Source organism: Pseudorasbora parva, chromosome 23 (genome assembly GCF_024679245.1).
Source record: "Pseudorasbora parva isolate DD20220531a chromosome 23, ASM2467924v1, whole genome shotgun sequence".
NCBI classification, from domain to species: domain Eukaryota; kingdom Metazoa; phylum Chordata; class Actinopteri; order Cypriniformes; family Gobionidae; genus Pseudorasbora; species Pseudorasbora parva.
In genome coordinates this window covers 15,983,122-16,236,020 of record NC_090194.1, presented here as the reverse complement: position 1 = coordinate 16,236,020, position 252,899 = coordinate 15,983,122, and the positions used below count along the sequence as shown (strand labels likewise).

General features: G+C 38.1%; 8 protein-coding genes across 18 annotated transcripts; 3 read left to right on the top strand and 5 right to left on the bottom strand.

The window, feature by feature from the left end:
- Window positions 1–26,318: 26,318 nt before the first annotated feature.
- adamts6 (ADAM metallopeptidase with thrombospondin type 1 motif, 6) lies at window positions 26,319–154,594 on the bottom strand. Of its 4 annotated transcripts, none has more exons than XM_067433835.1 (27): window positions 154,392–154,594; window positions 151,743–151,935; window positions 151,243–151,489; window positions 149,924–150,318; window positions 145,325–145,689; window positions 138,366–138,534; window positions 137,916–138,133; window positions 137,704–137,787; window positions 135,896–136,041; window positions 122,619–122,662; window positions 119,218–119,323; window positions 115,118–115,264; window positions 106,358–106,499; window positions 93,093–93,200; window positions 87,964–88,109; window positions 82,702–82,765; window positions 76,994–77,096; window positions 74,141–74,274; window positions 61,348–61,471; window positions 56,168–56,248; window positions 53,633–53,796; window positions 49,940–50,078; window positions 47,253–47,382; window positions 43,094–43,298; window positions 42,827–43,003; window positions 39,944–40,100; window positions 26,319–34,356 (listed from the first exon to the last, which is right to left on the bottom strand). In XM_067433835.1, the coding sequence occupies exons 4-27, from the start codon at window positions 150,009–150,011 to the stop codon at window positions 34,247–34,249; spliced, it is 3,351 nt and encodes a 1,116-aa protein (XP_067289936.1). In that variant the 5' UTR covers window positions 150,012–150,318; window positions 151,243–151,489; window positions 151,743–151,935; window positions 154,392–154,594; the 3' UTR covers window positions 26,319–34,246. The 4 variants fall into 4 exon arrangements, with proteins under 4 accessions (XP_067289936.1, XP_067289937.1, XP_067289938.1 ...); XM_067433836.1 differs by having other exon boundaries at window positions 151,743–151,873; XM_067433837.1 differs by lacking the exon at window positions 154,392–154,594 and having other exon boundaries at window positions 151,243–151,375; window positions 151,743–152,258.
- A 554-nt stretch (window positions 154,595–155,148) lies between these two features.
- Window positions 155,149–166,156, top strand: ppwd1 (peptidylprolyl isomerase domain and WD repeat containing 1). Of its 3 annotated transcripts, none has more exons than XM_067433840.1 (13): window positions 155,149–155,708; window positions 155,814–155,895; window positions 157,140–157,208; window positions 157,329–157,529; window positions 159,250–159,353; window positions 159,439–159,559; window positions 159,861–160,308; window positions 160,415–160,605; window positions 162,150–162,339; window positions 163,840–164,021; window positions 164,109–164,190; window positions 164,277–164,459; window positions 166,011–166,156. In XM_067433840.1, exons 6-13 carry the CDS (start codon window positions 159,507–159,509, stop codon window positions 166,152–166,154), a joined length of 1,473 nt encoding a protein of 490 aa, XP_067289941.1. In that variant the 5' UTR covers window positions 155,149–155,708; window positions 155,814–155,895; window positions 157,140–157,208; window positions 157,329–157,529; window positions 159,250–159,353; window positions 159,439–159,506; the 3' UTR covers window positions 166,155–166,156. The 3 variants fall into 3 exon arrangements, with proteins under 3 accessions (XP_067289941.1, XP_067289942.1, XP_067289940.1); XM_067433841.1 differs by having other exon boundaries at window positions 155,162–155,708; window positions 155,814–155,884; XM_067433839.1 differs by lacking the exons at window positions 155,149–155,708; window positions 155,814–155,895; window positions 157,140–157,208; window positions 157,329–157,529 and adding exons at window positions 158,383–158,541; window positions 158,731–158,833.
- Window positions 166,157–166,233: 77 nt separating this feature from the next.
- Window positions 166,234–176,853, bottom strand: trim23 (tripartite motif containing 23). Of its 2 annotated transcripts, XM_067433842.1 has the most exons (11): window positions 176,751–176,853; window positions 175,054–175,216; window positions 174,832–174,953; window positions 174,306–174,584; window positions 172,518–172,700; window positions 172,215–172,430; window positions 172,005–172,139; window positions 169,679–169,808; window positions 169,488–169,598; window positions 169,226–169,350; window positions 166,234–168,243 (listed from the first exon to the last, which is right to left on the bottom strand). In XM_067433842.1, exons 1-11 carry the CDS (start codon window positions 176,835–176,837, stop codon window positions 168,064–168,066), a joined length of 1,731 nt encoding a protein of 576 aa, XP_067289943.1. In that variant the 5' UTR covers window positions 176,838–176,853; the 3' UTR covers window positions 166,234–168,063. The 2 variants fall into 2 exon arrangements, with proteins under 2 accessions (XP_067289943.1, XP_067289944.1); XM_067433843.1 differs by lacking the exons at window positions 174,832–174,953; window positions 175,054–175,216; window positions 176,751–176,853 and having other exon boundaries at window positions 174,306–174,389; window positions 174,458–174,580.
- A 4,803-nt stretch (window positions 176,854–181,656) lies between these two features.
- Window positions 181,657–185,605, bottom strand: cops4 (COP9 constitutive photomorphogenic homolog subunit 4 (Arabidopsis)). The gene is made up of 10 exons (XM_067433041.1): window positions 185,465–185,605; window positions 184,566–184,645; window positions 184,279–184,430; window positions 184,093–184,196; window positions 183,827–183,980; window positions 182,635–182,785; window positions 182,363–182,533; window positions 182,145–182,260; window positions 181,966–182,050; window positions 181,657–181,858 (listed from the first exon to the last, which is right to left on the bottom strand). Exons 1-10 carry the CDS (start codon window positions 185,536–185,538, stop codon window positions 181,725–181,727), a joined length of 1,221 nt encoding a protein of 406 aa, XP_067289142.1. The 5' UTR covers window positions 185,539–185,605; the 3' UTR covers window positions 181,657–181,724.
- Window positions 185,606–192,347: 6,742 nt separating this feature from the next.
- On the top strand, window positions 192,348–211,027 carry lin54 (lin-54 DREAM MuvB core complex component). The gene is made up of 13 exons (XM_067433223.1): window positions 192,348–193,102; window positions 196,922–197,039; window positions 197,135–197,268; window positions 197,396–197,551; window positions 197,695–197,902; window positions 201,063–201,133; window positions 201,239–201,436; window positions 201,517–201,608; window positions 201,712–201,783; window positions 203,152–203,254; window positions 203,390–203,527; window positions 203,654–203,856; window positions 207,835–211,027. The coding sequence occupies exons 1-13, from the start codon at window positions 192,404–192,406 to the stop codon at window positions 208,031–208,033; spliced, it is 2,391 nt and encodes a 796-aa protein (XP_067289324.1). The 5' UTR covers window positions 192,348–192,403; the 3' UTR covers window positions 208,034–211,027.
- Window positions 211,028–212,243: 1,216 nt separating this feature from the next.
- inip (ints3 and nabp interacting protein) lies at window positions 212,244–213,363 on the top strand. The gene is made up of 4 exons (XM_067433526.1): window positions 212,244–212,434; window positions 212,724–212,820; window positions 212,976–213,066; window positions 213,156–213,363. The coding sequence occupies exons 1-4, from the start codon at window positions 212,410–212,412 to the stop codon at window positions 213,249–213,251; spliced, it is 309 nt and encodes a 102-aa protein (XP_067289627.1). The 5' UTR covers window positions 212,244–212,409; the 3' UTR covers window positions 213,252–213,363.
- Window positions 213,364–213,877: 514 nt separating this feature from the next.
- LOC137062879 (uncharacterized protein KIAA1958) lies at window positions 213,878–238,118 on the bottom strand. 5 transcript variants are annotated; one of them, XM_067433818.1, is made up of 6 exons: window positions 237,238–238,118; window positions 233,887–234,943; window positions 227,643–227,690; window positions 226,603–226,722; window positions 226,156–226,473; window positions 223,135–223,900 (listed from the first exon to the last, which is right to left on the bottom strand). In XM_067433818.1, the coding sequence occupies exons 1-6, from the start codon at window positions 237,241–237,243 to the stop codon at window positions 223,719–223,721; spliced, it is 1,731 nt and encodes a 576-aa protein (XP_067289919.1). In that variant the 5' UTR covers window positions 237,244–238,118; the 3' UTR covers window positions 223,135–223,718. The 5 variants fall into 5 exon arrangements, with proteins under 5 accessions (XP_067289916.1, XP_067289917.1, XP_067289918.1 ...); XM_067433817.1 differs by lacking the exons at window positions 223,135–223,900; window positions 226,156–226,473; window positions 226,603–226,722; window positions 227,643–227,690 and adding exons at window positions 216,635–217,475; window positions 218,535–218,741; window positions 218,880–219,059 and having other exon boundaries at window positions 237,238–237,481; XM_067433819.1 differs by lacking the exon at window positions 227,643–227,690.
- Window positions 238,119–238,272: 154 nt separating this feature from the next.
- hsdl2 (hydroxysteroid dehydrogenase like 2) lies at window positions 238,273–251,052 on the bottom strand. Its single transcript, XM_067433820.1, has 11 exons — window positions 250,894–251,052; window positions 247,804–247,967; window positions 242,761–242,859; window positions 242,542–242,656; window positions 242,307–242,410; window positions 242,083–242,181; window positions 240,141–240,335; window positions 239,903–239,974; window positions 239,637–239,777; window positions 238,590–238,718; window positions 238,273–238,503 (listed from the first exon to the last, which is right to left on the bottom strand). The coding sequence occupies exons 1-11, from the start codon at window positions 250,908–250,910 to the stop codon at window positions 238,391–238,393; spliced, it is 1,248 nt and encodes a 415-aa protein (XP_067289921.1). The 5' UTR covers window positions 250,911–251,052; the 3' UTR covers window positions 238,273–238,390.
- Window positions 251,053–252,899: the final 1,847 nt, after the last annotated feature.

Here is a 252,899-nt window from a genome sequence, read left to right as displayed (position 1 = left end):
GCGCACCAAAGCCAGTGCAGCTACTACTCGCTCTACTGTGCCTCTGTCACAGCGAGACTTTTATAAAACCGCTGGGTCTGCCATTTCAACACATCATTACACCATGGACACGTTCAGGTTGTTCCCAAACCTAACGGGACTGACTGATCTGAATAATTATGTGCATCTATGGAAGGGGAGTTGCTGTCTAGTGAGATATACTTCATATAATAATGTATAAAAGTGTTCTTAATGATGCCTGTATAATCGTAGTCGAATAAATATTAAATATATGTTAGTGCTTTAACAATTTTTATTGAAACAGGAAAACATATTGAAGAGATTTAAAAAAATTTGTCTCCACGACTCGGTTCATTAAATTGTGACCACTAACTCTTTCACCACCAAATTTTTTTTAAAAGTTGCCTGCCACCACCAGCGTTTTTGATACATTTTCACAAAAATGCCATGGCCCCCATGAAATAGTTTTGTATGGATATCGGAACATGCAATATATCAAAAGAAAAGATGCACTTTTAAACAAACAAACAAACAAAAACTCTAGCTTTAAGGTGCATTATGTAGTATTTATGAAGGTCTATTGACATAAATGCAATATAATATACATAACTATGTTTTCAGTGGTGTATAAACCCTTACATACTGAACTGTTACGTTTTTATTACCTTAGAATTAGCCATTTCTTTCTACATACACCACGAGTCCACTTAAAATGGAAATCGCCCTTTTCGCCTATGTTTCTACAGTAACCCTAAAAAACTTTTCTACTGAGCACTGGTCACTCTCTACTCTCCCCGACAACAAAATTTTCGGCCTGTGTTGTCTTTTTTTCATCCAGATCGGATTCAGAACGATGATTGAAACATAGTTGGAGAAAATCGAGTCCATTAACACCCCAAAGCTTCACAGTCCTGGATCGACATTTCATTCTGTAACATTAGGCGGTTTTGATTTTTATGCTGTTTATCGTTGGTAATTGTGTTATTTTATCTCTTGTCTCTGCATCTTCGTTTCATACGTTTGGATCAGGAGATTCAGTACTCTTTCAAAAGTTGTGTAATACTGCCCCGTACCATATAACAGTGAAAACACGGAAAGATGGAACATTTTATAAATGAAAATAACGAAATAAACGAATAAACAAAAATGTTTGTCAATGTGGGGGGAAAGAGTTAATTCCCTCGTTTGAATTTTTTTTAAATGTTGGACACAATAATTAAGATAATAGTTAAGTTTTGGGAAACCTCCCTGCATGTCTTGAGCAGGCCTGCATAATTTAATTTAATATTTTATGTAAATATATTTTTTATAAATGGAACCATGATGACACATTCTTAGTTATTTTAAATGTATACATACTGTGTGGTCTATAGTAAAGAAATAAATGTACATTCTTTCTGAGACTGTCCTGTTAGAGGACCATTATCAAGCATTTTATATTTGTAATCATTCTCAGCTCTATTTGAATGTTAATTCACATCAGCTCTTTTCCAGGAGCCTTAAGAAACCAGAAGTAATCAACTTTCCCTTGAGCTTTTGATATATAAAAGGTTATAGTAATATAAGAATATCCTGTAAGTTTCAGAGCTGAAAATTTCCATGTTAGTCAAAGAAAAGCATTTATTGGCACTGGGCCCAGCAAACGATCGATCTCCTAATATGCCACGCCTTGACGTCATCGTATGGTATGGACAACGCCTGATTCTGTGGCGCTGCTCATCGACTCATGCCTGACATGACATAGGCCTACATAGAGCTAAACCAGATCCAACTTCTAAGCAATAAACATACTATATAAGCTTCATTCGGATTCCAATATTAAGAATGCATGGATGAACTTTATTTTTAAAGAATATCCAGCTCACGTGGGGAAGACATTGCACAATGAAGACATTCATTTTACCATAGATTTGATTGTAAACGAGACTGGATTTGCAGACAGGATGAGATTACATGAATGAATGAAGCAACACACTAATGTGAGTAAAGATGTTTTTTTATATGTGATAATAATGCATTGTTACATATCGTTTGACATCTATTGTGTGTACATGTCGAACAGAACATACCTTAGCACGCTGCCAAAGGCTGAAGAATCCTTTATTTGTGGCATCGTTGGTTCGTTGCAATCTAGGATCAGACTCGAGTATGAATGGGCCAGGGCTCACAAAGCCCAACGTCCCGGGGCTATGTGTTATTCAGACAGGCTACCAAAGCGTAAGCCTGGCCTGCCAATGGGCTATCTTTAAATAGTGAAATAATATTTCTTTCTTGATGTGTGTTGTTCACTCTCTTGACTTGATATTTGAAGGAAAAATACAATCGTGGAAGTTTTGATCGTGCAACGTACTTGCCGCATATGTGCGTGTGTGTGTGATGCACGGTTCGTGCTTATATCCACCGATCGGGCGATCCAAGTAATAAAAAAAAATAACATTCCAATCAATCGCAGGTGGATGAGAGATAAATCAGTGTGTTTGACTGATAAAGACGCTTGGCGAACCCTGTGGGCGATTCATTCCGATTGTCGTTTTCCCTCGCGCTTTCAAAACAATTCCCATATGTACTGACGAGGGAGCTGAAGCTCGTTAAATATGCAAATCTTCAAATCTTACCCAGTCTTCAGTGCGGCATGCCCATCAAAACCAAGCGTGCAGGAGAGAGCCTCAAAACCAGTGTAGAAAATAGCCCATTACTTATACTTATTACTTATACATTATTTTATTACTTATACTTATTACTTATTCATGATGTTTTTGAATGTAAAAAACACACAAATGTCATATGACCTCAGACAACAGTATAAAAAAATCCAGTTCATGACAAATTTAAAGTAATGCTGCCCCTTTTTGAGTTTTTGGTGTGAAAGACTCACTCCATTCACCTTTCCTCTGGCAAGAAACATGAATATTGACTTTCAAGGTGGATTTTGAGGTGAGAGAAGACAAGACAATGTCACTCTTGCACTGCAACACTTAACATTCTTACTCGTTGCTGGCCAAGATACAAAAGACCCATCATTACTGCTTGTCACATGACTGTGGGAGATTAAATGGACCAGTAATGTCATTATCTTGCTCACTATCTTCCTTTGCCCTTGTGAATAAGTACTATAAATAGATCACTTAATCCTTTTTCCCCTTTACAAGAACAAGACGAAATCCTCGCTGCCTTTAAGCCCTGGAGAAGCCAAGATAGTTCTGTTCCCACTTTCCCCTTTCTCTTTGGCCTCTCTGCTGCAGCAAAATGACTTGTCACGTGACCCTTTTAAAGGTTGGGTTTCATTTGAAACTTTTACTACAATGATTTGTCCTTTATTTCACATAGTCTAGTCAAACCTACCCATAAATAGTGATGGGTAGATGACTGGGTCAGAGCATCTCCAAAACTGCAGCTCTTGTGGGGTGTTTCTGGTCTGCAGTGGTCAGTATGAAAAATGGTCCAAGGAAGAAATAGTGGTGAACTAGCGACAGGGTCACGGCCGGTCAAGGCTCATTGATAAATAAAAGCTCTCATATTTCATCCCAAAAAATCTTAATTTGTGTTCCAAAGATGAGTTTCGAGAATTTCGTTCATCTTTGGAACACACTTTTTTTTTTTTTGATGAAATAGCTCAATGGTTCCTGTTGAAACTCAAACGTGCTGCGCAACACGATACTGAACCTCATTGGTTCTTGAGGAAGCACAAACGTGCTGCGTAACACAAGAATGAACCTCATTGGTTCTTGAGGAAGCACAAACGTGCTGCGTAACACAAGAATGAACCTCATTGGTTCTTGAGGAAGCTCAAACGTGCTGCGTAACACAAGAATGAACCTCATTGGTTCTTGAGGAAGCTCAAATGTTCTGCAAAACACAAGAATTAACATCATTATGGAATTAGGAAACTGCAAAATAATAATCCAAATGACTTCTGGAAAGAAATCAAAAGAATGAATAATTGTAAAACATCAGTGCCAACAAATATTGATGGTGTAACTGATTCAGAGCAAATAACTCAGTTGTGGCAAAAACATTATTACGAGCTGTTCAATTGTGTTAAAAGTAACTCCTTTGCAGTGGGCGATATTGACACTAATGAAGAGGTGACTGTCTCCACAAAAGAAATATATGATGCAGTTAGGATGTTAAAAGATAATAAAGCATGTGGTATGGATAAGATATCTGCTGAACATTTAAAATTTGCAAGTAGAAAACTTTGTCCTCTGCTTGCGATATGTTTCACTGGGTTTTTAGTTCATGGTATTTTGCCTGATTCAATTTTATCTGTTATGTTAATGCCTATTATTAAAGACAAAGCGGGCAAAATAAATAGTATCGATAATTACCGTCCAATTGCTCTGGCAAGTATCTTGTCCAAGGTCATTGAGAGGACATTACTGAATAAATTGGAACAGTTTTTCCTGACCTCTGACAACCAGTTTGGATTTAAACAGAAACATGGCACTGATATGTGTATTTTTGCTTTAAAAGAGATTTTGGATTTGTATAACAGGCACAATTCCACAATTTTTATGTGTTTTATTGATGCTTCGAAAGCTTTTGATCGTGTAAATCATGAAAAATTATTTTATAAATTATATAACCGAGGGGTTCCCAAATGTCTGGTCAGAATTCTGGCTTTTTGGTATGCGCATCAGTCAATGTATGTAAAATGGGGTAGTTTTGTGTCAGCTCCATTCAATGTATGTAATGGAGTTAGACAGGGAAGCATTTTGTCTCCGTTTCTTTTTAATGTCTATTTGGATGATTTATCGAAGCTGCTAAACAGCTGTGGAACAGGCTGTATGGTTGGTAATATGATTATAAACCACTTGTTGTATGCGGATGATCTGGTGATTTTTAGTCCGTATAGTGCTGGTCTTCAAGAGTTATTGAGCATCTGCTCACAATATGGCACAGATTTTGACATTAATTATAATGCAGAAAAGAGTAATATTATGATTGTCAGGAGTAGGGAGGACATGAAACTTACATTTCCTGATTTCTCTCTGTCTGGTATTGTTCTTAAGGTGTGTGATGAGGCTAAATATTTAGGACATTACATAACTGATGACCTGTCTGATGATAGGGACATTTTTAGACAATGTCGTATGATATATGCACAAGCTAATATGTTAATCCGAAAATTTCATATGTGCTCAGGATCAGTGAAAACTACCCTTTTTAGAGCATTTTGTACCCCTATGTATACTGCTCATTTATGGCGCCGGTATAGGAAGAGCAGCATGCAGAAACTTACTGTAGCGTATAATGATGGGATGAGGCTGCTGCTTAAGGTGCCACGTTGGAGCAGTGCGAGTCAGATGTTTGTCAGTGCTGGTGTGCCCACCTGCTCTGCAGTGCTGCGTAATATCATGTACAGAAGTATGTGTAGACTGACTGACTCAGCAAATAGAATAATCTTAGCACTAACGAACCCAACACTAAGTTCAGTCAGATTCTTCTCCAGTATGTGGAGCCACTGGCGTTTTAGCTTGTATGTAAACGTGTGATATTGTGGGTTTGTTTGTTTGTTTTTTTGTGTGTGTGTTTGTACTGCTATTGTTGTATTGGTTTTACATGTTTTGGACCGTGTGTGTCCTGAATAAAAGTTTGATGATGATTATGACCAATATAAATATTAGGAAAATTGGTGTATATACTGTGTAAATATTTTAACTAGTAAAATATATAAACTATGTATTAACTATGAACTAATAGTTTGCAAATGATTTGCAAATACATGAATGTATACTTATTATTATAAAGTTTTACCAAATTATTAAAGATTTCACAGACAAAAGCATGTGTAGCACAACCTGAAGGAAGACATTTTGACAATAATACTAAAAGACGGTTTGCTAAGAAAGTCTAAATTATCAATCAGATGACAGAAGGCTTGTAGTAGGTTGGGTACAACAGGTTGTTTTTAGCATAATGTAGAGATCTTAATAATTTTGGTATCGAATATGATGCATTAGGTATATTATAACAAGTGTTGGGTGTAACTAGTTACTAAGTAATTAGTTACTGTAATTTAATTACCTTTCCCTTGAAAAAGCAAAACAAGGGACTACTCTCATTTTTTGTGTAATTTAATTAGTTACTTCACAAGTAATTGAACTAAATACTGTGTATAGGCTGTAGAACGATTACCAGTATCTATGATACAATAGTGGAATTAACATTGATTTAAAATTAACTTTAAAACATATATTTTTACGTATCCTTCATTTGTAATACATTGGTCTTATTCTTAGTTAGTAAGAATAATTGAAGTTTTATATTATGTATTTAAATGAATTAAAAGAGCCGATTCCTATATATCCTTGAATCGCTTAACTCGAGGTTGATATAGGATTTGGAAGGTAATAAGTAATGAAATACTTTTTGGAGAGAGTAATTTACACTGTAATCTAATTACACTATTGAAGATGTAATTAGTAACTAGTAGTTAATTACTTTTTTAGAGTAACTTACCCAACTCTGATTATAACATTTCCATATTTAATCATCTTGAACCATATATATCAATTCTGTGATTGGTGATCTAATGATCTAATTCTGTGAACTGCGAAGCAGAAAGCGTGCTAAGAAAAACAGACACTGAAAGGTTTCACTTGTGGAAGCCTGAGTGATATTACCCATGAATCATTTGCTCCTGACGGTAATTATGTTAATCTAAACAGGACTAGTCTAGTCTGTGTCTCTCATCCAACGTAGTATGATAACAATCAACTGAAGGGCCGCTAATTGTGTTATTGAGCATGACTGAGGCTTCAGAGAGATGATTTCATGCCTCAAGCCCAAGAGGTGGATGTCAGGAGGCCTACATTTCTGACCGAACGTCAGACAGTGTGTGAAGTAAACTCTCATGTACAGTTTAGCATAACTTGGCAAATCCGCTGTGTTTGCAGTCCACAATTCACATTAACATTTAACGCAAATAAATGTATGCTGTTCTTGCTGGATTCACTTTTAGTTCCTCTTCTTTTATACTGATCCTTTTTAGATTCAGCATCTGTAGCATAAAACAGTGTGCAATTTTAAACTGTTGTTCAATGTTTAAAGTCAACATGAAGTCAGACCCTGTATGTATATTAGATTCCATTGACTTTCATTGAAAACTGCTGAGAAAGTAAAAATAGTGAAATGGTAAAAACATCCAGTGGGCATCTCATTAAGAATCTGTCACTGGAATGAATTCTGTCAGTATCAGCAGTGGTTATGCCAACCACAGCGTCAGTGAGTGAAATCTGATAGTGTGTAATGGCTGAACCATCAACAAAAACACCAAGAATTAATTTTCCCTCCTATATTTGCCCGAGTTTTGGATCCATGGTGCACTGCATGAAGACCTTGGTACTGGAGGAATTTGACGAGACCGATCTGGAATGAATATTATTTCCCGAAAATTTTAAAGCATAGAAAGGAACCAGTCAAAACAATAAATTAAGCCCAAGTCTTCAACCAAGACCAAGGTTAAACTCTAAAAAGGAAACCTCAAAAATATTTTACCTCGGACTGAACGACATTTTGCATTGAATTACACCCTGGATGGTTGTTATCTAACCTTGCAGTCTGCGACTGGAATAATATTTCCATTTAAGGCCTGCCTGTGGGAGACCAGCGAAACTTGGGGGCAAGGAAAAACCCTAGACAAATTATTAACCAATGAAGCAATCTCATAACTTCAACATGGGTTGAATGTTGTGATCATCTGACTTGACCCACAATTATGAACATCAGAGTTTCTATCATGGACTATTCATTAGTTTCTATTAGAAAACCTCTCAAATTTAGGATATCTTTGAATCTTTTGATGAAGCTCTTAAAGGGATAGTTCACCTAAATTACTCACCCTCATGTCATTCCAAACCTACTTTTAAGCTTCCGAGAGAACCAATGAGGTTCATTCTCATGTTGCACAGCACGTTTGAGCTTCCGCAAGAACCAATGCGGTTCATTCTCGAACATTAAGCAGGTTCCATTGAGCTTCTGTTTATGTGTGCTGATCAATGTTTAAATTCTGAATAAAAGCCTAAATTCAGTTTGTTCATCATGTAAAGTTTTTGTCATATAAAGTGTTTGTTTTACGATATCTTTATGAACTTTTTGAAGCGTCAAAGTGGTATATGCATAACTGTAAATGGACGGACAGAAATCTCTCAGATTTCATCAAAAAGATCTTAAGTTATGTTCCGAAGATGAACGAAAGTCGAATGGGTCTGGAACGACATGAGGGGAGTAATTAATGACAGAATTTTCAGTTTTGTTTTACTGTCCCTTTAAAATGTCTGAGACTATTCAAGAGGCCACGTTCAGGCGGCATGCAAGACTGCCGGGGAGGAAATGGGCTAGTCTGCTTCTTATTTTCATACCTTTTTGAAAAACATGTCGGTGTGCTGCCTTAGAGGACATGTTTGAAATACAGCAGTAATTCACATATTTTTTCTTCATAGCTTCACCAAAGACAGAGATAGAGTGTTGCTTGTGGAAAAGGTGCCATCAGTGTCACCATTCATACCCAAACCCTTCAGACAATTAGTTTGTCTATCCATTTCCTGGATGGCTCCTGGAGATATAAAATTGGAGTTTAAATGGATAGTTCACCTAAAAAAAAATCTAGATTTTGTCGTCATTTGCTGACCCTCAAGCTGTTCCCAATCTGACTTTCTTCTGCAGAACACAAGATATTTTGATACGTTTTTTTATTGTCCATTAAAGTTCAATCAATGTTCGATCCCACTACTTATTGTGTGAATACATGTTTTTACAGTGTACTTGCTATATATTTAAGAAAATACCTGAATCTAATTACACCTATAGTTATTTTCTAATTAATTTTATAAATTACACTGTTGACCTTCCCTTAAGGCCGTGACTAAGCCAGTGTAAAAAAGAACTAGCGGCGATGAATGCTGACTGTTGCTGGCTTACGTTGGCTGCGTCTCGGCCACAAAGCTGTGCTTCAACCCCGAAAGGGCTACAGGTGACTCAACTAGCATCTGCATCTGTGTGTAAGGAAATAACTTTCTATATCAGCAGATATTAATAGTCTATATTCATCATTAGAAAAAGAGAAACCGAAAGTAGGACTGCAGGTATACAAACCGTAAACAATTACAATTTTGAATATCAATCATGCTGGTCATTTTCTACATTCCAGACGGCTTGCTAGGAAAATATTTGAATAGAAATAGAATGCTCACACAAGATGAAGTCAAATTAAAAACAGCCTTCTATCTGTACCGTAGACTTGTTTGCTTTCGTCACTTTTGCTTTTATTCTTGTGCATTGACTGAACGGAACATCCAATCAGAGTTCTCTCTCTTACCGACACAGACGGACACAATATACTCAATCAACCAGATATTCCCAAACATGGTCCAACTAGTGCCAACGGTGTGGAACGACTGCAAAAACTAAGCCGGTTGACGGCCGGCTTGGTGTTTCAGGGCCATTAGTCCACCCTAAAACCTACCCATAACACCAAACCTTAACCGTATCCTACCTTAACCGTATCCTACCTTAATAGCAGCACAAGTGTTTTGCAATACAACATAAACACATAAAGTATATTGTTAATTTTTTGATGTAAGTACATACTGTAGTGTGACCCAGTGTTCTTTTGGACCCAAAAGACTTTCATTGCACAGAAACGGTTCTTCAAAATGTCTTGTTTTCTGCTGTGCTGAAGACAGAAAGTTGTTTTGACATAGTCTTGCAGTGTTGTCCGGATTTCTCCAGATGGACAACTGCACCCTGACTGGTGCTTGTATAAGTAAGTACTGAACTCTAGATGTCTCCATAAGCCATCTTTCCATTGCGCACTTCGGGTCAATCATTAAAAGCAACTAGACCTCTTATAGGTCTTTGTTTTTGTTTATCAACACAAGCAGGACTGCAGTTTGGTAGCAATGGAACATTGCTTATGGAGAGCTGCCTTTGTAATACTATGCATGAGCTTTTTTTCAGCTGTTCTCTTGCTGTGTTATTGTCATTAGGTTGAGATGAGGTCAACACAAATATTGGCTTGGGATACCATGGACACACAAACTCAAAGCTGGTAATGCTGTGTCTGGATTGAGGGCTGGTGAAAGGTGTGGATCCTTTATTTTCTCTCACATTGTGTATCTTAATGACTATCATTGTTTTCCTTTGTCATGACATGCCAAAGTCTCTTGTAGATTTATACATAGAGCACAACAGTGTATTAGAATAAAGCTATTTTCTAAATTCATTTTCTTCATAAGGATTTGACTTCATTAGAAAATTACTTCAATTAAGACTTGAATCAAACTACGCAGCCCTGAGATTAATCACATTATTTACAACATTCATTTTGAAGTAAAGAAATATTTGAAAATCTGAAAGCAAGACAAAGGTATGTGACTGCACTTTAACAACACTATTATAATATTTATTTAAATTTTGAATTGCCTGTTGTTTTTATATTTATATAATCAACATAAATATTTTTATATTTTTTTAGTTATGTGTTTTGTCTTTTTTTTAAATTATTTGTTTCTTTTTATATTTGCCAAGACAACATTTCTCAAGTTAACAATAAGTAGTTAAAAAACAACAAAAATTTCCTAAAGTTAATTTGAATATTTATATTGAATATAAAACGTTCAACAACTGGTTTTTGTACTTAAATCGCTATTGTGAGTAGGACTATTTCTGATATTTTTTCACTAGCAAGGTAATAACGGCGCTGTTTAGAGACGCACAGATGTAACGTTAGCCTAATTGACCCAAGCTCGCTCTCTCTCTCTCTCTCTCTCTCTCTCTCTCTCTCTCTCCCCCCCCCCCTCTCTCTCTCCCCCTCTCCCTGTGTCCCAATTCGCATACTATCCATACTAAATAGTATTTGAAAATAGAATTAGTATGTCCCAAATTGTAGTATGTTGAAAAAAAAGTATTCCAAAGATACCCGGATGGTTTACTATTTCCTGTCCGAATTCGAAGTACGGATCGATGTGCACTCTAATGGCTGATATTGCCCACAACCCAAATTTTAGAACTACGATTAGAACTACAAACGCAGATAAAAAGCGTTAAAAAACGACAAACATGACGGATGTACGAGTCCGACGGTTAAGTAGAAAAGTTTAGATAAAGGGGTTTGAGTGACCAACTATCAATATTTAATACTATCAATTGTCCACATTATATTTCACCTGCAGCAGCATTGTGAACTTTTGTAATGACACGTTTGGCCATTAACTTTTAAATGCATCATTATATTTCAACTGCAAACACATGAGGAGAGTCTGCATTAAAGACCCACACATGGCAGATCAATGAGCGGCTACATTTCTCTCCGATACGGCAGGAGATTAAACTGAATGTGGAGGATTTGAACTGTGACGAATCTTACGATGCCTTACAGGCAGTTAAACGGTGACGGGATGCTCGTAACCAAGCGACAGAGTCCGTTAAAGATGGCGAGGTAGTATGTCCAAAGCTTGCATCCTTTTCTGCTACACACTCAATAGTATATTACTTTTTCTTCACAAAAAAAGTACACACTTTTAGGACGTAGTATAAGTAGGCGATTTGGGACGCAGCGTCTCTCTCTCTCTCTCTCTCTCTCTCTCTCTCTCTCTCTCTCTCTCTCTCTCTCTCTCTCTCTCTCTCTCTCTCTCTCTCTCTCTCTCTCTCTCTCTCTCTCTCTCTCTCTCTCTCTCTCTCTCTCTCTCTCTCTCTCTCTCTCTCTCTCTTTATAATAACTTCATTAATAACTGCAGAATAATGCTATCAACGGCTCAAGCCTCCGCGTTACCAGCTTTAAAATGACGTTTTGGAAGTAGCAAAAGAGCCGTTGGATGAGACGCGGAAGAAATGGTCTTAAGTACAAAAACCGGACTAATCCCTTTAAATATATCTTGGGATCGATGTCTTGAGGTGTGGTAACCGTGTGGTTGTATAAGCGGAAGAATTGACGACGGGCCGTTGAATTATTAGAAAAATAATCCACACCTGAGGTGTAACAGCCACTCCACTTAGCGTCGCATCACCACTGTCACATGTATGTCTGTTTCCACCGTCATCCCTTGTTAGTTTAGTCCAGTCCAGCTGTGTTTAATTAATTATCATCTGTGTCACCTTTCCCCCTTGTTATGTCTGTCATCAGTGTGTGTATTTAGTTCCTCAGTTTCACTCTTTGTCCGTCGACGTCTATATACACGTCTATGTATACCAGTGTGTGATTATTCTTTGTAAGATTTGTATATTAAAATCCTGTTTCAAGCTCTTCTTCGTCTTCGTGAGTTGTTATCCACTATACTGGTTTGTGACAGATCGACAGACCGACAAAAGTATACAACGTTTAGTGTTTGTAGGAGTTTATTTTCCCCCCGTTTTTGTGTTCAGTGTTTTGTTTTCCGTTTTCACCCCTGTGTGCACCATGGACCTTCCAGCGGTCAGGCTCATGTGCCTTGAGCAGGGAGAAAGCTCCCTCAAGAGACATTTAGAACTGTATTTGGATCTCGCCCATCAGACCACCTTCCTGGACTGCTGCTTGTGCTCGTTCCTATTTGTGGGTCTCAACGCCGCCACACGGGTACAGTTGTCCGGGGAGGGTTGTCGGGTACAGTTGTCCTTCCTCGAGGAAGCTTTTCAAAGTATTTGGAGTGGGTGCTGGCATCCTGCAACTCACCGTCCACCGTCATTGATGCCGCCAGCCCCACTCCTGATCCAGCCTCCTCTCAGTGGTGCGGCTACCCCTCGGACCCGCTGGGAGTCATCAATCTCTGGATATCTGAAGCCTGTGGCTCCGCCTCCAGCCTCCGAGTGCTCCGCTCCACCTCGACCTGTCACCCTGGCTCCTGCGCCTTCCCTCCTTCCTCCCTCGGCTCCAGCATGGACCATCGGACATTTGGCATCGCAGGGCTCCCTCGGTACTTCGCCTCCACCTGGGTCAGACATCGCCATGACTCCGCTGTGGACTTGCGGGACGTTCGCTGCTCTCCGGCCCTCCACCCCTTCAGCTTAGGCAAGCTCCGCCTTCCCTCAGGCTTCACCTCCACCCTCGATTGCTCCCGCTCCACCTCTGTCCTCTGGATCCCTGTTTCCACCTCAGGGGATCGTCGTTGAGGCTCAGTCGCGGCTGCCGAGGTCTTCAGTCTCTCTCCACCCCATCGCCTCTCAGTCAACATGGTGGGTGTCACCTCCATCATCATCGCCTTCAGTCGTCCCCAAGGTGACGTCGTACACCACCATGGCTCCTCCCACTTTCCACTCCTCCTTGGACTGTTTTTCTTTGTTTTGGAATTTCTGTGTTTTTTCCTCTTCTGTTTTCATGCCCTCCCTCCTCAGAGGTTCCCGTTTCGGAGGGGGCGTATTGTCACATGTATGTCTGTTGCCACCGTCATCCCTTGTTAGTTTAGTCCAGTCCAGCTGTGTTTAATTAATTATCATCTGTGTCACCTGTCCCCCTTGTTATGTCTGTCATCAGTGTGTGTATTTAGTTTCACTCTGTCTTTGTCCGTCGACGTCTATATACACGTCTGTATACCAGTGTGTGATTATTCTTTGTAAGATTTGTATATTAAAGTCCTGTTCAAAGTTCTTCTTCATCTTTGTGAGTTGTTATCCACTACACTGGTTTGTGACAATCACCTCGGGTGTGCATTATTTTTGACGGCCCATCGTCAGTTATTCCTTACATACGGTACTTGAGTAGGCAGTCAAAGTTGAGCTCTATTGCAGGCATAATTCCATGGTAAACATGACTTCTGTGATTGATTGGTGTATGTGTCTTTAAGATTGAGTACTTGGAATTGGGCTATTAAATATAATGAAATAAGAATTTTTTATTGAGATAATAATAAGAAATGTATAACAGAAATGTAATGGGATTTGACTTCTGAAACTAACATGCAAGGATCTCTGTCGAATTTGAACCATTTGGCCCATAGTTCCCTGGGGCAGATTAGCCTCAGCGGTATGTAAGCTGGATGGCCTGCGTGCAGTGGACCGAGCCTTAGGTCAAAGGCTGATGGTCAGGAAACAATTGGCTGCTTATCTGCTATTGGCTGTGAAGGAAACACCTTCATTTGTACACTGCCAGCTTCTCTCCACACATTTTTGTCCATGTTCACTCAGGCAGATCTAGCCCCTGCAGTGCTTCTCAACTGGCTTCTCCAGTCCGTCATTGTTTAGTCTAGGGATGGGCACCACCGCTCAACAGCACTTTGGTTCCTCAACGACTTTTACTCAGTTGGATTTTCCATCTGCTTTTGGCTTATTACAGTTAGTTTATAATTCTTACACATTTTGTTCATCGTGACAATCTTTACAAATGAACACAACTTATAGAAATTTTCAGTCTGAATACAATCAGCAGTGAGAGCTAAGGTGAAGCTGTAAACAAACTACACCACTTGACTTCAGTGTAACCCCAGTTAAGTTTCTTTTAGTCTTTATGTAAAAACTTTTCCCATGAAAGTTTGAGTTATAATAGTTTTCAAGAGCGCGATCATAAACACAACAAAGCTATGAAAGTGGACTAGTGAGTAGATGAGTTTACCAGTGATGTTTAATGTCCCGGACAACCTCTGTAGTCCCATTTAGCCACTTGTTAACAACTGCCATTTTCAAGACAAGTAAAAGCTTAAATAAAACACGCAAGGGGGTGTTAATGATGTATTTCATGTTGTAGAATAAAAGTAACGTTAAAATATTTTGCACTTGTGTTTACCACAGACCTTATTTAAGGAATTTTACCTAAAAAAAAATAATTCAGAACAATACAACCAGAAGTGTTAAAATGCTAACTCGCTTTTGGGATGTAGGACGTGATTTAATGGCACAGACATTAAAAGAACTTTATTGCCCCTTTGTGTACTGGAGTACATTACTGTCACAATAATGCAATGAGTACAAGGAGATTGTGTGGTGGTAAAATGTTGGCCATATGTATATGCCTACTTTTGTACACTGGTGTTACACTGTGTGTTACTGGCTGTTGGATCTAGGTAAGGAAATGAGTGGCAAATGCTTATTTTCATTGATGCAGGACTGAAAATAAAGACTGTATGAATCTCACGCACGAGTTTTGCGGAACAGGGGTTACTTCTAGCCAAAAAAGAGATATGGAGATGAGATTGAAAGGATAATGGAAGGGCAGACAGTGTCAAGAGAGATGGCCAGAATCTGTACCTGTTAACATGCTTTAGCTTCCATATTTACACCCACATAGCAGTTTATCGATTTCTGTCAGCTGCTTTCAATGATTTCAGTTGCCTCATGTTTGTGAATGCCAGATCTGTTTTACTTTCTCCAAATGCACTTTCTGACTGTAGGTGGCGCTTATGGAACAGCGGTTTCTTTGGTTATCGCTGAACACAAAACAGCGCTGTGCTTAGAAACACTCTCTACTCTATACGAAGGTAAGAGGAAAAGAAAATGCCTTTGAAACTTTTTTGAACACAGTCAGTTGACTTCAGAGATGCATTCATAAAAACCCCAACTCCAATTTAATGTTAAGATTATTCTTCCTATATTTCACGCATCGTGAACGATGAGCCTGCTGCTCCTGGTATGTTATTTGCTCTGCTGGCACATATGTGTTCTCTTCTTTGCGTCTGTCTTAAGCGTGTGCCATCTCTGGCCCGTGTGAATGTCCTGTTTACAGACTTCTTTATATTTCCACACAAATTACATTTTGGTAAATAATTGCAATGCTGTTTGTGTGAAAAGTCAGGAATAGAAATTGGCCAAAATAAAACTAAAAACCGTCCGATTCTGATTTATGGTCGGTCGACTGGTGCATCTCTATCCTCTTTACCGACCCCTGAAATCAACCCTACAAATGTGATGACACATACAAAACCCCAGTCTGCTTTTGAAGAGTTAGAGTAGTAATGCAAAGGCAGAGGGTGATGGACCGCAGGTCCTCTTCATTTCTTCATCTGTCCCCGTCTGTTCCATTAGCAGCATGTGCTTAGAGTGGAAGACATTAGGGTCCTTCACCCTCTTCGGTCCTTTCTTACCTCATGTTTTTCAGGCTAAGTGATTGATTTTTGATTTGCAGTACAGTTAATCTACTTACCTGCACTCTTCTCAAAGTCAGAAAAACATATCAAAAATTAGAGACATCAAGGTGACCTGCTTGTGCAGCTGATGGTTCCAATACACAAGTGTTCATTTTTGGATCTCGCCATGTTTGGAGTAGATCCGTCATCGTCTACAGCAGGGGTGTCCAACCCTGCTCATGGAGAGTCAAGGTGCAGATCCACTTGTCCGTGCAACACTTTTGTCGCGGCGCGCTTCACTTTATTCCTACGGGTGACGTCAAGTGACTTTAACGCGCCCACATAGCGTTCCGGGAAGGCAGCGCTGCATTTGAAAAAATGCTGCGCATCAAAAAAGCTGACCGATTCCCATCTTTATGCAAATTAATCCGTTGAACGCGACACAACTATCCAATAGAAGTAGAGCACATGGAGACTGGGGGAAGTCTCTCGCGGGTCGTTTGTTTTTCATTCCCCGCTGGCTCAAAAGCACGCCCATAGCAGTAAACTTGAGGAACCCCCATCAACGCACAAATGAGGGGAAGCCTCACAACATCGCGCATCAGTCGTGTCCCAAAGTGAATCTCCACGGTTACCGTCCTGCAGATTTCAGTTCCAGCACTGCTCCAGCACACCTGTCTGTAATTATCTAGCACCCTGATTACCATGGATCAGGTGTGTTTGATTCAGGTTGAAGCTAAAATCTGCTGGACTGTTGGACACCCCTGGTCTAGACCTTCCTCTAGCTGATTCCACTTGCAGCTCTCAAATCAGACTTGACAGATTTGAAATCATTGGTCACAAGATGCATTTGAGTGACAGAAACTACATTTTCAAATAAGAGGTGATTTTAGCTTAAATGTCACTTTCATTTCTTCGGGCTTTTTTTTTAAAGACAAATTTTAAACTTAGTCAAACAAGACCTCACATTGTCAGATTTTTTTATTTTTTGCAAATTATGGTGGAAAATAAGTATTTGGTCAATAACAAAAGTTCATCGTAATACTTTGTTATATATCCTTTGTTGGCAATGACAGAGGTCAACCGTTTTCTGTAAGTCGCCACAAGGTTTTTACACACTGTTGCTGGCAGTTTGGCCCGTTCCTCCCTGCAGATCCTGCATGGGCAATTCAGATTTTCAGCTCCCTCCAAAATGTTTCTTGTGATTGGTAGGTTTAGGGGCTGTGTGTGTGTGTGTGTGTGTGTGTGTGTGTGAGAGAGAGAGAGAGAGAGAGATGGGTAGGTTTAGGGGTAGGGGCAGTGTAGTGGGATAGAATGAAGCGGCGTTGATAAACCCACTAAAAAGCGATTATGTGTCTTGATAGCACGGCAAAATGGCATACGAATTGGCGTGTCATACATACGCCATTTCATGAGATCAGTCTGCTGGAAGGGAATTATAACGAACCATTTCAGAATGATCAAGACAACATTTCAGATGCTGTGCAGTGAGATCGGCCGGCTTGTTAGTCCAGTTATGCCGTCCCATTGCGCAAAGTCATTGATGTGCATGAATGTTTGAATTTATACACATATATTGACATTTCCATTGAGTGTTTTTTTATGCATTATCTAAAAAAGCGCATAAAAATAGGTGGATGGAAACGGCTAATGTTTTTATCATTTAGATAAAATTATAAAGTATCAATTAGAAAGTATTACAAAACAGTATTGTTCCTCTGTTTTGATGCCATTATATTTGTTGTGTAAACTTCCCTATTCTCATATAATTATAATGTATAATTAGAGCGATTATTAACTTTATAGTTGACGTTATAGCTATTACTTGGAGTGAAAGGGCCTATCATTGAATAATTAAATGGTTTACGACTTGGTATATAGCCATATGGAGTCATTTTGTTCTATTAGAGCTTAACATGCATAACTATGAATCCTTCTTTGTATTCAGGAGAAACACAGAATATTAGTTTGTCACCGGGAGTAGGTTTGAAAAGGAGTAAAATGATGTCTGAGATGAACTATCCCTTAAACTAAAGTGCTGAACTTTCCTGTCCCACTTATGAAATGGAGTTTGCCAGTGTATGTTGAGAAAGCTTAACCCTCTCACTCCTCCTCAAGGTAAGAGCATGCCCTGTTAATGTGAAGCAAGACTGATGCTGTCCAGCTTGTCGGCTCAGTAGCCATTTGGCTTTGATCTTCTCTAAAGTGCTGCAATATGGCAGTCAGCTGTGAGAAAACAGCCGGGATCCAAACCTGGCTGGGAAAGCCTCTGGAAGGCGCTCAGCAGATAGCAGTTGCTGATGATATGACCCTCCAACCTCAGGGCAACATTCCACCATGACATGCCTCCAGCATGGGTGCAGTGTCTCCAGCAACACCATCTGGGTTGTTGGTGGAAGCTTGTTTGTTCAAACCAAGTTCTGTCAGAGCACTTGAGATGCTCTCAATGAGTCTGAGATATCTGGGTGGCGATTCTTGTTCCTGGCGAAGAGCTGTTTTTCATTTGGCTGTTATTTCCCACACTTCATCATATCAGCTTCTAGTGCATCTGATTCATTAACAGCTGAAACCTTCTAGATCATCAAGCTATAGTCTGGGGTTTTTTCCCTCCTCAGCATATCTTCCCCTGTATCTCTTTACAGAAACAGACTACATGAGCTCGGGGCTTTTTGGTGCCATAGATCAAAACCAGCCTTGTGTGATTTATCTGGAAAAACAGTAGAGCCAAAATTCTTTGAAGCACATCTAATTCTCTAAAAGGGTCCCAGACATGTTCCTGTTTGCCATTTAGTGCTTACAAGTGCACGTGACCCCATGTGGATCTGGATTTGTGTAAGTTACAGCACTGTGTATCTTTCTTGATTGACATCCCCGGGACACCAGCATGATGCCGACAGCATCGCTCGTGCTGTAGTAAAATTAGATAGGAAACCTTAAAGGGCTAGTTCACCCAAAGATGAAAATTCTCTCATCATTTAACCTCATGGTGTTCATGTTGTTTGACTTCCTTTTATGTGTCGCAGAACACAAAAGTTATTTTCTTGAAGTAGTTTTGTCTATACAGTGAAACTCAATGGGGTCCAATACAAAACATTTTGACCCTATTGACTTTTTCATTAATGGTTTGGACTAAAAGATATGTGTGTGTGTGTTCCACAGAAGAAAGAACTTAATGTTATATATAATCCAGTAAATAATGAGTTTTGATTTTTGGGTGAACTCATGCATTTTATGTGTTATATCCTATGTTATTACACGGCTCTGTGGAATACATGATTCTGTTTGGTCAGTTGCGCATTCAAGTGGTATGTTATTCCCAGATAACAACCGCCAAAGTAAATAATACACCGCTCATCCGGGTACTACGAGTTATCTTGATCGGGACGACTTCTATGCTTAACGTGTGACTCCACTGTCGTTGACTCTCTGGCGCCATCTTGTGACTAAAAACGCTTAACCACCACGGGTTACAAGGGAAGACTGGAAGACAATGGAAGGCAATCAGCCGGAACTTTACTTTATAAAGTCTTAAATATGGATATTTTTCTTACACAAACGCTTTGATTCGCTTTAGAAGGCCTTTATTAACGAGAAGGGTCCAGCTGTGGCTTGGGCGTTCCCGTCATGAAACAAGACCGCCTATTGGGCGTTCCTGGTAGCATCTCATCGACCAATCACGATGAGTTTCTCAAGGCACATGGGTATGATGTCTTATGCGTGATCTCCCCCCTCCCCAACCGCCTCCCCCCACTCATTTGGCCATGTCAATCACAATAACGATTGTCTACACACAACCCTGGTCCCTAAACCTACCCATCACAGGAATCATTCTGCGTTTTTACATTTTCAAAAAAACATTATTTATTATGTTTAGAAATCCATATACATTGTGGACACACACACACATAATGGTTCGTTTCGGCGTAGACATCCACCGGAATAACGCAGGGATGATGGATTGTTTAGGCGTAGAGATTCACGTGGAATCACACGGCGTAGACATACACACGGATAGCTCAAAAAGCGTACAGATAACACGTCACTTGGCTTTAGAAAGTGATGTGTATGTTTACGCAAAGTCATGATGTCATGTTGCAAGATGCTAGATCTTATTTTGAAGCTTCTGTTCAGAAAAACTAACTAGCGAATTTTGAACATATTAATCTGGATGTGTACTGCTAGCAGTTCAGCAAAAGAGGCGAAGAAGAAGAAGGGGGGGCGTTCCAGTCTGCGAAACAGTAACCCCCACCAGCACGATAACGCCCATTTGGGGCCGCATTGGATGATATTGTTATTAATCCCCTAAAAAAGCTACAGCTACTGCTATTATAAAGCTTGAATTAGCCAGGGCTTTCTTAATATAGCTCAGATTTTATTCGTCTGACAGAAGAATGTCAACCTATGAAGGCAACCTAGGATGTCTTGAGGGTGAGTGAATCATGTGCTAATTTTTATTTTTGGGTGAACAGCATTAATTTCAGCATATATGGTAAAAACATATTTTCAATAGTTAGCATTGTGGAAGAGCTAATAAAATATTTAAACTCAAGACAATATTTTGTGTCTAATTTACTCGAGACAAGTAGCCGTGTAATAAGCGGGATAATGTACATCCAGCCGGTTGTTATCTGAGAATAAACCCCTTAAGAGTGACGCTGTTGGGGTTTATTCCACGATAACAACCGTCTGGATGTACATTATCCCTTGCTTATCAGTCTCTATTAAGTGAATCCTCATTGGGTTGGTACATTCTGGTTCTCATCCCTTTCACACCTTTTTATCAAAACCGCCTCTGATGTGCTAATGAGTTCCCACCTCAGTGAAGCCCCTGTTCTTGGAAAGCACTTGTGCTGATATTTTCACAGAATTGAAGTCAGATTTGTGGTGTACAGTACATCCTTGTTCCAAAACCCAGTGAGCTGCCTAAGCTACTCTTCAGCAACTGCGTTCTAAGGGGATAATCACACTGCTACAATACATAGAGCACAATGGAATTCAACAGAAGGCACATTTACAATATAAATTCATACAAAACCTCCCCCCAGATCCATTGGATTAGTTTACAGCTTTAAAATTGTGATATAACAGAAGTAGCGAACAATAATTTATTCTGTATTGTGACGTACATCCGAGTGAAACTAAAAGAAAAAAAATTGTAAAGCAGGGGCTCGATTGGATTTAGGCAGAGCTGAATGCAAGCCTGCGGTCAGTTGTATGAAAGGGCCGGAGTTTAAGCTGGACTTCTCCAATAAAAGATTGGAGAAGTCCAGCATACGTCACCCGGAGAGAACTGTTTCAGCAGAGGATTGAGTTATGACAAAAAACTGAAACATACACTTAAGATCATGAAGGTCCATTTAGAAAATAGGGTGAATTTTCATTTCATGCCGACATTAAAGGTTGTGACACGAAGTCAGTAGTCTGGCTGTTGTTGGACGTCTGTCAGACCAGTTTCTGCGTTGTGTGGTGCACCTTCGACACTAGTTCCAGTTTCCCTTTTTGAACGACAGATACAGACTACTGGCATCTGCTGTTGTTTCCTTTAATACAGAAACATAACGTACATGCTTGTTGTCTGTAGTTTTCCGGTGTGTTCAAGTGTAATTTTATTGATGCTATTTTTTGAGTAGCATGCAGTATTTGAAAGCAATATGTAATTTTCTTTTTAGCTCATTGCAATGCATTCTGGGATTTTTTAATTATCTTTGGCTTAAACAAGGAAGTCTGTTGCTGCATCCGCATATTTCCCTACTATATAGTAGGCAAAAAATAGTCACAAAAGAAGTATTTTCAATATCACAGTACTCATAAAAGAGTAGAAAAAAAGTACCAGAATGGCCTTAGCCTGACAAGCCAGACCCACATCAAGATGTTTGGTCTGGAAACTCACCATTGACAGGGCTCAATCCGAGGGGCGGGCCAAACGGTTGTCTTTCAAACTCCCTCTGCTCGGCGTGCACGCAATTGGATAGCGCTACAACCAACCAGATCAACGAAGGTGAAGCAGAGCACGTTGACAGATAAAACATTCGCCGTATCCGGTCGGCAAAACTCAGAACACATCTTCCCTTTTTAAGAATGACTTCAGTGCCGTTCTTTTCTTAGAGAAAAGCTCAACTCCAAGTCGTCCAGAGTCGCAGTCAAAGCTGATTCCAAAGACCTCCGTTCGCCAATTTCTGTGTTTACAAAAAGCATGCAAGCGCAACTCGGCCGTCATTATGTTAAGCCCCACCCACCGACTCTATACACGATGTGATTGGCCCGACCAGAATTTGGCGTTTACAGCTCAGAAGTGAGTTGAGAGTTGCTAGACGAGACTCGCTGCAAATTAGATTTGCTGCCGCTAGGGTGCATCTAGATTTCTAGGCTAGAATGGCCTTCTACTTCCGGGGAAATTCTGAAGTGTCCAAATGATGGACACTTTACTGTCCCATGAGGCCACGGGAGAGGACTTGTGAATGGAAGTTAAGTGACATAACTGATGCTGTTTGGTCACATGATAATGACAACATGGTGAAAATATAAGTCCGGATTCAATTCATACTACACACACTCTTACTAGGACATACTTTTTAGGCTTGTGAAGTCATTACTTATTTAAAATAAGTACCTGCTCAGGAGAGCATGTGATTTCAGATGCAGCTTATATTAGTAGACTATATTGCCAAAAGTTTTGAGAAACTTACCTTCACATGCACATGAACTTTAATGACATCCCATTCTTAATCCGTAGGGGTTAATATATAGAGTTAGTCCACTCTTATAACAGCTTCAACACTTCTGGGGAGGCTTTCCACAAGGTTTATGGGAATTTTTGACCATTCTTCTAGAAGCATATTTGTGAGGTCAGGCATTGGTGTTGGACAAGAAGGCCTGGTTCATAATCTTTGTTCTAATTCATCTCATCCATGCTCATCCATGTCTTTATGGACCTTGCTTTGTGCACTGGTACACAGTCATGCTGAAACAGGAAGGGGCCATTCCGAAACTGTTCCCACAAAGTTTGGAACAGACAGACAGAAGAGACAGAGAAGCGTGCTTCATCACTACAGAGAACACTTCTCCACTGCTCTAGAGTCCAGTGGTGGCGTGCTTTACACCGCTGCATCCGACGCTTTGCATTGTACTTGATGTAAGGCTTGGCTGCAGCTGCTTGGCCATGAAAAACCCATGAAGCTCTCTTTGCAGACCTTGAGCTAATCTAAAGACCACACAAAGTATGGAGGTTTGTAGCTATTGACTGCAGAAAGTTGGCGACTTCTGTTGTGCACTGTGCATCTTAGCATGTGCTGACCCCTCTGTGATTTTATGTGGCCCACTACTTTGTGGCTGAGTTGCTGTTGTTCCCAATTGCTTCCACTTTGTTATAATACCACTAACAGTTGACCGTAGAATATTTAGTAGTGAGGAAATTTCACGAATGGACTTATTGCACAGGTGGAAACCTATCGCAGTACCACACTTGAATTCACTGATCTCCAGAGAGTGACCCATTCTTTCACAAATTTTTGTAGAAGCGTTTGCATGCCTAGGTGATTGATTTTATACATCTTTGGCCATGGAAGTGATCCCAATAGCTATGGCAATATAGTGTATCTACTTTTTTAAGGTTGCCATGAAATCAAAATTGAAGTTTTTCAACTTTCAGAATGAATATGTTAGACTTACTGTTATCTATAAGCTAGTGTGCTCTAAAACAATGGCAAAATGCGTATTTAGAAGATATAAGCATTTAAAATGTACAGTGTCTTATTTCGTCAATATGGATCAATGATTTTAATGACATCTCTGCAATTTAAATTCTCATCAGATTTTCTGTCCAATCAAATGCTCTCTAAAATCTAAAGCATCCCACCCTCTATTATAAATGAACACTGAAGCTGCGGATGAAATTGGTCACTTGTTCACACATTTAGTATTGACATTTACTGGCATAAAATGCACTATGTAGGGGATAGGGAACAATTCAGACACTAAATTCAATTGGTACAAATGATGTCTGTTCGCGTTCAATGTCACGCAAACCTCTGAAGCGTGCACACCGTCTCCTCCGGTCCAGAGGCACAATAGCACAGAGTGGAACATATGCACGCAAAACGCTATGTTTTAAAGCAATAATAGAGGAAATAAGGAGGAAAAAATGGAATCTGCAGATTAATTGCCTTTGGCTGAGCTGTGATATAAACTAAAGCTATTGGCTATTTTTAAGGGGAGGAGCTGATCGATATGTCCAGCCCTGAAATTAGATCAACACGTTGAATAGTGCTCCATGTTTCAAGGCACTTCCGTGGGCCTTTAATTCAGGGGTTCTCAATTCTGGCCCGCAAGATCCACTTTCCTGCAGAGTTTTAACTCCAACCCTGTTCGAACTCAGATGCCTGTAGCTTTCCAGTAATCCTGAAGACTAGATTAGATTAGACTGATTAGAGTTGGAGCAAAACTCTGGATCTGGGCAGTGGATCTTGTTTGCTAGATTTCAGAACCCCTGCCTTAAATTTAGCTCACTAGGTTTTGGAACACAGCTGTGTTTATTTGTCATTGTTATAGTCTTCAGCACGTGTGCCAGAACTGAAAGTTTGTCTCTAAAGCTTGTTTATTCTGCCTAATCTGTTATAATCCCAATGTACACATATTACAAGTGTGATACAGAAGGATGGTTTTGTCTTTGAGCTTGTAACTGTCATCCTCAAAACTCTGTCATGAAGAAGTCCACATCACTGGCTAGTCTACATTCGGGTAAGACCACATAGGGACAGCATTAAACCATACCCCCTGAGGTCAGGCACTTTCAGGCAAACGCTCAGCCACTCCAGAGTAAACAAATCCTTTGTTCCTCTCTGAGAACCTTCAAAGATAAACATCTGTTTTGGGTAAGTAAAAAACGCAAGTGCAATCTTGCCATCAGCATGTCTTTGATCACAAATGCCTTATGCCCATCCCCCTTACGCCAACAATGAGAACGCTTGGCTCGTGGGGGCGCAAAACCAAATGCTGTTCACAACATGTTGCCATCGACTGAAATGTGTTGACATTCATTTATGCAGTTGTAACATAAAGGCTTCAACTTAACTGTTTTTGGCTTCCATGCATACATAGGTCTGCCCTGTTATGCTATATCATTATTTCGTTTGACATCTCAGCCTGTCCCTTTAGTTTACAAAGAGATAAAGAATGGAATTGTTTCTTGGCAAGTGTCTCTGCTGTCTTGCTTCATCTTTGTTGTGGCTATGCTGAGAGTCGACATGTAAACAGCCGAATTGTAGCTGACAGTTGCAGCCAGCTGCTAAGACGTTCTTAATCTTCTCTCAGTCTCTGTTTCGATCGCTAGCTCGCTCTCTCTTTTTCCAAGTAAACGCGACAGAAGCCCAAGCAGTCTTTCAGGTATTCAAAAGTAGTTGCTTTAGACAAAACAGAACTGCTAGATTGTCACCTCTGTAGTTCATTAGCATTAGCATTACGACAAGCAGGGCAAACGTGTTCAAATGGCGCAATACATGGGTTTCAAAAGTAAACATTCATTCATTTTGTCCGTGCGAGTAAAGCACGTTGTTCATTCATGACGTATAACCTTTGAAATACGAGAGCAAGTAATTATATACATTTAGATAATAAATGATAAAGTATTATTATATTAAAGTATTATTATACTGTATTTCTACCATTACAAGGTACAAAACAATCATCTGAGCAACATGATGAACCCCATTTCCACTGAGATGCAAGATGGAGGCAGTTGTGTTTATACTACATGAAACAGGAACGAGTGGATGTGATACGAGACATAGTTGTGTCACTTTCAGTTACCTGGATGATCATTCTTACGCACAGCAGACATTCAGAATCAAGTATTCAAAAAGGTGATGATAATGTTTCTGTAGAGGGTCATGTTTGAATTCCCAGTGAAGAACTACACTACCAATGATGCTATCGAGAAAGATCTGCCAATAAGAAAAAACACAGCAAATTGCTCAGCAGTAAGCATACAATCCCATGAAGCATTGCGAAGAAAATAATCAAGTCCCTATCACTCACTAGTTGCCTTAACTTCATAGTATGCGGACAAAAGCAACTTTATCCACTGATAGCTATTCAGAAGTAGACGACTTTGCTGACTTGTTTCTTTAAATATTCAGAACACTCAGCAATATCTTTGTGTGTTTGACGGCAGAAAGAAAGCAATTTGGGTTTGGAACATCATGAGGGTAAGTAAATGATGACAGAATTTTTCTTTTTGGGTGAGCTATCCCTTTAATGAATGAGCCTGTTGTGCTCAGGCAGTAAGCTCATTTAGAATTACTAGGCATTTGTGGGAGACCACCGGAAAAAACATCTAAGCAAACACAACCCTTTTAAAGTCATTTTATTCAGGATCCATTACATATTGTAGGATTCACCAAGGGTACAAACCAAAGGGCTGAGACTGTTAAAGTTAATATATATTTTTTGCTTACCCTTTGACACCTTTTACCATTATTTATTATTTTTGTGAGCACTGGCCCTTGTGAAACAGTGCAGTAATACCATACCAACATACGCACACTCAAACTCACTAACTCGCACAAAAGCATTCTGACGTATTTTAAGTAGCGAAAAAGACACATTCAAACTCACATTTTACAAAGACTAAAACAAGAACGTGAAGGGTGTTATTCCACTGCATCGTTTTCACTAGACTAGATTTCAGTTTGCATGCAGTGAAACATACATAAGACAAGTGACACATGGCAATAAATTAGCATATAATTTACAAATTAAAAAAAAAAAATTAGTAACAGTGTACAAACATTAATAATACTGAATATAAAATGTAAGCAACTATTCACAAAAATGCAAAACTCTCTTCTATAGGTACAGGTTAAACAATGTGACATTCAAAGACACAAGTTCACAGCGATCAGTACCAGTTTCATTGAGTGTCTTATTGAGAGTCTGTGTCCCAAAGCCAGTAAACTTGTACTTCAAGCCTTAGGATTTTACAAAGCACAATATCAGGATGCTCAGCATGTTGGGCCTACAGTTCCGCTATTCGAGGTTCACTCTTGAATAATCCCAGTTTAAACATTTCATAACAATACATAACCAATTCATGTTGTTTGTGGCTACAAAAGAGTAGCAGCAGCAAAAGTAAAATGGTTGTATGATTAAAAGCACAAAACTGTTCCATAATTCCTCAATTTCAATCAATTGGGTCCCATAACAAAGGCGAGATCTAAAATTGAGGTTTCCCAATGCTCTATAGTTTGATGTTCCCTTGGCTAAGAGAGCAGGGTGTAAAGTCACTCAGTCATGGATGATGGAAAAATGCAGCATGTAGTTGGTGGAATGTTTACATATGAACTTAAACCAGTGTGAGGTAAAAGGACAGAAAGGAAGGAAAGACAGTAAGTAAAATATGCTAAAGCTCTGTTCCAAAACTTAGCTGCTTTTCTGTCTATGTTTTACATAGCCGGCTGCTTTCTATGTCATGAAAGCAAGTATGCTAAAGTAAACGCTTGCCCAACAGGCACATGCGGTCCTGTTGAACATACTTAGCATGTGCTCTTGCGTGGCTCTAGTAGTAAAGGCCCAGGTAGGCTTTATTTTCTACATTACGCACACGCCTTTCAAAGCGAGACATCTCTGCGCGCAAGCCTTTCAAAGTATACTCTTTTGGCCATGAGCGTGGAAAGACTCATTCAGCTCGTGCAGACTATCTATTGGACTTTATTTTCAAAAACTCAAATCACTTGCATATGCGCTGTACTGGGATGTCCATGGAACCTCATGTCGAAAAATTACATCACATGGACAGTGCATGAAGTATACTTTTGTTTAAACAGGAATAGAACCTAGTGGCTCAGTGGTTCATGTAGGTTGTCTACAATCCAGAAGGTTGGTGGTTCAATCCCGGTTTCACCTGACCAAGTGCCGATGACCATGGAGGTCCATGAGCAAGTCACCTAACCCCAGCAGCTCCTGACAAGCTGGATGGACATCACCGTCGGTGTATGAATGGGTGAATGTGAGGCAATATGTAAAGCACTTTGGATGGCCATAGGTCTGTTGAAAGCACTATATAAATGCAGTCCATTTACCAATTAGTGACTGATTAATTTGGAACACAAAGGCTACATAGGTCTCGGTTCCGTATGTAACCCTCGTTCCCTGAAGGAAGGGAACGCAGACGTTACGTCAGAACTGACAAAATGGAGGTTTCGCTTAGAAGCCAGCTGCCTTCGATCTCAATCAAAATGAACCACTGGCATTAAAAAATGCCATGGGTCTGTGGAATTTGCATAATGCAACTCCGCTCCACCATGTGGGTATAAATGGGTGTAACGTGAGCTGCATTGCAGGCTCACATTTATGTTTATCTGCTGAGGAGCCGAGGCTGAGCGCCCCGGCCATACCAGCGGTACAGCGGATGTGGCATGGGGACGTAGCTTTTCCGTCAGTACTGACAAAATGGGGGTCCCAATCTAATCACGCCACAGTGGCTGTCTTCCAGCATCCTGGGCTGACCTAAGCTCCCTGCCTTGGAAATTGAATGATGAGGGGCCGGCTCAGCTACCAAGATACACTGGGAAGCATATCCCACTTGGAGAAATGCAACACAATGCCTACCCGTAGGGAGGACTTAGGAATACACGTATGTCCATGTACGGGCTGCATAGGGAAGAACCTGGAGTATCCCACTGCAGTTGGAATATTTCAACCCCAGGGGTGGCAAGGGTCTTGCCAAGGGAACACACGCGCTCAAGGAGACATACTGTGGAGAATACACGTGGTGGTTAGCCAGCGGGGAACCATGCACATGGGGCACCTAGCCAGACACGAGGACTGGGACTATTTGGGCATGCACTCTGGTATCAACAGTGCTGGAGGAACTCTGAGTGAATAAGCACACAAATCCAGTCCGTGGAGTGGAATGGCGCAGCAAGCAAAGATACCTGAGCCTGTCCAGTTACTGGCCATCTGGGGTGAGTACACAAGAGGACCACTGATGGGAGTAACACCGTTATAGATAAACGGCGTTACTAACGGCGTTCATTTTTTCAGTAACAGTAGCGGGCCGCCGGAGCAGGATATGTTTGATAGCCTCAGTCTGTCTCTGTGTGGCCGAGAACTGTTGCGCGCAAGTCGTCGACCATCCCGCCAAATAGCCCATCCTGGGAGATGGGAGCATTTAGGAACAGTGTCCTATCAGACTCGCGCATCTCGGCCAGGTTGAGCCATAGGTGGTGATCCTGGACCACACAAGTGGACATCACCTGACCCAAAGCTCGAGTGGTCACCTTTAGTGCCAGGTCAGTGGCCGCCCGGAGCTCCTGCATAAGAGCAGAGCACTACGCTTGTGCATGTCTCTGAGCACCTTGGCCTGATGGACCTTAAGGATGGCCATAGCATGCAAGGCAGATGCGGCCTGGCCCGCAGCCTTATAGGTCTTGCCCACTAGGGTGGACGAGAACCTACAGGCTTTGGATGGGTGCTTTGGTTCGCCACACCAATCTGAGGCAGTCTGAGGACACAGTTACATCGTAACAGATCACTCAACGTGGGGAACCACAGTGTACCATTTGGCCACGTCTCTGTCAAGCGCAGTAAAGGTGGAAGCGGCTGCCAAATGGTCGTGGGAAGACAGCAGGGCCTTCCACAACTTCGACACCTCTTCATGCACCTCGGGGAAGAAAGGCACTGGAGGCTTGCGGGTGCACTCGGCACGGGCTGCTCCCAGATACCAATCGTCAAGCCTTGAGCACTTAGGACATGGCAGAGGGTTCCACTCAAGCCCAATGCTCTCAGCTGCCTGGGCTATCATGGCTGTCAGTTCCGGATCAGACTCTGGCAATGCTGGCACTCCCGAGGGAGGCAGTACAGTGGAATCCTCATCTCCGGTGGAATCCAGCCCACCTTGTGATGCAGTGATTGACATGATGTCATCCGCCGGCGCCCCAAATGAGACGCTGGGCCCTGGATGGGAAAACACCAGCACCTTCATCTGGAAGCACCATGGGTTGCAGTGCAGAAGAGGGGGGTGTGACCCGAGGAATGTTCGTTAGGTTGGCCCACACCGTCAACCTCACCAGATCACCCTGACCACCAGCCAAAGTACTGCCTCGCGAGGAGACAGTAGATTGGGGTGTGGTATAGGGGACTCTCCTTCCAGCATGGAGATCATTGAGTCTCAATCGCAGCACTGCGATGGTCATGTTCCCGCAGTGAGAACATGATGGATCCATGAACACAAACTCGAGGCCCAAGCACACCAAGCAGCGATTCTGCCCGTTAGACAGACAAACCTGCCGACCGCACCCAGGATCGGAGCACAGGCAAGACATCTTTAAAAAAGTAGCGCCACATGCAGTTTTAAGGGGGTCTCACACCGGATGTGAAGCTCAGCGCCGTGCCACGTCGTTAAAATTCGAACACATTGTTTTCAATGAGTGTACACACCAGCGGCGACATTCGCCGCATGTCAGCGCGACGAATCTGGAAGTTGTTCAAAATCCTGCTGCGCCACAGAGCGCCATTTCAAGGTTTTATATTAAATTTATATTATATTTCCCTCACATCGTCAATGTACATACTGATTTCACCCTGTGCTACAAGATACACCCATCGTGCAGCTCTTCTCTCAGAAGTTGATTCAAACGATTTCGCGTTTATAATGTGCGCGTCCGGTGTGCGACCCCCTTTACTTAGGCAGAGTGCTGAGACGCCCAGGGAGAACACGCACGCTTGCAAACACCACTGCACAGATCGAACTGGAATGCGGAACTCGCTGGAATGCGCCGAATGCCAACATTCTGGGGAGGCACTTGTCTTGAAGAGATATGAACGCTCAGGAAGGCAAGTAGAATTTGGCTCCGAAGCAGAAAAATAAATGCGAGATTGCAATGCAACGCCGTTTATACTCACGCGGTGGGCCGGAGTTGCATTATGCAAACTCCGTAGAACCATGGCATTTTAATGCTATTGGATCGTTTTGATTGAGATCAAAGGTAGCTAGCTTCTAAACGAAACCCCCATTTCATCAGTACTGACGTAACTCTGAGTGTACTGACTGAAAGGGAACTCCATATGCCACACAAACAGCATTCGTAAAGTGCACAGGAAACTTGATTAACAATTATTTTCAGTACAGTTTAATGTTAGCATGTTGCTGAGTTAATGCATAATAGTTTAACAAGCATAAAAATGCACAGCGCATCAGCACTGGGTTAAATTGTGTTTAATATATTTTCATACTATTCAGTGTTGAGTCAAATATTTATATTCTCACGTAGTCTGCAATCTAGATTTTTTCACACAGAGATTACTACAATGCCTTCTAGGTTTTCCTTTGCAAAGGTAATACGCCTTTGATAAAAAAATATATATATATATTTGAATGTGTGCGTATATATATGGAGTTATGGAGTTAGACAGGGAAGCATTTTGTCTCTGTTTCTTTTTAATGTCTATTTGGATGATTTATCGAAGCTGCTAAACAGCTGTGGAACAGGCTGTATGGTTGATAATATGATTATAAACCACTTGTTGTATGCGGATGATCTAGTGATTTTTAGTACGTATAGTGCTGGTCTTCAAGAGTTATTGAGCATCTGCTCACAATATGGCACAGATTTTGACATTAATTATAATGCAGAAAAGAGTAATATTATGATTGTCAGGAGGACATGAAACTCACATTTGCTGATTTCTCTCTGTCTGGTATTGTTCTTAAGGTGTGTGATGAGGCTAAATATTTAGGACATTACATAACTGATGACCTGTCTGATCATAGGGACATTTTTAGACAATCGTATGATATATGCACAAGCTAATATGTGAATCCGAAGATTTCATATGTGCTCAGGATCAGTGAAAACTACCCTTTTTAGAGCATTTTGTACCCCTATGTATACTGCTCATTTATGGCGCCGGTATAGGAAGAGCAGCTTGCAGAAACTTACTGTAGCATATAATGATGGGATGAGGCTGCTGCTTAAGGTGCCACGTTGGAGCAGTGCGAGTCAGATGTTTGTCAGTACTGGTGTGCCCACCTGCTCGGCAGTGCTGCGTAATATCATGTACAGAAGTACGTGTAGACTGACTGACTCAGCAAATAGAATATGTGTGTGTGTTTGTATTGGTGTTATTGTATTGGTTGTACAAGTTTTTGGACTGTGTGTGTCCTGAATAAAAGTTTTGATTGATATAATATAGGACCTGCTTGCTTTTTGGAACAGCCTTCACATCAGGAACACACCTATGATGCCTTTAAAAGCGTGCCTAGGCTGAAAGCTCACTAGAATTTGGAACAGAGCTAAAGTATTCTTGGTTTTCTGTCGGTTACTTCGACCACATACCCAGAATGCATCAAGGTCTTATAGCACCATGGGGCCAGAAGAGCCGCCCACTGAAAAGATGAACGAAAGAAGGGCAGTGGAACAAACAGTCCTCCACTGAGGAAAGCACCATTGAGTGTGGAGGGTTTAAGATTGTGGGCTGGAAGCATTATGATCTCAGGGAAGGAGGAAGAGGGGGTGTCTTGGAGGTAGTCGATGGCAAACCGGATCTGCGGTATCTGGCAGGTTACCCAGGCACTGGCCCTTTACTTAACTTAACTAATGCATCAGCATCACAGACCTGGAGATCTCCAAGCAAGTGATCCCCGTGTTGATGAATTGTCTGTGTATTCTGCTGATAATGTGGCAGATTGTGGCTGCAGCACGCATTTTATGTGAAAATTATTGCGTCTGGAACACGGCAGGCTCCGGAACAGACGCGTAGATGTCAGAACCCCAGAATTTAAAGCAAAATACGGATCCATAAAGCAGAATCACGTCAGAATCTCAATTAATGTCTCTCTGGTGTCCGCAATAATTCTAGAGACACAATAGTAGAAACGTCCCTTTGGAACTAATCTGATTTTCAGGCCTTGTTCGAGTGTCAGACAATGGTGGAATTCTTTGGCCTGTGGTCATGTGATTCAGCTCAGGAAAACAGGTGGCTAGCACAACTGAACATCTGGACTCCAAAGCTTTAATTGAGATTTCTCCTGCACAAATTCAGCACCAAAGCGCCCAATCACACAACCCTGTTTGTCTTTGGCCCTTGGGTATTAAAGTTATTTAAGAAAGGTATTGCCCAAAAGTGTAACATCTAGGGCTGAGTTTAGAAGTTCCTCAACTGGTAGAGCCTGCCGCTAACAACTCTGAAGTCAAGGGTTGTAAACTTGAATGAAATGTAAATCACTCTGGATAAATGTGTCCATGCATATCTAGAAACAGTTTGAGCTGACCAATACAGGCTCTAACCATCTATACTGGGGGTGTCAAGTCCTATTCATGGAGGGCCAATGTCCTGGTATAGATGGTTAGAGCCTGTGTTGGTCAGCTCAATTGGACACTCATAGTCTATGCTTTTAAAATCAAACATCAGTTCATTCTCTACCAGGTTTGCCTACCCTGCCTGTTGAGAGCTACCATCCTGCAGAGTTTAGTTAAAATTACAAGCAGGTGTGTCGGAGCTGGGTTGGAACTGAAGTCTGCAGATAGGTAGTCCTCCAGGAGAAGTATTAGCTCTCCACAATCTATACCTATTTGTTTTAGGGGTGGAAAGTATCATTTGGGGGGAAAATGCCCTAAAGTGGCCGTTTATGTGGTCACCATGCTTGGAAACGTTCCAATTATATCAGGTGGCAGATCAAGTGAATAGCAGTGTTTGCACTCTCATTGTTGGTTGTGGTACTTTTCCACATCACTGTCAGTCTCTGATGCTCATTTTTCCTGAAATAGCCAACTCTTGCTGAAAACAAATGACTTCCGATTACTCTGATGCTGCAAGTGCAGCAATCGTTGTGGTTTTCGAATGCCTCTGAATGAAGGGTTGCCAACAGAAACGTGAGAGGAGTGTGTACGTGAGACACGGGGATATACCAACAATCCATACTGTAGATGGGCGCTTCTGCCATGCTACTTCTGTGAGCGTTGTGTCCAGCACTTTGGATTATAACAACAGATAATAATAACCATTAGCAATTATTATTATTATTATAAAAATAACAACAATAATGATCATTTTATACATTCCCACTTCACAGAAGTGAAAATAAAACAGGTGTCAGCGCAGCGCTGAGCAGTGGTTTGGGTTCCACAGGGCTACAAGCAGTTATGTGTGTGTTGATGAGTGAAAGAGAGTGGCTTCCTTCTCCATGCCCGGCATTGGCTCCTCCAACGCTGGTCTGATTTTCTCTGCCAGTTTTCTCTCTCTTTTCCTCGTTGCAGCATCTGTCTCTGCTTCTCTCCGCAGGGTCAGTGTCCTTGGCACGTCTTGCAGCACATCTGCCTGAAGTACGCACGACTGCAGAACTTGAACTTCAGCACCAATGGGCAATATGCCACCTTATTTACGTCTTTGCACTCTGAAGGAAGAGAAAAAAAGGTGGAATGAGAAAGGATACGAGAAGGAGTGAGTAAAGTAGTCGATGCTGGGGAACCACAAAGGGGAAACTTGAAGGCTTGTGCTAAAGGGATGATTTACCCCCGAATTAAAAGTTTCTCATTATTTACTCACACTCATGTCTTTCCAAACTTGTATAACTTTAGTGGAACACAAAAGTTGGGACTGTTAAGCTCCAAAATTAGAATAAAGGTATCATTCCGTGCTGCATTTTAAAACTTACAAAGCCATAAGTGGATTTGTGTAAGAAACAGAATTTGCTATTCACTCAAAAATCTTTTCAAAGTAGCTAGTATATTTAAGCATTCACCATTTGAGTTCCACGAAATAAAAAAAGACAAATGGGTTTAGAACGACATGGGGCAAGTAAATAATGACAGACTATTCCTTTTGGATTGTCTATTACTTTAAAATGCTAAGGAATATGGACTTGCCTATCTTGCCAATGAAAAGCATGTTTGCATTTCCTCTTTCCTTTTGGGGTTTTAGGATGCGAGTCATATATCAGATGCCTGTGTGAATCCAGTTGTAATCAGTCCAGGGTTTTAATAAACTTATGAAAGGGACCGCCAATGGAAAGACTCTGAATTTGTCATCTTCATCACATTGATGATATTTAGTGGTCCATGTAAATCTCACTGTCCCATCACAGAATGATGGTACAGTGTCAGAGGGATGATTTACAACTTAGCCTGTACTAATGTTCATTTCCTGTCTATTCCAACTTCTTGTTCCATGGTGTCCTAATGATAGATTTCCAGTGAGTAATTTTTGTTGTACAAGAATCTGTCCCTCTAGTACCCCAATACGCAGTCTCAAAAAACCTTTATATAACTATCTTCTTCTTCTAATTAGCCTTTCCAGTTATCCAAACAAATATTAAATAGCACAAATAAGGCCCTGTCCCAAACGGCACCTTAAACACTCACTGTCTTCCTACAAGTCCGCACTTTTGTGACGTAACGCCACTCTGACTGCAGAGAAGTCGTCTGTTGTAGACCCAGTGTGCGAGCACCCTAAAATGACCTAAAATGGCGGCGACCATTGTAAGTCCACAAGACCGAAAGTGCATATGAAGTGCGCCATTTGGAACAGGGCCTAAGTATTGATAGTGTAGCAAACTCCATATGCTAAGCTAGAATGATAATGAGTTTATGGTATGCTGAGGTATCAGGCTAATCTGATAGCTGAAAATTAAACTGAAGACTGTTTGTATTAAGATGTGTTTTGGTCAATTGGATCACAGGTAGAGTAGGGAGTCCCGTTTACTCTTGGTGGTTTAATCCGTCTGTATTGTCTACTTCCATTTCTGTAATAATTTCTTTGAGGGGAGGATCTATGGGCGGGTAAATGTATGGGCCTTTCAGAGTTTACATGTTAGAAATCAGGAATGGTGAGAGAACATTGCTTGGTTTTTTTTCTTCAGTGTGTGTGTGTGCATTTTATCATAGTACTTGAGATTGTGTCTGTAACATAAAATAACATGCTTGAGAACCTTATGTGTGAATATGAAGGACAGATGGTTCTTCTGCAGAAGACAAAAGTGCCAAGTTTAGCAAATAAACTAATAACTGGCCATATTTTGAATGGATCTCCATGGAGAGGCTTCACTATGCTGATTAAACTGCTTTTGTTTAAAGGTCCCATTCTTTGCGATTCCATCTTTCAAACTTTAGTTGGTGTGAAATGTTGCTGTTAGAGCATAAATAATACCTGTAAAATTATAAAGCTCAAAGTTCAATGCCAAGCGAGATATTTTATTAAACAGAAGTTCCCTTTCAAAGCCTACAGCGAACGGCCGGTTTGGACTACACCTCTGCACTTCCTTCAGGAATGAAGTCACTAGAACCGTTTGTTGACGAACCCTCCGCCCACAAGAACACGCAAATTCGGGGGCGTTGTCCTTTTGCTCTGTTCCAGCTCAAATTGATAAGGCAATATAGACATTTTTGCAATAACATTGAGCGCGCGTATCTCCCCGTTATGATAAGAGGTGGGACCTTTCCGGTATGTGCGCTAAGCTGCCGTCCAATCACAGCACGGGAAGCGCTTGCCTAATCAGAACTTGTTACGTATTTTTGAAGGAGGGACTTCAAAGAACAAGGAAATCATCAGGCCAATTTAGGACAGAGGAAACAGCGGTATACAGATAAGTAAATTGTGTGAAAAATACTGTTTTTTTACATGCGAAACATGAACTCATGTTATATTACACACTGTAAACATAATCAAAGCTTCGAAAACACGCGAAGAATGGGACCTTTAATGTAATGTAACAGCCTTTTGGCTAATCTTCAACATTTTTCCCATTTAAAGGGTTTGTTCACCCAAAAATGAAAATTATATCATTAATTACTCACCCTCATGTCCTTCCAAAAAAAAAGACATCTTCGGGAACACAAATTTAAGGGGTCATGAACTGGCTTTTTCAATTTTTTTATACTGTGTCTGAGATTTTCTATAATGGTTTTGAGGCTCTCTCCTGAATGCTGGGTTTTGATGGGCGTGCTGCACTGGAGATTTAGAAGTAAATGCCCATGGCTAGGATTGAATAAGATTTGCATATTTAATGAGCTTTAGCTCCCCTGTCAGTTCAGTTCACATGATGGAGGGATTGTTTTGAAAGCGGCAACCGGAATGATTCTCCCAATCACAGTGCTCGTAAACGTCTTTATCAAACAAACACAATGATTTATTTCTCATCCACCTGTGATTGATTGGAATCTTATTTTTGTATTGCATGACCCACTCGATCGACTTGATCAACTTGACCAGATCATGATCAAAAAAGGAATATTATTTCACTATCTGAGATTCACCGGCCTGCCGACGGGCTTACGTTTTGTTAGCCCATCTGGAAAACACAAGCCTCGGGACTACTATTACATATAAAAAAGACGTTTACTCACATAAGTGTGTTGCACCATTCCTGTCAGATCCAATATAGAATGCACAGCATTGTGTATTAATCTCAATATGTCTGCTAGTCCAGCATCAAACTGAGACTTGTTTACAAACGATTTTGCTGTGATGTTTTCCCCATGTGACCTGAAACTTCATTAAATAAATTATCACGCATTTCCTAATATTAGGAGCCGAAAGAAGCTTATGCAGCGACTTTGTTCTTCCACAACCAGGAAAAGCGCAATATCTTGCTATCTTCTTCGGCATGTTTATTGCTGCCGGCTAGCGTGAGCCGAACAGCTCCATGAGTTAGTGGATGGGGCTACTGAATTAGACGTGCTTATTATTCTGTAGAGGCGGTGTTTCGCCACTAGATGACGTCATGATGCAAACACGATTGTTTTCTGGGCCTGGTGTCTATAAAAGCTTTTCTTTGATTAACAATAAAGTTTTCAGCTCTGAAACTTACAGGATATTTTTATATTACCATGACCTTTTATATATCAAAAGCTCAAGGGAAAGTTGATTTCTCAATTCATCAACCCTTTAAGATATTTTTTATGAAATCCGAGAACTGTCTAACCTCTTCATAGACAACTATTTATTTAACACTTTTAAGCAGAGGTGGACAGTAACTAAATACATTTACTTGAGTACTGTACTTAAGTACACTTTTTGAGTATCTGTACTTTACTGGAGTATTATTTTTTCTGGAAACTTATGACTTTTACTTCCCTACATTTGAAAGACAATTATCGTACTTTTTACTCCACTACATTTCTATCAAGGTCAAAAGTCGTTTCTGTTGCAGCTCTGAAAGTCGGTGGATGATTTTGTCCTTCTTTAAAAGGTTTTTGTTGTTGTTGTTGCAGACAGTCTATCAGGAATCACTCTTATAGTCATAAACATTTCCCCAACTTTTTTTGAACACTGATCTGTTCATAGCAAAATGGAAGTGTGTGCACCCATAGCCATACTTTGAAAGTATGTTTCAGTTTTAAAAAAAAATCAAGATTAGTTTAGTTGGCATACACATGGTCCATGTCTTATAAAATATCAAAAATATAAACGTCTGGGAGAAAGAGAATGGTAGAGTTGGGAGAATATCAGATGCATCAGTGTATTGGATCCGTGCATTCGACCTTAAAGTGACAGCAGCTTTGTAAAGAGCTTTGTAACTTATATACAAGTATTTAAATTAGTTTAAGTTAGTCGTATGGTAGTATGTCAGATGGAGCATCACTAAATGACTAAGTGTGTATTTATACAACAATAATAAAATAATGCATTAGCATAAAAAAGGAAATTTACTTTTATACTTAAGTATTTTTGAAAACAAATACTTCTGTACTTTTACTTGAGAAAAAAATCTGTTTTTACAAATTTCACTTGTAACAGAGTAATATTTGACCAGTAGTACTTTTACTTTTACTCAAGAAATAGAGTTGTGTACTTTGTCCACCTCTCCTTTAAAGGTCCAGAAAGGTAGGAAAGACATCAATACAATAGAGTATTCTCATCGCTTCATAAAATTAGCATTGAACCACTGGAGTCACATGGGCTATTGTTTCTTTCTGGGCCTTGAAAGTGTTAATTAAATAGCTGTCTATGGAGGGGTCAGCTCACAGATTTCATTAAAAATATCTTCATTTGTGTTTCAAAGATGAAAGAAGGTCTTATGGGTTCTGGAAGGACATGAGGGTAATTTATGAGAGTTATTTATTGACAGAAATTTCATTTCTGGGTGAACTCCTTTAGCATAAATTTTGGATTGGGAAAAAACACTGTTTTAAGCCACGGGCAATTTTCCAACAGATACATTTTAGGCACTTCTCATTCATTTCTATGGTATCTGCAAATAGTGACTGAATGTCGCACAACTCTGACAGAAATTCAATGAAGTCAAGGTTGTAATGTTATTGGTTATCAAGGCAGACATAATCCAAGTTGACTGTTATGATTTTTCCTTCTGGTAGAGCTGTGGAGGTTGGTATCTCGCAATAATAAGACCATCTCTGGAGAGGGACAGAATCTTGCATGACCCTGTAGCACTGGAAAACTAATAGACTTCCTTTGCATGAAGGCCAAAACTCTCCCTTAAATGAGGCCATGACTCAGGGCCTGGACACAAGCCTCTTATGGTAATTACAGTATAAAAAGAGAGCGACGTGATACACAGCGCAGGCAGACGGCCATCTGCATTAGTATGGCAGCGCACTAACTGGCCCTATCGCAATTATTGCAACTCTTATTAGTCTCTAAACTGCCATGGCTGATGACAATGAAAGTAGACATTCCATCACTGCTGTTGATTAGGATACAACTAATCCCATTAGGGTCCATTAGGAGAGATAATCTAACACTGCTTCCCCAGTAAAGGAATCTGAATAGGGATCCATCTCGCAATGGGTCATGGAGCTTTTATTGAATCCAGGATTGCCTAAATAGTGTCCTGCCTCGATTCCAAACAGAGGTAGTTAATAACGGGCAAAAATAGAACAATATAATCCTTTGTTAATTCAAAATTGAACACAGAGGCCACAAACTTTGTAAATGTCAACACTGTGATCCAAGCCAGATGCAGCTCATAAGAAAGTCGTCATCGCCGCTCTTTCATGGGATTAGCAGAAGGGTGATTGACTTACCGTCGCCATTGGAGATGGGTGTAGCGTCACACTTGCTTTCACACTGTTGCATGGTGTTGGGCCGTAGTGAGTCTGTACAGTCGCTGGAGGGCTGTCCCGTATACGACAAGCACTGAACCGTTCGCATCTGCTGCCCTAGTCCACAATGAGCAGAGCACTGTAAAAAAAAAACACAATGAGCCATAAATTCAGCCTGTAATCCATATCTCATAACAATAAGCAGATCATTTATTTTCATGTTATGGCTGATAAACGATATGTTTTTATATTAAAACTGTATTATTTTGTCTAAAATAAGTAAATCATTTTTTTTTAAATGGTGCATAAATGTAAAATGTACAGTAAAATTTAATTTTATTATATTTTATTACTACATGTTCAGTATAAAAGATTGATATTAATTTTGAGATTTGCTAAAGATGACATTAAGCAGTGCTAGTGATTTTCAATTTACGTAAGCATTAGATCATGGCAAGTTAATATATCAGTTAATAACCAATATGGCTGCTCATAAATTTACAATAATTTTATCATTTTACCTTTGTCCCAGAAAATTATAAACTATGAAAATCCATCAGAAGAATATAAATGATTACATGGTTAAACCAAGATGATGGAATATGTAATTTAATAGTTATTGTGTGAAAATAATATTTATCATCACAATAATTATCACCACTTCTTTTTGTTATATCCACCGATAGGGCGGGCCAAGTAATACAAAAATAATATTCTAATCAATCGCGGGTGGATGAAAAATAAATTATTGTGTTTGTTTGAAAAAGACATTTACGGTTTTCATTGTGATATTAAGCAGTGTTTATAATATTCTAATTTTAATATAGTTAGTTGTGAACGACTGTTTGCTACTAACACAGTTTGCTATGAAAGAATATATTATACTGGAAGCTTCTGTGGTGCTGAGATTTTAGTGTGCATAGAGTCCATTAACCAACCAATTAGACTTGTGTAAGTGATTTTAAGGCACTTTTGTGTGTGGTGTATGTCAAGCGGTCTGTGGCAGCCTTGCAAATTCTGGCCCAATCTCAATGCTTAAAAAAAACGAAGGACCGAGAGTTACTTGCGGAATGTCATTGTAATAGTTTAATTGAATCTCTGACTACTGTCAGCTGTTCTACATTAGAGCTCTCGACGTTGCTGGAGGGAGTAAATTGCGACTGTCTGAAGTGAAACTGAGATGTATTCCAGTAGTCTCCTACCATGATGTAGCACAGTGATTCAATGGAAAAACCAAAGAGTTGCCTAGCAATAAAATACAATACACAAATTTAGCTCATTAGTCACTCTGCTCCAGCGCCTAGTGTGAATGCCGCAGAAACATGCCAAGACAAGGATCTGATGTGGATTTAGTCATAAACACGTGTAAGACCCACAGTGAAGGACACCTCATGGGACTTGGAGTGTGGACATCTCAGATGAGTTTCCAGCAGCCTTCCCATTTCATCTCCTCTATATTAAACAGACTTTATTAGAGCACGAGCCCCTGACAGACGGGATATGTCAGTGAAGGCTTTAAGTGTGATTTGAACCTGTGACCTTTTGGCCCATGCTCCCTTCAACAGCCACTCCATTATGAGAGTCCCAGTTTATTGCGGGAATCATGGGATAGAGCAAAACTGATACTACAGTAGTTGTTATTAAAAATAATAATAATAACATAATAATAATAATAATATTATAATATATATATAATTTTTTTTTAATTGCCACAAAATTGTTTTATGTATGGAAAGCACATGCTCCTTTTCTCCCACTCTCTCTCGCACTCAAACACACACAAACGGAGACACACTCGCACAGAAATGTGTTGTCAGTGCCTCGCTGATGATTTTATCAGTAAAATAGATTAGCCTCATAAAATCTACATGACATTTCTCACTAGCAAGGTAATAACAGCGCTGTTCTTGAAACAGTTAAACTTATTAGTATCGCTGTGATTTTAAGGCACTTATTAGTTACACTCATTAGTATTAGTAGAGAGTGCCAAAAAAAAAACCTCTTTTAATTTATTTTTTTAACCTCGCTTTTCAACTGTCTGACCAATTCCTTATGCAGAATACTGGAAATCATTTGCTCTACCTTTTTTCCCTCATGGAATACTACCTGTAAAGAGGCAGGTATTATCATTATTTTTGTGTGGCATTTTTTGTAAGATTTACTTCAAGCCACCAGAGTCATCCTGAACGTATCCCTATTTTCAAGAGAGAAACCACAGGACTGTCTGAGAGTGATATGTTTTGTCTTTTTAAAAACATATTCTTGGCACTGACAGAAAACCTTGTCTACTGCAGAGATAAACTTCAAACTATCTGGATGATATTACCACCACTTACACACTCTTGGGCTGTTTTACTCGCTGTCACTCACGGAAACACACGTCACTGGCTTTCTAGGGGCCCTAGTTTATCATGCAAGTGTAAATTCTGTTGACGTCAACTAAACACATGGTCTTTTTCATGTCATATTAAAAGAGTCTTTACTCAGCCATTGTCTTTACGGATGTATTGCACAGCAATTCCTGGTCCAAAACTTCTAACCGTTTTCTTTATTTGCTCTAAATCTTAACACCACTTGAAATACATATACTGCATTTGCTTGTATTTTAGTCAACATGAAGCTGCAGTGATTTTACTTCCATAATATGAGATGTAAATTGGAGTGAAACAATATTCCATGAGGGAAAAAAGTAGGAGTTACATATCAGAATGAGGCCATATGAAATTCAGACGTATATCATATACACTATCGTTCAAAAGTTTGGGCCTAGATAGTGACTGTAAAGACATTTAGAATGTTATTTCAAATAAATGCTGTTCTTTTGAACTTTCTATTCATCAAAGAATTCTGAAAAAATCATCTTACCTGTCCCCATTCTCCAGGGATCCAGCGAGGCGGCGGACAGCGGCCAAGGCTGCAGCGCATGCGGACCGGAGGCTTGTTTTGATCCGAACAGAGGGCTGGTTGGAAGGTTTTTGTCAGGTCGCTACTTTTACATAGAACGATACGATGCTTGAAGCCAGAGCCACACTTTGGGGTACACTATAAACGAAAACACAACAATATAAAAACAACTTTGCAAGAAGATTAGCAGAAGAATTTCTTTATGCATGAAAAAACACATCAAGTCACCTCAGACCAATCCAGCGTCACCCACTGTGGTGGGCAGGACTGATTGTTGCAGGACTCTTGCTCTATTGGTCGATGGGTAAGACAGAGGCTGTCCTGCAGGGTCTCTTCCTCGGCAGGTCCGATTTTACGTATACACAAAACAGTACGTGTTCGGATGCCTCCATCACAGGTTTTCCCACATTCTGTCCAGTCACCAATAAACCACCTGAAAACACAAAAAAATTCCCCATCCATAAATATATATCAACAACTCTTTTCCATGAATTTTGCATATATGCTACCCTAAGTAAGTAAGTAGTAAGTAAGAGTTTAGGGGTTTTTTTTGTTTGTTTTTTACTATTTTTACGGTATTCTCCCAGACCCCAAACTTTTTAATAACAAAATAAGTGACTGTTGTGTCACTCACAGTTTCTGAAGTTCGTGAAAAATCCATCTAGATTTTTTTTTGATATATTAGTTTCAGGAGCTTAACACAAATAATGTCTTGCCACATAGCAGCCCAAAATTACCAAGAGGAGAAACATGTGGCATAAATGGCCTGAAACGCCATTTTATTTACTCCCCAAAACCATATTTGTTCTCTAAATTGGTTTTTGGACCCTGCAAGTACCCTTTTCTAAAGTTCAACGCCTGTGAACTCCACACAATTGCAACAACAATTCCAAATTTGCATTCAATTCGTCTTAGTTTTTGGCAAAATTACTCCTACACTTTAGCTGGGCTGTGGAATACAGACATTTTATATAACCGTCTCTTTTTATCATTTGTTACGGCTGAATTAAGTTTTGTGCGGTTTGTTTGCATTCTCTTGGCGATGCTCTGATAAAGCCACGGACGATGTGTCTTATGAAACACTACAAGTAAAATAAAATTAAAGCTGAACATAAATTATTAATGAAATAAAATCTGTCATTATCTGCAAGATCATTAGAGAGAAATGACCTCCCCAAAAAAACAACAGGGTGTTCTCAAATGACCATTATGACCCTTTCTGGGCCAGAGTCTGCATTCCTCTGACATCAGGTGGAGATGGAAATAGATTTTAGATGATGTTATTAGCGATGCCCATCTTGGGGTTCAGGTTCACTAAACCCTCCGCTGGCAAGATGCAGGAACGCAGAGGCCAAAACCATTTAATTCCTCCTTCCAATTTAAAATTTTGCAGACACAAGTGAACTTTGCTCAGCTGCTCGCCCCATTGAAAATGAGCGTTAAGTACGTCCGCGCACACGCATACTCCACACACGTTTATGGACGTTTATGTCCCTTGAGGGTTCATAAACTCTGCTAGCCAATACAATTAAACGCAGGTGATCACTCATACTTTTTTCTGGATGCCTTTAGGATTTTGGCACCAAAGTCCAAATGAAAACAGGCAACATATGAAGAAATAAATCACGTTGCTTAGTTTTTAAGCTGTCTTCAAAGAAGCTCTTTATGGTCTGGGTGCTATAAAGACAAATTAAACATTACGGGCCTTTACACTTTTATTGTCGGGCAGTTTCATGTATGTAGTATTCTGATAAGGCTCATCAAAACAGATCATTATGTATTTTTCTATATTTTTTTCATCTCAGACTGGCAAAAATAGCAAAACCTTGAGTATAAGCCACGTGTTTGGAAAATCATCTATATTTAAATATAAGGGAAATTGTTAAGAAATATATATTTTGCATGAAGTAGATAAAGTAAGCTTGTTTTTATAACAATTAAGATTTTTGGTTACACTTAAGACATTCTACTATATGGCCTGGTTTCACAAGACAGGGTTTAGATTAGCCAGGATTAGGCCTGAGTTTGATTAGGGTTTTTTAAATAGCTTTTATATATATGCCTTGGAGATAAAAAAAATCTTGAGATAAAATTTAAAAAAGTTGCTGTTTGTATTTAAATAGGCAAATGCTAAGAGTCTATGATTGGATAATTATTACAGTGATTATTATGCTTCTAGCATGTTGTATGTTTGGCAACAGTTCTTCTAACCATAATTGATGGAGTGTAATACATTGTAAGGGTTATAAATAGGCTATACACTTTAATTAAGTAATGTATAAGTATTAGGGCTGTCGATTAAAAAGTTATATCAATTACACAGTGTGGTAATTAATCGATCTAATTCATCCGAAAGTAATCGCACATAAATTTTGGCTGTGAAATTACCAAAACTATCAAAGCCATTATAGTGTTAAATGAGAAAAGCATCAACTAGACATTATAAAAAGTAGCTTTAGAAAAAATAATAATAATTATATATATATATATATATATATATATATATATATATTATATATATATATATATATATATATATATATATATATATATATATATATATATATATATATATATATATATACAGGGAGTGCAGAATTATTAGGCAAATGAGTATTTTGACCACATCATCCTCATTATGCATGTTGTCTTACTCCAAGCTGTATAGGCTGGAAAGCCTACTACCAATTAAGCATATTAGGTGATGTGCATCTCTGTAATGAGAAGGGGTGTGGTCTAATGACATCAACACCCTATATCAGGTGTGCATAATTATTAGGCAACTTCCTTTCCTTTGGCAAAATGGGTCAAAAGAAGGACTTGACAGGCTCAGAGAAGTCAAAAATAGTGAGATATGTTGCAGAGGGATGCAACAGTCTTAAAATAGCCAAGCTTCTAAAGCATGATCATCGAACAATCAAGCGTTTCATTCAAAATAGTCAACAGGGTCGCAAGAAGCGTGTGGAAAAACCAAGGCGCAAAATAACTGCCCGTGAACTGAGAAAAGTCAAGCGTGCAGCTGCCAAGATGCCACTTGCCACCAGTTTGGCCATATTTCAGAGCTGCAGCATCACTGGAGTGCCCAAAAGCACAAGGGGTGCAATACTCCGAGACATGGCCAAGGTAAGAAATGCAGAAAGTCGACCACCACTGAACAAGACACACAAGCTGAAACGTCAAGACTGGGCCAAGAAATATCTCAAGACTGATTTTTCTAAGGTTTTATGGACTGATGAAATGAGAGTGAGTCTTGATGGGCCAGATGGATGGGCCCGTGGCTGGATTGGTAAAGGGCAGAGAGCTCCAGTCCGACTCAGACGCCAGCAAGGTGGAGGTGGAGTACTGGTTTGGGCTGGTATCAAAGATGAGCTTGTGGGGCCTTTTCGGGTTGAGAATGGAGTCAAGCTCAACTCCCAGTCCTACTGCGAGTTTCTGGAAGACACCTTCTTCAAGCAGTGGTACAGGAAGAAGTCTGCATCCTTCAAGAAAAACATGATTTTCATGCAGGACAATGCTCCATCACACGCGTCCAAGTACTCCACAGCGTGGCTGGCAAGAGTATAAAAGAAGAAAATCTAATGATATGGCCTCCTTGTTCACCTGATCTGAACCCCATTGAGAACCTGTGGTCCATCATCAAATGTGCGATTTACAAGGAGGGAAAACAGTACACCTCTCTGAACAGTGTCTGGGAGGCTGTGGTTGCTGCTGCACGCAATGTTGATGGTGAACAGATCAAAACACTGACCGAATCCATGGATGGCAGGCTTTTGAGTGTCCTTGCAAAGAAATGTGGCTATATTGGTCACTGATTTGTTTTTGTTTGGTTTTTGAATGTCAGAAATGTATATTTGTGAATGTTGAGATGTTATATTGGTTTCACTGGTACAAATAAATAATTGAAATGGGTTAGATTTGTTTTTTGTTAAGTTGCCTAATAATTATGCACAGTAATAGTCACCTGCACACACAGATATCCTCCTAAAATAGCTAAAACTAAAAACTAAAACTTCCAAAAATATTCAGCTTTGATATTAATGAGTTTTTTGTGTTCATTGAGAAAATGGTTGTTGTTCAATTATAAAATTAATCCTCAAAAATACAACTTGCCTAATAATTCTGCACTCCCTGTATATATATATATATATATATATATATATATATATATATATATATATATATATATATATATATATATATATTGATGATTCAACATTCATTTCAATGTTCTCTATATGAATTGGCCATTGAATTAATGGTCACCCAATTGATTTGCTAAAAACGTGGATTCGCTCAGAAATGAAACGCAGCTGTGTGTTGCTCGGAGATGCACAACAGTTCTGCACAACAGTTCCCAATCAGTGCACCGCAACGTTGCTATACTCACTCCGGAGGGCAAGGCTCAGTGTTACACGGTCGCTGGTTCCCTGGCGGTTTGCTGTCTGAGTCGCAGTAGCTGTTTTGGACCACAGAATTGTCATCCAGTCTTTTACACACCACCTCCTGCTTCTGCGAGCCTGCAACAAGACAATAAAGCATCACTTCATTCATCTGCCTCGCGCTTTCAGCTGCGTGGTCGTTCTTCGACACTTCGGCAGCTTGTGCGCAAAGCGCTGTGTGGTCGGCATCGGTCCCTGAGGTTAAACTAGCTCTGTGTCTCTTCTCTAGGGGTCCACTTGCTGACAGAGCACTCTGTGTGGATAGAGGCACGGAGGTGATATTAATTTTCCCTCCGTATTATATCTAGGTGTGTAAATGCCTTGGTTGAAGTGAGTGTCTTATTGAATGATTTTTACAGAGAAGCAAATCTTTTCTTTGGCTCTTGGTTGTGAAAAGTGAGCATTACCACAGTAATGGCAGAGAAGTGCGCTATGCTGTATGCTTAGCGCTAGAGGCCATTGGACTCTTTGGGGCCCATAAGGAAAGACATTAGCCTCCAGTTAAGCCGGTTTATGCCAAGCTTGGCTAGCGCGCAAGGCCACCTTGTGAGGTGGATCTTATAGCTGCCAGTACAACATTCTTGACTGGGTAACCGAAATAACAAACTACTCCGGTGGGAGCTTGATGACCCCTTTCGAGAAAAGAGATTTTGCTAATACCGATTTGATTCGCTGACACCAAACTAGGGGGTAAATGTTAAATCTCATGACATCAGTTCATGATGTAAGACCGTTATCAGTGTTGTTGCACATAACGATCAAAACAATAAGACGGCAACACTGAAATTTAATGGGAGTTTGTAAAAAAGCAGGAATCAAGTCCAAGCATCTAAATCACAAATCATTTCTAAAAGAATATTGCTGAATTTTATGGCAGTTCGCTTGGTGTTCAAAAGCTCCCTGTGTGGCTTGCCAACAGAACAGCCGGGAGTTGTATTAATAACACAAAATTTCAAAAATGACATAAGTGTTGCCCTGGGGTATTTCCATATAAACTAAAATGTGTTCAAATGAATTGAGCAACAAATGAGGTTGAGTTCGCGGAGCTCTGTGAAAACCCTCAGTGGACTAGCCTGCAATGTTTGCATTTTTTGGTGAAATATAACAAGTGCTTTGAATGTTTTCAATGGCCATAACTGAAAAAAGGAGAGAGGAAAACTATTTATTGTTGTAAGAAAGCCATTTATTTCGGGGGAGCCTGAACAGTCTGGTCATATTTGAGGTGAGGGCTCACATTTACATGTGGTTACGACATTCAGATGTTGAAATAAGAGGCAGCCAGCTCACTGCACAACTTGTACGTTGGCCGTACAAATCGGTGAACCATAGTCATATGTCAGATAAAAATACACATTTTTATCATTCTATAGGATTTTTTTTTGTAATAAAGAAATTATTTAGAAAAAAACAATCCAAGGCTGTAGGTAGCAAAGCAAAATAGAGCTTTCAAGCTTCAAAAAGGGCACAAAAGTACCATAAATGTATTAAAGGCCCTGTTTACACCTGGTATTGAGTGTTTTCATCAATCTGATCCCAATTGGACGACTAAATACAGATGTAAATGGGTCTAAAACATTTTGAGCTTGTCCTGTTACCAGAGGTAGTCGAAAATGCATGTAACCGGATTACTTTCATAGTGTAAATGTTCATGTGGTCGTTCAAACAGCCACAACAGTCTCTCCACTTACTGGCCTAATGCGTAAACATTATGTGAATAGCCAGATGAGATTTAAGACCTAAGTTGCGCTTTCATATGTAAATTGTGCGCTTATTTCGGCCATTAGATCAAAAGATCCATACATTTACCCACCCATAGACCCTCCCCTTGAAAGAAAGGAAGGACAGAATTGGTCAAATGTGGACAAAAGAGATGGAAAGCAAGCGGAAAGACTGAATGCTTCTCCAGAGAGGAATTTTTTCAATGTAAAAATGTTTGTGTGCTGCTGCTCTGTGTGTGTGTGTGTAATAAACAAAAGTGTACGCACGTTACGTACCCGCCTATAGGCGCATATTACTTACACGGCCTTTAAATAAAACAAAAATACTGCGCTATTGACCAGGTTTTTGTTGATCATTGGCGCAGTCGTATTCAGTTGCCTCAAAATAGCAAAACATCAACAATGCGCCTGAACACACCTCGTTTGTTCGAATAGATCATGGGTGAACAGATGGGTGCAAGTACATTTGCTATTTAAACGTGTCGCTGGATGTGAAAATGATAAATGCGCTGGGCTGAAACAAGCAAAAAACACATGCCTGGTGTCGCATTGCGCTGGGTGTATGATAGGGCCCTAGGTGTAAACAGGAATATGTCTCCCTCATCTACTTGTGATATGACAGACCAAAACGCATCTTAATTTCAGAAGTAAACAGGGCCATAAATACCAAAATAAGTTCTTATTTGTGGATAATTATGATGAAAATCATTCCTGAGCAGGAATTTATCATTCCAAACACATCTGTTGTACAAGAATCGGTCATCAAGAAAACTATTTGAACTATTTATGAAGCCTGGGAACACTATCAAGAGCATGTTTTTGTCCAGTCTATCCACTTATTTTTCACATTTTCTCATTATTGATCAGTAGGTACTACAAACTTTCTTAATAAGGATGAGAGGAATTGATTGGCTTACCTCCTGCACATGTTGCTGAGCACTCAGACCAGGGCAGATGGTGCCAGGAGAAGCCCACTTCATTGTCCCCACTTCCTGTACGCTGAATGGGCACATTGAACTTGTAGTGGATGCCCAGGTTCTGTTCCTGTAGTAGCACCTGTAACATTTAAAATAGAATAGGGGTTACTTTTCTAATGCTAATATACAAGCTTAACAAAGAGGTCAGGGTCAACCTAGTCTTAGCCTCAGACGCCATGCCCACGGACCGTTGGCTGAACGTCTGATGCATATGGCACACTTATCTGGAAACACTTCAGGAGTTTAGAAATCATCATCTGATTGGTTGAATTCTACAGGGTGCCTTAAGAGACGAGTGTGTTGCATTTTCAAAAGTATGTGAAGTTTAAGGCTCCATTGTTGCAGTAAACATTGTTCCTGAATGAATGCACGCAGGTCTGTTATTCGCTTAAGTTGTGACGTAAGGAACGGCGTTTCTGGGTCCAAGCCTCAACTCGTTTCACTTGAGAAAGCCATTGACGCCCATTTAGGAGCGCTATTTTTTCATATTAAACATCAAACATTTAAAAAAGTTAAACATTTGAAATACTTACAGTCTACACAACATTCTCTATGGTCACAGCGTTACAAACATTAATATTTTAACAATTTATAAAAGACGAATCACTGTCTGGCCATCTGGAATTTTGGTATGGAGAAAATTAAAAGGTTATTATTATAACTTTTTTGTAGTATTACACCATATTGTGTGTGTATATTAGCACCGTTTGTAGTTTTTTTTGTGGTATAAGATAGAGTGGTTGGACCCGGAAGCGCTGCGGCGTGACGTCAACCTTAACAACTGGATTGCAAGGACATCGACTTTACATTTTCACGCCTCTGAACATGACGCGGAACAAAACTAACTGTGATCGGTTGCTTTACATGTCAGTCAAACATTTACTTGAGCGGTTCTCGACAAATGAAACCTGCAATAGAGTCCAGACCGAGACTAGGGTCAACCAGGTTAGTTTTGTTCATAAAAATTGCCTCAAATAGCACATTGAGAGAGACAATAGTAAATGGGATGTTTAGAGTATTTTATGGTGGGACTGACTGTGCACAGTCTTATGGTGGCATCAGCCAATCAGTGTTGTGACGCAATTTCCCTGCCTGACTGGCTCAAAAAAGAAAAGAAAAAAACTACTGGAAAAATTTACCTGGATGCAGGTCGCATACTTCAGAGGCTGGATATGCCAGCAGAGCAACTGTCATTGAGATTAATGGGAATTCTCCAGGTATTATAGACCTCCATGGTTTTAACCAAGGATTTTGGCAGAGGAAGTTGGTCTTGGATTAGTGACAAAAAGACAAATACTGAGGTCTTAAAATGTATGGAATAGAGCAATCAAATCATTAGGAAGAGGATTTTTTGGATGAGCCCAACCTCAGTTCAGCTTGAATGAGCACATATTTAGCATATCACATCAGCTTTATTCCTGAATTACTTAGTCAGAGAGTTATAATTGTGTGTGTGTGTGTGTGTGGGTTATAAATTGGAAAGCTCTGTTAACCAGTGTGGCCCACAATGGAATGGCTTGTGGTACATTGGCCACTTGTATGTTTTCCAGCGGTGCTGCAACCAGGCCTGGTATTTCCAGCACTTTTGTCCAGGCGAAAGCGATTGTGGTTGCCGAGACGGAGCTTTTCAGAATGAACACACACACGCGTGCTTAAACATGTGCACATGAGCAGCACTCACATTTGGCCAGACAGAGGTTTTTAGTGCAAACATATAACAGTTAACTCTGAAACCGCTAGCTAGAGTTCATGTGAGGTTTGTACACAGATGTGGACTTTATTTAGAAAGAGCCAAAAAATGTCAAACTGCCCATTCAAAACACAAGCCTGCTCTACAGTATCACTGCTGTGACCTTACCTCATGAGCTTTTATAGTCTGAAAATAACCAAAGGAAAGGCCAGAATTGTTGTAAAATAGCCTGTTTAACTTTATTGTTCTTATGTTGAAACGCATTTAAAACTGGTGTTAAAAACTACTACTTGTCATTAACCTTTAAGGAGTTGGGCTAGTATGTGTGTGTGTTAGTATGTGTGTTGTTTTTAGGTTTTATCTTGCATTATGTTTTACGGTATTGTATGTAGTTGTATATTGATAAACCCCCCCTAGGGTAAACAGAACATAAGCAACAATGTGTTGCAGATAGCATTAATGACAATATTAAAATGTATGACCTTATGTCATATTCCTATAGGTAGACATGATCAGCTGATAGTCAGCTGATGCAAGCTTGACTAACGTGACGTGCCAGAACTGACCCTATACGCTGGATTTGAGCCTAATCAGTGCTTGAAATGGACCGGTATGCACCAGCCGTTCCCATGTGACGCTGATGATAAAATGTGCAACCCATTTGAATTTTAATCCAAAACAGCCATTAAAATGACTGATGAAAACATCATCCTGCAAGCTTTTTAAATTCATGATAACCACATGTACTACAATTTATCATGTCCTATTATATTTATTGTGGTAAATTTTGACTAGTTGTAGAATTTATAATAGATAGTCTGTTAGGGGAATAGATTTTTCACTAATGATTTATACTACAACTGTGGCATGTTGTAGCTATAGTTTATAACTGTGTTTCTATATTTCATAACAAATTCTATAGCACAAAAAAGAAAGAAAAAAAGTTAACATTGGCCTAAGCATGGTAATGAGGAGCTGTCAATTGCCTTGCTTGTATTTAAATCCTTAGTGTAACAAATGCTATAGTTAAACAATTACAACTATGTTACTTTTAAGTACAAGTTAGAAAGAACTTTAAAATATGGACCTTCTTGAATTATTGACTATTCAACAGTGATTACCGGGACTTTATTTTTTCCACTTCAAGCACTGTGTCCAATTAAGTAAAAGCTAGAATTTAAAAACATAAAATTGCAGTCTGTACTTTTAAATAATGATATATTTTAAAATGTGTTTCATTAAACGTTACTAAACTATTTAAACAAACAAATGTTGTCACACAAAATATTATTGACTGTTATACATGTTAATTATTGAATATTATGTAAAACTTAAGTAAAATAGTTTTAACATTGACCAAAATATGATTGTTACATTACGTTACATATTTTAAAACACCAGCCATACTAAATCTTTACTAACAATTTGATTAACAAATTGAACATTGTTACACAAATAATTGTGTTTTATACTTTCAAACAACGTTGTGTTTTAACGAATAATAACAGATTAAATGAGCACTGGCACATAAATAATTATGTAATGTACTTTCAAACTGCGTGTTTTAAAACACTAGCAATAAAATGTTTTACAGAGACATTTGCTGAGCCTTGCAAACTAGCGTATTAACAGTTTAACTGCGCTGAACTTTCAAACTGTCATGTATTTTTAAAACAATAATCATGACATAAAATGCATTTTTACATATGCTATTTTTGTCACTTTTACTGAACGGAAAGTGGAGAGAAAACAGGAAACGACAGGTCGAATAGAGGGGAAAGGGACATGACAAGCTAGATTGAAATCACATAAGTGCTTCAGTGCGTCTCTGAGCATCTGAACGACCTGCCAGGCCACGTCTCTGGCATATACTTCTAAAACACTAGAACTACAGACATACTGTGTTCCTTACAGTAAATGTATAAGGATCTAGATCTACTCACCATAACCACCAAATTTTCAGTGGTGGCCCCTAGAGCTTCTAACGACTCGGGTTCATCAGTCGGCCTCTTATAGTGGAAGGCTGTTCCTGCGATGTCAAATTTGCGAGGCCAGTCGATTGTCCAGGCTCCGTTGATGTAATAGTCATCGCCCTCCGATTTCAAAGCTGTGACAAGTGAGAGCACCGGTTAATAACCCGACACGAGTGAGATGCTGCCAAGCTGAGAGGGTGATGTCATCGCTGTCATTCGTCAGCATGACGAGCATCGTCTTACAGAGTGGCTCAGGCTTCCTGATGTCATGGGTAATTTTCACTCGCGCTTTCAGACGCAGTGCAGCTTGTAGATCTAACTTACTAAGTTCAGGTGAAAGTCTGCTTTCCTCACAAATGCCGTAACTGCCCAGTTGTCAAAACAAAGATCTCGTCTCAAAGCATAATTGTAGAAAAACGTCTTGATTGAGATAGGGCCAAATTGTAGAAAAACAAGGTTTTACTCTGACTCCAGCTCTTCTGCACCATTTTTTTTAAAGGTACACCAAGTGTTTTGAAGATTTAAACAAAGAAATGAACAGTACCTTTGATAAATCTTTAGATAGATAACACTCACAGTGAAGATGAATTCTACATGGGGCAAGTCGCTCCATCATGGTTTTCAGCCAAATATTATCTTGGTAATAATATTTGGTTAAAATAGCCAAAAACAGCAAACTATCAATTGTGAATAACTTGAAACTAGTGCTGTCAAATGATTAATCACGATTAATAGCATCTAAAATAAAAGTTTGTCTTTACATAATTAACATTGATCAGGCATAACATTATGACAGGTGAAGTAAATAACACTGATTATCTCTTCATCACGGCACCTGTTAGTGGGTGTGATATATGAGGCAGTAAGTGAACATGCTGTCCTCAAAGTTGATGTGTTCGAAGCAGGAACAATGGGCAAGCTTGAGGATTTGAGGGAGTATGACAAGGGCCAATTTGTGATGACTAAACAACTGGGTCAGAGAATCAACGAGTTTGGTGTTGACTTGGCCTCCAAAATTCTCTAGATCTCAATTGGAACTTCCAGGACTTAAGGGATCTGCTGCTATCATCTTAGTGCCAGATACCACAGCACACCTTCAGGGGTCTAATGGAGTCCATGCCTCAATGGGTCAGGGCTGTTTTGGCAGCAAAAGGGGCACCAACACTATATTATGTCATAATGTTATGCCTGGTAGGTGTATGTGTGTGTACTGTGTATAATTATTATGTATATAATAAAGAAATATTTGCATATATATATATATATATATATATATATATATATATATATATATATATATATATATATATATATATAATTTTTTTTTTTTTTTTTTTTTTTATACAATTATATATACACTCAAATGCTAATTAGCTGTCATAACCGAAAGTGACATGGCAAGTTTTAATATGAATGCATTCGTTTTTATAGGAAAGAGCTGCATACAAATTCTACAAAACATCCTGTTTGTGTTCCATGGAAGAATGGAAGTCATGTGGATTTGGAAGGACACAAGGGTGAGTATATGTTGGTAGAATTGTATGCCCTCAAACTGTCAGTTATATAATAAGTTAGGTAAAACCAGCCAGAGAGATAAGACAGTTGTTTCAGGTACAACTGGAATTAGATGATTGATGTTAAACATCAATGAACCAATGCTTTCATTATTAGCCAAATATAGGCCATTTTAAAAGAACCTCACTTTAAATAGGGCCATGTGTTTATATTCCACAAACATGGCATGTGACAAAATGTGTTTTACAATTTCCCTAAATGTGTTGTTGGCCACCTCTGTGCCAGAACATCAGACAACTTCTCTTCCTTTCAAAACGGCGAGAAAAACCTCTGTGTCCACATGATAGACAACAAAACTCAACAAGCTGTCATACACACTAGCTATATTTATGTTTGCACTCAAAACAGTTTAATTGGAGTCGCTTGTTTGGTTGTTTTAATTAGTTACATGGCTGGGAACCGTGATGGTTTTACTCAGCTTGCGGTTGGGAAAAGACAAAAGGCCCATCTTAAGACAATGAACATGAAAACGGGGATGGCTGTCAGACTGATCCAGATTTACACCCAAAACAAAGCCTAACTCAAACCACTTCACCACTTTTGTACCAGAGCTGCACGATTCGGGATAAATTGAGAATCCCAATTTCTTTGTTTCGAACCGAGATCACGATTCTGAACAAACAAACTAAACTAAATAACCTGTAATTTAATAGAGACACTGACAACGTGTTATTTGATGCAGTCTATTGTTTAATGAATGCTAAATTAATCTGAATTAATTATTTAAAAATAATAATTTGAATGAATGATTCAATGACTCACTCATAAATACTTCACTTGGTTTGAATCAGCGTTTCAGAATGAATCTCTTGAATGAATGATTCAATGATAAATACATTTTCTTTTCACAATTGTTTTTTTTAAAGCAATGAATGGTGCAGCTCTAAACAATCATAAACAAAGCTTCAAAAAATAAATACAAACACTCACCAATGTAGTTCTTTGACACGGCCACTTCCCTGATTTCAATATGAACCGATCCTTTAGGTATCTGGACGACCTCCATGTAACCTGTAAAATGTAAATCTTCATTTAAAAAAAATTACAAAATAAAGCAAACCTGAATTGTACTCATATAATTCCAATAGTTTGCAGTTTGTAACTTGTTTTACCAGCATTTGGCTTCATGGTTGACACAAACCACAATGACAATAGGTCTTGGTGATCACCTAATGGACTTGCCATACCAACATAATTATTGTTGTTTTTAATTAGCATTCTGTGCTTCAGTTAGCATTAGCATGCTGTAAAACTCTCTGAAGTTTTTCCTTGAACTACAGCAAATGTCCTCGGACATTGTATCATGTCTTATTGTTTTCAAGACATTTTTTGAAAGTTGTGTAGTTTTTCAGATTCTTTAAAGGATTAGTTCACCCAAAAAATTATCCCAAAATTTACTTACCCTCAAGCCATCCTAGGTATATATGATGACATTCTTCTTTCAGCCAAACACAATCAGAGTTATATTAAAATTTATCCTGGCTTTTTCAAGCTTTATAATGGGAGTGAATGTTCCCTTGTTTTTGAAGCCCAAAAAAGCGCATCCATCCATCCATGAATCATCAATCAATCAATCATAAAAGTAATCCATGTGGCTCCAGGGGGTTAAAAATGCTTTTTTAAATATATATATATACATACATACACACACACACACACACACACACACACACACACACACACACACATACATACATACATACATAGGGCTGGGCAACAAACTTAAGCTCCTCTGACATTTCTATTTAAAAATTCTTGTTTTAGACTTCTAATTTGTTACCGTTGTTTTGTTTTGCTCTATCCTCTGTGCTTTCGTACTCGTCAATACAGGATGCGTCAGGTCAGAGTTCACTCTTCGGCCGCATACGACCATTATAGGAAGACAGCGATTATAGTTTATAAATATATAGTATAAAAATATGAATATTTTTAAAAAACGCCTCACTTCGCATCAGAAGTGCCTTTATTAGCCCCCAGGAGCCGTATGGATTACTTTTATGATGGATGGATGGATGGGTGGATGGATATGGATGGATGGATGGATTGATTTTTGGGCTTCAAAATCTAAGGTACCGTTCACTTCCATTATAAAGCTTGGAAGAGCCAGGGTATTTTAGAATATATCTCTGATTGTGTTTGGCTGATTGTGAGATTCATGGTGTTTGAATCTCAAATACAACTATGATGGCTTGAGGGTGAATAAATTATGGGATAATTGTAATGTTGGGGTCAACTAACCCCACAACATTTTGTCTGTTGAACACTTTTTCTTGCCTTTTCACTTTCAAGAACTTCTTCATTTGTCCTTCTTTATTCTTTATGGCTAATTCTAACCATTCTAGTCTAGTGTTTCATGTAAACTAAACAGACCCCAAGCACACAGTTGTATTTGAATAGAATCCCAGCCTGCTAAAAGAAAACCTAACTAACTTAGCAACAGCAAATTCATTACAACAGAAGAATCTACACCGTACCCTTCACTCCCCCTTAAAGTTTCAGATGATTTACCAGCTATACCTTAAAAGGAGAAAACAGTCCCTTACTACAGAGAATACTTTTGGATGCGGCCCGACAACGCGTGCAATATTAGAAGTTTTATTGATTCTCTCACTGGATGATGCAATTAATACTCGTATATTGTGTTACCGCTTCTATTTTGACAACTTGTTTCTTGACCCAAAAACAAAAGCTTTATCATGGTTGTCTGATGAAAAAACCCCACTGCATTTCCATGAAAAATGTCGAGCTTGGCTAAAGCGCCCCGTTGGCCCCCTTACAGGAGCCACTGCCAAAAAGACAATGCGTTCCTCCACTCGCTTGTGCTGGGCTTTCTTCAAGTGGGATTTCTCTAGTGGAAAGCGATTAAAAACTTGTCGCGTTTGGCAGGCGTGCGGCGCGCTCTCTGGAATGGGATTCTGAGGGGAGAGATCGCTCTGCGTCGGTCTCCTCTTGTTCCATACATCTCAGCAGTGGCCTGTGGATTTCGCCACACTCTATTTTATGTTTTTGAAAGGCTTTACAAACTTCAAATATCCAATATGGACACTGACGGCAGGGACAATCAGCCTAGATCAGGGTTTCCCAAACGGGTTTGTGAGAGAACTGCAGGCAGTTTATAAATTGATAAAAAAGCTAATAATTAAAATAACTTAATGGAGCCGCATGATAATCGTGACATAGCTTAGTATATGATTATGAAATCAAAGGCTGCAATCTATTTAAGTAACTAAAGGCTGATGCGACGCCTTTCCAAAGTAAAGCACAGCACTTAGTTAATGCGAGCAGCTTGTTATCCACTGTATTCAGCATCTCAGTTCATAGTAAATGAAGCATCACTGTTCATAGTGTTAATAGTTCACACTGTTCACCATCACCGTTTATAGTAAATGAATGTGCTGCGAGTTTAACATGCATTTGGGAGCTCAACCTACACTAGGAGGATGGAGTAGATCGAGTCCATCAACAACCCCAAAGCTTCACAGTCCTAATCCTCTTCCTGGGTCGACATTTAATTCGGTAACATTAGGCAGCTTTGATTTATATGCCGTTTAATGTTTGATAATCGCTTTGTTTTACATGCTTATACTGCTTATTTGTTTTTGGATCCGTAGATTATATACTATATATACTATATAACAGTGAAAACATGTTATCAATGAGTAGAATGTAAACTGCATAGATTGTAAAAAAATATGGACGTAGTGTCTGTGACGTCACACATAGGATTCTGAAGTGCAGTTTTGAAGCGCAAAGTAGAGACAAGCTGGCCATTGCCATCTTGGCAACGCGTCAATGTGCGTCACACCCGGATAACAGAAAATAGGCAAAGAGGCGGGAAGTGGGCGGAGCTGAGGTGACGCAATGACTAACAGAAGGCGGATAAATGGCTATCCACCTGTCAATCAAACTGGCCACACCCTTAATTATGCAGAACTTTAAGGCTTTATATAATGTAAACGAATGCGTTATAAAATAGTTCACCCCCTCACAGTCGTCATGAATGGCAAAATTAGCCGTATAGACCAAAAACACAATTTGTCCCAGACTGTAAAAATGTTTTATTCTGCTATACAGTTAGGCATTTTAACATGAGGCTCAATGAGATTCTGCTCCCTTCTGGAGCCTGTCCCTAGTGGCCAGTCGAGGAATTGCAGTTTAAAATACAGGGAGTGGAGAATTATTAGGCAAATGAGTATTTTGACCACATCATCCTCGTTATGCATGTTGTCTTACTCCAAGCTGTATAGGCTGGAAAGCCTACTACCAATTAAGCATATTAGGTGATGTGCATCTCTGTAATGAGAAGGGGTGTGGTCTAATGACATCAACACCCTATATCAGGTGTGCATAATTATTAGGCAACTTCCTTTCCTTTGGCAAAATGGGTCAAAAGAAGGACATGACAGGCTCAGAAAAGTCAAAAATAGTGAGATATATTGCAGAGAGATGCAGCAGTCTTAAAATAGCCAAGCTTCTGAAGCGTGATCATCGAACAATCAAGCGTTTCATTCAAAATAGTCAACAGGGTCGCAAGAAGCGTGTGGAAAAACCAAGGCACAAAATAACTGCCCGTGAACTGAGAAAAGTCAAGCGTGCAGCTGCCAAGATGCCACTTGCCACCAGTTTGGCCATATTTCAGAGCTGCAGCATCACTGGAGTGCCCAAAAGCACAAGGTGTGCAATACTCAGAGACATGGCCAAGGTAAGAAAGGCAGAAAGTCGACCACCACTGAACAAGACACACAAGCTGAAACGTCAAGACTGGGCCAAGAAATATCTCAAGACTGATTTTTCTAAGGTTTTATGGACTGATGAAATGAGAGTGAGTCTTGATGGGCCAGATGGATGGGCCCGTGGCTGGATTGGTAAAGGGCAGAGAGCTCCAGTCCGACTCAGACGCGAGCAAGGTGGAGGTGGAGTACTGGTTTGGGCTGGTATCATCAAAGATGAGCTTGTGGGGCCTTTTCGGGTTGAGGATGGAGTCAAGCTGAACTCCCAGTTCTACTGCCAGTTTCTGGAAGACACCTTCTTCAAGCAGTGGTACAGGAAGAAGTTTGCATCCTTCAAGAAAAACATGATTTTCATGCAGGACAATGCTCCATCACACGCATCCAAGTACTCCACAGCGTGGCTGGCAAGAGTATAAAAGAAGAAAATCTAATGATATGGCCTCCTTGTTCACCTGATCTGGACCCCATTGAGAACCTGTGGTCCATCATCAAATGTGCGATTTACAAGGAGGGAAAACAGTACACCTCTCTGAACAGTGTCTGGGAGGCTGTGGTTGCTGCTGCACGCAATGTTGATGGTGAACAGATCAAAACACTGACCGAATCCATGGATGGCAGGCTTTTGAGTGTCCTTGCAAAGAAAGGTGGCTATATTGGTCACTGATTTGTTTTTGTTTGGTTTTTGAATGTCAGAAATGTATATTTGTGAATGTTGAGATGTTATATTGGTTTCACTGGTAAAAATAAATAATTGAAATTGGTATAAATTTGTTTTTTGTTAAGTTGCCTAATAATTATGCACAGTAATAGTCACCTGGACACACAGATATCCCCCTAAAATAGCTAAAACTAAAAACTTAAAACTAAAACTTCCAAAAATATTCAGCTTTGATATTAATGAGTTTTTTGTGTTCATTGAAAACATGGTTGTTGTTCAATAATAAAATTAATCCTCAAAAATACATCTTGCCTAATAATTCTGCACTCCCTGTACTTCCGTATTGGCTTCAAGAGAAACTGTGGGAGGTTGCCGCTTGGTAAACTGATATCAGAGAACTGTGAACATGTAAATGTGTTGTTAAATTGTTGAAACATTACTTTCTATTAAAATCTCAAGTAAACACCTACAAAAGGGGTTCAGCTTAGGACGGGAACCCCTGCGCTATATATATATACGCTCAATGGCCCGATAGGACATGTTAGTAACTCACAGTTGATTAAAAGCTACTTGGGATCAAAACTTCCAATATTTGTGGAAAGTTACCAATCTACCAACCTGATAGACCTAGTAGGTTATGTCCAACACATTCTCATGACAATTCATATGATAAGATACTGAATGTGTGTTATTTGTGAGTGTATAATCAGTGACCTCCTGACCTCCTCTTGGCAGCGAATCGTTGAACAGTCCTTCGGTGACCTCACAAGTACTGCCGTCCCCGCCGCACACACGGCATCTGTCCTCCTTTGCATCTGAGCCCAGGATGTTATCACAGCCAACATGCTGGAAAGAAACACAGGCAGGGTGTTTCAGTGCAGGGGAACATGGTCAAAGCGTTCTCATGTCAAAGAATAACATGTCATTCGCACAGCTGTACTGAGTCATATTATGACATGAAAGACGAATGGTTCTGGTTTTGCTTCGGGACCATGATTTTATACTGGACATCAATACAGTACAAAAATTATTTACAGCATTGTACGAAATTAAATAAAAATGTCCTCTAAATCAAACATTGTCAATTTTCATAATCAGCCTGTCATATCAACAAATTTCAATTTGGTAAGAGCATAAACAATAGCAGAAGCATGAGTTATAGTATTCATAGTTTTAGTGTTTTGTTTCTAAATGTCTACATGTCAATTGAATTTTGTTGGTTTTCTGCTTTCAGCAGCCAATAATTCACCACACAAAGTACACTGTGGTTGGCACAAACCATGTTTATCCATGTTGCGTCAAATTTTCTTTAATCTTGCAGTTCACGAGGGCATGTCACGCAACCTGTCCATGTTGGCATTTATCTAACTTGACTGGCTTCAACAAAATACACAATCTTGAATAGATATATGAAATATCAATATCGGTCGTCAGCCAATAGTACAGATATTTATTAATTCTTTTAAATCTTCTTTTAAACACTTAGCCTGGTTAAAATCAGACCATTCTAGTAGTAACTGAGTTATGGTCTGGCAAAGCTTCATAGACAAATAATTTTCAGAGGGGCATCACCAGGGGCGGAGCGGGGGGGTGGCTTATTGAGCTTAAGCCCCGAATGTTTTGTCAAAAGCCCCGAATCTTTTAGTAAAAAAAATAAATAAATAATAATAATAATTTTGTTTCATTTCTTTCAGTCTTTCAGACTGGAGTGGCAAAAAAAGCTCCTTTACCGCGTGTGTTGCGGTCGGCAATGCGTCGCACACAAGGGGGTAATCTAGCACTCTGAAAGCGTTCCACCCCTAGGGGCTGCCATTGCTAACCAAGCCATCACCTGCTGTTAGCATCCCATTGACTCCCATTCATTTTTGAGTCACTTTGACAGTGAATAACTTTACATCTGAGACGTTTAAAGACTCCATTTGTCCATTGTTTATTCCTAAAGAAACACGACAATGCATAAAAGGCTCCGTTACCTTGTATCTTACACTATCGCCCCGCAGAAGCTGTTTTTGTAAAAATAGGCTAACGATTGCGTCATAACCAACGCGACTCTGTCGCACAGTTGAGAAATTACCGTATAGACCTGAGGAGACGCTCGCAGGCAATCTTTTACTGTCTATGAGACAGTCGGGGGGACGTGGAGACATAAAGTCTGATAAAGTCAAGGGGGAAGAATGGGGAGAAGCCCATAGTGAGCCAAAAGCAACGGGAGAAAATATTTAAACAACGTGATTCAGCTTTCACTTTCCACAACTACTAGAAGACCTACAGCTGTCAAACAGGAGGCTCACGTCACATCTACGTCCTCAAGCTCAGTCTGAGCCTGCGCAGTTCGCTCAGCCATCAGGAAGGGAGTGCCCCTAGGTTGACTTCATTATTTCGCCATTGACGTCAATGGGATCGCTCAGTCCATTTCTTTTACTGTCTATGGTCGCACATCACTCAGCTTGTCTGCCAATGCCAATAAAAACTAACGAAGAAGAATATACGTTACATCTTCTTCGTCGTCGTTGTCATCAGGGATTGGTGGGCTTTTGTATTTCACCAGCGTCGTAGTTAACTATAGTTAACATGGACACTACACATTTTTTAAAAAAAAGGAACACTAAACCTCACCGGCCAGAGAGAGATTCGGCGTCAGACGAAAGTGTTGCAGGTTTGTGAATCCGCTGTTGTAACACTTGAGTTACATGACTGTATTGCTGGCTAGCTAGAGTTAACGTTAGGTGTTACTTATTAAGGTGAGACACGACAGGTGAAAACATAGTCAATTTTGAGATTTTGGGTCAGTTTACTCCCTTAACATGTAAGCTTTCATGTCAAAATAAAAAAAAGGCAACATTACACATTTAAGGTGGTTATTTCATTATATTTTGTCACCGTGCGCCTTTAGATTTCTACCTGAAATCATCCAAAGTTACTCTAACGCGAGCTCCCGTGCCGTCTCCATTCACAGAAACATGTCATGCCTGGTATCATTATAAAGCTCTCAGTCTCACACACAGTGTTGTCTAATCCAAATATGGGCATTTCCTTTGAAGAACTAACCAACCGCGAAAGTTTGCAGCCGAAAACAACATCATTGGTCATGGATTCTGATGTAGCAAATTTGTCAGCTAAGCACAAAGTAAACCAAACTGAACTCTAAAGATTAATAATGATGTTTACACAAAATTCAGGTTGCCTTTTTTATTTGCCAGGGGTTAAAATTAGTCATCCTTAACATTTTAGTGTTTTGGATTCACTACAGCTGGAGAACAGGTTGTAGGCTCTACTGGCTGAATTTTTTTAAAGTAACTTATTATCCCAGATAGTATATAGATTTTTAGGCATTCTATTATCTCAAACAGCCTGAAAAATAGTGCATTTAGCTGATGTAAATGGGAAAAAATCTTCATGGGGGAGTATGCCCCCGGACCCCCCTAGGTTTGGGCTAAGCCCCCAATGTTTACATTGTCTGGCTCTGCCCCTGGGCGTCACCTACGGACGATGACGTATACAAAGCGACCTATGAGAGCAACAGAGAAAAATCTGAGACAGCGATCCGTTTGTGATTTCGAGGAAGCTGGCTTCTTACGACTTTAGCCGTTGTTGTAAAAGAAATATGATAATAGCTAGTGTCCGCAGCCACTATGGCAAGATTTTAGCAAAATTTGGAAAACCTATAGCATAGACGGTCGAACAGAAAACATCAAGCTCTGATCACATTTGCCCCCGTTGTAAGTAGTGATGTTACGTTCGTGAACAAATCGTTCTTTTTGAACGAATCTTTTAGGTGAACGAATTGTTCTCGTTCACGTAGTCTATTGACTTGTTTCTCGTTCACTGAAATTCCTCCCTCCCCCGCAGTGTGGCGCCATTAGCAGCGAGCGCATGCGCAGCTCTGTTGACTGTTTCATTCTGTCAAAGAATGACAAAACCTCAAGCCAATAGCTTTCGAGTATGAGATGTGACGGAGCATGTGATTGGTTGAATTCAGTGAACGAATACGCCCTTTACTGACCGAGAGGCTTTGAGTCTGACTCTGAACGTACACTCTATTTACTTTAATAACGTTACAATGTTTTTTTATTTAAAAAAATCACGTAAATTATTTTTTGTATTGTTTTCCAGAATAGTTTATTTTTAACTATGAGTGAGTATATCTATCTAGCCTATCTATCATCTCTCTATATATCTTTAATTAGAACTTATTAATAAAACACTTGAGATTATTAACATTGTTTAAACTTTGGGCTTGAAACGCTCCAAATGGAGCAAATACGAAGATAAATCAGCTCCGCCCACTTCCGGCATGAGACTGTGGCGTGGCGCTGTTATCGTCCTCAGACTGTTGTGAGTGACGTATATGCGTTCTGCGGTTAGACTTGTCTCCCTGCTCCACCCGGGGACACACTGAAAGGGTATGGAACGTGATTGGGGCTAAATATCTTTAACCGAAACGCGTGACTTTTGACCGTGTCAACCATAGACATCATGGCTGCGTCTGAAAACCTAGGCAGCTGACTCGTTGCCTCGCTGCCTTATCAGGCAATGACTTGTAAGGCAGCGTTTTGTGCATGAAGGTGCACGAAACTGATTTCGGACAGACTTCTAGGGCAGAGTAACAGTTTAATGATCGACAGCAAAATAGAGAGAGCTTTGATGAGAACTAAACACATATTTAAATACTACATTAGTCATTTCTCGCTGGAAATTACATCAGAAGTGGAAAATATTGGTTAAAAACATACATTTACACACAAACTGACCAGCAAACGCAACTTTCGGACGACATCTTATTTTTCAAGCTCAACTGTCACTGAATGGAAAGCACAGGATTGTGGGATACCAAAGGCAGCGAAGGATACATGTATGCTGACTTCAAAAATCGATCAGATGAAGGTATTTGAGGAGACAGGAAGCGAAACAAACATTAGATTCGGGCATTGCTTGATGCCTTCCTGCCTTGAAATGTGTCCTCCGAAGGCAGCATTTTCCAAGTTTCGGACGCATCCCATATATGAACGCTGCAATTGAACCGATTTGAACGCAAAAATGACGGGAAGCGTCACATCACGATTCAGTCGTGTCGCAAAAGTGGATCTCAACGGTTAGTCCGTGTCAACGTGGCTTTTTTACGTGTAGACACGTACATTCTGGTCGTGTTAAGATGTCCGTTGTCATCGCGTTACTCAGTACGTGTAAAGACGCAAAGTTTTATCATGTTAAGATGACAAATTTGAACGGTGTTTTCTAACCTGCACATTCTGTGAATGTAATACATTGTTTAAAGCAGACTTCCCTTTAGATTTAGCCCACATACATATCAAAAAAACATTAATTAATTGCTTGACTGACTACTGTGCTACAGTAAAATAGCCTAATGTTAATGTATATTAATTAAGTGCTCAATATTAAACAATATGGGTTATTGTTTTTGTTTTGTTTTTAAGTTAGGCTATATATAATTTCTGTGTATACAGTGTATATAGGCTAATTTACACAGCACATATTTATAACTGAACAACAAATGCCACATTTATTTACTGATGACCCATACAGCCAGAGATCATGTGTGAAAATACTTATACATAAAATGATCACTTAGAAATCAAAACTCAGGTTTGAGAAAGAAAGAATATGCATATACAAGCTACAATATATTTTTTCATAGCAGCTTCAGTATCAGTAACAAATTCAAAACAAATTCTGCTGTAAAGCGGCTCTAACAAGCCAATATCGGGTCAATATTCAGCTCAAGTGACTTCAGTGTTGATTCAGTTCAATTGATTTTAGTTCAACTGTAAAATTCCTCATTTGTGCATATTTGTGTGTAGTTATAGAAAGAGTTAAAATAGGTTTGCACAGTGTTGGTTTTGCAAGAGATGTCTGATGTTTTGCATGTTGTGTGTTTTGTGTGTAGTGAAGGGGAGAGGGCCAACGCCGTTGCCTCTTCATCATATGCATCTTATCCTTTTGAATGATTTTTAATAACCTCATGAATTAAATAATCAGTTATTATACTTTCAAAATGAATAATTATTGACAATCAATTTTATTTGATCATTAATACATTTAACTATTATTTGATATGATTTCGACTATGTCTGCTGTATGGTGTCTAATTTGCTTTCCAGAGACGGTCTGACAAAGACAGTCTGACCGAGCCTGACCTCTATCTCTGGGTCCTGACCAACTTGGAGAGAAAGTTAGAACTTCCAAGAGGTGAATCCTGCCTGTTGTTAGTAACCCCAGGCCAGGAAGGGGTGGGAGGATTTGAGTTTCCCAGTTGTGATTTCTTCCCATTTATATAGTGTGATTTTTCCCATTGATAGAAGTACATTTTTGTCTTTATATTTCTTTATAGAATGAGGTAGATGATATAAGTCATACTTTTCTTTCTGGAGATTCGTTTGTCATGTGGTGTTGATATCTTGTCCTGTTGATAAGCTCACTGCTGCACTAACCTTGGAGGAGAGATGTGCCCTAGAGTCTTGTGTGTGTGTTACATGTTCTGTGCTACATGTTCTGTGCAGGTCTTCCGACTGGATTGGACCGCTTTTTCTCACACCCTAGACCTCTTGGTACCTTTCTAGGACTCCCCCGAAGTCAACACTACCCCAATCTTGGGATTGTCTGATGTAAACATCCTGATTAACAGCAACATCTATTCTCGCGTGACACATTGTTTAGACTTAATGCCAATCAGTTATATTCCACGTGTCCGTAATGATGTAAATCATGCCCTTGAAATGGGTATAATTGGTGTAAATTTTCTGTGTAAGGTAGAGTCTGGCCTGCCACCGCACTAAGAGACTCTGAAGCCGACTCTTCCGATTAAACTGCAAACTATTCTTCAGTAAAATTCTCTCCGATGATTGAACATCCTGACTACTGGTCTTCATTTTGCATATCTGGTCTCTGGGTTTTAAACTGTTAACCCCTAACAGTAGAGTTACAAGAGCCACATTTTATAATGGAGCCATGTTTTCAGAAATTGTGTATAAGCACAATTCACGTGATTTCAGCAGTTTGACATGTGATCCAAACTGCTGAAATCACGTGACATTGGCGATCCGAATCATTGATTGATTCACTGATTCATGGCTGTTTGAATCTTTATTTGAGGTTTGAACACAAACGCGGAAGAGAAGACTGATGCTGAATAAAATCGTAGTTTTTTTTGGGCCAAAATGTATTTTCGATGCTTCAAGAGATTCTAATTAACTAACTGATGTCACATATGGACTACTTTGATGATGTTTTTATTAGCTTTTTTGACATGGACAGTATAGTGTGCATACACTTGGATATGCTCTGGGATTAAATATAAAATATCTTAAACTGTTTTCTGAAGATGAACAGAGGTCTTACGGGTGTGGAACAACATTATTGAGTAATTAATGACATCAATTTCCTTTTTGGGTGAACTAACCCTTTAATCTTTGTTCCAGACAGCAATTTTTTAACCCACGATTAACTATTCTAGATTAAGGCCTACTCTTGGCCAGTGTTGGGAGTATGCCACTACAAAGTAACTACCCACTACAGCGCTACTGTAATTCCACTTTTTACAGTATTGCGCATGTAACTTAACATTTTTTAATCAAGTAACGCAATTACAAATACTGAAATTGAAATGAGTTCGTTACTCACATTACTCTCTTTTTGTGAAAAATGAAAGCTTGCAGACAAGAAGCTGTCAACTGTCAAATTAATTCATGCAAAATATACTGTTAATTTTCTGCCAGTACATTATCCAGTTATATTACAGAAATTTCCGTTGACCCTTAAAACTCAAACGAATGCAATGTGTAATTCAAAATACAGGTAAAACACCTGTAAAAAAAAAAAAAACAATACTGAAAATTCCGTCATATTTACACAGTAGGCTACATTGTGCCCTAGTTTTACAAACTTTTTTTTCAGTCTAGGTCCTTTTGTATCCTCCTTATTAAACATTGTTGCAGCCACTTCAATAGTTCAGTTTTGTTTTTAATGTCAAATTAGTTATATTTTGTTTCATTTCTTTATTAAGTTAATTTAGAAAAATGTTTGGAGCATTTTTTTGTTTGTTAAATTATTATTTTTTCACACTAGACTTGTTTTGCCTATAATAAAAAATCTTGAAAAAAAATTAAAACACTTAGAGCATCACACATTTAGTTTAAATGTTTAGCCTATTTTCACCACCACTTTAAAAAAAAAAAAAAAAAGATGTTAGGCTGATCGTATGCGCTCGCAAACGAAAGGGGTTACACAATATAAACAACAATAAAAAAGTACAAAAAATTCAGGTTGTCTTACCTTAGGCTTCACCTCTCCACAAAATATAAATCTGATCATCAATGCCCCCGCTATGCACATTTAACGGAGTTCACGTCAATGAAATAAAGCAACAATGAAATTCGAGCTGCATCTTATCATCAGTTCAAGACCAAAGACCGCAATACCGGTAAGAGCTGGTAAGAGCATATAGTCTCATTAGCTTTAATGAAGATGATTGTGTTTTGAGCATCTAAGACTACTTTCAGTTTTCATTGCGGTCGTTTGCGTGTTGACTTGCTTTAGCCTATTTGCGGTGACGCGTGTTGCAGTAGCGCATCATATAATCTGACTAGACTAAGTGTGCAGGTGTAAAAAGGCTATAACACCCCCAGCTGCACCGCGGCTTCTGCTGCTGCTGCTGCTGCTGTACACTATCCACTATACACTATACTACTGCTTGATTTGAAGGCCTGTTGCCCTGTTGATCGCTGACAATAATAAGATCTAAAAATTATGTTTGTGTGTGACTGTTCAGTTCATAAAATTTTACATAAAAAGATTATTGCCCGCTATGGCCTTAATGAGCTATAGAGGACATTAACTGTCTGGAACATTGAGAAAAGTAGCCTATTAACGAATGTGACATCGCCAGCACGATAATGTCACTGAGGAGAAGACTTGAGGCTTTAAATACAAGATTTAATGTATTAGTACAAAATCGATTAAGAAATGAAGACGAAGACAACAATTTGTCAACACAACACAATTGACAGGTTGGTTTGCTACACCTTTAATGTAATGCAATTCAAACTTCGCTCCACAATCTAAATAAGCTAAACAGGTCAACTATTTTAAGTTCTTAATTTTCGATTGCCAACTTTAAAAGCAAACCTACGTCCATGGATTTTATATACAAATCATATATTTAATATGGCACCAATATAATAGCCTAAGTATGGATTTAAAACACGTGGAAAACACGTGCATGCTAGAAATACAAAAGACGCCTATTTTTCAAGCGACACGCAAGCGTGTTGGAAACGTTTCCAGGCAAAATAGTATAGAAAAAGATGATTATATGTCAGTTTGACACTAATACATAATAATAAATGACATTTTCATGTTTGAAAGTCCGTAGGTTAACATAAATGCAGATATAGGCCTAATTGTAATATAAAAAACAACATAATTATCGATATTGAAATATTGCATCTGTCAGTACAGAACGAAACATTCTGTAGCCTATTTTGCCTTCAATACCATAGGTATGGTCAATGGGCTACTGCATTCATTGCCATTGCTGTATCAGTAGGCTATATATTTATATTTAAAGGTCCCGTTCTTCGCGTGTTTTCGAAGCTTTGATTGTGTTTACAGTGTGCAATATAACATGAGTTCATGTTTCATGACAGTATTTTTCAAACACAGTATTTTTCACACAATTTACTTATCTGTACAGCGATGTTTCCTCTGTCCTAAAAACGGCCTGATGATTTCCTTGTTCTATGAAGTCTCTCCTTCAGAAACACGTAACGAGTTCTGATTGGGCCAGTGCTTCCCGTGTTGTGATTGGACAGCAGCTTAGCGCACTTTGCCATAACTGCAAAGGTCCCGCCTCTTACCATAACGGGGAGATGCAAGCGCTGAATGCGCGCTCTTCTCCACGTGAGAGAGCAACAAGACCACGCCCCCTATTATGCGTGTTCTTGTGGGCGGAGGGTTAGTCAACAAACAGTTCTAGTGACGTCATTACATCCATGCACTTCCTGCTGTAGTCCAAACCGGCCGTTCGCTCTAGGCTTTGAAAGGGAACTTCTGTTAAATAAAATATCTTGCTTGGCATTGAACTTTGAGCTTTATAATTTTACAGGTATTATTTATGCTCTAACAGCAACATTTCACACTAACTAAAATTTGAAAGATGGAATCGCGAAGAACGGGACCTTTAAAGGTCCCTTTCTTCGCGTGTTTTCAAGATTATGTTTACAGTGTGCAATATAACATGAGTTCATGTTTCGTGTGTAAAAAAACACAGTATTTTTCACACAATTTACTTAGCTGTACACCGCTGTTTCCTCGGTCCTAAAAACAGCCTGATGATTTCCTTGTTCTATGAAGCCCCTCCTTTAGAAACACGTAACGAGTTCTGATTAGGCCAGCGCTTCCCATGTTGTGATTGGACAGCAGCTTAGTGCACTTTGCCATAACGGCAAAGGTCCCGCCTTAACATTAAGTATAGGCCTTCCCTGTACCGCCACGCAGCCGCCCCGTGGCTGACACGCAACAGAAACACCAAGCCAGTGTGTCGTCATCGGGTAAAGCCCGCCCCAACTTTTCTGATTGGTGCCCAATTTTTTACAGTCTATGTTGGTGCTGAGATTTCGACGGATTGGAAATGGGTTTGAATGGGGTCTTTGCCAGACTACTTGTAGAGCAAATCTAAATTTGCCGGAAGTTGTCTGGGTTTTCCCAGGTTAGAAAACACTGATAATCTTTTTAAAATCTCAAAATGAATAATAATTTTTCGCCGGGCACGTTATAATGCTGTGATGCCTACGTTAACTTGTAGCTTTTAAAATGTTTGATTTAAAATAAATTTGTAGTATATTTAGACAATAGTACAGAATTGTATTATCAGACATTTGTTGGTTTCGGCATAACATGAAAATAATTGTTTCCAAGTTAAAAAGTCCTTTTTAAGGTTTATTAGCTAGGAAAAACTGTAAAAATATTTTTTCTAAGTTGTAAATATAAAGGTTACTGTAGTAGGTTTTACAACTAAATACTAATTTAGTGTGTCTACTTTAAAATCTCATGTTTAATTCAATGTGTTACTTATTAGTTAAAATCGTTTTAAAGTAAATCATATACCTAATTTCTTTCCACAACTATGGTGTGTTGAAGTTTACTATTTGAACTGAATATGTTTTTCCCTGCTTAGAACTGACATGAGACCAATTTTTGTGTTGCAACACAGCAGTTGCGAATCACTGGACTAAATATAAGATTGATTTCTGTTTTATTTTGTTTTGGATATTCCCAATAAACCCTGTACGTGCCTTTACTTGCATTATTATTATGGTCCAAAAGGCAATGAGAGGTTGTTGGGCGCAGCACAGATTGATTTCTTGGAGTTTAAAAGAACATTGTGTGCATTTCATCGCTCCAGATCAGATCAAAGAGGAAACCTTGGGGATCAATTAAAATAGTATCTTAAACTACATAAATCAAGGATGCAGACAACAATGTGTGAGACTAACAAATACCAAACTGCAGACAAAATCTTTTCCACACAGTTCAAAATCCATTTTAACCCTAAAATAAACAAAGCGTCACATTATTACGTCAATTTGGATTGTTATACAAATGATATTGTAAGCGAATTAAATATCATTCTCGGGCAGTTTACCCTCCTTTCTAACCAACTTGGGGAAACAATTCGATTCAAAACTGTACTGTCCTGATAAGAGGGTCAGCCCTTCAACTGCAGCCTATATTTAGGCTTCATTGTTCTGTGTTAGTGATTGGCCACGTTCTGTAGACTGTCCGTCTGAGACTGTTTGTGTCTGATAAACAAAGATAATGCAACATTTTTAGCCACAAGTGCCAGATGAATATAGAAATCTATGAAATGTATTATAAAAAAGCGATTTTTGGAAATTGTATCGATTTTTCACTGTAAATTATACAATGACTTGCGTGAAAAGCACTACGTCAACAGAGAAGTGTGTTTGATTACATACGGTGCGTCCCAATTCGCATACTCTCCGTCCTAAATAGTATTAAAAAATAGAATTAATATGTCCCAAATCGTAGTATGTTGAAAAGAGTACTCCAAAGATACCCAGATGGTCCACAATTTCTGGTTAGAATTTGAAGTGCTGATCAACACACACTCTAAAGGCTGATATTGCCGACAACCCATTGCGAGCTGAACAAGGATTAGATTAGAACTACAAACGTGGATAAAAAGTGTTAAAAAACTACAAACATGTTGGATGTGCGAGTCCGACGTTAAGTAAACAAGTTTAGACAAAGGGGTTTGAGTGATTAATTATCAGTATCTAACATGAACATTTATTTATTCAACATAATATATCACCTGCAAAAGCATTGTGAACTTTTGTAATGATACATTTGGGCATTAACTTTTAAATGCATCATTATATTCAAATTGCAAACAGATGAGGAGAGGCTCTGCATTAAAGACCCACAAATGGCAGATCAACGTACTACTAACTACATTTCTCTCTGATACAGTGGGAAATTAAATTAAATCTGGAGGATTTCAACTGTGACAAGGTGATTGGCAGGGCAGTTTAAACAGTGACAGGAAGCATGTAACCAGATGACAAAGTAGTATGTCCCAAAAACTTCCATAATCAAAACTTCAGCTACACACTCAAAAGTATGTACTTTTGCTTCAGAAAAATACTTTGCATACTTTTAGGTCGTAGTATAAGTAGGTGAATTGGGACACAGTACTAGCATTTCGAAAAGAGTTGGTGAAAAGTCCCTGGATGACTTCCTGAAGAAGATTCTGAAGTGTGTATACGATGGACACTTAACTGTCCCATGAGGCCACGGGAGAGGATTTGTTAATGGAGGTGAAGTGACGCAACTGATTCTGGTAGGTCACATGCTAATGACAGCATGGCAGATGTAGTACTTCCGGATTACATTCACAAAACACACATTCATACTATATAAAACTTTTTTAGCGAATTCAAATGCAGTACCTACTCAGACAGTATGTTATTTCAGATGCACCGTTACAAAAATTGTAAGAAAATGCAAGAATATATCAAGTACTGTTAACCAATGAACAGGTTTTTACTGTCGCATTTAACCATTAAAATCATGATCATTTTTTTACAGTGTATGTATTGCAGTTGAAGCCTACAGATAAAACATGGTTGGTTTTAAAAAGTATGCCTGGATAATGTAATATTTGTGGTGGATTTTAGAAGTATGTAGTATTGCATACTTTACCTACAATCCCTTGCACTACAGAAGAGGAGACGTTTATATATCCGCTCTCTTTTTCAGTTGCTTAAAAAAGGGATAAAAGGATAAAGCTACCACAAATTTCACATGCCTCCCACGGACCATCGGCTGAGCATCTGATGCAAAAAGCTGACAAAATTGGAAACACTTCGGGAGTTTCGAAGATCTAAATGGTTGAATCCTACAGGATTTTGCCATGTTTATACGTTTCGTCATTTTCTCCAGGAACTGTGAGGGAGATTTGGGCTGTAGACTCACCTTGCACTCTCCATTGATGCATATGTCCAGCGAGTCGGCCTGGCAGCGTGTGCCGTCGATGACAGCTGGGGAACGTTCGGTGTAGAAGTTGTAGCCCTCAGCCAGACAGTTCAAAGCACACGGCTTCACTCCACCTGAGAATCACGCAGAGTTTATCGTCAAACTTTTCAGCTTTATCAGGTTATTGATTGTTCCCATGGTCCTCGAGAACTCATTTACACCCCAGAAGTGTCTAGGAGGTGGCCACGATTTATGTCATACCATAAACCAAAAATCTATACGGAATAACAGAGACTCTCGTCTCACCAGTGCATTGATAAGTAATTCGCAGACTGCTTTTCTTGCAACTGTCTCGAGCCAGGGCTCTCAGACGGGGCCCACAGTTTTCTTTTATGCCTTTGTTGATATTAACAATCCAGTCAAAGCACTCGAGCACAAGAGAGGCATTACTCATAGTGGAATCTGAACGTTCTGCCTGACATCATTACTGCACCGACACAGGGAGAGATTAACACAGCTGCCAACAAAAATCATGGAGACATCGACAAAGGTTATCACAGACTTTACAAGTGAGGTTCACCTCCAAAATGAGTTTTAAGAGCCAAACAATTGGTAATGATAATGCTTATTACGGGGCAGTAAGATAAGGAGATGATTGAGTCGACTGTGAACTTCCTGTCAGAATGTTTTGGAAATGCCCCTTGATCTCTCGCAATTTTTCTTTGTTTATTGGGTTCGGGCCATATTTTTGTAAACAACAAATACACTCTTCCCTCTGGGTTTCCGGCTTCACTTTTTCAAAGTAGTCGGAAAATGTGAGAAAGACCAAATGAAACAACAAAGGGTTTGGGTAGGGGCATAGGTTGGTGGTGCACATATGTGTGTGGGTGTGTGTGTGTGTGTGTGTGTGTGTGTGTGTGTGTGTGTGTGTGTGTGTGTGTGCGTGCGTGTGTGTGCATGTGTGTGTATACATACTGTTATATTCATAAACGTTTATCTAATAAATATTCAAATAATTGATCATGCTATAATATATATATATATATATATATATATATATATATATATATATATATATATATATATATATATATATATATATATATATATATATATATATATATCACACACACACACACACTCATCTAAAGGATTATTAGGAACACCTGTTCAATCTCTCATTAATGCAATTATCTAATCAACCAATTATTTTGGGCGTGGCAAGTTTGTTGGTGCCAGATGGGCCGGTCTGAGTATTTCACAATCTGCTCAGTTACTGGGATTTTTCACACACGAATATTTCTAGGGTTTACAAAGAACGGTGTTAAAAGGGAAATCCAGTATGCGGAAGTCCTGTGGGCGAAAATGCCTTGTTGATGCTAGAGGTCAGAGGAGAATGGGCCGACTGATTCAAGCTGATATAAGAGCAACTTTGACTGAAATAACCACTCGTTACAACCAAAGTATGCAGAAAAGCATTTACGAAGCCACAACACGCACAACCTTGAGGCGGATGGACTACAACAGCAGAAGACCCCACCGGGTACCACATCTCCATTACAAATGGGAAAAAGAGGCTACAATTTGCAAAAGTTCACAAAAATTGGACAGTTGAAGACTGGAAAAATGTTGCCTGGTCTGATGAGTCTTGATTTCTGTTGAGACATTCAGATGGTAGAGTCAGAATTTGGCGTAAACAGAATGAGAACATGGATCCATCATGCCTTGTTACCACTGTGCAGGCTGGTGGTGGTGGTGTAATGGTGTGGGGGATATATTCTTGCCACACTTTAGGGCCTTTAGTGCCAATTGGGCATTGTTTAAATGCCACGGCCTACCTGAGCATTGTTTCTGACCATGACCATCCCTTTATGACCACCATGTACCCATCCTCTGATGGCTACTTCCAGCAGGATAATGCACCATGTCACAAAGCTTTGGTTTCTTGAACATGACAATGAGTTCACTGTACTAAAATGGCCCCCACACAGTCACCAGAGCTCAACCCAATAGAGCATCTTTGGGATGTGTTGGAACGGGCGCTTCGTGCCCTGGATATGCATCCAACAAATCTCCATCAACTGCAAGAAGCTATCCTATCAATATGGGCCAACATTTCTAAAGAATGCTTTCAGCACCTTCTTGAATCAATGCCACATAGAATTAAGGCAGTTCTGAAGGTGAAAGGGGGTCAAACACAGTATTAGTATAGTGTTTCTAATAATCCTTTAGGTGAGTGTATGAGTATATATATATGCATGTGAATATGCATGCATGTAAATATTTATTATGTATTACTATTTACTCACCATCATGTCTTTTCAAACCTGTATGACTTTTTCTTCTGTGGAACACAAAATATTTGCCCACACAATAAATGTCAACGGCGACCAATGTTGGACCACATTGACATTTATTGTATGGATTAAAAAACAAACACTGAAACATTTATTATCTTATTACTGTTCCACAGAAGAATTTAAAAAAGGTTTGGAATGACATGACAGAATTATCATTTTGGGTAAACTATCCTGTTAAATAGACAGGCCTAACTGTCACGCTTTCATTTGCAGATTGGACCTCTCTGAGAGACGAGAGACTTGTGTACGTACACAGTCAAGAACACACACACACACACACACACACACACACACACACACGATACATGGCGTTCTATCTGGAATCTAAAGAATTTTCAGACCATCAAAGAGACTTTCACAGTGTTGGTGTTAGCAGGGTACACAAAGCAAGCCAGTATGTATACTGTCACTGGAGCCCAGACTTTGGGAAGGCTGTGGGAGAGAGCGGCTCCCTCTGTAGCCTGTCGTTCCGTGTTGTGGGCTGGGAACTTACCTCCAGTGTATGGCTTCCAGTTGTAGTACTTCCCACGGAAAGGCATGTTGTCAAAATCGGCACACTGCTTCTCCCTAAAGTCACGTGATCCTGCTGGACAAGCCTGCAAATGAATGATCCGTTGAGGCCTTGTACAAGCATTCAGATGGTACTCTCATTTACTATTGTGTATATTATCTTAAAGTATTTATAATACTTTCATTTTATTCAATTACAAATCATACATTGAACAATATTAAATAGTGTCAGAGATTCCCATCAGTCACTGCTGATAAAAAAGTCCCATAGCACGTTGCTACCACCACTATATGACCATAGCTATGATGATTTTTTAAGGTGGTCAGAGTTATGTGGCCACTAGAGCCAGACGTATTATCTTTAATTTTGGCTAAAAAAAAAAAACTCTGCTGGTCTCATTTCACTACTGGATCTTTTTCTCTGTCGCATCTAGGTTGATATTAACCCTCTCTGGTTAACTCCAGACATGATTGCACAAAGGTTCATGGTTAATTTTGGGTAATGGCTATTTGTGTCCCAGACCGGCCAATGTGCAGTGCTCTTGATACGGTTGACGGTGTGATACGCTTGATACGGTGTGCCTTAACTCCATTCTCAACTACTCAATTCCTACAAACTTTTCATTGTCTATGTGTGACTTTTTTTTACAGGTCTCATTCTTCTGCGTTTTCATTGACAATATTTTCTAAGAGGTTTGCACTTATAACACAACCAAACTATGCTTTCTGAGGCATCCAAACACTTGGATATTGTTTAAATTCTAATGTATGCAATGTTTTTTAAGCTTTTACAGATTTAACCTGAATCTGTTTGTAAATGTTGTTCCCTATCTGTTAGAATTGTTTTCAATGAGATGGAGATTGCCCTAGTGGAGGACCGGGTAGAGGAATCCTTTTTTTTTTTTGCAACATTTTCAGAGAAAGAACAGAACAGACACTTCCTGTGTCACACAGCCTGCCGACCGGACCTTCGCCTGCTTATGTTTGATTGCTGTATACAGAAAACCCCACACATCACTGTGGAAAAGCTTCTTTACCCACCACCCGCCGTTTACAGTTGGAGTTCAGAGCAAGGTAGGTGTTCCAGTTAACCTGCAGCCACAGAATCGGAACATGGAGGCCAATGCTTTGCTGCACCACCCCACCACAGGTATGTCAAATATGTTTTGATTGTTCCTCTGGTGACACTTGTGGAGAGTTTGGAAGCCACCACGTTCCAACGGTGTCCTTTTAAAAAAAAGATGCCCTAGGTCTGTGTGCGGAAATTGTTGTACTATTGCTGAGGGATGCAAAAGAGGCTATCCTTCCAGCTGAGATGGAGGAAGGTTTTTACAGCCCTTACTTCATTGTATTGAAGAAAAGCACTAGGTTATAACTAATCGAAGACCTGTCATTTTGATTCAATCCTTGCACAGGCTTCTGTTCACGATGTTGACGTAGAAGTGCGTTCTGACATGCGTTCACCAACAAGATTGGTTTGCAGTGATAGACTTGAAGGATGCATACTTTTTTATGTCTGGATCTTGCCTCTGCACAGAATGTTTCCTCCCCTTCAGACTGTTCGTATCTCCTTGCATTTTCCCGAAAATCACAGAGGCCACCATTACCCCTTTAAGGGAATTCTCAATTATCTCGACAATTGGCTGATTCTATTTCACTCTCAAGATCTATTGTGCACACACAGGGACCTGGTGCTCAAACACCTAAGCCAATTGGGACTTCAGGTCAACTGAGAAGACTGAGCTCAGTGCTCTCTTTTCTCGGGATGGAGTTGGACTCAGACTCTATGTCAAGGCATGTTGTGGTCACAACAGATGTGTCCAAGATGGGTAGGGCCGCCATATGCAAAGGGCCTCAGGATCTTGTCTGTGCTGGCATATCAATTGCCTCAAGTTGCTGGTGGTATTTCTGGCCCTGCAGAGGTTTCAGTCGTTGATCCAAAACAACCACGTGTTAGTCCATATGGATAACACGGCGATGGTTGCATACATTAACTGCCAGACGAGCTTAATCATGTAGCGGACATACTGTCACGGCAATTGATGTTCCAAGGAGAGTGTAGACTCCACCCCCAGGCAGTCAAGCTAATCTGGAGTTGATTCGGCAAAGAACAGGTAGATCTGTTCGCTTCCCAGGAATCCTCCCATTGCCCTGTAAAGTATTCCTTGACTGAGGCTTCCCTTTACACAGACGCACTAGCACACATCTGGCCCCAGTGTCTTTGCAAATATGTGTTTCCCCAAGTGAGCCTGCTTGCACAGACATTGTGCAAGGTCAGTGAGGACAAAGAACAGGTCCTGTTGGTTGGTTTCCGGACTTGGTTCTTGGAGCTCATGCTACTGACGACAGCCCCTCACTGGCATATCTACCCAAGTAAGGACCTCCTTTCTCATGGACAGGGCACAATTTGGCACCTGCAACTAGACCTCTGTGACCTTCATCTTGCCCCTAAACGGGATGCAGAAGACTTGGTGTCTACACTCTAAAAAATGCTGAGTTAAAAACAATCCCAGTTGGGTTGATGGACTTACCCAGCAATTGAGTTGTTTTAACTCAGCAATTGGGTTGTCTTAAGCAAACATTTAACCGCTGGGATAAAACAACCCAATTGCAGGGTTAAAGCAAGTCAACCGCAGGGTTAAAACAAACCAATTGCCAACTTGGGTTGTTTTTAACTCAGCATTTTTTCACATGCTTTCATCACTCAAGCTAGAGCCTTAGTAAAATCATGTAGTGTGCTGTGTTTTAAGATTCTAGTCTTAGAACGTAAGAAACAGTCATTGCCAGTCCTCCGCGACCACGATTTCTAGTTTAATATTTTTCTACGTTTAATATTTGCACGGATATTGCGGATGACGTCACTGTTTTTTTTTTGGAGGCTATCAGTTTTTTTTTTAAACAAGCAGATTGTAAACAAGCAGAGAAATGGTGTCAAAATATGTTTGCAATTTGAAAATACATTAGACAACTATGGAAGAAAAAAGATCTGAAGATGAACGAAGGGTTTTGAACGACATGAGGGTGAGTGATAATGACAGAATTAAAATGTGTGTGTGTGTGTGTTAAAGGACCATGTAATGCCGTTAAATGAGTGTACGCCCACATTTCAATTATGCAGTGCGTCGCAATATCATGTTTCTTTCTTTCATAATATAAGATTAATGTTGGGAAACTTAAACTTGTAGATGAACCCTATTTGAGACTGATGGTATGAATGCTTCACAAAAATCAAGTGCTCTTGGGGCACTGTTATTGATAGATGAAAAAGCGAAAGTTGTTTTACATTGTGATAAAGGCCTATTAATATTTTGCGGTAAACATAAATAGGATCAGTTAACTTTATCCAGATGGCGACAACTTGATGTGATCAAATATAAACGTGCTGTGTCCTGATCGACTGATGAGCCGATCGGCGATCGCATATGCCAAGTGTAAACGCAGCCAGAATAAGTTACCTCTACAGTAGATTATTTATGATAACAAGCTAAATAAATAACAAGTAAATTACTTTCGCAGTCATACGCAGTCTTATATGCAGTCAGACTGGATGTTTATAAAGTATTCAAGCCAGGCGGAGAAGTCAACTTCGGGCCAGGCGTAACCGTAAACATGGCAACGCGCGTCTATAGCAGTCTGGCTCCGTCGTAAACGTTTGTGCTATGACTGCCAAAGATTAAAATCTGCTCCGGTCGAAGGAAACTTAACTCTGTTAGTGTGTTCAGATCAGTCTTAGAATGTTTCAGCTAGTCTTTCAGTGTGTCCCCGACTTTACTGAATGCACCGCAACAGACTTTTAGGTTGAAATAAAATGCTGCGTGAGCTCAACCAATCAGCATGTTCAGCGCATAAGTTCAATGCTGAACTACCCACTGAATGGGACACTCTATTGGCTCCTCAACACAAGCCTGAATAAGCAGACGTACGTCAGCTCTTTTATACCCATATGTCCAGGGGAGTGATGCGTGAAAATTCTACTCGCCAATTCTCATTGGCGTTTTCGGAAGCGTCAGAGATGTTTGGGGCTCCCAAGTGTGACCCCTAGTGTCAGTATTCAACACCATGTCTTGTTCCCTCCATCAGGGAACTGAGGCTACAATAGTAACTGAGACAGAAGTCACAAGGATATGGCACATACTACCATTTAAAATGTTGAGGTCAGTAAGATATTTTTTTTTAAAGAAATTAATACTTATTCAGCAAGGATACATTGAAGAGCAAAAGTGACTGAAAAGACTTTTACATGGGTACAAAAGATTTCTAATTCAAATGAATTCTAATCTTTTGAACTTTCTTTTAATCAAAGTATCCTGAATTACAATAATATATTGGATTCAACAAAAAAAATTTCAACAAAGACAATTCAGCATATTAGAATGACTTCTACAAGATCATGTGACACTAAAGACTGGAGTAATGATGCTGAATATTCAGCTTTGATCACAGGAATAATGTACATTTTAAAATTCAAATAGAAAACAGTTATTAATAAAATTGAATAATATTTCACAATATAAAATATTACCTTTTTTTCTGCATTTTTAATCAAACTACCATTTTTCTTCAAAAACAAAATTTTACCAACCCCAAACTTTTGAATGGTAATGTACAGTTTACAGTATATTCAGTACACTGAATTAACTCTTTTGTGGATACAAAAGGATCACTTTATTAATAGAAAATGTGTTCTTTTGCCTTTTTTAATTTAAAAAATCCCCTCTCCAAAAAAATGTATGTGCATTTTGTAATGAACTCACATTGTTATTTAAACATTATTGCCCTAAATCCAATTAAACTTTAATATTCGACTCGACTTGGCCTCTCTTCATCACAGCATTGTTATTAACCCTAGTCTTCATGTAAACTGGCGGATCATGGAGTCAGCAGTGAGCAAAGGGGTGCGGATTAGCTCATTGTTTTGAAAAGTAGAACAAATGATAGCAGACCTTTGCTTGGTACTGAACAATGGCCGTGGCTGGAACTAGAGCCACAGGGGGGCCGTATCCTCAATGACTTAATAATTTCAAAGCCACAGCCATAATAAATCCAGACGTTGGAATGCCCCACATAAACACACCAGAGAGTGGTCTTCAACCCTTGGTTGTCTCCTTCAAAAAGCTTAATTTGGGTTCTATGAGGTCAAAAAACTAATTACATTACATCTGTGATCTTGTTGTTATATAAGCGCCGAACCAGCGCCGGGCTGCTGACTAAAGCTCCCAAAATCTGATCAAATGGGGTGGGGGGGGGGGGGGGGGGGGGTGCTGTTTGTTTTCCAAAGTACACATTCGTTGCTCTGTGCTTAAATTTTTAAGATTTGTGGTAGAAAGGATAGATTAGAATAGAAAACCTCAAAGCTGAGACACATTAGCATTAAAGCAATAAAACTTTAATGAATAAAATTATTTTTATTTAAGAAAATAGACTGGAGGGGTGCTCAACGTAATCCTTTTTAAAGAACAATATATACATATATATAAATAAATTATAATATAATACATTTTTAAATAATAATAATAAAAACTTTGGAATGAAAAGTGTTAGTATTTTTATTATTATTTATTTTTTGTATGTAAATTGATTGTGCAACTAATACTGGGTAATTCCAAATATTCCAAAAAATCTAATTTTTCAAAAAAAAATTTGAAGCATAAATCAAAATCATTTAGATAATAATAAATAAAAAAAACTTACGTCAGTGTTGCACGATCTGTATCGTTTCCTCTCTCCGAGACAATACTTCCCTCCGCCTGTTGGCCTGAAAGAGTTTGAATAAAAAAGGCTCATGAGGTACCATTATGAGAAACAAGGAATCAAAGTACAAATGCATCCGCACACCATTCCAATCGACAACAGACAGCATCTGTACTGCATTTGCTTTTGCAGAGGAAGGCAAATGGTCCAGTAACCTCAATCTCAACATGCCCCACGCTCGCAGGACCCGCAAGCACATATTTCCAGATTGATAGTTTAGTGTCCTAAAGATCAGACTGGGTCATCAGATCACACATTAAGCCATGTATCAGATCTGGGTTGACTTTTCTCTTTTGTGCTGATCTCATATCAGTTTAAAGATAATGCATTTTTCAACATTAAAATACAAATTTCTATCCCAATTCAACATGCAAAGACAAGTTTAAAGGGTTAGTTCTCCCAAAAATGAAATTTCTTTCATTAATGACTCACCCCAACAATCTAACATTTTAGATTTAGTCCGAGGCCTTTCTGTCCTTTGAATGTAAGTGTATGCCCACTTGCTGTCCATGTCCAGAAGGTAATGAAAACATCATCAAAGTTGTCCATATGTGACATCAGTTGGTTAGTTAGACTCTTTTGAAGCGTCAACAATACATTTTGGTCCAAAAATAACAAAAATTACGACTTTATTCAGCATTGTCTTCTCTTCCGTGTTCCTCAAATAAAGAATCAAACAGTCATGATTCAAGATTCGTATGGCGTGTCAAACTGGGAAACTGCTGAAATCACGTGACATTGGCGATATGAATCACGAATCAATCTGCTGATTCACAACTGTTTGATTCTTTATCTGAGGTTTGAAAACAAACACGGAAGAGAAGACAATGCTGAATATGAAAGAAATTAATGAAAGAATGAAATTCATTTTTGGGTGAACTAACCTTTTAAGTAAGTAAGCCATTCATAGGATGAGTGATTCAATCATTCCCATTGAGTGACAACACTGTTCTGTTTGATGGAGCAATCCGACATAGCATCACTGACTCAACCAATGACGTTTAGGGTGGGGCTATCCTATCCATAATAAGCGGTTTAGCTCGTGAATTTTTTTAACAAATCAGTTAAGCACAAACTCCACCCCGTAGCTGATTTAACAGGGCAACTCATTTGAGAAGTCACCTGTCAGTGTTTGGATCAGTCAAATGAATCAGACTGCGACAAACAGTAATCTATCAGTATGTGCTACGAACACCATACTAAGGTTAGGGTAAAGTTTAAGTTAGGGGTTCATATTTGTTTCAGCATTGTGTGGGTTTTCAGTACTATGACCAATTGAAATCTTTAGAATTATCTGCGGGGTGAAGTATGCACTGAACTGGTTTGGGGAGAGAGAAAAAAATCACTTTAGGGCATTGATGGGGACGGAGGACATGGGGACAGTAGAAGTAGCCGGGAAACTTGTTTGAAAACAATCATCTAAAACATTTCCTTGGAAGCATAACCAACATTTAGAATTTTTTTCAAACATGCCTTTTTTTTTAAATACACCGAGGCTGTTTGATCAGTTCACACGAAATTTGGTGTGAACCATTTAGAGACCCACCTAACAAAATATGACCAAAAGAATTTTGATTTGTCAAATTGATTTGTCAAATTGTAGTACAATATCTGTAGTGCCCCCTTTTGACTGCTGTTGTGTGTGGTCAACATTACCTACAGTTATCAAACTCTTTATACTATATGTTGTTTTCATCAAGCCGGATAACTTTCCAAATTACAATTATCAGCTCCACCCAACCCTTTAGCCATTTTGTGTTTAATGTAGATTTTTTTTTAAATCCCAGGCTCTGAATTTTTAATGCTCCTCAGACAGGATTCATGATTTCTTGTAATTCACACCATACTTGGTCAACAGTACGCCAAGACATTAGCGATGCTACATTGCAAACAGATTTTTTATATGAAAAAAATGAATGGAAAAAAGTGAAACGGGAAGAGGCTCATATCTTCCAAGTGCATTATTATTTTAATTAAATTGGGGTTGTATGTTTGGTCATAGTGGCTGATTACATAAATATTATGTGGCTATTGTGGGTCATGGTTATAGCGCCACCAGCTGGCAGCAGGAAGTGTGGCACTCAAAACAGACTTTGGAATAATATTATATTCACCCACTTAAATGCATGACAGTTGTTTCATTTAGAGGCAGTCTTCGCTGATTGCAGATATATTATATTTGCAATTCCGCTTTGTGCCAATAGGAGCACAAAAATTATGCACTTCACCTTTAAATCCAATCCAGACTTTGTCATTTAACTGAATCTTACATGTTTCAAAGAAGAATCAGAAAAAGGATCTTTCAGCCAAAACCACGGATATACCACGCTAAACACAATGTGTAATTCATTTCAGCCTTACATGGAGTTCCATTGTTCAAGAGCAAGATGCCCTTCAGGCCAGTGATTTCCAATTCTATAAACAATAATCCCCATAATTAATAACCGGGCCCCTAATAAGCCCCTCGAGTATCCACGTATTCTATCAAGGTTGACTTCAGTTCCATAAATGGAAATTCAGAAAACTCCTCAACCCACAAGCAAATATGAAAAGCAGTTTCCATTCGTGTTTGTTTGACAGAGAGCTCAAGACATTTGTACTATCTCCAGTGTCTGTTCGGGTTGTTATGACCAGCAGGGCAATATGCACTTTTTCTCATTGCCTTATAAATAGTTGATGTATGTATCGAGGTCTCTCTCAGTGAACGGCTACGCTGTTTGGCCATTTTTCAGCAGGTTATTTTAACCCATGAGGGCAGTGTGATGAGGTTTGCCAAGCCTTAGGTGATTCTGGCCATCTTCCTCTGCCTCCCTCCGTGCCGTCTGGCGGCTGGTTGTGCTGTTTTCTCAGGGCCCGCTCTTAATGAATGCTTTCCAGGGCAACTTGGCTTGGAGCGCTCGGGTTTCCTTTCTCTCGGGTAGCCAGGTTTTAAGGGCCGATCATCTTACACAGGTGTTACATATTACACCGGCCACACTCCCGCCACTGTCTGCAGCGAGAGTGTGAGGATAGACGTTTCCGCAACCGCCGGGAATGAAACCTAAACTCCATCTCCATCCAAACCTATTTTGAGCTCCTGTGGCTACCTATGAAATGTTTGGAGAAACTGGCAAGAACCCCTTGCCATATCGGTTACATTTGCTTGACAAACTTGAGTAAGGGTTTGCTCAGCATTGCAACATTTAATATTTTAGTAAAATATTAAAATCATTTTTAATACTGTGCCTGACCTTTCATGCAGTTGAATTACACATTATAATAATGTTATAAAATTAATGTTATATAATAATGTTATGTTTATTTAATGTTTTTGAAAGAAGCCTCTTCTGCTCACCATTCAATCAAAATACGGCAAAGAGTAATATTGTGAAATATTATTATAATTTAAAATAACTTTTTTATTTGAAAATATTTTAAAGTGTAATTTATTCCTGTGATCAAAGCGGAATTTTCAGCTTCATTACTCCAGTCTTCAGTGACTGAAATAATTCTAATATGCTGATTTGCTGCTCAATTATTATCAATTTTTATGGGTACTGAATTATTATTGAGTTAATTTAAAAGAACAATTTGAATCCTTCGCAAAATCCAAGTCCAACTTTAAATGTGACCGCACCTTAATAGTATGTCCCAGGTTAAATGGCCAAATTGTCACATTCAGAGGTGGAAAAAGTACATATGCTCATTACTCGAGTAAGAGTAAAAGTACTGCTGGTCAAATATTGCTCCTTTACAAGTAAACGTTGTAAAAACTGATTTTTACTTAAGTAAAAGTACAAAAGTATTTGTTTTCAAAAGTACTTAAGTATCAAAAGTAAATTTCCTTTGTTATGTCAACACATTATTGCTGTATAAATGCACATTATGCCATCAGTTTAAGGCAGTCCATGATGCTCTTTCCGACATACTAGCACTAGCTTAAACTCATTTAAATACTTGTATAAAAGTTACAAAGCCCTTTACAAACTCACTTTAAGCCCAACTGCACGGATCCTATACAAGGGTTTATGTGAATAAAATCACGTCGTCTTCCATTTTGATATAAACTATAAATCAGTGTTCAAAAAGTGCTGGGAAATCATTAGGGGTGACCCCGAATAGTCGAAGATTTGATGCATCGATATGCGGAGCCTGATTCGACCACCGATCTCATGGTCGAATCTTCGCGCGTGTTATGAAACGAGGATCATACCATTTTGGCAATATGGGGGTGCTCAATATTTTAAAGACGTGTCGCGGCGCTGAGCTGAGCTGAGCATCGATGTGCGACCCCTTTAAGGGCGCTGAGCTTCGCACCGTGCCTATAAAATTAGAACACGTTCAATGAGTGTACACACACCGGCGGCAGCATTCAGCGCCTGTCCGCGGCCACTTGGGAAGTTGTTTAAAATCCTGCTGCACCCCAGAGCGCTTTCGTGCAGCTCATCTGTCAGTCAATTCAAAATTGAGCTTCCGTGCATATAATGTGCGCGTCAGGTGTCGGTGTGAGTGAGATCCTGAGGCGTGCGGGGCTGAGCTTCGCGTACGTCTTCACCCGCTTTAGGCACAATCCGCTTAAGAACGTGCATGTAAACGCACTCAGTGTTCTTTTCCTCTCTAGGCAGTTATTTTTTTAGGTTTATTTATCAAAATGTTCTTTTATATATTTGTGTGATGTTCTGTATTTCGATCCCGGCTTTAACATGTTATGAGAAAACGGTTTATTAATGTTTACCCACCACATTACCTTTTAGGCTATTTAAATCTAAATAAGAAAGCCATTGTCAGTTTGTCTGTCAGTTGGCAGGCAGTTTTGGTCGCTTTATTAAAAGTTGTTGCTGTGTGCAGTGTGTAAAGGAAAATAAAAATAGTTTTATCCTTCTGCTGACAGTGTCGTGCGCCTCCCAACCCATTAACACACACACAGATGATTCGACTATCAGTCGACCATAGAGAGATTCGACAATTCTGATTCGATTGTCTAAATCCTTAGTCGAGGACAGCCCTAGAAATCATTGAACTTCACGTGACCCTACAAGAGTGATTACTGATAAGGCTTTTTGCAAAAACCCAAACACATTTTAAAGAAGACCCCCTCAATAGTTTTGATTTGTGTACATCTTTGTGCAAAAAGGTGAGATATTAATTACTAGTGTGAGAAGTTGTGAGATGGACCAAATAGGGACCTGTTCAGCTTGGTTCTGGCTTACTTTGCCTACTTACGCTGGGCTGTCACAATGTCGCATGGAAGAGGAGACGCCACCACCACAGGTACGACTGCACTCGCCCCAGGTTGTCCATGGTCCCCAGCTTCCATCCACGCTCTGCGGCCATGTCCCGAACGCCACACATTCACCCTGATAACACCACTAACACAGAGATATGGAAAAATTAGTTCTTCTAAAATCTTCCCCTCTGTCATAGCTCTCAAATCTATTGAAACCATAGGCACGACTTATGTTTCTGCCGGTGGGTACCTACACCACATACCACCCTCAACCCCCATTTCTCTTTTTTTTATTATTGGAAACTTGCAAGTACACCAAAAATAATCTGCGTCTCTATGATTGACACTTTATTTTAGTAGAAAGATTCTACAAATGTTAATAGAAAATACTGAAATTGCATTTTTGCATATTCAAAAAACTGGTACATCATGACTGTTATGACATATGGGTAAATGACAGGATTTTTTTTGGACTGATCTACAAATTTTTTCAAAAATACATAAAAAATGTTAATAGTGTACAACTGCTGCCATGTGTTGAGATAATTGAAGGGATAGTTCATTCAAAAATGAAAATTAGCCCATGATTTACTCACCCTCAAGTCATCCTTGACTTTCTTCTTTCAGACTAATAAAAGTTGAGTTATATTAAAAAAAGTCTTGGCTAAACCAAGCCCTAAAAAATGCATCTGTCCGTCAAATAATGTGCTCCACACGGCTCCAGGGGGTTAATAAAGGCCTTCTGAAGCAAATCGATGGGTTTGTGTAAGAAAAATATCCATATTTAAAACTTTTTGAATCAAAGTTCCGGCCTATCACCTTTCCTGGAAAAGTGTTGAAAGTGCCTTCTCTGAGTTCAAGATGCGTACGCGACGTCTGACGAGTGTAACTGGTCACGTAAGCCTTTGAACTGCAGAGGCACTTTCAACACTTTTTCCATAAACCGAATATGGAAGGCAATCGGCTGAAACTTTACTATCTAAAGTTTTACATTTTCATTTTATGACATGACATTGTTAGTTCAATGTTGTAAAATGTCATGTGGTATAATTCTCCAAAATTGTAATGATGTTTGTTTAAAGATATAAAAGTAAAACTCTCTTTTTACTTGTTGGTTACATAACACAACATTTTGAAATGTAATGAATCAATAAAAAAAAGAATTTAAAAAAAGTGAAAATCAGAAACTAACATGAACATCAAGAGAGTTTAGAAGAAAAAAAACCTTGGCACGTGGCACAAAACTAAATTTTGTAATGATTTTTCCTTTTATTCTATGGATACTCTTATGTTATTGACCCCAATGCCATTTGTCATGTCCATCGTTCATTTGGTGAACTGCATCTTGAAATACAAGAAGTAAATAATGACACAACAGTTTTGAGTGAAATATTTTTTTAAAGAATAAAAACACAAAACACTGGCATTTGTATTGGTTTCCTCTAACATTATGAATCCATGACCATTCCCTTGCTCATTATTAAAGCTATGATTGTAATTAGCATGTCCAAAAATAAGTTAACTGCAGCTGCCATTTGAGAGAAATCTCCTGGCTAAATCTTATTTTGTGTAAACAACGCATTCACCTACTGTCCCTAATCTAAATCTACTCCAGAATAAAAACAGACTCAAGGCTTTGTAATGCTTTGAGACCACATGAAATCTTCTCAGCACTCAACCTCCTAATCCATCCAACCCAGGGGACATGAGGACAAGGATTGGAGACGCTAGAAACTGTCATCACTGTGCAACTGTGTCAGTAGGTTAAGTTCTGTCTCTTTCTCACTCTCTCCCTCTGTCTGGATGGTTTGTTCTTGTTCTCAGACTCTATTTCTTTCTCTCGTTCACAGACAGGAAGAACTTGGCAAGGGAAAGGCTGTGTCCTCAGCTACCGGTGTCTGAAATCAGGGTAGTGTGCTAAGACACTAGCAGGCAGGACAGGTCCAAAATAACCTCTTAAAGAATGTCTTATCTAACAGATGCTCTGTTCTGAAGCCTAGTGAGCGCCTCCGTCAGCATCATTTTAAGGTACTGTATCATATGCATGCTTTGAGCACTGTTTAAAAAGTACTCAGAATGATTATGCCGCTTCCTAATATACTTTATATTCCTAATATAAAACGGGCATAAGTGGTTGTTTAAGAAAAAATACTTTGAATATATAAATTGTTATAATAATTTGTCTTCTTGTCTACTTTTAGCAGGTTATGGAATGTTTAACTAAATAAAATATTTGTTTTATTCATATTATAATTTGTATTAATTTAAATTTAAAATGAAATCAAATTTAAAAAATCATTAAAATATTTTGAATTCAGAATCAGTTTATTATAAATTGTCATGACGTCAGGAGATTATGGAATTTGTTTTAATAATCTACCCATTGGACATAATTGTTGGCCGGTGCAGATAAAATCAAAATAGTTGGTTGTTAGTTGATTTATTGGCTAGCATTTTAATATAAGTATATTATAAATCACTATTTCATATATTATTTACTACTAAAAGATTGTGGAATTTATTTTATTTTATCAATAAAAGAATAATATGCACTGATAAATCAGGGCATTTATTAAAGATATTTTGAAGAATGTCAGCCACTGACTTCTATAGTAGAAAAAACAAATACTATGGAAGTCAATGGCTCCAGGTAACTGTTTGGTTACTGACATTCTTCAAAATATCTTACCTTGTGTTCAGCTGAAGAAAGAAATTCATACAGGTTTGAAACAACTTTAGGGTGAGTAAATGACAGAATTTTCATTTTAAAGTGAACTATCCCTTTAAATCTGAAAGTGCAGTATATATAAAGTAGCCTAGAAATCTAGACGCACCCTAGTGGCAGCAAATATAATTTGTGGTGAGTGTCGTCTAGCAACTCTTAATACACTTCTGAGCTGTAAACGCCAAACACTGGTCGGGCCAATCACATCGTGTATTGAGTCGGTGGGCAGGGATTAACATAAATGTCGACCGAGTTGCGCTTGCGTGCTTCTTGTAAACACAGAAACTGGAAAACTGGTGACTCTGGAAGACTTGGAGTTAAGCTTTTCTCTGAGAAAAGAACAAAGAACGGCACTGAAGTCATTTTTAAGAAGGGAAGATGTGTTCGGAGTTTTGCCGACCGGATACGGCGAAAGTTTAATCTTTTAACTAGCTCTGCTTCATCTTCGTTGATCTGGTTGGTTGTAGCGCTATCCAATTGCGTGCACGCCGAGCAGAGGGAGTTTGAAAGACAACCGTTTATCCCGCCCCTCGGATTGAGCCCTGTCAATGGTGAGTTTCCAGACCAAACATCTTGATGTGGGTCTGGCTTGTCAGGCTATATATAAAGTTATTTTCTCTTAAAAGTAAGAGTCAATTGAACGAATCGTTTTTCAAACGAGGCACAAGCCGTTTCATTGTGATGTCACAACGTTAAAAGTTTAAAGTTTTGCAAAGATTTGTTTTGCAAATGTTAATGTTTACATCAGCTGGGCTAATGTATGCACTGTTATCGATACAGTTTCCACATGTGCACTGCAATACATTCAACACACACGCACGCATGCACACACACACACACACACACTTGTGAAACATCTCATAATGTACCTAAAACTGAGTAGCATCACTGAGAAACGTCCTGCTCAAGGTTCAGGTTGAATAATTAGTTCTTCCAATGTTTCGAGTCGGATTTGCCAAATTCTACAGTTTTTTGACCTATGATGCATGTAAACCTGTTGTTGGAGACCTCCAAAACAAAATTAGGAAACTTTAAAATACAATAATGGGGCACTTTAAAGGTCCCGTTCTTCGCGTGTTTTCGAAGCTTTGATTATGTTTACAGTGTGCAATATAACATGAGTTCATGTTTCACGTGTAAAAAAACACAGTATTTTTCACACAATTTACTTATCTGTACAGCGCTGTTTTCTCTGTCCTAAAAACGGCCTGATGATTTCCTTGTTCTATGAAGTCCCTCCTTCTGAAACACGTAACGAGTTCTGATTGGGCCAGCGCTTCCCGTGTTGTGATTGGACAGCAGCTTAGCGCACTTTGCCCGGAAAGGTCCCGCCTCTTACCATAATGGGGAGATGCAAGTGCTGAATGCGCGCTCTTCTCCACGTGGGAGAGCAACAAGACCACGCCCCCTATTATGCGTGTTCTTGTGGGCAGAGGGTTAGTCAACAACAGTTCTAGTGACGTCATTCCTGAAGGAAGTGCAGGGGTGTAGTCCAAACCGGCCGTTCGCTGTAGACTTTGAAAGGGAACTTCTGTTAAATAAAATATCTTGCTTGGCATTGAACTTTGAGCTTTATAATTTTACAGGTATTATTTATGCTCTAACAGCAACATTTCACACGAACTAAAGTTTGAAAGATGGAATCGCGAAGAACGGGACCTTTAAGAAAGCAAGTAGAGTCAATTTTGATTTCATGTCACATCACATGAAAAATGAAAGCGAGACCTAAATAGCAGATTAAGAATGAACTCTGCCTCAAAATGGGTGGCTTTCTGACATTGTGCTTCCTGGAGTGTTCGACAGCCATTCTTTACAATGTGACATTCATTATCAGTGCTGATGGTGGAAAGCACATTCAGTAGCATGTGTGGTCACCCCTTTTTCACTGCCTTTCCATTTCTCATCTTTCTGGAGCTGGCAGGGCCTCCACTCCATTACACGCTGGGTGAGAAATGGCTGACATTCGTATTCCTTTGAAGCTAACCCAGCCAGGGGCAGACATAAGTACGCCACCCGCTAAAAAAAAACAGTGGCTCAACCTGGGGCTTGCTGCTTGTCCAAGACAACGCACAAGAGCTTGGCAGTAAATAGATCCACTGAGCGAATGGTAACAAAGATAGACAGCTCGTGGTCCTCTTCCATTCTTTCTCTTGAGCCATCCTACAAATGAGGACAATAGCCACCCTAATCTTTGTTAAAACTGTCTCTCTAACCTGGCCGGGCAGAAATGTGAACTGATGACCCAAACGCTGCGTGCATGAGTGAACACTGGAAATAGGTACAATGAGATCAGGGCCAGACGCCACACCCGGAGCTATGAGGAGTCCGTTTCCCACTACCTGCCATTTCATAACCTTTCCCATTGCATAAAGTTTTCTCCCTAATGGCACACTGACTTACCCCCTTTTCAATGATGCTGGTCTGGCACAGGGTTCCTTCTGCGGCGGGGATACTGTTGGTGACACAGCGGTTACTTTTGCTAAGGCACCAGAGCTCTCTACACACTTCCTAGGAAAGAAGGCAAAAGCAAGTTGGTCAGAATATATCCAATATATTTCCAAGAGAGACCAAAAAACATAGACAGAAGATTAGCATTGTGCAGTGGGCTGGTTTCCCCAGCAGGCTTTATAAAGACCCAATGAAATCACTTTCATGCATTGACAAGATGTTTAGATGGGGCATATTGAAAGGATACTCCTCCTTTTAATAGCCAATATGCTGTAGTTACGTCACTGCTATTTGAAAATGCTACTTGCTTGTCAGTTGCAGTTGGTTTTTGTGAAGGAGACAATCATTTTAAAAAGAATTTCATTGAACAAAATATGATTTACAAAAAAAACATTGTGCGTTATATGGCAAGACACTAAAAGCAAAAACAGCTCCCTTTCAAAGAACTTAACGCTGCATCTTGGATTAACACTTTGGGGAACACCATCAGGGTGACTGGTGTCTGAAACATGTGCAAATGACATGACCATTTAATTGGCCGACGACAGTCTATGGCGTCATTACCAGATCGGCAGCAAGTATAAGAGGACACCTGCAATGTACGCTATCAGCTTTTTTTTCTTCAGTAGCCGTCTGTTTGTAGTAGAGTGGGGTGAAGACGATTTACAATGGAAAACTCAGGAAGTTTTTAGAAAGTGTGTGCCTAGGTGTACCAGATTTTTTGACCCTTGAGGACACAATCTGTGTGTTTGGTGTTTAGGTGAGGAGCATGTACGTTCCATTCCGTATGCGGCCATTGTAAGAAATTTGCGGTGAAGGCCCTTCAGAATCCGAGGCACAATGAAAGACTGGCTGAGGAATTTGAAAAGGTATGGCTCTTTCACATTCTTCAGTAATCGGTTTGAGCGATCTGTTGGATCAAGATGTGCTGTCTCTTTAGCGGTTCATTGGGCCGTGTATATCGCTTGTATTAAGCCCTCTTAGCCTGCCAGCCCCACATACGAGGAGTTGTTGCATTTTGTGGCTACTAGATTGGATCTGGTGTGGATGCGTGAGAGAAAGAAGGAAACTGTATTCTCTTCTTCTCTCTATCCTTTCCAATATTCAAATGATTCAAATGTGGGGGGATTGCATGAGCGAGGATATCTGAGGATGCCTCCTGTTGAAGAAACACTTGCAGGCTATCTTTAGTGAATCATCCTCTTTAAAGGTTCTAACTCTGCTGTCTAGGCCACTACTAGCAGACCACCTTGCATTTAGATGGTAGGGCGTATGCGGCAACAGGTCAGGCCGCCATGCATATGACGACGCGTTGCAGGCATACCAGGTGGATCCACTGAGGATTGTCTCCTGAGGATTGTCTCCTGAATCTGCATGGATTGTCTCCTGAAGCAATCTGCACCACGGATTGCACTGCACCATCGATCTAGCCCTCAAAGTACCAAACATACAGCCGCTGCCATTGGCCAGTCACCCAAAACTTTTAGTATGACATCTCAGTATGACGACTGGAGGTATGGCCAGAGGAAGAGTGTGGCCACTCGTGCACCTCTTCAGATAGAGGAGGCGAGTCACTTGAATGAGAAGACAAGATCTAATGGAAGCAATTCATAAATATAAGTTTTATAAAGAAATCGATTCGCTGAGGAGTAATATTCCTCCACCTTCCCCTTCCAACCCTCCCTCTGAAGAAGGGTCTTTGCTTCCCTTTCAGTACCTTACTCAAGGTGGATGCAAACTAATATTGTAGGGCATTATCTCCTCTAGCCTCTACTGTTGGGTTTTAAGAAGGGATATATGATCCCCTTTAGAGGAATGGGTTCTTTAGGCCTCTCTAATTGACATAGTAGACAATGGTAACAAGTTGAGGATGTTTGCTGTCATTTACTATGGTTTGTGCTAATATATACAAGTGTGGGCTATAGCAGGTCTTATATGAGTGCCTAAACTAAGACAGTTGAGCTGCCCCCAGGACTCTAGGGTCTTTAAGTAGGGTTAGCTCCCCAGTGGCTCCCTTGTAGTGGGCCTCATGTATCCTGAGGCCCTCTTTAGGGTTAAATGAAGAATGGAACTGCATGGGGTTTTAAAGTAAGGTCCTCCACTCCCCGTTAGAGTCTTAGCCAATCCATGTAGAACCTAACACGTTTAAATTAAAATAATACAATTTTAAATTAGCCCATGATTTACTCACCCTCAAGTCATCCTAGGTGTATATGACATTTGACATATGACATTTTGGGTGAACTAACCCTTTAAGGTAATATGCCTTATAGCATTTCTTCTTGTTATTGGGTATCTTTTCGAGTACTGGGAGTCTTTGGATCTGGTGAAGTCTAGGAAGGGTGAGAGTGCTTTTCCCAGATTGCTTTGGGTAGTAGAGCTGAATCTTCCCTGCGGTTCCATAGAGGTTGACTTTTTAGGTCAAGGATAGTGAGAAAAAAATTATTTGCAGTTCACATATATGCTGGAGGTAGTGAAGGGCCAAGGTCGCAGTTTAAAACGTTCTCCTTAAGCAAGTATTCCCTATGGGCTGTGTCACACAAAAGACATTTACATAGCTTAACCTTAGAGCTCTGCACTTTGGACCTCTTGTGAATAATGCCTGGCCCGCAAGGATTGGAGGAAGGTTGTAAATGCCAGGACTTTCCTTGTCCCGGAGCAAGCTTGGGTAATGGCCGAGGTAATATTACCACTTGACAAACTTGCTTTAGGGCCATAAGGGCTGTCAATAAATTAAACATTGTAATCGCGATTAATCACACCCTTTTGTTGCAATACAGAACAAGACCACATGGAGATGCCAAACCCTAATCAAACCGCATAGACCTGACTGCATTTACCTACTACAGTATACAAATTCATTCAGAATTACTAAGCACTGCAACATATACATGATAAATCAAAACATTATCCCGAATGTGTGTGGAAACAACATGAATGTACTCACACATGCATGTGCATAAATACAATGTACAATATGTACATATTCATATGATGGATTTGTGCATGCTTACTGTACAACTCCTGAACGTCACCGCAATCTTTACCTTGATTGCAATTCTCAAAATACATCAACTTTACTAGCAAGACATTGGTTTGCTTTTCCTAGCTGATAAATGTAGTTTGCGTATCATCTGGCCATAGAGTGGTGGGATGTTTTAACATTCAATTCAGTCTTCACATAGAGCGATGCATGAGGGTTTGCACTAGTGATGGGGAGTCGACTCGACTCTAAATAGCCCCAGAGTCAGGGTCGACTCCAGTACAGGAATCGACTTTCAGTGTCGACTCTGTTGCAGTGTCCAAAATCGTTCTTGTTTACTGAAAGTTTACTGAATCTCTCATCTAAAGTTCATGGCAGTTGAGTGCACTATAAGCAAGGAGTGATTGAAATGAAGCGAGCCGCGAGGTAATACACTGACGTAGGCCTAATACACCGCGTCAGTGAGCTGTCGTATAAACTTTGTCACACACTTCAGTGGGCATTATAGGCTTCCTCCATGCTAGCTTTAGTTTAATTGATGGTAAATATTATTGCAATAAATATAGATTTGGTTTCCCATGGTTAACCATATGTGTTCATTAAACTAACCATCATAAAAATATCAAGAAGAAACGCATCAACAGTGTGCCTTTTTATGTATAAGTTAGTGTCTTTAGCACCCTCTGAGACAACTATCATGTGCGTTTAGCGCCATTACTCGACAACATCTTTTCTCGTGACTTTTCCTGTGTAAAATGATGTATTGGCAATAGATACAGAAAAGTTTATAGCCACGAAAGTCATCACTAAATTGGACTAATTTGGACGGCCACGGTAAAAGTGTGCGGTTTTAATAAGAGGATTTTAGGACTTTGTGTCTGTGGGAATAATTTAAGTGTTTAACAACAGCAATTTCTGATTTATAACCCTGTTTTGATGTAAAGTAAATGGAGTCGAGGAGTCGATTCCATAGACTCCCACAGTGTGAGTCGGGAATTGGAGTCGACTCCAAAAAACCTGGAATCAAACACCCCTAGTTTGCGCTCTTCGGAAACAATCTTAGAACATGACAGAACTTGAGAAACACACAATGGAATGAATCATTTAATGAAAATGCAACGCAGCTCTCTGTTCTCTTTGCCATCTCTGATGTAATCGAACTGGTTTCCTTTACATTAACGCTGATTTGCACTGATTATTTGAATGACTTTGCTTACTTGGATCATTGGACTGAATTTTGTTTTTACTGAGTTTAACGGCTTAAAATGATCTGATTGCAAACAGAGACACAAAATCAGGTTAAAGGGTTAGAATACAAATTTCTGCCTACCAGGGTTACAGGTATTTGCGCCATTGTAGATGCTTACTGTGATAATCTCCCGGCTTCTAAAATCATCTTACTGCATAACATACAATTACATCAATGATGGAATTTCACATGCTTCAGTATTTAAATGCGTCATGTGCGTAAAATTATTTTAACACATTAAGGACTTTAAATTAATTGCTGCGTTAGCATGTTAATGTTGATAGCCCTACTAGCAATTTATTGTATATGACACAAATTCACAGTACTATTACATATAAAGCTGCTTGGTTTGGAAATGAACTCTTAGTAAGCGGTGCTTCATGGACAATGGACATACTTTTGCCTGCACAATTTTGCCAAAGTTTTGCTAATGTGACTGCACCTCAAATATCTAAGCTTTATTAGAAGACGTTTTGTTGCTCCTTTAGTTAAGTCTCAGAATCTAACACGCTCAAATTTACATAACAAACTTTGCACATGACAGCTGGAAATGGGGCGATATAGTATTATTTTAGGTATCAGCACAGAACTTGAAATTGTCAGGATAAACACACTAGAACTCCATTATAAATAGCTGACAAATGTACCAAAGGACTAACTTCCATGTGCTCTAAAGGAACTATGCTGGGGTCTGAAGTTTGAACATAGGAAGATATAATCCTCTCCGTACATTACAAGTGTAGCTTTGCAGAACCCTGCATTATATTTCCCAATAAAGTGCACTAGGTCCCTTTAAAGCTTGAACTTCACAGGATTTACAGGACAGAGAAGTGCCCCCATGAAAAAGACTTATGATAGGGAGCACCGCCATTGACCCCAGGTCAGTAAATAAGACTCAGCTGCCTAGCCCATCCAGCTTAAATAAAGCGGCAAACTGCCACTCTCAGGTTGCAAAAGCTCCACCTCTGCAGCTGGTTTTAATAAGGTTTCCTGCTGCTCATTCAAGATGCTCATGCTGAGAAGGTCAGAGAGGTAAGCTTGACCAGCAAGAATCAGGCACTGACGGTTTTAAGCTGTGAGTGCAGGGTAGCATAAAAATTGGCCTACTTCACTAAGACCAAAGTAATTACTATCAAACTGTTTTAGAATTTTCCATCCATCCATCCATCCATCCATCCATCCATCTAAGTGGGAGAACTTGCAAATAGATCTATCTATCTATCTATCTATCTATCTATCTATCTATCTATCTATCTATCTATCTATCTATCTATCTATCTATCTATCTATCTATCTATCTATCTATCTATCTATCTATCTATCTATCTATCTATCTATCTATCTATCTGTCTGTCTGTCTGTCTGTCTATCTAGTTTTTCACTTCTCATCAAATCAAATCTTATTTTCATCTATTAAAATTAGATGGCATTCTAGTAAAACTGTACTAAAAGAGTAAAATTGACTTACATCAATGTATATGACAGCTGAGTCAGGTGCAAGATGTAATGTAATATTATGCATACATTATGTTGTTCATACATCTGATTAATCACATATGTACAGGTCCTTCTCAAAAAATTAGCATATGTGATAAAAGTTCATTATTTTCCATAATGTAATGATAAAAATTAAACTTTCATATATTTTAGATTCATTGCACACCAACTGAAATATTTCAGGTCTTTTATTGTTTTAATACTGATGGTTTTGGCATACAGCTCATGAAAACCCAAAATTCTAAAAATAATTAGCATATTTCTCTTCACAATATTCCACAGATTCTCTATGGGGTTCAGGTCAGGAGAGTTGGCAGACCAATTGAGCACAGCGATACCATGGTCAGTAAACCATTTACCAGTGGTTTTGGCACTGTGGGCAGGTGCCAGGTCGTGCTTAAAAACTCCATAAATCTTTTTAGCAGATGGAAGCATGAATTGCTCCAAAATCTCCTGATAGCTAGCTGCATTGACCCTGCCCTTGATAAAACACAGTGGACTGACACCAGCAGCTGACATGGCACCCCAGACCATCACTGACTGTGGGTGCTTGACACTGGATTTCAGGCATTTTGTCATTTACTTCTCCCCAGTCTTCCTCCAGACTCTGGCACCTTGATTTCCGAATGACATGCAAAATTTGCTTCATCTGAAAAAAGTACTTTGGACCACTGAGCAACAGTCCAGTGCTGCTTCTCTGTAGCCCAAAAGTGGCTTGACCTGGCGAATGCGGCACCTGTAGCCCATTTCCTGCACACGCCTGTGCACGGTGGCTCTGGATGTTTCTACTCCAGACTCAGTCCACTGCTTCCACAGGTCCCCCAAGGTCTGGAATCGGTCCTTCTCCACAATCTTCTTTTTTTAGAATTTGGGGTTTTTTAATGAGTTGTATGCCAAAATCATCAGTATTAAAACAATAAAAGACCTGAAATATTTCAGTTGGTGTGCAATGAATCTAAAATATATGAAAGTTTAATTTTTATCATTACATTATGGAAAATAATGAACTTTTATCACATATGCTATTTTTTTTTTTTAGAAGGACCTGTATATGATGTTTAAGTTCCTGGAACTCAAACATCATATACATATGTGATTATGCAGAGATCTCAAATCACCAAATAATCAGCTAAAGGTGAATAGACCACTAAAAGCTATACAATTATTTAATCTCTTGAAGTGAAGACATTTTATGGCTTAATTTGCAAAACACAGATGACGTCAGCACAGAAGTTGTCACAAGTTCACAAAATACATAAATATCAGAAAAGTCCAGCTTCAACATGACGCATCACGTTGAAATTGCTGAATCCACTTTACCATACTAGGTGCTCTCCACCACTACTAAATATTCTCTTTTATGATGTTCCTATATTTCTTGGTGATAATATTCCCATTTGCAATGCTAATTAATTGATGGTTTAAATTAGGATTAAGTCTAGCGCCTCCCATATCCTCACTATAGTTACTAGAGCCAAGCACCACTGATCTGAAGCAAAATAGATTAAGAAATAGATTTCCACTGCCTTTGTTCTAAAGACCCAAGAGACTCAATGGGTTATTTTTTCTTAACCCCTTACCTGTCAATTTATAACCACAACTAAAGTGAAGCCACAAGTGTGGTCATGCTTCATTTCAAATCTGAGGATGATATCTCTAAAAAATATGCATTCTACGGAGCATATTCTAAAACCTTGTAAGGGGAATTTTTACAGAAGGCTGATTGATGCTAATCAAATAAGTTATTTCCCAGTATATACCCATTTGCAGTCTTTTGTCTAATGTCTGGAAAGGAGAACCACTAAATTCATGCTCTAATGTTATCAGTCAATCAGCGTTTAACACCTCAGACTTAATCTTCATTATTCCTTTATCATTGTTCTTTTGTTTGTATTCAGCCATTACAGCCTTTATTCTGTCATGATGGTTTGCCCATTAACATCACTTAACAGTAATACACATGTTATCTATAGTCTTTCTAGAAAACAAACAAACTAAAAGCATATTCTTGGAACCTTATATGAATTATTGTAACAAAATATATTGTGTTAGCTCCTGGCGCAACAGATGCTTTAGAGCTACAGTTAGCAATAAGCTACATAACACAATTTAAAAGATTAAAATTACTCTTTCATTCAAAACTCACTTTAAACAGCCATCAAGTGTTTGTATTAGCTTCCTGTAGTGATCTAAAGTCATATAATGATGTTAAAACATGTTATATTTAGCATCTTATATTAAGTTAATAGCTACCCCTACTTAGCATTTATAATGTAAATATCCATTATTTATTTAAAAATAGCCAAAATCGCTTGAAAACACAAACAAAACATATGCCATAGTTATCATGTGTATTAGCTTCTTATTTCACGTGTAGTAATGTTACTTTATTTTTTTTTCTTTACAGAGACAGAATGAGGAAGTGTACACAGAACAGCGTCATGCAGAATGGCTGGAGTTCGCTCACGTAAGATGTCTGACAGCTTCAGAGATGCGCCATATTTGACACAAATCAAGAAGAGGAGAGACAGAGCCAGTGTTGCCAACTTAACAACTTTTCAGATCCCTTTAGCAACTTTTTTTCTTCAAAAAAGCGATTAGCGACAAATCTGTTCGCTGTTCCTTGTTCAGTGAATGGTTGAGAGGAGCAGCAGCGCATGCCGGTGGTTGCAGCACCTGACAGACTTGAATGAGCCGAGCGAGCTACGCATGAGCACACAGTGTAGCCCCGGATTTATCACTTATTTGCTTCCTTAGTTTTATATTTAAAGAATTTAGTTTGACCCATTATGATGTCCATTCTTCTTTTGTGCTTATCACATTATATTACTCACTATCAGAGAATTTAGTACATCCAGTTTATGACATCCCTCAATTAAAATTAATTTACACATACAAAAATTCCGTTATTAACTACATCATACTCATTCTATTGTATGACAAAAAGATTTTTATTGATATGTATTGAACAGTCAGCTGGGGGTTCCTCAGGGCTTGGACCTCTCCTCTTCTCCATTTACACTACATAACTGGGACCCATCATTCAGGCACATGGCCTCTCATATCATTGTTATGCTGATGACACACAGCTCTACCTCTCATTTCAACCAGATGATCCGACAGTAGCTGCACGAATCTCAAACTGTCTGGCGGACATCTTGGTATGGATGAAAACCCATCACCTGCAGCTCAATTTAGCAAAGACTGAGCTGCTCGTCTTCCCTGCTAATCCGACCATATAACACGATTTCACTATGCAGCTAGGTTCATCTTTGATTACCCCTTCAGGGACGGTCAGAAATCTTGGACTAATCTTTGATGACCAGCTGTCCTTCAAAGACCACATTTCAAAGACAGCTCGGTCATGCAGGTTTTCTTTGCACAACATCAGGAAAATCAGAGTGTTCCTTACAGAGCATGCAACACAGCTTCTTGTCCAAGCCCTGGTAATTTCTAGACTTGACTATTGCAATGTGCTTCTGGCTGGACTTCAGTCTTGTGCAATCAAACCGCTGCAAATGATCCAGAACGCTGCGGCACGTCTTGTCTTCAATGAGCCCAAAATGGCTCATGTCACACCTCTTTTCATCTCTCTGCACTGGCTACCCCTCGCTGCCGGATCAAATTCAAAGCTCTGACTCTTGCTTAAGGATCTTCCACAAGCTCAGCACCCGCATACTTCGACTCATTCCTACAAGTCTACACCCCTACCAGAAGCCTTCGCTTAGCTAACGTATATATATATATATATATTATATATATATATATATATATATATATATAAATATATAATACTCAGCTCGGTATTTAGGGCACTTTTTGCGTTTCTTTGCCTTTTCTTGACAGATCGCTTCCTGTACTCCTGAGTTTGGATAAAAGCGTCTACTAAATGCATAAATGTAAATGTAAATGTATTTTAAAATACAGTATGTGAGCACTAGCCTGGAACTTATTCCCGCCCACAACATTTGAGGTCGGAAAGTTCGGTCTGGACTTCGGACCAATTAAATTGTCAGGGCGGGCTTCATACGATGAGGGACAGATGATCAACAGTAACGTAATCATTCACGTAACTAAAGAGGGCTTCGGTTTAATTTTTTTACTAAATGGAGAACTGTTTACACTCATCTTTTTCTTCTTCCAGCGTAGATGCATTTGAGCTTAGTTGCTATGCGTCGCTCAACATATGTCACTTACTCCGTTGCTCTGATTGGTTGTAGGTCTATCCAATTAAGTGCAGAGGCATTATCGCCCCATAATCACAACCTAATGGAGCAGTATCAGACTCCTACTCTGACTAGAATCTGAGTATGACGACATCAGGCTATGTGAGCACGGATTAGGAGAGAAAACACATTAGGCAGACAGAACACAAGTACGACGTGGTGACGTCACAGATATGCTAAATGACCGTATTTAGCGACATTTAGCGACTTTTTGGGAAGGCTTTAACTACTTTCCTTGTCAAATGAATGAATACTTTTGCTGTGAATGAATTATCCGATCTGAAGAGCTAAAAAAGCAGTGGTAAATGAATATTTTTTTTTTCTTTATGACGAAATCTTTTGCAAACATGTATATTGCATGTTTATGAACTGAACCACAGATTCATTTGCGTTTGATATTGGATATATCTTACATTACAGATAGATTTTGCACTACTGACATAAATTAATTAATTAATGTCACTGCAACCCAGTTTTATCATAAACAGTGGTCAAATATAGAAGCTGGAGTCTTTGATCTTTCTAATGATACTCAGTTTGTCCATATCAAGTAAGAGTGTGATGATTTAACAAGCAGTGAATGAACAGCAATCTTGGGCCATCTGCGATCTTTGACTGCAAAGAGGTTAAAGAATGGGGTAAAATTCTACTCCACACCATTCAGGGTGTGTATGACAGCATTCCAGGAAGGCAAAAGGTGGTTGTGCGCCTTATTAGGTCTTTGATATTAATATATTTTTAGGTTTCTAATTTTTCGTCCACCCCCTGGGTGTGTTTATCTCTCGTAACAGTTTTTCCAAACCAAATTCAAACCTCTGGTCCGCTAGTGTGGTTATAATTCTCCAAAGGCTTGTATTAAACAGACAGTTGGCAGAAAAAAATAAGATTGTCAGAATCCACTAACACTACACGCTGTATTAAACTTGAGCCAAGGGAATGCAAGAGTTTTTTTTTTCTTTACATGACCGTCTTCCATGCTGATCTATACCACAGTTATGAGTTTAAGAGAGAAATTACAGGGTTCTCTTTTTGGCATGCGTTCATCCACTGTCGGATATATCTCTCAATGAAACAAAAGAACTCTGTAATCTCGGGTAATTTAATTCTTTTCTGGTGTAGAAAGCAAAGCCGCATATTTGTACTAAGCAGAGTGCCATCTTTTATTGATCATTAATTTTCCTGGCTTCATTCAAGCCCTTTTTTCCCTTGTGTCAGTTTATTTGTTTAAGTTTGTTATTCTTTGGGTAAAATCATTATCATTTCCAAAAGTCTGGGGATTCGGCAGGAAAAGAAACAAACCTCAAGTATGGACTTTCTCTGAAAGATATGTGGCCCGACTTCAAACGGTCCTCGGCAAAGCTCATTTCAGGTGCTGATAAAACAACAATCTTTAATTTCGACAACATGAATGGCATCATGTGACATACTACAAGAGAGTATCAACTTGGCAGCCTGCCTTTTAGCCCCCAAAAATAATCTCAGCTGATTGCTATCACCTGTGTTTCCTAAAGCTTCCAAAAGTTCTCCACAATCAGGGCAAGTGTTACAAAAACTTAAACTCGATATATTCTTTACAAGTCCAAATGAGACACCACAGCACTCACTCACAGCACGTTTTTTTCCCTCACTGCTTTGTACATCAGAGAGCTCTTCTTGTAATGTTGCCTGCTGAACAAATCATGCCCTTTGGCTAGTCTCCTCTGGGTCAGTGGTAAAAATAACTGCTTGACCTCCGGCATCATGTCTCCTCAGAGCTCTTTAAGTAGCGGTCTTGCTCTCTATGTCCAAACCGCCTTCTGAATCGTCCAGTGTTATTAAAATCAGCTCTTGGACTTAATACATATATAAGCAGGTTCTGAACTCTCAGGTAAAGCATCAAGAATGTAGCAAATATCTGATCACATCTGATCTGTTCATATTATATTACTCTCTGTCCTGGAATTTTCTTGCAAAGCACACTTGGTTAGGACAAAAATGTGTATTTACCTTGTTGCCCCTCGTTGGCATCGATTTGTGATATTTAACACAACAACCAAACATTTAGCTTAAGTAATGCTAACAGAGTCGGAAAACAATATTTCTGCAATGTTTAAAAATCTAATATCTAGGTAGATGGTAGTTCAATTTTGGTTCTTGATGTGTGTGCGGACAGGGCTTAACATTAACCCCCCCCCTCCAAATGTGGGTGGATTTCAGCAGTGGCGTATAACACAGTCAATATATATATATATATATATATATATATATATATATATACATTTTTCAATTGTCATCTCTCTATCTATCTATCTATCTATCTCTCTCTCTCTCTCTCTCTCTCTCTCTCTCTCTCTCTCTCTCTCTCTCTCTCTCTCTCTCTCTCTCTCTCTCTCTCTCTCTCTCTCTCTCTCTCTCTCTCTCTCTCTCTCTCTCTCTCTCTCTCTCTCTCTCTCTCTCTCTCTCTCTCTCTCTCACACACACAGTGAGTTGACACAAACCCGCCTCCCCTCACTCACTAGTTTCATTTGCTCTGGAATCTGGATGAATATTGTTGGTGTTACAGGGCTTGAATTTTCGGCGGTCTTGGTGAGTATTCATCTAAGCACAGGAAGTTATGTTTTAAGTGAATGTAAACAGTTGAGAAATATAATGCATGTGTAAGAGTATAAGGGATCCATGCATCAGGTCTTAAAGTGACAGCCGCCGAATATACCTGCTGACAAATATAAGATAATATTAAAAATATATCTATATGGCAGTTTTCTCCCATGGTATCGATGTCTAAATGGTGAGCAGTGAAAATGCAGAGTGGCAAGTAATTTTGGAAAACCACTAGACACAGTGGTGTCTAGTATTTTTATTTATTTAATTTTTTTGCTGGTAAGCAAAACCAGCTCACCAGCTTTTTTGCTGTTTAGCAAAAAAGTTAATGTCAAGCCCTGTGTGCAGATGTTTATAGCAGAAGACTGTGAAAAAAAAGTCTGTATAATAACCAGTCTGACACAGCAACATCGCCTCAACCAGTGTGAAAACAGGTATTATTTTTGCAATTTCATTTGGTGACACTAATGGCAAAAATATTATGCACTAAAAGTATTAATTAAAAGAAAAAAGAAAATTTATGATTAAAGCCATATTGTTATTCATAAAAAATATCCTGGTTTAAGCAAAACTATCACGTTTTCTGACACAAAAATGCCAAAAATGCTTTGTCTGAGCCAGCATGTGTCATCATATAAGCATGACATTCCCAGAGCATGATAGTGTGTTGCAGCCTTCTTACCCCATATTTGCACTGACGGGAGGAGGCACCGTACTGGAAACGACACTGCTCATCTGCATCGTACACCTGCCCTGGAGCCACAGTGGGGTACAGGAAGTCTCGTTTCAGAGGCTCATTGTCCAGACACGTTCCCCGACCTGAGCTGTCAAAAAACAAACCTTCAATGGGATTGGCTCTTCTACAAAGGTTTAATTTGTCCAACAAGAGAAAAAAAGTGTCTCTTGCCAAAATCTATGAAAGAAAATGGGAAGGTGTGTTGGTAGTGGGAATTAGCAAATGAGAAACCTGGAAAATACAGAAAGCAAAATGAGGAGAGGAAGCGTGAATGAAAAACAGTGGCCATAAAAGGCTGAGATTTGGACTTATATGGTACTGCGGTGCGCCTATGGAATCCTTTGAAGAGCCAATAAAATGACGAAAGAGACTGAAGGAGCAAAAGAAACGCAGAAGGTACCGGAGGTCACGAGTCCAGTCAAGAGTTTTGTTTAGTCTGTTTAGTCAGCTAGAAATATGAACGCTCCCAAGAAGCCCTCAACAAAAAAAGGGCCACTGCAAGTAACAAAAGTAACTAAGTAAAAAAATAAGAGCCCTAGAAGAGGCCAGACAGTGCATGTTTTGTTGGACTGTGTTTATTCTGGGTTCAGAAGTGGATCTTGTTTTATTCTCGGCATCCTTGTTACGGATGCTATTCCCCCCTCCCTGGCGTGTGCAAGCGGCTGAGAGACGTGTCCGCCCCACGCCACTGCTGTCCACTGGAATAAGACAGCCAATTATTATCCCGCTCGCGTTGCCAGCAGCATGCCGCGGAATATGCTCTCCTTCTCTCTGAGGGAACAGTGGGCTCGCTAACAACATAAACGCTAACATTTCATACTGCTGGAGAGCAGGCGGCTCTATTCTAGGTCCTGTCTGGCATTCGCATGATTGCTGCAACTGAGCGCGCAACCTAAAAGCATGTTAACCAACCACCCCACCGTGCGCTGCTAAAAGCAACATTGCCTCTAAAGAGAGTGGGTTTACATTGCATCAGCCAAGACACACTCACCCTCTGATGGCATGCCATTACATTTCTACATGGAATACGTGTCTAACTCACACTTTTATTGGTCTGAAGATGGAAAAATGGGAAGGAATGACTTTAAACTTAAATTATAACTATTTGTTTTCTTGTATAGGGGGCCGGAGCCAGTTGTCACTGGGGCTTTAACTCATTAAAGTTCTTAAATCATTTTCATCATTTATATGGTTTTATATGCTGTATTGGTAATGTGATGGTAAAATAGTTTGACATTTTTATGTTACTTTATACATGTTTCCTTTTTCATTAACTATTTTTTAATTAATGTTGTGTAATGGCAGGTTTCATTGTGACAACTTACACTATATAATGTGACAACATGCCCCACCATTGCGTTGTATTTTATAAGTTAACCTACGTTGAATAATATTCACTGGAGTAAATACTGACAATCAGCCCGGATTTCTCCTACTTTATTATTATCTTAATATATTAATATAGTTCAAGTAGTTAATAAAATCATACATTACATTGACAAAAGGGCATTCAAAAATAAATTTAGATGTCTAAAAAAACATCCTATGGATCTAGTTTCGGTAGCGCATTTTTAGAGGAAGCATTAGGTGAAACAGGGATATCTGGCTTCCCACCACAATACTGGAAGTCTAATCTAATTAAAAACTAAACCAAATACATTGGAAAGGAAAGAAACACATGAGCTCTAGCCTGGGGGTAACCAATGTTGTATTTGGTTTCATCCATTTAGTTTTCGATTTTTTTCCCATGTGTTTTGGTAGAATAATCCCCTCGCTGGGGAGAAAGACAAGTCTGAATATGTCATCTTGTATTGGAAAATACACAAACAAACACTCTTTATTTCTTTGGAGAAAGACAAAAATGGTCACTTTAAAAATGGACATGTTTATTCAACATGTCAACAAAACGTCCTTGGGTAAACTCATTACAATGAGCAGATATGCCAGCAATGAAAGGAAACTTAGTGACTAACTATTTACAATATTTCAGCACAAAAACAAATACTTGAGTAGGAGATCACAAAAAAGCATGACAGTTTTTCCAAGGCAAACAATAGTATTTGATCAATAACAAAAGATTTTTAAGCTAGTGATGAGATAGATATTGAGTTAGTTCTGGTCCTCTAATCTAATTCGACAAGCAACGTTCCAAGAGTGCCGATATTTAGTATAAAACACAAAGACACTTTACTGTTTGTATCATTCAGTTTGACCGTGTTTGTGTCAGTATTTCTTGTTCGATGACATGCAATGGTTGATCCTGCTTTATCTTAATTTGGAATAATTTTCTTTGACAGAGCAAATGTAGACAAAATAACTGGCCATGCCGTGACTGAGGCCATATACTCTATTTAAGTGTAGGATTTTTGCACTAAAATATCCAAAAACCACCAGGCCAGTGTTATATATTTGTGTTCAATTGAGTTCTTACAATATACCAAATGTTTCCAATTATTAGTATATTTTGAGAAAATTGCTAATTTAACCAAGGAACCAGGACGTCTGAGGGAGTCGCCTGTCAATTGCGTAATATCTGAGTTACCCTAGGTTTTATTCTGCAGAAACGCTTAACTTTTAGCAGTGTGAACAAGTGTCACAGCAGCGCCGAGCGGACGCACAGAGTAACATCATAACATAATTTTAAAGACACTTAAATTTATCTAATATGATAAACAGAGCTGCGTTATGTCATACTCATGATCGGAAAAGTGGAAATGGCGTCAGCGACTATGTCCCGTCATAATAAAAGTCCCGCTGCTGTGTTGCGTAACAATCGATCCAGCGGCCTTGCTCAGCTCCCTCAACACTCTGTCCTGATCTGCCTAATACTACAGTAATGTTAATAATCACATCCATGAACATGATTTATGCCAGAGTACTATCCCGAGTCTTTTCCACGGACTGTGAGGTGAAAACTATATGTCCCAAGATTCTGAGCTCAAACTTGGCATCATGAAGCGACGCCTTTGTTTTGAATAGGTGCCCTTTAGCGGACAGACAAGTTACATAGTGCAGCTTTAAGATGCGTTTTGGTCGACTGGATTTGGTCGAAGTGGACCATGTGTAAACTTGGTTTAAAGTGTTTTGAGTTCGTCCACTTTCGACAGTTTCCAGAGATAATCCAAAAGACATTTCACTGGATTGCTTTTTAAATTCTTAACACTCATGTGGTCAAATGTGTTCAAACGGCCACAAAAGACCTCCTACTTTACAACATAATGAAAAGTGCGCTAGCCAGACGGGATTTAAACTTTGTCGGCTGAAGACCCAAGTTTGGTTTGAAAATGGAAAATGTACCAACCGCGATGTTCTCACTCTCACAGCATTCATTGCAAAAACTAAATCTGCTCTCTGTATGTTTTCTTTCCGTCATCTCCGGTAGCATTCATATGTAAATTGTGCAAGGTTATTTCGTCCATTACATAGAAAGATCTGAAAAAGCCCATACTTGACCCTGGACAGGTGTGGTTAAAAGCGGACCAAAGACGAGAAAGATTAAAAAACTTGATGTTAATGGGAATGTGCTTCCCTGATTTACTTGTGATCCAATTGACCAAAATGCATCTTTATGCAAATTAAATAAAACTACCTTGTCCAAGAACTAAATGCTTCTTTTATAATTTTTTTACTCAATATTTTTTAATTAAAATTATTTTAAATATTTGAAAAATTACAGTTTATAGTTATTATATACTTTGGAACCGGCATGATTCATTTTCAGTCGCCCAAAAGGCATGTTCATTGCCCATGTTGATCCCAAATTAGCATATATATGTTCGAAAGATCAGTCTAACAATAATAATGACTGTAACAAAAACCTCTCTCTATATTAAAAGATCCTACTGTACATGTACAAACAAGTACACTGAAATAAGTCAGATACGACAAACCAGACGGGGATGTTGGATGTTGGGATGTGGGATGTTGCGGAAATAGACTCGCATTATCATAGCAAAGCTGTTTTACTGCCAAAGATTACATCAACCTGAGATTTCAGAGACAGTCCATTATTGATGAATTGCTCGGCACTAAGCAAATCCAAAAAAGGAAGGTTAGTATTCAACCTCAATCCGAAATGGTCACAGATGACACGGTGTGATTATACAACAGGGAGTTCATCCCAAACCAACAGAGCAGCGTTTCTTTGTGTTTGTGTGGGAAGTTGGCACACAATGATAAAGCTTCTGATGCCAGTGATGGCTGTGATGTTAATCTTCTTCCATGAGGTCATTCACCAGGAAAACTTTTTGACAGCCATGGCAACCACTATTCTTTCTTTTCGTCTTACGTTAGGCTAACAATTCACAGTATAGCCTATGACTGCCTACTACAGATCAACTGTGCCATGAACGGACTCTCTTTCAAATCAAGCACATTTATGTGGTTATAAAAAATAGATTCACACTTGTCTCGATTGTAAAATGGCATAATGAAATAGTGTGAAAACAAAGAGTAAAAGCATAACAAGAATCCTCAACCTGCACTCTTAAAATTAGGACTGTGTCTGCGATTAATCATAATTTTTTTTCGATTTCGGCTTCAAACTATTATGAAAACAAGATAATCGAGTTAAAAAAATTATTGAAAAAAGTTCAATTTTTTTACGATTATTGAAAAAAGTTCCAAAAGTGGCTGTGCGATTAATCATAATTGATTTTCGATTTCAGCTTCAAACTATTATTAAAACAAGATAATCGAGTTAAAACGATTATTGAAAAAAGTTCCATTGTCTTTTGGCAATAGTGTAGCAAGGTAAAAGTCACTTTCAAACAAAGTCAACACGAACCAACCTACGAAATCTGTGTAGGGAAACATTTCCCCCCAATCGCATTCCCTGATTCCTAAAATTCCAAATATGACTAGATTTCACCCACAAAAATTTCCCAAACAACAGTGTACTTGAAACAACTCCGATGCGTCACCTCTATCTTTTGTAGCCGGTGCACAACTCAGAGGCCAATTGTAGTTTGATCCTTTTATAGCTTTTAGCGTGATACACAAACTGAACTGCTACAATTTTGTTAGATTCAAATCAAACTTTTAAAGTGCCTGGTGGGCGGCAGTGGCTCAGTGGTTCATGTAGGTTGTCTACAAACCGAAAGGTTGGTGGTTCAATCCCCGGTTCCACCTGACCAAGTGTCGAAGTGTCCATGAGCAAGACACCTAACCCCAGCTGCTCCCGACGAGCTGGATGGCGCCTTACATGGCTGACATCGCCGTCGGTGTATGAATGGGTGAATGTGAGGCAAAAATGTAAAGCGCTTTGGATAAAAGCGCTATATAAATGCAGTCCATTTACCATTTACCATTTGAAGCGATTTATTAAATAGTAGAAGTATTATCCAATCCTAAATATTGTATAAGTAAAACAAAGTTTATTATAAAGTGTTATTTTACAGGTCGCGTATAGGGGCCAGAATCATTAACAGCTTAAAACTCAAAACAGCTTTTGGTGTTAATAAACTATTGATAGGATTTACTAAACACGCAGTGAAAAATTTGCATGGAAAAGGCACTGACAGGGTTATTTTTGCAGCTGACCATATTGCATATGCGTTTGAAGAAGTGTCCCTTTCAGACGCAAAATTCATGGAAGGAGAGTATTTAAAGGTGTCATGAACAGGCTTTTAAAAAATGTTATACTGTTGTCTGAGGTCAACATTAACATTCAAAAACATCATAACTAATAAGCAATAGCCTATTTTCTTCACTGGTTTTGAGGCTCTCTCCTAAACACTCGGTTTTGATGGGCGTGCCACACTGGGGACACTTGGAAGTAAACGCCCACAGTTAAGCTTGGGACATATTCTGCAAGAACAAAGTAATTTGCTTGTTTTCTCAAGGTAGCAAGAACAAGAACAAAGTTCGTATGGCCAGTACATTCCATACTTCACGAGAAAAGCAGGTGCCGAACATCTGCGTTTCTCTGCATTAACCACGGCCACTTTAAATGTATGACCAATCACACAATAGTTCTCGGACACCCGCAAGAAAAAAGTTCTGCTCGGAGCATGTGTCGAGAACAAGCAACGAGAACTCCCAAACCTGGGCTGCGAGAACAAAACTACGTCATTTTGTTCTTGCAGCCCTGGGAGCGAGAGCTATTTTCTCTTTTCTTGTGGAGTATGTAGCGGCCTTTAGGATTAAAGAAGATTCGCATATTTAATGAGCTTCAACTCCATTGTCAGTTCATGGGAGGAATTGTTTTAAAAGCGACAACCAGAATATTTCTCTGACAGGGCTCTCAAAACATATTTATCATTCATGGACAGGCGCCATCTTGGAAAACAGTCTCGACGAATCGATCCACGAGCGCTGTTCTAAGTGAGCTGGTCGATAGGAATTAAGTTTTTGAAATGTAATAACATGGACATTTTTATTTTAATATATTTATTTTCTCTGTTGTTTTCAGTTTTTTCTTCCGGAAACAACGGACCATATGAGATTCCAAGTCACAGTTCATCACTTAGCAGAGCGCTCGTGGCTCGACGAGTCGAGACTGTTTTCCAAGATGGCGCCTGTCCATGAATGCGTAATGCACTATGTTTATAAAGTATCTTCTTATTAAACTGTTTGTACACTTACAAAGTTCTCAATGCTTCGGTTTGCATGCAGGGACCCTCATTATACTACTGTGTAAGTGTGCGGCTATTTTTAGCCTTGTTTGTGGTATTAACTAGCAATTTAATTTCACAACCCTGTGCCCCATAGACTAGCGTTATAAGCTAATCTGTTTTAAGGAGATAAAACTCTATACATTCGATTTTCATGAAAACGCATCCCACAGAAAGATCTACTCTGTAACCATCTGTTAATTACACCTAGGTTCATTTCTCACCGGAGTTGTCCTTTAAGCTCTATATGTCTGCAAATCCAGTGTCGACATGTGTCTTGTTTACGAATGATTATCTTGCGATTTCCTGCAATTTCATTGCTCGTTTAGCTCCACGATTCGGTGGGCAGGGCTACAGATGCAGCGTACATAGAGGTGGTGTTTCATCCTTCAATACGTCAATGATTTGAGAGCCTCGTTTTCTGGGCCTGGTGTCTATAAAAGCTTTTCTTTTACTAACAAGGAAGTTTTCAGCTCTGAAACTTACAGGATATTCTTATATTACTATGACTTTTTATATATGAAAGGCTCAAGGGAAAATTGATTTCTCAATTCATCACCCCTTTAAATGAACACACTAGGTGATTTACTAAGGTCTGCACTCATTAATTAACTGGTATCTGTGGCATTATTATTTAATGGCCCAAGAAAGCATGTCTTAAACCAGACGCTAGTTTGCCCTCTTGGTAGATTGCTTGGTAGATCATTGTAGAAATGAACCGGCTGCGTCTGTGCTCTTTACTTTGCGTGTCAACAGTAGCTCACATGCGGAACTTTCCACTCCCATCTGCACTTTTTTGGAATTGCGCTCTCATGCTAATTTGCCCTGTTTAGTAAATCTGGCCTAAGATTTTAAGCATTGTTCTGCATAACTTTTGTTAACATTGTTTTCCATCTTAAAATAGTTAAATAGCTAAATAGTTAGCTAACAGTGAAAAATCTAATTTAAAATATGATTTAAAAGTAAAGAATTGGGGTTCTAAATTCCTACCTTATTTGCAGAAGAAAATGATTCTCTCACCCTTCTTCGACCAGATAATTTAGCCTCTGTATGTCAAAAATGTAGGAGAATATGTTTTCAGTGGATTTTCACAAATTGTTTTGTTTAAGGAAAAACAGTACAATAGTTATAATTTATTTTTTGCTCATTTGATTTAGTTGATTACTGCATGTAGATGTTTTTCTATAATCTATATCTGGCAACAGTACACTGTTTTTTTGCTTGAGGGAGCAATTCCACGTAGATAAACAGCTCAACTTTTATGTTGCACCTCAAATTAAAAGGATATTTATATTATTGCTAATATTAAGCAATTCTCAAAGGGATGGGGATGATAACATTGTCATAAAATTATTTAATAAGTATTTATTTGAAATAATAAAAAATTGTTTGATGCACAAAAAAAATTATGTAAGGTTGGCATATTTTAAAGGAATTAGTTTATTCTCGAGTCTATTAGGTAAAAGCACATTTATTTAAAGTCGGCATAAAACGGAAGTTGTAATAGTCTTTTGTTCCCTATTGTCAAAATGTTCTGACTCGTTCAGTTCTCGGGTCGCGCCCATAGACTGTAAAAAAAATATGGACGTAGTGTCCGTGACGTCCCCTATAAGATTCCGATAAGCCAGTGGATAACAGACAGTGGATAAATGGCTATCCACCTGTCAATCAAAGTGGCCACACCCTTCATTATGCAGAACTTTAAGGATTTATATAATGTAAACGAATGAGTAATAAAAAAATTCACCCCCTCACAGTTTTCATGAAGGGCAAAATCAACCGTTTAGACAAAAAACACAATTTGTACCAGGCTATAAACAGTTTTTTTCTGCTGTAAAGTTGGGCATTTTAACATGGTGCTCAATGAGATTCTGCTCCCTTCTGGAGCCTGTCCCTAGTGGCCAGTTGAGGAATTGCAGTTTAAAATACTTCCGTATTGGCTTCAAGAGAGACTGCGGGAGGTTGCCGCTTTGTCGTGCCTCTGGTTTTCAGGACCCTTGAAGACCCCTACAACAGGTTCCATATATTTTGATAATAAAATCTTGAGCATTACAGATAAAAGAAGCATTCTTCAAATCCTCTTTTCACTTACTCCAAAAAGCTGGTGATATAATCCTTGCTGCAGGCTGACCAGGAGAAGGGGTTGGTGTTGGCTGTGATATGGGCCGCCATCAGCTTGGCTGTCTCGTGACCTTTGGTCCCGCAGGAGTTCCCAATCCCATCATGGTTCATGCCGAAACTGCGGGACAAGCGGCAGATCATGAACTTTGATGGGTCATGTCAATCACATGGCCCACCCCGCACACAAACAACAAGCTTGGGCAGCTCTGAAAGATCAGGAGCGGAGGACATCTCCTTCAGCTAAGCTGTAAAGAGAGGCTTTTTCTGAGTCGGTAACAGCTGTGAGAAGAGGACAGATGGGTCAAAGGCCAGGGGCTGTCTGGAGCTCTGGAAGAGCGTGAAAGTTGTAATCACCACCCTGATCCCGGCCTGTCAATCAATAATTACACGTTTGAGCAGACCTCAATCGGACAGTCATCTCTTAATGAACCTGGCCTGCGTTTCCCCTTCCTCCAAGCTGCTTTCATCTGCTCATGGGCCATCGGCATACAAGACTGCTGAAGCATTCAGCCACATTCCTTGCCGGCAACTCCACAAATACATCATTTGAGCCGTGCAAATTTTGTTCCCTTACATATCTGTCTGGATATTGTACGAAAAAGTTAGATCACCTTAAAGCAAGTCCTCGAAGCTTTCGTTGCCGGCCGGGGTCTATCCAAAATCAGAAGTCAGCCTCTAATGCATATCACACATACCCCCCCCCCCCATCCCACACCACATCACACAATTCCTCTGTGTTTTTAAGGCGTACATTTATGACATTTCACTGTACTCTGAATATAAATCAACGCGGGAGAAACCCTCCCCACAAGAAGTAGCGGCTATTTTTACAACTGATCCACAACAGAAGCAGACGCAAGACATAATAGAGGAAATTGCCATCTCGCTGAACTTAGCCGAAAAGCTACGTAGACCAATAGATCATGGTTATTTTTCTAAGCTTTCAGGATAGGGTTCATTTGTCCAGACTGTCATTTGCATGAAGATGTGTGTGCAGGCAATTCACGCTTTGGTTTTTGGCTTGAGGAATATACATAATGATGACCACAATACAACCAGACACAAATATCCTATGAGATCTGAAAGCGCCATATGTAGAATATTGAGTCATTTTTCAACCACAAGGGCTCTAATAGAGTCCTGACCATCTCTTTAAACATTCAGGGGTAAATTCACTAAACAGTTACAGTTATAATTCAGTTTATTCACTTGCTAACTGCAATCTAGTTTAAACTGATACTGATTTGAAGGGGTCAAATAAGATAAAGAAAAGAAATACAATCTTTAAAGAAAAAAGATGGTTAAAAAGCATATGGTTTTTACACCTGAATTCATGTTAGTGCCATCTTAAAGGTAGGGCAAGTAAAAATTATCTAAAATACTTTGTCCAAATTTGTTTAAACTTTCTTTATATGTCAATACATAATTAAAATGTAAGTACTCTGAAAAAGAGAGTATAAAAATCGAGTGACTCAAACAAGTGATTGGCTCGGGCGACTGTCACTCTCTCTCGCTAGCATGGCTACCACCGCTTTTGCTACAGGATCTGCCCGCATGCGTGCGGCAGGAAACCTAGGAAGAGCAAAATAATACTGATGTAATTCTAGCAGAGAAAGAGCATTCAAAATTCACAGCGCCGGGTTTTGCAGTCAGCGAAGGCAAACAATGCAAAAAAAGGAAGACAGTATAAGAAAAGGCAATGCACAAAAAGTCTTTGGATAAACAAAGAAATCAAACGCGAGTAATCGCCGTGGCTGAAAAACGTGACTCCTTGATGGCTGTATTTCTGCTGGACAGGTAATCTTTCGTTTTGATTATACATTTTTTCAGTTTATGTTTTCATGAAGCATGTATCAAGAGCACAAGCAGCTGCCTAATATAGCTAACATAACATTACTTAGCATAACGTTACAATGTTATACACTTAGCGAGCCATTACTAGAGATGATAAATACTCAATATGCTTAGCTCAAGTTGATCGATGTCGTGTTGAATTCCGCGAAATTTAACTTTAGACCTCTGTCTAAACTCTATTATTACACGGCTCTGTGAAATATTTGATTCTGATTGGTCAATCGCTCATTCCAGCGGTACGTTATTTCCAGATAACACCCGCTCATACGGGTACTACGAGTTATCTTGACCGGTACTACTTCTATACTTAACGCTGGCGCCATCTTGTGGCTTAAGCAGCCGTGGGTTACAATGGAAGACTTCAAGGCAGGTTTCCTTTATAACGTTTTTAACATAGATCTTTTTCTTACACAAACGCATCGATTCGAATCAGAAGGCTCTATTAACCCATCGGAGTTGTGTGGAGCACGTTATTTGATGGACAGCTGCATTTTTAATGGACTTCAAACACAACTACTGCTTGGATTAACGTTAGCCTGGACTTTTTAAATATAACTCTGATTGTATTTGTCTGAAAGAAGAATGTCATATACACCTACGATAACTTGAGGGTGAGTAAATCATAGGCTTGGTTTCATTTTTGGGCGAACTAACCCTTTCAGCATTCATTTTCAACATTTAGCAAGGGCATATGGCAAATCTTCAGCAATAGATAAAGGCTTAAAGCAGGTTGGAACTGTTTTCCTTCGCGGAAGCTTTGCGTAAGAGCTAATAAAATATTTAATCTCGAGACAATATTTTGTGTCTAATAATTATTTATTTGAGACTAGTAGCCGTGTAGTCTCCTCCGCTTCGCGTCGGGGTCCTGATCACTCTGTCGGGGTTTATTCTGCGATAACAACCGGCTGGGTGTACATTATCCCTTACTTAGCATGTTCACTGGGAACTTTACCTGCACGTTTATTTCCCCCTTTGGTTTGTTTTTATATTCATCATGGAAACTCTTACATGCAAAACCCAGTATACGTTAAGAATCTTACATGAAATGAATCTTCATCACAGTATAACTAATGTTATTGGAAAAACATGTATCAATGCTACCCGTTTTTAGCTTTGCCTTATAAATATAACTAGCTCGTTACTGAATCAAACAAAAACTTTACCAGTATCGGTATTCTAGCTTGATAGTGAGTACTAAAAGACATCTTATCTGTTTATATTCATACTGATAAAGTTTTTTTTATTACATGTGATTCTGACATGATAACACTACATGCACACAGCTCCTCTCAGGTAAATAATGCGTCTTCTAGCTGAGCAGTCGGCTTAGCGCGTACATGTATTTTGGGGGTGTGGCTTTGGAAAGAGCCCAGAAGGAAGAAGGTGGAGTGAATGGAAATAATGAGCTGTCTTTAAAACAGTCGTGAGAGGTCTACAGACACTCAATTTTTATACTTTCTTTTTCAGAGTACTTACATTTTAATTGTGTATTGATATATAAACAAAGTTTAAACAAATTTGGGAAAAAGTTCTTTTTAACCAATTCTTACCTACCCTACCTTTAAGTGAAATAAAGTATAAAGAAAAAAAAGAAATATAAAGTAATCATTATTTTTATTTACATAAAATGTTATACCTAAAAATATATATTTTATTTTATATCTTTCATTTATTAATTTATAAATAATAAGAAAAAGTTTTTGAGAAGTCAAACCACATGACTTTTACAGCCTGAATAAACTGTGCCTTTTTTTTTTTAAAAAGACAAGTTTTTAGAGACATAAAAACATTCATAAAAACATGCATGTTTGCACCACATGACCTTCATTTGAAGAATAAAAGTTTCAAATAAGCAGTTTTGCTAAATTAATAATTGTTTTTACCAATAATAAAAACAAAAGATTACATCAAAATACTATTTAGGTTTTCTTTCTTTTAGATTTTGAATCTGGCTTGCAACATTCTCTTATAATCTCCCAATTATTTCCTCTCCAATGTTTCTGATTCTAAAGATGGAAATGCCTAAAAAGACCAGAAATGTATAAACTCACTGTAAACAAGAGGTTTAAGGTACTGAGGAAAATTAGCAATCAAAAGTGATGTTTGCCTTAGCACCACTAATTAACAAAAATGAACATATTACAATGTATGTCTGACTGATCGTACTAATGCAAATGGTCAGCCAGAACAAAGAGACAAATAGAAAGAGAAACTTACTTGTGTCCGATCTCATGTGCAATAGTGAAGGCAGAGCCAAGACCTATATCTTCATTAATACTACAGCTCCTCTCTGGCTCACACATTCCTGCTACGGACGCCAAACCTGGCCACACACACACACACACACACACACACACACACACACACACACACACATACAAACACACACACACAAACACACAGATGAGGTCAGGTCAAGGTATAGAAGTACTACACTGACTCACCACCATAAAATGAGATTCTTCACATTAACCTTGAAACCACTGAACTTGAAGCTGGTGAAAAGTTTATGCGAAAGTTTTTATAAAATCACTAGGGGGTGGGTCAACACTGACGGCTAGACGATTAAATAAAAAAACAACTGATGCTGTAGCTGGAAAATGTCTAGACAAGGGGGTTAGATTTATAAATTCTACATCTGGTAACAAGGGACCACCTAGTAAAGCAAGCCAGAGCTTGGAATTCAAGAAAACATTTCACTTTGTGCCTCTAAAAATATAGATGTTTTTATTATTCAAGGTTTCAAGAGTCAAAGAAATCATTGTTTTCTTAATCCTGTTATGTTTGTTTTGCTCCAAATGAGATTTAGTTGACAATTTTTGGGTATTAGCACAAAACCGACATAAGCTGAAATTTACTACTGACAGTGTTTTGGTCCCCAGCCTACAGGGACTTGGCTTTCTGAGAGGTTTGTTCTTTAAGCGTTATGTTGCACTGTCATTTTCTATGCCATAAATAAACAGGCCTGTTATTTAATGTTTATGGAATGAAGGAAACATTAAATCTACTCTATTTTTATGTTGCAACTTTTGTAGCAAGCCACCTCAGTGTGGCAGCACTGACATAGGGCACTTAATCTCACAAAACGTCAAGTCTTTCTGTCCATTGACTAAAGGCAGCATTGAACTGCTGTGGTTAATTGAACTGTAAAATTATAATTGACTGATTTAAAACACTATAGACAATAGACAGCAACTCAAAAGTCATACAAACAACTTTATGCATGGAGACTCGCCTCAATTCCTTTAAATATAGGTTTGGGTTAAGGAAGATGTAACCTATTACTCTAAAAAACATATAAATACACAACAACCAAAAAATATATATATATGTATTTGGTAAAATAGTCAATTTTACAAAAACTGAGAAATTCTGAGAAACTGGTAACTCCACATATATACAATTAATGGGGCTTTCAAGCATCAAAAAGAAGCAGCCACAAAATGATCATAACAGTAGTACATACAACTTGTGCATTATATTCTAAATTCTAACTAATTGTTCTTTTAAAGAAGTCTTAATTTAATATCATGTCTTACAAAACATATCAGATGTTTCTTCCTGACAAAGAAGAAGATGGAGCAAAGATTGAGTCTTCACAGTCTCAAAGCCAGCTGCTTCTGTTATGGGGAGGGGGTTCCCTTGAAGCTATGAAGTGGGGAAATGGGCTTTTGCAAAATCCAGGTGTCTCTTAGTTCTTTTTTTCCCCCTATGTCCAGCCTGGGAGAGAAGAACAATTCTCACCAGATTACATCTGTTGGTGATTGGTGGGAGCAAAACACAAAACCCTAAAGCTAGATGTATGGAGGACTATCCAAGATCCAAGTAGCCTGCTCTGGTCTTTGATTGAATCAAACATTAGCAAGGAGACCTTGGTCCTTTAAAGTTAATATTTCAACAACAGATTCTTGTAAAGGTTTAAAAGTACCTACTTGTGGGGGCTAATAATATTAAATAGGTACTGCACAATAACTAAAAGAACAAGAAGTAAATGTCAACGCATTCATACAATACAAGGCATGTGAGAACCAATGGCGTTTGGGGTCTTAACACGTCTTGACATGCCTTGGAGTTTGAAAATGCACAGGTTCATTTAAAATTTTAGAACTTTGTTGGAAAATGATCAGTGAATAACCTACATTTCAGTCTATCCCTAAGAATATATACCACAACTTGTATAGACTCATTTAATGTTACTTTTATGCTGCTTTTTTGGCCTTTTTGTGTTATGGTTTGACACAATTTGTTTTTTCTTGTATATGGAAAAGTTTAAGATACATATTCCAAGTTCTTAGAAATGCATTCAGCGTTTTTACCATTTTATCGAACCATGTGACATCTTACAACCTGAACTAACCAAGCCTAAAATAATAATTCATGAAAAAAGGTCAAATCATCTAATAATTTAACAGTCTGTCTATCAACTTGACATTTTTCACTTTATGCATCTCCATAAATATCAAAAAGAATTTTAATAAAAGATGTATTAACTGAATTGTTATGCATTTTGAAAGAAAGAAAGAATGAGGCTGAACTACTCCTTTAAAGTTGATCATATAACAAAGCAGTATTGAAAAGGTCTAAACCTGACCTCTTGGTGGGCAAAATATTATTAAATATATTGCAAAATACAAGGGAATACCATGGGAGGCTTGTGACTTGTTTGAGAGACATCTTTCCAACAAAGCACTTCTGGCCTCTTTATCTTCCTTATCCAGAGGCCCAAACAAGAGCGGACATGCAAATCAGAGGCTAATAAGACACTTACTGGAGTGAAGGGTAAAAAAAGGAAAGCGATACAGGATGGAAGAGGGCTAGTGGGCCCAGGCTGACTCGAAAGCTCATTGGTGGGGCTTGTTTTCCTAAGCCAAGGGTCGCGTTGGTATTATCCCCACTCTGCAATGACCCCCAGAGGGCAACACGTTGACCCGAGATCATGCTGATGCCTCTGGGTGAGTGGGGGGGTGTTGAAGTGGAGATGGAGGTGGAGAAAGAGGAGGGGGGCAGCAAGGAAGCAGAGCAGATGCCAGGGCAATTAAAGGGACCCGGGGAATGTGACGAATGCGGTCAATCTGTCAAACCACCCCTGGAGTCACAATATTACTTCTAAGATATACGGTTCAGCCCTGGAGGAGGCTGGTTCAGATAAGACGAGGCTTTGACGCAGACCGTTTAGGGGGTTTGCATTTTCCATTTAGGGGGTTTGCTTTTTTGCTTTTTAAAGAAGTCATCCCGACTTCTTTAAACATATTAGGTCTTCTTTTATCATGTTGTTCTCTGTTATATATTGTATAGTCTAATTTTCTTCACTCCTTTTCTTTTTTGGCTTGCCCAGGGGAGGGGTAAACACCTCCGTCCCGTAGCAGATAGAAGTGGGAATGTTAGGAAATGAAACAAGAGACAGCAGTAGAGGTCTGTAGAGGCAGGCAGGCTTTGAGCCATGTTTGAGCTCAACGTGAGCCAAACGGCTCAATAAAGACAGGGCAGTGAAGTCTTTCTCAATAATCGCGCAGAATTATTTGTTACACCAGTAAAACAAAGCATGTAGCGTTTGGCATTTAGTGGGGTATGTTTAAATCAAAGAATATTTGGTCTTAGGATTCCTTTTGGGTACTTACCCAGAGTACCGCAGGGTTTGTTCTTATAGGTGCAGATGTCATACCTAAGAGAGAAAAGAAATCAAAAGTGAGGTCTTTATATGACAGAAATTCATTGGTACTCCATGCGGTAACCTTTCAAGAACAAGTGAATGGTGTTTGTAAGTTGAAAACTCGCTGGCCAGCGAGTTGGAATGGGACTACACCTATGCAAGTCCACTAATTTTATCATCTGCCTTGTGAAAATCATAAGCATTAGCACATTATCCGATTATGGTTCATACACAAATGTACGGGATGAGTAACATTTTGATGTTTATTGCTACTTTTACAACGAAAGTTCAACCGCTTAAATGTTACAGTCCCACATATGGGATTTTAAAAAAGTACAGTGACGTCACATATGCTGGATTCAAATCGGCTTTTGCTTCAAAACAGAGGTCCCTATCATACACCCAGTACAATGCAGTGCCAGATGCGACGCAAGTGTTTTTTGCTAGTTTCATCCTGACGCAGTTATCATTTTCACATCCTGCGCCACGTTGTTTAAAATGCAAATGCTGGTCTGAAAAACAAGGTGTGTTCAGGGGCATTGTTGGAGCTTTGCTTTTTTGAGGCAACTGAAACAGACTGCGCCAATGACCAACTGAAACCTGGTACTGCTTCCTACATGAGATTCACCTACACATACACTGGAAACCTTAATACATTACTAGTATTGTGGTGAATAATTAATCTGTGCAAGTCAAAACACAGATTTTTGTTTTTGTTTTGTCAAGGTAATCTTTAATCAAAATCTTGCTTCAGCTTTGGAATGGAGTTCCTTCTCTGATGATGTCAGTTTGATGTCTCCTCTCCAACCGTCAGTCTGCTATGAATGAGGGACGGAGGAGGTGTGCTAAAGTAACACCTCTATTCATTATTCTGGTTCACTTGGAAATACACTCACCTAAACGATTATTAGGAACACCATACTAATACTGTGTTTGACCCATTTTTGCCTTCAGAACTGCCTTAATTCTTGTGGCATTAATTCAACAAGGTGCTGAAAGCTTTAGAAATGTTGGCCCATATTGATAGAATAGCAGTTGATGAAGATTTGTGGGATGCACATCCAGGGCACGAAGCTCCCGTTCCACCACATCCCAAAGATGCTCTATTGGGTTGAGATCTGGTGACTGTGGAGGCCATTTTGGTACAGTGAACTCATTGTCATGTTCAAAAAAACAATTTGAAATGATTCAAGCTTTGCGACATGGTGCATTATCCTGCTGGAAGTAGCCATCAGAGGATGGGTACATGGTGGTCATAAAGGGATGGACATGGTCAGAAACAATGCTCAGGTAGTTTGTGGCATTTAAACCATGCCCAATTGGCACTAAGGGGCCTAAAGTGTGCCAAGAAAACATCCCCACACCATTACACCACCACCACCAGCCTCCACAGTGGTAACAAGGCATGATGGATCCATGTTCTCATTCTGTTTACGCCAAATTCTGACTCTACCATCTGAATGTCTCAACAGAAATCAAGACACATCAGACCAGGCAACATTTTTTCAGTCTTCAACTGTCCAATTTTGGTGAACTTGTGCAAGTTGTAGCCTCTTTTTCTATTTGTAGTGGAGATGAGTGGTACCCGGTGGGGTCTTCTGCTGTTGTAGCCCATCCGCCTCAAGGTTGTGCGTGTTGTGGCTTCACAAATGCTTTGCTGCATACCTACGTTGTAACGAGTGGTTATTTCAGTCAAAGTTGCTCTTCTATCAGCTTAAATCATTCGGCCCATTCTCCTCTGACCTCTAGCATTAACAAGGCATTTTGGCCCACAGGACTGCCGCATTTTTCTTTTTCACACCATTCTTTGTAAACCCTAGAAATGGTTGTGCATGAAAATCCCAGTAACTGAGCAGATTGTGAAATACGCAAACTGGCCCCTCTGGCACCAGCAACAATGCCATGCTCAAAATTGCTTAAATCACCTTTCTTTCCCATTCTGACATTCAGTTTGGCATTCAGGAGATTGTCTTGACAAGGACCACACCCCTAAATGCATTGAAGCAACTTCCATGTGATTGGTTGATTAGATAAATGCATTAATGAGAAATTGAACAGGTGTTCCTAATAATCCTTTAGCTTAGTGTACATCACAACACTGAAATAATGTTGGTAGCAACTTCTGGTTCACAGTGACTTCAAGTAATCTGAATTGTTTCATTGTTTTTAGTTAAGAACTTTTTTCACAAACTTTAATTAAATTAAAACTGGGCTGGGATTTCTATTTCCCAGCATGCTTTTGCCATTCTCCACTCAAAAGGGAGAGTAAATGCAAAAAAAAGTGTGTTTTGTGTGTAAGATTAATATTAAATGTGGGATTTGGTAGGGTTTAAAGTTTATGTATGATAATTTAGAAGAGTTTCTGCTTTTTTTCAGGGGTTACCATCATGGTGACAAGGGGAGGATGAGCTTTGAGATGTTAAATTATCTATATTGCCGTACTCATTCAGCAATTGCTATTCTAATGCTATCAAAGCATTGGCTGCATCTAAAAAATTGCTCTAAAAAAATAAGTAATTCCTTTACGATTGCTAAATAAAGTATGTTCTATATAATATGAATGTAATCTGGATGTACTACATTTGCCATGTTGTCATTATCATGTGACCAACTAGAGTCAGTTACGTCACTTCACTGCCATTCAAAAACGCTCTCCCGTAACCTTATGGGACAGTAAAGTGTCCATCGTATGCACACTTCAGAATCTCACAAGAAGAATAGGTGATCTAGGTTACTTTTTGCCTACTCTTTTATGAGTACTGTGAATTCATACTTCTTTTGTCACATACTGTTTTTCACCTACTATATAGTAGGGAAGTCAGATGTAGCCATTGTTACCAATTAGCAAGTTAGCATTTACTAAATTATTCAGGTTTCTAACTAGTTAGCTTACTCAAATATTTCAAGTTAAAAGCTATTAAAATGTATGAGTACAAAATAAAAATCGGCCTTTGAATTTCTTAACTAAAATTTGTTTATGTAACTGTCTCTCACATTTTTTGAGTTTTGCCAACAGTGTATTTGAGAATCTAAATATTATATATAGTTCATAATATAGCTAACAAGTTTGTGAATATTTTTTTTTAAATCAATGATACATCAGTCACACAGCCGTTGTGGCTGTTGTGTGTCACGTGACAAGCATGATGCGTCGCCATGGAAATAATAAGGGGTTGCCTTCCCAAATATTGGTAAAGTTAAATGCAAAATGGTTACCACTTAAAACTAAAGGTGCGTCACATTTATTGTTGCTCTGCAAAATTTCGTAGGCAAAACTCAATAGGAATTTGCACAATCTAAGGGTAAAAAAAATTCCTCCTGAGGATTTCACTTATTTTCAAGTTGGTCAAACAAATTTGCCACATTGACCAATCCAGTTTGACAACATCCACTAAAATGTAACATCTGTTCGTGCTTCTTGCCTCAGTTTTCTTTTGTGAGTGTGTTGTTGTTGTTTATTTTGAAACCCAAACTCTTTCTTTTTACCCATTGGGTCTTGTCATCAGTCGGCTGACATTTTCGACGGCAGGCCTATATGAAAGAATGCCAAATATTTTCTTATTCCCCAACTGGGGCATTTAACACCTCCTGAAAAATATCACAAGCAGTTTGGGCTGCTGGGTCTGGCCAAAGGCAGGCAGCCAGGCTTTGTTTGACAATGTCCTCAGCACAGAGGAAAGATGCAGTGCTTGATCTGAATCATATTAAACTATATTAGAAGCTTTGTGTTTTGCATCAAGGGCTTGGTTTGGGGGTGCAGACGTTATGTACGTCTTTAGTCAGTCTGGTAGTTGGAAAGTTCCTATCGGCCTTCTATTTTGGTGTCGATCTGAAGATATCCATGTGCTCTGTTTACTGTGGCAGCTGAAAAGGGTCAGAGGAGCCAAAAGATCTTTGAATCTGGAAAATCATACTGGAATATTGCAGCCAAAAAATAAATAATCAAAACAATGGGTTCTTTGTGCTCCTTTGCACAGTTTATAAGCTAGTAAGAAGCTTCTTATACAATTTATATAAATGTGAAAAAAAATGTAAACTCACTGTAAGACCACGCTCATATAAAATCAATTACATTTTCTTAAGAAAATGTGAGTGGTACTTGCCCATGCAAAACATGCTGCCACAATGGCTAAGGTGTAATGAGTGGTTGCCAGGGTGTTGCTATGCAATTACTAAGGCGTTTCATGTTGGGTTCAGTCATAATTCAAGAGGGGGCTATTGCGTTTCGGGCGGTTTGGGGGGGATTAAATAGTCTATATAATACATTCCGTGGGCTCTGTATTCTAGCCGCACTTTATGACAGATTTAATACTTTTATTTTTAATTTTCGTTTTTATTCAAAATATTCACAAATGTATTCATTATATCATGAACTATATGATATATCAAATATGATGAAGTGAACATGTTTTGTCGTTTAAACACTTCTATAATGATCATGTTAGTTGACATGACACTACAAAGATCTATAACGCACGTTAGTTTGCGCCACAATTCATAGAATCACATCTGTCGAATTTACTTCTTCTAAAATACTTAAGTATTACTTAAGTCAGCGGTGAACTGGAAGAAAAACAGACTTAACTTTATAACTTAACTTTGTTTCCTAAACAATGTGTATCTGATATTAATAAAACACTTCAACAAATTATAACTGAAAGTGAAGGTGATGAAAACATCAATGTATGTAATATTTTTTTTTTAAAAACTATAAATTTACTTTTTTATAGTCTACCTCATATGTCTATTTAAATGCGTGAAACGAAAAATAAACATTATGTGGTTGAAAACACTGAAGTGTTACACTGAGTTGTGATAAATGAAAGTGCGTCAGTCTCTGGCTCAGCACCAGCCAAAGCGTGAAAGCATGTTTGAATTATCAGTGACGCACTGAAGGTTCTAATCGCACTGGTGTGATCATGCGCGTCAGGACTAACGTGATTGCATAATTGCCGATTATTCCGTTGAAATTGTAATTGCATTTATTAAATACGATTATCACAATTTCATAGAATGATGTTTTGAATAGCATTATACTAGGTGTGTAACGATACACTCATGTCACTTAATCACGATACTGAACTCACAATACGATATTTATCACAATATTTTAAGCCAAAATAAAGATTTTTTTAAAAACTTTTTTCCCTAATAAGATAATATTATTATTATTGTTGTATTATAATCAAGACTCACAAATATTCCCCTACTGCATCATGATACATTATATTCAACATTATATATAATCTTTTAACCACTTCAGCTCTGCACCCCCCCCCCCCCCCCCAGGACTCACCCGTGGGTCCAAAATTGCATCATCATAATCTTTTAAAAATATCTATAACTCGCCCACCACAAAACTAGACATATATGGTATCATTTGAAAGATTAGAACCTCAGCTTTCTTAATAACCCAATAACTTCTGCTTTTATATTACATAGAAGAAAATAATACGGTCTGAATTCGACCCCCCCTTGAGATAATCATGCAAATAATATAAAATTTCATATTTTTATCACACAAACACACCTAAAATAGACAAGTCATATATCAAATGAAAGCTATCGGCCTCAGGAATATCGCTGAGCAGTTAATTTTACTGATCCAATTATTTACAGTAAATGTATTATTAAAAGAATCACAAAGATGGAAATGACTCCTTTGAACAAGTAAACACATGAGTCATATTCCTGTTCGTTTTAAAGCAGACAAATACTCTTATTATTGCTAGTTTTGATTGTCATTGTTAGCCACAATTTTTGATGATGTCATCACATATTGCATCATGCAACAGAAAAGCGGAGAATCTCAGCTCTTTATAGACATGTGGATCATGATTCTAGACCAATCAGAGCCCAAGATCACCCTTTACAAAGAGGCCGAGCCTTCTTTTCGATTTCCTAGTGGCCAGTTTATGTCAATGCAGATGAGTAGGAGTTATTAGACACTTTGGTCAGATAAATCTCAATAACTTTTATTTGCAAGGAGATTTATAGAATCAACAGAAACTTCCAAAAAGCTTGGAGACCAAAATTATAAATAAATAAAAAAAAAAAATATATATATATATATATATATATATATATATATATATATATATATATATATAGAGAGAGAGAGAGAGAGAGAGAGAGAGAGAGAGAGAGAGAGATTTTTAAATAACAAATTAATTAAAAATAAATCAAAATATTTATTTTTTATATATGTTTAGCATAAAACTGTGAATAGATACAATAGAATATATGCAATATTCCACCACTGGGAATTTCAAGTTTTTTCTTTAAAATGAGACCATTTTTATCAATTTACTCCAATGTATGTGGGAAGGGCGCTCTTTTAAATTCAGATATTCCTAATTCTTAAAAAAAAATGCAAAATGTGCTGCAGAGCTGAAGTGGTGTAGTAATGTCACTTAATTTTTTTCCCCTCAGGCATTACTCACTCTTTCAATGCAGGCAGCATTCTCTCCCGGTGCTTGCTATGTTCCGTCTCTCCCGCATATTAATGCACTATACGTACAAGAATAATTTTAATAACTAGAATTATATTAGAAGTTAAACTAAAAGACATGAGGATGAGTACATGAGTTTACATTTTTGGGTGAATTATAAATACAGTAAGCTGAGCCTTGGATAAAACATCTCTATATTGCGAATTATCGTTAGTTCATATAGGCTGTGTGCACGGCTTTTAAAACATGGCGGGTGCTATTTTGCGTGCATTCGACCAGTTAGCGTACTACTGTCACAACGTAACATGCTCTAAACACACCTCTTAAGCATATAAGTGGATTTTTTTGTAATCGAGGCTTTAAATGATTACATAATCGTTGCATGCATAATCGTAATGACGATTAGAAATTAAACTAATTGTGCAGCACTAATATGCATCAAAGGGTTAAAATCAATCACATTTTGGGAGTGGAGGGAAGACAAATTGAAACTGATGGGGCACAAATCAGATCTGAGGGGGGCACAAATTTTGCACTCTTGTAAATTCAGAAAGTTTAGGGGTAAGTTTAGGGGTAGGGTTAGTGTTAGGGTATAGAATATACAGTTTGTACAGTATAAAAATCATTATGTCTATGGAAAGTCCCCACATGAAAACACAACGTGTGTGTGTGTGTGTGAGTCTGTGTCTTTCGCTTTATCTCTAATTGATGTATGTACTGTACTGATAATCCAATAATAATACAAAATGCAATGGCATACACGACATACACAAGGAATGATGAACAAGGTCTCTGCCTCGAATACAGGCTTTTAATGTATTAGAAAACCAAGGACAATGCAAATTCAATTTGAGTGGCTCCCTCCTCATCCCACGACTCCCCAAGCAGAGCAAACTCAGCAGCATTAGGTACTGTCTCATGAACTTGTGTCGAGAAGCTGACCTCTTTGGACATCGATTTATTTTGATTTAGTTACTTTAATTTCCCCCAGCTCTCGCAATGGATCGTGTTCCAAACAAGCAATATTGCATCTCCCCATCATGCTCCGGCCAAAAGTCTAGGACTGGAAAAACATTGCTGAAGAGGTCATAATGGACCGTCCGTCAGGATGATGTGGTCTTTATCCTGCTAATATTTCTTCCTCATGCACCCGCAGCGGTACTGCAGCAAATGTGGCAAATGCCATCACTCGAAAGCTTCTTCCTAAATAATTACAACCTAATGAGCAGGACAGCTGACCACAGGATACTTATATATGACATCTTTGCTGAAATGCAAGTCATTTTTACTACAAATATATGGATATATAATAATGTCTACCCTGAGAGCGATGCCATTTCTATCACCTTATTACAACATTTTCTAAACTAAATTTTAGTAAACTATTGAAATGAACACTTTTAATTGAATTAAATAAACTACCATAGCCTTGTAAGATTCATATAAGCTACTAACTTCATACATTCAACTACAAAGTGAATGTCACAAAGTGCACTATATGAGAAAAGTTTTGTGTTGCTACAATTGTAAATGTTGAAACAGTATACATGATTTTTTGCAAAAGTCATACATTTTAAAGAAATTGGGAATAGTTGGAATAGTTTACATTATTTACTAAAATTATAATAGTTGTGGTGTTTGCAACATTTATTAAAATTGTGATAGCTACAATAGTTTAGAGGTCTAAATGGGATTCTTGTGTTCATTAACAAAGTTTATTAAAAGTGTGATAGTTACGGTTGTTTACTAAAATTGCAATAGTTGGAGCATTTTACAAAGTTTACATGAAATGCGATATCGTGGTAGTTTAAAAAAAGTCACAACAAAATTTATTCAGACAGCTTTAACATTTTCTCATTATCACAGTTTATTTGCTATAGTTTAGAAAATAGACATAATAAATATGACAAATTCATCTCGATGATGTCAGATAACTTTGATTAAAAAGGTAATGGATTACAATCAACCAATCGGCTGTCGGCTGTTAAATACACAATTAGATGATACCCATTTAGGTCAACCAATGACCAATCAGTGTTTCATTTTGTTCAGTCTGTGATGTAAACTGTCCCATTAGCAATTAAAGAAAAAAACACTTTAGCAAAACATGGTCAGGTGAAAGTGTCTGAATCATTTTGGTCCCAAATTTGTAACAATTTTACTGTTAGTAGTATTTGATAAAAGTTAGTCCACTGTATCAAGAATTCTCGGGTACAATATGTCATAGTTTACTTTATTTTGCTATCCTCGCTTACATAAATTAACTATAGTGTCCTGCACGCAATAGTAAAAATATATATCTGGTGTCTGAATAATATTTGATTTGACTATTATAAAACATTTCATACAACTATCGTAACTATCAGAATCTTAAACTACAGCAACTGTCACAATTTTAGTTCTATAACTTTATAAACTATTGCAACTAGTAAACATTGTACAGTAAGTTGCAACTATAACCATTTTAGTCAAATTCATAAACTTGTTCCTTTGCAGCAAACTCACCATGAAAATTTAAGTAAATGTGACTAATAGCATGACTAATTAGAACTTTATTAAACTTTCAGTGTTCCGAGAACACTATGATGCTGACTTTCACCAAAAATAAACAAATAATAACAATTGGCTCGAGAGCTAATGAGAAGAGAGGTTATGTTGTACGGTATGCTGGTGAGTTTACTTTAACGGGCTTTCAAGCAAACATCACTCTGATTGTTAAGCTCTCCTCCAGGCTGTCATTAGTCATATATGAATACACCCCATATAAATGTCTGCTATGGTCATAAAATCACATCGCTGCAGGGGTTCTCAATAATACACGAACCACACAAAGCTAATCAGCATATTAGCCTCAGTGTAAATAAGGCTTTGTTCATGCTTCACAGCATTTTTCAAATCCAGTCTAGGACTGACTACACTGTCACTTTACAGCTGATGAAATCTGATGTCCGGTGTATGTCAAATGATTTTCTAATAGAACAGCAGCTCTGTAGCTGACACTGAAACTTTGGCTAGTCCCCATTAATCCGGATACATTTGAAAACAGCGTTTTTGTTTCAAAATGCTCTCCGTCCACACTAGTGTTTTCCAAAAGTTTTGCTTATTTTTATTTTTTCCCTTATCATTTCGATACTGAATGTCGGAAAACGGTAAATTCATCTTACTGGGCATGCATGAACCCTCATAAAAGCTCACTGAGATAATACAGACGGAACAGACATCATAATTTGTCAAGCAATTCTTCTGGCAGGATTATTTTATTTTGCAAAATATCTCGCCATTCACTGATGCGTCCATGTCGGACTCACTCACCATTGTCAGACTTACTCACCATTATGTTTGGTCTATACACAACTGCTCTCACGTTTTGTCGCAGGACAGCAAATGTGAGAACATTTTCGCTGGACTTTGACATGAAGAGTGCACAAAGTAACATATTTTAGCAACTGTGTAAGTGAATAACACATAACAGGCACAATACAGTATAAACATGAATATATCTCGGTACAATATGCGTCACATGACTAAACATGCACTGTCATCATTTTCAAATACCGTGGTTTTTACAGTCCACACTTTTTCAAATGTATCCACTTTGGAGAGCTTTTTCAAAAAGCTTAATTTTCATTAATTAAACCCGTTATAACCTTATAATCTTCATATAAGCTACAAACTTCATAAATTCTCAAACTACATAGTGAATGTCACAAGCGCGCTATGTGTTTACATAATATATGTGCGTGTACTGTGTATAATTACTATGTATATATAAATACACACTCCTTCATGTATATATTTAAGAAAAATTTGCATATATATATATATATATATGTATTTATATATACATGGTAATTATACACAGTACACACACATATATTATGTAAACACAAACTTTTATTTCGGATGCGATTAATCGATTTCCCCGCACTATTTAAATGTTTACTAAAATTATTATAGTTGTTGTAATTTGCAACATTATTACACTTTTGATAGCTACAATAGTTTAGAGGTCTAAATGGGTGTCCTGCATTCATTAACAAAGTTTATTAAAAGTGTGATAGTTACGGTTGTTTTTTTGCGATAGTTGCAGCAGTTTACAAAGTTTACTTAATGTGATATTATGGTAGTTTTAATGTTATAGTAAATTTGATAAACTATCATAACATTCAGTATTGTAAACTACAGCAACTGTCACAATTGTAGTGAACTTTATAAGCTATTGCAACTAGTAAACTTTGTACAGTAAGTTTCAACTAAAACAAATTTATTATAATTCATAAACTGTTGTTCCTTTGCAGTAAACACCGTCCACATTTTATTTAAATGTATCCACTTTGGAGAGTGTTTTCAAAAAGCTTAATTTTTTGATAATAAAAACACCTCAGTGTGGACAAAAGACCAAAAAGACAAGGCCTTTGATTATGTCTATCATGACAATTCGCTTATAAGCATATTTATGTATTTATACATTTAACGGTATACAGCTGGATCCAAAAATACCTGACTTAGTCACTTATTCACGACACAACTACAAGTCAATGTCACATAATCCACTACATCAAGAATGTGCCCAGACAGTGATGAAAGGATATGTTATTTTAAATAAATTAATTGATGTCTTTAATTATTTCGTTAAAGAAATCCAGTCTGAACATTCAGACTGAGACAGAATGCAAACCGCATATCAATGTGGTCTGGATCGAGTTTGTAAACATGTGTTTTTTCAGTTCAGACTGCAAAAAAACGAAATAGATTGGAGTTCGAGACACTAAAAAATCTGCATGTCTGCATATATAGGTTCCACACATCGGCTTGGGGTCTAATGAACATTCTCAGCTTTGGATATAATAGCTATCCACTGTTTTACTTAAACTATTGTTCATTTTCTTGAGCAAAGCCTCAAATTATCAGAACAGATCTCATAAAACAATAGCCCTAGATCCAAAGAATACAATAGGAACTTTGGAGCCATTTATATTTAACTGAAGTTTGAAATGTCAATTCCTCCACCACATGTAGAATAAGACAACACAAGCCTTTTTTTCTGAAAGAAAAACTCTCTGACTAAAGTTTAAAGCTGCACTTAATTCAGAATGAAATCCATTTATAGCGGCGAACCAGCAGCGTTTGTTTGCCAGACTCAAAACCAGTCTGCCAGAAATTAGCAGGACAGCGGCTAGTTGTTTACCGCCCGGCTTACTTTGGCAGATTTCTGTCTGTTCAGAAGAAATAAACCTAAAATGATACTTTCTGTAGACTAGCGTCAGACACACCGCCTGTTTCAGTCAATTCAAAAAGGTGTTAGGCCTCTACGTGTTTAGCAAAACACTACGAAGTTAAACAAATTATATTTATAAATAGAAATACCCAATAACCTCTGCTGAATGAGTGACGTCTACAGCATCAGCTGACCGCGTCAAGGCTCACACCTGTCCAAACCACACAGTCATGCATCAGTGAACAGCAATTAACAATGACATTAATAACCAGTTTAGTCTCAGTTGTAAATGACCCACCCAATATATGTTTCCAGTACAAACTGTCAAACTTGAATGCCAAAATGTCAGCAAGCCCTAAAACAAGCCTTTCTTCTCTAATTTGAGCTAAATTGAGGAAGTTAGTAAAAAAAATCGCAGAGCTGTCTGCCATTTAACAGATTGCTCGCCCACAAACTAATCATTGAAACAAGCTACTATTAGACGCTTTTGGCTTCTGGAAAAACATAATGAACTGAAGCGGGGAATTCAGAAGAGTATGTATTTAACAACATAGACTGACTCAAAGGAAAATTTGGACAGGAAATAAAAAAGACAACCTCCGGTAAATACATTTTTTTTTTTTAAACAGACATGTTTTGTTTGCTGGGGTTTCGTGGAAGCAACTGTAATGACTTATATGCACTAGTTCTTAAAGGGGCGCTATTATGATTGATTTGTGTTTGGGCTCTACTAGAATTGATTTTCATGCTTGAATATTCGAAAAACATGACTTTTCCCATATTTGACATTGTTGCAGCACCTCTCTTCCCAGTCTGTCAGTAACCTTTAGTTCTTCTCTATGAAGCCCTTTGTTCTGAAAAGCACAATACGCTCTAATTGGTCAGCTGGATCAGTGTGTTGTGATTGGTCAGTTGCTTCGAGCGTGTTTAGGGAATGTCCCACCTCTTAACATAACCGTCAATTTGAACACGCTACTAATTTAACTCAACCGGGCCTGGCCCCTTCAATTTTTCATATCCTTTGGGAGGGAATTAATTAAATGGGGAATGTTGTGACGTGTTTGTTCCGAGAAGAAACTCAAGACTACTTTCAGGGAGTTTAGAAACAGTGTGCACTGATATAGAGAATAACTCCCTTTGGAGTGGCTTTGTGCTTTGACTTTGTAGACCAATTTCATGCTTACACACATTCAACAGACACTGAAAATGTAACAAAGCATAATAGGTCTTCTTTAACTAGTTACTAATACTAACATCAGGCTGAATAGCAAATGTAATAATTTTACCAAGTGAAGTACGAAAGTAAAGTATTTACCCTTTGCAATGTAGTAAAATTCTGTAGGTTATGGAAAGGTAAAAATACTAACCTAATCTATCAAATATTGGCTGAATAAATGTTTGTCATCGAACATGATTTTAAATAGATGAAGTGTTGGTGACCAAGTAGGATGTGTTCCTGGATCAACATCTTGGCCATGGAAAAACATTCCTTTCAAACAAACATAGTCCTAACCATATTCCCCAACCTCAATCAATAACTACCCCTAAAATCAGATGGAAATAATAGTAACCGACCTTGTAATGAGAACCGCATTGTCGTGATGGGCGATCCCATTCTCTGGGATACTGTTTCCATCTCCCTGATGAGAAAGAATGGATTTCTGCCATTTACAGAAGCTGTCTAGAGATTTGTCCGCATGGTGGTTTATCTCCAAGTTGGGCTGCAACGTAGAACACCAATGTAACATATCAAACTTTGTTCGAGACGACACAATCTGACCTGCAGCATTTTGAAATGAAGTCACAATTTAACAAAGGACGCTTCAGATCGTTAAGTTATTATTTTATATAATATATTATTTGGCTGGTACAATGTGAATTGTAGCTCTAATGACATCATCTTTGTGATAGTTGGATCTTTTGGTTGGTTTCCCAGTCTGAGAAGAGTTATTTGACTCTTCCAAGAACAAAAAAAAAGAAAAAGACATAGACAAACGCCCTGGCTCTCTCGTTAAAGACATTAATGTAAAATCTTTTACAAAGTTTCCCTGAGGGACAATGTCTAGGCATATCTGTTTGAATAACTTTTATCTTTAAAAGTGGTCAGACGATTCATGATTCCATCTGTCTTATTCAGGCCAATAAAACAGCAGACTACCGTGAGGTGTGTTTCTAAGCTTCTAAAAATACTCTGAGCTCACACTCATTTAATGCTAATGCAAACGAAAGACAAAAACGAGGAATAGTGTGCATGTGCTTGAGACTAGGGAGACAATATCACCTAGCCTAGTCTTGGGAAGTACTGCTGAAAAACAATGAACTTTTGCTAAACCAAAATGCAGCTCTAAACTGTTTAAACAGTTTGCTTTTGGAGAACAATGCAAAAAAAAAGGAAAGAAAGAAAGTTACACCATTAAAAGGAGAGTTTACCCAACAACAACAAAATTGGTCATCATTTACTCATCCTCATTCTATTCCAAACATGTATGACTTTTTTTTAAATCTGTGGAACACAATTTAAATATCAACTGTTGTTTTTTGTCCATACAATGAAAGTCAATGGGGTCCAAAACAACATTAAACCCCATTGATTTTAAGACCGATGAATGTTCTTGTGTTCCAAAGAAGAAAGTAAGTCATAAAGTAAGAATAAAGCATCGTTAGCCGACTATGTTCGCAAGTTCCGTCGTTATTAACATAGTTCAACGAGTCTGTGTTTCTCGAAACCATTGTTCAGACAAACAGTCGCAAACAGCAACGCAAAACTAGTGTGGTTTGAACGACAGCTCTTGATCTGTATTTAGAAGCAGAGTTTCTTATTTGCATGACATGTGGACTTAACAAATCCTTAACTTGATCAAAATAAGCAAGCTGACATTCAGTACAATCCATCTTTTATTTCGAATACATACAAATGTCATTTATGTCCTTTTAGTTTGTCAAGAGATTTAAAGCACCTTTTTTGAAGAGTGTGCATGTGAGGACGTGCACTAGTACGTAAGAACGAGCCTATTTGAATCTGTAAATAAAGCTAAATAACTGAGAAAAATAAGAATTAATCCTCAAATGCAATGTCCATAATTCATAGCAAAAAATCTAGCATGAATTCGATCTCAAAATAATTAATTAACTTAATAATAATTAGTTAACTTAATTAACTTAACTTGGTTGAACGACAGATTTGCGACAATACGGTTTTGGGAAACAGTCGTGACTAGTTAGTTGATTTCTTCAATGATGCATCGTACTATGGTAGTTAAGCAGTGAGTTACATCGTTGTACGGGAAATGCACCCCAGGTTTGGAACAAAATGAGGTTGAGTAAAAATCGACAGAATTGTCCTTTTGGTTCACAAAACTTCTGCATCACATTAAAACACTGACCTGATCTTCTGTCAGAACAATCAGGCGGGTTACAATAATGTTCACAACGTTTCCAAGACTGGCATCACGGTAAAGTTTGGCAACCTGACCTCCAGAAAAGAAGAAAAGACACAAAGTCAGCCAAATGCTGTTCAAGTTCCGATGTGCCCTTACTAAGGAATGAAACATGCATTTGAGACAAAAACGCATGAGAAAAGCAGGACCAAACTTACAATGTTCATTACTGACAGGATGTAGTGCTCAATGTCTTTGCGACCGTGGTAGCCAACCATCATTTTGTCCGCCACCACTAGGGTCTCCACAAAGCGCTCCGAACTGACAGAACGGCGCTGGCGGTGGCCACCTGTCGAGCTATCGCCGCCCGGGACTGGGTAAGGTGGGTTTGCGTCAGGATTGTTATCGTAGCACGGTGTCCTGTTTATTGAGAGGTCTGGAGAAAACAAATATGGCTCATATTTTCATCAAAAAAAAAGATTAATTAAAAGTTCAGTTGTTAGTAAAAATGAGATTCAGCTGAACTTTAGAGTAGCTCTTCACTCAACGTTCATGCCGAGGCTGTTTGCAGAGATTTCCAGCCAAAACCTGAACCACTGACCATCATTTCCTAAACTGCTATCTATAGCTGTTTATGTCACAATGCGGCCAAATGGAGGTTTACCAACCTGAAACACCACAGCTGAACTCCTCGCTTGGCTCTTGCGGAGAAGGAATGGAAGTCTTTTTATAAATAACATGTGGTTGTCCTTCGTGGTTGACATCACTGAAATTTCTGGATATATTTTTTAATGGCTCTATTAAATATTGCTCGTCCTCTGTGGTTATGACACCATGCTTGATAAGAAAAGAGAAAATAATACACTGTAAAAAATGATATGTTTAATAAGTTATGACAACATGTGTTTTTAAACTGTTTTAACTCATCAAAATAAAGTTAAGAAATGTTTGACTTTGTTCAACATTCAAGATGCAACTCATTTTTTAAAGTCAGTTTAACATAATTTAAGTTGGAATAACTTCAACATCCAAGTCAATTGTACTCAAAATTTTCGAGCTCTAACTTTTTTTTTACAGTGTACAAAACGCACACAGGAAAAGTAAGAAAATAAGTTCACTGACAAGGTTTGAAATACTCCATCTGCAATGGCTGTATCACATGCTTATCATCTCTATAAATAGTTTCTTAAGTTTATACCAGAACGCAGATTATTATAACTCTATATATTTTTTCAAGTAATTCATATCATTCAGCATTGCAAGCAAATGCAAAAGCATGACACAATACAAATCAATGAGATAAATCACTTAAAACCACCAATTACATAAAGAACAACACCGTAATTACCTGGACATGAACCAAAGCACACAGATCTGCGCACTTGAACACCCCCAATTTAACATAAATTCAAAAAGTGCCTCAGAAATGTGTTTATAGAAAAAGAAGGGGAAAAAAGCTCTGGCATGTTCTCTTCAAGTCTGTAAAACTCCACAATGAGACCAATTAAATCTTTACAAAGAAATAGCAAACGCTGCATACGCAAAACAAAAGCTCAGTTGATATAAGCCGTATGCTGTGTGATGCACTGCGAAAACTGCTGAGGCATTCAAAGGATTGTTTTTTCCATTTTTGGTTTCAATAAAATGACTAAGGCAATGCAGAGATCTCAATTTATGAAGTAAAGTGAGCCAGTACTTTTGGCTGCAACAATAACAATATAAAATTTTTGCATCATTACAACTGTCTCGTTCTCCATATATAACTAAGGGGGAATAATGGGGGAAAAGCTAATATTAGGGACCTGATAAAGCAGAGATGATTGGAATTTTGGAAGCTTTTGTGTCAGTTATCTGGTTGATTTAATGGTGGAAGTGGAACATTAAGTTTACTTTTACTTTCAGAATGAGTTTTGATCCCAGTAATTAACTGTTTGGTGTCTTAAAACATCTCTAAGCTCTAGAAAGCAGTTGTGAATGAAAATAATCTACTCTTGTAAGTAAAGACTAAAAATTATGTTTACAAGTCACTTACAATGGAAATCTATTGGGCAAGACTATAGACCAGAATAAATGCTAAAATAAACATGATTTTAAAGGTTTAGTCTACAGTAAAAATAAAATTAACATAAGACTAGTGGAGGAGTTTTAACCTTTACAGACACAGGGAACTCGGCCAACAATCCACCAATAAAAAATGAAAAAAGTAAGTTTTTTTTAAAAGCCTCAATAGTACATCCCTCTGCAATGTCTTTTCTCATAGACTTTCATAGTAAGTGCATTACTGTAAACACTGTTTTCTTTTTACTGGTTAAGTAAAACTAAGGCTAAATCCAAATTTGGCCCCTAAACCCTCAATCGCTAGTCCCTACGTTAGACCATTAATACAGTACACTTAAAGGAGTGAATGAAAACGAGTGAGTGAATTTGGACAGCCGTTGAGTGTACATCGGCTGTACACTTGTTATTGCGGTGCAATGTGGGATAGAACGAGTGCACTCGATAACGTCCACTATGGTTTCGGACACCACCACAAATGGCTGTCCCCTAAATTATGCCATATTTCATAGGGTGTTGATTTCAGCTTCAGCCTAAATGTACTTAGTGTCAGCAGATAGCCCCTGCTGGAAGATACTGTAACTACACCATTCTGTGAGCAAAGAGTCTCCTTCTCCTTCGACGACCTTTCAAAAGTACCTGTGCATTCTGACAAAATATTGTTTTCATTATTTAATTTTAAATTTAATTTTCATACTCGCAGTCGCAAACGAATTATAAATTAGCAAAAGCAGTCACCGGTATAGTCTGAGAGACTCAATTTTAGTCATAACTTTGTGTAGCCTGGATCACCAGCTGAACTTAGCCCCGCCCACCAATTTTTTAGGTCGGGCAGTTCGGTCTAGCCTCACTCCATAGAGGAGTAATTATCCCCGAACAGAAACTGTTCGGACCAATGAAATCATCAGGGCAGGCTTTAGACGGTGACGGACAGATGATCAACAGTAACGTAATCATGCACGTCATCAAAGGGGCTTGGATTATATGTTCCAATCCTAAACGGAGAGCTTGTTTGTATATGCACTCACCATCACAATTTCTCTCAGAAATGATGATCATGTTAGGTAAGTACACTGTGTATCATTAAATTATTTTATTTTTTACAACCCGGCAAAGATTGTGTATTCCAGCCTGATTTCAGCGCGCGTGCCAAGTTTTTACAACAAAAATCCGCCAACTACTAGCCCTAAACAATAGCTTCTAAAAAATGTTTTAATATTTAGACTAGGGCCGGGACTTTAACGCGTTAATTAAGATTAATTAATTACGTGACTTTAACGCGTTAATTACGCAAAAAAAAAAAAAATGTAACTACACTTATTGTTGTGCCGCGGAACGCTTTTCATTGAAACGAGTTTCGACGGACCGATTATACTGGAACACCAACTAGCGCTCCGGAGTCACGACAACAGCAAACCATGAGTGAACATGAACGAAGAAGCTGATGAGACCGCTTTGCTTGGCCCCATGGATGGGAAATTTTGTTTTAAAAAACTAAAGAATGGAAGCGTCGTGAAGAGCATGGTTGTGTGCAAGCTATACAACAAGGAATTTGCGTATCAGCGCAGCACATCGAGCCTCAAATATCACAAATATGCTTTTGCTAAACTTAATGGCAAACATTGCGCTGGTCTGCTGGACTGAAATAAATAAACAATATTTTGTTGATTAAGCTTATGTTTTCAGTCATTATTCAATGGTATACTAAAAATACCTGTGAAAAATTACTTCTCACTGTTCTCAGGTCAAATATTTATATGCAATTAATATGCGATTAATTTCGATTAATTAATTACAAAACCTCTAATTAATTAGATTTTTTTTTTTTTATCGAGTCCCGGCCCTAATTTAGACCATTTCTATTGATTGCTATCAGGATGTGAAGAGAGTTTCAACCAGAACAAGGAAAAGTGTTTCTAAAAAAAGCTTACCCTAATGTTAAAGCCTAAAACAGGCTTTTGTTTATCAATTTCTAGGTCAGAAAAGTTACTGCTGAAAGCCTCTGCATGTTCTTGTGGTGTAATCAACCAATTTGATGTTATGACGTTATTCTCTTGCCGTTTCAGGGTCATTAGTAGTCAAAAGCTATAAGTGATTTGCCTTATAAAAATTGGACCAAAACTGAATGGCCATGAGCAGCAAACCGGTGAGGTCAGATGCTTCCCGGGGTCATGTGCCAGCCAAACAACTGCCATTGACATTGACTTTTTTTAAACAAACCTAGGAATATAAAATGATTTGCTGTGGTAACCAACACCATGTCTCAAATGCTGCTGAGAGATCCTGAGGTGTATTGAAAATTGTTTAAATCATTGTTTTGTTGTCTCTTGCAATATCCAACTGTGAGGTTCAGGTAAAACTCTCTACAGGCGTGCTATTTACTGAACTCCTGAAACTATAGGTCCGCAGAGTGGTTTAGTGAGAAGGTTTTGTGTTTGCACGCAGACACAGTGACTGCAGGAAATGCCTCAGGACCAGCAGAGCCACTCTAAATTCTCATAGATTTATGCGAGGGTGCTGCTGATACCAGGGTGGAATCCAATATCGAGGCCTGTCCTCCCCACATGAACACACCAGTTTAAGGTAATTGCACAGGGCCGGCTCGCTTGGGAATTTTCCTCTCAATTTCCCGTCAAGTTAAAGACACAAATGTGCACAAATATCTAATTTCCACTGTTGAGGAACATACTTAAAGGGTTAGTTCACCCAAAAATGAAATTTATGTCATTAATGACTCACCCTACTGTTCTTCCACACCCGTAAGACCTCTGTTCATCTTCAGAACACAGTTTAAGATATTTTATATTTAGTCCAACAGTGTATCCATGTGTATGCACACTGTCCATGTCCAGAAAGGGAATAAAAACATCATCAAAGAAGTCCGTATGTGACATCAGTCGGTTAATTAGAATCTCTTGAATCATCGAAAATACATTTTGTTCCAAAAATAACAAAAAAAACCCGACTTTATTCAGCATTGTCTTCTCTTCCGCGTTTGTTTTCATTCAGATTCAGATTGATTCATGATTCAGATCGCGTGTCAAACTGCTGAAATCACGTGACATTGGCACTGATTCATAACCATTTGAATCTTTATTGGAGGTTTGAAAACAAACCCGGAAGAAAAGACAATGCTTAATAAAGTTGTATTTTTTGTTATTTTTGGACCAAAATGTATTTTGGATGCTTCAAGAGATTCGAATTAACTAACTGATGTCACATATGGACTACGCTGATTATGTTTTTATTCCCTTTCTGGACATGGACAGTATAGTGTGCATAGACTTGGATACACTCTCGGACTAAATATAAAATATCTTAAACTGTGTTCCGAAGAGGAAGGGAGGTCTTACGGGTGTAGAACAACATTAGGGTGAGTCATTAATGACATTAATTTCATTTTTGGGTGAACTAACCCTTTAATCTGAAGCCTACATATAATTTAAAGTATTTAAACAACAGTAAAATTACCATTTTGGAAAAGTAGATAACTGCGTTAAAGGGTTAGTTCACCCAAAAATGTTAATTCTGTCATTAATAAGAGAATACTTTTTGTGCGCAAAAAACAAAACAAAACATAACAAAACAATGTCTTTACTACCTTTCTGAGCCTTGAAATTTGCATTGACATTGCTGCCTATGGATGGTTCAGAGACCTCTTGGATTTCATCAAAAATATCTTAATTTGCGTTCGGAAGATGAACGAACAAGGTAAAAAAAAATGTCTCTGATCACATTTTCACTTTCAGTTGGCCGAATTGAAATTCTGTGAATTGATGCAATTTAATTCACAGAAATTCAATTCGGCCAACTGAAAAATTGAGATGTGATCAGTCAATAGGACTGGATGAATGGAGGCAGATGATTCGCTGTGGCGACCCCAAAAGGGAACAGCCGAAAGAAAAAGAAGATCAGTCACTAAAAACTTCTTTTTACAGTGAAGGTAGTATTTTTTTTTGTTCTCTGCAGAAGAATGTCATACAGTATTAGAACAAAATAAGAGTCAGTATAGAGTCGGTCAGACTAGTCGACTAGTCTCATTTCTCTGGATCTGCCACAAGTGAAAACGATTGCATGGAATTTGGTAAAACTAAATTAAGTTTTCCACTACTCATTTACACTTTTCAAAATATATATTAATATTAAAATGTAATGTGGGTAATTTGAAAAAAGCCTTTTTGTAAAAATATAAAACAAAATATTAAATGTGCAAAAAAGTTAACGACTAGTATTTTCAAGTCAAATAGCAGCAGCAGTATTGTTTAATCAACTAGTCGAATAGTCTTGCACATCCCTACTTGACAGAGGCATTCGAAAGTTTTATTAGTGCCTCAACAAGCTAAGCTGTTAAGCTGTGCAGCATTAAAACCCTTTTAGTTACTTACAGAAGCTAGTTGTCGTGCTATTTAAAATGTCACACTAGTTTATACTAGTCAGAGCAATGATCTAACATTACAATAATCACATCGCATCACAGGAAGCCACGTTTCACAGCAACCGTGTAGTGCGGTTTAGTCAAGCGACGTAGTCCCCTCCTGATGAAATGCTCAGCGTGAGATAGGAATCAGCTGGCAACGGGCTTGCAGGTGCAGGAGGGATTCAAGCCCGATGCAGAGAGACAGCTAAGCTAATATTTTGCTGTCACTCAGCAGTCACTTTAACAGTGAGCAAAAGCAGCCGTGTGCACAGAGACAGGGACATAGATAAGAACTCTGGCAGCAACACAGACGAGGTGCTCTCTCTCTCTCCTTCGTGTTAGTCAAACACATGAGGCATGAGTTTTTTGAAGCTGCCTAAGCTTTATTAATGTGATATAGACATGCTGACTCATTGTGAATGCTGGCCTGAAGCTCTGGAGCAAGACTGCTGAGCAAGACATTGACATGGACAACAAACTACATTTTTCAAGGTAAAGTCCTGTCTCCTAACTGAGCTTAATAGGCCTAGTAGACAACTACAAAGAAGCCATTTGTAGGTTGATTCCCAAGAAAGGGAATCAGCTTCCCTGCACAGCAGCATCAACTCAACTCAAGAGTGTTCTGGAAACCTTTACTTTTGCTGAAATTACACCATTGTCTACAACTAGATTTTTCTCACGCAGTTATTAAGGTATTCTGAGCCGTTTGCAAGGGCGCTGCAATGCGGTTACTTTTTCTAAGGTGTTCCGAGTGCAAAGTAAAGCATTTTTCACCTACATCTTTGCCAGATGAAGATCATAAGTTCGATCACTAAAAGTAATAGCACATATTCTCGTGGTTTAGAAATAATCATCCACAGAAAGGACAGCATATCAGTCACGTCAAAAAAGGCTAAGTCAGCAAATATGGGGCCCTTTGAGGAAGTAAACACTTCAGCTGAAGATCTTTAGATATGTGGGCAATAAAATGCAATGCATATTCCACATGTCATTGGCCAGCATGCTTTCATATCCCTGTGTGAATGTACAATTTCCAATCTGTTCTTTTATGCAGAAAACAGTATGTCTTTTCCTGAGGTATTTTGGAGAAAAAACAGCATACTTACCTTCTCATAAACCAAAAGCATGAAGATGTTCAAAATCCGTTGTACTCACCAAGCCTTTGCAGTTGCTCAATGCCACTTTTGTAGTGCTATATTGATCCAGTAGATATCCAACATAGTGGCAGTTTTCGACCACTGAATGCTGCCAGTCTAGTCCGTCTTTGCCCCAGTACTCTACTGTGAAATGTTTAGAAACCAGATTGGGGTTGAGTGTCAGGTTCAGGTGAAAGTGCTTGCCGTAGGCTGAGAGCTTGTAAAAAAGCCTGGTTTCAGTGTGGTCCAGCTCAGCCTGGTCCAGTCCACGTCGCCGTCGACCGGGCCTGTAATGTTTCACAGTGTAACTCATGAACTGGCCCCTCTCATCCACCCGCACTGGTACTGTTAGCTGATAGTGCTCCAGCGTGGACAGGAATTCCGCTTTTGGTATTGGGGAATAAAGTGAAGCAGATAACAGTGAGCAAAACAAAGGAGAGGGTAATCATGGGAAATCAAAAGTCAACACACAATTTCAGCACTGTATGTGGCAGGTGTGCTCAGACAGAGTAAGGTTTATTTGCTCAGAGATTATTCTTTCATGGCTACGGTGCGTTTAATTCCAGTAGCAACTTTGTTTCTGATGTTCCTTCTTAAAATCCTTTAGAGCAGTGTTTCTCAACTGGTAGGTCGTGACCCAAAAGTGGGTCACAAGACCTTTTTGGGTGGGTCATCAAAGGAATAACAACAATAAAACGTATTTACTTTTATTTTGAAAGACGTTCATGAATGCTATTGAATCTGCGAAGGCTTTGCTCTTCTGTCAGACAGAATGTGCTTTTCCATTTCTGTTCCTCTGACCTGCATCTTGAGTTGTCTTGTTTTAGTATCTGAAATATGTCAGGCTATATGTCAGTGTCATTATTCTAAGCAGAAGGCATTTTTGCAGTCAAAATTATGAGCGTACAGCATCGTAGTTACATTGTCAATTACCAAAAGTACCAATAAATTACGTAAGTGGTGCGTCGTGAGTTAGCTGATTTGTATGCAGGTATGATGTTCATTTTATTCTTCAAGGTCAGTTCATAAGTTTTATTAAAAGATCATGTTAGTATTGTGTATTCACCACATTAGCTGCAATTATTGTAAGCTTAGGTAAAAAATAAAAAATAAAAATAACTCTAAATCTCATTAATGTCTCAGTTGTTTCTCCTTCACAGCAGTGATATTCAAAGGGAGCAAATGGAGACTTTTGTTAGACTTCTGCTTCTCAGATTATCCCCCTATTTCTCTGTATTTACCACGATAACTAGTTTCTGTAACCTTAACTCTAAATACTAAGTCTATATTTTTGATAACTGTTGGCTCATACCAACTTACTAAGTTGTTTGGGACTACTTCCTTACCTTATAATACTTTATTTAATAAGATCAGGTTTATTCATCAGTGTTAGTGAAATTGGAAAATGGGACAGTACTTTTGTGTATGTCAACTATTTATGAGAAATAAATTTGCTTGGTTGAAATTCCAAAAAATGTGGGTCGTGGCTTAAGGGCCATGGGAAAATGTGGGTCCCACAGCCAGTTGAAAACCACTGCTTTAGAGAAATACAAATATACATCAATTAATGTGGATATTTGAAGAATTTAATGAGAAATGTTAACTGTATTTTTAAATCTCTGAAATTTGATTGATCTCCTTAATCCCTCAGTTGTTTCTCCTTCACAGCAGTGATATTCAAATGGAACAAATGGAGACTTTTGTGTTAGACTTCTGCTTCTCAGATTTCGCTCCCGGTAATCTCAAGTGTCTTCTCTTGTTGTTTCAGAGTAGATCAACAATGTCTCAAACTAGGGTTAGGTTTGATTCGTTTAAAGTCCGATGTCTCAATTTGAACACGTTTCATTAGATTTATTTTAGGCATGGTATAACAGACAGGGCTTAGATTAAGCCAGGATTAGGTCTTAGTTTACCTTTTATAAACCTTAAAGGAGTGATGAATTTAGAAATCAACTTCCCCTTGATCTTTTGATATATAAAAGGTCATGGAAATATAAGAATATCCTCTAAGTTTCAGAGCTGAAAATGTCCTTGTTAGTCAAAGAAAAGCTTTTATAGACACCAGGCCCAGCAAACGATCTTGTGCTTCATTCTTACGTCATAGCGCTACGAAGCACACCTCTACAGCACGTCTAATTCAGTAGCCTCACCCACCGACTCATGAAGGTGATCAGCTCGTGCTAGCCAACAACAATAAACATGCCGAGGGAGATAGCAAGAGATTGTGCTATTCCTGGTTGTGGAAGAACACAGTCGCTGCATAAGTTTCCTTGTGATCCTAATATTAGAAATGAGTGGTTGAACTATATTTTTAATTAAGTTCCAGCTTACATGGGGAAGACAGTGGTGTTCACTTCAGTTCTCTGTGGAATCGTTTGTAAACAAATCTCCGGTCGATGCTGGATTTGGACTGATCTTGCAGGCTATGTGTAATATAAAAGTAATAGTCCAATCAGTCGCAGGTGGATGAGAAATAAATCATTGTGTTTGTTTGATAAAGACGTTTACGAGCCCTGTAATCGGGAAAATCATTCAGGTTGCCGCTTCTCCCTCAATCTCTCCTCTCCCTCATGTGAACTGACAGGGGAGCTTAAAGGGTTAGTTCACCCAAAAATAAAATTTTTGAAAAATGAAATCGCGTGTCAAACTACTAAAATCATGTGACATTGGAGATCCGAATCATGAATCAATACGCTGATTCATGACCATTTGAATCTTTATTTTGGGTTTGAAAACAAACGCGGAAGAGAAGACAATGCTTAATAAAGTTGTATTTTTTGTTATTTTTTGACCAAAATGTATTTTTGATGCTTCGAGAGATTCTAATTAACCAACTGATGTCACATATGGACTACTTTGATGATGTTTTTATTCCCTTTCTGGACATGGACATTATAGTGTGAATACACTTAGATATGCTGTCGGACTAAATATAAAATATCTTAAACTGTGTTCAGAAGATTAACGGAGGTCTTATGGGTGTGAAACGACATTAGGGCGAGCCATTAATGACATAAATTCCATTTTTGGCGAACTAACCCTTTATGCTCATTAAATATGCAAATCTTATCCAATCCTAGCCATCAAAACCCAGTGTTCAGGAGAGAGCCTCAAAACCAGTGTAGAAAATAGCCTGTTACTTATTGGTTATGATGTTTTTGAATGTAAAAACCACAAGAACATCATTAGTTGACCTCAGACAACAGTATAAATAAATAAAAAGCCAGTTCATGACACCTTTAAGAACATTACTAGTGTGCATCTTAAGACAAAACATTGGCACTGACAAAGATACGCCAGTGCAAATTGATTTCAGTTGAAATAGCTCAAACATGCATTTTAGTCTCGAAATAGGCTTAAGCCTTGTCTGTGAAACTGGTCTGTAATGTTTTTTTCAGGAGCAACACCTGAGACAATAGCTGCGTTTCCACCACAGGAACTGTCCCTGCTTGCAAGCTAGTACTTTTTCAAAGTTCAGGAAATTTTGGGGGTGGGACTTGGGTGCTGAACATGCTGATTGGTTGAGTTCAAGCAACATTTTGATTAGTTGATTCCACGCAGCGTTATATTTCCACCACCATTTTTGAACGTTGTTGCGGTGCATGCAGTAAGAGTTGTTTGCTATGCGAATCAACAATGTAGTTTAAAAAATACTGATGACGAGGTTAAGGATTTATTAAGCTTATATGTGGAGGACAAAATCCAGCGGGAACTGAAAAGTCGCCGCAGTCCTACGCCACTGGACTAATTTGCCCAATCTCCACGCTACTTTTGACTGCGGTGGAAACGCAGACAGCAGCAGGTCTGGGCGGAAAAACTCCCTGGGACAAAATGTTCTGGGTAATTTTGTTGGAAATGTGGCTAATGGAGTTAAGATGACTTAAAAGGATACCCGTAACTACCTCAGATATCAAAGACCTTGTAACATCTCCTGATGCTATGCAACAGCAATAAAATGTCCATCTGGACTGGCAAATCTGAGCACAGTTTGAGACATTGTTGAGATCATTTTAATACTCAAGAAGAAAAAAGTGAAATTACTGAGGGGGTATTCTCAGGGGAAAAATCAGAAGTAGGAGACGCAAACAAAAATGTGCTCTCTTTTGTCACGTTGATGTCTAAGAAAAACAAATGACATATTAAAGAGATATTTTGCTAATTTGTTCATATAATAAAGAAACACAAAATATCTCTTTAATTGTTTTTAATAGGCATAGACATCGTCAGTCGTCTTCTCTGATATTTCTTCTGTAGAGTTTCAGGGGAGATCTAAAAAATGTCTAACTCTGTGTTTAGGTCTGCCAGATAAAAAAGTCAGAGATCTCAAAATGATCTCAAACATTGCTCATGAAATTCTTCAAAGATCAAATCATTGCTACCCACATTGTACTCTATACTTTTGCTGTATTGCTCAAGGAAGTTTAGGAGAAGCACCTGAGACAAGCTTGATAGCTTGATACTTTCCATGAAACATAAGTGAGCAATAAAAGTTTCCTCTGGGTAGAGTCTTAATGACATCATTGTAAGCAGAAATGAGTTATGGCTTGTCTGGTGAATTTTCAGATATGGTATGATATCAGCTGTTACAGCTACAGTCATCACTTTCAGTTAAACTTACCTTGAGAGTTGTATGAAAGGATCTGAGCTTCAGCAGCGGCCAAGACCAGGCTAAATATCCAAGTCAGCGTCTTCCAAAAAATTTCCATAATTTAGGGAAGATCTGACATTGGTGTGGGGGTAGGGGGGTTGGGGGAGGCTACAAGTGGATTAAAGCGATATGATCAATCCAACTTCGCACCATAACATATCGGTGACAAGCATCCTCGATACAATCTCAGTTCACACTTAATCCCAGGTTTAAAAGTCTTCCTAAAGGTGAAGTCTCTAGGAAGGACTTCTGCCTGCACTTTTGTCAGCCATGAGCAGGGCAAGAATCCATAAGAACTCTCTTCATGTTATTCCAAAGCAGCGGATCTATATTAGGAGCTTGTCCCAAACGATCCATTTGTTTGCCTGGAAATGAATGAGAGTGGAAAAAAACCTTGTCAGTGGAAAATTGCCAGTTTCTAATCTTACAAAATGTTCCTAAAAGTTGACTGAACACAAATTTGCAAATGTTTTATCCGACATCAAGAGCAGATTGCAATTTTGCAGCTGTAACATCTGGACTTGAACAGGTTTGACACACACATACTCTCTCTCTCTCTCACACACACACACACACACACACACATAATGGTGAGCTCATAGGTGTTGAGTGGGATGCCGTAACTTCAGGTTATCATTTTCACACCTGCACTTGACTATTAGCAGCCCTGCCTGTTTCCGATTCAAGGCATGAAAACCTGTTCATGCAAATAACATAACTGGATGATCAAACTTAAGTTTCACCAACCGGTTTGAACTTTGCAAGACTTTTTGATGTGTGAATGGGATTTGCAGTACTATCATTTGGTCTCAAGCTGCTTTTTAGTGTATGTATGACGTTAGTTCTCAAGTTCACACCAGCATCTTATCAGAGAAACCACAGGTGGAGAACATGATCCGCTAACAATTGACATCCAGAAAGTGTCCAAATATTGTAATTTTGAGCAGAATATTTCTATTTTATTATTTGTTTTATTACTTAAGTTATTATTTCTTATACAAAATGAATATATCTATTAATCTATCTATCTATCTATCTATCTATCTATCTATCTATCTATCTATCTATCTGTCTGTCTGTCTGTCTGTCTGTCTGTCTGTCTGTCTGTCTGTCTGTCTATCTATCTATCTATCTATCTATCTATCTATCTATCTATCTATCTATCTATCTATCTATCTATCTATAATAATACGCTCAAGCACGACTGCATTACAGTAACATTGCTAGACTAATGTTTCGTAGCTCTATGCGATAATAGTAAAAGGCAACTCAAGAAGTAACTCACTCACCGGATGAACCTCAGATCAAACGCCGGCTTTTCTCTAGAACAGCCAGCAGAAGAGTCGCCCAGTTCCAACAGATATAGCCTGTGTCACCTCCTTTTGCTTGTATTTCTTACTATCGCAGCAGAAGCGGCAGTTACTGTGCAGACGAACATTCATGAGTTTAATAAAGCGGCTTCTTCCAGACAGCAGCTCGTCTAAAACGTGTCTGACCCAGACAGCTGGCAACTGCACAACACTATTACACTGACCGCTGAAATAAAAACACACAAGCCCAGTGAGAAGACAACAAATGTGTACCTAGGGACTCTTGTTTCTTCTTTTTTATGGTTTGATGAAGTATCTTTCATTAATGTTGCGTTCGAGATAAAGCAGTCACAAAAGGTTACTATTAAAAACAGACGTTATGGCGTTATATTGTCATGCATTGATATTTTCTATGCAAACTCCACTGGGAATGCCCAGACTATCATACCTGTCTGAAAGACCGTAAAAATGATAGTTACCGTCTTCATCTTTTTTTGTAGAACACATGCAGACAGTAGAAATCTTCATTTGAATCCACTTCAGTGCATTCTTCAGCAAATCTCTCGTTTCGCTTCAAGCCATTCTACCTCTCATGCCAACAAATGTAGTCCTTGTACAGCAACAAAAAAAGCTCTTCATGAACTCACTGCATCAGCAATGCAATGAAAAAGGCTGGGGGGAAAAAACTCCATGCACTCATCTCCAAAATATGAAAAAGTTGTTGAATAAGTTTGTGTTACTCAGCTCATGTTTAAGTTAACTGTTTACGTTTCCAGCGTGTGTGATGGCTTATTGTTTTGTCTCGTGATATTTGATTCACCAGAGATGAATAATAACAGTAATGCACATTGGACCGGTGCGCATGCAGGAGACTTGCAGCCTTTAATACTGAAGCCGGATCTGAGCCAGCACTCAAACTCAAACACTGGCAGCGCGAGAGAGACGGGGAGGTTCGCCATGACGTCATTGCAGATGTGCCTGCCCTGTGCGCGCGCGCGCTCATTCGGATCGTCAGGTGAATAGTGCACGTAACATCAGGAACGGTCAATCAAACATCTGTGTGCGTAACATTCAAACCTATCAAGAACACGACTGAGGACTATTTTAAAGTAATATTCCGAATAGTACTTATTTACTTTTGTTTTGTTGCACACTTTCATAATAAACGACAGTTAACCATTTCACACACACACCACAGTCATATCGGCTATATAACGTTAGTTAAGTCTATAGCTGATTCCAATTGTTAGACTTCATCAGGTTTTAGTCAAGCCTGATTAATTTTGAACGTCGAGATCGTTGTTTCTTTATGTAGCTATGTGATTTGACAATGAATGACAATAAGAGCAAAATCATTAACTACAGTGTCTTTTTTCCAGACTAGACAATAATAATTGGCACACGCAGACAATAAATAAACATGAGAAAGAAAGAAATGTATATTAATATCATTATCAATTAAATAATATAATATAATATAATATAATATAATATAATATAATATAATATAATATAATATAATATAATATAATATAATATAATATACGTAATAAAAAAGGTAGAGCTAGAGTTCGTTTCATGTGAATTTAGTTATAGATGTGTGTACGCTGATCGGGAATTGTTGCTTAGTTTGCAGCGACGCCACGTGGTGGCTATGTGACAGTGCACTGATTACTGGGCTAAAACCATGGCTAAAACCATATAGACTGTATTAAAAAAAATCGCGGGAGGTTGCCGCTTGGCTAAACCTATGGCTTAAACCCTATAGCTTAAACCAATACAAAACTAGCATTTTATATAAAAGAATTCATAGTCTCAGAAAAAAATGCATACATTTATAGTCGTTGTTATTTGAGGTTCACAGATTAATTTTGCGTTTACAGAAGGAAACATCTGCTTTTCCTTCAACATATCCCTTTTTAAATGTTTTCATAAAATAAGGGAAGGTTCATGAATGATTAATGAATGATTCTGCAGTAAATCAGAGCATTCTGCAGAATGATTCTGCATAAAGTGCTCTTTCCACTCCATAGGCCTATACATACATTAATCATATAAATGGTTAAATTAGTACTTTGCATATGCAAAATAAAGCATTTCAATTTCACATTGCCAATTAATTTAAGATTTGATGGTCAGGCTACTTAAAAAAAAATATTCAGTGGCTTTGCAAACAATAATAAATAATAAAGCATTTATTGGGTAGGGTTAGGGGTCGGTGTAGGGAGGGCATCCATTTAATAATTGTAATAAATATAATAATATACACTCTATGTTATTATTGCAATCGTTTGATTGTTGCGGTGGACAAATGCATTCCTAAACATCCAACAATTTTATCTCAAATTTTAAATTCCTAAACAACCATTTATTCTATAATAAATTTAAAATCTATAATCTACTCTAATTTAATCTATATTATTTTTTTATTTTTTATTTTTTTACGAAAATAAATTATGATTGACTAATTCGATTTTTTAAAAATAGCTATAGGCTATTTTTTACATTTCATCTAAATAATTGAGAATTGAAAAATTATACTGCTCAGTTTCAAGGCTCATTTATTTCAAATTAACATTTATAAAGGTCTTGGTCAATCTTGCTGACACGCGCCCCTCCCCTCCCCTCCCCCACCCAACGACACGACAACCCCCAAGGTAAATTCCGTTACTGAGCGCGGGTTTTTGACGGCTTTTGGCACGAGACCTCTGGAAAATACAGGCTTGTGTATGTTTTATTTCATCTATAAAATCGTTACCTCGATTTAAGAAATGTATTTTATGCAAATCCACGTACAGGAACGTCAGCCACTAAACTTGTCGCACATGGTGTTGCATCGGCCTTTTAGCTTGCCGGGAACGCCTAACGTTAATCCCATCAAACTAACGTTAATAATTTATTTTCCTAAAGATACTGAATATAATTACTTTTGGGTGTTAATAATGTTCTCAGAACTGTGCACCGTTTATTTATGGGAAGGCTGTGGACTCATTTTGCTTACGAGTGAATTACGTTCATTTTTTTATTTATAACATGTAAAATATGCTTTGGATGCAAAGATGGCGCGCTCTTACGTAAATTACTACGCTAAATGACGGAAAGTCCCGCCTTTTAAATTAAAGTCATACCTGTTTCTAGATTTTCCAGGGAGTCTCCCGTCCCACTTGTAGAAGATTCAGGTGGTAAATCCTTAACGCAGCATCCGTTTGTTTCTGTCATCCTTTGTCTATCGTTACATTACATTATATGATCACGTTTTAATTCATGCAAATGCTTTTAACACACGCGCCAGTATTCAGATCTTAAGGGGACAGTGTAAAAAAAAAAGTAATTACTCACTGCAGTGCAAACTGTTTGATAACGTTACTCTATTTATTTATAGCCTATTTCCTACTTTTACACAGAATGTAAATGTGAAATGTATAATGGGTTTTTGTGAGGATTGTTTTTGAAGTTCACTTAAATTAAATATATATATATATATATATATATATATATATATATATATATATATATATATATATTGAAGCCTAATAAATGTTAATTTGTTATTTTATTGAGATATCATAGCTTTATTAGTATCAGTGATACTGGCATTCCTAAAAAGATGCCATTAAACAAATGCTTAAATGTACTGTCTTTATTGTTTCTGCATTCATTTGGAGATTAAATGTGAAATTATTACATTATAAAATACAGTTCAAAGTGTTTAATAAAGTGTTTTAATAGCCATTAATCACAGAAGAAGAAAAAAAATCTAGTTTTTTTTCCTTAAATCAACTGACAGCACTAATAAAAAACATGAATGTCTTAAAATGAAGAAACACATTCATGTTTTGTTTTATTAAAAATTATGTATTTATTTATGTTGATATCTGCATATTTGATGTGTATTAAGCCAGCCTCTGCCATCCAGCTCGAAGATGGAGCTGTCCTCCCCCAAAACTCCGGCTCTCATAGCAGTCCATCCAGTCTCTAATTGGTGTGGTGAAATCCAATATGAAAATGGGTGGGAAAGGGTCAAGGTAAAGGTGCTGCTTTTTTCTTTTCCTTACTGGCTAAAGCTGGAGCATCATACAGGATAGTGTTACTGCCCTTCGACATCCCCAAGTCCACCCACCGCTGATGTCCTTGAAGCAGTGGGAGTAGGTTTCGCTCCGCAGGCTGTCACATCCATCCAGTGCTACTTTAGCAGGAAGCTGTTTTATTCTGTCCAGCTGCAGGCCATCGCTGACCACCGGGAAAGTTGACTTGACATTTTTGTTGGGTATCCCGGATCTGTGCACAATGACAGGGAGCTGAAGAACAGCCCTGTTTACACTGCCTGTATCCACCTGCAAGAACGTGTATGCTCGGAGATGGTGGGCATCCTTGTTTGAGTGCGCCCATCTGCCCCATGACCAATATACAGCTTGTATATAATCCTGTACAGGCTGGCTTTAACTGTAAGCATTCCTGTGTTATGGTGCTCAATATTATATATTTTTGGCTATGGTAACTTTTTAATGTTGTGTTAGTTTATGCCTTTGTCTTTTGTTTTGTGTTTTCAGGATGCTGAAAACATGCTGGCGTTTCATTTTCTTTAATGCCCTGGACCCGGTTGCAGGAAAAGCCTTAAATGGTATATTGCAGGTTAAAAAAAATCGCAATGAATATATAACCTTGTATGAAAAAAACATACGCTTGGATTATAATCCTCCGGTCTAAAGTGAACACTATACACACCACCGCGTGTTTCGAAGCAGATGCAGAAGTGAAGTCCCATCTGCTCGCACGTTTTTATTAAAATAAAAATAAAAATCTTTTTTTTAGGAAACGTGTGAACATGATGTCCTGACAGGCTGAACACAATTACCATGACAATTATAAATTGAAATAGAAATAGAAAAACGAACGAAAATACACAGACCTGTACTGAATACCAGCCAATTCTGCACTGAGCCAACGCAGAGCATGGCAGACAACTCCCTCTCGTGACGTAATGTGAAGGGCAAAAAAAACGTTTTTTACAAACAGCAAACAAAAAGGCCACTTTATCTACTAAATTTGTGCTTATGACTTTTTACAACAATTTAAATCCTGAAACTTAAATCCCAAACTTATATATTAATTTTGAAAAAAATGTAACTGGCAAATATGCCCTTTACGTACGAGTATCCCTGAGGGGGGAGGGGGTAATCCCTGAGGCAAGTGATTTCTTTAAGAGCGTTGCAACAAATGTCTTAACCGCCGCGCTTACCTTAGTGTTTATTAAGCATTTCACTGTAGTTTGTGGCAACGTACGACAATGAGATCTGCAGTTGCTATAGTTACTTTGCTACAACCACAGCTGTGCTAAAATATTTGAGTTATGGAGAATAATCAAGCATAGCGTCATTTCTAAGAGGTCACAATAGTCAAGATTGCATCAGCTGACTGTCAGCTGATCACGTCTACCTATAGGAATCTATCACAGCATTCACATATAAGCTCCTTCAGTACTATCAGCAGCAGTCGCGCTTCTCCAGAGCTCATTTACACTCCATCCCCAGCTCCTCCTCTCGTCAGTCAGGATTTGGTATTCTGATTCCCCTTAAATCAGACTAATTACCAAATTATTTTGTACATTAATATTGAAATGAATGTAAACCAAACTGGGCAGAGAACAAAAAGGCCATTCTTTTAGGAGATTATGGTAAAAGAAAAAACACCCTCCAACTCTCCTACTTTAGTCAGTATTGCTGGTGTTTCTCAAAGCAACATAATGCATTTTTAAAAATGCATTTTGCTTTCAAAGATGTTCTCTTTTGTTGTATGACGTAAATATGCAGTTTTGGTAATGTGCTATAATAATAATAATCATTATTATGATTATAATAAATCTTTTTTTTTTTCAGCCTGTCCACCCCAAACTGGAAGAGTGTTCCTAGAGCGACAAGCCCCACTCTCAGCCATCCAGCCACAAGGTTAGCGACATCTAGGTTATTAGGGACAGCTGTGTCGCATTCTGTAAGGATTAAAAACTAAACTGTTTCACAGTTCCATCATTGATATTACCGTAAATAAAAAGTTATCTCTGTTTTCAGACATTCGTCTGAGGAGAGAAGATCAGGAAGTTTTACATCAGGGCTCGCTGAACTTCAACGAGAAGTTCTTTTGTTGCAGAAGAGGATGACAGTGTTGGAGATTTCTAAATTAGAAATGGAATCAAAACTTGAATATGCATAACAAAATACTGCAACACAAAATGAAACAAACTTGCTCAAGAGGGATTCATTTTACAGCCAGTAAGTGAAGAAGAATAACACAAACTTTTATTTGTCGATATAGGTTAATTATTATTTAAATGATTTGTAATAGACCTACATAAATATTTATTTTCTGTATATAATAATCCAGTGTAATTTCACTATTGTAAATGTCTCAATGACTTTTTTTTCAATAGTTTCATATTAAAGTCTGTTCTTATTTTACTAATTTGTATTATTTACATATTCATTTACACACCATCTTATTTGGAAATTAATAGTTTATTTTGTGTGTATGTATGTGTGTGTGTGTGTATATATATATATATATATATAATATTCCAGCCCATTTTAGTAAAAAAAAAATATTACTGTGGAATTTCCAATATATATAAAGCATTTTAAATAAACAAAGAATTTACAAAAACTATTTAAGTAAATATAAAATTATAATGTATATATAAACATGCAGATTTGCAATGTGAGCAGAAGTCTACTGGCCTGGTGGCTTGCAGAAACAATATTACTGATCAACTAATAGTCAAATATTCTAAGGTGGCAAATTGGAGAAAACTTGGTGCAAACAATGTGTGTCATAATAACACCTCTATGCATTTAACTTCTTTCATACATAGCATTTCACTAATTTTATTTATTTAAATAGCTAAGCTAAGGTTATTTGAATTAATTTTACCTGTGTAGTTCCTACTGATTCCTAAAAGGGCTCATCAACCTTGACCGGCAGGGATAATGAATTTTACTCTTGCCATAAATGTTACATTCTGAGCATTATTTTGGTTGTATTGACTGAACTTCGGATGTTCTTCGACCCGAGATTCTCCCATCCTGTAGATGGCAGTGTGCTATTACGAGAGACGTGTGTTACGTTTAAACCACCATCGAGGAAAATATATGAACTTTAATTTGAAAATGGCGTCGGACGTGAGCCGTGATGGTTCTGAAAATAAACGCAAACTAGACGAAGATGAAGGAGAAGGCGAATGGGTCGGGCCTCTGCCCAACGAGGCAACACAAACAAAAAAGAAAAAGGGTACGTTAACTTGACTTATAAAAAACCCGGAAGCGCCAAGTGAGCTGCTCTCTCAGAGTCCTGAACAGCATTTGGGTATTAAAGTCGTCTGTATTATGTTTTCATAACAGCTAACGTAAATGGTATATTTTACAGTTGTGTTCACAATGGGTTTTTATTAATGTGTTTTATTAATGTCTTCTGCTGCAGTTCTTGAGTTTGAAAGACTGTACCTGGACAATTTACCATCTGCCTCCATGTATGAAAGAAGTTACATGCATAGAGATGTTATAACACACATTGTTTGCACCAAGTAAGTTTTCTCCAACTTGCCTCCTCAGAATATTTGACTAGTAACGTTACATCAATAATATATTTTCAAGTTACCTACATTTTCACTAGCCCCACCACAAAAAAAGTGTATTAATTTAAATGTGTGTGTATAATATATATATATATATATATATATACACACACACACACACACACACACACACACACACACACACACACACACACACACATAGAAGCTGCAAAATGCATTTACACAATAATTAAATAAATTGTATGATATAGTGCTGAGCAAATAGAGAAAGTGACAGAAACGGTCTCATACATGCCCAGGTCAAACTGGCTTCTTTAGTGCTGTCTGGAGCTTATGTGTAAATCACTATTCAGGTGCATTTATTTGATTCCAGATGTACTGATTATAATTTTCTACCATTCTAGAACAGATTTTATCATAACAGCAAGTCAAGATGGTCATGTGAAATTCTGGAAGAAGAAAGAGGATGAGGGAGTAGAGTTTGTCAAGCACTTCCGCAGCCATTTGAGTAAGTGTCTACCATATTGGTAGTTTTTCCTTCAGAAACTTTATTGTGTAAATAACCTGGCTGCGTTTTTCTCTATGGTGCGTAGGTGTGATCGAGTGTATTTCCGTCAGTGCGGAGGGTGCGCTTTTCTGCTCTGTGGGTGATGATCAGGCCATGAAAGTTTTTGATGTTGTCAACTTCGACATGATCAACATGCTCAAACTCGGGTAAAATCTTGCTTCTCTTTGTGTTTGTTAGTGTGTTGTTTTTTTAACCTCTGGTATTCCTCATTTAGTCAAGTCACACTTTTTTTATATATAGCGCTTTATACAATAAGACATTTTATACAAAGCTTTTCAGTGTTGTAAATATCATCAATTCGATCAAAAGATCATTTAATCTATAAAGCAGTTCTGCTAAAATCGGTGTTGTCGACGTCCAGCTCAGTAAAGTTCTCATCCGATGATGTACGTGCAATCAAATCAATATTTTTGAGATTAAGAGTTTTTATTTATTTATTTTTTTCAGCTTCCATCCAGGTCAGTGTGAATGGATCTATAATCCGGGCGATGCCATCTCCACAGTAGCCTGCTCTGAGAAATCCACAGGGAAGATTTTTGTATATGACGGACGTGGAAGTAATCAGCCCCTGCACAAATTTGAAAAGATGCACACCTCGCCACTGTCTCAGATCCGCCTGAATCCGAAATATCGTGTCATAGTGTCGGCCGATAAAGCGGGAATGTTGGAATACTGGACGGGGCTCCCAAGCGAATTTAAATTTCCACGACATGTGGGGTGGGAGTTCAAGACTGACACAGACTTGTACGAGTTTGCCAAATGCAAAACGTATCCTACCAGCCTGGTTTTCTCCCACGACGGCAAGAAAATGGCCACCATCGCCGTTGACCGCAAAGTGAGGATTTTCCGTTTCCTCACGGGAAAGCTGATGAGAGTGTTTGATGAATCATTAACCGTAAGTTAGTGTTATATAATAATAATGATTAAATATTCACTAATTTCAAGGGTTAACAAATGCACATTGGAAGAAGTCTGAGTTTGTCGTCTCTGTTCAATGGCAGATGTTCACTGAGCTCCAGCAGATGAGGCAGCAGTTGCCCGATATGGAGTTTGGCCGCAGAATGGCGGTGGAGCGCGAGCTGGAGAAGGTGGACGGCATCCGACTGACCAATGTCATCTTCGATGAGACAGGACACTTTGTGCTTTACGGCACCATGCTGGGCATTAAAGTCATAAATGTGGAGACTAACAGGTAGAGAATATGCAGCTGACAATGAAATGCATTCCTTCTATGATGAACATATTTGGCATTTCTGAATTTAAAATAATTTGTGTTTTATGGGGGGCAGCATAACGTCAAGGTGGCACAGTGTTTATGATATCATGATGAAAAGGTTCTTCAAAAGAAAAGCTTAAGTAGTTTGGCATTTGTTTTATTATGTATTATAAAATATTTCAACATAATTAAGGATGACGATAATTATAATATAATTTTCCTCGATTAAACGCTAACAACAGTTCGATAAATTCTCGATATAATGCTTGCGTGCTATGCGCAATGGTGTGTGTGCGTATTGCAGGCCAGGCTTTTGGGAGCTGCGCGTGGTGATGTTTAAAGTCAGTGGCTGACAGGCTAGGAGGATCGGAGTGAAGTGGAGTGATAAAAATGAGCGAGAGTGAAGAAAATTCAGCGCTCACGACCAGCTCAGACGACACAGATATCGTTGACAGGTTAATTTGCTCAACTACAGTGGTTTGGAGATATTTTGGCTATCCCATCCCACATAATACAGAACTGTGTGCTTGGACTGCTTATCATAGGTTCACCACACAGAATTTAATTATTAAATTATCGTGCTTCTTTGACGTTATTCCATATAACATAACATTACCTTGTTAGCTGTAGTGGGTGACTTACAACAAGCTAACGTTACCAAACTATAATCACTAAAACATCGGACTTGTACATCGCTATCATAATTGTTTGTCTTTGGTAATGTACTAATGACTCAGCATCACCTGTATCAAAAGATAAATAATTTAATCCTATGTTTAAAATGAATAAAATAGACAGCCCTTATTGGAGTTCCACATCTACTGAGCTTTGCTCTCTCCCTTCTCTCCTGACCACTGTTGGTGAGGTGTGTGTGTGTCAGTGAGGTGTGTGTGTCAGTGAGGTGCGTGCGTGTTTGTAGGTGAGATGCACGGTGGACCAATCCACTGTGAGGCAAGAGGGGAGACTCAAAATGTTTCTTAACTTAAAACGCTTTTTTTTTTTTTTTAGCCCGTTTGCTTTTTTAGTGTTTTACCATTTACACAATTAAGTATATATAATGATGACATTATTAATATATAGTGTAGAGTAAAAAAAATGCTGACCACAGTTAAGATTTTAATAAATTAATCTACATCAGTTTTAATAAATTGTTCACCTGTTTAGGAAGTGTTTGTCATGTTTTGACAAATAAGGATAGCTTAAAACCACTGTTTTCTACATCTTTCACTCAGGAGCAAAAATATGCCTTTAAACTTTAAAGAAATAAAGATTTTAGATTTAATGTGGTATTTATCGATATGGAAAAATATATTGTGATAATGCATGCCTTTTATGTTCATTTAAGACATAACTGACTGTGATTATGGGGATATTTCAGCCCTTTTGCTTTTAAAAGCAAGAAGCAGCGAAAATAAATAATTAATAATTCAGTATTGCATACTATACAAGAGGCGGCTTTTTGTGCGCAAAGAAACTGAAAGTCTTTTACTCTGTGTCTGTGAACTGTTTTCTCTGTTAAGGTGTGTGCGGATTCTGGGCAAACTGGAGAACATTCGTGTGGCACAGTTGAGCCTGTTTCAGGGAGTAGCCAAGGCCATGCAGGCAGCACCGACCATTGAGATGAAGGCCTCTGACAATCCAGCACTGCAGAGCTCTGATCCAGACCCCACCATCTTCTGCACCGCCTTCAAGAAGAACCGCTTTTACATGGTACGATTCCAAAAACTGAAATCATTTCCAATACTATCCTGAAGATTTGATTTTTAGTATATGTTACTATAGGGATTTATTTTTAGGTCTTTTTAGATTATATAGGGCTTTTCACACTTGAACTAGTTAACAGTGGGTTTTTGTAAACAGAATGCTGGGTTATTTTGTGCTGTCTTCACTCCATGTGTTTAATTTGCATAATTACGTAATTAACATAATTACGCAATTACAACACAAAGCTGTTCACATCCCCGGACTCAGGATTATGCGTTTTCATAGCAACACTGTCAACACCAGAGTTTACAATGATGGGGTTAAATGATAACCTGGGTTTGTAAACAGGGTTTAGAACCAAAATAACCTGGCTTTGTAAGCAGGATCTAGAACCAAAATAACCTGGGGTTGTACGCAAGGTTTAGAACCAAAATAACATGGGGTTGTAAGCAGGGTTTAGAACCAAAATAACATGGGGTTGTAAGCAGGGTTTAGAACCAAAATAACATGGGGTTGTAAGCAGGGTTTAGAACCAAAATAACATGGGGTTGTAAGCAGGATCTAGAACCAAAATAACCTGGGGTTGTAAGCAGGGTTTAGAACCAAAATAACATGGGGTTGTAAGCAGGATCTAGAACCAAAATAACCTGGGGTTGTACGCAAGGTTTAGAACCAAAATAACATGGGGTTGTAAGCAGGGTTTAGAACCAAAATAACCTGGGTTTGTAAGCAGGATTTAGAACCAAAATAACCTGGGTTTGTAAACAGGATTTAGAACCAAAATAACCTGGCTTTGTAAGCAGGATCTAGAACCAAAATAACCTGGGGTTGTACGCAAGGTTTAGAACCAAAATAACATGGGGTTGTAAGCAGGGTTTAGAACCAAAATAACATGGGGTTGTAAGCAGGATCTAGAACCAAAATAACCTGGGGTTGTACGCAAGGTTTAGAACCAAAATAACATGGGGTTGTAAGCAGGGTTTAGAACCAAAATAACCTGGGTTTGTAAGCAGGATTTAGAACCAAAATAACCTGGGTTTGTAAGCAGGGTTTAGAACCAAAATAACCTGGGGTTGTAAGTGGGGGTTAGAACCAAAATAACCTGGGGTTGTAAGTGGGGTTTAGGACTAAAATAACCTGCGGTTGTAAGTGGGGTTTAGAACCATAATAACCAAAGTTGTAAGTGGGGTTTAGAACCAGGATTACCCAGGGTTTTAAGCGGTTTTTAGAACGAGGATAACCCGGAATTAAAAGCAGGGTTAAGAACGATGATAACCCATGGTTAAAAGTGCGTTTAGATCGATAATCTATCGTGTGATTAAAAACGGGAGAGTAGGGTTTAATAACCCCAGGTAAAAAGCTGTGCTAACCCGTGTGAAATGTTTCTTTACCCTTAGTTAAAAGCAGGATTAAGAAAGATGGTAACAGGGAAAAGAACAGTGGGAAAAGCCCTTTAATCTGACACTGTAGACTAGACTCTTAAAACTGTATTTTGTTTTGGAACAGTTTACAAAGAGAGAGCCGGAAGACACCAAGAGTGCTGATTCTGATCGTGATGTCTTTAATGAGAAGCCTTCTAAAGAGGAAGTGATGGCAGCAACACAGGCAGAAGGGCCAAAAAGAGTGTCAGACAGTGCCATCATTCACACCACAATGGGCGACATTCACATCAAACTCTTTCCAGTGGAGTATGTGGTGTTTTTTTTGCATGTGTCATGTGACAGCAGTTTAGTCTGAGATGGCAATACGTTTATTTTATTTTTTTTGCATCTCAGGTGCCCCAAAACAGTGGAGAACTTCTGCGTCCACAGCAGGAACGGTTATTACAACGGACACATATTCCATCGTGTCATCAAGGTATGAACACATGCAGAGGATTTTAGATGTTTGCCTAAATACAGTATTTGTGGATGTGAGTTGAACAGGTGGCTTCTCATGTGTAGGGCTTCATGATCCAGACTGGAGACCCGACGGGCACAGGGATGGGTGGAGAAAGCATCTGGGGTGGAGAGTTTGAGGACGAGTTCCATGCCACACTGAGGCACGACAGACCATACACCCTCAGCATGGCCAACGCAGGCCCGGGAACAAACGGATCGCAGTTTTTCATCACAGTCGTTCCAACTGTAAGACCATCATTTTTGGGTTGTTGATAGATAATGTGCTCTCTTTTTTTTTCATCAAAACATCAAAATTTTGGATATAGGCCTACACCTAACATTCAAAAGCTTGGTCAAAAATAACTACACTGGTTTCTGATTTGCTGTGTAATGCATGTAATAGGACTTTTGCTATTGGGCTATAATTTCAGCAGCTGAGGCAGGAAACACCAAATAATGAAATTGAATTATTCTTACTATTAATTTGAACATTCTTTAAGAAATTCATTCTTTAAGGGTTCATAAAATAAGAAATCAACTTTCCCTTGAGCTTTTAATATATATGAGGTCATGGTAATATAAGAATGTCCTGCAATTTCATGACGCCTATATACCTATATAAAAAATCTATATACAGTGAGGAAAATAAGTATTTGAACACCCTGCTATTTTGCAAGTTCTCCCACTTGGAAATCATGGAGGGGTCTGAAATTGTCATCGTATGTTCATGTCCACTGTGAGACAATCTAAATTTTAAAAAAATCCAGAAATCACAATATATGATTTTTTTAAGCTATTTATTTGTATGATACAGCTGAAAATAAGTATTTGAACACCTGAGAAAATCAATGTTAATATTTGGTACAGTAGACTTTGTTTGCAATCCTGGCTCTGTGCTTCGGGTTATTGTCATGTTGGAAGACCCAATCTTGACCCATCTTCAATGTTCTATCTGAGGGAAGGAGGTTGTTTCCCAAAATCTCGCAATACATGGCCCTGGTCATCCTCACCATGATACAGTGCTGTAGCCCAGTCCTATGTGCAGAAAAACACCCCCAAAGCATGATGATACCCCCCATGCTTCATAGTAGGGATGGTGTTCTTAGGATGGTACTCATCATTCTTCTTCCTCCAAACACGTTTAGTGGAATTATGACCAAAAAGTTCTATTTTGGTCTCATCTGACCACATGACTTTCTCCCATGACTCCTCTGGATCATCCAAATTGTCATTGGCAAACTTAAGACGGGTCTGGACATGTGCTGATTTAAGCAGAGGAACCTTCCGTGCCATGCATGATTTCAAACCAGGACGTCTTAGTGTATTACCAACAGTAACCTTGGAAACGGTGGTCCCAGTTCTTTTCATGTCATTGACCAGCTCCTCCCGTGTTGTTCTCGACTGATTTCTCACCTTTTTTTTTTTGATCATTGAGACCCCACGAGGTGAGATCTTGCGTGGAGCCCCAGTCCGAGGGAGATTGACAGTCATGTTTAGCGTCTTGCATTTTCTAATGATTGCTCCAACAGTGGACCTTTTTTCACCAAGCTGCTTGGCAATTTCCTATTGCTGTTTAGCAGGGTGTTCAAATACTTATTTTCCTCACTGTATATTTCTTTTTACCCAGTCATGATTATTCAATTAGGTCGATGTAATCATAAAATAAATGTCTCACTGCTGTCACTTCTTGAATGTCATGTCAGTTGCAATGTTACCACATGACTTTGGAAAAAGCATTAAGTCTTTAATTTTGAACTTAAGTTAATTTAATTGTTTTCTGATTCTCTCTCCAATTAGCCCTGGCTTGATAATAAGCACACAGTATTCGGAAGGACCAGTAAAGGCATGGAGGTGGTCCAGCGGATTTCCAACTTAAAAGTCAACCCCAAAACCGACAAACCATATGAAGATATCAGCATCATAAACATCACTGTCAAATAGATATGCATTCTCAGCTGTGCTCTTCTGATTTTGTAAAATAAAGTACCTTTTTTAATAATACTAATTTTCATTAGTGATACATCATTCAGCTTTGTTTTTAATAGCATAACATTGGGAATGGTTATACAAAAAGCCGTCATCAAATTAACAACAAATGTAGGTGAACAAGAAGTGTGCTTCTTGAGAGGCTTCCAAAACTCTAACAGGGAAAAGTCTTTACACATGTTTTTCCTCCAAGTTTCAGTTAGTCAACATTACATGGCAATGAGGATCACTGTTTCAAACCAAAGAATGGTTGCTAAACCCGACTAATGCAGATGATGTCAAATAATGTTTACATACAGACACAGTTGCGTTATACATTAAGTATATCAATAAATGCAAATTCATATGTTTTTGCTTTAAGTTAAGAAATGCTTGTTCCAACAAATACATTTATTAGGCAGTGGACTGATGAAATGGAAGCAAGTTTATACTTCTTTTTTTCATAACCTACAATTCTTCTTTAAAATATAAATAATCAGTAACATAGTTTTTTTGCCACAAACACATCCATCTCTCCATACATGGTGAAAATACACCTACAGCCATGCATCAGTCTTAAGACCACAAAGTACATTTCAATAAATATTTACAGGCTCATTTAAAGCCCCAAAAATTCACAAAAGCCAAAACAAACAGCTGGAGGCATTACAAATAATGGTATGCCTTTAGGTGAATGTCACAACATGTGTGGGTCACATTTTACCCCAAAATAAAACATTTTAATTTTTAATTTGACACACAATTTTTTTTTTTTACATTGACATTTTCATAACCATTATGCACATTATACTCCTTACAGATGTTTAAATCCCAGTGATGTTAATATTTAATAAAGATCCATAGTCAATACTACCATGTCTAAATACTTTACTATTTAAACAATTACCATAATATTATGATTTTGGAATATGAGAGTATAATGTACTTGGTTGTAATGAACAATGCAAAAACCGCCATTGCTCCTAAAAAAGAAAAGTTACTTTTCTGATTATATTAAAGGGAAAGCATGACCTATACATGATGTTGACCGTTTTTGTGAAATTCACCCTATTTACTTGCATGTAACATTTGATCAATGGCAATGGATTGGATCACATGACCTTTCCTATGATTTCAGTAGCTTGGGTTATTCTGACACAACAGGCACTTCACATTGCAATAACCATGATTCTGGTGATTGAGCCTAGTTTCATCCTCATCTAAGGGGCTTTACCTACGATTAAGACATTTAATAGATCTATATAAACCTTGTGCTGTTTGCACACGGTACTACAGGGATTTCATGAGGGTGTCTGTACAAAAATGACCAGTATATTTTGCTTTGCACATCTAGAAATATCTCCAGGCATTAGTTATTATTAGGTGAATGAGCAAACTGACCTTAAAAGACAAGCATCATAAACCAGATGTTACATTTCTATGTTTACAGAATGTAAGTTTAGTAAGTCATGTTTGTTAACTTCTTTTCACAGGAATAGTTCAAGTTAAACAAGGTTTTGGACTGCATCTGTAAATACATTTTTATTTACCAAACACAATTTCAACTCTGACTTAGTAAAAAAAAAAAAAAAAAGGGTTAGATCTAAGTCTATGGAGCAACTACACTGCCGCCATAGGCTTCCATAGTACTAGTCAAAACTCAGTTTGTTTTTATTTACAAACTGAGTGACGAGCTGAAATTATGTTCGAATTATGTTGCCTTGTATTTATAACCTAAGTCCTCACCTAATGCACTCCTATATGAGCTCCAATTATGTACACCATTGAGCCACGAGCTAATGTATGATGGTATGACGTGGGTGAACATGAGCAGGGCGACATGGACAAGCTTGAAAAAAGTCTATTGAGAGTGGATAAGCGTCCCTCAGGCCACATCCAAAACTCCTGCGGCCACCAACTGGCGTGAGAGCCAGTCCAGCCCCTCGTGTAGACCCATGCCACTGCGGGCGTCACAGCCCTGGATGTGCCAGCTGCGGCCGCAGCACAGTTTGTGTAAGCTCAGAAGCTCCGTCATCTCCTCCACGGACACCGCGCCGGGAACATCCTACAAAGAGACGCATCAAATAGTCTTGGTCAAGGGTTCGATTCACAGCGAACATACATAAACTGGCAAAACCTGTTGCATGCCTTGTAAGCATTTTTGAATAATAGCATCTGCCAAATATGGTAACACTTTTTTTTTAAACGGTGTCCTTGTAACATGCTAAATGTACTTACTATAGTAGTACCAGTAAATTATGCATACCGTAATTACAAGCAACTAACCATAAACCAAAACGAATCCTAACCCTATAGTAAATTAAAAGAGCAGTAAGCGATTTCTAAAAATAAATAAAAAACCTGTTGAAAGTGGGCCAATCAGCAGTAGGGGGTGTGTCCACTTATAATGGGGGAGGAGAGAGAGCACAAGAGGGAGATTTGAAGAAAAAGAGAATATGACTGGAAGAAGGGTTTCAGATCAAGCAAGAGCTTTAGGACCCGCGTTAATATCAGAAACATTTTCCAGTGCTGGAGAGACCTAAGGGGAGGGGTGTGTTATTTTAGGTGGATTTCAAATATCAACTGTGTTCCACAATTATTTGAAGAAATCACATTGTAACAAGCTCTATGGCTCTTCTTTCTACTGGGCTTCTTAGCTCTTTCTTCTTTTTTCTAAAGCCTGTCTCACCCTTTCTCTCATTTTCTATCCTTCAGGTAACATTCTATTCATGCTGGGTACAATTAATGGTATAAGTTATCATCTCATACATCTATTTTATAACTATTTTAAGTGTAACCATAACCAGATTTTGTCATTAAATTCTTTATATTACAAATGATGTGCTAACTTGTTTTGATTCTGTATTGACTTTGAAGTGCTACCTATTGCAATACAATAAAGTCATCCCATTATAGCAACGCTCTTCCACATATTTTGCTATTGTAACTGCGCGTATTTCCATCATTAATATAAGTTGCAGTGGGTAGTAATAGATGAGAAATGTACACAAAAGAAACAAAACGAAACATATGTTCACATGTATTACCTGTTTGTTGGCAAAGATAAGCAGCAGAGCATCTCTGAGCTCCTTCTCTGTCAGCAGTTTGGCCAGTTCACTGTGAGACTCCATCAGCCGGTCTCGGTGACAGCTGTCAATCACAAACACCACCGCTGGGAGACATAACAAATGACCATCTTCAATCATACACACTCATTTATGTGCAAGTAATGTGAATTTCATTTTGAAGCTGCACTGAAGTGAGATCTCCAGAAGCAGCAACTCCGCCAGAACGCGAGTGGTGTGTTACCTTGTGTGTTCAGATAGTAGTGTTTCCATAGTGGACGGAGTTTATGCTTGCCGCCAACATCCCAAATGGTGAATTTCAGGTTTTTGTATTCAACAGTTTCGACATTAAAACCTAAAACAGAAATAGAATAATTTATTATCTAAAGACTCATGTTTGCATTCATGTACATTTATTGGCTTTACATAAGGTACCTATGGTCGGTATGGGCTGCATAAACTCATCTTGCTTCAGTTTGAAGAGAATAGTAGTTTTACCAGCTCCATCTAAGCCCAAAGTCACAACCCGGATCTCCATCTTTGGACCAATGTGCACACGGTTGTCCTGGAGAAAAGACAGACTCGCCGTTTTACTACAGATCCTTTAAAAGCTCAATAAAACGCATCATACATATTACACAAAGCTCAGCTAATGAGATAACCAGACGAGGCAAAGTTAGGCATGTAAATGCCAAGGTCCTGGAACAAAGAATGGTAACTAATCCAGCAAGTTAATGGGGTAAGTAAAGGTAACGGTGTAATCTCAGTCAGTTTTCCATACACCTATTTAGATGCACATTTTGAAAATGTGCAGAAGAGATCCTGAATGGAAATAGTTAACATGAGAATAAACTTTCCGAATTTACATAGAAACATAATGCGCTAGAAGATTTCTTTTTTGAGTTTTGTGTCACTTAAAATATGAGGTGATGGAAAAAGTTGATTCTTTAGACCTTTACATTCACCAAAATAACGTTTGAGCACACCTCATTAATTTCACTTTTCTTAAAGATGAAGTATGTAGCTTCTGCAACACCAGTGGTAGCAGATTTACAAAAATCCAGCATATTTTCAAAAAAACATGCAAATGACTCTTTTAAACATTGCACCTCCCAACTCAGCTCTTACTGGTGCTTGTAAAGTCATCTCTTAACTGATAAAAGTAGGCTGCTTTCAATAAGGCCCAAAATATTAGGAATGATTTTAGTTGTGTTGCTATGCGTCATGAGTAATATAGAGCAAATGCAAGCGTCTTCTTTAAAATAAACCCATCTAATGTATCTGCACTGGAGTATTTTTAACATGATGCACCATAACTATATGAGGCCGTTTACACTGGAAAAGGCAAAGTAAACACTATAAACTGGTACATCTGAAAGGGTGCATGATGATGCTATATTGAAGAGTCCATTGTAGCACAAAGCATCTCTGTTTGCTTTGACGTGTTCATGTTTAATCTTTGAAGCTCGAAATGCAGTAAATTTTGGCTTGCACTTCAGTACATGTAAGTAAATGTCTTTTCTCAAGTAACACATCAGTCATGGACCCACAGCGGCTAAACACCCTCTGGCTCCGCCTACTTCAGAAGCCACGCCCCAAACTCTTGCTGCTGCTTCTTGAACTGGAAAATGATTGAAAAATCTGAGCAGATCAATAAATCAATCTACTTTAATTATATAGCGCTTTTACAAAGATGATTGTTTCAAAGCAGCTTCTCAATGTTAAACAGGACAATATTGCAACAAAATTTTATTTGGCTGTAAAGTCGTTCTGGAGAAAACAGTGATGTTATCAGCTTATTTTAATTTATCATAGAGCGACAATGTTGGCAGATCAGTATTATAGTTTATAGAATTAAATAAGACCTGATTCATTCATTTTATTTGTATATTTAGTTGAATAACTTGGATCATAATTTTAGTGTCCCGGTCTCAATGTTAGATGGTGCCTGGAGGCTCGATGTTATGACTTTTTGGGGAGATAAACCCATGAGTGGCATACTAATAGTAGTCAAAGAAAAATTACCTGGGTTAAAAAAATTATTTTAACAAAAATCTTATATAATATAATATTGCACTACAGTGCACTGCTGAAGGCCTCAGTTTGTTCGACTAAGGGACAGTCACACTACACTGACTCTCATTCATACGCATGCAAATGCAGGATACACAAACTCTTGCAAAGATTCAAGCAAAGTCTCTTAAGACAAGTGATTTCACTCAGCGGCCATCTCGCTCTTTGAATGGGGAAACATCAAATTCTCCAAAACCAATGAAACGACAACAGTCCCATAAATTCTGTTTCCAATCACTCTTAATGACAAAAAAAATTTTTTTGTTTGTCTTGATGACAAAAAAACAAACAGACAGTTTCAATAAGAATTGGAGCTTCTAAAGGCAGCTGCAGTGACGCGATGACTTTACCAATTGGTGATTGGCTCTTATTTAGAAGGTGGGACTTCATCCACCATATTGTGCTTTGCACTTTCTCCCACTCATAGTAATATGAGTGTGCTGTCTTTCTATATATAAAGTCTTTGGTTCAAGTGTGGTGAACTCTGATTTGAGAATTCATGTGGAAATGTGTGAATAGAAGATCAATACATCACAGCATGACCTCTTAGGTCATGACCTCTTAATTCAAAGATCAAAAACTTTGCAGAACTGCAGGAAAGGTAAGTAGGTTGTATAATTTTACATTTTGGATTTATTCGTACGTGTTAAATGTTAATTTTATTTTTATACAAAGTGGTCTAAAGTACCTTAGTGAAAGTTACAGGTATGCCTGCATCCAGTTGAATGTGGTCAGCCAACTCTGTGAACTGCTGCTGCTGTTTCTGCAGTGTCTCTAGTAGTCGGTTGATCTCCTGTTTCGCCAAAACCACCCTGCAATCATCCTAGCAAAAAACAAAAACTCAAATTCGTAAACTGCTTATGATTCAGTTGATTCAGTCACGTGACAGAGTCTGTACCTGCTGCAGTGTTTTCTCGCAGTGCAGACAGGCAGTGGACACCTGTGACAGCAATATGGTCATGTCCTCCTGCTGCTGTCGAAGCCAAATCAACCTCTCTCGAACATGTGCATCCACCACACTGAGAGCCATCTCCTCTTGACGACACAATGTCTCGTGTAGATCGGCAAAGTAGGCACGTACGCAAGACCGGGCACTCTCTGCTGTTCCTGGAACCTGAGTAGAAACCAAGATGTGAAGGAAAGCTTACTTTAAGCTTTAGAAATGCTTTAGACGATTACGACCACCCAAAAACACTCATACGTGTTCAGTGTGGGCCATGCCCATGCTGTCCTCCACGATCTGCTCTCCACCTTCAATCTGCTGCACAATGCCCACTAGTTTCCTGGAGTACTCTGACACTTCCTCTGTGAACGTACGGATGCAGTGTGCCATATCCAGAATGGATCCTCGAATCTGGTTGGCTTCACCCTCTAGTACAGCATGCTGGGAAAAATATTTTCATGAAAAGAGATCAGGGATCAAGTGACTTAAAATGTGAATAGTGATGGGTACAAAACATCAATATCCAAACGGTTTCCATAACCTTTTTAATCAGCGCAGCGCCTGAAAATAGGCCAAATTCCATCAACATAACCAATGTGACAACCTGCTTGCACAGAGAGCATGCTGGGGAGTATTTCCAGGCGCTGCTTAATATCATTGCACATGCTGCATCCATGGTAGGGCAGCAAAGTTCCCTGATTATTATGCAGGAGTGTAGTTAGAGTGTAGGAGTGTAGTTCCTAGCCATATCGGTTTTTCAACTTTTCATTTTCTGTCGGTCTTAGTAAACACTCTAACTAACTATACACACTGTTGCTTTTGGCTTGGCTTGCTCAGTTATGGACACAAAATTTTGAACTAAATATCCAAAATAAACTGAATTACTAAACTAATTTAACTATATCAACTAAATTACTGATCTGCCCACATTGTCGCTGCATGAAAATTGAAATGAGATGGATGACATCACCGTTTTCTCCAGAGCGGCTGAACAATCAAAATCTGTTGCATTATTTTCCTGTTTAACACTGTGAAGATGCTTTGAAATATTCGGCATTGTAATGTAGCGTTCACACCAGACGCGAATGACGCAAATAAATTGGGCTATTCGCACGAAGTTGGACGCGTGAACATTTTGAATCCATTCGCTTCATTCACGCGTGAAATCCGCTTCATTAGCGTGTGACATTCACTACACAACAGATGCAAATTCGCGTGGGAGGGGCTTCTGCCAGGCAGCGGCAATCGTCAGAAGGACTAGCCGAGTTAATGCTGCTCTCACTGGGGTTGATGAGCAATGAGTGCCGCTGATTGGCCAGATCTCACGCCTCCGAAAATGCCAGATCAAATTTTCAAATAGGCGCTCTCTTAATAAATAAAGCACAGATTTGAGCTTTAAACAACTACATTCTCACCTGAAAAACTCTTAAAACTACAGGAAATGGGGTTTCCCATCCGTCACTTCACCACGTGACAGCATCAAGCAGGCTCCTGATTGGTTATCCGGCAAAGTTCAGATTTTTCAACTTGCGCGAATTGCGTCGTTCACACCAACTCATTTGCGCCGCAGAATGTCTATTCGCATCTTTGCATTGACTTAACATGTAAATCACTCACGCTTATCACGTCATTCGTTTATGATGTGGACACACCATTAAAAGCGCTATATAAATAAAGTTGACTTGACATTACAACATGTAAAAAGGAAAATGGTGGCGTTATTTTGTCACTTACTGAGCAGTAGGCTTGATGGAGCCGTTTACATCCAGTCTTTGTGCTAAGCTAGACTAGCGGTAGGTGCGTCAGAGAGTTATGGCACGCACAGAGATGAGAATGGTATGTATGGACTTATCTAACTCTGAGGGATACGACGAATAAGATAAAGTCCCAAAATGTCAGAGTGTTCCTTTAAGAATTGATATGGGATTAAAAGAGAATCCAAAAAATTCTTAATGAGAATCAAATTGAATCAAGAAATCCAAGCCGATATCAATGCCGAAAAAATTAACGAATGGTTCGGAATTGAGTTGCATTTAAGTTCTGTACCTTATGCCCTTGGTGTTTTCCATACTCCTTGCACACGCAGCACATGAGCGGCCCAGGCTGGCAGCCATCTTCCAGGCAGACAAACTCAATGGCGTGTACTTGGTGCTGCGGGCAGAGCATCTTCTCATGGGGCTTGTCTGCCAGGGGCACACGCCGGTGCTTGGCCAGCGTTCGGGTGGAGTGGGTGAGCTGGGAACACTCAGCACACAGATGTGTGGCACACACCGTGCAGTACATGGAAGCGGTGTGAGCCTCATCCTCATCACAGCGAATTACACACTAATGATAAAAATTTTACTCAAACTCATGATAGAATCACTGTAACACAGTCTAAATAATTGCAAAAAAAGTCAACATCAATATAATAAAAGTGTTCAATAAAAAATACAATTATTCTTAAGAAAAAAATATAATGCATTTAACAGTAATAATAATCATAAAGAATCATCATTATTATTATATAAATTAGTATTTCTTCTTATTAATATAAATACACATTATAAAACTGAAAATGCATATTTCTAACCTCGCCCATCTCACGAAGTGCATCCTCTGACATTCCTGACTGATTGGTTGCCCCATTCTGTAGCCGTTCAAGCAATTCAAGCAGGGCAAAGTTCTTCTTTAGGCCCCACACACCAGAGTCTCCTGCAGAGCAAAACAACAAAATGTTTCTTCCCACTACATAAAGCCTGAATACAGAACCCTACTATTATTATAAAGAATTCTATGGAGTCGTTAAACTCACCCAGCTCCGTGACCTGTCTGTCAAAGGGGCAGCGAACTGCCCTGCCGTGAAGAGGCAGACGGGTCAAGCAGTCATGACACACTGTGTGTCCGCACAGCAGAAGCCGCGGGACCTTGTCCCCTTGTAGAGAAAACACATCCTCGCACACACCACACTCCAACACCTTAACAAAAACATGCATACGTGCGATTCAAATTTATTGACTTATTTTAAAGATCTAACAGCTTTTGTTAATTTATATTTTTGCTTGATAAATGTATACACATATATATATATATATATATATATATATATATATATATATATATATATATATATATATATATATATATATATATATATATATATCAATAACATGATGTACATAAAGTGTGCATTATTTCCTATTAAAATAATTTTATAAATTCATGACATGTATAACTTTATTCTTATAAAACATATTTAGTTTAAATTCATTTAGTACATTTAAATAATACATGCTATTTTATGTTTTGTTATCTTAACCCCCAAAATGTCAGCTGGTGCAACGGTCTGAACAAATGAACAGACTAAGAAAGCTTTTTAAAATGATGTCTGAATAATAAAATAATAATAAAAAACTAAGTACTATGGCATAATTTTTAGGTCTGAAACCTTTCATAAACTAATTTCATTAATTTCAGTAGTTTTAAAGCTGTAAAAAAAAAAAAAAAAACTTTAGTCCAGCAATTAGTATATTCCCAAATGTCAGGGTGGCGCAAACACAGCCCTTTTATTATGAATTGACATGATAATAACAGCAAAGTTACATGATAATGCATCAGCCAGAGGACTCCTTGTGGCAGAATGACAAGGTTTGCAGATCTAAAATACTGGTAAAAACTGTTTCAAAATTTCAAGTATGGGTAGGTTGGTACACTTTCCATTTCAGGTGGTACAACTATTTGAAAACCTGATTTAAACACTTTGAAATGTTATTTAACAACTTGTTAAGCACACTGTTCATGGCTCAAAATATGATTTCCATCAGTTTTGAAACACCTTTTTTGAAGATTTCTCTGTTAATGGCACACACACACACACACACACACACACACACACACACATACACACATACACACATATATATATATATATATATATATATATATATATATATATATATATATACACACACACACACACACACACACACACACCAGCGTAACGTTATATGAATTCAAACGTTTTCATGCAGCGACATTAAAAGAACGTTACGCCTTGAGTAGAACCTTTGTAAAAATTCATAACTTCTTAACTATATATCCATAATTTCTCAAACTATCCTATAATTTGAGCATAAGCTGCTTAACGTTACTTTATTTTGAGGCACAGTGCCTTTTTTATCCTTTCCAGTGCTTTGACTAGTTGGTCATTTAGCAAGCCAGCTAACATATTCAACACCACTGTTGTCATAAATGTAACGTTACTTATATCAATACAACACACTTTTACAAAATTACGTGTTTTTAATTGTGCCAGGAGCTTTTAAATACGTATGTAACAGTGTGTTTAATATTAAAACAGCGGTGACTGTTCTGAATGATGCTATCATCAGCGTGCTAACGCCCTGCAGAATCTTAAAGAACTCCAGCGGGACCAAATAAATTGCATCCTTCTGATTATTTTCATGAGCTAAACTTCTAGTGTAGTGGTTATTTATGTCATGTGCGTCATACCTTCACCGCATTAGCAGTGGTTACGCGGCCGTGTCTGACACACGATTCCATCGATGCCTGTTTATTTACACCGACAGCAGCGGCCATCCTCGGACTGAACCATCTAATGACAAGTCGGTGTGAACATGACACTGCTTTTGGACAAGTTCAAGTTGTCATACAATATTTCATTATTATTTTTTATGTCATAACGTGTATTGGTTCACTTATTCGTATTATAATAAAGAAGTATCAGATTTGTTGTAAGTATGAATAAAAATGTATCGTTGTTACAAAGTCACCCCTGTTGGTAATGGATCAGTACGTCAGCTGTTTCCTTCGATGTCGTTCAGTAGTTCAGGAAATGTATTACAATGAATGTACAATAGAGAATGTAAAGACTGAGACAAGATAGATAATACTCAAGGAAATAATTTACATTTATGCAAAGAACGAGCAAACTCAAGCTGGTATTATGCAAATTTAACTACAATCTAAATTGGACAATATCTATCAAAATTTGGCGCGGGTGCTTATTTCGTTCTAGAGGAAAAGGATAGAACATGGTGAAAGCAGGCACGGATTTAGAAAGCAGAGGCCCCTGGGCGCAGAATTTTACAGTAGGGCCGTAAGCAGGGTTTTAAAATCAGTGAGCTCTCAAATTTGAGGTAGTTAAGGGGGCTTGGGGGAATACTTCTAGAAAAAATTTATTTTTCTGATCAACAATATGTGCATTTTTAAGACGTTTGAAGGCCCCAAAAAATTATGAAAATTATATTCTATACTTTTATAAATTGAGAAACCATAAGTAAAAGCTGAATAAACACTGAGTCAATTTTCAGAAAGTATATTATGTTTTGAACTATGTTGTATAGCTGCATTTTACAATGTGTTTGTTGTCAAACTTAACTTTTTTTCTCTTTCAGTTAGAATTTTTATTGACCATCTTAGTTTTTTTTTTCTTTTTTTTTCTTTCTATAATATCAGATTTTTAAGTTTTTTCAACATTTTAATCTGTCATATGCTCATGTTACACCACGTCCACCTATGGGGCAGGTTGTCACATTTCACTTCCATTATTTCAGGGTAAATCAAGAAAAAAAGTATTGACTGTATTACTGAAACAAAACCACATAATTTTACTATAGACGTGTGAAATTAATGTGGGAAAAAATAAATACTCTGAACCCCAAGTGGATTTACACAAACGGAGAAAGTCAAAAAGTGTGATGTTTATTTTCCCCTCACATTGACAAAATATGTTATATTAGAAAAAAATACATTATGAATCACTTGAAGTCTATTTTTAATTCAAAACGGCAAAATTAGGCATTTTTATCAGTTGACCTTATTATTTTTCTCGGTTGTTCAACATGTCTGTCCTAAAACCCCTGTCAAATATGAAATGTTAAGTTTAGCTGCGTGCACTCACACTTATGGACAGAACAGGCCGGAAACACAGACATTAAATAGACAGTTGGCGCTGATAAGCTGATCAGCCACGATCAGCAGACACACATGAATGAGTCAATGAATCCATGTACTGTGACAGTACCTTACTCCTAGAAGCCTCCTGGCCAGAGATCGGGTCCAGCGGAATAATCTTAAAATGAAAAACGGCTTCAATTTGGAAACATGAAAGACGGGATGAATTCTCCTGTATGCTGCAGGAAGTTTAAGGTTGACTGGCACCATGAATCTTGGTCACAGTGATCGGGCCAATACATTTGGGAGCAAGATTATTACAAAGGGATCGGAGAGGAATGTTCTTGGAAAAAAGCCACACATTTTGACCCACGACGTAGACAGAAGACTTCGACAGGTGGCGATGGGCCTGAGCCTTGGTGTACGCTACCACCTGGAGGACAGTCTTGCAGGTTCTTCTCCAAGTGCGATGGTACCTCTGGATGAAGGTGTGGGCAGAGGGGACCACGACTTTAGATTCCAGACTCAAAAAAATGGGTGGCTGGTATACTAAACTACACTCAAACTGTGAGAGGCCCGTGGACGATACTGGTAATTAGTTCTGTGCGTACTCAACCCATGAGAATTGCTGGTTCCTGTAGGAAAGATTTTAGGAAACCAAACATCACAACATTCTCTCTAATTCCTGGTTAGCTTGCTCTGCCTGGCCGTTGCTCTGAGGGTGAAAACCAGAAGCAAGACTGACAGTTGCCCCCAGTAAGCAGCAAAACTTCTTCCAAAACTTGGGAATTCATTGGGGCCCTCTGACAGAGACCATTTCCATCGGGAGGCCATGTAGGCGAAAGATGTGATCTACGACTGTAACCCCTGTTCCTTGGTCGAAGGTAACTTGTGCAAGGGAATAAAATGAGTCGCCTTCGAGAACCGATCCACTACGGTCAAATTATCGTATTGTCATGGGAGGGCGGGAGGCGGTAACAAAATCGAGTGCGATGTGGGAACAGGGTCTCGAAGGGACAGACAGTGGTTGAGGTAACCCATCCGGGGACATCTTACCACGGGCACAGACAGAACCGAGCAATAGATGGCGACCAGAATCGTTGCTTGACAAAAAGAAAAGTTGGTACAGTTAACTCCTGTGTGCCATGCCATGTTGGAGCAATGACCCCACCGAATAATGTCAGACCATAATCCCTCCGGCACAAAACAGGGATGCAAACACATATGGTCAAAAAAGAGAGGTAAGAGGCTCAATCTCCCATGTGAGTGTGGAGAAAATGTGAGTGTGTCTCAGGTAAAATGCACTCGGGAGTGGTTGGGTGTTCGGAATGGTCCAAAACTAGACGTAAAGCATCGGGATTGATGTTCTTAGAACGCGGACGATAGGAAAGTGAAAACTCAAAGCGACCAGGAAAAAAAAGTGCCCACCGAGCCTGCCTGGAGTTGAGTCATTTAGATAATCTAATATATTCAAGGTTCTTATGATTGGTCCAGACAATAAAAGGTACCCCAGAGCCCTCAACTCTCTATTACCAATCATTATTATGTTCGGCAGACGATAACTGATAAGAAAAAAACATGCAAGGGTGCATCTTGTCGTCCGTGGACGAGTGGTGTGAAAACACCGCTCCTACCCCCACCTCCAATGCGTCAACCTCCACCAAAAACTGACGCGAAGGATCGGGGGCTATGGAAAATGCTGCTTCGGCTGCATTAGACCACCTGAACGGTGTCTTGGTGGAGGTCAAGGCGATCAAAGGTGAGGCTAGTTGGCAGAAATTGCGAATGAAACCTACTGTTGTACTTTATATTGTGGAACTATATAGCTGTAACCTTTGCTGTAAGTACAATGTAAAACGATATTGAAATGGTAGAATTACAGTAAATGGCTGGAACCACAGCTGCCAGTATTGTGCCGTGAAATTACAGCACAGCTTTAAATGGAAAAACAGTGTTGACTTGAAACCGTATAATAACAGTAAATTGCTAGAACCACAGCTGCCAGTATTTTACCGTAAAATGGAAAAACAGTGATGAAACTGTTAAATTACTGTAAATTGCTGGTGCATCCTCCTGATAATATCTGTCTTTAATTCAGTGTGCACTAGGCATTTAATTCAGTGCCCATTGTTTCTTATGGCCAGGAACTAGGCTTCCAGCCCCCCATTCCTGTGATATGGGGAACCACCTGAGGTATCATCAATCACTCATTGGTTCTGGGAGAGCGACAGGGCCTGGGATGTAGCTTACCATCATCTTCAGCGTGCAATGCACTGCCAGAAGGACCATGCCGATCCCTGGTGGACCAATACTCCCACCTACCAGCCCAGGCAGGTGTGACTCTCCAAACGGGACATCAAGCATTAACACAATGACGGCCAAGTTGTGCTTGCGTGCTAGTAAACACAGAAACTGGCGAACGGCGGTCTTTCGAATCAGCTTTGACTGCGACTCTGGAAGACTTTGAGTTAAGGTTTTCTCTGAGAAAAGAACAAACAGCACTGAAGTCATTCTTAAGAAGGGAAGATGTGTTCTGAGTTTTGCCGACCGGATACTGCGAAAGTTTAATCTGTCAACGAGCTCTGCTTCACCTTCGTTGCTCTGGTTGGTTGTAATGCTATCCAATTGCGTGCACTCCGTGCAGAGGGAGTTTGAAAGACAACCGTTTATCCCGCCCCTCGGATTGAGCCCTGTCCAGACCAGACATCTTGATGTGGGTCGGGCTTGTCAGACTACTCTTGACCCTCTTATGTTGTATCTTAGGAACTGAACAGAAGACTGAGGAAAAGTACACTTCTCTGGCTTCAGGAAGAGCTGGAACTCATGTAGACGTTGAAGGACCTCTGAAACATGCTGCCGATGTTAGGCCATGGCCCAGTATTCGTAATGGCCAATAGATGTCTGAACTCATAGACTACCCATTTTTGAAATGTTCAATTACTCACAGTAACAAAGTTGGAAAACGAAAATGGAAGATGGATTAAGTCCCAGCAGGTGTTATGTCCATTATAAACATAATAGTTGGCATTTTGATAACTAAGCAAATTAGATTTTTTTTTCATTAAGCCATGTTTTTTTTCTGTTGTCAGAATCACTGGTCTAGTGCAAGTGTTTAAGTTCCCCGGACCACTTTATTTTGCCAACTTTTGGACTTGCCAGATGCGAATTTACCTTAATGTGAAATGAATTGCTACTATATTTCACTATACAATGATTTTATCTTTTGTCACTGAAATCAAACATGAAATAGGGGAGCATTTTGGTTAATGATTGTTTATAGTGGCAAATCTATAAAGAAAATAAGAGACAACATTGTTGAGGCACAAAGAAATGTTCACGTTTATTGGATACTCACAGATTGTAACTATGAAAACATTACCTCAAGCAGAAACGTGAAGCTTAACAGAACATTAATATTATATATATATATATATATATATATATATATATATATATATATATATATATATATATATATATATATATATATATATATATATATATATATATGCACCATGAGTCTCATGGATAGAAAGCTAAGTGTTGTAGACAAAAGAGTATCAACAGGATTTATTGTGTCATCTGTGCCTCAATTGCTTGTGCCGTCCACTCCGGTGCTGCCTGACTGATCTTCTCCAGCAGATTGTTCACCTGGAAGCACAGTGACTGAATCTGCTTGTCCCAGGTGGGCAATGGCTCTCGTGCTATTAGAAATAAGAGATGTCTTATTTGTAAGCCTCTTAAATTGTATTCATGGCTATACAGTCTTCATTTAACATATTCAGTTAAAAACTAAAAAGTAAAAACTTACTTTCAAAATGGACAATACCATCTATCTGGTCAATGAATCCATTCATGCGGCCCTCAGTAATCATTTGTGACGCTATCTTTTCTGCCTGTGAAAGGATATTTATAACAGCATGAAATCCAGAATATAACAATAGCTTAACCTTTTCTCCCTATATATAAATGTTTTGAACATGCATGTACCTTTGCAGGTGGAATCTCCAAAAGTGCTCCTAACTCTTCAAACGTGATATTATTGTACAGTTTGCTAGCAGACAGGAGATTGTGCTCAATGACGGCTCGGTCTAGGATGCTTGAACCTGAAAGCATTAGACAAGTATTAGTCATTGCCTATGCTAGAAAAGATCACAAATAAATTGCGGTACTAAATAACCATTTAGATTCCCAATAATAAGCAATACCATCGGCTGTGGTGGCTTTCTGATGTGGCATCAGCATGGCAGCAAACTCCTGCAGCTGGTTTCCCCGAATTATTCGATCCAGGTACATTTTTTCCAGGATGCCATAGGCGGCAAGTTGCTGACAGCGCTCATCCTTGAAGAGAGTAGCCAACATACGAGAGCGCTGCTGACCTTATGGACACATTAATAACTGATTAGATCATGTGACCAGCTTCAAATGAGGTTGAAACTGGCTAATTGAAGTTCTAGTGGCTTAGCATTAGTAACGGTACCTGCAGAGGCCAGTATAGTACAGTGAAGCGCATGCTTCAAGGCTTCCAGACGCTCTGTCTCATGGACGATGGACTTGTAAGAAAGCTCATTGTAGCGCTGAGCTGCCTCAATGAACTTCCTCCGATAATCCAGAACTCTGGCATAGCATACCTGCAAAACATGATGAATATTTATTACATATTTTATTATTTCTATATATAATATTTTATTATTAAAATATATATAAAATACATAAATTTAAAAATTTATGGAAAAAAATAAAATAATTTATATATATATATATATATATATATATATATATATATATATATATATATACACACACACACACTTAAGGATTATTAGGAACACCATACTAATACTGTGTTTGACCCCCTTTCGCCTTCAGAACTTCCTTAATTCTATGTGGCATTGATTCAACAAGGTGCTGACAGCATTCTTTAGAAACGTTGGCCCATATTGATAGGATAGCATTTTGCAGTTGAAGGAGATTTGTGGGATGCACATACAGGGCACGAAGCGCCCGTTCCACCACATCCCAAAGATGCTCTATTGGGTTGAGATCTGGTGACTGTGAGGGGCCATTTTAGTACAGTGAACTCATTGTCATGTTCAAGAAACCAATTTAAAATGATTTGAGCTTTGCGACATGGTGCATTATCCTGCTGGACGTAGCCATCAGAGGATGGGTACATGGTGGGCATAAAGGGATGGTCATGGTCAGAAACAATGCTCAGGTAGGCTGTGACATTTAAACAATGCCTAATGGCACTAAGGAGCCTAAAGTTTGCCAAGAAAACATCCCCCACACCATTACACCACCATGTGCATCCACTTATTATTAGTGTGACATTATATCATACAAATGAAGGGGAAAACTTCAAAATATTGGCCAAAAAAATTGGCAGCATATATCGGCCACCGGCTGACCCTGACCTCTAAATATCGGTATCGGCTATAGAAAAACCCATATCTGTCGATCTCAAATATTATATATATGTATATATATGTATATATATATATATATATATATATATATATATATATATATATATATATATATATATATATGTTTTTTTTAAAGATATGAAAACTGTCTTTAAGTTTATTAGTAAGCTTTAGGGGGAAATAATGGCCATTGGCCAATTAGAATATTATAAAAGGACAAAAATCAGACAAATTAGGTTGCACCTTGTAGTGAATCTGCAGCTGTTCATTGGTGGATTCGTTCTGAAGTAAAGATGCTCGGTTGATATACGCCTCGGCCTGAACTGGGTCGTCATCCTCTAAATACAGACGAGCGATTTTCAGGTAAGTGTCCAATTTGTAGTCCACATTGTACTGTCTATAAAATCAGAAAAACAGACAATAAAAATAAAAAACGTAAATATATCATTATCAGGTTTGGGTGACCTGTAAATGAAATGATTTTTGCTCCAAGAGAAAAGTGAGCTTACTTTTGACCCGTCTCCAATGGAATACCTACGAGGACCTGAGCGGCGTTCCTCCAGTCCTCCTCTTTCTCATAGATTGTGGCTAGATGCTGTCTGATCGAAGCCACCTGCGAGAGTGAATGAGATTTGCTTATACATGATTCATATGCTTCCAGCACTGGGTTGAGAGAATTTTTTCATGACCCATACCTGTTCTTCAAATGATATTACTCTAGGCTGAATCTTCTCCAGAGTAAAGTGACACACAGCTTTTGCCGTGCCTTCTGGTAGGTTTGGAAGGTGTGAGCAAAAGTCTGTCAACAGCTGTCTGGATATGACCAGGCTGACGTTTTCATTGACCACTGTGCAAGTGTGTGAAATAAGGGTGCTCATCAGTTTAAACAAAGTAATAGAGCAGTTCCATACAACACTATTTAAGCTGATTTTATTCTGATTTATATTATCAGACTAGCGTACTTTATTACTAGTGTACTTACTCGCTTCAACAAACGCTTTCATTGCCTCAAGTTGTTCTGCATCCGTGAACTGAAGAGCTTTTTCTAATATTTGACGGTATCTGTCAGAAGAAACACATTCATCAGACTAATTATTTAGACAATTTTTTGCAAGTTTAGACATCATATACCTATATATGATATATATCATATATCCTTATACAGTTTTTTTTAATTTGATAACAAAAACATAAAAAAATGAATTCCGATTTGTTATTTGCTACTCGCTAGTCTGGAGCAGGTGGTGCTGGGGGCGGAGCATGTTCATTCTAGAACATTTGATAGGGCAAAACTGTAAATACGCCCCTGAATGCAAGATTAGTCATCAGTATTTTTAGTCTTTTTTTTTCTTTTTTACCAGAAAAGAATAAAGACTTTAAAAGCTTGCGTTTTTCAAAAAACAAAAAATCACATTGTCAACCTTTAGATGCACTGGACACATATATAAAATATTATTTTTATAAAATAAATTTTGATTTCATGTGGTCTTTATTGTGGTATTTAATAATTAAGTGCTTCTTCAGTCAACGTATTGCCATTACTCCAGCGGCTAGCACTTGCAAAATGTGCCAATATCCTTAAATACACTATCATACGACTATTTATAAATGACTCTGAAAGCGACTAACCAATAACAACTGATTATAATTCTTATAATGAACTTATTATAATTTATTTAGATTGCTATCAAACAAAGGTAGGTAGGTTGATGACAGGTCTCTGTAAGTTACTGCATATCCTAACGCTAGCTAATGTTAGCTTGTAGTCATCTCATCTGCAGCATCACATCTTTTATATAGGAAAAAAACATTCGCAATAATACATCCACGCAACAGACATATTGTAAGTAACAACACTGGCAATGACTTGAAAATACATACTTCCCAGCTAGATCTTTATGAGACCCACTAGAATTCATCAGCTGTGCGAGCTCCTGCCTCACGCCGGACGCCATTTTCCTAGTCACTCAAACAACAACACATGCGGCGGACCACCAGATGGCGCCACTCAATCACCCTTAGGGAAACTACACATCTCTGAACAGTAGAGGCCCTCGGGGTATTTGTTTTACTCCTCGTTTGTCATTGTTTGAATTTTGTTACATTTAAAATTAATGTAAATTTAAATGTTTTTCTTTTCTTATAGCGTTTCGTATCATGTCCTTTACAAATGTGTACAGAACGGCGATTCTCGGATTTCCACCTTCCCACTCAGACTGTAAATCAGCCAACCCAGGGACCCCAATATAAAATATTTATATATTTTCCCAGTAATGTTTTAAAGATAGTTTCAGTAATATTGTATATTAATATATTTTTTATCTAATTCTAAAATCTGACATCTAAAACTTTATTGGCCTACATTTTTATGTCAACAGCATGTGATGCTATATTTTTATTTACTCAAATATAATATAATAATATTTTATATAAAATAAATAAAATAAATTATATTATATTAACTTTTATTTGATTTAGTTTATATCAAATTATATATATATATATATATATATATATATATATATATATATATATACTTTCTGAACATTTATCATTGTTTTTAAAATATGAAATTTGTGTTATTTACTCGTACAGTAGCCCTGAATTTTTATTCAGAATGAAAATAAACAGCCTGACATGGTAATGCCATAGACAGTAGGGTAATGATATTTTTTTTGCTCATAATCCATTTTACTTTCTGCGTGCATATGTAGGATCCATAGACTGTAAAAAAATAGGTAGGATTCGTAGGCTCCTGCACGGACGGAAGTTGTGGCGTGACGTCATGTGTTGTTTCCTTTGAAGGCGTGGCTTGATTATGGGATGTTAGAGGTGAAATGGCGCTCGGCGCGGTATTTTAAACAATCGTCTTCGTCTGAGAGCGGATGATCGACACGATGCAGCACCGAGTTGGATCTAACAGTGCGTGATCGAGTGGAAAGCGTTGAGGATTTCAGAAGAGCGTCTCGACACTCATCTCGAGCAAGTGTAAGAAGTGCTTTAAGCTCGGGTGGGTGTTCAGCGAGGGGCAATATGATCGCAGCTAGTTAGCCGAGCTGCTAACAGTGTAGTGTCAGCTGATGTCCGTCCGCGTCACACACACACACCCAGCTGTGATCACAAATGAGCGCTGTTAATGTTTGCTGATCTTCTGCATCATTAACCAAATATAGCCAAAGGTTACTACTAGGGTTGAAGCGTTGCAGGAGTTAATAGTGGCAAACTGGTTAGCACCTGAGGCTACTATACCTGACAGTAAATGACAGCGACCTGCTGCTGGCCCGACGCGCCTGTCATCTTCATCTTATATGGATACATAGCCTCCGGTTTATTAGTGTGTGTGTGTGTGTGTGTGTGTGTGTGTGTGTGTGTGTGTGTATATATATATATATATATATATATATATATATATATATATATATATATATATATATATATATTAGCCGAAGTTTTTTTGTTACCTGCTTTTGCTTAGGATACTTTTGCTGTATGTTTGGACAGTGTGCAATGATTCAATTAATGAAAAGTATTATTATATACTGCAAAAAGTATTAGTATAATTTACTTAGTTTTCTAAGCTCTTTTTTAAAATATAAATATATTCGCCATTAAGACTAAGAGAGTCGATAATTTATTTTTATTTCACATAGTATAAATTTTAATTTTACCCTCGTTCAAAACCTTTATGGCTTTACTTTTTCTTTTGTCCAGGCAGAAGTACAGTTTCAGTCAGTCACCATTAATGCTCAATGTATTAAACGCATGCAATGATCGTGAATGGTGAGGGTGTCATTCTGACAAAAAAAAAAAATTCAAATAAAGAACGAGTTATACGGGTTTGAATGGAACAGTGACAAATTAATAGTTTTAATCGTCAAATAACGTTTTTTTGTACTTTGCTCCCCTTTGTGCTCTAACTCTGACACAAAAATAAATCAAGTTGTTTTTTTCTGTTTCACTGTTTCTCGTGTCCGAACCAGGTCCGAACTGATGACGATATGAAAATGGCGGATCTTTCGAAATCCAACCTGGCCTGAAATAGAAACGCAGCGCGTGTTAAACTCTCATTAACAGAACTCAATTCAAGAGGCAAACATCCCAGTCTACAATAACTCTCGTGCTGCGCTCTATGTCTTGTAAAAATCGATATTTCCATGGTAACAGAATAGACAGGAAAGCAGGCGCGTCGAATGTCAACAAACTCCACCTGACGTGAAACTGACAGTCTTTCACTGAATTAACTGTTGAGGTAAAGGATTAATCACGCATTGTTATTCTCAGGCATGCACAAAGAGGCCTGTTGTTGTTTCACGGTGTTTAAAACGGCGGTAAATGTCACGTTTAGCGATTAAACACATGGATAAAAGTGTTGTTTCGCTGTGGTTAAGCAAGCCGCAATATCTTAAGCTTGTAACTGCTGTCATTATTTGAAGATTGTCCGTTTTATGGCTAGTTAATGTTAGCTGTGACAGCTGTTCTTAACATGTAACTGCTGGTTAGCTCTTGTGCTAGTTAGCCACATAGCAGCTGAGCATAAACAGCTCGTCTACACTGGACGCGACGCGACGAACGCAGTCAGCAGTGCAGACTGTAAAGTGATTGGAATGGGAGCGGTCGCGTCGCGTCACACGCAGTGTGTACAGCGTTTAGTAAACACGGGCTTTTGAATGGCCCGCCAGCTGACTAGCCAAATATTTGTGACAACTATTAGTGATAGTGCTTGATACGATATATTGGACAAAATGCACTTTAATTCTAAAGTGCTACGTTCTTTATGTATGGATTTTGTAATGCAATGCCATGTGAAAAATGTAAGTTGTACATTTTTGTTCTCAGTAGGGTACTTTTCAGTTTTCATAAATGCTGTCTACACATGTTTATAAGGCTGAAGTGGTCATGTTTATTATTGCATGAATGGCAAAAAGGCATTAGTCCTGTGAAATTCAGTGGGCCTTTTCACTTTTATAAATGTGTATCTGAATGTAAATTATGATTTTCAATTTTTCCTTTTTTTATTTTATTAGTTCACACCCAAAAAAGTAAACCAATGGCTCCCTCTCACAAACCCTGTAATTTCAGAGAATTGTAACATTATTTCCCATACCCAGAAAAGTCTTTGGAATTAATTAAGTCTTGTATAGTCATGGAAAAGTGCATATTTGTATTTTAAATATTTAGATATTATAAGTCATTTTTTATTATAATTTTCTTCATTGAATCTGTATAATATCAGGGGTCATTTTAGGATCATACAAAATCCGTAATAATCTGTTTTTACTTGTAATTAAAAAAATAATAATGATAAGACTTTTAATACCTTTGGTTTTAATTCAAATTTTTATTTTTATTCACAAACTTGCAGAACAAGCATAATAGGATATTTTAAGTTTATACTTATATTATGAAAAGAAAGTTAAACAAATACTGTTAATTACTTTTCAGACTTGAACAGTTGCTGTGTATTGTGAATGAACATGATTATCCCTTTACTATGTTAACCACATAATCTGCATCGGATTGTGGGCTGATGCAAGTGGGCGTGTCTCTACTTATAATTACTTTTGTTTTATACAAACTGTTCAATCAACTATCACAAACTATGCATCACTTGAAAGCTAAAACACTCAAGATTTATGTTCTGAACTTGTATTTGCAATAAATACCCCAGTAATGGAAATTAGCACCCGCCACCAGCCAAATGCGGGTGATTTTTGAGTGGTGGGTAAATAAAAATAGCATACTGTTTCACCTCTTTGTAAACTTTGTTCAATGCATGCGAGTGCGGCCATATGTCCGAATATGACCAGTCGTTTTCGCCGTCATTACCCGGATGTAGTACCAGAAGACGCGAAAACGAACTCGCGCGTGCGGAAAGAAGATCCGTCACTGCGCATCATCCGAGAACGCGCACTCGTCTCACAGCGTGCAAATATTGAGTTCTCTTTCAAGTCTTGCGCTTAAATGGACAAACTCACACAAAAAGTATGTCAACATGTCCATCTTGATTAGTATCCAAGCAGACATAGTCTGAATATGCCTCAAGTGAACGTTATACAGTCGAAAAAGAAGAGCATATCCCTGCACTAGGTCTTAAAGGGGCAGTAGCCTTTACTGCTGTCTGTTTAATGTCAAACAAAAGGACATCACTCACTGCTCTTGAATAGCTTTTGTAAGTTTAATAAGGATTAATCTTTAATTTAAACAGTTAAAATATGCAGTTATTTTACATTTGATTACTTTATTTAATTTCTGTACCTTTCTGCAAGCCATTAGGCCTGTACATTAGCTATTATTAAATGTACACATGAGTGAGGTCAAGTTAAACATTTTAGTTTGAATTGTATTTTATACTGTGGATTGTTGCAATGTGCTAAATAAATATTTGCATAATTTGTAATTGATTAATATTTGAAACTTATATATTAATTTATGCAATCGCAATGCCTTGATTTTTAGTAAAGTTACACAGTCACAGCATTAGCCATAAATGCAATGGTACTAATAGTTGGCATAATTTCTTTTGGTGTTTCGGTTTCGGCCAAGAATTTTTATTTCTGTGCATCCCTACTGACAATGTTCTGCTCGGTGTGTCGTCAACACGCTTCAGAAGATGCCAAAACTAATAGTTTCATTGTTGTGACTAAAAATCTAAAACTGGAAGCCATAAAAGATCACGAATCATCCAAATGCCACATCCAGGTAAAAAAAAAAAGCGCACAGAGCCCTACTCATTTAATGAAATGTATATCAGTTCATGGTTTGTGTGTGTATAAGAGAGATAGAGAAAATGTCAGTATTTCATTGAGACTTGAGATAAAATAAACTGCTTAAGTATTGTAGAGCTTGTAGTATTAATTTTTCACATGCAGTTACACATTGTTGGTTAAAAACAAGAAAGTGGCTGGTAAAAACATGGAGTGGCTGGTAGATTTTGAAATCCACCAGCCACAGTGGCCGGTGGACAAAAAAGTTAATTTCCATCCCTGAAATACACCAGAGAGGAACGGGTTAAATGAAATGCTAAAGCAGCTATTTAAACATTAGCAATATAAACGCGGTACTCATCTTTCATCTCCTGACGTTCAGATCAGATCGGACGAATCCACGAAACAAAAGCATACATGTCCATGTAAGAGTCCACTCTTCAAAATGCATCCCACTTTTTAATCCAAAACAACGAAAAAATAAGGGGGAAAAACTAAAAATCCTCCATTGTTTGCATGAGCATTTTGCGGTAGAGTAATCAATCATGTCCATTTTCAATGAAATTGTCAAAATAATTATTATTATTGCTATCTCCCCTGTTCTGTGGACTGTTCTGGTCATATTAAACCCTCCCAGGTCTCTCTCCTTCAATCACAGGCTCTCTTAGGACACATGATAGGAAGGGAGCGCGTTACTGGCTGCTAAAGCTGTCAGTCAAATGCGCCCATGCTTTTAGTTGGATAAGTAAGTCAATGCCTAGCCAATGCATAGCCAGCATAGATTTAATTGGTGGATGTAGTAACGAATCAAGACATTATTTTGCGCAGTGTTTGTAAGATATGCCGTAAGAAGCATTGATGAATACAGCCTAGCTCGTTCTTACCTTCTCCATTGTATCCAATAGTATCCAGCGCGGCCTGCCAGTGTAAGCACACACACTTAATACACAACGCGCAGACTAAATGACAGACTGTTTTTATCAACTAAATTAGTTTTTTACACTTATAAATTCTGTAAATAGTTGCTTTAGTTTTCAGGGACTGCAAATGCATTATAATTAGCAGTTTATTGCAGATTTATTTGAATAAAAACTACTCTTCACTATTACAAATGTTCGAATAAAATTGGCCTTTTTTGAAAGGACGCCTAGTCTGTTTTTGACATTCAAATTTTAATCAAAACATGATCAGACATTCAGTTTTATATTTAGGTTATTTTCAGGGCCTTAAAATTAAAATCTCATATTTTTTCCCATAAGGGAATAATAAAAAAATAAAAATGTGAGTCACTTACATGCATATTTCCCCTTGTTTTAATCTGTCCCTATACTACTTTGAGTTATTCTGACTTTTGGGTAACATAATTTGAAGTGTCTAGTTTAAAATAAGACCAAATTTATGGATATAGACCATAGGTTTTAAGAGCTGCAGACAATTTTATTTTTCGCATATCCGTGCAATTGGGATCATTTTGACCATGTTGTCATCTATTTTTTTTTAGTACATTGTTGTTATATAAACATACCCTTGTCATTTAAAAGGTAAATTATTAATTCATCAATAATTTAACCAATGATTGATTATTGGGAATTTATGCAAATTAACATGCCTAATCCCCTAACAAGCTACACTGCTGCTCAAAAGTTTGGGGTCGGTTAGAATAGTACACAACATAGGTTCCCAACTTAAATTTGCTGTACTTAATGTTAGATGTATAAACCTGAAGAAGAACATTTAGAATTAAAAATGATTTGTATTAGCAACTTTCACACAAATTATGTAAGCAGTTTACATACTTGTCTTACAAGCCCAGTGAGTGAGAGAGAAATGGGGCTATAGTGAGGAAAAACTAGAAAGATGCAAACGTATACAATTCTGGAAAGTATGTATACAACAGGAAAGAAGATAAATATTTAGAAATGTTACAGTTTGAGTAGACATTATCCATTTTTACTTTGTCTTTTTATTCTCTGAAATTTTCTGGGGACCCCTTAGAACCCCAGTTTGAAAACTGTTGGTTGTCTTGTACTTACTGTACATTTATACTTTTATCAGTGATATTACTCTTATTTTGCTTTCTCATATCCCCCCAGTGTTTTGAGTATCTTTGTGCACGATGGATGTGGTGTCACCCGAGCTCAACAGCCTCCTGCCTGATGAGATTATGGATACGGAAGCAATCCCGATGGAAGAGGAACTCCCTGCGGAGCACCTCGCTATTCCTCCGCCCCCTCCCCAATCTGAACCAGAGCCGGCACAGGTTCCTATGGAAACAGAGGTGCCTGAAATCGTCAGCCTGTGTACCGCCACCACGTCTATGCAGATGACCTCCACCTCCACTGATGCTCAGTGTAGCTCCAGCACGGGAACTCAACTCCTCCTCGCCCCCTCTGGCCTCATAGCTGGCACCACCACGACCATCACCACCGCTGCCAAAACCACCATTCCTGCAGTGACTCAAAACCTCCCCAAAATCTCCACAGTTACGGTTCCAGCCAACCACCAGCTCATCATCAATAAAGTGGCCAGCTCCCCTGCTGTGGATGGCAAGCCTCCAGGCACTGCTGTGCTCAAGCCAGAGGGCCAAAAACTCTTGGTTGCTGGCCTCAGTAAAACAGGACAGCCCATTATGTTGGCTCTGCCCCACACTTGGAACAAGCCGGCCACTACCCAGGGCACAGGGGATGGCAAGGCCCAGCCAACGCAGATCAAAATGGTGACGGCAGTAGGGAAGCCTGTGATAGCTGTGAGCTCAGCCAGTCAGCTGATGGGCTCCTCCACAACACTGCAGGCCCAGCAGCTGAAGACACTTCAGGTGGGTGTTTATCAGCCTTTCATTATACTGAGGATGCAGACGTTGCATAACTGAAGTGGCAGACCGACTGTATTTGGTCGGTGCGATATTGGCATTTTATTTTAAGACGCTAAAGAGAAACATTAATTGCAAAGCTTGTTACTTTGGCCACAGTTTCTTGTTTTTTGTGGGTTTATATATTATACATAACACAAGGTGTTAATTAATATAGAAACTGTAATTGCTGCAGCTGACTGGTAATTGGTGATTACACTTAAGGTCCATGTAACGGTTTATATTAACTACATGTACTTACTACACGGTTAGGATTAGGGTGTGATTTTAGGGTTAGGTAATAGTTGCATGTAGTAATGCATAATTTATAGTTATTACTACTATATAACCTGTTACAAGTATACTGTAAAATTGAAAGTTATACACTTTCAAGCATGGAAAGTAGAAAAATCTTCAACAAAAAAAAGATTCTCTAAATAGTTTTTATTACTATATTTAATTAAAAAAAAGGTTATTGCAGTTTATAATAGTATAATATTTATTGTAGTAGTCATATTTTTTTTCTATAAAGAACATGCTTTTGTTTTTTATGACCTTTTATAATTATTTTTTATATTGTTAATAATAAAAAATATTTCATGTTTATAGTAATATTTTTAGATAATCTATAAGGAAATATATTTTAAAATGATATATAAAGCCATAATTTTAAATGTTTTTTTTTTCTATAAAGAGAATTCCTTTTTTAATGTTTCTTTTATTTATTTATAAAATCATCAATTTCTTTTATTGTTGTTAATGATTATAATATTATATTAGTTATTTTTAAAGGGGTGGTAAAACACGATTTCACTTCTCTAACTTTAGCTAGTGTGTAATCTTGCTGTTTGAGCATAAACAACATCTGCAAAGTTACAACACTCAAAAGCAAAGTGAGATATTTGCTTTTAAAGGAATCAATTTCTAAGGACTACAGCAAACGGCCGGTAGGGAACTACAGCCTTTTCCTTCAAGCTTGCTGACATCAGCTGCTACAATAGAGACAGCCTGTGATAACTTACTGATCATCAAACACGTGCACTAGGTGGTTAGCGAATCAGAACACAGCTAACCAGTATTATTGGGAGTATTTTTGAGGGACTGGCTTCAAAGAACCCAGAAAACATCAGACCGTTTTTACAAGAAGGGACAGAGCAGTGTAGAATAAAGGTAAAATATATGAAAAATATTGCAGTTTTTTAAAAACGAGGCATGAACACATTGCACCCCACAAACACAATCAGGTCTTCGAAAGAATGTGTTTTACCACCCCTTTAAAGGTTTTATCTATAAGGACATCCTTATTTATATTGCTGTTATAATATTTGATGGTGAAAAGTGTTCATTTTTTTTCTATAAGGAAAGGCCTTTTTTAATGCTATATTTAAATCAGCAGAGCTTATTTAATATTCTATTCCATTAAATGCATATAAATAAGCCTTAAGGGTGTCACACACCGGACGAGAAGCTCAGCGAACACATTATTTTCTATGACTGTACACACACTGCAAGCACCATTCGCTGTCTGTCCGCAGCGTTCAGCTACCAATCAGGATGCTGTTCAAAATCCTGCCATGCCATTTTACGTAGTTTTATATTAAATTTACATTATAATTGTCTCAAATCGTTGTTAATGTACATACTTATTTCTCCCTGTGCTGCAAAATATCTTTACTGTTATAGTTTAACTGCCTGAATAAAGCCTAAACATAGACTTCTAGAAAATCGAATGAATAAACCGCTTCATCTGGACACCTAGGTTATTGCTAAAAATAGCATAGAAACTCTCAATTAAATTGAGAAATACCTTTTAATTATATGCGACAAACCACTGCTTCTGAGAGACAAAATAAAAAAATCAGCTGTGTGGCAGAAGATTGCTGATGTTTTTGGCTTTTCAGGTGAGATAGTCTGCAGCCTAAACATTTTACTTAGCAAAGATTGTTTTTAATTGTACGGTATGATTATAACAGACATTTAACCTACTTTCATAATGCCTTTAAACATAACGATATTGCTAAAATAATCATAGAATGTGCATGTACGGTGTGTGATACCTGTGTGTAGTCCAAGACATGATGCGGCACGACACTGCGCTTCTCGTCCGATGTTCATTTTTCCATCCGCAAGAGCGTGCCTATTCAAAACAAAGGTGTAGTTTGATGATGCCAGGTTTGAACTCAGAATCTTGGGACGTGGTCGTCACCTCACAGCCATTGGAAAATAGGACTTGGGCAGAAATCATGTTCATGGATGTGGTTATTAACGTTAGTGTAGTAGGAAGGACTTGGGCAGAAATCATGTTCATGGATGTGGTTATTAACGTTAGTGTAGTAGGAAGGACTTGGGCAGAAATCATGTTCATGGATGTGGTTATTAACGTTAGTGTAGTAGGAAGCAGAGCAGCACAGAGTGTTGAGGAGTTGAGCGAGGCCGCTGGAGCAATTGTTACGCAACACGCCTCGCGAGTAGTGGGACTTTTATTATGATAACGGGACATAGTCGCAGGCGCCAGTGATGCGCGGGTTGATCCAAAACCAGTGGGTGCCTGCAGTTACGAGTCATCCAAAAATATTTTTAATGTTATTCGGGTCGTGGTCGGTCAGGTCGTTTAAAATAAAGATGACGCAGGACAAAATGCCCGATTTCCCAACATGTTGTACTGATTATACCTTTTTAATAGGCTATCCTTTTTTAAATGCATAAAGCCTAGCTCAGTAATTTCCAACACGATCACTTGGTTATGCGTATCAATAGTACGAGTGTGCAATCTTTTGGAATGTATACGCCAAAATGAGTTTACTCCGCAGTTTTTCGCATGCATATGGCTTTCTCTCAGTTGACCTGCTGATGAATTCTCCCAGTAGGGTTGAAACATAAACATCATGTTCATCAATAATATCCATCTGGACAGTTGAAATGGACCATGATGGGCCACCTCAAGAACTGCCTGCTCTCGCCGCCACACCTCTGATCGCACCACGTCAGGGCCTGAAACATTTATCCTCCACAGGCTGGATTAATGGATATTATGCCAGGGAGCATTTACCACTTGCAGAGCAAAAATGCGGGTCGGGTAATGTTACAATATTTTCTTCTTTGCGGTCCGATTTGCGGGCGGGTTAGCTGAAAACGTCGGTCGGGTGCAGATTGTTTATACATTGACCCGTGCATCACTGGCGGGCGCCACTTCCACTTTTCCGGTCATGAGTATGAGGTGACGCAGCTCTGTTTATCATATTAGGTACATTTAAGCTTAGTTAAAATTATGTTATAAGGTTACTCTATGTGTTCACTTAGTGGCTGCTATGACACTTGTTGCTCGCTGCTAAGAGGCAGATATGACGCAATTGACAGGCGACTCCTTGGTTAAAATAGCAATTGTATCAATTTGCAAATAGTTGGAAACATTTAGGATATTGTAAGAACTCAACTGAACAAAATATACAACACTGGCCTAGTGGTTTTTGGATATTAAAAAAAATAAATTAAAAAAACTACGTAGTGCACCTTAACTGTATGAATTTCTTTCCTACTGTTACACTCAAAAGAACATATTTTGAATAGTGTTGATAAGTTCGTAGAATTCTTCAAAATATGGTCTTTTGTGTTTAACAGAATAAATTCATACAGGTTTGGAACAACATGAGGGTGAGTGAATGATGACAGAATTTCCGTTTTTGGGAATACTATCCCTTTAATATTATTATAATGAGGAGTTTATTGATGTAAGAACCAACTTGTTTCCAGTTCCGTGTCTATCAAGTATTGCGTTTCCCCTAACAGATCACAAAGAAACCACCAGTGTCTACGGCTGGACCAATGATAACAAAGCTTATCATCACAAAGGCCCTGAACAGTAAAGGACTGACCAGCCCAGCTTCAGTGTCTTCTGTAGTGACTGGTAATCTTCTGTCTGTATATTTATAAGATGAGCAAAGGTTGTATTATCAGCACGGTTGTGAAATTTTAATTTAAATCCATTTATTTTGCCAACAGGGCGAGTTGTTACCCAGAGTACCCCGGGCACACCTCCACGCACCATTGCCATTGGTGAGACCGTCAGCACTGTGCAACAGAATACGTCTGGTAACAGCAAAGTCGCCATCTCGCCTCTCAAGTCTCCCAGCAAGGTCTTGAATCTTTTAAATGTAAAAACTGGCATCGTAATTACGTTTCTGTGGTGCCAGTTTATTCTTCGATGATGGCCACACTCTGGTTTCTGTTGTCACCCTCTTCATATTTCTCCTCTGTCTGTAGCTGACTGTGGTTTCGGTGGCCAGTCAGTCTCCAAACTCACCCCAGAAGTCTGTGACGCTGCCGCTCAATGTGGCTCTAGGCCAGCAGATCCTCACGGTTCAACAGTCAGCCACCACTTCTCCAGCTAAAGCAGGAACCAGCCAGTCCACCACCCAGGTATGCCCATCTAGAGCCCTAAAATAACCAAACCAGTTTGCTGTCTTGTCAGATATAGATTTAAACTGCCCCATCCTTCAAAAATCTAATTTGGTGTACAACAACACTACAAAACAATGTTTTTATGGTGTTTTCATGTACAGACTGTAAAGCCAGTGCAGACGGTTACAGTGGGAGGGGTGGGGGCATCCCAGTTTAAGACCATCATCCCCCTCACCACACCTCCCAACGTGCAGCAGATCCAGGTGCCGGGCAGTCGCTTCCATTATGTGCGTCTGGTAACTGCCACCACTGGCAGCAGCACCGTACAGTCGGGCGCCAGCACCAACACCAACCCCTCTATCCAACCAGGTCAGTACATCACAGACAAACCCATGTGTAAATTCCTGAAATGAAAATAAAACCATCTTTTACTCACTCTGCTGTTGTTGTTCTAATACCCTATGTCCTTTTATGTTTTTATACCTCAAAAGCAGAAATTAAATTTAAAAAAATCCTGCACATGCTTTTTCAGGCAGTTTTCTTTGAGCAGACAAATCGGGAGACCAGTGACGATTCACACCCCTGAAGCTTATTATATATTATGTCATAGAATAGCATAGTCAAGATGTTTTTTTTAATCCATTTTCATTTATTCAGCACATAAGTTTTATGTCTCACCATATCACGACAATTATACTGTTGTCTGAGGTCAACTGATGACGTTTGTGTGGGTTTTACATTCAAAAACATCATAATAGGCTATTTTCTACATATTTTGAGGCTCTCTCCTGAACGCTGGATTTTGATGGGCGTGCTGCACTGGAGACTTGAAAGTAAATGCCTACGGCTAGGATTGGATAATATTTGCATATTTAATAAGCTTCAGCTCCCCTGTCAGTTTTGAAAGCGGCAACCGGAATGATTCTCTCGATTACAGCGCTCGTAAACGTCTTTATAAATAAAACGCAATGATTTATTTGTCATCCACCCGCGATTGATTGGAATATTATTTGTATATTGCTTGGCCTGCCTGATTGGTGGATATAAGCGAGAACCGAGATCAAGAAAGGAATATTATTTCACTATTTGAGATTCACCCTCCTGCCGAAAGGCTTACATTATGGTAGCCCGTCTGGGAAACACATAGCCCCGGGACTACTACTACGTATAAAAAAGACGTTCACTCACGTAAGTGTGTTGCACAATTCCTGTCGGATCCAATATAGAAGGCACAGCATTGTGTATTAATCTCAATATGTCTGCAAATCCAGCTCGATCCGAGACTGGTTTACAAACAATTCCGCAGTGAAATGAAGCGAACATGCGGATGATGTCTTCCCCACGTGAGCTGGAACTTCATTAACAATAAATTAAGTGTCACACATTCCTAATATTAGGATCCAAAGGAAGCTTATGTAGCGACTTTGTTCTTCCACAACTAGGACCATCTTCTTCGGCATGTTTATTGCCGAAGTTTATCAGGGTCCCCGCGGAGTCATAAAAAGTCTTAAAAGTATTAAAATTCAAAATCAAGGCCTTAAAAAGTGTTAAATTCGCGGAAGCATTGCGTTCTAGGTCTTAAATAATGTTAAACAGGTCTTAATTTTCCTACGTCCATGTAACGCTACCTCATTGACACGCTCTCGCCTCCTGCAACACGCGAGCACGTGTGTGTGTGTGTGTCTGTGTGTGTTTTTTCTGTGGTGTTTTTAGTTCTTTCTTTCGCTAGACCAACTATTGTTTGCTCTATTACAACTACAAATTAGACAAGCATGCCACTTCTATTGCAGCCAATCAGCTTTCGTGTTATTGGCACGAGCCTCTTTCTGATTGTACCCCACAGACGCATAAAACGGATTTTATTCTTCAGCTGAGTCTGACGGTTCTTGCAGTTCCGCGATCGTGAACGTGAAGGCGAATCTTTCTCACCATCTTGCTTAATGACCAAATAAAAGTATAATATACCCGATTGCACTAAAATAGTTAATAACAGTGATGTAAACTCTGAACTCTGATGTCAGGCTGCGTGTGTTTGCTGCCTGTCAGCGCTCGCGCGAGTGTATTGAATGTGTTATTTCTAGGCTCATTAGCCTTACGTTACTCTTGAACGATCAAATATACACATTATGCATATGTCTACATCCTGATTTGAGTTAAAAAGTTTGGGACGTGTCAGTAAGCACTGGATCTGTGCATTAGTAAATTCTCAAAGTGAAAGCAAACTAATTAAGCTAAGCTAGCGGCGACCCTGCCAAACTAAAACAATGCATGCACTGAGACAAATGCATTTGCCCACATATCTAAATGTCTAAAGAAGTTGAATAAGCCGTATTTCTAAAAACGGGTGGGTGTTCCTCTTTGTAGATATGCATCTTTATGTTGTATTTATTTGTCCTATTGTCATTTGTTTATAAGTATAAAATGTATTACTGACCGATTACTTGATTACGTAATTACTTGAAAACTTTTTACTTATATTAAGCAATTATTGCTGTGGTTTACTTTTAAGATGTTGGTCATATTTCAAGCGATCGTGTTATTAAAGATAGATAGCACACAACTGAACCAGCCTTTTTTTTTTGTAATACCAAACAAGATTCATGCATTTTGTCAGTTTTATTGCCATGTGTGACTATTGTGCATCTAACATAATAATATGGTTAATGTTGCATCCTAATTATATTTAAAAAAAATTTTTTTTTGCAAATCTAAGGAAGTGACCACCACAATAAAAAAAAATAGTTTTTATATATATTCTATAATATATATTTATATAATATATATATTCTAAATAATAAGTTTACTAATACTTTGTTCAGTTTAAATAAATTAAATAATATAAGTTTAAGTAGCGTAATTGAGTGATTCTACATTTCCTATGCATGTTTTTTTTTTTTATTGCGTGATATAGGTCTTAAATTTTATTCATAATGGTCTTAAAAAGGTCTTAAAAAGTCTTAAATTTGACTTGGTGAAACCTGCAGATACCCTGGTTTATGTTTGTTTTCTTTGACTAACAAGGACATTTTCTGCTCTAACTTGCAGGATATTCTTATAGAACCAAAATGTTTTTTTTTAAACATTTCATTTATTTTTATGAAATGGTGCAAATGCATTATGTGTTATACACTTTGAATATGAACAGCGAGCATATTGGTAACTTGGTCTCTGAGCTGTACTCTAGCAGAACATTGGGTCAGGAATTGGACTACATTGATCACACTGTGTCACTGTACTTTATTTTTCAGTCCAATATAGAAATGGGCTCATTGGAGTCATTTTGAACCAATTGGGTTTTCGGTTCCCAACTTTACCCTGTCTTTCATAATGTTCAGTTAAATATTGCCTGTTTTAGGCAGTGGTCCTTCAATATGCCATTTTTTTTTCTCCATGGAGTATTGTTTTTAGAGTGAATGCACTGCAGCGATTCCATTTTTAAGAATATGCCAGAATTGTATATGAATTGGCTTTTATATGGGAATTTAAGAAAATCTAATAACATTTATTTACTGTTGTATTGTTTGCAAAGCCAAGCCAGTGATGATGAACGCTGCGGTACGGATGTCTGTACCCATTGTCTCAGCGCAGACCGTGAAACAGGTACACAGTGAAATGCCTAGTTCCCTGCCACAGCAGTTCTGCACATACATTTCACACATCTTTAATAATATATAAAAAAAAATTTTTTATTTTTTTTGTGCACAGGTTGTACCCAAACCCTTGACGTCAGCAGCTCAGGTGGTGACCACCAGTCAGACCCCTCAGCGTCTCATCATGCCAGCCACACATCTGCCTCAGATCCAGCCTAACCTCACCAATCTGCCACCGGGGACTGTGCTCGCCCCCGCCCACGGCTCTGGAAACATGGGCTACGCTGTGTTGCCGGCCCCATACGTTACGCAGGTCCGTATGTCAGTGGTGGAGCAGGACGGATGAGTTTGGTTGCTTTTTTTGTTGGATTCTCATCTTGCTTGTTCCCATAGATCCCCCAGCCTACGTTTGTGACTTTGACCAGCAGCTCCACCTTTTCAACAGCCACTCCCATACAGACTCAAGCCAGGCTTTCACTCAATGGGTGAGCTGAGCGCCACATGCCTGGCTATTACACGTTTATCAGTTGCATCAAACCAAATATCTCATTAACCCTCAGGTTACACTTTTCATGTGCTTTGTTACAGTTTATCAACATCAGAAGCAACTTCAAGGCCAAGAAAACCCTGCAACTGCACACGGTCACAGTGTCTGAAATTGTATGTTCCCCAGCATTTGTTTACGTTCTCTGAAATGGCCCATTTAAAGGGTGTAATCTGTTTCAGCTGCTACGTTTGGCAATCGCTTTCATAGTTTCTAAATCCAATTGTGATTTTTACAACTTCCTTCCTTTTAACAACCTGCTATTCAGTTCATACTATCAAATTCACCAGCAATTCTGACAGACAGGAAGGTGATTATCAGAGGTGCAAACATAATTTTACATTTTTATTGCTCAAGCACTATCTGTCAAGCAATTTAAATATTGATTTAAAAAAAACAATTAAAGCTTTGCTTGTAGCATTTTATGTGCTACCATTCAAAGGTTTGGGGTCAGTAAGATTTGTTTTTAAAGATTTTATTTCTTTGATTCAGCAATAATGCATTAATTTGATCTAAAGTGGCAGTAAAGTAAATTAAAACAGAAGTTATATTGAACCTTTTAATTGACAATTCTTGAAAAAATGCATCATGGTTTCCACAAATATGCTGGACAGCACTGATTATTATAAATGCTTCTTGAGCATCAAATCATATTAGAATGATTTCTGAAGATCATGTGACACTGACGACTGGAGTCAGTGGGAGTCAGATCACGGGAATAAATAACTTTTTAAAATGTATTCAAATAGAAAATAGTCTTTTTACATTTTAATTTCACTATTAGAGATGCATCAAAATATCGGCTGATTTAAAAAAGAAAGAAAAATCTATATTAAACCATTCAGCATAGCATATCAGATATAGTATGAAAATTATCTAAACAATACAATTATTATTGATGTACAATATATATATTTTTTTTTATGAAATGTGTAATATATTATTATTAGTGAAAATGTTCTCTAATAAAATCAAATTTAAGTTAATTTAAAGAAATATTTTAAGGCAAAAATAACCTTTAAAAGTGTGTCTTATTTTTTGTATTTGTGCCTCATGTTGAATGTAAAATGCATCCAATCCAAGTTCAATGAAAAGATTTGATGCAGCAATAAACTAGCTAGTAGTATACTTGAATGCATGCATTTTTACTTTTCTCATTTAAAACATGATCTAAACTGCAATGAAAGATTAAAACGGTAATTTGTAATAAAAGATTAAAAGTAATTTTAATGACCGTTCAGACAAGTGAGCAAGTAACAAATGTCAGTATCGGCCAATAGTTGTTTATCTGGTATTGGCCAAACAAGTTCCTGTAGGTGCAACCCTTTTCACAATATCTCTGTTTTTGATCAAATCAATGCAGCCTTGGTGAAAAGAGACTTTACTGTTCCCAAACTTTTGAGCTGTAGTGAAACTCTTGGGCAGCTGAAGTACTTTTATGAATTTAATTTTGCATTTACTCTATAATGTCTCTCGTCTCACAGGTATTGTGATTGCTTTGCCAATGGGGAGTTCTGTAATAACTGTAACTGTGTTAACTGCTTCAACAACCTTGACCATGAGAGTGAAAGACTGAAGGCCATCAAGGTAACACATTCCTGCCTTTCTATAGATCTCCATTGTATCTCCCTTGACATCTTGTTTGTCTCGCTGATCAGTACAATTTTTCTGTAATGCTTTGAAGTACATAAGTATCAAATTAAGTGTTGTTTTTTTTCTCAGGCGTGTTTAGACCGAAACCCTGTGGCTTTCAAGCCCAAGATTGGTAAAGGCAAAGAAGGAGAGTCGGACAGGAGACACAGCAAAGGCTGCAATTGTAAGAAATCTGGCTGTCTGAAAAACTACTGCGAGTGTTATGAGGTGAGTGTTTTCACACGTCAAAGGGCAAAGATTATTGATGTTCCTAAGCCCTTGTGTCATAGAAGACATGATTAGTTTTCAGTTGTGTTGAGGACCAGATATAATTCTGATGTCCGTTCACATTAGGCAAAGATCATGTGTTCGTCCATCTGCAAATGTATGGGCTGCAAGAACTTTGAGGAGAGTCCTGAGAGGAAGACCCTAATGCACCTGGCCGACGCTGCAGAGGTACGGGTCCAGCAGCAAACCGCAGCCAAAACCAAACTTTCCTCACAGATCTCGGATCTGCTCACCAGAACCACACCAGCCATCACCAGTGGAGGCGGAAAGTAAGTCTTTTCTTTGAAGGCACTATGTACAATGTTTGGGATTAAAATATCCAAAAACCACTAGAACAATGCTATATTTAGTTGACTTGTATATTTTTTTATTATCCCAAATGTTTCCATCTGTGGTTAAAATAGATATCTCTGGACTTTACCCGTGTAATGGCCCATGTAATTAGCCCTTTTCACACAGCAATCTCGTTAATTTGCTGGAAAATTACCAGAAAGACTTCACTGGTAAACACACAAAAATGCTGTTCAGACCAAGTGGAAACCTCCCCCAATTTCTGTTGAAGCTAATACGGAAGTAACTTAAATTGCAATTCATTGACTGGCCACTAGGGACAGGCTCCAGAAGGGAGCAGAATCTCATTGAGCCCCATGTTAAAATGCCCAACTTTACAGCAGAATAAAACATGTTTACAGCCTGGTACAAATTGTGTTTTTGGTCTATACGGCTAATTTTGCCCTTCATGGCAACTGTGAGAGGGGTGAATTTTTTTTTATAACTAATTCGTTTACATTATATAAAGCCTTACATTTCTGCATAATTAAGGGTGTGGCCACTTTGACAGGTAGATAGCCATTTATCCGCTGTCTGTTAGTCATTAGCTATGTCTCATTTCGTTAAATTTCGAAGGCTGTGTCCTCCGGAGGACACGTCCTGTGTAGGATGCAGTATACGGAGTGTCCTCAATCAGAATTAAACCAGACGTCCTTCGTAGGACACACAGGCAGGAAGTATCACATTGCTATGCCAACAAGTTCAGCCTCGTTGCGCTCTCACGGCAGTTATATCAATGAAAATTATTTATAACTTGAAAATGACTATGAAATGTTTCTTGTCTTGACTGCAATGTACTGTTCTAAACGTTTAAAATGCACTAAACAGTTTCAATCCTGTTTACCACAACTATTGTTTGAGGTAATAGACCTTAAAAAAAAAAACAAAAAAAGCTTGAACTACTTAATTTAAACACCACACCTACGCTCGCATGTATATCTGGCGGTGGTGCCGTTTTTTCATATAATATATTTTTTAAAAATGACGGTTGTTAACGGAGACGCAAAGAATTATGGGTTATCTCCAGCCGTGAAGGCTACACCTCATGCACACTCCGAATTCCTGTGAAAGAAGGACGCATTCGAAGGTCGCATTTGGAGTGTCCTACTCACTTTTTTTAAATGAGACGGCCTTATGACGTATGCACCCTTCGAATGCGACCTCCGGAGGACGCAGCCTTCTGAAATGAGACTCAGCTCTTGTCACCTCAGCTCCGCCCAGATCCTGCCTCTTTGCCCATTTTCTGTTATCCGGGTGTGACACGAGATGACGTGCTGCCAAGTTGGCAACGGCCAGCTCGTCTTTACTTTACTCTTCAAAACTGCTCTTCAGAATCCTATAGGTCTCAGGGACACTACATCCATATTTTTTTACAGTCTATGGTTCACACAAGAAACGGCTTTCTAGTTTTTTACTGGTAAAAGACCACTCACACATCGGCACCAAAATACCGGTAAATTCTGATGTCAATAAGGGCTTCGCAATTAATTGAATTTCTAATCGCGGTTACGATTATGGATGCTACAATTATGTAATCGTTCAACGATTTTGTAATCAATTACAAAAAAAACGTATATTATTCTGTGTGCTTAGATAGCATGTCACGCTGTGAAGGCAGTACACTGACTGGTCGAATGCATGCAAAATAGCACAGAAGCCGTGCACACAGCCTCTATTTTGTTTCGTTTAGCTTCTAAAACCAAATAAAAATGTTTGTTATCAAACCGGCGATTTCGGTCCCTCCATTTAAATCCATTCCCAGTGCCGCGGGCATCATAAATTATTGACGCTTAGGGCCTAAAGATCCTGCCGCAGTCAGCAACGCGACTGTCCATTCACGCTCAAACTTTGGATCAGAAAGCTTTGTAAAAATAACTTTAAATAGCGAGTGTCTAATCCGAAAACCAAGTCTTCTGAAGTGACATGATATTGGCTTTATCTGATGACCAGATTTAACACGACTCGCATAGCCTACTGTAAAAACGGACGTTCAAATGATTGAGTGAGTGACATCATGAAAACATCATGAAAGTGAGTGAGTACATGCAGAATTAGGAATAGTCATTTTTGACACACTTTCTTGCAATTGAAACTGACGGGTTGCATTGATTGAAAAGCGTTGTGGTTTTTTTATTTTAATAAAGGTTTCTTCGGCCAATTGCATGTATTTAATAGGCTAAATAAGAAGCAAATAAGTAGACTCGATCTAAAGGAAGCGATCACTTTCATTGCTCATGAACTGGAGCACATCTCAAATAAACTGAAACTTAGCAGGCTTGCCTCACAGACATGAGAAATATGTAATATGTGTAGAAACAAAAAGATTTAAATAAGCATAGTGCAGTACTCACACGGTAAACAACGAGCTTGAAACAGATGGATCACAGTGATGGGAATTAGCGGGATGTTAAAGTTTAAGGGATTTTTTTTTTTAAACCTTCTACTGAATAAGATCGGGTGAAAGCACATTTTAAACAGGTAGCACTTATTCACACATGTAATTGTTCTCTCTAATGCATTCAAAAACATCTTGTAGTGCTTAACTGCTTACAGTAATCAGTACCGACTGTAGTTATAGTATACAGTTTTTCTATTATTCTATTATTTGATTTTGAATGAGCAGAGATCTGTATTGATCTGTAGATTAGATAAAATAACTGATGAAAAAGTGTTCATCTTTCCAAACTTTCAAACAAAATTTGCACTGCAAAAAGCATCAATGATATTTAACTTTTAATGCTGATAAAGCCTAAGTTTGGCATAGCGGGGGTAAAATGCACACAAATGTTTCAATAAACCACATTGAAACTAGGCTCTTAATATCCTATTGTTTATTTATTTTTTATTTATTTTCAGCCAATGCAGGTTAAATTGAACTTTATAGTGATATTTCAGAGCTTACGAAAATACTTAAGCAGTTAGCCGAGCGAAGACGGAGCGGTGCTTCTAATATCAGTGAGCGAGGAGTGGAGCGGGAAATTGTGAACCTGGAGCGGAGTGATTATTGAATTCATAGAGCGTGGAGAAGAAATTAGGTGAGTTCGACATCGGCTGCGGCTGGATGCGATCGGCGAGAGTAGCCGAGTGCAGGCGGGGAGGAGCTGCAAACGGAGACGTGAAGTCGGACACTTTCTGCTTCCCGTGGTGACGCTTGTGCTGCGTTTGCAAACTTTGTCACCGCTTAAGTTAAATAAATGCAATACACAGATGTTTCAAATGACAGTTTCATTCAATACTTATGTACTGCTTAATAAAACGTCTATTTGGACTAGATTAAAGTTCAACATATAAACCTACACTATCAATGAAGTGTTGTCAATGATTTTTATCAGGATCAGTATGACAATATAAAATATAACTACATGAAGAGGTTTTACTGTTATAAATTATGAATTTGTGAGCATTGGCGAAACACGTGATCGCTGTCATGCGTTGAATCCGGCCAATCATGGATCAGCTGTGTTGTCATCGGAGCTCGAGCAGCCTCCTGGTGTCCCCCTTGAGAATCTGCAGCGGCTGCCTCAGCCGGCTGCTCTCGAATCGCTCTCGCGGTACTTTGTTGACATGCGTCAGTCACGTGCCGTCGGCGCTGCCTCAAGTCAGACCAAATTTCTAACTGGCATGCAGTGCTTCAAGTCTGCCGCCGATCGGTCTGCGCATCGCTGGGTGAAGTTGAACTAGTCTATTGCTGCCGCTCCACTCCGCTCACATACTCTGGTGTCGACTCGAAGCGGGGCAGGAGCGGGGGCGTGGCATCACGATGGTGTTTCTCCATCGTGATGTCGGTCAGCCATCACGATGGACGATGATATCGTCCATCGGCACAACCCTAACACCCATAACTCTGTTAAAATCTTAGGGTTTCATGACCCTGGTCTTCCTGTAATGACTCAAATGTTAATGAATTTTCTCTCTAGGTTGCCGTACACGTTCGTAACAAAGGAAGTGGCCGAGGCGACGTCTGATTGTTTGCTGGAGCAGGCAGAGCAGTCGGAGCTGGCCAACCAGCCTCAGGCCATGGCAGAGCGCCTCATTCTGGAGGAGTTTGGACGCTGCCTCAGGAGAATCATCAGTTTTGCTGGCAAAGCCAAGACGGACTGCCCCATTAACTGCTAGATACAGGCCTGGCACAGACTGAGAACCCTCCCTCCCTCCGCGGCCCAGTGTGCTGCCGAACCTAGAGTGGGCGTCCACTGAGGGCACTTCTGCCCGCCCCTCATATGGACACACGGGGCCTTCTAATAAAGAGAGACAAAACAGAACTTCCCATTGACCTCTATTGTGTGTCCGTCAAGCCGGAGGACGCACTATATTCAGTTGGAGGACTACAGTACATGATTGTAGCCCCTGCAAGTGGACTTGCACTGTTTGCTTTCCTGAAAGGGGGTTTATTTTAGAACAATCGATGCAATTTTAAGGTAGTTTGTTTTGTTTGGCAACGTTTTCCACTTTTAAATGTGTAATCATGGTATTTGTTTGTGTTTTAAAACTGGATTTTCATATTACCATTCACTGTCGTCAGAAAGCCCTTTTTTCTTACTGGTAATATCCTCAAGATACGGCCGGATGCGGAAGGAACTTCCCTGCACATGTCATTAGCCGTCTGATCATGACTTATATACAGTAAGTAGCCTGTACTGTAGCCTCATTTATATTTATTTGCTTGCAGCAGATTTTGTTCCTTGAGCAGAATCGGGTTCCGTCTTCACTGTTCCATTTGTGTTCCAAGCATACAAACATTCAGCCGGGTCAGTCTGAGGGAGGCCACGCTTCGTTTCGGACAGGACGAGGCTGAAGCAGAGCGTGAAGCCTCTGACTGCGGTACAGATTTCCTGTACTCCTAAAAGTGCTTACAGCCCATATATATCTGATAAGATTAGATCTTAAATTATACTATTAACTAATAATAATCAGCCTTAACTTTATTTCTTCATCTCAGTCTAGAGAGAAATTCATAAACTCCTCATATATTGCAGAAGTTAGTTTGTTTCTTTTTGGCATTCGATGAAGTCTGTTTAGGACTTAATTATACCAAACCTTTCCATACATGAGTTGACACATGTAGTCACTGAAATGCTTCATGAAGAACATGTCATCCATTTTATTACATCCCAAAATAAAATTCATATTAATGAAAATGAAGCATATTTTAGGACCCATTAAGTTTAGTTTGTTTTTGCTTTTTCACATTACATTCATGATGAAAGCATTTCCCTCCAATAATCATTATGCATCAAATCAGAAAAATCTGATTTTCATTACTGGAATCGTAATTTGTTTTAAAGAGCTTAGAGTACAGTTTTTATGCGAATAAAAACTAGGTTTTTTCTTTGTAAAGCAATTTTCATAAACCGTTTATAAAGATGATTCTGTATGTTGAAAATTTCTTGTTACTGTACTTCTAATTACTTCGAATAAAATAGTTTTATTACAGATTAGTACCAAAAATGTATTTACAGTAATGAATCAAAAATGAGTTTTTTCTTGTTTGTATCGAATTTTTCATAATATATAAAGATAACCATTATGCATAATTCTTTTCTCTGGTTCTCATTACTGTAGGATAATTAAACGTTGTTGGTTTTTTTTACAGTTAAATTATTTTACAGTAACAAGAATAATTTAATTGTAAAAAAACATTTAATTATGTGTGTGTGTATATATATATATATATATATATATATAGAGAGAGAGAGAGAGAGAAATTAGTACCATGATTTTTTTTATTTTTATCTTTTGATTTTGGGGTGAAATATGATGTGAACATGTTCTCTTTGTGATTTAATTCTTTATGGCATAATTATTTTTTTAAGGCAAGTAACAGAAACCCAATATAAAAAGCTGTAGGTCGTCTGTAGGTTTGGTTTTAGTCGTGATTTGTTTGGCACAGGTGTTTAGTACAGACTCTCCCACATCATTGAAGAGAATAGAAACACAGACGTCATTCTGCATAGTGCCTTCTCCCGTAACCGCTCGAACCATTCTTCACTGCTTACTGGAAGTCTTGCGTTCTTAAACGCTTCACCCTAGAGGAATGAAATGAAAATGAAAAATCTGTTGCGTGTGATGTGCCGTAAACTGTTTTAATCTGCTTTTATTCCATTTTATTTGTAATATGCAGACAGCTAACTATGGAAAAACGTAATCATATCTTGCTTAGACTCTCAAATATGCTTGCTGAATGCAACTTTTATGTCAGTAAACAGACCATCACGCTGTCATAAAGCCGTGGGATTCTTTGACATGTTTCTGATCTCATGCCCTGCGTTTCACAGCACATTTATTTATATTTCACTATTAAACAGCTGGTTAAGTGAGTCTGTCCAAGCGGTTTAATAAAAGTGTTAAATACACCTTTTTATGCCTTAACCACCTCTCAGGGCTTTTTATGTACAGTAAATATCTTAATGACTAATAGTGCGTTTATTTAGCTGCATGACTTAGTGATTTAAAAAGCTCTACTAAACTACCCCTGAATTACATTATTGCATTATAATCTTTTAACAGCTATACTGGATATAGCTTCTTTGAATATTGTTATAACTGCAAATTCCAAATAATGCATATGCCCACAATATATTTAAACACTTCTGCTGGCATTGCTCTGCTGTAGAGAAGTCTTAAAGAGGTTCCTCACCTGTGCCATCCAAAACGTTCATATTCAAGTTGTAGTTGTTTATAGCTCATCCTTGGTTGTATTTTATGCTGATGAACATATTGTGTGTGTATATAGAGACCCTTTCCTCTACTATATTTCTGACAGATGCAAATTATTTTCAGGTTGTACTTTTGTCAAAAAAGAAGATTATGAACAATGAGTTCATTGTATCTTTTTATGTAGCCAGTTAATGTTATCTTGTATATATGTAAATGAACATTAGTGTTCCTTTGTACCTTTCTGAAAATTGCCATGTTTTTTCATAAAGCAAGCCCTTCACTATTGTGTAAATGTTTTCCTGTTTGATTTCCATATGAGATGCATAAGGCAGGGGTGTTTGAGTTTCTAATGTTTTTTTCTATTTGTCCTTTTCTTTTGTTTAATATACACCATGTCTATTCATGATTAAAACACCACTTGTCACAGTTACAATTAAAATCTTTCTGACGATACGTGGGGAAAGTTCATTTTCAATCCATTGTTCTGCCTCATAAAAGAGTGATGAGAGAACTTTAACACTTGAAATAAAAGCATAATTATGCTGACCAATAATAAAGTCGCTAAAAATATTCTACTCTATTTTTTTGAGTAACATTGCATCATTTATAAATTTAACATTTGCATTAGAAAAACATTACATTTTTAATAATATTAGGCTATTTGCATTTGCTGTGAGACATTGAAATATTTCAGTTATTTTCTTATATTTACAATGTATAATGAACTCTAAAAATGAAGCATTTGAAGTCATAATGAAACAGAAGTTGTGATAGTCTTTTCTTTCCTGCTGTTCTTACAAGAAACAAATAAGGGCGGGACTTAATTTTGTTGATTGGATGGTTGTGGTTTGCTATTGGTTGATGCCATGTGATTGACATGTTTGTCCCGCCCTTGCGCCAGTAAATACATCATCAGAGAAGAGATGAGCTGCAAGAGGGAGGGGAAGTTATTTTGATGAAAGATTAGAGGACACATCAAAAATAAATTGAATGATGTGCATAGATAAATCATTTATAATTCTGCAGTAGGCCTGTTCCATAAAAAAATAAGATTTACGAGGCCTATCGATTTTGATTAGGGATAGTTCACCCAAAAATGAATGTAGTGTTATCATTTACACACCCTCAAGGTGTTCTAAACCTGTATGCATTTTTTTTTCTCTCCTTTTTTCTCTGTTCTGTTAAACACAAAATAATATATTTTGATCACTATGAGTAACCAAACAGTTGCTGGTCCCAAATGACTTATATAGTAAATACTATCGAAGTCAATCGGGACCAAAAAACATCTTTGTGTTAAGCACAAGAAAAACTCATGCAGGTTTAGAACAACTTGAGGGTGTGTAAAAGATGACATTCATTTTTGGGTGACCTATTCCTTTAAGAAAGAAAAAGACCCATGTTGTGTTCCCCAAATGTTTTTTTGTAATATTAGCTAGTATTTGCTCTGAAATGTCTAATATATACGTCGTTCGCGTTTATTCGCACATTTTGCATGTCTCCCTCATCAAACACACCTGATTCAAATCATCAGCTCATTAGTAGAGACTCTAAGATTTGAATTGGGTGTCTGATGAGGGAGACATGCAAAATGTGCAGTGGTGAGGGGTCCCCAGGACAGGTTTGAGAACCACTGGTCTAAGGGTCTAAACGTGCTCCAATACTCCAGATGGCGCTGTTCACACAAACTGTTGCAGGCAGCGCTACAAGGTCTTACCGAAGTAAACAAGAGAGTTGACTTATTTATCAATGCATCCCTTTTAGGGTCAGTTTATTGTTTTGACGAAGATTTTTAGAAGTAGTTTCTTCTGTTTAATATTTAGATTTAAAGCGAAATGGCCGCAAATCCGCCCGGACAAGGTAAATATTGTTGTATCAGTTGCCACTGTCAGTTCTGATATTAAGCTCGATATATATGATGCATAACGTTACAGTTTAAATCATTTTAATCGTTACTCCCTAAATATAACCAAGTTAAATTATACAGTGTGATAAGGCCTATCAAACTTACAAATACATCTTTAATTAGTCGCCGTGTCACTATCGCGCAGTGTTTATAAGATTGGCTTCAAATGCTGAATTGAACATGTAATGTATTCGCTTGCTTGCTGTATGTTAACTATTTTATATTTACACTTGTCCTCGATAGGATTTCAAAACAAAAACAGGGTTGCTATTCTAGCTGAGCTGGATAAGGAGAAGAGACGCCTGATTCAGAGTCAGTCTATGAATAATCCAGGAGCCAGGTAACGTTACTGTTTCAAAAACCATCACTGTAAAAATACTTTTTGTATTTTGCAATATTTTTTTCTAAAGAATCCTTCTGTTAAGCCAGTGTATGTCTTGTAAGATATATACACTCAGAAAGTCATAACGCATGCAATATAATGTGTTTTCCTAGCATTCCGCTCTCTAGACCAGCAGTAAATAAAGAGTTCAGGGATCAGGCCGAGCAGCAGCACATTGCAGCACAGCAGAAAGCAGCTTTACAGGTACCATAAGCTTCATTTTTAGAGTTTAAGTATTTGTTTATTATTGATAATATCCATAAAATTAGTATTTTTCTCTGGTTTGGTTTCAGCATGCACATGCACACTCGTCCGGCTTCTTCATCACTCAGGATTCCTCCTTTGGTAACCTTATACTGCCTGTGTTACCAAGACTTGACCCGGAGTAAATAAACTTCAGCTAAGACTGTTTTGATAAAATGTGTTACTCTGACATGGACATGCAAGGTGACTTTTATTTATCATGAATTTCTTTTAATAAAATGGAGAAAAATTAACCAATTTTGTGTTATCATTTTTAAATACATGATTCCACTGCCATTGACCAATACAATTTCATGACTATACTGCATAATTCCAACTGCAAAACCTTTTTTTGTGAGTAATTTCAAGCAAGTAGTATGGAGTAACCACTGGAAATGTAAAAGTAATTTTTTTTTTTTAGTTTAGTAGAAGAATGTGGGACTTTACAATTAGTAACACGTATGGTAGGCAATGTTTATTTAACACTTTTTGTTATTCTGGTTGAAATTATCGTCACATCCTGATTGGATGGTTGTGGTTTGCTATTGGTGGATCACATGAGTGATATCATGTTGCCCCGCCCTCACTCCAGTGAACATGTCATCAGAAAAGAGAATAGAAGAGGGAGGGGAAGTTTTTTCCATTAAAGATTAAGAGGCACATGAAAAAATAATTTACAATACATACTGCAATACAAAAATTGTTTTGATTTTTTTTTAATTTAAAACCTAAAACAGATGTGAGAACCAGAAAGAAAAAAAACAAATAGGCGTTCATTTTACAGGGTTGCTTTATTCGTGGTAGTATATTTGCTTCTCAGCTGATTTCTCTCATGCCTCAAACACCTTCATTTGTAACCATTTCTGTTCATAAGCTAATGAACATGTTAGCATGTTAAAGAATAAATAATGTTATATCAGGCACATGTTGAACAGGCACATATCTGTAATATATCTAACACACAGTATCTAACAATGTAATATCTGATAAGTGCTTACCATTTAAGAGAACAGCTACATTAACACAGAACATTTCCAAGACAGGAATACATGACAGTTAGCAGGATTAGTTCCACTACATATGTCTACGACATGTATGGAATAACTGGACTGGCATAATAGTTGACATACACAGTAAAAACATCAAATTGGCATCCAAAATGCCTTTGTAATGTAGTTGATTTAATACTGCACTGGATAATGAATATTTTGCATTTCACACAGTAAGACAACTGTAATTATAATATAAACATGACCAAAAGACAGTTTTATACATAGTTTTATACACATTGACAGAAACAACAATTAGGCCTTTGCTTACCAATAGAACAGAACATTGAGACAAAACAAGATGGCCTAAGTCAGTCATACAGTTGAATTTAAAGCTGCCGTGTGTTCATCAATGTTAAAATACTTACTCCTGTCCTAGCTTAACGTGCCATTTGTAGACTGACTTTCTGAGGCGTGTAAACACAGTGGACCCCTCCTTGGTTGATTTGAGCCATACCTTGAGAGCGATAACCATTTGATTTCCCAATTATTCAAATGCCAGTTGCTCAGCTGGTGCAAGTGTATGTATACAACTTGAATCCCACTATTTTTGCACTTAGGCACTCAGTTATGGATACAGATTTGTCTCCTGATCCAATCACCTGAGCTGCAAATGCCATGTGACATTACTCAACTGGCATGCTGACAACACTGACTGGCTGATGGAACCACAAGAACCTTCACAAGCAACTATCCTGACTTAAAAGGCAGCAGACGGGGGCAAATCTATTTGAGGCTTTGAAGAGCCCTCCAAAAAGTCACATGGCAAAGACAAAGGTATCAGAATACACAGCTCATTTTAAATGAATAAATTAAAAATGGCACTTTATATAGAAAAGATCTTTTAGCAGGGGCTAACTGAACCATCCTAATCATAAGAACCTAGAATCCTTGGTTTGAGCAGTCTGAAACATCAACTTCTTGCTCAACAAATGGTGTGCATTTGGAGTGGGAACAACTCTTCGTCCAAAAGAAATGGAAGACCGAAGTGTTTGAGGAACTTGTTTGGAAACAGCAGATCCATTTGGTGCTACTAGTGGCTCAAAAAATTATCCTCTGGTTTAAGCAGAGTCAGTAGAGTCAAAAGAACCAGCAATGACAAAGTTGGTGCTGCCAGGATGGGAACTCCCTGACTGGGCAGCCTGTTGCCTGAGGTCATTGCAGATCAAGACTAGCTGATTGCTCTGGGCTTCGGACAAGGAGCTGCAACTCTGGTAAACGCTGAAATTGGTCTTTCTCCCTGGAATGTTGCCTTTCTCACACATGGTTTTCACCATTTTTGCTAATTTGTTCTTTCCCAGAGCTTGGCAGTTGTACCAGTGCAGGGCGGCCAGGTTGACCACAGGCTTGATGGACAGATAAAAGGGAGCATCTTCAAAGAGCATTGCTTGAGGTCTGCGCTGAGCAAAGTCCTTGTAGTCCTGCACCGGGCAGGTATGAGGAGCGTGAGGGGTAGCGTAGATCCGGAACTCAGTTGTGGACCTTCTGTTTCTGGCATTAGGGTCACTAAAATCCTGGTAGGTCCACTCCAGACACTCTAGTCCTGTTTCTGTGGTGAGCAAGCGCACATCGCCCCATTTGAGTGTGGAGCTATGGAAGCCTGTGCAGTGGCCAAAAGCCTTGGTGTTGTTGAGCCACACCAGGTTGAGTAAACCCTCAGGATTGAAGCGACTCAGGAGCCCCCGTTTCCTTAAGAGCAACTCGTCAGCAAGGGTCAGCTTCATTGATTTGTGGGGTTTGTTGCCTTTCCCTTTGAACTTGAGCTCCAACTGCTTTTGCTTGAGGGCATCTTGGGATCTCTGGAACTCCCGGTCTCTTGTAATGCTGTAGGCGTAGCGGTGCTCCTTTAGATAGCGTTCCAGGCCACACTGATAGTTGGCCAGGCTGTTGGGCTCATACTCCGAGCCATCCCTTTGGCGAGCATCCACAAAGAAGGAGGCCAAGTAGATGTCCAACTCTTGGCAGGGGATAAAGTATATCTCTCTGGTCTCATTTGGATACTTAGAAACCAGGAAGTCCCGAAAGTTGCGTAGAGCTGTTTGGGTGCTGCGAATGGTCTTCTCATTCTGTTCTCGATATGCTCTCTCATCCATGTCTGCTGAAAGGGAAGAAGGTAGTGTTTTCATATGTCACACACTTTGTTGCTTTGAAAACAATAACCCAATTGGCCTTGGACTAATTGATGCCATATTTGACATGCATGGAAATCTCTTTGTGAGGGATACACATACAGTTTTGTCCACTGGATTTTAACGTTTAAAGTTTTTTATGGTTCAATCCATTAAATGAACTGTTCTTTTGATTTGTGCCATATGAAATATGAGGTCCATTGTTGGTAGCAAACAGCAAATCTGCCCAGGTACTGTCTAATTTTTATGTAAAGATTTATAATCCCAGATTCTGTATTGAATCGATTGCCTTTTGAGTTATCCCATGTCAACATAATGGCATATTTCCAACAAAGTACACAAGCATAAAGGTTGTTTGAGATTGTGATTTTCCATTTATTTTTCACAATAACAGTCATTAAACCTACTGGTTCATACAATGCAGTGTAACATCATTAAGCACTTTTTTGCAGTCTACACCCTGGCAATCTTGTCACATGACACTAATCTGGTATTCAGAGAGGAAGAGGTGTCAAGTCAAAAAGTAAAATCATGCACTGTAGTTTATAATGGAAGTGAGGATGTAGTCAGAAAATAATAGTTATCATTATTTACCAAATGTTTAACACTGAAGTAAATACTAGATAGGAAAAATTATACTGATACATGGCATACGAAACAACTATTTCATTTAAAAGCCAAATTGGCCAAGAACAATCACAACAACTGATTGAAAGTTTCCAAGAAGTGTGCTGCCACAACCACACATCACTCACTTTGTGATGGATCATGGCAAAAAGGAAAGAAGAACAAGGCCAAAATGTGATGAAGAAATACAAAGTGTTCACTTAAGAGTGGTCTGATGTCCACTTTAAATCAGATAAGGTAAATGGAATTTTCTCATTTTATTTGCTGACAATTGGTAAAAGATCCCCCTTTGCTTTCATGCTTTTAATCTTGGCTTTGATGCTGTCATTCATGGCCTGTCGGCATCTGACTGCATAGTGGGCCAGCGTTTCTTCCTTCTCATCCCATGGAGGCAGGGCATGGAAGACTTCAGGGGCCGCCAAACTGAGTTCGGCAATGGCTGCTGTCCTGGAAATGGTATTGCGGTCTACGCCGACTCTGTCAAAAGCCACTTTCATGGATACGCTACGTTGAAACTCTTGAAGTGCAGCCATATATCGAGCAATCACACCCACAACGTTTTTCACTGAAAAATAGTAACATCCTTCTTTAGTGAAACAAAATTTTACTTGAATGACAATCAAAATCAATCAATGTTATTCATTATCTAGAACAGGTTCTCAACTTTGGCCTCCGAGATCCACTTTCCAGAAGAGTTTACCTCCAACCTTGATCAAACGCATCTGCCTTTAACGTTCTAGGGCTTTGTTTATGCCCTTCCCTCGCTAACTTGTTTACTCTGATGTAAGTCATTGGTTACCCAATGGAGTGCCCACTACAGGCAGAACCCTTGCAATGTGTTTAAATGGAATCCCCTAAGCCCTTGATCACTTGGAATCTGACATGGAGCTGATTTATTATTATTTTTTTCCCCTTGATAAATTTGTTTTACAAACCATTCTAAAGGCCTGTATTTATGTATAGCTTTGGGGTGGAGTGTTTCGACCGCAGGGACAAGGGTCTAAAAGAAGTTCCAGGTAAAAATGTTCCCCTCAAAACATCCCTTCCCGCGAGGTAGTATTTTTTCAAAGTACAGGAACTTTCGGGGGTGGGACTTGGGTGCTGAACACGCTGATTGGTTGAGTTCACGGAGCATTTTATTTCAGCCACCATTTTTTAAGTCTGTTGCAGTGAGCTGTTTGCTATTCAAAGTTTTTTTTTAAAAACGACAGGTTCCGATGACGAGGTCAGGCTTTATTAGGCTTATATGCCGAGGATGAAATCCAGAGGGAACCGGAAAGTCACGCACAGCCCTGCGTCACAAATCTTTGCGGTTCTTTAGATATTGATGGAAACACAGACAGCAACAGGTCTGGGGGAAAAAAGTTTCTGGGACAAATTGTTCTGGGTAATTTTGGTGGAAACGGGGCTTATGTATGCATGCTTGGTGGCAGGGATTCCCCTGAGGGAAAGTGCTTAGGGAAGTTTACCAGTGTGTCTAAAAGTGGAGCTAAACGCAGCCTAGTAATCCTCAAGACCTAGATTAGCTTGTTCAGATGTGTTTTATTAGGGTTGGAGCAAAACTGCAAGAAAGTGGACCTTGAGATCTTAAACTTAGTTAACTTTGGATCAAATCATTACTTACTTCGGACACGTGTGTTCTCGCCATCTCTGCTTCTCTTTGATGAAATCTTGATGGTCCTTTGCCTGTCCAGTGGGTGAAACTCAACTTCCTCAAAGGAGTCGAAGAGGGCTGGTGAGTCAAACGGAGCGCCCTCTTCAGGAATGGAGGAAATAATCTGATGCGAGCTGCCTGCCTCCATTTGACTTGAAGGAAGTGTCCTTCTTTTATCTACCAATCAGAGAAAACAAGACAGTTCTTATCCAAGTCACAACCTACATTCTGTTCTCCATGCTTCCCTTCATATCATGCAAAATAGTTATTCTCTAGAAATGGAATATACGATTGTAGATTGTAAGGAATAGTCACCTGGGCGTAGTTGTTCTTGTAGGAAGTCACAGATGAGCTCAGCCTTCTTAGTGAGTTCCTGTTGCAGAAGCTCTTTGTCTTGTTTCAGGCTGCTGATGGTTTCACCCATCAACTCACTTTTGCTTCTCTCAGCATGTAGTAGTGTTTTCAGTCTCTCTATTTCATACACAGCTGGAGATACTGTTTGAGATAGAAACAAAGCTTTACCTCAGGAGTTCCTACTACCACGGGAAAGATAGGTTACACTTTATTTTAAGGTGACGTAGTTACATTGCACTTAAATAAGTACTGAGTAATATTAATTAACTACATGTACTTACTATAGTTACATTTAGGGGTTGGTTTAGGGTTAGTCACTTGTAATTATGCATCATTTACTGTTATTACTATAGTAAGTGCATGTAGTAACGTGTAACTACGTCACCTTACAATAAAGTGTTACCCAAAGATTTATCTAAATGGTTTATTTTTGTGCTAAAAAAATAAACGTTAAGTCATTGAAATCTGATTAAAAAAAATTAAATACTTAACATAGAAAACAGAGCAATAATATAAATTAGAGAACAGAAGAGAAATACGTTGCTGGTGGTGAACATTTAGGGCTGCCAGCTGATTCAAAATTTTAATTGAATTAATTACATGTCAAATAATTATATACACTATTAACTACATTTATCTACATATGTGGTAGACCTTGAAACCATTTACACAAGACATTTTTTATTCCTCCATATTTCATGTGGCATCTTGCTGTTTACATGATAGTTTTTTTTTAGCCATTTGATTTTCGGCCCTTTAGCAGACAGTAAGTTATAGTATATAGGCAATTCTTGCTATTTTTAACACCACAGTGCCATTTGACATGTCATGTAAATGTATAGTGCATATAATCTAACATTTTTATTTTTATCACAGCACAAAGATAGAGATGCTTAGTATGATTAAAGGAAAAGGATCTTTTTAACTCATAAACTTGCATATCGTTTAGCTTGACAAAGGGGTGCAAAATATATTTTCAATACAGTAATCTCAGGACACTTCTTTTTCCAGTGTTGAGGAAAGTTACTTTTAAAAGTAATGTTACAATATTACTTTACTCCCTAAAAAAGTAACTGGTGGTACTTAGTTACTTTTTATGGTAAGTAATCCAACTTGACGTTACTTATTCGTACTTAGACATTTTGTTGTAAAATTCTAAATAATGCATTACTTGAAAAAAAGTAATCTGATTACATAACTTGCATTAGTCGTAATACTACCCCCAACATGGTTTCCAGTATTGCCATTTATCATTTTGTTGTTATTTGTTGTTACTTGATAACTACCATTTTTAAGGGGGAGATTTCTTTGCTTTTGTAGTTTAAATTTATGTCATCATCTTTATTATATTTATTTAAAATGTTTTTACATTTAGTATGCTTATTTCTGCTACTTCTACCATGACCTCCTCAAATATATTATGCGATAACAAAAAACAGATAATGTCTAATAGGAGAAAAACTATTAAGACCGCACCACCTCAATTGAATGCCACCAAATCAGATACAGACTGGTAAAAGCAAAATTAAGACATAAAATACACTGATTTAATAAGAATGTATTCAAAGGGCAAAAATGGAGCACAGACAACATTTGGTAATTGATTTTATTGTAACGCATAATAAAATGACAAATAAGACCACTTAAGACACACCAGGATGATTGAGTATTTACACACTTGAAAATAAACATCAGTCATCAGTCTTTGTAGAAGTGCTATAGCAAGGACAAGTTCAGCATCAAGTAGGTACAAAAACAATACACTTTTGAAACTGGTCAGGTGAAGACTTCCTAACCTTTACGAAAAGATTGACCTTTCAAAACCATACTAAATGCTAATGTCAATTTTTTTTCTTTTACATTGAACATTTGTAGACAATGTGATATACCTACTAAGGTTCATAAGAAACATAATACTTGGTTGTGAAAGGTGATTGAACTTCCGGATGCTTTCAATGTTTTAAAGCCTGCTTTACTAATGCCACCCAAAGAATGGCATTATATGTCAGAAATTTGTGAGCCCTTGAGTGACCTTTTCACTATAGACTCATTTCAGCACCTCACAGACAGTAAGAAAGGTTTTGGAATATCTTTAACACAGAAATTGTTAATTTTCTGGTTGTTTATACTGAATAAAAACAGTCTCACATTTCTGGCAGTAATTTTATATGCTCTTATATGCAAAGTGGCCAATCCACCTTATTTTTGACATAGTGGCTGCAGCCATTTGTAAATTGAATGTGTTGAGACTTCCGTTCTCATCGGCTTCAAGTTATATTTAGCTGTACAAAACTGCTCATTAAGCCGCTTGATATTGCAAACTGTTATTACTTAGCATATTTTTAAAGGGGCTGTATTTAGAATTCAAAAACCCTTGTTATTAGTGACACTGGTGGTTGTAAAGTGAACTGCAGTCAGCAACTTATGGCTCATGATCGTACTCGAGCACGCGTAATTCACAAGGGACTGATGGCAAAGTTATTTTCCTTCTTTGCTTAGCAGTAAAAAGAAGTTTGAAGTGATATACTAACGGACATCCATACCAACATCCAGATGAATATGTAAAGTGCTGTGCACTCTCCTCTCAGTAACAAAAACACACAACAAATAGCAACTGTGAGAAAACAGCAGTTAAGAAAGCATCTGATCATAGCGATGTGGATATGTTTGCACCACCTCTGTAATTCACCGGCATCATGTTGACAAATGAGGTGATTATAATCAAACTGTGTTATCATTGTAATTTTAAGTATATCTGAGACTTCAGACTATATAGATATGGCTATGTGAGAGTAAGGGTCCTATCATAAACCGGGCATGATGCGTGTTTTTTTTGCCTGACACAGTTATAATTCTCACGTCCAGCGACACGTTGTTTAAAGGGTTACTTCAGTGAAATCAGTAGAAACCCTGGAGTATATTCGAATGATTTTGCTTTCTCCCCTCATAATCCCCTGAGAAAAGAGGTTTATGCATTTTATCTCTGGAAAAATTCCTCCGATGACGCAAATATCGTCAATTTGCGTTATCGGAGGAATTTTTTGCCAGAGGCTAAAGACTACAGCCAGCAGAGGGAGCTATTTCCACGTTTTCAACCCGAGCATGGGGGATGGGAGATCGCACTCACAGCTCAGCTCGCAGCTGCAGGCATTCATATAAACGGTGCGGCTGGCGGAGCAAAGTAAGTGTTCTCAACTTCTCAAATTAATTCCTAAGAAAGTTAAGCTTTCAAAGGCATGAACTGAAAACGGCAGTATTTTTGTGATGTTTAAAGGATACATTACTAATATGCGCTTATAGGCGGGTGCACAACGCGCATACACTCTGCTTATTACACACATAATGCCACGCAGCAGCACACAAACATTTTTAAATATTAAAAATAAAAGGATTCCTCTCTGGAGAAGCGTTCGGTCTTGCCGTTCACAAATTCTGCCATGTAAATAGCGAATCCGCCATGGTGAAAGCCGACTTTCTTTATGAAGGGAACGGGAGATGAGACTCTGATTGGTTTATTGCATGTTATGCCCAAAACAGACCCATACTCATTAAGAGACTAAGTACAACCCTTTTGGATCATGCGCCTGGCACGCAGACCGTTTTTTCCATCATTAAACTAGAAAAAGTGGATTTAGACATGCCCTAAGTGCACCTGCTCCATATGCTTCAGACCATGTGCTCAGATCATTAAAATAGGGCCCTATATTCATTACGGTTCATTAAACCCTTCTCTTTGCATGATACATTGACATTTCTGTACAGAATAGCTCTTTCGGCATTATCCTGAACGTAAACATTAATTTCATGTGTTATAGAACTTAAGAGAGGCTCTCGGACCGCAAGTAAATGTCACATCGTTTGGATTTTCCCGCCAAAAACATTTCAGTCCTTAACATAAAATCATTCCACATACGTTCATAAACAACCTAGGAAATCGGGGAAGGTCTTGTTTTTTTTTAAGTTTCGCAACAAGCTGTCACAAAAAACAGTGATAAATACATAGTGATAAAAATCATATAGCCCCTTTACTGTATTGTCGTAATTATGAGCACACTGGTTTGTAGCGCAAATAGTTTTACCGTTTACTGCACTGTTATTCTAGTTCTTTATCTATAGCAGCTAATGAACTGGAAGTCTCACACATTCACAGAACACAGCTAAATAAGGTGGATAGGCAGTGACCTATGTAAAAATTACAAATGTACAAAACATACTTCTTGGGGAGGTATTAAATAAATTTCCTGTCAGTCATGCACAAGCATGTAATGAGGCTATCATCAATTTAGTGGGATGTAGAATGATGAATCAGAGGAAAAAGGAAGAAAAAAGGCAATAAAATAAAGTTTAAGCTGGTTCTGATATGGTGATAATTCACATTTTTATATTGAAAAATATCCGGTATGAGTAAAACCCATCAAAATGGTTTGACAAAACTAAAAATATTTTGTTTTGGTTGCTACAATGCTACATGACTAACATGAATAAGCACTAGACTATTCTAAAGTTATTATAAACAGGTTTGTGTTGACTAAACGAGTCAATAGTCAGTAACTATCACAGTATAGATAATGTTGGTTTTGATGAAACGAAAGAAATGGAAATAGTTTGTTTGTCTGACTGTGAATCTTTCATCTTTTAGTGCTGTAGCTGAACTCAATCCGCTTGTAACGATTCTAAACTGAATCGTTCATGTCCAAGACACCGATCGGCAGCTTCCATTCCATCACTGGGAAAAACAGTGTTTCCTTTCAACTCTATAATAGCATTTGCCTGTGAATGGATATTTTTGGGGATCAGCAATTAAATATACGAAGGGTCATTTTTGCCTGATTGTTCGTCACAAAAAATAAAGGACTCTTGAGAAGATTCTTGCTTCTTTTTCTGACCGATTCGAAGCCTGCACTTATTAATACAGGCCTTCTTCAGCTTGGATGATTCCACAGGTGTCCATCCGTCTATAGTAGAACAACGCAGAACATATGCTATGAGAGAAAAAAAAATCATTTTTAATTTAAAACATTTTAGGAAATTTGAAAAAACAAATGTTGGATTAATGAAGGCTCTGAGACTAACGATAGTCACAATATAAAGTTTCTAATGTTTTATATGCACTTTTTATTCAAATTTAAGTAATGTTATTTTAAGTAATATTTAATGCTATGTTTTAATAGCAAAAATTGTCAAAAATAAACAAATAAATACATGTATTTGTTTATTTACAATCAGTCAGTTTCAATGAAATGATTCTTGACTCATGATGAAATTATGCATTTGTGTCACCACTTAAAAATATCAATGCCATATGGCATTCCAAATGTATAACATAATGAAAAATATGAAAAATCTAAATATAATTATGTAAATATTACTGTTTATAGCCATTGTGCAGTTATATCAGTGTAATTTGATAATAGAAAAAATAATAGAACTTTTCCTTCACTGTTTATGGGAAAACATTGCAGATACATATATATAAACACACATATAGGAATATTAGGAACACCGGTTCAATTTCTCATTAATTCAATTATCTAATCAACCAATCACATGGCAGTCGGATTTAAGGTTGTGGTCCTGGTCAAGACAATCTCCTGAACTCCAAACTGAATGACATAATGGGAAAAAAAAGGTGATTTAAGCAATTTTGAATGTGGCATGGTTGTTGGTGCCAGACACTGAGTATTTTACAATCGGCTCAGTTACTGGGATTTTCACACAAAACCATTTCTAGGGTTTACAAAGAATGGTGAAAAAGGAAAAACATCCAGTATGCGGCAGTCCTTTGGGCGAAAAGGCCTTGTTGATGCCAGAGGTCAGAGGAGAATGGGCCGACTGATTCAAGCTGATACAACCAAAGTATGCAGAAAAGCATTTGTGAAGCCACAACACGCACAACCTTGAGGCGGATAGGCTACAACAGCAGAAGACCCCACCGGGTACCACTCATCTCCACTACAAATAGGAAAAAGAGGCTACAATTTGCACAAGCTCACCAAAATTGGACAGTTGAAGACTAGAAAAATGTTGCCTGGTCTGATGAGTCTCGATTTCTATTAAGACATTCAGATGGTAGAGTCAGAATTTGGTGTAAACAGAATGAGAACATGGATCCATTATGCCTTGTTACCACTGTGCAGGCTGGTGGTGGTGGTGTAATGGTGTAGGGGAAGTTTTCTTGGCACACTTTAGGCCCCTTAGTGCCAACTGGGCATTGTTTAAATGCCACGGCCTACCTGAGCATTGTTTCTGACCATGTCCATCCCTTTATGAACACCATGTACCCATCCTCTGATGGCTACTTCCAGCAGGATAATGCACCATGTCGCAAAGCTCAAATAATTTTAAATTGGTTTCTTGAACATGACAATGAGTTCAGTGTACTAAAATGGCCCCTCACAGTCTCCAGATCTCAACCCAATAGAGCATCTTTGGGATGTGGTGGAACAGGCGCTTCGTGCCCTGGATGTGCATCCCACAAATCTCCATCAACTGCAAGATGCTATCCTATCAATATGGGCCAACATTTCTAAAGAATGCTTTCAGCACCTTCTTGAATCAACGCCACATAGAATTAAGGCAATTCTGAGGTGAAAGGGGGTCAAACACAGTATTAGTATGGTGTTCCTAATAATCCTTTAGGTGAGTGTATTATATATATATATATATATATATATATATATATATATATATATATATATATATATATATATATATATATATATATATATATATATATATATATACACACACACATATATATATATATACATACATACATACATACATACATATACACACACATATATATACACACACATATATACACACACACACACACAAAGCTGAAAACGTTTTGGCTACAGTATCATTAAAAAGTTTAGGATAAGTCTGCATTGATTTGATCCAAATTACAGTAAAATATACTTATTATTATAAACATTAATAATGTGAAATATTTTTACAATTTAAAATGACTTTTCTATGTGAATATATTGTAAAATGTAAATTATTCCTGTGATCAAAGCTGAATTTTCAGCATCATTACTCCAGTCTTCATTGTCACTTTATATTTTATATAATAGAAAGTTCAAAAGAACAGCATTTATTTAAAAAACTAATTTTGTCATGTTATTGTCTTTTTTGATTCACTTTATTTTGAAAAACTTTTATATGTTAGTATACATCCCTCAGCCCTAAATCATCAGTAAGAGTGGACGGTCCCATCTCAAATACTCACACATAATCCCATCCACTCTTCTTCTGTCCAGGATCTTTTTGCCGTCAGGTACTTTTCCCCTCTTCCCAAAAGCGACCGCCCCGTTAAGATCCTCCTCGCTGAAGAAGTGTTCGAACAGCAGGTGGAAGAGTCTCATGCTGTCCTGCCGTGACTCCTGCAGCATGGATGCCAGTTTGTAGTGTGGCAGGTAGAGTCCGCTTCCTGGAAACAACTCCTGCTCTCCCAGTCTGGCTGGACTGGACAGAGGCATCTGCGTTCGCTCGTGAAAGACGAGGATCCGATCAATGACTGTCTGCAGGTTTTGTAGGGTTATAGTATCTGCAATACATTAAAAAGAATGTACCCGTTGACATAACCGATGGTGCAATCAATCACAATTACATTCAACTTATATAGTTGAGGTTGAATTTCCTACTGATGTGCATTTTTATTGGACTGCCAGCTCACCTATGCTTGTTATAAACTCTTCCAGGTGTTTTCTCTCTTCAAAATACCTCTCACTGTTTGGACTGAGATCTGATGGGCAGAACTGCTCTTCTGAACTGTGTGCAGCAGGAACCAGATGCTCTGTAATACATCAAATAAGCGTTTTAGAAGCGGATGAACTTCCCTCCCGATCATTCTATTGCAATCAGCTGGCAGAAACGCAAAGCACAACACTTCGAACCAAACGCATTTCCCCACACAACATCACAGTTCATACAATTGGGAAGTCCACAGACAATAAAGGCATTTTCATCAGAGAAATTTTATTTTATTTGCCATGATGCAAAGTTTCCTCCAAATTATTTTGCCTCATGCAAATCCATCCATTATAAAAAATAAATACAGAGGAAAAATTATACTAGCGTAGAGTGAATCTCACAAAACCGGTCAATAGGAACTAGATATATTGCCCTCAAAAGAACCAAGACTGTTTGCATTGTGACATTAATTTTATGCAAAATAATTACATTTCCCTCAAATTCAGATCTTATTTCAAACAATTCTCAAAACAAAAACAAAAATATAATTATTATAACAGTAATGTTTTACTGATTTAAAGTAAACCTATTTTATTTGGGTAATCAGCAAAAATTACATCCAGTTCAACATATATATAAATCAAATTGTGTTGCAATATTGTCCTGTTTAACACTGTGAAGTTGCTTTGAAACAATCGTCATTGTAAAAGACGCTATATAAATAAAGTTGATTGATTGATATTAGAACCGAAAATGGGATTTATTGTTACACTTTAATAAGCATGCTGGAAATGTGAGGGCATGTGCTTACTTGAAAATGTCACATTGCAACAAAAAAAAATCATTGAGGTTCTTAAAATAGTTTATGCAAAATACAATTTCTTATTTGTTTTAAATGTTGGGTAAATATGAGCTGGACATGTTATTGACAGGTTTTTATGGGATCTACTCATTAATATAGTTATATAATATAAAACAGCAATACTTTTGGATCGTAACAAGTTCTTGCACAAAAAAACTAACCATGGAGGGCTTTCAAAATCACAGCATAATCCATCTTCTCGTGTGAACCTGTAAACAGAATAAAATTATAGTTTGTCCGCAAAAGAGATAGGAATATTATCTTTTGAGCATTTTTAAATGCATGCTTATGATAAAACACATACTCATAATCACACTTTAACAACATTAAATCTACTGACATCCATTTTCCTCTCAGTAAAGAGAGAAAGTGTCAAGAAAACTCACCTGTTATTTTCGTTCGGTTTATTTGGAGTTAAAGAAATAACAGCATCATCCATTTCCATCTTGACTGAAATGTCAAATATCCCCAGAGTCTCTTGGGAAAACAGCTTAATGCCTTATTGCAGAATGGGAGAGGACGCGATCTCATTAACTAGCTTACTAAGACCAAAGAATTGCCTGTGTGATATTGAATTCATTCATAATGCCATGTTGAGAGATACCCACTTCCCTGAAAATGGGATTTTATCTTACAAATGACAAAAAGAAACTGCATCGCAAATATTGCTCTTGATTTCTTGTTATCTAGGGGCACTGGCCCCAAACTCAAAAAATAATTCAGTTTAATTAACTTTTTGGTTTGGTTCGTTTGGTCTCGATGAAAAAAAAACCCTTAATAACGAACATCCAAAACAATGCTGTGTGCTGGGCTAAAAGCGTGTGTTGAATGAGCGAAGTCTACACATGATAGTATTTTGAAAAGCTGAGAACTCACTAAAAACTGTCACACACACAAATGAAGAACTGCTGTGAGGAGACATAGTTCTGATGCCTGTACCGAACTCTGATGGGTAACATTGCTCCTATGACGAGAAAAAATAGGTATGCTTGAGCTTCTGTCCTTTTTAGGTCACATTTTTACATTTGTTTACCTGTCTTTGGTCCTGTGCTGCATGCATTCATCTGAATTAGAATTTTAGATGCTTTCTTTACTGTTGTTTTCTCACCACCATTATTTTCTGTTTTCTGTTTCTTTTATTATTTAGAAGAAAGCATACAGCACATATTTACATTCAGTTAAACGTTGCTCTCATCAGCGTGGACGGCATCAGGATACTTGTTAACAGTATATCGCTGTAAATCTGTTTCAAACGTTATGAATCAGAAATTAGTTATGAATAGATCACAAAATCTTTGCTAACTCAGTTTCTATTAGAGGTCGACCGATAGTGGATTTTACCGATACCAATAGATAGGTTGGACCTCGCTTGCCGATAACCAATTAATCAACTGATAGTTTTTAAAAAGATACTAGATTAAAATATAATAATAAAACATAAAATAACAGGTAAAAAAGCAGTGCTGAACTTTATTACAAGAAATTTTAAAAAGTACTGAACCATGAAAATGTGTTAAATTTCATATGTAAATATGAAAATATTAAAATGAGTTCTAACAGAAAAAAAATTCTACAGAAAATAACTAACACATTAAAATATTAAAATAAATGTTTCTTTATCTATAACCTAGAAACATGTATGTAAATGTCAGGTAACAGACTGCAAATCCCCTGCAATACAATTGTACCTTAATCATTCATGTTAGTTCATAGTGCATAAAAAAGGTTAACAGATAAAACTAACAATGAATAATACTTCTACAGCATTTATTAACCTTACTTAATGTTACAAATTGAATATTATTGTATTATATTAAGTGTTATCATTTCATATAAATCCAAACAGTTCGCTTTTTTAGAACAACGGTTTTCTTATCAAAATAACAACATATGTAGTGATGTCTAATGCGTTTATATTTCTGTTGGATGCATGATACAGTTTCTTACATCAAAAAAAGTTTCTCAGTTACATCGTTTTAAATGCTTGAGGTAACCGTTGCTGCTAATATTAGCGTTGTGTAATGACAGCAGCCACAGCAGTAATTACTGTGTAATGACAGCAGCCTTCTCAGCCGCTCCCACAATGGACGCAAACCGGAAAAACTATCGGTATTGATTTTTGACGATAACCGATTGTTCCACCAATCAGCTAGATGCAGATTAATAGGCAAATCAGATGAATCGGTCGACCTCTAGATTCTATACACTCCCTTTCAATTTTGTCTCCATTCTTAAGTTTGATGTAAATAATTTTGTTGGATAAATAAGCCTACTTTAAAGGTACATGTAAAAAAGAAAAAAGAAAAAAAAGGTTTGTGTTTTGCAAAAGCAGTGCTTACATGCTGCATTCATTAAGTTGTTTTATAAGGCTGGTTCAAACAGAACACGTTGTTCCATTACACAGTTCTAAAAAAAAAAAAAAAAACAGCCGTCACCGTCTTGTGTTTTTTTGTGTAGAAATTACATTTCTATTTTTTTAATGAAATTAACATACTATATTTTAGTTACATTTTTATGTAATATTTTATATTTTTAGGGGATTTTCAGTACTAAGTTAGGTTACACTTTATGTGACGTAGTTGCTTTGTATTTATTCAAATAAGTACTGAGTAAAATTAATTTATTACATGTACTTACTATAGAGTTATGGTTAGGGTTTGGTTTAGGGTTATTACATGTAATTATGCATAATTTACTGTTATAACTGTAGTAAGTACATGTTATATGTAACTGTCACCTTAAAATAAAGTGTTACCCTTAATTATATTCATGCAGTAGTAACAATCCATTTATTCACTTTTTGAACATAGACCTGAAAATTACAATTCCAACAGTCATAAATCTTGAACATACTGAAGTATGGTCTCTTTTTAAAGATGAAACGTGGCAGATTATTGCTGAAGAGAAAAAAAAAAAGTGGGGGGAAAAAGCTAACTTAAAATTATAGAAGTTTAAAAAAACAATTTGTGTTCCAAATTTAAGGCTGATATCTCAAAAAATTAGGTTTCAGTAAGATTTTGTTTGGGCGCATTACCAAATATTTCCACTAGATAAAAAAAGAAATGTAACATTTTTCGTTTCCTAAGGGCTGGTTGACACAGAATGTGTTTTTGCAGTTAAAATGCAAAACACTGGTCAGTGTTAAAAAATATATATTTTTTTAAGTTGAACTTCTTTTTACTTGAGTGCCAAATCTCCATCTAGCTTTTGTTTACACTGAAAAAAACAATGGATTAGCGCAGTGAAATGGAAAAATGTGTTCTGTATGAATGGTACCTTGGTCACTCTTTCCTTTTTAAAGAAAATATGTAGGCAGTTTTCATTCCTAGCCCATACCATTCCTTAAACACAGCTTTTTTTTGGCCATGCTTGAATTGCATCTAGGGTTGAAGCAACACCCAGTGAGTTTCATCATGTCAATTGTGTAGTGTTGGATAACACTTCTGCGGTGTGATAAATCTAATTTATGGCCTTGACTGAGACAACGTCATAAAAGTAATTAAGAAGATCAATATAAAGCCAGCACTCCACCCACAGACTCGCACACAAATATCACACGCACAGCACTCACAGAAATACATTTAGAATGTACTAACCTTTTGTGTTTGTTTGGGATTTCTATGCAAGTGCATTATAAGTATGGATTTTTGTTCAGGCTATTTAAGACGTTTCCGTTATTCACTGGGTGTGTGGTTGCGGTTAGGGCACAAAGGTGGCTTTCCTGATTAAATAATTATGCAGAACCATTCAATTTGCATTAAGCAATGTTCAAAGCAAACTGAATGTACACTTGAAGAGGTGCTGCTTTTGCTTTGCTTCGGAAGCTCTGATTTATTAAGCAATATTGCAATTTCCCTTTTTACTACCTTTATAGCACCCGCATGGTCACTATGAGATCATCAAGTGGTTTTATGTTCATTTCAAGCACACAAAGGTTCAACAGACACTCATAAGAATAAAATGGATTCAATCACTGTACAAGTATTGTATGCAATTGCTTTAGATAACAAAATGTCAATCCAATAGTCATTTATCTACTAACCTTGCCATGTCATAAAAATGTCAAATAACCTGACATTTTAGGAAATTAACTGTCCTTGACACACAGTTATGAAGGTCTGCAGGGGTCGATGATATCATTTCCTTTAGGTTTTTCTGTATGTTGGTAACCTCATGACTCTGCAGCATTGTTGTTATTGTTAACTTAAACTATTAAAGGGTTAATTCACCCGAAATTAAAATTCTGTCATTAATTACTCCCCTCATGTCATTCTAAACCTAGAAGACCAATGAAGATACTTTTAATGAAATCCGAGAGCTTTCTGACCCCTCCATAGACAGCTATTTAATTGCTTCTTTCAAGGCCCAGAAAGGAAGAACAGAGGCTCCCCATTGGCTGCATCAGCATCACCACGCATGCGTCGTGGCTCTCACGTCAACAGCATCGGCCAATGGTGAGCTGCCGTTCTGACACAGAACTCAGAAGCACTGTACTGTGTTTACAATGTCAACAGCGTAGGAGACCGACACAGATGAGATAATTGTTGAACTTTTTTTTATTTTTACACAATAAAAGTATTCTCGTCGCCTTCATAAAATGAAGGTTACATCACTGGAGTCTCATAGACTATTTTAATTAGGGGTCAGAGAGCTCTTACAGGTTTGGAAGGACACGAGGGGAGAAACTAATGACATAATTTTCATTTTTGAGTGATCTAACCCTTTAATGGTTTTAGTTAACAAAAACAACACTGCTGCAGAGTCATGAGGTACCACCATTATGGACCACCCCTGCAGACCTTCAGAAATAAGTGTCAGGAACGACGAAATTACGAGTAATTGATGACAGAATTTTCCTTTTTGGGGGAACTAATCCTTTAAAAATTGTTGTTGTTGATTGATATAAAATTAAAAAACTGAAAAATACAAACTTAAAAAAAAAAACGAACTAAAATAAAAATAAAGCTAAATAGAAAAAACTAAACAAATAAAATGACAAAAGCACAACAATTACTAAAAATTTAAATTTGCTTTTATTTGCTAATAAATACTATTTTAAATTCTTTTAAATTTTGTTATTTAGTAATTGTTGTGCTTTTTTCATTTTATTTGTTTAGTTTTTTTCTATTTAGCTTTATTTTTATTTTAGTTAGGTTTTTTTACAGTTTGTATTATTTTATTTTTTTAGCTATAATAGTAAACAACTTAGTAAAATAACAGTTTTACTGATAATTTTTGTTAGAGTGGAGATATGTTTTTCAAATAATAAATGAAGCAGTTTTATTGAAAAAAATGTTTCTTCTTCTGAGAAATAATTAGTCAGACAATCTTTTATGGTTTGTTAAGAATTTAAATATTTTAAAGAGGCTTTTTTCCTTTATTAGGACAGTTGCATTACATTGGCATTTTTAACTTTAGTCCCCTTTCATATGCTTTTTATTCACATTAAAATTATTTTTAATTCAGAAATTAAAAACACACCTACATGTGTATTCTTGTATATGAATTGCATTTGTTAGGAATATTTGTTTTTTGAATAAATTAATAGATAGGACCAACGGTTCCGATTGTCATGTAACTGACCCAGCAACAGCAACTACTAAAACCCTCTGTTATTTAAAGCTCTACTAAAATAGATTGTCACATATTTGGCATTGTTGCAACACCTCTCTTCCCAGTCTGTCAGTAACGCTCTGTTTAGTTCCTGTCTCTATGAAGTCCCTCCTTCAGAAAAGCACAATGTGCTCTGATTGGTCTACTGCAGGGCTATTCAAATCTTACCCTGGAGGGCCAATGCACTGCAGAGTTTAGCTCCAACCCTGATCAAACACACCCACCTGTGATTTTCTAATGATCCTAGAGACATTGATTAGCATGTTCAGGTGTGCTTGATTAAGGTTTGAGCTAAACTCTGCACTGCATTGGCCCTCCAGGGTAAGATTTGAATAGCCCTGGTCTACTGGATCAGTGTGATATAATTGGTCAGAATGTCAGCCTCTTCCATAGCCTTCAGGTTCAACCAAGCGACAACCTCGCCCAGTTTCTCTTGAAGCCAATACGGAAGCAACTTATACTGCAATTCATCGACTGGCCACTAGGGACAGGCACCAGAAGGGAGCAGAATCTGATTGAGCCTCATGTTAAAATGCCCAACTTTACAGCAGAATAAAACATGTTTACTGCCGGGAAGTAAATTGAAGTAAACATGTTTTATTTCAACAAAAATATCTTCATTTGTGTTCCGAAGATGAATGGAGGTCTTACGGGTGTCGAACAAGGGTAAGTAATTATTGACAGAATTTTCATTTTTGGGTGAACAAACCCTTTAAGTGTGATGACAACAACATTCTCAACCATTCCTCACCACAAACTTAAAAGACATTTTTTGTAGATAAAGGTCTTTACCTGTGTTGTCTGCTCTAACTTCTGTACTAAGTGCCTGCGTTGCTAGAAGATCCATTTCCGGGTTTACACCAAGCGAAGCCTCTCCGTAGGACAAAGAAGACCTGGGATATTCGTCCCGATGTAGAACCCCCATAGCATCAATCCTTCCAGAATGGGGAACGGCTGGCAAACTTTGACTGCATGCTGGGTTCGAGTTCATGTGCATTTTGTTCTGAGTAACATGGAAAGGTGCACGCAAGGGTTTAACCATGGACGTAGGGGAGTTGTCCAATGGTGACGAGGACACCGCCATGGAATCACCATCTACAGAGGAAGGCTTCTGGGACATTGAAGAACTAGATGACGGTCTGTTCTGGAGGTTTGGCTTTGGAGACTGTGTAACGCCTCCGGCAGAGCGGTTCCCCTCCGAGCTGATAGGCATCTGTGAGTTGGCCACACTGTAATAGTCTTCACCTCTCTCTTGTTTGATTTTCTTCGACACCGGGTCAGTGCTGTCTTCAGGTCCTGGTCCTTTGCCGGCTCTTTTCCGGTGTGTGACGTTGGAAGTGTGGTTGAACTCGGAGTCGCCGTCTTCGTCGGTGGCCGACGACTCGCAGACAATATCGTACAGGTTGCTATTGTACTCCTCGCCGTTGTCGTCCATCTCAGAAGGTTCGCTGCAGTTGGAGATGTCGCAGGAGTCGTGGATCTGACTGGAATCGCCTTGGCTGGAACCCCCCTTGTTTTTTCCGGCATTGCCGAGGAAGCGCTCTGCTGAGGTGTTTTGCATGACGGCAGCTGCCTGAATCATACTGTCCGTGTTGATGCTTCGGCTTTCTTGATAGCACATCCGTTCCTTGTTTCCCGTTTTGCAGGTGGTATTGAGAGGCCAGTGGTAAGCGTGGCCGGCACTGCAGCCCCACAGGGCCGTCAGGGTGCCATGAGAGCCCTCGTTGAGCATGTGTTTTAGGTTGGGGATTAAGGTGCAGATCGTTCCATGGCTGTGGGCCCATTTCACCAGTTTAGCGAGGTTGTCGGAGGAAGTGTGCAAGCAGTCCTCCATGTTGAGCCTCCTCCCCTTGGGATGATAAAATGTATTCATTTTTTTTGTTGCATGTGATAAAGTCAACCAAAAAGGCAGTTGCAACTCATTTTACTTCCATAAAATCATTATAAGATGCATTAAGAAAATAGGGTGAATTTTCATTTCATGCCAAATTTCTGACTTACACAAAAGTGTAACATCAAATAGAGTGCAACTGTGCCCACCCACTTTTTTTTTTCACAACGCTGGTTTTGGAAGTACTTTTTTCATTAATTTTTCCATTTAAATTTTTTTCAAAAAAGGATTACAAAAAAGTCTTCGTTAAAGCTTTATAAGTTATGATGTCTACCAGCTACGAGGTGAATCATACATTTTCTAAACTTTGATTTGTATTAAAGAAGTATTTGAAAATCAGACAAAATGACAGACTGTGCAGCGTCAATGAGGGAAAGAACTACTATCCATGAAGCATTGTGAACAGCATCAAATTAAAAACGATGGATAAATATAAAACTACGCATTTAAAAATATTAAAGTCATATGTAAAAAAAAATAAGAGACCACTTAACATTGAAAAATAAATGTTAAGGAACGCAACTGTTGCACTCTATAAGTTATTCATATTACATTTTTGTCTACTGTCATGTAAAAAAAAAAATTATATATATATATATATATATATATATATATATATATATATATATATATATATATATATATATATATATATATAAAACATAAAAGCATGAACACTTATCTGTATATCAAGATTATTTTGTGTGATCAGCTAGTGCCTTAAAATAAAGTAATGTTATATTATGGGGTCACTTCATAAAATTAATTCATTTTAATACAAATGTTTTTTGTGTGTGTATATGATCAACTTATAAATTTAAAGTCAACATGAAATGGCAGCTGCAGCCCATTTAATTTCCTTAATGTTTACAATAAGATCATTAAGATGCATTTAGAAAATACTAAGAGTTAATCTCCATTTTGGTAATGGCTTTAAAGCCAAAGGGTGACATATCAAATACTAAGATATTCATGTAAAAAAATGTATTTAATCTTTTCACGTTCATCTTAAATTGTTAGGTTGATAATATTAGTTGTCATATTAAAAAAATGATTGGCTAGTCACTTACAAATACATTGTGACATTATCAAATTCAAATGAATAATATATATTATAGATAGATAGATAGATAGATAGATAGATAGATAGATAGATAGATAGATAGATAGATAGATAGATAATGAAAATAATTTGCATTTTACACAAGATAAACAAAACAATCAACATAAGACTGTAGCAAACCATTTTACTTATATGACGACATAAAAAGGGTCAGATTTCTAAGCAGCCCGTTTGAAGTATTTAGATATATAAATGTTAAAGGTTTCAATAACCATATTTTGTATTCTATGTATGTGCGATGATTAATGTGTAAATGTATTAATCATCTAACGTGATCGTGTCTCCTCAGAATGCAAGGATGAATATTCAATTCATTTATAAGAATTCCTTTTAAAATGTCTTCAGGAATGTATTTTTGAGGTGTCAAAGTTATGATGGAATGGTTCAGAAATCAGGTTTCATTAAAATATCTTTATCTGTTTTTTCGAAGATGAACAAAAGGCAGGTTTGGAACGACATGAGGATAAGTAAATGATGACAGATTTTAATAATATGAATATTAATAATACATTACCTTTTTTTATTAAAAAAGCAAAATAAAAGCATTTTCTCATGTGAACACGAGTATATCAATATTATGTTATCCAAGAGATTAATAAACTTGTGTGTAACTGGCTTGTCACTTACAATAAAGTACAGTGACATTATGGTATAGTGACGGTTTTGAATGATTAGCATATTCGTTTACCACAATATGGCATTCCAAGGTACTTCTACGAATAGCATGGAATCGCCATGGTAAATGTTAAAAAACTATACAAAAACGTGGAATTACCATGGTACTTTTATCATTACTTTTTTATTAGTGAAATAACCTGAAGACACACCCCTGTCAACAACACCGCCCACAACCATTGTTTACTACATTAGCCCTGTTGTGATCAGGTTTATGACACATGAAGCCATTGAGGTCTGTTTATGTTTTAAAACAATACGGCTGTCTGAATCCCGATCACGCTGCCTCTCGACAGCAGTTGGTCATAGTCTCGTTAATAACGCATATATTCGATTACACGATACAAATACCCCAGAAATGTTGTGTCTGTAGACAGCTGATTTGATTTGACACAGAGCCCACGAGTCTGATGATCTGCATAAACACAAAGAGCCCAACAAAAGCATCATGTACCTTCATATGGGAGAACCAACTCCGATGTCCACTCACGTAAACAGCTCGCTGGCTCTCCGTTCGATATCAAACCTCATTTGTTAAAGCAAACTCTCAATTTCTCCGCGGTTCTTCAAAATTTGAGAGCATTTTATACAAAAGCCATTAATTTAGCTTTTAATGGACGTGCAGCGGGTACTTCCGCTACCACCGGAAGTACGTGTCCAAGATATATGATATGGCAGGCACTTGCGGGCACACGTATTTGTATTTAATTTATTAACGTACACACTGTAGATGACAGCGCTAAATATTTCCGATCGTCAATGTATGCATTAAACAATACACTAGTGGCGAAATAAAGTTAATATCTGAACGTTAATCTGACGTTTAAAATGCGTCCAAAGAGTCAAAGACGTAGCAAAATTAAAAGTGTAAAAATTGAATTGAAGTTACTTTTTTGTTCTTTTTGTATTTATTCTAAAGATGTTAAGGAAAAAAAAAAATGAAAACCAGCATACATACTTTGAGACTGTTTTGTAAGATAAATGGAAACTAAAATGCATTTTACAATAGGATCTAAAATAACAGGCTGTTTCTGACAGTCATTTTAGTGTTGGTGTGAGGGCAAAGAGCCAAAGTCAAAAATATCACAATAATATGTACTTTAATTATACTGTAGTTGTGCCTTATAAACAATGGTTTTATAACCAGTGACTTCCTAAAACCACTTTCAAGAAGGATAAATCAAAATACATAATCAGTGTCAATGCTAGCATTTAACCTCCATCCCGCAAAGAATACTAGAATTACGATAGTAAAACCACTGGAACCTGAAAAAAAGAAAGAATAGAAATAACAGATTCTCAAAAACTGTTGCATTAGCTTCTATATATATATATTACTTTGATTAATTGGTTAATTATGGTTTTACCATAGCTATATAGTCATTATGGTATGTTGGTGGAAACTATGGTTATTAGCTATGGTCATTTATGCTTTTTAGAATGATGTTGCAATAACAATACTATTAAATAACATGCAGTGAAGAAAATGTAACTAAAGGAAAATCCTTTATTAAAATTAGTATCACCTGAACAAATGGTTTAATGAAAACAGTGATATAGAAACAAGATCATGAACATCATGTAAGGCAGCAGATTGAGTGATCATATCACAGCTTTGACTTCATCATGGCCATCATCTTCTCCAGCTTGATGGCAAGGCCCATGTCACCCTTAATCTTCAGCTTTCCAGACATGAAGGCCATTGTTGGCTTTAATTTCCCTATTGATACAGAGCATGGTTTTCATAAATGTTTCGAACATCCTCATGTCAGTGTAGTGTGTGAAGTGCATCAACACATTTTATACCTCCGAACATCTTGATGAAGTCTGAACTGTCCAATGACATGACGACGTCAGCTTTGACAGGTGGTTCCCCGCTGCCAGCACTTCCTGCATCATTCTTCAGGTCAATGAACCAGACTCCAGCATGCTCGCCTGTCGATCCAGCCAGTAAACTTTGTTAATAGAGTGGTGCAGGTATGACATCACTTTGTAGGCCAAATGCGGAAGCGAGTTAGCATTATAGCACTAGTTCCCTCGTCTCAAAGTCGGTGGGTTTTTTGAATGGGGTTTTGGTTAAATGGCTGAACAAAGGTCTATGGTTAACACAAGCTCAAGACATTCACATGTTTTATTATATGACATAAAATGCATCAGAATTACCCCACTTATGATTTTTTAAAGCGGTTATGCAGTTAAGCGGTTAAGCGGTCTTGAAAAGGCGGTTGCTTACAAGTGGCTGAGGCTGTCAAGGAGTTTAGTAGGTGAGCTCCGTCCGCTTGTACAGCCTCATTCTGCTCATAATTATGCTCTTAACTATCGTAACTCATATGTTATGAGAAAATAGTAGCTTAGTGATGGTGATGTTGAAGTCGAGTGACCGTAGTGTAGTTCGTTTATAGCCTACCTTTAGGTTTTTACTTCAGGTAACTGCATTTAGACTTCATAAAAGTTGTGTTCATCTGTGAAAATTATATTTATGAACAAAACTCATAAGTATCAAACTTTTGTTGATCACAGAGCATGTTTTTAGCGATAATCCAGAAGCTATGGGAAAATCTTATTGGGTTTTTCTTGAGGGAACCATGCGATGCTAACTGCCTGCAAAGTTAAGGAAGGACATATGTGGCTTGTCTCTTTTATTATTATATATAATTTTCATTTACATAGTTATTATTATCAGTGTTTATGTGATTATTTAAATTTACCAAAGCATGTTTTCTTTTTCTCTTATGTGGCAGAAATAGCCTTCCAAAGCCTATAGTTTATTATTCAGCAGAAAAAAAGAAGAAAAAGAAGAAGAAAGGAATACCTCAAAGGAACTCAAATGGTTTAATGTGATGTCATAACTACCTGTTAAATCAAATCTGTACACTCCTTGTGTGGTTTTCACTATATCTGGACTGAGAATTCCTCTGATTATGTTGAACATGTCAGAAATAGGTCCCGCAGCAGAACCTTTTCCACTTTCAGTTTTGAAAACCGGAGTGGCACCTGAAAAGAGAGTTAAAATATCAGCACTGACTGAGTAGTCTGCTGAAGTACGCTCGAGAAATGGAAGTCATTCCCCAAGTAGAACAGAAATGGATGAAATGTGTTGGTTATGCCTCATAACTCACCATGCTGCTCCATTTGCTTGGCTAGATCCTCTGGCTGTAGATCCAAGAAAAAATCAGGAAGCAATGGATGACCTAAAAAAGGAAATATATTTTATGTGCCGTGTTGACATTCAGTTTCCTGTAATACGTCATAACTGTCATATTATTATATACAAGGTCAAAAAAAAAAAAAAAAAATAGAAAGAATTATTATACAAACATAATTACATATTCGTAATAGAAAAACTATTTAACCAACCCGGCTCAACAGCATATATATCAAAGTCCTTAATGCCCTCCTTTTTCAGAATGTCTTCATCGATAACAAACTGTCCTGTGAAGCTGGAGGGTTTTTTCAAGATGGCGTAGGCTGCATCAGCCATGATCTCCACCTTCCTGCACTGTTTACCAACTGTAGAACCACCCAACATTTCCATGGCCGCCGTCTGGATGGCTGAAGGTTAATGATGAATAAAGAGTAATTTAGTTCTCATTGTCAACATTGCAGGGGAGAGGGGTAGAGGGGAAAGTGATTGCAGTACTAGTTTTGGCCAAAATCTTACAAAAACTTCCTTTAAGAGTCTAACTGAAACAGCAGTGAGTGAAAATATGATTGACAACAGTAGTCTGGCCAGGATATTGTCATTTAAAAGTTGTTGTTGCAGCCCTCAACTGATGTTGACATGTTGTGTTTTGGCCTGAAGCTCCACCCTCCACCTATCTACCAATCACAAAGTTAGTAGTGTTTTGGCATCCGGGTTGCCAGCTCAGCTCTAGTTACCACAGCTGCAGCTACAAACGTTCCTGCTGGATCCCGCAGCCTATCTGGCAACCTCGAGTCAGGGGGGAGGGGGAGAGGGGACACACCGCTCTACAGTCACTTGAAAGTGATTGCAGTACCAGTTTTGGCAACAATCTTACATACACTTCCTTTAACAAGATTAAAAATGGGGATCGTACACGATATTATTTTTTGAAAATTGGATTTTAAAAGTGTCTTTTATATATATCCTTATCGTTTGATATTCAGTGAAACAAAAAGGAGAAATTGTAAATGTTCTGGTAAATATTCTCCATGCAATTACAAAAAGTGGTTACTAGAAGTTACAAGCTTTTAAAAAAAAAAAAGAAGACACAAAAACATAATAAAAGTATCATAAAAGTGGTTCATAAGACTGCTTGACATGCGAGAACAACGCTCCCTGTTTTTTTTTTTTTTGGGAAGCTCAAACATGCTCAAACAAACTCAAGAAAGCATGTTTGAGCTTCCACTGACTATATTTGATGATATCTATATACAGTATGCACACTCTGCACTGTTTTTTTGTGTGAATAAAAGCCTAAATCAAATCTGTTCATCATATAAAGAGATAGTGTCTCTTTAGAAAACATGGATCAAACTGCTCAATTCATATGTATTACTTTTACAATTGCTCCATCGCAATTTGCATACTACCCATCCTAAATACAGTGGAAAGACAAAAAGGTCTAGGGAGCTCAGTCAGATGTTTGAAGTTGCTTTTTGGGGTCGGGAATTAAAATTAATGTAGAAAAAAGGAAAATTTAAGGCACTCTTCTTCAAAATTATTAAAAAGACTTTATATTATTGGCTATTTCATTTTAGAAAATTTAAAAGACTTGGAAAAAAGCAACCCACGTGTAGCTGGACAGCCAGCCTAGATAGTATTTGAAATTAGCATGTCCCAAATTGTAGTACATTGAACTGAGTATTCCAAAGATACCCGGATTGTCTACCTTCCGGTTAGAATCCAAAGTGCTGAACGTTGCACACTCTAAAGGTTAATATTGCCCACAACCCATTGCATGTTGGACGAGTATTTGAAATAGAAACACGGATAAAAAGTGTTAAACCACAAACATGGTGGATGACCAAAGGTTAAGCAGAGAAGTTTAGATAAAGGGGTTTGAGTGATTAATAATCAGTATTTAAACTGACAAAAATATTTATTCCATGTTATCCACATTATATTTCATCAGCAACCGGATTGTAAGCTTATATAAAATACGAGCGGTCACATGGATTTGGAACAACATGAGTGTAAGACATAAATGATGACAATTTTCATTTTTGGGTGAACTATCTGTAGATATACATTACAGAAGACAGAGTCAGCAATAGCTACTCGTGCATTGGTGACCTCATTATTAATTAAAATGTAACTAAGTATGAAACCCATTACCTGTCTTGGGCCATAATGCATTAACGGCAATGGAACCCCTGAACTCTTCGGCCATTCCAAGTACACACATGGACATGCCATACTTTGCCATGGTATACGCTACACAGACATAACGGAAAACAAGATTAGTGGCATTATGTGTCACCATTGTCGAAATAAATGTTCAGTGGTACTTTAAATCCAAAGGCCTTAAGCACAAAATTTGAGAATGCTCCTCCGCTCACCTGTGTGGTTTTTGAACCAGATGGGATTAAGGTTGAGAGGTGGGCTGAGATTAAGTATGTGAGGGTTTTTGCTCTTCAGAAGATGTGGAATACACATTTTAGACCTGTGAAGAAAACAGAATATTGCGTGTTCAAAACAATTTACAGTATGGTTATCTGACATGATCTGTGACACAATAAAATTGTGATTTATTACAATGAGCTGTGAATCTAAAAACGTGATACTTCTACTCACGTAAGGTACGTTCCCCTGAGATTGATGCCCAGCATGAGGTCTACTTTCTTCATTGGAGTCTCCAGAGTTCCTGTTAAACTGATGGCACTGGCATTGTTGACCAATATGTCAATCCCTGTCATCAGAACCATGGGAAATAAAGTAAAAATTAAAACTTAGCCGAGCGCTAAAAATGTACACCGTCTAAGAACAATAGATATTTCAGATGCTGTAACTCACCTCCAAATTTCTCCACAGCCTGTTGCACGGCTTCACTGATCTGCTTCTCATCACGGACGTCTACAACACACGGCAGTGCTTTCCCCCCTGCAGCTTCAACTATCACACAGACATTATCTGGTCATGGTCTTATCACATAAAAAATAGTGACTGCAAAAAAATAAAATAATTGTTTTACAAAAACAAAGTACAGTGTATTTACCATCTTTTATGGGAGAATGACCTACTCATTCCACAAACCATTGAGAATGATGCAATAGACTTGAAGGTATATGACATTATTCTTTCAAATGAATATAATCAGAGTTATATTTAAAAAAAAACATGTCCTGGCTCTTCCCAGCTTTATAATGGCAGTGAATGGCAGCCCCATATTTGAAGACCAAAAAAAGCATCAATCCATTATAAAAGTAATCCACTCGGCTCCGGGCAGGGGTGGAATGGGGTGTAACTAAAGGCCTTCTGATGCGAACTGATGGGTTTTTGTACGAAAAATATCCATATTTAACACCTTATAAAGTACAATATCCAGCTTCCAGTAGACCGCCTTCCATATTCACCTCACGGAAAAAACGTAACTGGCACGATGATGACGTCTGACAGTAATGTTTTAAACTGCACGAGGTGTTAATCTTTCTTCTTAGATTAAATATGGTAGGCAATCTGCCGGAAGCTAGACATTTCAATTGATACATTTTTAGATACGTATATTTGTCTTTTATAATGGATGGATGCACTCTTTTGGGCTTCAAAGTTTGGCCTGCCAAAACTGCCATTATAATACTTGGCCAAGACATTTTTTTTATATAACTCTGATTGTTTTCCTCTGAAAGAAGAATGTCATATACACCTAGGATGGCTTGGGGTAATTGAGATAATTTTCCTTTTTGGGTGAACTATCCCATTAATGACAGCATGAAACGGAAGTGGTGATAGTCTTTTCATTCCTATTGTGACATTTAAGAAAAATGTAGGGCAGGGCTTGATTTCGTCCTTGGGAATTGATTGGATTGTAGGAAGTCGGGTGCTGCGAACTAAGTGGAGGCAGATCTGAAAGGGCAGTTTGCAGTCAGTTTCGATGGGAAATGAAAGTTAATGTTTCTGACTAAAGATTATGAGGGCATAAGAATTTTATGAAAATAACAATGCAAATGGATAAATCATTATAATAAGCACTGCAACATCCTGAAACAAAACAGCATTTTCCATAGTTAAAAAAAACCCTGTAGCTGTAGTTTGTCTTTCTGTTTGGTTAATAACTTAACCAAGTTGAGTGTTTTGTTCTTCCCTCATATTTGAAATATTGAGGGGAAAAATAAATAAATAAAAATAATACTTGTAGGGTCATTAAAAACAAATATCCCCATCCATCATTCAGTATATACAGTGAACATAGTTTGGGGTCAGTAAGGTTTGTTTTTAAATAAATTAATATTTTTTCCCGAAAGGACAGATTATATTTATCAAAAAGTGACAGAGGCATTTATAATGTTACAAAAAGTATATTTTGAATAAATGTTCTTTCGAACTATCATCAAAGATTCCTGAAAAAAATGTATTTCCACAGTTTTGAACTGTTTAAAGCATTGATAATAAAAAATAAATGTTTTATGTGAGCATCAAATCTGCATATTAGAATATTACATGTGACACTGAAGACTAGCGTAATAATGCTTAAAATTAAGGAATAAATGACATTTTAAAATATATATATTTTTAAACCGTTATTTTAAATTGCAATATTTCACAATATTACAGTTTTAAACTGCATTTTTAAATAAATGCAGGCTTGATGAGCAGAAGAGACTTCTTTCCAAAAACTTTAAATAATTATACTGACCCAAAACTTCTGAATTGTACCGTATGTTCATGCTGTGAATAGTCTTTTATTGAAACTATGTTAGCCTGCTGTCATAAATACCAGTTTGAGACGACCTGTTCTTTGTGACATTGAGTATGATCACAAATGGGTACAGAACATTGTATCCATGAGGTGATGCACATGCTCAAAAACAAAGCATTAACAGGCTGTGGCATTCAAGTTATGTTTGACAAGGGCTGGGCGATAGGACCAAAATCTTATATCATGATATAAGTCATCTCATATCTTGATAACGATATACATCACAATATTCAATTAATTAACTATATATATATATATATATATATATATATATATATATATATATATATATATATATATATATATATATATATATATATATATTATATATATATATATGTGTGTGTGTTTTAAGGCTTGCCAGTTTGGACATTCAATCGATTTTAGATCATCGGATGTGTATCAGCTGATGCATTGTGGCACACAAACACACTCCTGCTCAGAGCCTCCCCTTCTCTCGCCATGCTGTTATTTATCCACGTTTCTGCCTGGATCATCGTAGCGGCGTGTACGATTGGCAGCCATCTAAATTATGAAAAACTAGTGCCGTAAAGAATCGAAGAAACAATAGAGCGCATAATATGAAACTATAGCCTTTTTATTTCATCCTTCTGATATATATAGTCATATCGCACAGCCCTATACTGATAGAACCAACAGCCAAACGGCCATCAATCAAAGACCCAATCAGCAGCATGAATCCATGGCCTTGTGACAACGATCCAGGCAGTGGTGTAATTGTTTCGAAAATATAATCAGCAGCATGAATGCATGCAACAACAATCCAGGCTTGTGGCAGTGGTGTGATGCTGCCTGGAATATTATGGCAAGCCTGTTAATACCAAACTATCATCAGATCACGATCACATCATTCTCAATTCTTTATTGGATTGGGCATGCAGGTGGCTCTCTCTTCAAGATTATGGGCAATGTAGAGTTATATTGGGAATTTGGCTATTAAAACACTTCTAAAAGCTAAATCTAAGAGCTGTATCAAAAAGTTAAATTCACAAGCTATAGACGTAGGATCCAAGCTGTAGTACTGATTTCTAAGGGGGTGTTTAACTAAATGTTAATACAGTTTTGGTTGTTCATATACAGGACAATGGTGCTTTGGGGGCCTGAAAACGCAAACTTTTGAAAAAGGGTTTTAAAGTGCAAGTTTTGGGGAGGAAAAATGTTGTTTGTCGTCTCAGTGTAAACTACAAAAACGTATGTCATGAGCATGCATATTACGTGTTCAGTCTATAGAGGGTATGCACTGACGTCATTTCCACCGGAACACGCCCCCTCATCAGACTGAGTGGCAAAAGAGCTGCTGCATGACTGGAGTCAAAGGTGTCATGAACTGGCTTTTTTTTACGCTGTTGTCTGAGGTCAACTAATGATGTTCGTGAGATTTTTACATTCAAAAACATTATAACTAATAAGTAATAGGCTATTTTCTACACTGGTTTTAAGGCTGTCTTCTGAACGCTGGGTTTTGATGGGCGTGCCGCAATGGAGACTTGAAAGTAAATGCCCACGGCTAGGATAAGATCTGCATATTTAATGAGCTTATTAAATATCTCATATCTACGAGCCCAGTGTCAGTTCACATGAGGGAGAGATTATTTTGAAAGAGGCAATTACAAAGATTCTCTCAACCACAGGGCTCGTAAATATCTTTATCAAACAAACACAATGATTTATTTCTCATCCACCCGCGATTGATTGGAATATTATTCCTGTGGCCAGCATGATCGGTCGATATAAGCGCGAAGCCGGGCACGCACACACACACACACAAACACGTGCACAACCGGCGGCCGTATGTTTTGGTAGCCTGTCTGGAAAACACACAGCCCCCGGACTACTATTACATATAAAAAAGACGTTTTACTCACAAGTTTGTTGCACCATTCCTGTCGGATTCAATATAGAAGGCATAACATTGTGACTGCAAATTCAGCACTGAAGGCTGGTTTACAAGCGATTCAGTGATAAAAAGAAGCAAACACAAGTACATTGTCTTCACCACGTGAGCTGGTGTATCACACATTCCTTGAAGTATTATGATCCAAAGGAAGCTTATGCAGCGACTGTGTTCTTCCACAATATCTTGCTATCTTCTTCCACATCGTTATTGCTGCTAGCTAGTGATCCGATCAGCTCCATGAGTCGGTGGGCGGGGCTACTGAATTACACGTTCTGTAGAGGTGTGTTTTGTTGCGTGATGACGTAAGAATGAAGCACACAATCGTTTTCTGGGCCTGGTGTCAATAAAAACTTTTCTTTGACTAAAAAGAAAGTTTTCAGCTTTGAAACTTACAGGATAATCTTATATCACCATGACCTTTTATATATCAAAAGCTCAAAGGAAAGTTGATTTTTCAATTCATCAACCCTTTAATAGGGGAAACTGAGGTGAGTAAAACAGAAAAAATTCTGTTTAAATTAAAGGATGGACTTGATATAAGTGTTCTTTACTTGTCAAAGATCCAGTGATCCATGGATAGTTACATGCAGCAAGGAATCATGTTTCCTGAGATTTACTTGTTCCTGATTTGACGCCGGGCAAGTTTAGAAAGCAAATTTTCCTGTAAACGCGTACAATTGGGTCTAAATCCGTTATTTATATCATCATAGCGTCCAGCCCTAAAACTTTTCATGAGTTGTCAATACAATATATAAGAATGCAATTTATGAGGTATAATTTTATCCCAAAATTCATCATACTGACACAAAATGATAACTGCAAATACACATCAGATTTCTTGTCAAATGTGTTTGTACAGTCAATTACAAAGCTCTTTCCTGTTTTAAGTGTGTTTTGTGTGATTTTTGCAAAATTTATTCTGAAAACCAATGTTGCCATTCAGACTTTTTGTCACTAAGTGGGTCGTAACCTCAGTGGGTCGTAACCGCAGCAGCTCTGGCCGACAGACACATCACGCGTCAAAGTAACATCACCATCTACTGGCATGGCCCCTACAAAACAGCATTTTAGATGATCAGTGTGAACGGGGATCGTTTTTGATAATGCCGCCATCTGCAAGTGAAACTTTTCATAAGCGCAAAAGAAAAATGTTTCCATTTTTAGCGTTGTGGTTTAAGCGTACCCTAAATATATGTAAGATTAATGGGAGTGCTGCGCTCACTCTCTGCTGCAGCGGTGTAGATGGTGCCCGGCAGCTTGGGGTGCGGATCAGCGGTTTTGGCAGCGATGACCACGTTGGCACCATCCCTTGCAGCTTTGAGAGCAATGGCCTTGCCAATACCTCGACTCGCTCCGGTAATGAAGAGCGTACATCCAGCCAGCTTCCTAAAATGAATGCATTATCATATCGTAATCAGTGCACTATGCAAACAATCAGAGATTAATATATTAGCCGTCAATATAATCAAATTCTCATCAAATCTAAAGTCAAAGTCATGTGACCGACTACAATTTAACTTGCCATTTATTTTGACGCAAACGTTAAAAAATTCTCTTTAATAATGGTTTCCCTACTTTTTCTCAACATTGTCACATAGTATACATAGTACACATATACATAGTACATATATTTGTGTATTATTTATATTATATATATGTGTGTGTGTGTGTGTGTGTGTGTGTGTGTGTGTGTGTGTGTATATACATATTTATATATATGCATGCACACACATACATATTCACACATTAATAACGCATACAAAAAGTGCCTATATATATATATATATATATATATATATATATATATATATATATATATATAGGCAGGGATTTAATATACTATAAAACATTCATACAATACAAATTTGTAAATAATGTCTGGAAAATATTTACATAGTCTATAGTAAGTACATCCTTATCCCCTTTTCTACCCACAAGTGTAGCTACAAACCTAAATAGAAACATACATACATATATATATACATACATACATATATATATATACATACATACATACATACATACATACATACATACATACATACATATATACAGTCTTGTTCAAAATAATAGCAGTACAATGTGACTAACCAGAATAATCAAGGTTTTTAGTATATTTTTTATTGCTACGTGGCAAACAAGTTACCAGTAGGTTCAGTAGATTGTCAGAAAACAAACAAGACCCAGCATTCATGATATGCACGCTCTTAAGGCTGTGCAATTGGGCAATTAGTTGAAAGGGGTGTGTTCAAAAAAATAGCAGTGTCTACCTTTGACTGTACAAACTCAAAACTATTTTGTACAAACATTTTTTTTTCTGGGATTTAGCAATCCTGTGAATCACTAAACTAATATTTAGTTGTATGACCACAGTTTTTTAAAACTGCTTGACATCTGTGTGGCATGGAGTCAACCAACTTGTGGCACCTCTCAGCTGTTATTCGACTCCATGATTCTTTAACAACATTCCACAATTCATTCACATTTCTTGGTTTTGCTTCAGAAACAGCATTTTTGATATCACCCCACAAGTTCTCAATTGGATTAAGGTCTGGAGATTGGGCTGGCCACTCCATAACATTAATTTTGTTGGTTTGGAACCAAGACTTTGCCCGTTTACTAGCGTGTTTTGGGTCATTGTCTTGTTGAAACAACCGTTTCAAGGGCATGTCCTCTTCAGCATAGGGCAACATGACCTCTTCAAGTATTTTAACATATGCAAACTGATCCATGATCCCTGGTATGCGATAAATAGGCCCAACACCATAGTAGGAGAAACATGCCCATATCATGATGCTTGCACCTCCATGCTTCACTGTCTTTACTGTGTACTGTGGCTTGAATTCAGAGTTTGGGGGTCGTCTCACAAACTGCCTGTGGCCCTTGGACCCAAAAAGAACAATTTTACTCTCATCAGTCCACAAAATGTTCCTCCATTTCTCTTTAGGCCAGTTGATGTGTTCTTTGGCAAATTGTAACCTCTTCTGCACATGCCTTTTTTTTAACAGAGGGACTTTGCGGGGGATTCTTGAAAATAGATTAGCTTCACACAGACGTCTTCTAACTGTCACAGTACTTACAGGTAACTCCAGACTGTCTTTGATCATCCTGGAGGTGATCATTGGCTGAGCCTTTGCCATTCTGGTTATTCTTCTATCCATTTTGATGGTTGTCTTCCGTTTTCTTCCACGTCTCTCTGGTTTTGCGCTCCATTTTAAGGCATTGGAGATCATTTTAGCTGAACAGCCTATCATTTTTTGCACCTCTTTATAGGTTTTCCCCTCTCTAATCAACTTTTTAATCAAAGTACGCTGTTCTTCTGAACAATGTCTTGAACGACCCATTTTCTTCAGCTTTCAAATGCATGTTCAACAAGTGTTGGCTTCATCCTTAAATAGGGGCCACCTGATTCACACCTGTTTCTTTACAAAATTGATGACCTCAGTGATTGAATGCCACACTGCTATTTTTTTGAACACACCCCTTTCAACTAATTCAACTAATTGCCCAATTGCACAGCCTTAAGAGCGTGCATATCATGAATGCTGGGTCTTGTTTGTTTTCTGAAAATCTACTGAACCTACTGGTAACTTGTTTGCCACGTAGCAATAAAAAATATACTAAAAACCTTGATTATTCTGGTTAGTCACATTGTACTGCTATTATTTTGAACAAGACTGTATATATATATATATATATGTATATATATATATATATATATATATATATATATATATATATATATATATATATATATATATGTATATATATATATATATATATATATATATATATATATATATATATATATATATATATATATATATATAAGATAGCTAACATATTTTATTTATTTACTATAGGCAACTGGCTTATTTGTTCCAGTTTTGTAACGCACATTTCTTTGCACTTTTGTATCCCGTTTCGTCCAATGTATCAAGAATACCAGCTGTATTTGCGTTGGCATTCTAAACCCGCGCATAGGATAGTAGGGTAAAGGTCACATTACTCAAGTTTAGAAAAATACTATGAATATGTAACGTGAAACATTGTTCTCTTCAAATTTTTTCCAGCTTGCAGCTAATTTTGCTGCTAGCTTTAATTGTATCAGCTAGTTTTTACTTTTTACTTTAACAAAACAGTCGAGCCCTCTTTTGTCATTCACAACAAGGCTACAATTGACTGACTCGATAGGTAACATCAAAAGTTTGGGAACTACCGTAGTAACGTTAAGTACTAGTCAACAACAAACGGATGCATTCACAAAATGTGCAACACACTGCTTATAAGCAAGAACGGGAGTGAAACTCACCCAGAGTTCTGCAGCATTGTGATATCTGAGCTGGGAACAGAGCTATGTGTCTAACATTAACCAGCCAAGACCTCTCTAAAGGAAAACGAAGGCTGTGTGTGAACTCGCCCTTTACTCCAGTAACGTAAGTTATTCCACTGCGACACATAATTCACTCCACTTCCGGTAGTCATACACGCGATACTGTTATTAAAGGGACATCCGAGTTATGCCGTAAAAAATCTGCTAAAAATTGTAAAATGAAAAATAAAGAATACAAAGGAGCAAGTCACTTAAATAATGGAAAGAAATTAATTGACGTAAACTAGGCGAACTTAATATTTGTATATTGCATGACTATAGGCATAATAAAGGTGTTTAATGCATCCGAGTTTGAAAGAATATTCTCCTAATTTCGTTTTATTTACGTCATGTTTTAAATCCCAATGTATATTTTTCATCAAATAAAAAATAAAGTAGGACATTTAACTTTTATGACATGCATTAACATAAATACATTTAGAAAAGGTAACATAACAAAAATAAGAGAAATGCTGCTTTAGAATGCTGCTGATTTCGTTTTATGTATATGAAAATTACTCAATAAAACAATAATTTATTAAATGTATTAAATTCACATACAATTATTTTTTTATAAACAACGCTAATAATATAAGTGATTTATTAATAATCATATACATTTGTTTTCCTTTTTTAGCCCTGCTGCTGCAATCTCTGTGCAAATGTATATAGAAATCCAGGTTGCACAGAGCCAAATGAGCTCCAGCTCCACTTCTCTGGACGTCATTAGTTCAGCCAGGGTCCAGTTTGACCAGAGCCTTGAGCTTGACAAGTCCAGCTCCACCTCTGTGGATCTAATGGGTGGAGGATAGAGTTATGGGCTGGGTTAGGGTGTGGTTGGACCTTTTAGCTCCACCCATTACATCCAGAGAACTCTGTATAATATTACCAGTTTATACTGTCGCCCTCTAGTGTGTTGGAAAGCTGTGATCGAGCTAAACCTCATCCGAATAGGCATTGTTGCAATTATATGTGTGCATAATTAGGCCTACTTAATTATTTACATGGTTTTATATTCCTTGTGCAATTTTTTTAATTCACCCCTAATTCCCCTGTATCATGCTTTTCATCTATTGTAGTTAGTGATGGTTCCCTTTAAGTAATTCTTGTAATTTGAATACAATGAAAATGTGCAATTGTTTTAAGAACAATGTTGTATTTTCAATTGTTTCAATTACAAGCATAATGTGAACACCTTCACCATGACCTCCCCCATCTCTCAGTCAAGCACATAAGACAGTATAAACAATATTATAAATTTATAAACATATGTACATATATATATGATATAAACCAGTGGTTTTCCGTCATAGGCCACAGACCCATCCTTGTGCAAGGGACCCATCCTAAAATTTTAAAGGCAACTATATATTTTAATGTATATAAAAATACATTATTACTGTGAAAATTAATATTATAAATATAGGCCTACATCTTATTTTGAAAATATTTCATTTCTGTTACGTTACATAACTTTTCCCCACTTACTCACTATAGTAGGCTACTCTTCTGTTAGCTGAATTATTTATTTAAAACATTTATATTCTTTGTTTATTTTAATCAATTTAATTATATATTTAAATAAATTGCATTTATTTATTTAAATACATTTATTTTAATCTATATTATATTTGATTAAAATAAATGTATTTAATATTATTATATTATGTATTTAGGTTTTACAGTGTTTTGTTTCTCCACGGATGCCCTAGCACTCCCTTGTGGCCCCCAGGGGCCCCAATTTAAAAAAAACCCTGGTGTAAAAGACTGTACCTATTACAATTTCAGCTGATTCAAATTCTCGATGCACTGGAATAGTTTACATGTAGGCTCTGAACACAGTGTGTTTTGTGAAACGTTTCATGTGAGCACAAGACTGCAGTTCAGCCAGTCCAACAAGTGTAACAAGTTCCTACATGCATCAGGTACTGAGCCGATAACATCTT

Bases quoted from the DNA above. Each gene is read 5' to 3' on its own strand.
- trim23 (XM_067433842.1), bottom strand. From the start codon at position 176,837: ATGGCCGCTGCTGTCGGTGTAAATAAACAGGCATCGATGGAATCGTGT. The intron at 174,954-175,053 runs GTGAGTTTAACG...TTTGCTCTGCAG, and splicing joins CAGACAGGTCACGGAGCTGG to GAGACTCTGGTGTGTGGGGC. The intron at 168,244-169,225 runs GTAATACATGTG...GTCTCTTTGTAG, and splicing joins TTATCTTTGCCAACAAACAG to GATGTTCCCGGCGCGGTGTC.
- hsdl2 (XM_067433820.1), bottom strand. The intron at 242,860-247,803 runs GTGAGCGCAGCA...TCTGTGTGATAG, and splicing joins CTACACCGCTGCAGCAGAGA to TTGAAGCTGCAGGGGGGAAA. The intron at 238,719-239,636 runs GTAGTTATGACA...CTGGATCGACAG, and splicing joins GTACAGATTTGATTTAACAG to GCGAGCATGCTGGAGTCTGG.
- LOC137062879 (XM_067433815.1), bottom strand. The intron at 216,253-233,886 runs GTAAAGACCTTT...CTTCCCTTTCAG, and splicing joins AGTTAGAGCAGACAACACAG to CAGACATGGATGAGAGAGCA.
- cops4 (XM_067433041.1), bottom strand. From the start codon at position 185,538: ATGGCGTCCGGCGTGAGGCAGGAGCTCGCACAGCTGATGAATTCTAGT. The intron at 182,786-183,826 runs GTGCAACCTAAT...CATGTTTTGCAG, and splicing joins AGCTGCAGATTCACTACAAG to GTATGCTATGCCAGAGTTCT. The intron at 182,534-182,634 runs GTACCGTTACTA...TGTGTCCATAAG, and splicing joins TACTATACTGGCCTCTGCAG to GTCAGCAGCGCTCTCGTATG.
- adamts6 (XM_067433835.1), bottom strand. From the start codon at position 150,011: ATGGAAATTTTTTGGAAGACGCTGACTTGGATATTTAGCCTGGTCTTG. The intron at 106,500-115,117 runs GTAAGTGAAAAG...GTTTTTTGACAG, and splicing joins TATATCACCAGCTTTTTGGA to CTCAGGTCGGGGAACGTGTC. The intron at 47,383-49,939 runs GTAAGCCAATCA...GTCTTGTTGCAG, and splicing joins CTCAGCAACATGTGCAGGAG to GCTCGCAGAAGCAGGAGGTG.
- ppwd1 (XM_067433839.1), top strand. From the start codon at position 158,403: ATGAACTTTAATTTGAAAATGGCGTCGGACGTGAGCCGTGATGGTTCT. The intron at 162,340-163,839 runs GTACGATTCCAA...GTTTTGGAACAG, and splicing joins AGAAGAACCGCTTTTACATG to TTTACAAAGAGAGAGCCGGA. The intron at 164,191-164,276 runs GTATGAACACAT...TCTCATGTGTAG, and splicing joins TATTCCATCGTGTCATCAAG to GGCTTCATGATCCAGACTGG.
- lin54 (XM_067433223.1), top strand. From the start codon at position 192,404: ATGGATGTGGTGTCACCCGAGCTCAACAGCCTCCTGCCTGATGAGATT. The intron at 197,903-201,062 runs GTCAGTACATCA...TTGTTTGCAAAG, and splicing joins CAACCCCTCTATCCAACCAG to CCAAGCCAGTGATGATGAAC. The intron at 201,134-201,238 runs GTACACAGTGAA...TTTTGTGCACAG, and splicing joins CAGCGCAGACCGTGAAACAG to GTTGTACCCAAACCCTTGAC.
- inip (XM_067433526.1), top strand. From the start codon at position 212,410: ATGGCCGCAAATCCGCCCGGACAAG. The intron at 212,435-212,723 runs GTAAATATTGTT...TGTCCTCGATAG, and splicing joins CGCAAATCCGCCCGGACAAG to GATTTCAAAACAAAAACAGG. The intron at 213,067-213,155 runs GTACCATAAGCT...GTTTGGTTTCAG, and splicing joins AGCAGAAAGCAGCTTTACAG to CATGCACATGCACACTCGTC.